General features: G+C 37.8%; 1 protein-coding gene across 4 annotated transcripts; it reads right to left on the bottom strand.

Moving 5' to 3' along the window:
- Positions 1–60,694: 60,694 nt before the first annotated feature.
- On the bottom strand, positions 60,695–201,679 carry LOC149246724 (TraB family protein). Of its 4 annotated transcripts, XR_016266550.1 has the most exons (10): positions 200,887–201,677; positions 171,592–171,639; positions 171,347–171,406; positions 104,069–104,155; positions 103,789–103,893; positions 103,364–103,477; positions 84,151–84,251; positions 63,469–63,580; positions 63,164–63,339; positions 60,695–61,021 (listed from the first exon to the last, which is right to left on the bottom strand). XR_016266550.1 is itself a non-coding variant. In XM_089458004.1 (9 exons), the coding sequence occupies exons 1-9, from the start codon at positions 201,433–201,435 to the stop codon at positions 63,217–63,219; spliced, it is 1,290 nt and encodes a 429-aa protein (XP_089314130.1). In that variant the 5' UTR covers positions 201,436–201,679; the 3' UTR covers positions 62,866–63,216. The 4 variants fall into 4 exon arrangements, 3 of the variants coding, with proteins under 3 accessions (XP_089314130.1, XP_089314129.1, XP_089314131.1); XM_089458004.1 differs by lacking the exon at positions 60,695–61,021 and having other exon boundaries at positions 62,866–63,339; positions 84,151–84,242; positions 200,887–201,679; XM_089458003.1 differs by lacking the exon at positions 60,695–61,021 and having other exon boundaries at positions 62,866–63,339; positions 200,887–201,676.
- Positions 201,680–268,763: the final 67,084 nt, after the last annotated feature.

The raw sequence follows: 268,763 nt of genomic DNA, 5'->3' as shown, positions 1-268,763 counted from the left end.
CACCTTTGATGAAAGTGTTGCATTCAAAATGTCTATTGAAGTCCCCATGGATACTGATGAAGAAGAAGAACCTAAGACCCCCTAGAAAGGAAATTTAGAACCTCATGTTGATCACTTGGAAGAACTTGAAGGACCTTCTGAACCCGTGGCTCTTGTCCCTATTACAAAAGTCAAGAAGAAACTAGCTTGGTTGAAAACAACATTGAATGAAGCATAAGGACATGCAACTCATCTTGGTACGTTCAGAGAAAGTAAAAGGCTTAAAATATATTTCAGGAATGCAACATTCATGACTAATCTTATAAAATCTGAACCTTCTACTTATGAAGAAGCATTTAGCCAACAATTTTGGAAGAATGCTATGACGGAGGAATATCAATCAATCATGAAAAATGGTGTATGGGAAATTGTTCCAAGACTAGAGAAGAAGTTTGTTGTAACTTCAAAATGGATATACAAGATCAAACATGCAACGGATGGAAGCATTGGAAAATATAAGGCCAGTTTTGTGGCTAGAGGGCTCTCCTAGAAAGAGGGAGAAGATTATGATGAGACATTTGCTCCAACTGCCAAGTATACAACAATCAAGGTTCTTTTTTCCCTTGCAACATCTATGAGATGGAATATTCATCAAATGGACATAAATAAATCTTTCCTCAATGGTTTAAATGAGGAAGAGGTATATATAAAAAAATATCAAGGGTTTGAGGTTCATGGAAAAGAATCTCATATATGCAAGTTGAAGAAAGCTTTGTATAGACTGAAGCAAGCCCTTAGAGTTTGGTACTCCCGCATTAATGCTTACTAGTTAAGGTTTAGTTTTATGAATAATGAAGCTGATCCAAATCTCTATATCAAAGTGGTAAAGAATGAACTTGTGATATTATTGCTTTATGTATATGACTTTCTTTTGACAGGTGTGGAGAACCTCACTCATTAGACTAAGAGGGAGTTGGATACAAAATTCGATATGAAAGGTCTCGGATCGATGCGCTATTATTTAGGCTTGGAAGTCTCATAGAAACTTGGTGAAATTATTCTTGGACAAGGGAAGTATGTAATCAAGATCCTACAAAATTTTGCAATGTTGGAATGCGAGTTCATGACAACAGCTCCCATGATAAAAAACATAGGGAAGATTAGGGGATCTAATTCTCAGTCTATTGATCCATCCATGTAAAGGCAACTGATTAGTATGTTCATGTACTTGTTCCATACTTGAACATACATTTTTTTTGCAGTAAACACACAATGTCAATTCTAGATGGAGCCCAAACATGATCATTAAATTGCAACAAGCATGTGCTTAGATATCTTTGTGATATTGTTGACTATTTCCTGAATTTTGTTGTAGGTAATGAGATCAGGTTGTAGGGATTATCTAACTCAAACTGACCCAAAAATACTAAATATGGAAACAATATAACCAGTGGATGTTTCTGTCTGGGCTCTACTATGTTTTCTTGGATGAGCAAAAAATAATCTTCTTTGTAACTAAGTTCTAATGAGGCAGAATACATGGAAGCATATGCAGTGATTCAAGAAGTAATTTGGTTTTGGAAATTGCTTTTTGGTTTGATTGATTAGGTGTTGGAAACTACAGTGATATTCTATGACAATCAAAGTTGTATAAATTTGTCAAATAATCTAGCACTATGTTGAATCCCATAATTGCTTCTTTTTGACAATCCTTTTTCACTCAAATCCTTCCTTTTTGATCTCCATAACTAAAATTTGGGTATCAATTTACAAGGTTGAAATCATAGAAGGTACATAATCATCTTTATTTCATAAATGTCATTTTCCTTTATTATTTAACTTAATATCTACTTGAGCTACCGAATTACAATGATTCCGCAACTAAGTCCAAGGTTCAATAGGTTGTGAAGCCTTAGCCGAGAAACATGGAACATGGGTAGTTAACAATTAGATAAGACAACGATTTGTTCCTATTTGCAGAAGTTAGATCGATGAAGAAGGAACTTTATCAGTTTGGTCAAAGGATAAGTCAACCATCGTTAAAGGTGAATCAAGTGAGCGAGATGTAGGTTTTCCGCCTCATGATTTGTTACGTTGATAGAAAATCATGAGCAAGATTATGATATCTTATATCTTAAGTTAATTATAGCAAATGTCATTTAACATAGGTGTAAAGCTCTGAAAACATTTATTATGTGAGGATTTTATAAATATGCCTCTCGACATAGCTAAAAGGGACTTGAATTTTATTTGTAAGCACTCTGTTTTGATATATAAACTCTGTTTCGATTCCATTATGTTGTGCAATCTCAATGCATGGATAATTAACTTGTGAAAGCTTGATATTTCTACCTGCTTCTCGTAGGAAGGCCCCCTCGAGATAGTAAGGTCTTCATTCACTAATAGTTAGTATTTCAGTTCATATTTCATGTAGATTTTTGTAAGTTCATTTGAGTAATTGAGTTTTGATTCTTAGATACAAGATTGAGATTGTTTTCGCTAATCATTTTATTGTTCAGGTGAAGAGATATTTCAGATGCACATGGATAGAGTATAATCTAACATAGCAGTAGGAGTAAAAGCTTTACATTGTAGTGATTTTCAGTTACAGAACTAATCTTTCTTTAAATTAAAACAATTTCAATTATAGGTATGATTTTATTGCAGAGAGTGATTTGATTCGAGTACAAGTGTGATTTCCATTTAAGAAAGTGTGGTTTTAAAGTGTGATTTACATTTAAGCAAGTGTGGTTTTAAAGAGTGAATTACATTTGAGCAAGTGTGGTTTTAAAGAATGATTTTTTCAATTAAGCAAGTGTGATTTTAAGAGCAAGAGTGATTTTATTTTAAAGCAAGTGTGAGTGTGATCATTATTCATGCAAGTAAAGTAGAAATGATTTCATTTTGTATAAGTTACATAGCTATAGAAAAACATGTTCATTTTGATAACTCAAATTATCTTAGGAATTGAATGAGTGACAAAGACTCCTAGCACATACATTTCATCCATTTACTAGCTCCGATTGATAATTCATGCAAGTAATTTAACATCAATTAAATTACAAAACATGTTCCATGGAAAATCAAAGCTTATTAGCATCAAATATCACTATATTCGTGACATGGTGCAGAAGGGAGTGGTGAAGCTCCAGTACATCTCCACTAATGAGCAAGCAACTGATATTACAACAAAGCCTCTCCTGAAAGGAAAGTTTGTAAATTTCATAGATAATATGGGACTTATGGAGAATGCCTCTCTAGCTAAGATGGAGTAGTGATCTACCTAGATCATGCTATTATTCCTTTGTCACTTTACCAATATAGGAACATTATCCCTGTGTCAATGTGACCAATATAGGAAGAATGATTTGACAACATCTTGGACAATCATTCTCCCTGTGCCTTGTACTTTGACTAGTATAGGGATGTTATCCATATGTCTTGTATATTGACCAATATAAGGAGAATGGTCCAGTGAGAATCTTCTTGTTTCTTGTACTTTGACCAATATAGGGATATCATCCTTGTGTCAAGCACATTAACTAGTTGAGGAAGATGGGAATTTTCCTATGTCTTGCATTGTGACTAGTATAAGGTTGTTGCCCTTGCATATAGTACAACAACCGATATAAAAAAATGGGTTTATAGGCTACTTGGTTGGATATGAGCCTCCTAACATCTAGCTCAAATCTCGGTTTAGAGAGATCTTATTGATGGAAATCATGCATGAATTTTATTAATGTCTCTTTAGTAGACTATGTATGGATATGATGGTACCATGGTTATGAGACATTGGTTGATTAATGTCTCTTGGGGATAGAATGCATGGAAAGTACCATGGTGATTTTGTACTGGTTGTTTGATGTTGGTAATGATAAAATATTGATGATGTTGATCTAATCTTGATCCTTCCTTAGAGAATCTTTTCAACATGCATGAGATCTTGATTGTGATTATGAATACTTCTCTAGCTAAGAGGGAGCGTTGAAATTGTAGCTATGGTTGCTCTTCATAAAAAATATTTATTATCATTGTAATTGGAAAATAAATTTATTTTTGTTCTAGCATGTTCATCATGCTTTGGTAATGGTCAAAATGTATTTTTTATTTATAATTGCAACTAGCTCCACATGTGCTAATATCTTGCCTCGAAACTCACTCATTCAGATCAAATCAACTTCTAGATGGTCAAGTCAATATGTCTAGAAAGGAATCCATTCAGATATCATGATGGCTATATAAAGATATCCATTCATCCTCCTTAAAATGTAATTTGATCACTCAAGCATCTATCATCTATTCATCTATGCAAAGATCTTATAAATAATATTCAAGGGAGAAGTATTTCTTTTCTTTCTTGCTAAATTCCATACTAATTTGTGGCTCCAATGGAAATTTCTCTAGAGATACTAAGGAAGATTTCCAAGGTTTTCTCTTTGTTCAAAGGCTAATGTGAAAGGTTCGAAGTATGCTTCTTGTCCGAGTTCTGTAGCTCTATGGAAGGTTTGAGATCTGTACCCTTGTTCAACTTTTGTTCCCACCCGAGATCTATTTCTAGGCCAAGCTTAAGGAGGTTATATTAAGGCTTATTTTTAAGATATACAACAAATACATTAATTCGAGATCTGATCTATTTATCTGAGTTTGATTTCATATCTATTTCTCTAAGATCTATGGAATTTACATTGATTCAATATTTGATCTATTTCTCTGGGTTTGAGTTATGATCTACTTCTCTAATTTTGATATATATATATATATATATATATATATATATATATATTATATATATATATATATCTTTTTTTTTCACTTACTAGTTCACGGATACCCGGGTCAGTGGGTAGCCACTACGTCCAGGGTTTTAAACACTGAGTGGACGCCACCCGAAGGGCATCAACACCCCTCGGCCTATTTACTGACCTAACCCCAAGAGCTTTCGGGATTCGACCCTGTGACCTCCCATTGGCGAGGCACTTGATTTGACCGATTGAGCTAACTCTTGGGGCTATATATATATATATATATATATATATATATATATATATATATATATATATATATATATATATATATATATATATATATATATATATATATATATATAGTATATCAAGTTATGAGATCAGTGTCATATACATTGATTTGAGATTTAATCCTTTTCTTCGAGTTCGAGTTCTAATCTATTTCAGGCATATGATTAGACCAAGATCTGAGGTCATTTTAGATCTATCTCTAGTCCAAGATATGAATCTCTTCAGGACTACGACATGTATCCTCTCTAAAGTTTGAGCCTCTAAAAGAAGAGATTTGAGCTCTGTTTCTGTGGTATATTTGTGATCTTGTTGCCATACATTGTGAAAAAAATATTAGCATTTGTGGAAGCCATATTGTGGTCAGTATTATATATGTCTTGATGTCTTGTTGAAGGATCTCTATAAGGAAAAGATTTTTTAGGTTTGCCCCCTTCATGGGGTTTTGCCCTGGTCTTTGATGTAAACCATGGTATCTCTTGTTATTGTGCTTTGTCATCTTTACTTTCTTGTCATTGTTATCTGTTGGATTTCCGATGTATAATTATTTTATGAAGAAAATGTATTAAAGAATCTCAAACAAATTCACTTGAATAATTATCAACAGTTCAAAAATATTGCCACTTATTTTTTCAACACATATGTGAAATGTAATAATTTTCTCCTATCAATGTATGCCTTATTTTACAATGCTTTTAATTGTTACTTATGGTAGATATTGTTAAAACTTGCTTTGTGGGGCCAAGAAGGGTGGGTTTTCCTACCCCATTGGAAGGGTTCCATGTGAGAAGTTTCGCCCTGTTGAACCCTTTATAGTCTCATAAATGGTGATATTTTTTTCTACCTAACATCTTCTTCAGTGGGTGCTAGACTAATACTTCATTGTGTAGGGCATACCTTAAAGGCATAGTTTGATATGGCACTTTCAAGGCACTCTTAGTATTCCTTACTTTCATATTCAAAAATGTGAAGTTCTTCTTGTGGCATACATATAATAGCCATTGTAGGCTCAACCCTTTATTGAGATTTCCATCTTGGATCAATGTCATGATTCCATTTGCCTTTGTTTGATTGGTACTAATATTTTAATTTCCCTATATTCTTTTATCTTTAAACTATAAAAACAATTTTTTTCCAAAAGTATATCTCTTTCCATCACCCTTGACCTTCATTGGTATAACTTTAGTAACCCCAAATGTTGGGATAACCCTCTTGAGTTGGAGAAGAGCCAACCTAAAGTGAGAAGATAGATTGCTTAAGTGAAAATGGTGATTACTGTAATGGTTCCCTCTCGCCTTGCACTGTGTGAATTATGGCTTTTATTTGTAAGTACGAGTTGGGGACGTAACACTTTACAACATGCTATGCCAACTTATTAACACAATAACAATCATATTTGGAAAAACAACTATTCACATCAACAAATTAAAAATATTTATCAATTTATTACTAAATAATGATTTTAAATTTCAATGTTTATAAATATTTATACATGAGGTATTTTCTATCTTAAAACAACATTATTAACAATATCAATACATAGAAAATCATACATTCACCTTGATTTTTAACAATAAAATTTACCAAAGAATGAAATTATAAGGAGAAATGCTTAAAATCCCCACTTATCACTGTGTTGATAGATGGACAAAACCATTAACAAATAGGCAAAAAAGAAATTAATGGAGGGAGCAATAAGTTCACATTCACAAGAAAAGGATGCAAAACTAATGATCAACCTAAGGTCATTAAAAGCTTATCCCTAACCTCTTGGGTTAACCTACAATAGGATGTTACATGGATGATATTTTTCTTCCCCATATTTAAAATATGTATGATCTTTAATACCATTATTACATTTAAGATGTAGAATGGTGAATATTTGATATTAAAGAATCTAGAGTTTTACTTTCTATTTGTATTTTTCTTATATTTTTTATTTCTTGTATGGGATCACTAGAATATATAAATTTTTGGTTGATGCATATTTGTTTTTATTAAGTAAATATTTTTATTTTTAAATTTTATTTTTCAAATATTTGAAATAAATTAATATAACTTTTTGCTAAAAAAAAAAATTAAAATAGAAAGCAATGATTATAACAGCCTCGAAATAACAACACATAATTAATTAGATTAATTAAACGATTTATAATCAACAAGTAATTTATCAACAATGTAGATCTTCTTCCGGATCCATTGCATTCAATTTCTTTTTTGATCAACGTTTCGAACCAGCAACGGTGGTTCATCTTCAGGATGTGAAAGAATTATTGAAAGACTGGTCTTATTGTTTCAAATATATAGAGATGTGTGAGATGCTTAGCTGACAGATATTTGGATTTATTAAATTATTTTTAATTGTTCTATTTATTTTATAAATTTAATTGTATTTTTGTGATATTTCAAATTTATTTATTTTTATTTTTTAAGTTATGGTTATAATAGTTTTATTTGTATTAATTATTTCATATTTTATTCTATTTATTTTAATTAATTTAATTATATTTATTTTAATTATTTATTTATTCTAATTATTTTAATTTTAATTAATTTATTAATTAAAATTAAAATACATATACATATTTTATTAATTGAAATTAAATATGTATATGTTTTAATTAATTAATTTATTAATTAAAATCAAAATACATATACTTATTTTAATTAATGGTTAATTTTAATAGTTTATTAATTTTAATTATTATGATATTTATTTAGTAATTATATTTATTTTAATTATTTATTATGGCTAATCTATTTTTCTTATACTATTTGTTTTTATTTTAATTTTTAATTTTTAATTTGTTTAGGATGAGTTGTCCTATTCTAATTGTGTTAATTATCCCTTATTTTATATGTGATTTAGTTATTTTGTTTGATGAATTATTATTATTATTTTGTTAGGGTCCTAGGTGAGTTAATAATATCTTCTTGTTTATGTTTTATTGTAAATGTTTTTACTTTGTATTTATCTTAATTTTATTAATTTTAATTATATGTCTTGATTATTTATTAAAGCTTACTACATTGTCCTAGGTTGTGGAGTTATTATAGTTAAGATATTTTCCATTGATGTTTATTTCCTATGATTTTTGTTAAATTATATTCTATTATGGTCAAAGTGTGTTAATTTAGTTAAAATGGATTAGATCTTTTATGTTTTTTTTAGGTTAATTAGAGGAGGATTATAGTTAGGTAGGGGTGGATTTGGATGATAGGATTGGAATCCAGTTTTATGGTCCATCCATCGTCTCTATTGAGGTTATTAGGGTGTTTGCTAATTTCTATGGCTTCTCTGAATTTCCTTATGAAGTAGTGACCACTTCTAGCTAAGATACAGGTATCTTCTATGCAGATTTGGTGCTTAGTTTTATCAGAATGTTCAGCTAGAGCTGAGGATTTGGATTGATTGTGTTTAATTTCAGCCGAGTGTTCTTGGATTCTTGTGCTAAAGGATCTCCCAGTCTCACCTACATAGGGTTTGCTGCATGAGAAAAGAGAGACAACTAGTTAACATTAAATTACTAAAATATGAGTAAAGAGAGACAACTTACTTGTGGAACGCTAGTGGAATTCTGCTACCTGCAACAAGGTTTTGGGGACAACTTTCCACCCAACCGTAGGCTCAGTTGCACAAAATCTTGCTACAACTGGCCACCCCCTAGCCCTCAATCAACGTACTACTTCCAGGGTATCCTTTGTCTCACAACAATATTCTCCCAAGAGAATGGATGGTGGAATCATGGAATGATGGAATGTCTCTCATCTTCTTTATCATCTATTAAATAGAGCAAACATTCGAAAGGGAACCACATGCACACATTCCCTGTGCCTACATGCAACTTTATTGCTTTCTTGTTTTATTTCTTTTGTTTTTACTTTTTGATAACTTTACTGATTTTTACTGCTTTCTTGTTTTATTTCTTTTTATATTTATTTAGAGCTTTAGTATTGTTATTTATTATTTTATTATTATTTATTTACTATTACTATTTTTATTTATTGTTTATTATTTATTTTCTTGTATTTTAATATTATATTATATTATATATTATTTTTAATATTATTTATTATTAAGGGACATTACAATGATATGTAAAATTAGAATAAATGAACGAACTTGTAATAACAGGTGTTATAGATTTTATGTACTGCTGTCAACAACCACATCAAAGTAAAAGTGATTGATATGGGCTTTGTGGCTAAGAGAAGGGGACAAAAACACAAGTTTTTTCCATAAATTTGCAAGCGCAAGAAGGGAAAAAAATACAATATGGAAAATAAGCGATGGAAGAGGGGGTTTTGTGTATCCCAAGTGGAAATCTCAAAGGAGGCAATGAGGTTTTTTGAAAACCAATATAAGAGAACGGAAAACAGGTCCTTTCAGGATATTCTGTGGGGTATCGATGTGTTTCCTCAGATGTTCAACGAGGACACTAATAATCAAATCTTTCAGCCTGTCACTGAGGAGGAACTGTTGAGAACTCTAAAAGCCTTTAAAAAGGACAAATGTCCTGGCCCGGACGGGTGGTCTATAGAGTTCTTTTGTCACTTTTTTGACATCATCAAATCTGATCTGTTAAAAATGGTGGAAGGGTCCAGGATGTCGAGCAGCATTAATCAAAAAACAACATCCACCTTTATAGATCTCATCCCAAAAAAAGAAAATGCCATCTCTTTCACGGATTTCCGTCCAATTTCTCTCTATAATATATCTTACAAAATAATATCAAAAATTATCACAGACAGGATCAAAGGAACCTTGTCTTAATTCTTAACAAAGAATCAACATGCCTTCTTACAGGGGAGGAACATCTTAGACGCGGTTGCTACAACTTAAGAAGGCATTTTTTCCATCCGGAAAAAAAAATGCGATGCTGTCATTCTAAAAATTGATCTCAGTAAAGCCTGTGATTGCATGGATTGGGCATTCATAAGATGTCTGCTAGCAAAGGTTGGATTAAGAGCAAACATGATCAACTGGATTATGGCTTGCATTGAACAGGTAAATTATGCTATCATTGTCAATGGGATGCCATCGGCTTTCTTCCTAGAATCTAGAGGCCTCCGACAGGGCTGCCCTCTGTCTCCTCTTTTATTCATATTGGCCATGAATTCTCCCAGTCTTCATATAAACAAGGCTGTTGATGATAACAGGGTTTCCCCGATGAAATTACGCAGGAACATTTCTATCTCTCACAATCTTTTCGTCGATGATGTTATTTTATTCGGCATTTTATGCAGACTAACTTGGATGTGTTATTATGAAATTCTTCAAAATTTTCAAAAGGCATCCGACTTGCAGATAAATAGTTCGAAGTCTGTTATTTATCATAGTGATATTAACCAGGAAGAGCTGGCCTGGTTATCTGAACTGTTTGTTTATGAAGTGCAATCCATCAGTATGGGAATCAAGTACCTGGGTTTTATGTTAAAAGCAAATTGTTACTCAAGATCAGACTGGCTGTGGATCCCTGAAAGATACTTGAAGAAGATATCAGCGTGGGAGTTCAGAAGCCTTTCTTTGGCAGGGAGAGTTGTATTGGCGCAATCGGTTCTAAATCAATTGGCAGTTTACTGGGCACATCTATTTTTTCTCCCTACGATCATCATCCAATCAATGAACAGAATCACCGCCAATTTTACCTGGGGTGGATAGGTAGGGAAAAGAAAGTATCACCTATCAAAGTTCTCATATATATTTGTTCCAAAAAGCATGGGTGGTTGGGGTCTGTTAGACCTGAGATCTTTTGGGAAGGCCCTTCTTTGCAAGACTTTATGGAGAGGGATTTATGAGAAAGGTATTTGGAGCAGTATTATTCAAGAAAAGTATCTGGGCAGAAATAACTTATCATATTGGCTCAGAAAAGGAAGCATAGGTCCCTCTCACAGATCTTCGATTTGGTTGAGCCTACGCAAAACAGAAAAAATGTTCCTGAAGAATTTAATATGGAAATTTGAATCGGGGAAAAGGATTCTGGTAGGTAAAGACATTTTTCTGTGTGGCAAAGAGGGGATCTGCATTCCTGAGCCCTTATTAAAGTTTCTACACAGGAGAGGTGTCTTCTTCTGGGACGACCTGATTGCTAGATGGCATGGCTCAATCCCAATCTGGCGTGAGGCTGAAAGTTTGCAAATGCCGGAAGATATTGCCATGTCGTGGGATCAAATCAGATCAAGACTCAGGAATGGTGGAATTTTTCACTCTTCAGAGCAGGACTGTCTCATATGGCGGAACTCAAATGGGATGGGATCCATCAGGGTAAAGGATATATATCGGAATTTGATTAGTGATAGACAACATCAAAGTGACTCGTCCTTCCCAAGCATCTTCTGGAAATCTGGGTGTCAACCAAAAATGGTCTTATTTTCATGGCTGTCATTCCATAATAAAAATCTTACGTGGGAGAATTTAAAAAAGCGTGGTTAGTTGGGACCAAGTATATGTCCCATTTGCAGATCTGCCGAGGAAGACAACTTTCATTTATTTCTTAATTGCAAGGGTGTTGGCATTATGTTTCTGGTATGGCTATATGTTACAAATGTTGTACTTGATGGCAACTCCCGTGGCAAGGCCCTCATTTTGTTGAAAATATAGAAGTACGCAGGAAATCAGATCATAAGGTGCGTACCCGCAGGTACACCATGCAGGGACCGCGTCCAGATACGCAGGCCAGCCGTTCAGGAGGTGCGTCCCCCCAGTGCACACATTTCAAGGTAGAGAAAAGCACACCTGGGGTTTCTTATGTTTTACTCTTGGTATTTAGCCGACGGTTTTGGGTTATTATGGTGTCGGCTCGTGGTATTCTTCCATGATTTTAGGAGGAGCTTGCCTATATAAAGCAAAGGAGATCATTTGGCTTGAGCATGTTTTGGGTTGAATATCTTATGAGGGCTAGATCTGGTCTAGATCTAAACAAGGCGAATCTACTGATGGACTGAGATCTCTTCGGCGCATGTTCAGATCTGTAGATCTGACTGTCTGGGTTATTTATAAAGTCTTGAAATCATCTATGCCCGAAGGTACGCAGGTACAGTGAAAGAAAAGTGCGTACATACGCAGGAGCGAAGCGTTTCAGGTGCGCCGGTACGCAGGCACAGAAGGGGTGCAGGTGCGGGGTACGCAGGCACAGAAGGGCTGCAGGTGCGTACATACGCAGGCAGTTCAATAGACTCAGAGCGAGGTACGCAGGCTAGCAGTTGAGCAGGGTGCGTCCGGGACGCAGGCTAGCAGTTGAGCAGGGTGAGTACAGTAAGCAGGCCAGCAGTTGAGCAGGGTGCTTACGTAAGCAGGCAAGCAGTTGAGCAGGGTGCTTACTTCTCTTAAAATCTTTGTTTATCATTGTTGTGTTCTGGGTTTGGTCCTATTATTGTTGATCTGGTTACTACAGTTGATTGGGTGATTCTCTTACACTTGATGATCAATTGATGCTTATGGATCCAGTTTGAAAATTTATGAAAAGTGGTCCTTGTATGAAAAGAAGTAGGGGGTTGTAGCTCCCTTCCAGGAGAGACTGGAAAACGAGAGAGAGTTGTAGCTCTCTGCAGGTTGCAGCCTGCGTACTGGTAAAGGACTGCACCAGTACAAAACCATTGTAAAAGGAGTTTCTAATTTGAAAGAAGATAGAGACATATTGCAGCAGGTGGTTTTCACCCACATTGGGTTTCCACCTTACATCTTGTGTTCTTTGGTGTCACTATCTGTTTTCTTTTGTTCATGCTCATTATTTTATGGTACTGACATGCAAAAATAATTCAAAGAACAAATAAAGAAGATTTATTAAAAGAATTATATAATACTGATTCACCCCCCCTCTCAGTATTATTTCCAAAAATTGGTATCAGAGCAGGTCCTTCAGAGAAGCTTGATCGCTTGAAGGTAGATCGTTCATCATGAGCAACTACGAGAGAGAAGCATCAATCAGGCCACCGGTTTTTGATGGGACAAACTTCAATTATTGGAAGGTAAGAGTTACTGCCTATCTTCAATCTCTTGGTACAGAAGTTTGGGACATCATAGAGACAGGCTACGCTTTTCCTTCAGCTACTCCTACAGATGCAGCCGAGAAAAAGAAGTATGAAACAAATGCGAAAGCAGTCAGTACTCTATTAGGATGTATATCTCAATCAGAATTCATGAAGGTAATGCACTATAAATCCGCAAAAGAGATATGGGACAAAATTGTCACAAGCTATGAAGGAGATGAACAGGTAAAGCGTGTTAAACTTCAAACTCTCAGAATTCAGTATGAGACTCTCAAAATGTATAATGATGAAAGTGTGGCTAACTATTTTCTTCGGGTAGATGAGGTTGTTAATTGTATGAAAAATTTGGGTGAAGAAATAAAAGAGGCTATTGTGGTTGAAAAGGTTCTAAGATCATTGTCCCCCAAGTTTGAATCTAAAGTATCTGCAATAGAAGAAAAGGAAAATATACGAATTCTTACTATGTCTCAGCTACATGGAATTCTAACTGCTTATGAAATGAGAAAGGGAGGTCCATCAGACAGAAGAGAAGCTGCTTTCAAGGCATCAGGCAAAGGAGATTATTATGAAGCAAGCCACGTCCCAGAAGAAGAGGAAGAAGAATCAAATTTTGTCAGAAATCTTCAAAGGGGTTCTGGAAGGTTCAGAGGTAAGTTACCTTTTAAATGCTTTGCTTGTGGAAGAGTAGGTCATTATGCTGCAAAATGTCCTTATAAGGATAAAGGAAATGAACCTGCTAGATGGAACAAGAAACAGAACGCAAATAAGAAAAGCTACTACACTCATGAAGATAGTGATGGTCTATCAAACAGTGATGAATATGAACAAGGTGATGAATATAAGTTGTTAATGGCATTTGAAGATGATGATTATATGGATGCTGTAGATGTGGATAACCTTTATGATGAAATTACTAGACTCAAGAGATGTATAGAAGAAAAGAACATGATCATTGATACTCTACAATTTCAAATTGATGAAAAGGAAAAACATCTTGAAAAATTAGAAGGTGAAATTGTTGGTCTTAGAAAAGAGATTGAGAAAACAAAAGCTATTAATCTCAAGTTTGTCAAAGGATCTGAAACTTTAGATGAGATTATCAATGTGCAGCGGTCTCCTCTAAACAAGACAGGTCTGGGCTATAATGGAGAAACTTCTCAAGCATCCACCTCAAAAAGTTATCTTGATGCAGCAAGAAGAAATGAGCAAAAGAACAATGAAGATCAACAGGTAAAGCAGGAACGAATTACAAACAGAAACTATCAAGGGCAATCCATCTTAAGGGTGAACAAAAGCTACAACCAGTCACAGGTAAAATCTTCTCAATTTGGTTCAAGAATAGATGAAAATAGAAACTACAATCAGTTGGCTGGTAGATTCAATAACCGCAGAAGTTTCTTCAATGGACAATGTTTTTCTTGCCATAACTTTGGTCACAAAGCAGCTCAATGTGTTGCATATAAAACAATCATGACTAGAGAAGCTCAAAAGCAAAGAAGTATGACAGGGATTACAAAGAGGACCTATAACAACTTTTCGGTTCTTGAAAATGAAGTTGAATGTTCTATTTGCAATAACTTTGGTCATGAAGACTCTGAATGCAGGAGCAGGTTTCAGCAGAAAAAGGAACAAGCCTCAAGCACCAAAACATGGAGAATAAAGGAACCTCAAACAGAAAGATGTGGGATAGCATTTTATGCAGAGGGACAGGAAAATCTATGGTACATTGACAGTGGATGTTCGAAGCATATGACAGGTGATAAAGAAAAACTCGAGTCTTATTCTGCTCTAGAAAAGGGAAAGAAAGTCTCTTTTGGAAATGATACTCCTGCAACTATAAAAGGAAAGGGCATTGCTCAGTTAAAAGAAAAGGTCAAGGCTGGAAATGTTTTGTATGTTGATGGATTGAAGCATAATCTTCTAAGTGTCAGCCAGATGTGTGATCAAAGAACCGAGGTTATATTCAGATCAAATGGATGTCTTGTTCGTGATCTTGATACAGGTAAAACAGTGATCAAAGGCAAAAGAACTCCAAATAATCTGTACATATTTGAAGAAGGACAACAACAATGCTATCTGAGCAAGGATGATGAGCACTGGTTATGGCATCGGAGGTTGGGGCATCTAAGCTTTTCACAAATAAGGAAAGCATGCAAATATCAGGCAGTTCGTGATCTTCCAGATATCAAAATTCCTGACAACACCATATGCAAATCATGTCAGTTTGGAAAACAAACCAGAACTAACTTTCCAGAGAAGGAAGGATCAGCTAGCATGCCTCTTGAGCTAGTTCATACAGATACATGCGGTCCATTCAGGAAAAGAACACCTAGAGGAGAAGAATACTTGATATTATTCATTGACGATTTCTCCAGGTTTGTCTGGCTAGGACTTATGAAGCACAAAGATGAAGCATTCAAAAAATTCAAATCCTTCAAAGCCTTGGTTGAAAATGAATCAGGTCACAAAATTAAGTGCCTCAGATCCGACAGAGGTGGGGAGTTTACCTCAAATGAATTTTTCGATTTCTGTGAAGAACATGGGATAAGAAGAGAATTCTCTACAGCTAGAACTCCTCAGCAAAATGGAGTTGTGGAAAGAATGAACAGAACAGTCCAACAAATGGCTCGTGCTATGCTTGATGAATCAGGAACTCCCGCAACTTTCTGGGGTGAAGCTGCACATGCTGCAGTTGTTATTCTCAACAAAACAAATGTCCGGGTGAACATCACTCAAACTCCTCATGAGCTCTGGAGTGGTAAGACTCCTTCGTTAAAGCACTTCAAAATCTTTGGGAGCAAATGCTATATCAAGAATACTGATGAGCAGCTTGGCAAACTTGAACCTAGAGCAGATGAAGGCATTCTTCTTGGTTACTCTCCACATAGCAAAGCATACAAATGCTACAATAAAAGACTTGGCAGAATTGTTGACAGCATTGATGTAGTGGTTGATGAGAAGGGATACATTCCTAGGCAAGTACATCATGAAGACATCGAAGAAGATGAAGGCTACCCTCAAAGACAGAATGATGAAGAAGAAGAATCTCAAGAAGAACCTCAAGAAGAACCAGAGGAGCAGACAAGAATAGAAGAAAAGACTCCATCCAGATATGTTCAGAAGAATCATCCAGAATCTCAGATTATGGGGCAGAAAGAAGCAGGTGTACAAACAAGAAGAACAGTTGCAGAAGCTTCAAGCTATTTAGCGTTACTCTCCTCTACTGAACCACAAAGTGTGAAAGAAGCATGCAAAGATGAATGTTGGGTGAAAGCAATGGATGAAGAACTTGAGCAAATCGAAAAGAACAACACTTGGGAGCTGGTTCCTAGACCAAAGGATAAGAATGTTATCGGAACAAAATGGGTCTTCAAAAACAAATTGAATGAAAATGGAGAAGTAATTAGAAACAAGGCCAGACTTGTTTGTAAAGGGTATGCGCAGCAAGAAGGAATAGACTTTGAAGAAACCTTTGCTCCTGTTGCAAGACATGAGGCCATCCGAATGTTCCTTGCTCTCTCAAGTTTTCAAAACTTCAAAGTATTTCAAATGGACGTGAAATCAACCTTTCTGAATGGAGAGTTGGAAGAAGAAGTGTACATTGAACAACCAGATGGGTTCATTCTTGGAAATGATCCAAATCTTGTATGCAGATTAAAAAAGGCTCTCTATGGTCTCAAACAAGCTCCAAGTGCTTGGTACTACCGTTTGGACAAATATCTTCATCAACAAGGTTTTTCAAAAGGATCAGCAGATAGCAATCTTTATATAAAAGTTGAAAATGACAAATTGCTAATACTTGTTGTGTATGTAGATGACATTATTTTTGGGAGCAATGAAGAAGCGATGAGTCAAAGCTTTGCCTCGGTCATGCAGAAAGAATTTGAAATGTCTTTGCTAGGAGAACTGACATATTTCCTTGGTTTGCAAATCCAACAAAAAGAAGGAGGAATCTTTTTATCTCAAACCAAGTATCTCAAACAGATTTTGAAGAAATATGGTATGGAAGATGCAAAACCAGTATGTACACCCATGGTCACAGGATGTAGCCTCAGTGCAAATGATGAATCTGCAGCAGTACATCAACCAACCTACAGATCTATGATTGGAAGTCTACTTTATTTGACAGGTACCCGACCGGACATCATGCATGCAGTTGGAATAGTTGGAAGATTTCAGGCAAATCCGAAGGAGACTCATCTTCAGGCAGTGAAGAGAATTTTCAAATATCTTCAAGGGACTCAAAATTATGGCTTCTGGTATCCTAGAGATACAGATCTTACACTTCATGCTTATACAGATGCAGATTGGGCCGGAAGCGTGGATGACAGGAAAAGCACAAGTGGTGGTGCGTTCTTTATGGGTTCCAGACTGGTATCTTGGTTCAGCAAGAAACAGAGTTCGATTGCCTTGTCTACAGCTGAAGCGGAATATGTTGCTGCTGCATCTTGTTGCACTCAACTCCTTTGGATGATGCAGACTTTGCAGGATTTTCAAATCACTTGTACACCACCTATCCCCATCTTATGTGATAACACAAGTGCAATCAGCATCTCAAAGAATCCGGTTATGCATTAAAAAACCAAGCACATACCAATCAAGTACCATTTTCTCCGGGAACAAGTACTTGAACAAAAGGTCAAGTTGGAGTATGTTCCTTCTAAGGAACAAGTTGCTGATATTCTCACCAAACCATTTCCCAGGGACACTTTTGAATACCTCAGGCAAAAGCTGGGGGTTGTTGATGCATCATCTTATTGTTGAACCTTTCTGATTGATGGTACAGGTTCAGGGGGAGCATATAATGCATTGTTGGCATTATGGAGGATGGTCAGAAGGAGATCTTGGAAATAGCTGCAATATGTCTCTATCTCTTTCATGGTGGATTATGGTTCTTTGCTGCAGATCTGGTTCATTTTCAGGGGGAGCATGATCGTAGGGGGAGCATACCCCTTTGCCCTTGATGTCAAAGGGGGAGAATGAAGCTGAGGTTTGTGAGGTTGCCATCAAGTCCAAAGGGGGAGATTGTTGGCATTATGTTTCTGGTATGGCTATATGTTACAAATGTTGTACTTGATGGCAACTCCCGTGGCAAGGCCCTCATTTTGTTGAAAATATAGAAGTACGCAGGAAATCAGATCATAAGGTGCGTACCCGCAGGTACACCATGCAGGGACCGCGTCCAGATACGCAGGCCAGCCGTTCAGGAGGTGCGTCCCCCCAGTGCACACATTTCAAGGCAGAGAAAAGCACACCTGGGGTTTCTTATGTTTTACTCTTGGTATTTAGCCGACGGTTTTGGGTTATTATGGTGTCGGCCCGTGGTATTGTTCCATGATTTTAGGAGGAGCTTGCCTATATAAAGCAAAGGAGATCATTTGGCTTGAGCATGTTTTGGGTTGAATATCTTATGAGGGCTAGATCTGGTCTAGATCTAAACAAGGCGAATCTACTGATGGACCGAGATCTCTTCGGCGCATGTTCAGATCTGTAGATCTGACTGTCTGGGTTATTTCTAAAGTCTTGAAATCATCTATGCCCGAAGGTACGCAGGTACAGTGAAAGAAAAGTGCGTACGTACGCAGGAGCGAAGCGTTTCAGGTGCGCCGGTATGCAGGCACAGAAGGGGTGCAGGTGCGGGGTACGCAGGCACAGAAGGGCTGCAGGTGCGTACATACGCAGGCAGTTCAATAGACTCAGAGCGAGGTACGCAGGCTAGCAGTTGAGCAGGGTGCATCCGGGACGCAGGCTAGCAGTTGAGCAGGGTGAGTACAGTAAGCAGGCCAACAGTTGAGCAGGGTGCTTACGTAAGCAGGCAAGCAGTTGAGCAGGGTGCTTACTTCTCTTAAAATCTTTGTTTATCATTGTTGTGTTCTGGGTTTGGTCCTATTATTGTTGATCTGGTTACTACAGTTGATTGGGTGATTCTCTTACACTTGATGATCAATTGATGCTTATGGATCCAGTTTGAAAATTTATGAAAAGTGGTCCTTGTATGAAAAGAAGTAGGGGGTTGTAGCTCCCTTCCAGGAGAGACTGGAAAACGAGAGAGAGTTGTAGCTCTCTGCAGGTTGCAGCCTGCGTACTGGTAAAGGACTGCACCAGTACAAAACCATTGTAAAAGGAGTTTCTAATTTGAAAGAAGATAGAGACATATTGCAGCAGGTGGTTTTCACCCACATTGGGTTTCCACCTTACATCTTGTGTTCTTTGGTGTGACTATCTGTTTTCTTTTGTTCATGCTCATTATTTTATGGTACTGACATGCAAAAATAATTCAAAGAACAAATAAAGAAGATTTATTAAAAGAATTATATAATACTGATTCACCCCCCCTCTCAGTATTATTTCCAACAAAGGGCTCTCGTCAAATATGGTTGCTCCTGGAGAATTTTTGTGGGATACAGCTCATGCCTCACTTGTCGATCATGGAAGTGTTTATATGGTGTAGTAAACAAAATGCCTCATGGAGATCACTTTTTATCATTACTTTCTAGTGTATTTGGAGGTGGCGGAATAATTTCATTTTCAATGACAAAAGAACTCCGATGATGGAAATTTTCTCCTCCATATGTGCTCTCTATGAGGATATTTCGCTTTCCTCTCCCATGCAGAAGACGCTTCATGATACAAATATCCCACTGGTGTCTACATCTCTGCCTAGATCGTTTTTTGATGGTGCTGAAAAGAATGGTGTTTGTGGCTATGGTTTTCTTATATTAGAAGACGAAGACAATGTTTTCTCTATTCATTGGAATGGGGGGAGGGGTACAAATATGATGGCTAAGGTGATGGCTCTCGCAAGCCTCATGAGTTTCTGTCTTTTTTTAAATCTTCAAGATGTTTCTATTTATGGGGACTCAAAAGTTTTGGTGGATTGTGTTGCTGGGAAAAATACCATCTCCAAGCCTCATCTTGTGGGGTGGCTTGAATGGATCGGGTTCTTGGGGATCAAAATCAAATGTTTGATTCCTTATCAAAAAAAGGTCTTCGATCTCCTCCGGGTTTGTGGCATCTTTAGGTTTCCTCTGGTGGAAAATGTTTTTCCATGCAGGACTTTTTCCCTCCCAATTTCTAGTTTTCCGTTTCATAGTTCTCTCTGTTTTTATTTCTGTGCTATATAAGATGCTTGTAGCTATGAATTATATGCTATGTGTTTTTGGTTGAACAGGCTTCATCTCAACCTCTCGGCTTACTTCGGATTGCATACAGTTTCTCTTTGTCCATACAGGCGGAGGTCCTTTATACCGATCCTGATTTTGTATATGGTCTCATTTCGACGTTTGTCGTTTTTTCTTTTTTTGCTCAATCGTCAAGGTTTCTTAGGCCTGATCTAGCTATATCAGGATATGGTTTCTCTGATGTTACAGCTTCATTATCTTTGGAACATAAGCTATCTCCTGGCTGAATGTACATTTTAGACTTCTTATATTTCTCATATAAATAATATTATGCTTTTTCTGCCGTGAAAAAAAATATAAATTGATGCTATTTAAAAGGTGAATTAAAACTATTGGTATTAATCAATGTACATTAACTATTTTTACTTTAATGTGGTTGTTGATATATAATGACCGATTTGCGTGGGGAGGATTAGTAAGCCATGGTTGATTACAATTGGCCTTCATTTTACTATAATTAATTATGATAAATTATGGTTGACCATGTGGAAAATGGTTGAATATTTTACTATGATAGATTATGGTTGTGTTGACGGCGTTGGATCCCAGCAACGTACAAGGGATCTCCTAATATGAAGTCCCAATTATACCTCACACTATTTGGTATAGGAGTCCAATCCGGAATTATAGCTCGACTGTCATTAACTTAAATATTTTCCTTGGCTTGAGCAATTAGCAGGAGAGAGTAGTGTGCAAGTACTTCTGCATCAGAAAGAGAGTATGCCTTGTGAAATGTTCAATTGTAAATGTATCAAGATTTTTTCGCTGCAAGGAACAAAAGTGAGTTTGATCTAGGTGGATATTGGTGGCCACTCGCCTATTCCACTTGGGCCCCCACCATTGTTTCTTTCAGTTTTTCAATTTCCTTCTTTGTAGCACAATTTACTATTTTTGGCAATTTTTCGGGTCCTAAACTTCCGGAGCCGTTTTGAGGCCCTAAACGATGTTTTTTGGGAAAACTAGGCCCAACATGGGTCATATATTGTTGTTGGTCATTCAAAATTTGTATTCCTCAAATGGATATTTCTAACGAGGTATTGTGCGTGTCAAACGGAGATCATATGCCAAAGTTACGATCCCGATAGCTTATCTCTGAGAAGAGATGTGGTGGCTACATGCCTCTGAGCTGTGCTACAATGAGCCTAAAAGGCCTATTTATTATTGAGAAATAATGGAAAAACCTAAACATCCAAAAACCTAACCCAAGGGGATGAAGCGCCAAAACTATGGGCCCCGTTTGGGTAAATTGGTACATCAACTTCTTGGGGTCGTAACTTTGGCATACGATCTTCGTTTGACACACACAATACCTCGTTAGAAAGATCCACCTGAGGAATACAATTTTGAATGACCAGCAATAACATATGACCCATGTTGGGCCTAGTTTTCCCAAAAAATGTCGTTTAGGGCCTCAAAACGGCTCTGGAAGTTTAGGACCCGAAAAACTGCCAAAAATAGTAAATTGTGCTACAAATAAAGAAACTGAAAAACTAAAAGAAACAATGGTGGGGGTCCTAGTGGAATAGGCAGGTGGCCACCAATATCCACCTAGATTAGTCTCTAAAAGAAAAGTGATAGTACTAATCTAGTAAAGACTCATGCACATAAACAAGGAAGATTCGTTAGTCATCAAGTGAAATAATTCACTTATATGCCACGATCATTATAACAATCACGTCACATTTTCAACAATTTAAGCACCAAAGCCACTGAAATAGTTCAATTTCTTTAGTATATATGTAAACCAACATAAACTGTAAACATTTGAAGAGTAGTCTAGAAACATCTATGATTTATGCATGAAAATGTGTTGGTCAAATGGCTTCAAGCTTTAAGAAAAAGCTCTAGAATACATGAGTACAATGAACACCACTAGCTCCAATAGTGGAGTGTTAAAGCCATTGCTTGCTCTACAAAGGAACTATCTCTATCTCTCTAATTCCTATGGGAGAATCCAAGGTGAAAATTCCTTTGCTTGAGTAATTAGGCTTTTTTTATATGTAGAGGCTTGGCCTTTCATATCCTCATGACTCTTGAATTTCTCATATGACTTTCCAAATTCTTATGACCTTTGGAATTCTATACAACTCTTGGACTTCTAAATCACTTTTGAAATTATTTATGAATTGTGGACTTCCATCCATACATGACTCTTGGACTTCCACATTTTTTCTTTACAATAATTACATAGTTACATCATCATTCACACTTCATCTTAAGATGACAACATGACAATTTGCTAACATTGATGACTTGGACTCATAGTGACTAATGACATGGAATTTCTTGAGAGGTGACAATGTTTCCAATTGTTTCTTCAATCTTACATGCATTATTGTTGTTTATTTTACCCTCTTAAGGGTGTCAGATCATATGGAGTCTTTATGAGCTGCTTTGATCATTAAGATTCCAACATTCTTCATCTTGTATCATTATGTTTTCTTCGATCTTGAATACTTCATCACGCTAATCCCTTTGAAATATATCCTCATGCATCTTTTCCATGCTATTTTGGAACACCTACAACTAAGATCACTCCTGAAAAGCAAACATTAACCCGAAAACCTCCTATTCTAACATGTTTCATCCAAATTCCTGATCATGATTCATTAGTGTGCTCGAGAATAGAGGAGAAAGATTTTTGGGTGCAAGGAGCATTGTCAAGGGACAAGGGCCAAGTGCTTGAGGCTTGAGGATGTGTTTTTCAATCAACTAAGAATAACATGTTTGAGGAGGGTGCAGGGCGCAAGTTGAATGATGAAGGGGCTCAATGATGCTTGTTGGTGCGCCATGTGCTCAACTGGGAAAATCTAAGTTGCAAGGAGGGCATAATGTGAAGGATGAAGGAGGATCTATATTCAATATTGATGCACCATGCGCTCAACTGAGGGCTTGGTGAGGGTGCAAGGTGCATCCCAAAGAGGGAATGAAGGCTTGACTATTGACTGATGATGCACCATGTGCTTGGGAAGAAAGAGAATTGGTTTAGGATGCAATTCAGAAAGGGAAGGAGAGGTTGTTGCCTCGAAGTGCACTAGGCACTATGAGAGAGCACAGGGCACAATACAAGCAAGGAAGGGGTCCTGAATTGGTGTTAAGGGTGTACTATACACCCTCTTAGCCTTGGTGGGCCAACTAGTGAAAAATCAAAATTTGTCTGTGTCTGAAGGATAAGACAAGTGGAAAACACAATGAGTTAGGCATAAAATAAAGTGTGACACATACCAACTCATAAATCAAACTTATGCAAGATTAAATAATGATAAATATACATCAAAACACCAATTTACAAACACTCTTCAAGTACAATAAACAAAGTGTGTGCGATTGTGACCAAAAGTGTTGTTTTATGATCAATCAGTTTGTGATAACCATGAAGTACACCATAGATTTTCTAAACAATGAGGTGAAACTTATAAATAAAAAATAAAAATTGAAGCATGTAAAATGACATGAAGCGACACTTGACAAACAAAGTGACACTTGATACAATAGTTAGGTAGGCTCCAAAATTCGAATGTAGTGAATTTTTGGTGGGTGTTGTGCCAGATAAACTACTACACTTTAACCAATTAATTCACGGAAAGTGATGTCCAATGCTCTTTAAAATATAACACTAGTATTAATAAGTCCAAATGGCATGCACTTAAAGTCAAAAGTCACCCACTTGGTCCTTAAATGTGTTTTAAGATGGTCTTGTTCTTCCACTAGCTCCTGGTAACGCATCTAGCAGTGAGAACATCTCAGACCCATATACTATTTGGAGAATCTATTCGATGGATGGAACTGACTAATTATATTTTTCTGATACCTGATTGAGATGGTAAAATTTGACACATAATGTTATCTCACCATACTTTTTCCTAAGAGGGACCAAATTTGAAACCCAAGTAGAACATTTTTTTTTTCTAAGAAACTAGATATGGATCATAGAAGCCTAAATTTGATCATCCAAGTAGAATGTTTGAACTTGGAAATGATCCGAGAAACCAAAAAATTCCTTAATTCTTTCTGAATTAGGGGCTCAAGCATTGGATGAACTTTCCTCAACTTTTGTTGAAATGGTTTCACCCCTTCCTTTGCTGAAATGGTTTCACCCTGAAATAGTACGAGTATCATATGTCTTTAAATCATTGTAAGTCGATGCTAACACATCACAATACTTTTTGAAAAGGTGGATGAATGCTTGTCATTCTTGTGGAGAACAAAATGTACTGAGGTTTACATATTTTAAATCGTTTTGAGTTCCCAAATTGACTTGTTCATATGATAACTTTGACCTCTGAGTATTAGTATTAACTAGTCCTCTGAATTGGTTTTACAGGTCGTAAAGTTTTTCGAGAGATGCCACACCTTTAGGCATAGTATTCCCTTTCACCGCATCAACTGCTTCTTGCAAAGCCTTATCATGCTCATCTTCTTCAATAGCCACATATTTAAACATGTCTGCATTGGCCATAAACTGCAGTATATGTTGGTCATCACTAAAAACTCGAAAGTTAGTTACGTTGTCAGGTATAGACAATTTATATATAATTTCTATAGAAAAACCATTTTTCAAAGGTGACATCCTAGTAGTTTCATTAAATAATGTATCTACTACGACATTTCTAATTCTAGGAAGATAAATGATATTAAAAGCTTTAAAATGAGAAATAAGTTGCCATACCTCCTGCTGGTAGTTTTTTGAATTTGGTTAAACACAATGGATTATATTCCATACCTAACGGGTAACAACCTCTGAGTCACTAATTACCTTGAGTATCTCTACCTTAAGTTCAATATCTTTATTTACTCCTAAAACGAGTCCTTCATATTGAGTAGTTTTATTTATGTACTCAAACTCCAAATGAGATGATAGAATGTGCTTCTTGTTGTTCAAGTTAGTGAGAACACAACTGGATCCCAAACCATCTTAAGTTTTTGAACCATAAAAATATAGATTCCAAATATCATTAGCTACTAAGCTAGTTATTATAATACTACTACTATATAAATCTATGTTACAAGATTCATTAGCACCAGTTGGAGTGTAAGGAAAGAGCTCCAACCATGTATTTGGTGGGATGAGTGATGGTTGTGCTTGATAAAACTTATGATCAATTTCCAAGAGACAATTCTTGAATATCATGTCTACAAAGCCAACATGCTTATTATGACCCTCAAGTGGTGTCGCAATATGTTTCATGTAGGGTTCAGGTTCTACTCAAATTTTGTTGTTTCTGCCCCTGTATGGAAGCCATAAATGCGCCCAGTAAATTGAAAAATATCCTTGAAGTTTGTTGAACCAATTTCTACTCAACAATAAACCATAGGCTTTAAGGATGTCCACAATACCAATATTAATACATTGGTGCACTCTATGGTTTGATGAGAGGTGAATAATAACATTGGCAAGTTCACGAATTTCCTAGACTAGTGACCTATGCAACTAGATGATCCGTGCATCAATTTTATCCCATTTAGCATTAATTTTCTTGGATATAGATAATGGCATTACATTTTTGGATGCACCCGAATCAACTAAAAAGTTATGGATATTATAATTAAATATTTCGAAATTTAACAAAAATGGAGGGAAGAGAGTGTTAGTATTTAAATTTACAATGTTAACTATAGATTCTTACTAGACAACGTTTGAGAGGTAGAAGCTTTGTTACCTGACGAAGGTTGTGAAAAGGATTAGAAAAGTATATCACACTAGTTTGCTATCTTTGTGAGCTCAAAGATGGAAATGTTAGCACGAGCTATTTTCATGTCCTCAATGATGTTATAGTTGATGCTTTCATTTCAAATGAGCATTGTTGTAGTGTCTGGAGGTGTAGATTTGTTGGAAACTTCCAAAGTGATAGACTTTCTTTTACTACTGGTGGAAGTGTTCATAGTAGTAGTATATCGAGACTTATTATGTGTGTTTTGAGAATGATTAGTTGGTGGTATAATCCTTCTTAACAATTGTTTATTCAAATCTTTCCTTTTCAATTCTTGTTTAGAAACGGGTCCTTTTCTCCTCAAATTGTAACAATTAGTTGATTGTTGGGGATGAGCTTCATCTTCGAGTGGTTCTTCAACACTTTTCTTGTCAACATTGAAAATGATATCAAAATAATTGACTAAATGTCCAATACCTGAAATTTCTTTAGCCGTGGAAGGTTCGTTTGTTTCTTCTTCCTACTTTGATTTCTCATTTGCTAATGAAGTGTCAATGATATGGGTTACCATAGCAGTCATGTTGTGATTCCATTGGGGGTATGTATTCTTTGAATGCCTCTCTTGATGAAAAGTGCAATAGTTTTGCATGCCTAAGTTTTCGACATTCAACACAACATTTGAGCTTTGAGAAAATTTTGCAAGTTGATTATTGCTATTTATTCATAGTAAAAATAGATTCAAAAGGACTTGCTGCTGGTAGATGCCTTTCTTGACTTTCAGTTTAATTCAAATACTTCATTAGTGAGTGACTTTATAGATTTGGTCAAGCTTTCAATATCAAAAGGATACTTTTATTTAGCTTTATTTGAAGAGGCTTGGTTTTTCTTACCAACATACTTGGTGTCTTTAGAGTCATCATCTTTAATTTCTCTATTGGAGCACAATTCCTTCTCAACTACAATGGTTTCTGCAAAATTTAAAGACAAAGCATCCTTTACAAGTCTCTTGAAAAAGGCAGAAATGTTCATGGGTAAGGAAACTATGTAATAATCCTTGGTTATGGAATCATGTAGTCGAACATCAACATGGAACTTGTTCAATATGCAAGTGAACCTTTGATTAAAATCTCTTACTTTCTCTTTGCTCTCCATCTTGATGTTCTTGAGTTCTTTCAATAGCATGGTGGGAGTTTGATCATCTGCAATCTTTTCTAGGAACACTTTATTAAAACCCCTCTAATTGTAGATTGAATTGGATAGAAGACTATGATACCATATAAAAGCTCTACCTCCTAAAGTGTATGGAAATTTTTACAAGAAACATCATCAAAGTGTACCTCAAGCAATATTAAATGGATGTTCATAAAGTCATCTATATGATGTTCAGTTTTAGTTTTCTTGTCAGGATCAAACTTATATAACAACTTATTTGGATGTTTTCAAATTTTATGAATATTTTGCAGAAGAATGAATGGCCCTTGGGTCATCCAATCCAAGTCTTGATCAACCATATATTCTCCTCCTTCTTCTTTCTCCCCTTTCTCATAATATGAAGAGTCATCTTCTTCACCATTCAAGTCTTCATTATGCTCAGGTCGCTCCTTGTCAGAAAATTGAAAATCTCCCTTGTCGCCCTCTTCCCCAATAGGTGAAAGGTCCCCTTGTTGAAATATTTCTTCTGAGGGTTTTACTAACTCTTAAAGGGTGGAAAAAACAAAATCTTCCACCAATGAAACCAATACACCAATGCGAGTTCTTTATTTTTGTTTCAGAGTATGAGGAAGATTATGAGAAATAGGAAGGGATTTGAGAGCTTCCACAAACTGATGAGTAATGCGCTTGATTGTTCAGAGTTGATCGTAAGTAACTTCAAAAGTCTGTACCATACCTAAGTGAGAAGATTATCCAATTCCAGGAATAGGATTTGGAGTAGAACTCAGACCGTTACTGCCTTATATAGATGCTTTGTTGTTAGGGTGATATGAATTATCGGCCATAAAATGGTGGCTACCCTCCTTCTAGTGCTAGAATGTTGGCAATGTTGGATCATGCCAACATAAAGGGTATCTCCATGATATGAAGTCCCAATTAGACCTCACATTGTTTGGTATAGGAGTCCCATCCAGAATTACATCCCAATCGCAATTAACTTAAATATTTGCCTTTGATTGAGTGATTAGCATGAGAGAGTAGTGTGCATGTACTTATGAAATAGCAAGAGAGTATGCCTTGTGAAATGTTCAATTGTAAATGTATCAAGGTTATTTTGTTGTAGGGAACAAACGTGAGCCTCTAAAAGAAAAGTAATAGTACTAATCTAGTAAATACGCACACACATAAACAAGGAAGAATCATTAGACATTAAGTGAAATAGTTCACATAGATGCCACAATCATTATAAAAATCACAACACATTTGCAACAAGTTAATCATCAAAGCCACCAAAATAGTTCAATTTCTTCAGTACATATGTAAATCAACATAAACCACAAAAAATTGAAGAGTAGTCTCGAAACATCTACGATATATGCATGAAAATGTGTTGGCCAAATGGCTTAAATCATTAAGAAAAAGTTCCAAGATACATGAGTACAATGAACACCACTAGCTCCAATAATGGAGTGTTAGAGCCACTGCTTTCTCTCAAAAAAAACCATCACTATCTCTCTAATGCCTTGTGGGAGAAGCCAAGGTGAAAAGTCGTTTTCTTGAGTAATGAGGCTTCTTTTATAACTAGGGGAATGGCCTTTCATATCCGCACGACTCCGGAGTTTCTCATACGACTTTCCAAATTCTTATGAATTTTGAAATTCTTTATGACTTTTGGAATTACATATGTCTTTTGGACTTCTTCATATGACTTTTTTGTCCATATATGAATCTTAGACTTCCACATTTTGTCTTTACAATAATTAAATAGCTACATCACGATTCCCACATCATCATAATATGAAAACATGACAAGTCACTAACACTAATGACTTGAAATCATAATGACTTATGACATGGAATTTCTTGAGAGGTGACAACACTACCATTTGTATCTTCAATATTTCATGTAGTGTTGTTGTTGCTTTTACCCTCCAAAGGGTGTGAGATCACATGGAGTCTTTATGAGCTACTTTGTTCATCAATATTCCAATGTTCTTCATCTTGTGTCATTATGTGTTCTTCAATCTTGAATACTTCCTCATGCTGCTCCCTTTGACATATCTCCTCATTAATACTTGCCATGCTATTTTGGAACACCTGCAACTAAGATCACTCATGGAAAACAAACATTAGCCCAAAAACCTCTTTTTCTAACATGTTTCATGCAAATTTCTAATCATGATTAATTAATGTTCTCAGGAAGAGAGGAGAAATCTTTCTGGGCGCAAGGAACACTATCAAGGGACAAGGGCCAAGTGCTTGAGGCTTGATGATGCAATGTGCGCTCAACTAAGAAGAACATGTTGGAGGGAGGGTGCAAGGTGCAAGTTGAAGGATGAAGGGGCTCAATGATGCTTATTGATGCAACATGCATTCAACTGGGAAGTTTAAATCACAATGAGGGTGTTGTGTGAAGGATGAAGGAGGATTCATATTCACTATTGATGCGGCATGTGCTCATCTGAGGGCTTGGTGAGGGTGTAGGGTGCATCCCGAAGAGGGAAGGAAGGCTTGAATATTGATTGATGATACGCCATGTTCTTGGGAAGATACAGGCTTGATTTAGGGCACAACTTGGAAAGGGAAGGACAAGTTGTTGCTTTCGAGTGTGCTATGTGCTTTGGGAGAGTGTAGGGCACAGTACGAACAAGGAAGCGGTCTCAAATTAGTCTTACGGGTGCACTATGCACCCTCTTAGCCTTGGTGGGCCAACTTGTGCAAAACCAAAATTTGTCAAAGTCTGAAGGATAAGACAAGAGGAAAACACATTGAGCTAGGCATAAAATCAAGTGTGACACATACAAAATCAGATGTAAAACTTAGACAGGATCAAATACTAATAAATATACATCAAAACGCCAGTTTACAAACACTCTCCAAGTACAATAAACAAAGTGTGTGTGCCTGCGACCAAAAGTGTTGTTTTATGATCAATCAATTTGTTATAACCATGACGTACACCATAGATGTTATAAACAATGCGACAACACTTAAAAATAAACAAGAACACTTGAAACATGTAAAATGACATGAAGTGACACTTAATATGACTGTTAGGTAGGCTCCAAAATTTGAATGCAGTGAAGTTTTGGAGGGTGTTGTGGCAACGACAACATGTTGACCATGATTAAACATGTGGGGAGGATGGTATACCATGGTTAACTATGGTTGACCTTATTTTATTATAGTTGACCATGTTGGCCATGGTTGAACACAAAAGACCATATTGTCTAAGGCCAAACCATTGGTACCCACTTTACCTTGGTTGGTGATGCAGGAGCATTCTTCAAAGCTTATAAGACCCATGAGTCTTATTTCACATTTACTAAAGGGAGTGGGTTCCCTTAATAATTTTATTTATTCTCCTAAGGTTACTTGAGTTGAGGGGACTTTTAATTGTAAATTTATTTATGGAGAATATATCGTGAATGTAGAGAACTTAGTGATAGTTTAGTAATCCTAGGAAGAGTGAGGATTTGAGAGATTTAAATGATAAATTTGGTTTCTGTTTGAGAAAAGAGTGGAGCTGAGGAGATACTTTGAGAGAGAGTGAGATATTGTTGGATCTGAACTAAATTGGTTCATGAATCCATTTTTGTATAAATTGTGATCTTTTTAATAATTCGAGAGGTTAGCCAAAGGTTAGCTATAGGTTAGCTCAAGGTTAGCTAGAGGCTAGCTAAGGGTTAGAGAGCTAGAGGGTAGTAAGATCAAGAGTGAGGAGTTAGAAAAAGCAGTCGCTGGATTTCATGGGAAAAAATTGAAACAGTTGAATGTGATTGTTTTCCTTGTAAATATTATATAAAAATACCGAAACAGTGTGGATTTGTATATATCCTGTGTGATAATTTGCGTCTGTATGTGTCGTAATATCCTTATGGTGCATTGACTATGAATCTGAGAAATACTATGGAATTTTTGTGTTGAATAGCATGAATGACTGATAGAATTTCCTTTACGGGATTAATACTTAATTGTCTAATGAAACCTGTGTATAGGCATGTAGGAAGCAGGATTCCCTTCTGAATGGATGGAGGGATCAACCAGAAGCAAGCACAATTGGGTTTTACAGTAGGCAGAGGAAGATTGAGAATATCTTCTATAGTGGAGGACGCAGGCTTTTCCCCAACTTCCTAAAATATTATAAAGAGATAGTGAAGAGCGAAAGAATGATGGAGATTAAGTCGCATCATTGAAAATGGAGGATGGATGACTTAGATTAAAGCGTTGATAGCATGTTAAATCGGTCAACACTTCACAAGTCAACAGTCACGAGAGTGTTGTGATCGTCGATGGGAGGAGATCCACGACCATCGCGTGACAACGAGTGTGGGTGTTAATCAGAAGAGAAGGTGGTATTTGTGGATGGTAAATGGTTTCTCGCGCAGCCTGAAAACTGTAAGCGGTGTTATTGTCAGTCTTTGCAGCCTTCCTCCAGTGATCAAATATGCTCTTACAAAGTGGTCTCAGAGTGTCAAGGTCAAATTTTGTCATTTCAGTAAGTCTTCAAGCAAAATTTGGTTACTAGGAATTAGATCTAGGGTTTGCTTTTATTCCTGTCAAAGTTGTCCAAATATCGGTCCATGTCACCATTCAGCTGAGTGTACCATCATTCAGAGGGTTTTCATTATCATGTCAAGTTCCACTGGGTCATTTTACACCTTGTTCATGCTTCAGTTGCGCCTAGGTAAGGTCATTTCCCTCTCCTAGGGTTTTGAAGGAATTTTCTCTTGGACGGTCAAATCATCAGCAAAACTTGTATCCTGATGTTCATACACCTTCCCCTATCCTTAAAGTACCTTATCAAACACTTCCCATCACTGAGATCCCCCAAATTCTTCATTTTCGCACAAACCCTAGTTTCTTGCTACAACTTGGCAATTTCCTAGGTTGGACCTGTGTTTTTCCTTTTTGGACCCCTTCCCCTCACTCAATATTTGAAATTCCACTTTCCTCTACTTCTTAACATCCCTCCCTACTTCCAAGAATTTTCCCAAGAATTTAGAAGCCGCTTATCCCATTCATTTCGCTTCATTTCGACAAATCTCTTGTTCCACACATCGGGATAGGTTTTACTCCAATGATGTTTCTGAGCAATAAAAGATGAATTTGGGAAAACTGAGAGAAATTTTTGTCCAAAATAAGCCAATGAATAAAAAGGTCCTTCACTTTTTACACAGGTGTCATGGTTTTAGAGAAATGTCAAAAATACAATTGCCTCGGGAGAATTGATGCACCTCTGAAGTGACCTTGGGAAAATCAAGTTTTCTCCTAGCTCGGTTGGCCAAATGACTTATTTGATGAGTCAAATGATAACTAGACAAAAATAGCTTTCCAATGCGCTATCATGAGCTCAATTTGGAGTTGAGAAAGGCATTCAAAATTTGACTGTAACAGCACTCTGCCTTGAGGCAGCCTCATTTGGCACATTTTGACCAGTCTTGGGAGATTTGATTTTTTATAGGGAAAATGAACTCCAAATTAAAAAATTATGGTTGGGTTGGAAAGTAGACTCAAAGAAATTTCCAATGATCTATCCTGCACCCAATTTGGACACCGGGAAGGCCTCCAAAAGTCACATGGAAAAAGGTGTGGCGCACAAGGGAGGCGCGGCGCACTGGGAAGGCGCGGCGCATAGAGCTACCAAGGCTGATTTTTTTTTTAAATTTTCTCCAAGATTGCCCCAAAATGCATGGATTGCCATTGGTACAAGTAGTTTGAACTTCTCTCATGGTTTTTCATCCAATATTGATGGTTGTTGATGGTGTTTGATGAATGGTGAAGTGTGTTAAAGAAAACAAACCCTATCTCTTCAAAATTTGCCAAGGAGATTGCTGCTAGGGTTTTGTGTTGCAACTAAGTATCCCCTCACCTCATCACTCCCTAATCCCATACTCTCCTTACTTCCATTATTCCCCAAGTTAACATACCCCCAAAATTCACTAAGCCCATGCTCCCAATTCCCAAATCACTTATTCCTAAGTTCTATTATCCCTATTCCTAAACCCTACCATTCCATATCACTCTCCTTCTCTCATTTCACTTGTAAAATCCTCAAATCCCAATTCCCAAACATAGTCAAGTGACTGTCCTCACCTTCACTTGATTGAACCACATTTTTCCCACACTCCACTATACCCACTGTTCCTAGTCATCACAGTCCCTTCCTACTTGGCACATATTTGGCATTGAAATAAAGGGTACAAAAGTCTCTTTTTCAACAAGTTTCTAAACATACACCGTGCATGTACATTATGGAGACAGACACTGAAACATCATATGAACAAGACAATCATTTCCACCACTGAACTGCATGCACCAAGAAGGCATCAAAAAGGCAAAAGAGGAAAAAAGAGCATGATCGACTCCAGATATAGGCCGAGGCAATCCTTGGCCCACATAACACTTAATGAAGAAGCTCCATCCCAAATTTCAAGAAATTTGGGGCAGTTTTGGTATTTTTGTAAATTTTTGTGCAAAAAACAGGGTTTTTCTCCCTGTGCGCCGCGCCACCTGGCGCGCGCTTACAATAGGGAGCTCCAAATGACAAAAGGTTTGCATTTTTGGATTTTCCATGGAAAATCATGACTGTTGGTGCATTTCCCAGAAGTTTGGGCCAGTTTTGAGTCCTCAGGAGGTCAAAAACACCCAAAAAATGACCTCTCTGCCCCTATTTTGACACACAGGAAGCAGTCTTGGGAGATTGCAGTTTTGGAGGGGAAAATGGGCACCAAATTCAGAAATTCCACTTGGGTTGGAGAGTAGACAGGCAGGGATTTCCAACAAGAACACTTGGGCTCAATTTGGACTTCGGCAAGGGCCTCAAAACCAGCTCCAAAGTAGCGCGACACATACAGTTTTTGGCGCGGCGCACAGACACCCAAAGGCCAAAATCGCGCCCGCTTCGTGAAATTTCGATTCGCAATTTTCTCCAAGTGGGCCCGCTCATTTGCAATAAGTTTTTCCCAGCATCAAAGGAAAAGTTTAAAAATCATTTTTGGCTTCTATCCAAGTGGCCAAATGAAGGCGAACAGCCACCCACAAAATCTATGCTCATATTTGCTTTTTTCTAATTGGTCTTCATAGAAAATTAAATGTAACTGCTGATGGTTGGCTCTTCATTGCCTGGGTTGATCAACCTTCCCATGGAAAAGCTTATTTATTGTATTGAGAGTCATTTTGTAAAGGGTTGGAATTTCTGGGAAACTGTGGGAGAGAAACCCAGTCACTCACTATACATTTTGACAGAGAATTAATGAAAGATTGCAGCTCTGGTTCATGAGATTCCTGTGGCATGAGTTTAGAAAATGTATCTTCTTTATGTTTCATATGTATTTTGTTATGTTTCATATTTTAATTCATATTCATTTCCAGTGAAAGCTTGCTAAGTAAAAAGGTAGAATTCAGTGTGCTGCTCTGCCTTGGGATAGTTTTCACGTTCTATGTTTTCTTCTGTTGAAAAGGATTCATGTATTTATGCCCTTTTGAAACTCTTAAACAATCTCTCCACTTCATGTTATTTCAAATCTAATTGCTAGACTTTCCGCCTGTCTTGCGTCACGAAATAATCTGCGTCTTTGAGTTAAATTCTCTGCTTACGCTGTTCCTTGGTCCCACACATCCCAAAAAACTCAATCATTTGTCAAAATACCTCTATCATATACATTTACCTAGCCTAAAATTAATATTCATTTTTCAGTCATCTCAAACCCTATTGTTTATTTTCCTGAGTGTGACCCGGAGAGAGCCCTCTCTTGTTCTGGTAGGGCTAGCTACCAGAATGAGCGTGGTTTGTGGTTACCCTGAATTTTTCCTTCCTTTATCCTAAGGCAGATTTAGGTGCTAACAACCGGGATTTGAAAAACGGACCCAAGAAAGTTATACACTATGATATAATCCAGTTGGAGTCCAGATAGATCACAACCGTTCGTTGAATGGATGATCAGACGGATATCGCATCGGAAAGTGAATGGAGTTTAATTCCAAAATTGAACGCAATGAGGGTTTATTCAGTAAGCTTAAAACCTCACTGAGGTCCGCCATCAAGACTGTCCATTGGTTGACGGATTGGACAGTAATCGCGCTCGAACATGCACGCGGTTTAACTTTTCAAGCAGACGCAATATGTTATTAATGTGGGTTAAATTTATTTGAGATCCGGTCTTAAGCGTCATAGTGGGGCCGACAGTGCTTGATAATGATATATTGTGGTTACAACTTATTTTCATTAATAAAATAAAATTGACCGAAAGTCTCTGCTTATAGAATTGGTTGATGAGAATCGGGAGTAAGGTTGGAGAGGGTTTATTTTAACCCAATGTAATATAGAAATGACTAATAACCTAAAAAGAGCATTATCTTGGGTTATACAGCGGGGTTTAGTATTAACCTTACAGGATAGTTGGGTTAAACTATTAGACCCCATCATTTAGTATCAGAGCAGAGACTAATACTCTGTAAAGATTGGTTGAAAGATTGAATTTTATGCTCAGAATGTGCAGAATTGCTTTGGTAATAGATTCATATATAGAGGGATATGATATGAGAGGAATTGGTGTTGGGAGATCGGAACACAAGATTTTATGCAGAGAATAATCCTGAATTGTTACAAGAAATGAAGACTTCAGTCGGTTCATTCAAGATAGACAGAGGAAAAAGGATTTGAGGAAGACAGGATCAGGAAGAATCTTGTAGGTTTTAAAACTTCAATGATGTATGTAGGTGGATGCAAGTAGCAGTTAATGAAGTTTCAACAAGTAGGTGTGATAAATAAGTAAATGAAGAATTGCAACAGAGATACTGTTGGGAATTACAGTGAATATGAATATACTCAGCAAGAAAAGAAATTCAGTTGAAAGAAGAACTGAAGTGCAGACAGTGAAAAGTAAAGCAGCATGTGTATTGCCAAGCCAGTGAAAGGTTAACAAGATAGATCACCAAGTATGAATTGTATTTTGATGTTGGTTCATTTGAATTGTTTTTATAGAGAAAGAGAATGATAGCAGCAACACACAGTAGAAGACTGTGTAAAGAAAGAGAGGAGTTGTGTTAGTGGTAGTGAACCTAAATATTCCAACTGAAAGTTGGATAGGTAGGACAGTTAAAGTGTTCTCAAGAGAAAGTGAGTTGAGGATATAAGCCTAAAGAGAGTAGAAGAAAGTGTTGAAGAGGTTCCAGAGATAGAGAACCGGTGTTTACCAAAAGACCAAGTCCAAAGAGGGGATTGGTGAGGTAAATGACAATAGGGAGGACTTGTTGTTACAGAGGCTTAGTGCAGCTCATAGTGAGTGAGGAACTCATAGGGATAACGAGGAAATGACTACTGATAGTCATAGCAGGGGTTTAGAGAGAAGCCACAACAGAAGAAAGAAAGATGCCAAGGAAAATGGAAAAAGAGAGGAGATGAGTCAAGAGGTATTTGACAAATACATTGCAGAATTAAAAGCAAGTGTGGATGCCATAATAATGTTGCTAGAAAAATGAGAAAAGGACCAAAGGTATGGTTGGACTATGAAAAGAAATAATATAAGGTGGAAGCTGTTGCAGAAACAGATAAAAGGAGAATGTATATCAAATTAAGAGAAGAGCTCAAAGCAACTGAGTTAGAGATGGAAGATAGCTATTGTAGACTTGAGCAAGAGGTTTGGCTTGCTGAGGAAGGAATTATTAATGATTTCCTGAACTATTTGACAAGTTCAAATCAACAGAGAGATGTGATGATTGAAACATCAAAGAAAGAGGAGCCTAGTATTTTTGAAACTGATGATTTGTGTATGTATGCAAGTGATGAACAACCTTTAGAAGATATGTTTATGCAGGTTGCTAAAGAAATGAAACTGTTAGAAGAGATGGATGTAATAGAACAGTTCTTGATTGAAAATGTATTCAAAGACACTGAACATGGACAAATGTTGAAGACTACTAAGGAGGTTGAGGATGATGAATCTAGTAAGACTTGGCAAAAAGATGGCAGACAGTCTGAAGACAAAAGGAAAGTGCAGATTACAAAAGGAGAAGTAGAAGAGAGGTATGAACATAACCTTATGACAGGAGCAAACAAGAGTGTATGTGCAGTACAAACACTTGAGGTAATGGAATTATCTCTTCAATTTTTATTCAAAAATTATGAACCTCTATTGATAGTTAATGGGCAAGAAATTATCTTGAAAGGACATAGTGGAACATTAATGGAGAGGACTATTACTAAAGAGTGTACTATGGAAAATGGTAGAACAAAGATTTATAAATAGAATTTGACCCAAGCAGGAACAATTAGTCCAGAAAAGGATATGAAGAAGAAAGGAAAGGAGGACAACCAAGAACTTAAAGAGTGGTTGGTAGAGGCTGATGCACATCAGAAAATTGAAGACAACATTCTTTGTACAAATTGCAAAAAGAGTAAAGGTGAATGTAATCAACAAACTAAAAAATAGACAGGCAATCTTAGAGGATGAAGGCAAGGATGCTTTTGTGAACTATGCATATGCAGTGAGCAGCAAAGGAGTTCAGTGGAATGTGGTATTCATGGTGTTGAAAATAATTTTTACTGTTGTAAAAGGGACTTTACAGTGGAATGAAAAATCTATTGTATGTGGTGATTTTTTTTCCTGTATAGAAACAAAGAGAACTTTAGGTTCTAAAACCAGAAATTGGCAGATTTTGATTGAAAAGAAGGAGGAATGGAAAAGGAAACTTAGTGGCTTACAGATTTGTAGGGAAGAAACAGGAATAATGAGAAGGAGTGTGAATGGAAGGAAGGCCAAAGAGAAGAGCATAGAACATAATTCGGGATTTAGACAACATTCAGAACAAAGTGAAGATAAAGAAGACTTTTTCAAGACAAGACAACATGACAAGTTTGGCATGTCATATGCATATCAAGAGGATGACAAATCAGAGAAATTATGGAGCAGAATTAATGGAAAATGTAATGTATTTTCTGATTTTGAATTATTAATTGTTGAATGTGGTTTTTAGGATGAAGGACAAATTTATCTTGGAGGTATGTTTGCACTAGTAAACATGAAGGAATATGTAATTTCTAGAAATGCAGAAAGTTAGTTTTCCTTGTGGAAACAAGAAGATGAGAGTAAGCAACTAGTTGACTCAGAAGTTCTGGATGAAGAAAGGAGAGTTGGCATAACTCTTAAACAAGTCATTGCAGAAGAAAAATAAAATTGTAGAGGATGTGAAAGTACAAACCACAAATAGGTTTTGTTCTTGATTCAAATAAGATTGGAATATTGAGAGTTTATTTTGAGTTTGCAATTGAAAATTGGGATGAACAGTTCAGTAAAATTTAATATGAATATGGAGATAATTGAAAAAGGTTCAATAACGCGTACCTTTATCGTTTCGTTAACTAGAGAGAGAAGAAGGCCAAGGTCCCATAGGGGCTTGCGCTTCCTAGTGCAAGGAGAAAACAAATAGTAAGTTACATAACTCCATAGAATAGAAACCCTCTCCTCTCAGCACCTTGATCTCCCCACCACTCCTCACCTAATGCCTTATCAACTGGGATGGGTCCATAAGGATGGCCCTTGCATCATGGTGTCCAGTCCCCAAGTAAGCGATTAATCAATATAGTTCGAACATGTCTATTTCTTTCTTCAGACTAAAATATTTGCAGTTGATGGATAGTATGTGGTTGAAAGGTTATATGTTCTTGTATCAAACAATAAACAATATTCTTTTGAGATTGGGAGGATTCTACTCAAGATATTGGATAGGTGGATGATAAAAGCTACAAAGGTGATGAGCATGAGGAATTGTCAAAGTCAGTGAGTCAAGGAAGGATGGAAGGATATACAGGACAACATAAAGGAAATGGTTTATAGACAGAAGAAGGTGCTGGTGATTGAGTCAGAGATCAGAATAAACAGTTAGGTACAAGACAAGGGAAAATACATAAAGTTGGAGCTCAATTTTATTGAGATGATGACAAGACAACAACAAACAGAGGAGCATAAATTTATATTGTTTGAGGAGTTGTTTATGTAGTATATAAACACCAAAACATTATGCAAAGGAGATGCTTATGAAATCAGAGCAAAAGGACATCCACAACATAGAGTTTGGCATCTAGGAGAAGGAGAGAAGGTAGTAAATGCACCTGCAATTGAAAAAGGTTAGAGAGCCAGTTTGAAGATGAAATCTGATGAAGTTCACAATAGAGGAAGTGGGAAGACTCATGAACAGGAGTCCGTGAATTATTTCAACCTGGGGAGTTTGATGCAGGAGCATTCTTCAAAGCTTATAAGACCCATGAGTCTTATATCACATTTACTAAAGGGAGTGGGTTCCATTAATCATTTTATTTATTTTCCTAAGTTTAGTTGAGTTGAGGGGATTTTAATTGTAAATTTATTTATGGAGAATATGTCGTGAATGTAGAGATCTTAGTGACAGTTAAGTAATCCTAGGAAGAGTGAGGATTTGAGGGATTTAAATGATTATTTTGGTTTCTGTTTGAGAAAAGAGTGGAGCTAAAGGAATACTTTAGGAGAGAGTGAGAGATTGTTGGATCTGAACTAAATTGGTTCATGAATCCCATTTTGTATAAATTGTGATCTTTTGAATAATTCGAGAGGTTAGGCAAAGGTTAGCTAGAGGTTAGTTAGAGGCCAGCTAAGGGTTAGAGAGCTAGAGGGTAGTAAGATCAAGAGTGAGGAGTTAGAAAGAGAAGTAGATGGATTTCATGGAAAAGAATTGAAATAGTCGAATGTGACTGTTTTCCTCGTAAATATTATATAAAAATACCAAAACAGTGTGGATTTGTATATATCTTGTGTGAGAATTTGCATCTATATGTGTCGTAATAGCCTTATGGTGCATTGACTGTGAATCTGAGAAACACTGTGGAATTTTTGTGTTGAATAGCATGAATGACTGATAGAATTTCCTTTACGGGATTAGTACTTAATTGTCTAAGGGAATCAGGATTCCATTTTGAATGGACGGAGGGATCAACCAGAAGCAAGCGCAATTGGGTTTTACAGTAGACAAAGGAAGATTGAGAATATCTTCTATAGTGGAGGACGCAGGCTTTTCCCCAACTTCTTAAAATATTATAAAGAGATAGTGAAGAGCGAAAGAACGATGGAAATTAAATTGCATCATTGGAAATGGAGGATGGATGGATCAGATTAAAGTATCGATAGCATGTTAAATCGGTCAACACTTCACAAGTCAACAGTCGTGAGAGTGTTTTGATCGTCGATGGGAGGAGATCCACGGCCATCACGTGACAACGAGTATGGGTGTTAATCAGAAGAGAAGGCGTTATTCGTGGATGGTAAATGGTTTCTTGGGCGGCCTCAAAACCGTAAGCGGGATTTGAAAAATGGACCCGAGAAAGTTATAGACTGTGATCTAATCCAGTTGGAGTCCGGATAGATCACAACCGTCCATTGAATGGATGATCATACGGATATTGCGTCAGAAAGTGAATAGAGTTTAATTCCAAAATCGAACGCGATGAGGGTTTATTCAACAAGCTTAAAACCTCACTGAGATATGCCATCAGGACCGTCCGTTGGTTGACGGATCAGACAGTAATCACGCTTGAACATGCGTGTGGTTTAACTTTTCAAGCGAACCCGATATGTTATTAATGCGTGTTAAATTTATTTGAGATCCGATCTTAAGTGTGAAAGTGGGGCCGGTGGTGCTTGATAATGATATATTGTGGTTGCGGCTTATTTTCGTTAATAAAATAAAATTGACCGAAAAGTCTCTGCTTATAGAATTGGTTGATGAGAATCGGGAGTAAGGTTGGAGAGGGTTTATTTTAACCCAATGTAATATAGAAATGATTAATCACCTAAAAAGAGCATTATCCTGGGTTATACAGTGGGGTTTAGTATTAACCTTATAAGATAGTTGGGTTAAACTATTAGACCCATCAGTTGGCTACAATAGACCATTTAACCATGGTTGATAGTTTTTTATTATTGAAATCATGGTCTAACATGGTTAACCACTTAACCATGGTCAAGCATGCTACAATGGTTGACTATGGTGGAACATGGTTGACCATGTTGTCTAAGGTTATGTAACATTGACTATAATTGACCATGTTTGAGTAAAGTTGCCATGGTTGTCCATAATGGAACATGGTTGACCATAGTTGGGCATGTTGACCATTTTGACCATAGTTCAACATGGTTGACCATGTTGTATATGTTTGAACATGTAGAAAATGTATGACCACATAAACCATGTTTGATTATGGTTTCCCATGAAAGGTTATAGTTGACCGTGCTTGACCAAGGATGCACATGTTGACCATGGTAGAGTTTGGTAGAAAAAGATTGACAATAGTTGCTCATGGATGACCATGGTTGAGTATGGTTGAGTGTAATTGACAACGGTTGGCCACATTTTCTCATGGTATCCCATGGTTCACCATGGTTCACCATGGTTGAGTAAGGTTGACCATGGTTATCTGTGATGGGTCATAGTTGACCATGTTAACTATGCAGAGCATGGTTGACCCTATTTGAGCATGGGTGACCATGATTGAACATGTTGTCTAAGGTTAAACCATGGTTGACCATGGATGAACATGGCCCACAACTTGACCATGGTTGAGGATTTGACCATGGTTGACAAGTTGACCATGGCAGACAACTTGAACATGTTTGACTAATTTTCCATGGTTAACCATGGTTATCCACTCAACAGTGGTTGAGAACTTGACCACTGTATACCATGTTGCCTGATGTTAAATATGGTTGTACATGATTGACCATGTTTAACTACAGTTTTCCATGATTGACAAAGGTTGACCATGGTGGTCCATAGTTGACCATGGTTTCCTATGGTTTCCCATGTAGATTATGTAGGTCCAATTTTGACCATGGTTGACTATGGATGCCTATGGTTTCCCATTAAAGGCTATAAACAACCATGGTTCATGATGTATCTCATGTTGACCATGGTTGATTAAGGTATAACAAAGTCGACTTTGGTTTCCCATGGTTGAGTATGGTTGAGGTTAGTTTACTAGGGAGACCATGACCAACTGTGGGAGATAATGTTTAATATGGGTGAATGTTATTTGCTGTATTTGACTATGTATGGCCATGGTTGATCTTGATTTTCCATGTTAGACTATGGATACCCATGGATGGCCATGATGACTATGTTTGAACATGGTTGACCATCGTTGACTATAGTTTACTACTATTGGGTTACATCACAATGTGATGTTGGTGAAATGCTATGTTTGAGTGGGAAGTCAAGATATGTTTGTCACATTGAAATGATGGGTAGTTTTAGTCACATTGATCGTGGTTGACTATGTATGATGATGGGTTTTTTATTAACCATCACAAAGTGACAATGAGTTTTTTCATCACATTGACCATGGTTGACTATGTATAATCATGTTTTACTATAGGTGTCTGTGTTAGATCGTGGATGGCCATGAATGATTATGTTTGAACATGGTTGACTACAGTTTACTATGGTTGAATTGCATCATAATGTGACATTGGTAAACCATTACGTTTAATTGTGATGCTAGGATATGTTTGTCACATTACAATAATGGGGTTTTTTCATCACATTGTAATGAAGGGTTTTGTTCAACATAGTATGACATCTAGTTATTTTTTTCTTAATGCGATGTTAGGTTTTGATCATAATATTGCAACAACATGGTTTGTTTGTCACAATACAATGTTAAGTTAAGGTGACACAATGCAACATTTGGTTTTATTCATCCCATTTGATGTTGGGATATGTTCATAACATTATGATATTGGGGTATCTTTATTACAATAGTGAAGCTGGGATATTTTTGTCATACTGCGATGTCACATTGCAATGTTGGGGTTTTCTACTTAACATTGCAACATAGGATTTTACATGACAAGCTATGATGTAAGGGTTTGTTTGCCACATTACAATGTTGGTAGATGTTTGACACATTATGATGTTGTTGCAATGTTGGATTGTATTGCAATGCAATGTCGATAAATGGTTATGGTCGAATGCAATGTAGGGATATGTGTAAATGTTAGTCACATTGGAATGGTGCAATGTTCGTCACATTGCAACACAAAGTTATGCTTATCACATTGCAAGACAAAGCTATGCTTATCACATTGCAAAGTTTCTTTATGTTTAATACATAGTAAAAAAAAGTTTAAACCAACGAAAAATCGTAATGAAGTTTTCCCTTTCAATAGAAACTTTAAATTAACGTAGCATATAAGAAGGATAAAATCTTTATTATAATACAATGTAAAATAAAGCTTTATTATTAAAAAATAAATTAACACTTTATCATAAAATTAGATAAAAATTAAATTAAATTTGTTTGATAATTTATTAAATTAAAAATAAAATACATCTTTACCCTAATTTAATTGAAATATAGATAAATTAAAATTGTATCAATCGACTTATAAGGATAGATGTCATAACCTTTATGCACTCTAATATGTCTATATATCACGATGGTAATATTTTTCCTAAGATTCCCAAGTATGTGGAAGAATGACAAGATTAAAAATACCAAAAGATATTATGGACATAGTGAAGTTTGTTTGGATCCATATTTGGTAATTTAATTGATGTTAAATTACTACATAAATTACGACCATGGCTAGTATACTAATGAAGTGTATGTGCACTATATGTACTAGAAGTTTTTATTATTCAAGTGATTCCTAGATTAAATTGAGATATAGAGATGCACATGTTTTCTCTAACAACTATCATTCTTACATGAAAGTAAATATGTCACTCTAAATTAACAAAAATAAAATCAAAATTATCACTTTCTTCAAAGAAATATCACACTTGCAAAAATAAATATCACACTTGCTTGAAAGAAATATCAAACTAGAATTATCAAACTTACTCAAAAGAAAGTTTACACTTGCAGAAATAAAATTACTCTGAAATCAAACCCAAATTGCTTCAACAAAAAATGAAATTAATCTAAAATATCACACTTAATATAAATCAAAATTTTCTTCACTCAAATGTAACTTAACTCAAATATAACTCATACTATATTACAAATCCTAAATAAGTCCACACTTTGTCATACTAATGTTCATGTGCATAAGATATCTCGACTTTACTCATTCATCCTATAGCAAAATGATTAAACAAATCCTGTTTTAAACTCAATCCTAAACATTCATTCAAAATTGAAACTATGCAGAATGAAATGTTAATTAAAAATGATAAAACCTTACAACTCCAAGGGGCCCTTCTGCGGGATGTAGGCAACAACATGACTACTCAGAAACTAAATACGCATCAAGAAAATTGCTCAGCAAAATGATCAAACTCGCCTTTACAAATGAAAACATAGTTTCAAAAAAAAAAAATATCCAGGTCTTCAAGTCTTTGTTTATCATGACGAGACATAGATTTATAACCTCTATCAATAACTGTTTTATAGATTTACGAGCCTATACTACTCGAAAAAGACTAAAAATAACATAAGAAAATAATCTCTCATGATTTTCTAGCGGAGAAGCAAATCATGAGGCTAAATATCTACTTCCATTAATTTTCTTACTCGCCTGGTTCGCCTTCGGCTCCTTCTTAATTGGTTGACTTCCGTGTTGACGGGGCCTATATGGTGTTCTTATCATCGATCCAGGCCATGAAGATAGGTAAATAACATTATGAAAGCTATTAGTCACCTAACCGTATGTCTTGTTCCTCGGTTGGAGTTTCAGAACCCATCAAACCTTTAACTATGCTACGAAATCATTCATTAGCTGCAAAATTGGTGCAATTCAGTAGCTTATGCAAATATTGAGCTAAATAATAAAGAACAATGAAACTTATGAAATAAAAGATGTTTAAGTACCTTTTATCGTTATAAACCTTGTAAACTAATTCTCAATTAGAGTTATTAGAGTAAAAAAGAAGGAGGATGGAGTGTAAGAAGGTTGTCAAAAAGCGACAATTTGGGCTTCAACAATCTCCCACACAGAAGACATTACATGTCCTCATGCATTAAATTTAAAATTTTTGTAATCCTTCTCTGTTACTGAGCTTCTTCAGAGGCCTGAGAAAGAACATCTAAGTTAGTTCTTCTTGCTTTCCTGATATTGACTGTTGCCATCCTTGATTTCTTCATCAAGATCCTATGTTGCAAACTTATGACCTTTTTCTTAAGAAATTTGGTTTTAGCGTTAATTTTTTTATTTTTCTCATACCATAAACTAAGATGTAACAAGATGTTTTCATTTTGAGTTCTATGGATTTCATTTTGTGCCTTTAGTGTTTCATATTCCTACTTCAAATGTCTATTTAATACCTCCAATTCATAGATTTCCTTCTTAAGAGTGTTTACAATTTGGGGTTCTTTTGGAGGATCAAAATCAATAGTTTCTTCTCAGCTGAGGATGATTCAACAATTTTTCTTGTAGCTCTTTGTTGCAGAGATTCTATGTAATTGTATATTTCTTGCCGGATATGGTCAGCTTTTGGAGTTCTCCTAGATGGACTTGCAACTGGCGACGAAACTCTCAGTTCTTCTTCTTCTTATAAATTGAAAAATTATGGAGATTGCTGAGACTATGCATGTATTTGTCTATTAAGCTTTGCACTTCATCTTATATTTTATGTTGATTTTTCAGTAGTACGGGGACGTTTTTGGACTCCTCCTTGTTTTGTTTCTCCTTTTGATGTAATTTACCTTTTATTGCTAACTATCTTTCTTCTAACATTTCTCTGCTTAAGATTTTCTAAGACAGTTATAAGTGGGGTTTCATCATCATAATATTGATCTTGTTGTGTTTCTTATCCAAGGGAGTTTTCCTTAGGGTTGGAGGGCAAATTTCTTCTACTCTTTCTTGTTTTATCAATAGGCCCTTCTTGTTCAGGTTCTTTGAAATGATTTCTAATAAAAAAATACTCCCCATTATCTCCTTTGCTTTTCAGATGGGCTTCAATTAAAATTTTCACTAACCCATGATGGTACAAGGAATTACCTATGGACTCCATTTTCCTCTGAATGTTTCCAACCATTTTTCTCATATTGTTAATCAGGAAGCACGGTAAAAGAACATGTTTCCAAACCTACCCTCACAAGTTATGAATTTTTGAATAATTAATAGCAAATTCCTCCATTTATTCTTTAAGTCTATGACTAGGATTCAATTCTTAAAACCAGAGATATCCATACTTGGATTTTTAAGGAAGACCTCCCATTATTTCTCCTTAATCTTCCGGTCCTTGAACCATATTTCCCTGATTCACAGTAATCTGGTAGCTTCCGCTACAAATGAATTTGTCAGAACAAATTTAATGTCTCCAATCTCTGCTTCAATACCATCATATGCCCTAGCAAATGATTTTGTAACTTCTTTCTCATGCCCATCAATTTTTTCAACAAATCTTAACCATTGCGCTTGCTGCAACTGCTGTTTCACTTGTGGGTATCCTTCAAGAAATTTAGCCCCGTTCGACTCTAACTGTACAATGACTCCCATTCTGAAGAAGTCTTAGTCCCTAATTTCTCTTTTTGACAGGGTTGTGGAAGGAGTTTGGTTATGGAGTAGGTCAAAAAAGAAAAAATTTGGGTAATAGGTGAGGCGTTTTTAGCAATGGAACATGCTTGAGTGGAATGGATATGATGCAAGGAACTGTGATGCTACGCGAAGGAAGTGGGATAATATACGAAAAGAAGGGAGTAAATTTGAATGATAACAAGGTTTCATATTAGATTTATATCCTTTTGATAAGATATTTTTGTTAGAACCGAAGTCTTATCATAATGAAAGTAATCATTATACAAAATGGAAGTAGCAACGGTCATACATCTATTTAATTTCATAATTCAATGTTTTCCCCTTTATTATCTAACTAATATTTACATACCTTCTATCTTGCCTTACTAATTTTGGATTTTTCCTTTTGTAGGTTGTACTCAGGTTGCTTTAGCTGTGATATTCATTCAATTTTCTTTTGCCATGATCTTCATTTTCCCTAGTTGCAATCTGTCAAGTCAACTACAGAATTCCATGAGAGTTGTAGATTATTGACAATTTTGTAGCTGTCTTATTTTTCAAAAGAGGAATAAAAAGAAATGGGACAAGAATAGGGAATTAAAAATAAAATATTTGCTCCCAAGAATTCTTGGTTTTCAACTTAAATTTTCTCTATAAACATGCCAACAATGTTGGTTTTCATGTCTATACAATTTTTTTATTTTCATCATGTGGTACGATATACCCATAAAGCTTCTAGAATATATTTTGCCCAATCCCTTCTATTCAGATGCATAGTCTTGGTAAGAATTGCTTCAATTAATTTATTGGTAGATTCAACTTGTCCATTGGCTTGTGGATAATATGGAGTAGACTTTCAATGTTTGATTTTGTATTTCTCCATTGTCTTATGTATCAACTTGGATGTAAATTAAGTACCTTGATCTGTCACAATTTCCCTTGGGACACCAAAACGAGTGAAAATATCCTCAAAAAGAAATGAAACTACAACATTTTCAGTAGCAAAAGAAAGTGCTTTAGCTTCTACCCATTTTGTGACATAATTTGTACAAACAAGAATGTACATTTTTTGTCTTAACGGTGGATTGATTGGACCAACAAAATCCAAAGCCCATTTCTCAAAAGGTTCAATAAGTACTTGAGGTTGTAGAGGCATTTCATCCAAAGGAACATGCTTCCCCATTCTTTGACAATTGTCACATCTCTTAACATATTCTTTGGCATCCTTAAAAAGAGAAGGCCAATAATATCCTAAGAGAAGGACTTATAGGCAGTTCTTTTATTAGCGAAATGTCCTCCACATGGTTCATCATGAAAATCTTTTAATATCTCTGGTACTTCATCCTCTCTAACACATCTTCGAATGATTAAGTCAGGTCCTATTTTGTACAATTCTTCATTTATCCATGAATAAGATGCACTAGTTTGAATAACTTTCCTTTTCTCTTGAGGATACAAATATCATGATAATTTCCTTGTAGCCAAATAATTAGCAATATCTGCAAACCAAGGAGATTTAATAGATACTGTAAAAATATATTCATCAAGAAAATCATCTTTTACAAGAACATCTTTATTATCATTTTGGATTCTAGATATAAAATCAACAAATGTCTTTTGCTTTCTAAGTATATCCAAAATAGTAATATTGAATTCTTGTAATAATAATAACCATCTTGTAATTATGTCATTAGTAATTGATTTATTCATTAAATATCTAATTGTAGAATGATCTGTGTGAATGAAAGTTTCATAACCAGTGATATAATGTCTGAATTTATTGATGGCATGTACAACAACTAAAAACTCCTTTTTTGTTACAGTGTAATTCAACTCTGCAGGGGTCAAATTTTTGCTTGTATAGTAAATGGCATAAGGAGTTAAATATTTATGTCCTAATACAACTCCTAAAGTTGTATCTGAGGCATTAGTTGAAATGTGAAAACGTAGTTTCCAGTTTGGTCCTCTTAAAATGGGTGCTTCAGAAATATTTTCTTTCAATATTTCAAAGGCTTTCTAGCAATCACAATTCTAGATGAATTCACAATCTTTTGTAAGCAATTTGAAAAGTGGAGAGGATATCTTCGTAAAGTTTCCTATAAATATTCTATCGTAGCCAGTAAAACCAAGAAAAATTCTAACATCTCTTTGATAAGTAGGAAATGATTTTTTAGAAATTACTTCTACCTTAGATGCATCCACTTTGATTCCATTTTCTAAAATATGGTGGCCTAAAACAATTCCCTCAGTGAACATCATAAAACATTTTTCATGGCTTAATGAGAGATTTGCTTCTTTACACCTAATGAGAACTTCTTCCAAATTTTTAAGAGCTTCTTCAAAAGAGTTTCCATAGACAATAAAATCAACCATGTAAACTTCCACACAATCAAGAATTAGATCAGAAAAAAATTCCTAAAACTAACCTTTGGAATGTTGCAGGTGCATTACATAATCCAAAAGGAAACATTCGATAAGCATAAGTTCCCCATGGTCAGGTAAAGGTTGTTTTATCTTGATCTTTTGGAGCTACTTAGATTTGGTTATATCCACTAAAACCATCCAAAAGTGAAAAATACTTTTTCCCTGCCAATGTATCAAGAACTTGATCTATAAAAGGAAATGGAAAATGATCTTTTAAAGTAGTTTTATTCAATTCCCTATAATCAATGCATACTCTCCATTTTCCATTCTTTTTTGGAACAATTACCAAAGGTGAGACCCATTGGTTGTGTGATATTGGATAAATGAAATTGACATTTAACAATTTTTGTAATTCTTCTTTAACAATTCCCCTCAGGTTTGGATTCATCCTCCTCCAAGGTTGTCAAATTGGTCTGGCATTTTAGTCAATATAAATATGATGCATACAAGTGTTATGATCAATTCTTTTCATATTAGTGTATTTCCATGCATAAGCAGAGGAATGTTCTTGTAACATATTTACTAATTCTTTCTTTTGAGATTCTTCTAGATTATCATTGATATTCAAAGTTTTCCTTGGAAAAAATTCTATTAAAGAATTTCCAAATTTCTCCATAGAATGTAAAGTCATTTGACGAGATGATATATATTCAATATTACATTATTATTGAAAACTTTGATTTTTTTCATAATATGAGGATGATTCATTATTTCCATTAAATTCAAAATCTTATCTTCTTCATCTATTTTTGAAATAGCAAAAATTAGTTGTATATAACAGTTTTTATTATTATCATCTATCCATGCTTCACTTTCTACTTCTATTGTTGTTTTTGCAGGAAGATATAACGTGAATTTCGTTGTCGAACTTTCATCAAAGATAAACATATCACCAGATCTACAACTTATAAAAGCATTAGCTATAGTTAACTATGGTCTACCTAGAATAAATGGGTGTCCTCCTAGATTATTCTTGAGTCTCAAGATCATGTAATCAACAGGATATTCCCAAGAATATAAGGATACAAATATATCTTCTAACACACCATCATGTTTGATAACATATCTATCTTCTAATTGTAATATTGTAGGCGTATATTGAATATTAGGAAGCTTCAATTGATTCATAGTTTGTTTAATCATGATATTTATGGCTGCTCACAAATCAATCAATGTATTTGGAATCTCAATTCCACTAATGCGTGTTTTCACAATGAGACTTCGTGGATCTATATATTTTTGAACTATTAGTTTTCCCATCATGATATCTGCAATTTTCCCAACTAACTAGATTGTTTTAATTTATTTATTTTTCTTCTTCTTCTTGGTTTTTTAATACTTAACTCCTTGATTGTCTTTGCAGATATTGGTATTTCTTTGATATCTTGTAACAAAGGAATTTTTATAAAAACATTCTTCAGTTCATCTATCATATCGTAATCTGGAAACATAATCTATTTTTTTACCCCTTTGTCAATTTTCAATCTTTCAGGAAAATGTGGATTTTGAATAGAAATTGAAGGTTGTTTTATAATAGGAGTTGAGTTTATTGGAGTATCATCAAAATGTATAGGGGTGGTTTGCTTTTGAGGATTTTCCTCTTAATGAAGAGATGTCTCTTTCTTAGAGGTCATCCTTTTCAGATTCTTGGATAACAACAGATGGTGACTTCTTTTCCAATACTCTACTAGATCTAAGTTGGACATTGTTTAGATCTAATGGGGTTATCATATAAGTTTGGAAATTCTGCCCTCTATGTTGTAAACAGGTTGTGAGTTTTTATTATTTGGATTTGCAAGTGGTTGAACAGACAATTGATTTGATTTTGTGGAAATGGTAATGAAAGTTGTGGGTTTGGATTTTGAGGTTGAGAGGGTTGAACAGGCTGAGGAAAATATTGTGGTGGAAAAACAGGGTAATGTTTTTGAAATTGAGGATATTTTTTTTTTCTCGGCAACACTAACTAATCTATATTATTATATACAAGTAAACATTACATCCAAAAAAGACTGGCTGCCCAGGACCAACTGCGGCTCCTTGGGCGGCTCTATCAGACTCATAATTCTGCCTCGCAGGGCGATATTTCCAGTTCAGAACGATACACATGACACTGTGATATTCCAATGTAGCACCAAAACGTCCCACGCAGGGGCTTCCCACAAAATACTAATGACCCAGAAAGACTATGATAGCCGCGAACATAACCCAGAGCAGAAAGACTAGTGTAGACGCTAGCATGACTCAGTACATAAAGGAAACAAACAAAGACATAAGACGTAAACCAGATATCAACCGAGACCCCGAACCCGACCTGAGAGAAGACAGCAGATGCGCGTGAGTGCCGCTGGGGGTTATTCCTCTGGTTTCTCTTCCAGTATTCTGCACCATCCTTGTCCCTTTGGGATACCCTCCCATAGTGCCATGGGGTCTTGCGCGGGGGCTGGCAGCGCTTGCTCTCGAGTTCGGGAGGGGGCTTGCTGAGGCTCCCTCTCTGAATTACCCTCTGCACTCGATGACTCCCCCAATGGGCGCTTCCCCCTATTGTCCTCTGGACGTTCCTCAGCCGGGACCATTGATGAACCTTCCTCATTCTCCTCAGGAATTTTGGTGAACAGCACTGAGATATGTGCATTAATTCCCGCATTGTCCCTGGAGCTGCCCAGTGTAAAAATGACAGAGCCAAACGCTGGGAGCTTGGGCGCTCCATCATTGGAGCTACCAGCCTCCAGAAGCTGACTCGCTTGAATTGGGGTAGCTCCTGCCCTTCTATAACAATAGCAGCAGCAGCAGTGATGATGAACATCCGCTGCAGGGGGCCGAGAGGATTCACCACGCCCTGAACCTCTTCTGCAAGGCATCCTTTCACGCGGCCGCGCCATGGTATCCGTAAATTCCTTATCCTGTTCCAGAGCAGAGGAGGTCCAACTGTTCCTTCGTTCCTTACCAACTGCTTGCTGTCTCCAAATTGGGTCGAGGCTGAGCACAACTGAACAAAGACAAAGACCAGAAAAAACAAGCATGGAGCGGACCTCGTCCGAGCTCTCAGCAATGAAATCGCAGCATCTTCGCACAGAGTTCTGAGGAGCCTTCTCGTCGCACTGAGCTTCGCACCCCAACAATCCATCATTCTTAACCTCGTTAACCTTCCCTCGGTACTTGCCCGCATTGAATACTCTCTGCAGGCTTGCCATCTCCTTCAGCTTGAATACTCTCCCGACTTGAAGTCTCGGCAGCGAGGGGCATTAAAGGCCCTTGAGCCTCACGTGGCAGCCCATGCGGGGCATGTGGCTCTCCCCGAGCAGACTTAATGACACCCGCATCCGGGGTGAAAATGAGGATATTGAGGATATTTTCCATAGTATTTTTCCATCATTATTCCCAAGGTTGAGGCCAAGGTTTCCAAGGCATGGGTAAAGTCCAATTACTTTTTGGTGGTTGTGCATATGCTTTAGTGTTGAAACCTTGAGTCATATTCGATTATGGATTTTGCCATGGTCTTTTAGCAATAAAACAAAGATGTTATACTTGATTTGGCATTACTTCCTCTTGATAGACAACTTTAAGACCCGTTATTGAAGGGCATTCATTTGTATCATGATTTTATGCATATATAACATAGGTTTCTACACTTTTAAAGTCAAGAGGGCATTCTCTCAAGGCATGCTTCTTTCTACATTTTGGACAAAAGATAGATAATGCAACATTTTCAACTCTTTTCTTGTTTTTTATTTTAAGGGTATCTATTTGTTCAAGACTCCCCAAAATATCTGTTTTGAAATTTCAAGCAAATTCCCTATTTCAGCCCTACTTATTGTCCCAGCTGCAGATTTTTTAATCCTAGACATAACAAGATCTCTCAAAATTTTCCCAGTTCTTGCCTTTCCTCTTGAAATGTGTATGCATAACTCACAAATGTCTCCAAATGATAACTAATAAATATTTCCCTTACCCATCAAATTGAGAAGATCTATCCACTCATCTCTGGCATATTTCAACAAGAGAGATTTCAAAGTTTCTTCATCTAGATTATGCATTTTAGCCCTTTTTTACATTATAAGCAAATATTTCAATGAAATCTTTAAGATTTTCCTCTTCTTTTTGCATCATTTTAAAGAGTTCATCTTTGAGGTTATGGGGCATGCAATAATCCTCATATTTTTCTAAGAACACATTTTTCATTTATTCCCATGTTCTTACAGAATGTGCTCCTAAGCCCATAAACCATTTTAATGCTGCACCTTTGAGAGTGGCTGGAAAAAATTTCAGCTTTTGAGTATCAAGCAAGTAGTCATAAGATCTACACAAGACTTCAAACTCAAAGAGAAATATTTCAAGATCCTTAGTTCTTAATCCATGGAAATTAAGGAGGATAGAGTGTGAGACATTTTTCATTGTGGTTTGGTATCTTCATCAAAGATGGGAAATCGAAAAGGTTCTGGATCTCCTCTACCATCTCCTCTTCCTCTTCCTCCACCTCCTCTATTTTCTCCTCTTCCACTTCCAATCCTAGGTTCACCATTCACATTATGTACTTCTCCTTCCCCTTCTGCCATTGTAGATTCCTCAGAGCTAATATAAGGTTCCAAAATTGGGTTTTCTAGTTCCTTCTTTGGTTCTTCTATCAATGGAATGTTAAAATCAATTTCTTCCACTAGGGATTTCCAGTTCTTGTCCTAGAAGTTGTTCTCCAGTTGAAGATAGAAATATTACTCCTTTTGGGAATGTAGGATTTGCTTCTTCTACTACAGCTTCAGTAGAGGAAGTTGGTGAATCTTTGGGTTTGATTTCAGATCTATGTACCTCAGGAAGTTTATGTCTACCTGCAAATGATGGAATATGAGTTTGGGTGGATGGTGTGGCACTACAAGGTCGTGGTGGGGTGAGTGGTGATGTTGGAATCAAACTCCTACCTCTACTTACAAATCTACCTCTAGAATCTCTTTCCCTATACATATATATATATATTTTTTTTATGAAAATAAAGACTCCTATATACACGTCCCTGACAACAGCGCCAAAATGTTTGGTAATTTAATTGATGTTAAATTACTACATAGATTATCGACTAGGGCTAGTACACTGATGAAGTGTATGTGCACTATATGTACTAGAAGTATTTATTATTCAAGCAGTTCCTAGATAAATTGAGATATTGAGATGCACATGTTTTCTCTAAAAACTATCACTCTTACATGAAAGTAAATATCTCACTCTTTAACAAAAAATGAAATCAAAATGATTGCACTTCCTTAAAAGAAATATCACACTTTCTTGAAATAAAAATCAAACTAGAATGATCACACTTATCAAAAGAAAGATCACACTTGAAGAAATAAAATTACTCTAAAATCAAACCCAAATTGCTTCAATAGAAAAGGAAATTAATCTAAAATATCACACTTAATATAAATCAAAATTTTCTTCACTCAAATGTAACTTAATTCAAATATAACTCAAACTATACTACAAATCCTAAATCAATCCACACTCTATCATACTACTGTTCATGTCCATAAGATATCTCAGCTTCACTCATTCATCCTATAACAAAATGATTAAACAAATCCTGTTTTAAACTCAATCCTAAACATTCATTCAAAAGCGAAACTAGACAGTTAGATATACTAATTAAACACTATATAAAATGCAGAATTGAAATGTTAATTAAAAATGATAAAACCTTACAACTCCAGGGGGCCCTCCTGCAAGATGTAGGTAACAACACGACTACTTAGAAACTAAATACGCATCAAGACAATTTCTCAACAGAATGATCAAACTTGCCTTTATAAATGCAAACAAAGTTTCAAAAATAATAATATTAAGGTCTTCAAGTTTGTGTTTATCATGCCGAGAGGTAGATCTATAACCTCTATCAATAACTGTTTTAGAGATTTACGAGCCTATCCTACTCGACAAAGACTAAAAATAAAATAAGAAGATAATATATCATGATTTCCTCATGATTTGCTATCAGAGAAGAAAATCATGAGGCTAAATATATGCTTCCATTAATTTTCTCGCTCACCTGGTTCGCCTTCGACTCCTTCTTCGTTGGTTGATTTCCACGTTGACTGCACATATATGGTGTTCTTATCATCGATCTAGATCGTGAATATAGGTAAATAATGTTATTCCAACTATTATCCACTTGCCCATATGTCTTGTTCCTGGGCTGGAGTTTCGGAACCCATCGAACCTTCAACTATGCTGCATAATCAATGATTAGCTGCAGAATTGGTGCAATTCAATAGCTTATGCAAATATTGAGGTAAATAATAAAGAAAAATGAAACTTATGAAATAAAAGATGTTTAGGTACCTGCTATTGCCATGAACCTTGTAAACTAATGCTCAATTAGAATTATTAGAGTAAAAAATAAGGAGAATGGAGTGTACGAAGGTTGTCAAAAAGAGACAATTTTGGGCTTCAACAATCCGTTATAGAACATTATCAATGAATGTTTGCATTTTAAGATGGACGTTTTTCGATTATGAACAACATTTGATTATCAAGCTTTCAAGGGAATACATCTTTATAATAAAAAGTAATTTTTCTGTTGTCTTCCTATCTCGCAGCCATAAGAACAACTATTTAGACTCAAGTTTGATATATATATATATGAAAATACATTTTAAAGAAAAGACGGTGTCATATTTTTTTTCTCTTTGCAAAATATTTCTACCATAAATGATCTAATTTGAACCTTTCAAATTATATCCAATGAATAAATAAATATTTCACTTTAACCATGGCATACATAAAAATTTTCAAAATCCTAATTATATATATATATATATATATATATATATATATATATATCAATATAATTGTTGTCTTGATTGGAAGTGAGAAAATCATCTTCAAATTCTTCCCTAACTAAAGAATTTAAGAGAACATTGAGTGATGATTTCGAAAGTGAATATGTTATGGGATTGTATTCTCTACAAATACGTGGAAAAGAGATATCATGAAATAAACTGATGACCTCTTTCAGTTTATTTTCTATGGCTTCAAGCCCGAGCTCAAAACTAATCTTGAACCTTGCATCCATTTCGTGACTAGAATTGAATCTCCAAATACTTGTAAATGTATATATTCTTTGAAATTACAGTTTTGAGTAAGGAAAACAAAACATTTAATTCACCCTTGTTATTAATGCAGACCCCAATATTTGCTTTCCCATGCATCAAGTAACTATAAGAGAGAAGTAATACAAATATGATGCCACAACAATGACTCTCCTCGTGGTTGTTTTCATAAAAAAAGCCCAAGGATGGGAGTAGTCAATGATTGGACCTCTCGACATAAAACTTACAGGGATAGTAGAACTTCCCTTCAAAGGTTTGATCCATAATAATTCAAGTATCGTCATCAAATATGGAGTTTTAAACTTACCCTCAAACAACAACAACAACAACACTATTTATACTTGCTAAATAAAACACAAAAAATAATATTCCTTATTATTATAATAAAAAATAAATAAGTAAATTAAAAATATATATTGAGTTACATATATATATATATATAGATAGATAAGTAAATTATATATATATATATATATATATATATATATATATATATATATAATACTAATTTAACTTAATATATAGTTTAGAGATGGGTGACTGTTATGTTCATGGAATATTTGTACTAGACAGATCCACTTTAATAGATCATTTTTTGTCAACTCAACCACACAGCATGACTTCAAGAATATCAAGTGAATTGAACCCATAACCTTTCAATAGAAAAATACTTTAACAATAAAGCCTCGAGCAATTAAACTAACACTTAAAACTATCTAAAAGATTTTATTTTACATTCTCTTTTATTCTATTCACTTCATTTATATTAAATTGAATATAAATTTTATTTTAAACAAAGAAAAATAAACCCGTTGACTTTGCGGAATATTTATATAAAAGACAGATATCCAATATTTCCGGAATGAGTAGTTTGATGGTTGCATGTTTCCAAAATAATTCATATGATCTTGTAATTGTTAAGTTGTTATTATTGATGATAGATGTAGGATGGTTTTCATGACTGAAAGAAAGTTATAAATTGAATGTGTAGCTTAGTGTTGAATTTTTTGTCATCTACTTAATCGACCGAATCAGAGTTAGTATAACCAAATGATATAAAATTGAATTTGTATATATTCCAAGCTAAACATGATGTTCCTCTTTGTGTATTGATGCCATATACATGGATTTCTCCCACTACAATTAACCTGAGGTCTAGTTATAGTGAAAGATATAACCTGGTGGTTGTGATTCTTTATTACTTTTAAATTTCACTTTAATTATTTTTAATATCAACCTATTCAAATTATAATATGTTTCAAAATGTTAAGAAAGTTTGAAATGTCAATTTATTGGGTTATTATTATTATTATTAAATTGAAAGAATAACTTTGGCGTAAATCAGATGTAGACAGACATCCTGTGGCCACTGTGGAAAAGGATGATTAGTTCTCCCATGGCAACTATGGAACAGGATGATTTGTTCCCCGTGGCGACTATGGAACAGGATGATTAGTTATCCGTGGCATCCCCTGACAGGATGATTCGTTCTCTTGTGAACAGGATGATTAGTTCTCTTGTCGAGGCATCCTATCAATGCAGTCTGGGACTCATGGGAAGTACCTCTCATCTAATCAATGAGCAGGGAAATGAGGATAGGGACCATAGTAATACTATCGATGGACACATCACTGTATCTACCGTACTCCCTATGCTAGGATGACCTCCATTGATCTAGGATCAATGAAACTGATCTGGGATCAGTATGAGTGGTTTGAGACACTCTCTTGTGATATTGATCTGGGATCAATAAACTAACTTCGGGTCAGTAAGAGTGATGTGACACACTCTCTTCAAATGAAACTGACTTCAAGTCAGTAGAGAATGGTATGAGACATTCTCGATCAATTACTCTTCTTCATGGTTCAGCAGAGCAGAGCTCAGCAGATCAAAGCAGAGAAGAGGAGTGTAGGGCACTGATGGCAGAGATAGTATAGTCAGACATATGGATCAACAGATAGAGTTCTCCCTAGTTGAGAGGGAGTGTTAAAATTGGAAACTAGGGCCAAACTCCATGTGGGTCATCTTATTTATGGCAGTTGATATTTTTCTTGGATCCCTCTCATCGAGAGGTGTAAGATTGATCTGAAGATCATCCGATTCCGATAAGTATTCATGGAGTTATGAATTTATTTGCGTTATAAGGCAATTCGTCAAGGTCGGCCAACAACCAAATAAACGCCACATGTGCTCAATGTTTTAGTATAAATAGAGGTGGCCTTCAAGTCATTTCAACACACTTGGGATCTCTTCCTCTCTCTACTTGTCTTTAGGTTTTAGGAGGAGAGATCCTAAGGAATAACATTACCATGATCCAGAGGGCAGAAAGTCGGAACTGCCGAAAACGCCGGAAAAGCCGGAACTGCCAGAAAAGACGGAAAAGCCAGAACTGCTGGAAAAGCTGGAACTGCCGAAAAAGCCGGAAAAGCCGGAACTGTTAGAAAAGTTGGAAAAGCTGGAACTACCGGAAATGTCAGAAAAGCCGGAACTGCTAGAAAAGCCAGAAAAACTGGAACTGCCGGAAAAGACGGAACTGCCAGAAAAGTCGGAAAAGTCGGAAATGTTGGAAAAGCTGGAACTACTAGAAAAGCCGGAAAAGCCAAAACTGCCGGAAAAGCCGAAATTGTTGGGATTCTAGCACTGTCGGGAACAACTGGAACTGCCGAGAACAGTCGAAACTGCCAGAACTGCCGGGAACTGTCGAAACAGCTGGAGCATCTGTCTCTGAAGGAGAGAAACATGCAAGGGACAACTAACTAACATTGGGACAATTGTATGGTACTTAGCAGCGAATACACCAAGCATGCAATGTTACAGCTAGCATGCAAGGGACAATTAGCATGCAACAACAAGCATGCTAAGGACAACAAGCATGCTAGGAACAACAAGCAAGCAAGGTGCAGCCAACACATAGGTCAGGATGGCAACTTGGTGCAGCAATGGCACATAATGCAGTACAGTGATGGGTACAGTCATGATTAATGAAGTATGATGAGATGCAGCATAGTGATGATGAGTGCAGCATGGTGCAGCGCGATTAGGTGCAGCGTGATGATGAAATGCAACACAACGATAGGTGAAAGAGTCACCTTGGAAAATTAGTTGAAGTAACATGTCTTCAACTGATCTCATGTATCATCTTCTTAGAGATGATCTATACTCTTATCTAGATAAGTCAAAGTGTTGACTTCTGTTGTAAACGTACTCTCTCTCTCTCTCTCTCTCTCTCTCTCTCTCTGTTGAACTATTGAAGAACATATAAGAAGAATTGATCAAGGGTTTCCCCACATTGGAGTTTGTTCCTGGCTAGAGCCACATCTTGTGTCCTCTTGTCTTGGCTTGTCTTCTGCAATTTATGTTTATGTTCTATTTGCAGTTTACTTTAACGCTGATGTGATTGCTAATCTAGAAAAGATATGGAGCTAACTGTGAAAATTGAAATAAATTGCTTTAAGCATAGAACATACCTAAAATTAACAGTATGCCTACATTTGGAGTCTTTGTGTTATTGTTTTGGCAATTGCTTGATGAAATAAAAGATAAAAAAAACATAAAGATAAAAGAATCACAAGTAATTATCTATATAAGAAAATCTTTCTGCCTTTCTAATTTTCTAACAAGAATAATGTGCTCATTTATATATCGTGTTTCAATAGGTCCTTTGGATCACAATGTGAAGCTACTATGAGGTAATGTATTTTTTTGGTTCAAATGATTCATCGAACAAAACTATGTTGTTTTCTTTTAATGAATCTAACAAAGAACTCATTAGTAACTCTTTCGAACAAAAGTCACTACACAATCAATTGCATTATCCTAGCTTTAAAATTATGTGCCATATTATCTAGAGATAAACTATCAAAAATTAAAGCCTTAAAATTCATTTAGCTACTCAAGGTTGGAATAATCATAACATCGAGTCACAATGCATCCTACACAATCTTTATATCTTTGTGGAAAGAGGGTTAACTATGTTATTTTGCAGCAATATTCATCACAACCACTAGAATGTTGGAATAATCATAACAATGAGTCACAATGCATCCTATGCACCATTTTATGTCATTTTGGGAAAAGGGCCAGCTATGTTTTTTTTGCAACAATATTCATCGCAACCACTAGAACCAAACCAATTAAACCCATTGGATTCTTTGTGGAATAAACAACACTGCCACGATTTATTCATAAGTTATTGTTGTTTATAAAAAATAAAAATAAAAAATAAAGGGAAAAATATCCCAATAAATCAATATTCAAAAGTTGAATTTGAGTATGATATCCATACGCAATGGTGGATAGGATAGAGATTGATTGTGCATAAAATTTATATTTATAAATCTACAGAAAACATTGAACCATGCTACAAATAGTAGTTTCATATCATGTTTTTTGTGCTCGGACATCATTAAAACATATAATAAAAAAACAAATATGTAGTTACAAAATAAGAAGCCATTTAAGTAGTGCTACATGGACCCAAGTCCTCAACAAAGGTGTGTGACCTATACTCTCCAAATCCATACTTGATTATTTCATTGAAAACGTTTCATGTCATCCCTTGGACAATGTTAGCATTTTGGGACTTTACAACACCCCCTTTCTCACCACCATTCCCCCTCCTTCACAAAAATGAGATATTCACAATACTTGGGTTCTCTAGGATACCTCCATGGGGCACATTTGAATAGTAACACACAATAAAAATAAAATAAAAAACAAAAATCCAACATTTCACATTTCCATTGTTTTACATATAACACTCTCCAAACTAAGTTGTTTCCAATGATCACACCTTATTTGGAATACACTTAGAAGGTTAAATGTCAAATTGTGAACAAGTTTTTAAGGAAGGAAAGTGTGTCTAATGATGATTTTATATCAAGGTGCATTTCATGTCCAACATACAATATTATGTGAAATCTTGAAGCAACAATCTTTAATCATTTATTTAGCTAACAAAGATAGGACAACAACAAATTTGAATGAAGAGTCCAGTGTCTTCAAATTCCCATAAATGATGTTGATACTTACCTGCAAGACATAAACATAGAGGACTAAGCAACCACTCGTTGAGCATGGCTAGTGGTTTGAGCTTTGTTCCAATTCCTTTTTTTGGAAGGAGCACTTTGCCAGCCAATTTGAATGAGATATGTAACATAATGTCTACACTGCTAATAAACTAGATAAAGTAAGAGTCAAAGTTGATTAGGTAAAAATGAAAAATGAAAAATAATATCTCAACATAAAAATAAAAATAAAAATTAAAAAGTAAACTTTAAATAAATTGATAGTAGCAAATGCTTTGTGAATCTACAAGAACTTGCTAACATTTTTCCTATATACCAAAAAAAAAATAATAAAGAAAAAAAATCAACTAGTAAAAATAGATCCAACTTCACCCTTATGTACAATCTTAGCTCTAGTATTTAAATGATGGAAATATTTATATGATCCAACTTCACCCTTATGTACAATCTTTGCTCTGGTATTTAAATGATGAAAATATTTATATGGTGTAATTGTATTTGAAAGTGATTTGCACATTGAAAATTTTTCAAATTGTGCAACTATTAGTTATATCACTAAAATAATTGCATTAAACATATACACATGTGATTAATTACCAATAAATAAAGAATTCAATGAACAAATTTAACTTTTTCAATAAATCCATAATTTAATGTGAGGTATATTTCTTCCATGTTACATTCATTTTTTTAAATTTCTAACTTAGACTAACAAAACCCCCCAAAAAGCAAAGTTCCGTGATTGAAGTTCTCTTCAATCAGATGAAACTATGAATTTTAACAAAATCTCTGTTAAATTTGAAAGTATCATTTCTTACCGTAAACAAAAAAATGAAATTTGTGTATTTATTAAGTTATAAATTAAAAAATATTATTTTTATTTTAAATTAATAAAAATAAAAAAAATTACTCATATTTTTATATTTAAAATTATTTATATAAAAAATAATTTTCACACATCAGAAAGATGCAGCCCCATTTAGTTGTGTCCTTCGTCGAAATTTGTTAAAACATTGCATTTAATCCTTCAAATCAATATTTTTGTGACTTGAGAACTTCAATACCTTTGTGTACAATCCCATAGTAGTTTCCCTACCCTAAGAAAAAAAAAGATATTAGCCCCAACGTCTTATTTGTTCTTTAGTTCTTTTTCGTTGTTGACGTTATAATTGCTCTATCATATTGCGAGGGTCGTGAACCGTGCTTGATACCTCTGTTCGGCTGATCACCTTGTAGGATCGAATTTCGAATTGCATTTCATCAGGGTTGAATTGCAAAAGTCGAAAAGCAAGGAACTGGTAGTCTTACAGATTATTATTATTTTTATTTTTAGTATCTTATAAAACAACAACCTCCCCCTTACCCTTTTTTACTACCCTCAACCTAGGACATGGAATGATGCCCAACCCATTACCCTTCCATAAGGAACCGATCAACCAACCTTGATTTAGAGAGTACTGCCTGCCGTTTATGAAGCCAGGAATTGAAGTAGGGTACAACATCTATGAACCTTTGACTTACGAGCATCCACCAGATACTTGACTTACCACTCCCTTCAACAAACCGGTTATTAAGCGCTGCCTGCCCTTGTCTGGTTACAGACAAGCGATATACATTCCTTACCCAACCACACTTTGACCTTATGCCAGCCAGTCAGGAGGGGCATTAAGGGGAAAAGAAACCCAGATCCATGCCAGGTTTCATCGCCTTAAGGTCCTTGTTGATAGCCAATAGCCGCTAGTCTTTGCCACGATTTATTGCTAGTCATTAACAGAAGGTCAGTCATATACATACAGAGACATACCCGAGAAAGAAAGAAGGAGGCCCCCATACCCCGGGAAGGTACTATGACATTAAAATATCTTTTCATTTCATGTGTAAACTTATGCAATTGATCAGAATCGCATCATGGTTTGTTTCTCATAAAAACTCTTTTGTTTTTGTGCTATTTCCTTATTTTATCTGCACAACCATAGTCCATTTTCTATGCACAATATTAACCAATTTAAAAAGAAAATGAAAGGAATGTCATTGCAACCCATGCCACTGACTAAAAGATAACGGAATTCTTCCAAAACATTGTTTAAAAGCAGCACATGAAGCGAGAGATGCTGTTAAGGTCAGCTGAAACCAGGCCTAGACCCACCTGTCATGCTGTGATCTTTTACAATCTTACAAGAAAAATTGAACACGTTCATCCTATTTCTTCCTCGTCCAATAAAAACCGCTAAAGATGGCAACACCACCAACAGCCAAAGCAACTGCTGTCCGAAGTTTCATAGAGGCGGACTTTGCCACTGGAACTTCCAGTAAAGAGTTAACCTGTTCCACATAAAGGAGATTTATAGATTTAATACGTCTGTCATACCATAAATCAAGAATAGACAAGGGCACTTATATCCTTCTAAAATAATTGAGCTTTATATGGATACAGAGGGAGCGAAACCCAACCGAAACTGGTTTCATCCAATTTTTCTCAATGCCAGACAAATGCCCTCGTCCAACAACGGCTACCACTGAGGCATGTTCTTTTGCAACTTTCAATAGTGTCGATGACATATAACTGCATGGGTAAATTAGAGACTAAGTTAGAACATTGTACTCATGAAGAGCTTTCAATTCTGTTCAATGAAATTGGGGAAGAACTAAATAGTATTGCAAAGTTTGAAACAGCTTGACATGTTAAAACAACATTAAAATTTGAATGCCTGCAAACAATCCATACAATATTCAAGTTTAAACGGGCAATTATATGATCATCTGCAGATAGTTATTCCAGGTTTTTAGTGTGCATTATGATCAAGCCCTCTATATCTAAGTACAGTTTCTTGGTATGCATTAATCCCTTCGATTTCAAGCACAGTATCGTCAAACTTTATGTGAGATTAGATATTCTAGATTTTTCTTCTATAGAATCCGCAAAAGGAAAACAAAGGTTGAACAGCCATGCTGGGCTCACAGCCCCAATTTGCAAAATTTGAAAATGCTGAAGAAGTTGCTTGAAATTTCCCTCAAATCAGTGTTACTTGGGAGCCAAAGCGACATTTTCAAAAGCTCCTGGTTTGGGAGCGAATCCCAGAGCGATATATATATATATATATATATATATATATATATATATATATATATTTTTTTTATATTTTGATACATATATGTCAACAAAAACATGTAAAATGATGAATTAGATATAAAAAACATAAAAACACATGGATTGATCATTGAACCATATAACATCAATCATCTAGAAGTTATAATCTTCATCAACCATGTCCACAAGTTAGTAACAAACAACATATTGAGTCTCGTGAATCATGATTCATCAATCTTGAAGTTTCAACTTCAAGCTTTCAAAATTGAAAATTCAATATATAACATTTATCATCATTGATCACCAAAGTTGTACTTGTAAGCTAAGTTTAACCATTACAAGAAATAATATCTAACATAAAATGAAATGTTATAAAATGAATTATAAAATGAAATGAAACAATTTTCATGAAGCATCATATTCATAACTCAAAATCATTACCAATGAGTTATAATTGCCAACTTCAAACTTCAAACTTAAATTGTCATACACTGTTTACAAAAAATATCATAATAAATATGAAAGAGTCTAAGACTCAACAGTTATGAAAACTAATAGAAACTAAAAAAGGCAAGTAAACTGTAAATCTATTATCTACTACTTCATGTGGCCCTTGCCACGAGAAGTGTCGTATGAGCGGGTTGTGGTGGTCTTCTAGGAGTCTCCTCCCGCATAGACCGACGACAAAAACCAGAAGGCACATGCCCTCCACGTGAGGGTGTAGATGGAGGCGGTGACAACAAGGGAACAAGACTCGGAACTCGAGCACTGCTACTGGATGATGGAAGTGGCATGGTTATTGCTTCATCTTCCTCTTTCATAAGTTCCGCTTCCAGTTCTTCAAGATGTATAGTGCCATCCTCCAAATTATCATCCTCTGGGTGGTTGTCCCAAATTTTATATGTTGGATCCTCATAAGCCCGATCATAGTAATGACTCAACAACCTCAAGTTGTAGTGCACATAAACCAAGCTTTCTGCCTGGTTTTCATTGAGTCTGTTTCTTTTCACATTATGTATGAAGTTGTAGGTGCTCCAACACCTCTTTGCAGAAGAAGTATTTACAACCTGTGAGAGAAAACATTTTTTGCCAATTTTGGCAAAAGTCCCTGACCACCATATGATTCCCACCATGTGAGAGCATCAAATCTGTCTCTATCTTCCATTGCATGAAAGGTACAAAACAAATCAGTGCAACCATAGTATCTGCCTAATTCAAGACGCACACTAGCACATTCCTCCCTGTCAAGTATCAACTTTTCTAATGCTTGCAAATATCCTGTAAATACCTCTTCATCTATATGGGGTTTGACCCTAACCCTACCCCCTGGTGCAGGTTGGCCCAACCAAGATGCAGAGTAGTATTTTGGCGTAAGGATATACACCAAGCAATGTAGTGGAACATTAAGTTTATCCCATCGTTAAGAATATACACTAAGCAATGTAGTGGAACATTAAGTTTATCCCACCATATACACACACAATCGTGAATCAGTTTATACAAGTTGGGATCATTTTTATGAACAATATCTTTTATTTGCCCCAACATGGTATCCATCTGCTCATACACCTCGCTAATCACTGGTTTATCTGTATCTACAAACCGAATCATGTGATAAACGACATTAGTGAAATCCAATACTTGCCTCACACGGGCCCAAAACATACCATCAAGAGTGGCCTCTTCCACCTGTTCAAAACCTTGCCTGCCAACTGCATTTGTAGCCCTTTCCTTTAATACCTGCTAGTGTGGATTTGATACCATGCTAGCCAATGACTCTCTTACCTTCAAAAGGCGTCGGAAGGTGAGGGCTACCAAATCTAGTCCTTACAATCTTCAACAACTCCAATCTTGAGTAACTGCGGAAAAGGCCATGGGTATTGCTATGGTTTGTAATAAATTTTATCATTTCTTTGCCTCTCTTGTACAAATCACCAATCCATTTGTATTGTTCATTTTTATTCTTAACAATATCATGCATCAAAAGGTTCATTGTGTGAACCAAACACCCAGACCAAAATATGTTGGGGTATCTATCCTCAATAATTGCTCTCGTTGCCTTACAATTAGGAGCATTATCAATGATGACTTGGATGACATTGTATGGCCCAATATGCTCAATTGTTTCAAGTAATGGTTTTGCAATGTTGATGCCGGACTTGAACTTGTCTGAGTAATCATATGCTGAAAGAAAGATGGCACCACTAACAGACACAACAAGAACATTTATCAATGGCTTTCCTTTTACATTTTTCCATCCATCAGATACAATGGACACCCCATGGTAAGTCCAAGAACTTGTCATTCTATTCAAAGAATGTGATATTTTTGTTTTTTCATGATCAAGTCCAACAGTTCTTCCCTTGTCATACCCAGGGCTCTTGTATCCTTTAGGGGCATCATTTATGGCAGAAACCATTTCGTGCCAATAAGGTGAGCGAAAAACATTGAATGGTATCCCACATGCATAGAGAAACCTGTAAACTTTTGAATCCACATCATTCCTACACCCTTCATCAAGGAAATCTGATATGCTTCTACGCCTTAAACCTGGTGACCCCGTGCCTCCATATCCACTGCCTTGGGAGGATGTTGAAGGAGTTCTTTGTGCATGTGATTGTGAGCTTGGTTCAAAGAAACCATTTGATTTTTTTAAATTTGTATTGGGCTTCCTCCTCTTCCCTTGTGTATTTGGCTCTATCAGCTGCTGACATACCTGAACAAGTTTTGGTTCCTATTTGTTTATCTCCATCCCATGGCCTTTTCCCGCAAGTGCTTTCTAGCACGGGAGTATGAACTTGTGTAATTATTGTTGCAATGGAGGCAATAAAATTTAGTGGTTCCACCCCCTTTCCCTGCTTCAGGCCTATTAACATATTTCCACAATGGAGTTTGGTCTTGTTTAGTTTTTTGCGCTGGCTCATGTTCACTCTCCTTCAACTCCTCCTCACCGGGGTTTTCATCAAATTCACTATGATCCCCTTCTTCATCCCCTTCTTCATTTTCAACCCTCATTTTTCTACTCTCCAACACCATAATAACCAAAAACAGAACCAAGAAGAAGAAAATGCCAAAAAATATAACCATGATGTTTGAATCTGCAAAAAAATGGAACGGGAGAAAAATTTTTATTTATTTATTTAGTAATAATTCATGAACATTAAAAAAAATTGCTAAAATAGAGCCTACCTCTTTGGCCTCCAATCTCCCCTCCTTGCTTTCTCTTGCTCCTTGCTCCTTGGCACTTGCTCTCTCCTTGCACCTTGCTCTCACTCTCACTTGCTCTCTCTTGCCCCTCATTCTCTCTTGCTCACCCTCTCTTACTCTCATCTTGCTCTCACTCTCACTCTCTTCTAAAATGATGAAATTGATTGGAGGGAGGGTTTATTTATATTTCCCCCTCCCTCCCTTTCCTCCCTTTTTTCCCCCAAAACCGGTGACGCTTTATATTTTTCCGACGGCTTTTTCTTTTCCTCGCATGATTTTTTTTTCATCACTCACCGGCATGGAGCGTTTTTTATAGCCCGGGAGTGGTCGGGAGCAATCGCTCCCTACTTTGATCCAGCAATAGGCAGGGAGTGGATTTTTTTTCCAAGAGCGCTCTCCCAAGTCGCTCTCGCTCGGAGCGCAGATTGGGAGCGGGATCAGGGGGGGGGGCACACTCCCCCACAACACTCCTTCAAATCATTTACATTGTTTTAAGTTGACAAAACGCAAGATTTTTACAAAGTGATAGGCTAACCACATGATCGCAGGAAAATCCACTTTTTTATGCAAGTCCTAACTTCTTTCTTCTCAGATGTCAATTCACTGCTAATGCAAGGTTCTCATACACCACCTTCTGTAACTCCCTCATTCTGCAAGGTTGTTCACACAAATACCCCTCAATCCACACACAGGGAATTCTTTATCATCAACAAGTTTTCTACTTGTTCTGTTGGAATTACTCACACCAAAATCCCTAATCCTTCACCGGATTCTTGAAGTCATGGAGACCTACAGAATTTGGAACCTATATAGGTTCTACCCAAATTCTATCTCGATTTAGTTGGAATTCCAGATGGTAATTCTTCCCAGCTCTGTTGCTCAATTGTATTTAAAAAACACGCCCATTTAGAGATTGAATTCCATATTATTCTAGAATTCATACCCAGACCAAAATTCTTCAAACAATCATGCATGTAGATAATTCATACACAGAAAGTATGAAACTCTGTTCCATTAATTTTCCTTACACAGCCAATCACAGAGATAGATTGTCTTCTAATCTAAAATTCATGTACATATTTAGTTAATCTCACATTAACACATATTCACCATATCTTGAATGCATTCATACATAATACATGGAAAGAGACACACAGCGATATGGTGAATTTTCTTTTCATCCATATCACAAGAATTGTACATACTACATACAAGCATCAAAACATTCATTTCTCTCCATTCACTCTCAATGGCTTGATTCTACATTCATTTGGTCATTAGCCTTGCCCATAGCTTACAATGATTAAATACAAAATTAGAAGAAAAGTAGATTTTCCTACATCCATAAATCATTCCCTGATTTATTCGCAAAAGCTCTCATCAATTATACCTAAAAACTCTCATGTTCTTTTAAGGTAAATTAGTTTTTATTTTATGGAAAAAATATCACCTATCGATAGCTTTTCTAAAACTATGACTCATCTAGTTCTAAACTCATAAAAATATCTAAACTTGGAAAAACACAATTTATTTACATAGAAGAATATAAATTCCTCTAAAAAATCAAGACCCCTTCTTGAAACTTTGTTACATCAATGACTTAGTGGCTTGGAAGCTCTAATGCTCCTGCATCACGACAGTTTAACATGGTCAAATAGTTTCATGCCCAGTGGCTACACTGACCACAGTTTGGTAAATACAGTTTCTTTGTAAAGCATACATTGTTTGGCAAATGCCCCAATGCCCTTCCATTTGTTCTCTCATGTTTGTTTTTTTTTTGGGATATTTTTTCTTCGCCTCTTTGTTCTTTATCAATTGCGCAAGACAATGGATCTATTGGTGAATTTGAGCAACTTGGGAAGATGGCATCGTGAAAACCAATGCATTGTAAGAATATTTGTGAAGTAGCATGACACTACACAGAGGTCATGAGGATGAGACGTCATGGACAGTATTAGAGAAAACAATAAAAAAATAATGAGGAAGCAAACTGAGTAGTTACGGCCCAGAGGGAAGTGATGTCAGATAAAATCTAGTTGCAACAACTGAGGCATGTGAGCATCCTATATGAGTTTAAGAAGCACCAATGAACCATGTAAACTATAACAGAGTGATGGGCAAGCACAAAGAAAACATGTGCACTATCATGAGATAGCTATGCTGGAATTTTATAAGCATATTCGTCAATAGCTTCCAGAGGACTTGAAGTGTAGTCAACTCCCAAGTCTAAGTTATAACGGAGAGGATTAACGTTGAGAAAACACTGGAGGAATGCACCAGTTGCATCAAAAGTTTCTAAACATAATAAGAGTACAGGTCGTTGGAGATCACCATGTGTGGTGCGCAAGTTGAGGAACAAAGCATAAAAGTAGAGGAATCCATCATTGAAGGCACCAGGCAGAGTTCTCAAAGTTGCATGGTCGAAAAAATAAAAAATAAATCTTTTTATTTATTCTGTCTCCATGTTTCTGGTTGATTGACTACAACTCAGTCTACATGGATTGTTTGTGTGCAAGATGAAAGGCCAATGGGGCATCATGCTATCACACAGGAGTGCAAACCTGTTTGGATACGATCCACAGCGACACCGTTATTAAACTGTGGACAGGATGAGTTGCCTCTTGGACTATTAGCACTTAATGAGCTTTTGTCCAAAGTGGGGCTACGAATTGATGTTGGGCTTGAATTGTTGGGAAACTAGGGAATGGTCATCACCAAGTATCTAGTTGACCCATTTTCCTCCTTCAGATGAAAATATAAAAAATTACCCCACATTTAAAAGGCATGAACTCCTAATTTGCAGCAACTCAATTCACAAATGAATCTTCTAAACACCTCCAAGTTAAACTATATTCAACTATAAAAAGAAATGAGCTCTGCAACCCTAATGGTCAGGTGGCCATGAGTTAGGCGGCGCGTGGAAAACCAAAAACTGCAACAAGCGACAGACACAGAAACCAAGAACCAGAAGAAATGTCAGAGGAGGAGAGGAGAGGAGAGATCCCCTCCAATCGAGATGCCGCAGCAGGAGAAGGCCAGAAAACTAGCAACCACGCGGAAGAAACAAGAAAACCGGGACCTGTCCTTGGAGCACGATGGCAGGCAGGCAGCAAAGGCAAGTGTTTACCATGTGCGACGAAGAAACCAAGATTTATAATCCCGATGGGAAAACTGGAGCGATACAGAAGCTACATGAAAGACCATGCGCTAATTTGCAAGTGCATCAGAGTATCGCTGACGGAAAAGGACCTCACCATATGGATCCAACAAAAATGGCAACCCCAAGGCCATATTAAGCTAAAGCTGGGAGCAAGAGGCTTCTTCACGGTAATCTTCTCGAACCTGCAAGATAAAGAAAAAGTGTTTGAAAATGGTCCTTACTTTCATTATAATGTTGGACTGTTTATGAGAGACTGGGAAGAATTTTATAACCCCGATAAGGAAAAATCCCTGGCAACCCCTGTATGGGTAAGGTTATTCTGGCTACCAATGGACTTCTGGGATCCGAAGATCCTAAAGGGTATAGGAAACACAATAGGAAGCTTTGTTAAAATAGCTGAAACTACAAAAAAGGGAAAATACACCTCATATGCTAGAATTTGTGTCTACATGAATATAGCTTACCCTATTCCAAATACAGCAGAGCTAGAGTATCATGAGGAAGTATGGCAGCGAACCCTCGACTACGAGCACATTCCATTTAGATGCTGCAGATGTCATGAGTATGGACATTTGTTCAAGGAATGCCCACTCAATACAGAAGAAGAGGAGCGAAGGAACAAACAACAGAGGAAAAATCAAAAAGACAAGGAAGGGTTTCAGGAAGTAAAAGGCAAAAGAAGGCACAGAAGAGAGAACCCTAGTGAAGGAAGGAAAGAACAACAAACCCAACCAAGTAATACAAACAGCTTTGAAATCCTACAAGAAGAAGAAGAAGATAACAACGAGACCCAAACAATGGACTATCAAGGAGAAAAAGGAAAGGAAAGCAACACAAGTCAAGGCAAATCACATACCAAGAGAAAGGCACAAAGTGAACCAACAGAGAAGGAGGAAAAGGAAGCGAGGGAGAAGATGGACAATGCAGTAATGGAAATTGACACAAGCAAAGGAGAAGAACTAAGTTCAAAAGAAGAAGTAGTGAGGAAACTTCTAGATGAATGGAGACACCTGGATGAAAGATTCATTCCATAAGAGCAAGAAAGAATATACAGAGAAACTTTTCAACAGTACCAAGCGAAACAGGGACAGGGAAAGATGGAAATGGTAGAACAACTAGGCCTCCAACAAGATAATACTCAAGACCATCAAAGCAAAGCAAAAGGCAGGAAAAAAAGAGGTCGGAGAAATCTAAAGGAATCGATATAGATCATGGGAGAAATGTTAGTGAACACCGGGAGAGTAGTTTCGCTTTCGGAGGTATTCCACCAGACAAGCCAAATACCCCAATGATAATTACATCTTGGAATATAAGAGGCCTTAATAGTAAAGGCAAACAGAGACACTTAGCGGAAAGGCTAAGAAAAGAAAAACCCCAACTAATGTTGTTACAGGAAACAAAAATCTCAGGAAGGAAAATGGAGGAAATCCTAAACAAAGTAAAACCGAAACATGAATGTATGACCATAGATGCGAAAGGCAGCACAGGAGGCATAGCATTACTATGGAACCCTGTAGAAATCACAGCAAATTACTGGATATGCATGAAAAGAATACTCACAGGGAATTTTTGGTTAATCGGAAATAAAGAATGGTTTCTAGTTTCGGCAGTATACGACCCTCATACACCAGCAAAAAGAGGAAGCTTTCTCCTCCAACTTCAGCAGCTAGGAAACCTTCATGAAGAAAAACTGTGGTTGATAGCAGAAGAATTTAACATGACAGCATCAAAGGATGAGAAAAAAGGTGGACTGCAAAGAGAAGAGCCAGAGATGGAGAGATTCAGGGACCTTCACGCAGAACTGAAAATGGTAGATATTCCAACCATAAATGGAAAATAAACGTGGAACAATCGACGAGGAGGGAGCAGACAAATAGCATCCAGGCTAGACAAATTCCTAGCAATAGAACACTTCACTGGAAAAGATATCTTCTATGAAGAAACAATCCTCCCGTGTCTAGGGTCGAATCACTGGCCCATTAAACTAGAAATAGCTATGAATCAACAAAACCAAAATAGACCCTTTAGGTTTGAGGCATTCTGGTTGAGAGATCCCACCTTCATAGATAAAATGAAGAATTGGTGGATGGAGACTAAGACTGAGATGGAAGGAAGAAATAAAATGCACAACCTCCAACTCAGATTAAAGCACTTAAAAGGAAGGATAAAGAAGTGGAACAGAGAAGAATTTGGAAATATTCAAAAGGAACAAGAAACGCTCAAGATAAGGATGAAACAAATACAACAGAAAAGCATAGAAGAAGGAAGAAATGAAGAACTGACAGAAGAAGAAGGATTAATGCTAAATAAACTGGAGGAAAGAAGAAAACAAGAGGAAATCTTATGGAAACAAAATTCGAGAATTCAATGGCTAAAAGGAGAAAGAAACATGAAATTCTTCCTTAAGGCAATGTTACAACATCAACAGCAAAACAAAACATTCTCCCTAAAAGATACCAAGGCAACAAGATAACACAGAAGGCTAAAATGGAGAATCTGATGGTACAACATTTTTTTAAAGAGATCCTGACAGAACCCAATATCAGAAGGGAGGACGACATTGATAAAGTTAGTCAACATATCCCCAAAATAGTGACTAGAGATCAGAACTTGGCACTCCTAAGGGTCATAACAAAAGCGGAGGTGGGGGGTAATAAAAAAGATGGCAAAGAATGGGTAGCTTGAATGGGTCATCTCTTTTTCTCCATCTACTGATATAAGACGTAGGATTTATCTCGATGTCCAAAAAGGAATCTTTATGAGCTTTCAAGAAGGTCGTCATCTGTTGTACTGGTAGCTCTATCCCATCCAATAATTCCCATTTGAAGATCTGGAACATGCTAGTTGCTGTTTCTATGGTGTGTTGTACCCAGATTTTGCAGTGATCACTAACGCCTTCTTTTTCTTGCCATCCAAACTCAAAATTGAATGTTGTGCATACCCTGGTTGATAATAACAAGCTGATCAAACATATAGTGTCTGCTGTCCAATTTCCTGAACTTACTCCAACTGTGATTAATGCCTTTTGGTTCACAAAAAACTTTAAAACAAGATGCTTCCCTTGTAATTCTGTCAGTTTTTTAATGATGTGGATTTTTTCAACTAACTTTTGCATGGGAAATTCTTTTAACCATCCCAAGACTCTATTCACTTCATCTTTGTTTTCTGCAAAGGCAGAACTTTCTGAAAACTAATTTGCAAAAACCTGTGAAAAAGGATTTGGATCAATAGCATTTCTGATTTCTGGGCTTTGAAAATCCCATGGTGTTGAAAAGATTTTGATATACTGCAGAGTTCTTTCTACACATTGGGATGTTCTTTCAACCTGTTTCTTCTTGCAATATCCGTCCTTGATTTCCCAATCTGCAAATGGCTCGAAGATTTCATACTGAGGAAAAGTATCTGAGTGCATATAATCTACATCTCTTCTTTGTAAATATGATGCTTCCATTTCTTCGAATAGATCTGGGATTCTTAAGGACTGTAAAAACTTTCCAACTTCTATCTTGATATTAATATCATCAAGGTCCATCATCTTAGCACTTGTAAAGATTTCAAGTGTGAAATCAATACAACCAATCATCTGATAATAATTTAAAATCTGTAAAACCCAAATCATAGATTGTGTATACTGTATGGACCATAGATCATCAAGAGTTTTGAAATATAACTTGACTTTCATATTTGGTAAAGAGTATACTTTTACCAATTCAAGATCCAATCCAAGAAGTGTGCCAATATTCTTTGATTGCCAAGCTTGACATTTCTAAATCCATTGATTCCTTTGAAGCCTGAGTCCAACTACTTTCTTTATCTCAAGACAAAGATCTTCAACATGCTTTTCAAGAATTTTAAATCTTTTTGCCAAAGTGGAAAAATTATCTCGTTGATCTGGAATATCAAAAATGCTTCCTTTGACTTCTTTTCTGTTGCGGCCAACTCGATGAGTTTTATTCATTTCCCTGGTAAGAGCATCGGCAATATAGTTAGAATTTCCAGGAATCCATTCTACATCAAAATCATATTGTTGGAACCAGATTTGCCATGCTAATAGTCTTCCTCTTGCCATTTGTCTTGATAATTTTGCTGACAAGAAATATTTGAAATTCATTGAGTCAGTCCTAATCAAGAACTTTCTTGGTGCAAGGTACAATTCAAATTTCTGAATGCCATTAAATATTGCAAGAGTTCCTTTTTCAATAGCAAAATAATTTTTCTAATTGGGGAGAAATTCTCCTGATGCATAGGCGCATAGTTCTTCTTTATTTTCCTCCTTTTCAAAAAGAACAGCTGCCCAAAATTCATCAGAGGCATATGTTTGTAGGATTAGCAATCCGTCTCCTGGGGATTGCAACTTTAGAAGGGATTTACATTCTTCTTTGAGCTTTTTGACTGCTACAGTGGCTTGACTAGACCATCCTGATTTCAAATGCTTTTTGATAGGAGCAGTTTTTTCGGATAGCCTGGGAATGTATTTATGGATGTAATTTAAATCACCCAAAAATCTTTGAATCATTTTGGTGTTTTTAAGTTCATCGGGAAACTCAGCAAGCTACGTAAGAACATGAGGCTGCATTTGTATATGTCCATCTATTACATGAATCCCAAGGAAATCAATATCATTTTGAAATAACACCATTTTCTATTCTGAGAGAACAATACCATGAGCTTGGACTTCTTGAAAAAATATTTCTAAATGGGCCAAATGAGTTTGTAAATCCGGACTGTGAACTAGAATATCATCGATGTAAGTTATGATAAAATCATACTTACCAAAGATAAAGTCCATTCTTTTCTGGAAGAAAGTAGGAGCATTCTTTAATCCGAATGGAACAACTTTCCATTGATAAAATCCTACAGGGCATGTGAATGTTGTCTTGTGCATGTCTGCTTCTTCAATCTGAATCTAGTAATAACCAGATTTCATATCAAATTTACTGAAGATTTTACTTTTCTGAATCTTCTGCATTATTACTTCTTGACGAGGTAATGGATAATGAAAACTTTGAGTGATTGCATTCAATGGTTTATAATTGATCACCATTCTTGCTTTACCTTGAACTATTTTGGAATGATTCCGAACTAAGAATGCAGAACATGAATAGTGAGAAACACTTGGTTCAATCAATCTCATCTTTAACAATTCTTCAATCTGTTTTTTGATCTCTTGTTCATCAGAGGGAGTGCAAGGAATTAACTTACCTTTTACTCCATTGTCATGCATCGTCACAATTTCTTGCTTGGGGCTCTCTTTTTCCCAAAACTTCTAGGGGTCTTCTGAGTAGCTTTTGACTAATCGTTGATACATAGAAATTTGATCTTGAAACCTCTGGGGGGTCTATGGCTGCTTTATGTTTTGTTTTGAGAGCTTCTTTATCCTCATAAATTTGCAATACTTCCTACCAATCTTTTGAATCAATTTTTGGCTTTCTTGTACTAGTATTTCTCTGGCTTTCTCTTCGAACTTCTGAGTCTGCAAATTTTAATCTTGGAACAGAGATAGCTTACTTCTTGAAATTGAAGATAACTTTATCTTCACTGATTGTTAGTGGTAATACTGAATTTATAAATGGCATGCCTAAAAATAAACCGGTTGATGGATCATAATGCTGGATAGCGGATATCTTTACGATCTTCCCACCTACTTTTAAAGACACATTATCTACATAGTGGGTGAGATTAACTGTGCCTCCGACCATTTCTGAGATTAGGATATTTTGGAGAGGTTTCCATAATCCTTTGAATAACGATGGTCTGGCAAGATTTTTTGAGCCGCCAGTATCAATAAATGCATCAAGATCTATCCAACTATTTTTGACCTGCACAGACACTGGTATATACAAAAGATTATGTGTTTTTACCATTTTCTTTAAGAAACTTTGTTCTGCTATTGGGTCGAATTCGGGAACTGCAATTGAAGATGTCTGTCCAACCTTTTTCTTATACGGACAGAAAGAATTTAACTGAGGGAGAAGAGGGATTACTTTCTTTCCTTTGTCTTTCTCTAACTCCAAAGACCAACATAAAGATTCGGTTTCACTTGTTTTAGAAATGTCAGTTTCAGTCTCAAATTCTTCACTGTAGTGAAGTTCTTCTTCGTTTTCAACTGAAGATTCTTCAGTGGAACAGTCATAGCAAATATTCATCTTTTGAACAGAACTGATTAACTCTTCTTCTTCTGAAACAAAAGCATCAGTCAACATATATACATTTGATGGTTCTTCTTCTGACTGTACAACAGACCAATCATCACAAAATTCTTCAATATCTACACATGCTTTCAATTTATCGGATGTGCTCTTTGGACAGGCATGAGCATAATGTCCTTTTTGTTTACATATGAAACAACAATTATTTTTGGTTCTCAGTTGTTTCCTCTTCTTCAAAAATCTAAAACTTTTAAAAGGTCATTTTAGATTTGCAATTTTCTTGGTCTTGAATTTTCCATACCTTTTATGCTTTCTCTTTTTCTTAAATGGTGTCTAGGGCAAAGCAGCACAACAAACATTAGCACTGGGAGTTATATCATGTGCTTGTTTTTGCCAACAGAGATATTTAACTTTTTCTTGACACCAGAATAAAAGATCTACCCAGTAAATCTGATCAATAGATTTGCTTTGAAGCTCAATATCTTTAGAAATCAGATCTCCTAGATTTCCTGGTAATTTTGATAAAAAAGAAATTTTCTGAACTAAATCATTTGAAAGATTTGCTTTATAAACTTTGGCCATAAAATCTTGACCAAAAGATTCAAGATATTTTAAATCTTTCAACTCCATTCTAGCAAGATCTGTAATGATTTGCTTTTTCTCATCAATTGGCTCGGGGACAAACTGTGTTTTCAGTAGTAGCTCTAGAGTAGATAGTCCTGCTGCCACGACTGCTTGTCGTTCTAATGCAGGTGGTCCAATCCACCAGTGATAAACTATTCCGGCCATTCTCTTTTCTGCTAGAACAAATATGGATACGTTATCGAGCTTTGTGGTTACTTGCATCTAGTATAAAGCTCCAATCCATATTCTAATTAATTTAGCTGGATTTGTTGATTTGTCCAAATCTAGAATATAACCACTAGAATTAGAAGCAAACAGATCTTCTTTTATCCTAGGATATTTTTGGACTTCTTTGACAAAATTTGCTTTTTGGATTGATGCATAATAAAAGATGGGAACTTAGAAGCTACATTTTCAAGAGTCACTATTTCTTCTTTTGTTTTTCTTGGCTTTTCTGAAACAGACTCTATTTTCATTGGCCTGAAAGGTGTTTCAGAGGTGCTAGCTTCTGTTTCTTCCAGATCCCAAAAATTTGGGGTCGACATATCTATAGAAAATTTTGAGCTCTGGGCTTCTTTTGATTTTCTTCTTCATTCTTTCTTTTGCATCCTGGCTTCTTTCTCAGCTCTTTCTTCTTGTTGTTCATCATGTAAGAGCTTAAGATTAGCTAGAATGAATTCATTTTGTGGACCCAGATCATCTATGGCATTTTCAGCGTAAGAACACCGTGTAGTGATATAATTACCAATTTGATACAATTGATCCAGATCATTTGTATTTGAGGAATTGTGTTCAACTAAGGGCGCACAATTAGCTCTAGTAGGAGGTTGCTTTGAGGAAGAAGTAGTGCAAAATTTAGTCTTTGGGGGCCATTTTACCCTGTTAGGTATTGTTCTAACAACAGTACCCCACCAGCTCCACTATGCAACTTACCCACAGCCTCCTGAATCCCAGTGAACTGAAGGTTAGAGCTCCTAGGCTCGGTGCAATCCCGGTACCGGCAAATCAGCCTCCTCAACCAACTATGTCAGCCCTCCTGGCCTCTGTGTGGCTCTGCGTGAGTCTGCCTTTGCCTCCCTTAGCCTCTGCGCTGCCTCTTCCTGGCTCAATCTTGATGATGCAGGCACTGCATCACCCCTTCCTTACTGTTATTCTGCTAAAACCAACTTCTGTCACTCGGGATAGTTGTTTTCTACTGCCGCTGCTCTGCTCGGCCAATGTCCTCAATTCTCCTGTGATCGGCAACCACGCTTTGATACCATGTTGGAATTTCTAAGTCTATTACATTAGAAACCCTTCATGCACTTTACTGATTTATTCCTACCTACTTGTGCTATTAATTTACAAGTTATTTACCATGTAAATACTGGAAATAAATACAAGTACATGCTCAACACATTACAGATCATCAACTGAAGTAAACAGAAACAAACACACAAGTGACACTGTTGTTTTTGGACTAATGTCCCCAGAAAAACCCAATGCGGGAAAACCGATGCAGCTATCTAAGGGTTTGATTTATTAAGCAATTTCAAAATACAATTTGGGTGCCAAATCTGGTTCACCCAACAAAGAAAAATCTCGGAAGTAGTACCTCTCTACTCGGAAGCAAATATTTCAGCTGAAACCCCGAATAAACACTTTGGCAACTCCACAACTCCAATCTGCCCCACAAAAACCCAGTATCAGCCTCTAGGGACTACATCAACCTTTCTCTGGCCCAGCATTAGCCCAGCGTCACTCTAGCTTAGCCTGCGTCAGCCTATGAAGGCATTGCGTCAATCATTTGGCCCTCTGAGGCACTACGCAGCTCCTGGCTACCTTTGCGAGCCCTGGCTGGCTCTGCGTGAACCCTTGGTTGCTTTTGCGTCCCTCTCTCCGACTACTGCGCTAATCCTCCCGGTGTTATCTCTACCTCTCTGCTTTTGTATTCACTGCCCCTCCGCTGCAACTCTGATCACTCTCTCAACTTTCTCAGCAAACCCAGCCCCAAAAAGTCGAAATCTTGATCTCTTGGTGTGTTCTCCAAGTGACTCTCAAGCCTCCTCTTATACTTTTCTTGTTGACAAATCAACGGCCGAGATTAAGTCCCTAATCAACCACTAAGATTAGATCTGGCTTGATCCATGCCTTTTGGACCATTCTAACACAGTTTTATATTAATTCACATTAATATTTTATTTTCCCTAAGTTTAGACTTAGGGAGTCCATTAAAATTATTGATTATTTTAATATCTCCCAAATTGTTTAGAATCTGCCCAACCCCTTTCTGGGTATTGGAGATCTCATGTGCCTTAGCCTCTCCACCAATTCTCATGGCTAGAGCACATCCAATGCTACCCCAAATCAACAGCCTTCGATTTCCTCAGCAAGCCCTGCCCTTGAAAATCGAGTTCCTGATCAACTCAATGTATTCTCCAAGTGACCCTGAAGCCTCCTCTTATACTTTTCTTGTCGACAATTCAACGACCGAGATTAAGTCCCTAATCAACGGCTAAGATTAGATCTAGCTTGATCATGTTGAAGTTTCTACGTCTAACAATTGGAAACCCTCCATGTACTTTCTAATTTATTCCTTCCTACTTGTTCTGATTAATTAACAAGTTATTTACCATGTAAATACTGAAAATAAACACAAGTACATGCTCAACACATTACAGATCATCAACTGAATGAAACAGAAACAAGCACACAAATGACACCGTAATTTTTGGACTAATGTCCACGAAAAAACCCAATGTAGGAAAATCGGTGCAGCTATCTGAGGGTTTGATTTATTAAGCAGTTTCAAAATACAATTTGGGTGCCAAATCTGACTCACCCAACAGAGAAAAATCTCGGCAGTAGTACCTCTCCTTCGGAGACAATGCTCTGGCTGAAACCCCAGATAAACACTCTGGCAGCTCCTCAGCTCCAATCTACCCCATGAAAAACCCCAGTGTCACCCTCCAGGCACTGTGTCAGCCTCTTCTACCCTATGCGTCAGCTTTCCCGACAGTTTCGGCAATTCCCGACAATTCTGGCAGTTCCAGCTTCGGCCCTCTGCATTAGCTTTCCCGGCAGTTCCAGTTATTCCCGGCAATTCTGGCTTTTGCCCTCTGCGTTAACTTTCCCGGCAATTCCAGCTATTCCCGGTAGTTCCAGCTTCTGCCCTCTGCGTCAGCTTTCCTGCTGTTGCGCTGATCCTCCTGGCACTATCTCTGCCTCTCTACTTCTGTATTCACTGCCCCTCAGCTGCAACTCCATATCACTCTTTCAACTTTCTCAGCAAACCCAGCCCTAGAGAGTTGAAATCTTGATTTCTTGGTGTATTCTCCAAGTGACCCTCAAGCCTCTTCTTATACTTTTCTCGTTGACAAATCAACAGCCGAGATTAAGTCCCTAATCAACGGCTAAGATTAGAATTGGCTTGATCCATGACTTTTGGACCATTCTAATACATTTTTATATTAATTCACACTAACATTTTATTTTCCCTAAGTTTAGACTCAGGGACTCCATTAAAATATTAATTATTTTAATATCTCCCAAACTATTTAGAATTTGCGCATACCCTTTTTAGGTATTGGAGATCTCATGTGCCTTAGCCTCTCCACAAAGTTTTGTGGCTAGAGCACATCCAATGCTACCCCAAATCAACAGATCCATGACGTTTGGACCATTCTAACTCAGTTTTATATTAATTCACATTAATATTTTATTTTTCCTAAGTTTAGACTTAGGGACTTCATTAAAAATATTAATTATTTTAATATCTCCCAAACTAGTTAGATTCTGCCCAAACCATTTCTAGGTATTGGAGATTTCATGTGCTTTAGCCTCTCCACCAATTTTCGTGGCTAGAGCACATCCAATGCTACCCCAAATCAAAACAAAACCCCCTCGAGGGGAAAAATGAGTCACAAATTCTTCCTTCAGTAGATTCAAAAGATGAGACGACCATGACCCTTACAATCTAGACTCGAGACTACCTCCATCAAGTCCTCCTCCTTTCACTTTGTTTGCATTCCAAAATCCATGTCACTATGATAGCAATGAATCCTTGTCATTGTGATGCATTGAGACCTCATAATAGTATCGAGATCTCATCATTGTAATAACATTGATATCCAATCACTGTGACCTCAATATTGTAGTTATACCATGACCCTTTCTCTGTGGAGGTATAGAGACCTTCTCACTGTGATAACATGAAATTGTAGTAACAAAACTATGAGACCTCCAATCCCTCCTCATTGTGGTAGCTTTGTGGTAACATCAAGTCTAAAGTAGCACCAAACTAAGAGAGCAACGAGTCTGTAATAAAATTGAACTGTGATCACCGAAAACTTCTCTGTAATGCGAGCTTTGTTATAGTACCGAAATTTCTTGTCTAAAATCCGAACTTTCTGAGTTAATGTAATGCGAAGAACTCAACTTGGTATATATAGTGGTTTTCCATCTTGAAATGAGCCGACATAAGAATATGAAGAGGTGTGTCATTGTAATTAGGCCGACATGATATTCACTTGATAATTATTCCTTTGAGGCAGACTTGAAGAGGATGACTTGGAGACTTTGATGAAGAGGCCGAGTTGATGACTTTGCTGAAGAGGATGACTTGATGGAGGAGTCCCTAACCAAACAATAAATGGCTTTGACAACAACCTAAAGCCTACAATGGAGGCTTGACCTATAATTGACTCAAGAATGAAACCCATGCTTTAATAAGTCAATTTAAATTAATAAAATTCTTTTCACTTTCTTTTGACAAATATATTACATTTTGACTTCAAGTACAATAATGAAGACTGAACCTAGTTACATTTTGCCAACAAATAGGAGGAATGAGCCAAATGCAAAAACTTCCAAATGCTTTGAAAGGGAAAGACTATGGTCAAAGCTACAAATGAAAATGTACACACAAAAGTGTAACGTCATCTTTGCAAGGGATGTTTGATGCAAAAGCATCTTTGGACATGACAATATGAGAATGCGCATAAGGCAATTGAGGAATTGAGTGTCTAGAGAATGAGGCATCGGCACAAGCACAAAGAAGAAGATGGCATGCCTAAACTAAACACGGAAAAGTTGTGGATGAAGGAAGTCAAAGAGTTTTTGAGATGAGAATTATGCCATGCTAAAGAAGTGGAAAAGTTGGACCGTGTAAGGTGGCAATTAAGTTTGTTGGAAAAGTGGAAGAACATTGGCTGAATGAAAATGGCTTTTGTGGAGAGGAAGGATAAAAGAACGAAACACAAAAAAAGTAGGGTTGGTTTCTGAGAAGCAAATATTGGCTTCTCGAGACTCTACCAAGGATTGGAAAAGACGGCGAGCTGCGAGAGTTGTGTGCTCAGTCATGAAGATTGGCTTGAAGGAAGGAGAACTCAAGAGGAGGTTGTGAACTAGGCAAAGATCAAAAGAAGAGGCCAATCGAGCTGCGAGAGTTGTGTGCTCAGTCATGAAGATTGGCTTGAAGGAAGGAGAACTCAAGAGGAGGTTGTGAACTAGGCAAAGATCAAAAGAAGAGGAGACAATCCCCAGACCAACAAATAATTGATGAGAATTGTATGTTGTAATAATCTGAAGATAATTAGAATGAGTACAGCCTCATGAAGATCTCAATTGTAATTTGAAGTTTGAACTCGATATTCAAAATATTGCTTATCGTTTCTACTCCTCGATCCATTACGCAAAGCCTCTTTGGAATAACCTTAAAACTAAGTCCTAGGGTCCCATTGCATGGCCTGCTGCTTTATGTTTCCAAAGTACCACTTTCCTTTAGGCAGATACAATCTCATTTTATGCAATTCTCCAAAATTTGTTTTAAGAAGTCCAATGGTTCTTACCATGACTTATTTTATATTAAAGTTGTTCCAATGATTATGCCTACCATATTTTTCTTCCATTAGAGTCGACTAGATTTTAAATACTGGAATTGGACAAAAGTTCAAGATTATGGCATATTTTAGAACCTTAAGATGAGATAGAATAAGAAAATTTTATTAATGTCCAATAAATTACCACAAAATAGGTCAATTGACCTATCTCTAACCCAGAAGCTACTCCCACCTATGGTATAGGAACGTGGTAGTAGGTAGACATCACAAACTAGGCAAGTTGTGCTTCATCACTTCTAAAAGTAAGTTGAATTTAACACCTTCATACATTGGACACATCCAAAATATCTAAAGTAATTTGAGAATGACTAACTGCACCAAAAACCATATCATGCCAACGTTGCTGAGCTCAACTGATTTTGAGTTGTCAGCATCCTTGTCAGTCCTATCTCAGTTATCACATAGATATGCCTTTACAGCAATAATAAAGAAACTTCAATTTTCTCCACACACACAAAAAATACAAATCCAACTGATATGATGCAAGCGAAGCTGCATAAGATATGTTAATTGAATAAATTTAGGGTAGTTTCTTAACAAATATACAAAGCACACACTAAATACAAAGCTTCATTCAAACAGTTCTTATTGATAGCAATCCACTTCTAACTGCAATCACAAAATGTTAATCACATTGTTACAGTACGGAGAAATATAAATCCAACCATATTAATTGATACAACAGATGCATCGCATAGTCACAAAATGCCTGAAGGCATATTCAAAGAGCTGAAATAAATTTATAAACTAAACTTAGTTTCTTGTCAAATATGAAAGCATATTGACAAAATTTAATATTTTCTACATGAGTCTCCATGGGATAAAAAAAAATAATTGAAAGCATTCAGCGCCACATATCAATTTCCTCATAGACTATAAACAAAATGAAATGTGATTAAGTATTGCATCCATTGAAGTTAACAGGTATTGAGGAAGATTAACACGTATCAAGGTATTGAAGTTTACAGGTATCAAGGTACATGCATAGCCAATTTTAAGTAAAAGGGTAGAGGCAAATGTACTTACAGGTCCCGCTCATTGACCAGTGTCTCTATCAGGCTCGGGAATGTCTTACTCATTTCTTGGATCACGAGAGTTAGTACATCAACATCACCCATCTGCCGCATCTTGCAAAACCAGCATAGTGATCAGTCAGTAGAGCAACGGAAGACAATCTGATTTAATCTGTTACATTTAGAAATAAGTGCAACTTTTAGGCCATCCACTAATACAAGAAAAAAGGGATTGTTCAAGACAACTTGAATTAAATATTGAATAAACTTTTCAGTAGCTTTGAGAAACTCTTTAACCTCTAAAGGGAAGGAAGGAATCAAAGCCACTACTAGTATTGTCTATCCATGGATTTATTATTTTCCTCTAAAGGGAAGGAAGGAATCGAATCCACTACTAGTATTGTCTATCCATGTCACTGGGAATATATTTGATCTGTCATCTGACAATCTAAGTTAATCAATTGCTTCATTATAATGCAAAAATGCTCTATCATCTTAGTGTAAGAGAAAATGTGATAGCATGCAATTTATCAAAACTAATCACTACACTCAAAGCACACGTTTCAAGTTCAAGAAAGAACATTTTGATTGAAAAATCCCACAAATGCAATATGTGATAACCTAGTACAACCAATAATCTTCTCTCCTTTCTTCAGGATTCGCAACATCTTCTAATGATAATCTATATGCAGCATTCCATCTTTAATTATATATGCTTCTTTAAATGCTGCAAAAACACTTTTGCTCTGGATTAAACAACAAATAAAATTGACGGTTGTGGACTTGCACATAAGCAAACCGTATACCATATGGGTAAACTCATATTAAGCTTTCCTAGTAAGGTTCTTTTCAACCGATTTTTGCAGCACTATACAATACTTAAAAGCTATGTTCCATGAGCTTCTAGAATGTGGGAACGTTGGGAACTTGGGTATGGGTTTCCAGAACGGCTAGAGGTTTCCCCAAAATTTACAGGAAACAGCTAATCAGGAGCGGTAATATTATATAATAATAAATTAATAAATTAAAAATATTTTTAATTATATAATTTATATAATAATCAAAATTAATAGAGCCAAAATACTCAAATATTAAAATCAATTTAAATATATAAATATATAATATATAATCTCTCTTATATATAAATATATTCTTTGGGTGTCTCTCTCCCTGAGTCTCTCCCTTTTATATATATAAAATGTCAAGTTCATTATCAGTTCTCTGACATGTTTCTCTAGTTATTCTTACGAGAAAAAACAACTCTAATGTTTAAGCATTGACTGCCACATACAATATGCACACACTCATTATCAGTTCTCTGACATGTTTCTCTAGTTATTCTTACAAGAAAAAACAACTCTAATGTTTAAGCATTGACTGCCACATACAATATGCACACACAATCTTCTGCAATATATATACATAAACAACAAAATAAATACTCATCAGTTTTGACATCCTAGATATCGCCCTTACGTCAAGGTGCCACACGCTTCCTTAACCCATCAAGAGATTTCTCCAGGTTCTCAATTAATGATATCAGTGTTAAAGATGTCTTTGGCCTCTCTTCCTGCAAAGGGTTCAACATATGCTCATATTTTGTGGGCAGTTCAGCATATTTCTCTATAGGCTTTCTATTCCCCAACCCTAGGAAACGTCGGAACTCCAAAAAAACAGTTTTCAAAGCTCCCGGAACTTTCCCAAGCTCCCATTGAAGCTCCCGCTGAAAAGGTAATGTTCCCATACAATTCCAAAGCTCCTAGGAGCATGGGAACCATTGGAACGGGTTTCCCACCTCTCGGGAGCGGTTCCGTGTAACAGAGCTTAAAAGGAACACTGAAAATGAACCATGAGCAGGCTGATTCCAAAAAGAATCTGTGTAGTAAAGTTCATTAGTTCCACTTTCAGTATTGTGATCGTATTCCATAGTGCAGCTTCTTTCCCTTCCACTCAACATGCAATCCGCATATTTCACCACTATCACTTCCATATATAGCCAATTAATCTCTGTTGTTAAAACCACAATATAATCATTCAGTGTATATAAATTGACAAGGATTTAACTAAAGATTGATCTTGTCATAGTACATCAGGATAAAATTTGAAAAATTGAGTCATGCATCAACAAAATTATTCTCTCTAATACGCAAGCCACTTAAATAAAGAAGGAAACAAAATCTATTGATGTCCTTGAAACTGTTAGAACAACCAATGGCACTAGCAGGTATGGAACATAATCATAAAGAAAGGAAGAGTGGCAGGCATCCCCATACTATGTTTACACCTATAAGTCTACTTATTAAACTAGTAATAACACAAGTAAAGTGTATAAAACTCAAAACATGTCTGAAGCAAAATAGGTATTGACAAATGAGAGGTCATCATTTTTGGCCTCTACACTCTCCTAGAATCTTTCAAGGTTGTCTGAAGCAATGTTTTAAAACTCTGACTCCGACACCGACTTGGCCGAGGGTCGACTCCGACTCTGACTCCGACTCAAAAGACAACATATGATCAAAGTAGGCTCATGAATATATCCATTATATCAAAATGGCACCTAGTGCACTGTCCAATACATACATGATCAAAGATTCAAAACAAAAACACATAACCAAGGAAGCTAGAAATGGCCTCTACAACAAAATTAAACTGTGACTAGTACTACTAGCTAGTAGCTACTGCCAGATGAGCCAAAATCGTGTGGATCAATCTCTGGATCATCATCAGAGTCAGACAGGGGGCCCCATGGCTCCTCCTCATCATCATCTCCAACTGCAACTGTAGAAGTGGTAGCACTAGCACGCTGTGCAGCAGATGCAAGCTGAGATAGACGAGATATGCAGCTGCGCTTCTGTCGTGGCTAAGCAGAGGAAGTGCCTGCAATTGGAGGACTTGCTCACTGTGAGGCTGAGGCTGGTACAAGTGGATCAGGATCTGCATTCAACTGAACATCATGTTCGAGTGATGCCTCCCCATGTAAATCTAAATCAAGATCCTCATCAGAATCAAACTCTACTGGATGACTCTCCACTACCCAATCTGATGTTGGATCAATGTCTTCCAACACAATGGGATCTGAATCAGGTCTTTTGTTCAGCAATTGGTTGCGTCTGAGCCAGAGGTTGTATTGGACATAGACTAGATCATTTAACTGTTTTTTATCCAAACGGTTTCTCTTCTTTGTGTGAATCCTCTCAAAGACAGACCAATTGCGCTCACACCCAGTAGCACTGCAAGTTTGACTCAAAATACGAATTGCAAACTTCTGCAATTCAGGACAATGGCTACCAAAAGCCTCCCACCATTGTGCTACAAAAAACATAGGAGTGTAATGAGTTAGCTCAACAAAATTACAAATTATATCCAACTTTCAAATTATAAACGATTTAACAAAATTTAAAAAAAACTATTAAGAATTTGAAAATTGAAATTTTTGTTTACCTGGCTCATCTGCTTCTCTTGCAATATTTGCTAGGTTCTTCCCAAAGGTACCCGAGGCATTGGTGAAGGTCATGACCTGTTGGTGTATCTCCAGCTGATCAGACTCCAATGGGATCATGCGATCAATGCAGTCAATCAGTCCATCTCTAACCTCTCCCCTCAAAGCTCATGTCTCCTTGGCTTTATAATGATACTGTGGGTTCAAAAAATACCCAGCTGCATGTATAGAGCGATGGAGTTGATTGTTCCATCTTTCATCAATGATTGCCCAAATGGGCCCATACTTAGCCACTTTATCCTTGTATGTCCTCTTTATTTGCTCCTTTGCTTGATCCATAGCCTCATAAATGAAACCCATAGCCAATCTTTCCCCATCCACCAACCGCAACACCTTAACCAGTGGCTCAACAAGCTTCACAATCTCTGCTGCCTTTCTCCAAAATATTTCTTCATTAACTTTCTTTTTCAATTCTTTGCCTTCCAGTTTGAGACCACTGGCTTTGATTCCATTCATCACTGGAAAACAACTTTTGCAAGTTTCTATGTTGGGAAAGCATATAGATTGCAATGTCAAAAAATGAGTAGCAAATCTAGTGATGGTAGGCCTAATGATATCCCTCCCCCCAATGTGTTTCCTCATGAGGCTCAAAACCCATGAATGATTGTAGATCAATTTTGTTATGCTTTTGGCATGATCTACAGTGTTTTTGACCCAATCTAATTTTCCAATATCCTCAAGCATGAGGTCTATGCAATGTGCAGCACATGGGGTCCAAAAGATGGTCTTGTGTTTTTCCTCTAATAGTGTACCATCAAGAACATAGTTAGAGGCATTATCTGTGATGACTTGAACAACATTAGCCACCCCCGCCTCCTTAACAACCTCATCCAATAGCTGAAACAACAAATGCCAATCTTTTACCTTATCAGATGCATCAACTGATTTTAAAAACATTGTTCCCCATGGGCAGAAGATAAGAAAGTTTATGATGGCACGGTTTCTTTGATCAGTCCATCTATCTGACATGATGGTACATCCTGTTCTTTCCCATGAGTCCTTGAAATCTTTCAAATACTCATTAATGGATGAAATTTATTTTTGCAAACGATACCCCCTTAGCTCATCCATAGTAGGACCTTTGAAGCCTTTTCCAGCAACATGTATGTCATCAAACATAGGCTCATAATATGGTGAATGCGAAGCATTGAAGGGGATTTAGCATCATACCACCATCTAGCTATGTAATCACAAGCAGTCTCCCTCAATTCTTTCTTCCAATGGTCATCTAAAGTGGGTTGCATTTGACTTTTATTAGCTTGAGGACCATGTGCATCTAATGGAGAGGAGGGAGTCAAATAGCTTTTGATATTCATATCACCCTTTTTCATTCTACCCTTTCCCTTTTCTTGAATAGACTCAAAAGAGGGAGGAACATATTGGAAGGGATTGGACGCATCAGTACAAGGGATAGAGGAAGAACCCTCAAAATCAAAATGGGGGTTGGTAGCCATCATTTTTTGTATATCCCTCTTCCTCCCAATTTCAGCCTCTAACTCTTTTTGCCTAGCCTTATCTTCTTTAAACTTCTCAAAGCTGGCTAACAATTCCTTCCTAATCTCCCAAATTTCTGGTGAGGTACATGGAGTAATTTGGCCTCTAATCCCCGCCAAGTGTTGTTTCAGCCTATTAATGCCCCCAAGACCTTCCTTAATTTTCCTATGGCAAAATTTGCAATGCATTTGACTTTCAACCATTTCAACATATGCCCAAGCAGCATCTTTCACTCTAGGAGCCATTTTTTGACTTGGAAATGAAAGCAAACAATATGAAAATGAAAAAAAAATAAAAATTGATTCAATGTTCATTTTTTTCACAAAAAACACTCTTTAGGATTCCTACATTGAACGTAAAATTTAATAAGCAAAAACAGATTTGTACAAGTGAAAAAAAATACCTCCAGGCACAAACTGCCTCCTCAAGCTTGCTCCAAGAAACCAATTCCTCAATGCTGCTCCAAATGGCTGCCCAAAAAGCTCCTCACTCTAGCTACAATGCTTGCCCAAGACTCCTCACTGCTGCTCCAAAAACAACCTCAACAACTCCTCACAAACTCTCACTGAAATTCTCACTCAAATGCATGAGATGGTTGTGAGAGAATGAGAGGGGTTGAGTGGGTTAAATAGGGTTTGGGAGAGGGGAATGAACACCAAAGACCAACAAACTAATTACTAAACCCATTTGGAGTCCCCCACACTCAGAAAATATTAAAAAAAAATAAAAATTAAAAAGTGTTTTTTTACTTGACCGGGCCACTGTACGTAACCCAGTCGAGTTGATAAGGACTCGGTCAGCTTGGTATTAACCCGACCGGCCGAACCGGTTCATTGGCCGAGTTGTAATTCTCAAGCCTGGCTCGGACCAACTCGGCCGAGTCAGTTTCGAGCCGGTCGTTTTTTAAAACATTGATCTGAAGTCATGGGCTCTAGCATTCCTAGATAGGGTATGTAGATGATAATCATAAATAATACTTATAAAAGTTACTAAGGCATAAAGGATAGTTATAAATAAAAAGTAGCATTATTATGATTGATAGAAAGAAATGACTATCTAAAGAAAAATTTTATGATATTATGGATATACCTCAAGCAACCAAAACCCTAGAACACATGTGATGATATTTATCATCATCAAATAAGCACATGTGTCAAGATCAATGATCTTCCAATGAGATGACAAGTCTATATCATAAATGACATTTTCATAGATCGGCTACACATCAGATTTGACTTTTTCAACCCAAGATCTTATCTTTCATCATTGGAATGCTTCCAGATATGCAAATGACTCATTTTTCTTAAGAGGACTTCAGCCTTCAATCTTGAAGAGGAATTCGGCCTCATAGTCTTGTCATGTCCAACAAACTCTTTTCATCAAGGCATGCCTTCTTCAAGCATATGATAGTGACAGTGATTTTTACTCATTTAAATTTAGACTCCAGGACTAGGAATACATATTACAATATGATTCATACCTTGTGCAACAACTAGGTCTATGGCAACAAATGTGGTTAATGCTTTGCAATCCTTGAGGGTTCAACATCCTGGTTTTTGCAACATCTTCAAATGTTCAGTATTTTTTGTTTTGCTTTGAGCAATAATCTGGCTTGAGACACTGTCACTGCTTCACATTTTTCAAAAGATCAATATAAGATATTTGCTCTTTCAGCACTTAATACACAGGGCATGAATTCAACTTGACTTCAGAAAGCCAAATATTTTCGGTAAAAGGCATTTGGTTCATTCTTTTAATCTAGCCTTTAGATTCATCAATTTTTGAACCATAGCATCACATCTTGACTTGTTCTTTAGAGTAAGATCATAGACAGATCAAACTTAGTCCTATTAGCTTGATACAAGACTTCTTCCACTAGCATATACAACGCTATCATTCCTTCGTAGCTAAAGTAAAAACTTTGATCAATGAAACATACCTTACATTCTAGGCAATAAGTAGACTTCTTATAGCTTCGCTCGTCTCATACTCATCTTTGAACATCTTCATCATTGTTAGCAAATTGATTGATTGATACATACCTTTTATTTTGTAGACTTCATAGCTTCAATGGTCTCTTTGAGGATCAGGGTTCATACTTGTCATAGAAGATCCTTTCATTAAATTTTCCGGAGTCATGCTTGCAAGGTGACCAAAACATCTCTTCAATACTTCATCCTTGTCATCTTTTGATGGTATATCTCCAAACAAAGATATTCCAAGGCTTCCTTTTTGGCTGCTTGCTCCAAAGTTACACTAGCTTGGCTTCACATTTTTCAAGCTTCATTGTAATAGTTATTCTTCTTCAAAACTTGCATAAGTTTTTCAACATGTTCTTCTAAGCTCCTCGACTTTTACATCTAAGATTCTTCGACTCCCTACAATAGACCCTGAGGCTTTTCGGCCACATCGCTTCTGAAATTATTTGCTTTCTCTGAAATTTGGCCTTGGGACTTTAGGGCCTGAGGCATTCCTCAATCTATTGAAATCACCTTCAACATAATTTGAAGAATGAATCTCGATCCTTTTTAATAATGACATTAACCTTAAACTAGGGTTCCTTTTTCTCCTTATAGAGATAGACAACTTGTCAAAATTGCTTTGTCTACTTCAGATAATTTCGGCTTCTTCAAGATCTGAGATGTTATGATCAGTGTTTTAGTGACATCTAGTAGACTGCCTATACTTGACTTATGCTCCATGACTTGGCTTATGCTCCAAGACTTTTGTTCGATGAACAGGATATGCATCAATGAATCAAGATTGTAACTAAAGCAAATCAAAGACTAGTTGAGGAACCTCTTGGTTATTGTCTGTAGTTTCTCGGATCTTTTGAGACTCCTATAACAAGTTCTGAGATTATTTGGCCCTATTACCTTCGGTCTCTTAAAGCCCTGAGGCATTCAGTGATTTTAACACATGGAATGAGGTTTAAAGACTTAGGGCTTCGACCCAACTTTATTTAGTAGATTAGAACTTCAACCTCTCTTTGACTTGGTCACAAACACTTCTTTTGTTAATGTGGTTAGACTTCAGGGCTGCTCTTAAATCTTAGCTCTAATACCATATTGATTTTTCGAGGTCTCAAAACTGATAATTACTTCTTATGGTTTCTTCTCAGTTAATTCTTTAATGCATTCTTATCCATCATAAAGCAATTATACAAAGGATATTAACAGTATAACAAAGATGCTAGTAAGATCATAAAGAGACAACCACATAAGAACACAAATATTTACTCTAGGAAAACCCACATGGGGCAAAAGCCCACCAACCTTTTCCTTAGATAAATTCTTCAATTCAACAAGAGACATACCTAGATCATCTGGTCATTAAGAATGCTTGTCAAACCTGGTCCATTGCCTCCTAGTCAAGTCATAAGCTGTCCATTGAATTCAGTCTGGACAATTATGTTAGGATAGAATTTTGACCTCATACCATGCCTAAGAAAACTCAATGTTGTTGCCCTTTTCCGGGGTTTTGATCCTATAATCATCATAAAGATTCAGTCATGCAACCATCACAGAGATTCGATACTGTAGCCCTCACAAAGATTCAGTTCTGTAGTCATTTCAGAAATTTTAGTTATGCTGCCTATGAAAATTCCTTGAATGCAATAACTGGTGTTTAATCTTCTAATTGTTAGCAATTTATTTTTCATCTAAAATATTATTTGGCAAATAACGATTAAATCACTGATGAATTCTTCACAATAAAAACATTGCAGAAATATAAAAATACTGAACTGAGAAATAGATGCACACACACAAAATTGAAATCGATGTTCTTGGACAATTGTCCCTAGTAAAACCCTGAAGGGAAAACCATTGCAACAGATGAGGGCTTTATTATTATGTAGCAATTTGAGAGAAATATTACAACTGGTTTCCTGGCTAGAAAACCTCCAACAATCTACTAGCAAAATATCTACAAGACACACTTATGCTCGCACCTCCTCCCTGCCACTCACAATGTAGCCCAGAAATGTGCACTGCCTAGTTGAATAAATTTGTACAGCCCTGGAACTGCCTCCAGGTGAGACGTCTAGCCTCCATCTGCCTTTGTAACCAACTCGCTCTGCCTCTGGGACTTTGATTCGGCAACTGATAACTGAAACAAGTCTCTTTTGACAACTCGTACTAGTGTTTCTAGCTATTTGCACTGCCCTATATGGCCTCCTCTGCAAATTATTTGGCCTCCCTCTTTCTTGTCTCCCAAACAATGGAAATACTAAAATAATCTTCCTCCAAAAAATCTGCTCCCAAATCTGTGTTGCTCCTCTCTAATGCTCTCCCTAGCTTCAACTATGCCCTTGCTAAATACTGCAAACTAGGTAAGTCAAACTGCACAAACTCACTCGATGCCTCTTCTCTAAGCCCTCAACTTGCTTTAATAATCCTCTGTTAGGAAACTAATGACCAAGATCTAATCTCGATCAATGACTTAGATCACTAACTCCATCAATAGAAGTCTCTAGAGCAAAATCAAATTACCTTAATTAATTAACTTTAATTAACCAATTTCCCTAAATTAGACTTAGGAAATAATTAAATTATTGGCTAATTAATCTAATTAAGGCGTTTATTAGTCTTATCTCGCGAATCCTTTTCTAGGTTTTGGAGATCTCGGGTTCCTTAGCCTCTTAGGCATCATAGAGACTGGAACACATGTCTGTTGCTACCATAAACTAACACTCCCTCTTAGAGAGGAAGGTGTTCTCCACTACCCATCTGCTATTTAAAGTAGACGAACTTTGCTCTCCCTAGAGCCTTCTTGAGTACATCGACTACCTGTTGGTTTGTGGGAACATGTTGCAGCCGAACTGATCCACATTGTTGATGTTTGACATCTATGATACCTCCTTCCTTCACATCTTCAACCTAATCTGGCTCCATGTCACTGGAAATCACTATGAACAAAATAGTCACTATCTACCATGCTACTGCGCATACTTTGATCTCACACTGTTGATGCCTCTGCACTGCCTCTGTGTTGTTTCTATCACTGCAACTGTGTGTAGTGATCTCTCAAAAGCTGAAGATCAAGCTTCCATAGGGTTGCTCCCTCTGAAGCTAGACTCCCTCTAAGTCTCAATCTCCCATTATAAATAACTGGGATATCTCGTTGATTGAAATTGCACCTTGCTTTCTGCAACTGGCCAATTTCCACTGCTTGTGTCACTACAACTAGCTCTGCAATTTCTCTCAAGTATCTGATTGTGCCTCATTTTGGCTCTGCAACGATCCCTCGAGTATCCGACCATGCCTAGTTCTGGCTCTGCAACTATCTCTCGAGTATCTTACTATGCCCTGTTGACACTGAACTTATGTACCTCTCGTACCACAATTATTCCTCTTGCTACTTTACTATTATGGGCTCCCGAAGCAAAGGTAGTGATAGTGATCCATGTGAGGAATACACAACATCTGGATCTGACCTACTAATCAATCCCTCCACGTTTATATCTAGACCTCCTACTGCTGCTTCCTCGGATCTTGCCTGATCTAGCATACTGGAGTATCATACTCCTCCATTTGAGGATAAAGCAGCAAACATAGTGAACTCATCCTCCAACCTAGCAGACTAGTCATCAATCCCTGTCGAAGTTATTGTTTGCTTCCCCTACTTGTCCTTCTTCCTCTTCAGGCATTGGCTGACATAGTGACCAAGCTCACCACATCTGAAGCACTTGACCTTCGACAAGTCTTTCTTCTTCTTTTCTCCCTTTGAGTCTTGTCCCTGACTAGGACCCTTCTTCGCCTTTCCCTTACCTGCAAGGGTTGCGTTCTCCTCCTCCTTCTCTACCTTCAATCCCTTGCTGTTACTGTTGATAGTACCATCTGCAAGGCTGAGCCTTAGCACCTCCTGAGTTAAATCACTCCATAGGTGCTCCCAGCTATGAAGTGTGTCTCGTCCAGAAATCACTTGGAAAAATGTATGCCACTCCTTGGAGAACTCGTTGAGTGTTGTGCGCACCAGCTTACTATCTATTGGTTTCTCTCCTATAGCTACAAGTTCATCTTTGACCCCCTGAATCCTGGTGAGGTAGGATGTAACATCTTCACCCTTCTGCATTTTGATCGACCTTAGCTTCCCCTTGAGAATCATTTTCAATTCTCAAATGGATCTTCGTACATCCACAATGGCATCCCACATGTCGTTTGTTGTATTCTTATCTGCAATATGCGCGACTATATGATCCCGAACTCCGTCTAGGACCATCCTCTTGGTCTTGGCCATCTCCGTCTTGAAGGTTTCCAGTTGTTTTGGATCTATCGACTCAGCGATTACAGCTATCACAAATTCCTTCAAGTCTTGCTCATCCAATAGGAATTACATCCTAGCCTTCAAAACGCCAAAATTAGAGGCTCAGTCGATTTTGTCCTGATCTTTGAGTCCTACTATGGCCATCTCTGTGAAACTAAAATAAACTGGAGAAATATATTGAGAGATCACCTTCTCCCTTTGGCAACTAACTCGGCCTTCCTTTTGCACTTGCACTTCCAGCTGGAAATGCATAGATCTGGTTTTGCAATTGCCTCCGATATCCTTCCTGAAACTCGAACTGCCTGCTACTACTCCTCTAGGTAACTCACTCTACCTCTGGGATGTCCTTCTCCAATACTGGCACACACACTGCTGACCTTAAAATTCGCACTGGCTGGAATAACAAGTCTACTATGGCCTTTTGCTGCTAGAAATTATGGCCTCCTTTCCTCCTCTAGAAAATTGGAAACCCTCTGAGAATTTTACTACAAATTACCTCTCTATGTGCTTTCATCTTCCTTCCTTGTGTTGATCTACTGCTACAAAATCAATGCGCTAGATCTGCTTTCTGAATCCACTGATCTGCTCAACAGAAACCCTCTCTGTCAATCCTACTGCCTGCTACTACAAATCTGAGGCAAAATCGAACTTTTCCTTCACGCTGAACTGGAAATCAATTTTCTATCTCTCTGCAACTCACAACCCTAGCTTGGCCTATGCACATCTAGAAATTGGTGCTTCATATCTCCCTCTCAAATTGCACAAAACATCTTTCCTTCGCCTAGAGCCTCTGATATGAACAACTTCGCTCTCATACCATGTGAAAATTTCTTGAATGCAACAATTGGAGTTTAGTCTTCTAATTGTTAGCAATTTATTTGCCTTCTGAATTATTATTCGGCAAATAACGATGAAATCACTGATGCATTCTTCACAATAAAAACGCTACAGAAATATAAAAATATGAAACTGAAAAATAGATGCACACATAAAATTGACACAGATGTTTTTGGACAATTGTCCCTGGAAAAACCCTAAAGGGAAAACTAGTGCAACAGATGAGGGTTTTATTATTATGCAGCAATTTGAGAGAAATATTATAACTGGCTGCCTAACTAGCAAACCTTCGGCAATCTACTAGCAAAATATCTGGAACACACCCTTGTCTCCCTTTGCAATCAACTCGGCCTCTCCTAGCCTGCTTGCACCTCCTCCTAATCGCCTGCATTGTAGCCAAGAAATGTGCATCCCCTAGCTGAATAAAATTGTACAGCCCTAGAACTTCCTCCATGTGAGACATCTAGCCTCCCTCTGCCTCTGGAACCAACTCGCTCCACCTCCAGTACTCTGATCTGACAACTGGTAACTGAAACAAGTCTCTTTTGGCAAGTCGCCTTAGGGTTTCTGGCTATTCGAATTTCACACTACCCTGTACGACCTCATTTGCAGATAACTTGGCCTCCCTCTTTCCTGTCTCCCGGACACCATAGCATTCAAAACCAGCCTTGCTAACCGGTTACCGGTCTAACCGGCCAGTTAGCAGGCCCACCAGTCGAAACCAACCAAAAAATCCCGTTAGCAGGTCCATTTCTCCATTTTTTGGCAAAAACCGGTCCTAACCAGCCGGTTTAGGATGGAACTGGCCGGTTTATAGCAAACCGGTCGATTTTGTCCTAAACCGACCGGTTAGGAGGCACGCCCACCATGAGCTGGAAAAGTGACTTGCTGAGTGTGTTTTAGGGGTTTTGGGGGGGGAACTAAGGGTGCTTTCCCTCCAAAAACACCCTCTCTAAGCCTTTAAGAGGCCCCTCTCACTCTCATTTGTCTCACACATTTGATTTGGAGTGTTTATGAGTGTTTGTGAGTTTGTTTGTGAGCTCGGAGAGTGTTGATTTTTTGCTGAAGTAGTCACCTTGGAGTTGGAGTTGGAGCTATTTTGGAGATAGTGTGTAGCTGTCAGTGGAGGAGACTACTTCAAGAGGAGGCTAAGGAAGCTCATTTGCATTTCCAGGTAAGGATTTTCACTTGAAAATTCCTCATTTGACTGCTGTCCCTGAATTAAATTGTTTTATGTGTTATAAATTTATAAACTTCTCACTTTTATCATCTATGCTATGAACTCTCTAGCTCTATGCTATCAAATTTTTTAGCTTGCATGCGCATTTGTTTTCCTACATTTATATTTGGTTTTCCATGTTGCTTAGCTGAAATTTTTTTTTTAATTGGCAGATTTCTTTGCAAATTGTTATTATTTCAAGCAAACATGGCTCCAAAAGGAAAGCACAGTGCATGGGCTCATTGTGATGTAATTGATGGAAAAAGGATATGCAAATTATGCCATAAATCTATTGGAGGTGGGAGTATTCTTAGGTTGAAACAACACTTGGCTGGGATAAGAGGCCAAGTAAAGCCAAGTGATGCACCAAATGCACTTTTAGGTCCTATTAGGGCAGAATACGTTTCCAAGCTTGAAAAGTTTTATGAGGATAAGGCTAGGGAGAAGGCCATCCAAGATGACATTGCAAAGAAGAGGGAATTATTAGAAGCCATGAAAGAGTGGGTATGATGATTATGAGATTCAAGACTCCTCTTTTATCCCTTCCACCAATGACCCCCTTCACTATGTTCATCCTTCTTTTAGCCAACCATCAAAAGGAACAAAGATAACAAACATCCAAAGTTATTTCTAATCTTCTGCCAACATTGCCTCTTCTAATCCCACTTCCTCCCAGCCAAGTTATCAACTCACTTTGGATCAACAATGGAAAAGACAATGCAAAGAAACTTCTCATCAACACATTGCTATATGGTGGTATGATTCAGATATCCCATTTAATGTTGCTCGCTAACCTTATTACCAAGCTATGTGGGACTCTGTGATAGCTACAGGAAAAGGCTTCAAAGGCCCTAGTCTGCATGACTTGAGGGGAGCTCTTTTGCAAAAAGAGATATCTTCCATTGATGAGTATTTGGTTGAGTTTAAAGATTCATGGCTCAAAACAGGTTGTTCCAACATGTCAGATGGATGGACCGATGGAAAGAACCACACTATCATTAATTTCCTTGTTTCTTGCCCTCGAGGAACCATGTTTTTGAAATCAGTTGATGCATCTGATAAGGTAAAGGATGCAACCCTTCTATTTGAGCTTTTGGATAACATTATTCAGGAAGTTGGGGAGCAACATGTTGTGCAGTTCATCACTGATAATGCCTCAAACTATGTTCTTGCTGGAAAGATGCTTGAGACAAAATATAAGACCATATTTTGGACTCCATGTGCTACACATTGCATAGACCTCATGCTTGAGGATATAGGCAAAGTGGAGTGGGTAAAAAACACTGTAGAGCATGCCAAGTGCATTACAAAATACATTTACAACCACTCATGGGTATTGAGCCTAATGAGGAAACATACTGGGGGCAAAGAGCTTGTTAGGCCTGCAATTACGAGATTTGCAACTCACTTCCTCACGTTGCAATGTCTCAATGGTCAACATAAAAACTTGCAGAAAATGTTTTCCTCTGAAGAATGGTCTGAATCTCGGTGGGCTCGTAGACCAGATGGAAAAGACACCAAAAAGAAAGTGTTAGAAACTTATTTGAAAAGGTCTCTAGAGCTTGTGAAAATTATCGAGCCCCTTGTTAAGGTGCTAAGGATGGTGGATGGGGAAAGATTGGCCATGGGCTACATTTAGGAGGCTATGGATCAGGCAAAGGCGCAGATACGGGCAGCTTACAAGGACAGGTTAGCTAAATATGGCTGTATATGGGAGATCATTGATAACATATGGAACAATCAACTCCATCGTCCTATTCATGCAGCTGGGTATTTTTTGAACCCAAAGTATCATTATAAAAATCGGCTAAGAGATCTGCATGATGGGGAGGCAGAGCTGGATTGATTGATTGCTTGGAGCGCATGGTCCCTAGCCATGCAGACTAGTTGGAAATACATAGACAGCTTACTGTTTTCAATATGGCAAGTGGTACTTTTGGCAAAAACTTGGCAAAGATGGCAAGAGATGTGGACCAACCAGGTAAACAATTCCAACTTCCAATTTGTTTTTCTTTTCAAGTTAAAGTTGTTTACATTCTTTACAATTCAAATTATAAACTAAGTTACTAATTAATGTCTTTTTCTTTGCAACACATTGGTGGGAGACATTTGGTGGCCAGTTTCCTCAATTGCAAAGGTTTGCAATTAGAGTCCTCAGTCAAACTTGCAGTGCTTCAGGTTGTGAGCGGAATTGGTCTGTTTTTGAGTGCATACACACGAAGAAGAGAAACCGTTTGGAACAAAAATGGTTAAATGATCTTGTTTTCGTGCAATACAACCTTCCACTGAGGAGGAACCAAATGATGAGCAAAATACCTGATCTAGATCCCATTGTGTTGGACGATATTGATCCAACATCAAAATGGGTGGAGGAGGCTGAAGATCCTGTGTTTGAGGTTGATTTTGATATCGACAGGGCTTTAGCGGGGCATGAAGCAGATTATGTGGCAGCATTAGAACCAGGATCAGTAGCGGCATCAAGGAAAGGCAAAGAACCAATGGAAGGCACTAGTCGTCCAGGTCGACAAACTCGTGCTTCCATTAGGTCCACTTCTATTGTTATTGGTGGCATTGATACTGAGGTTGCAAATCAAGCTGAGGCATCCTCAGACTCTGAACCAGATGATGTCTATGTATCTCCTGATGATGATCCTATGGCTAGTAGTGGTGATGAATTTGATGATTGATCATGTGAAAACTGTAGACTTGTAGTAGGCCAATGGCCTCATAGCTTGCAGCATTGTTTCTAGACTTTACAGGGCATTTAGAGCCTCATTGCTTATGTATTTTTCTATTTTGTTGATGATATGTATTGCACTGGGTGCCATTTTGATATATTCACCTTTACATGGTATATAAATGAGCAAACTTTGCATATTTTGTGTCTATTGGCTTGGAATCATGGTTTTACATCTTAAAAATAGTTTTATTTCATTAAAAATTAATTATTTAATGTATTTTTTTAAAACTAGTTCGTTTAGACCAAACCAGTCCCGGTTAGACCGGTTCCAGTCGATAAACCAGTTCATTAGGTGGACTGGTCCAGTCACTGGTTCCGGTTTTAAAAACACTGCCGGACACTGGAAATACTGAGATAACCTTCCTCTAGAATCTCTGCCCTCAAATCTCTACTGCTCCCTCTCTCTGATGCTTTACCTACCTTCAATTGTGCCCTTGTTGAAAACTGCAAACTGGGTAAGTTGAAATACTCAAACTCACTCGGTGCCTCTTCTCCAAGCCCTTGACCTACTCTTATAATCTTCTGTTGATCAACCAACTGCCAAGATCTAATCCTGATCAACGGCTTAGATCACTTTGACTCCATCAACAAAAGTCTCTAGAGAAAAATCAAATTACCTTAATTAATTAACTTTATTAACCAACTTCCCTAAGTTAGACTTAGGAAATCATTAAATTATTGGCTAATTATTTTAATCAAGGCATTATCGAGTCTTAGGAAATAATTGAATTATTTGCTAGTTAATTAAATTAGCCAATAATTTAATTAGCTAGCCAATAAGGCGTTTTCAAGTCTTATCTCACAAAACCTTTTCTGGATTTTGGAGATCTTGTGTTCCTTAGCCTCTTAGACATCATAGAGACTAGAACACCTATTTGATGCTACCATAAACTAACGCTGCCATTTCACGGAAAAAGACTTGGACCATCATGCGACAAACTCGTTTTACTTAAGCCTCAAATCTGAACCTTTCTATCTGCCTCAGACTCATCTTTCTTTCTTCCTCAGGTCGTTCGAACTCACTTGAACAGAAGATCCGAATCGATGTCCAAACAATGGAGGACAAGTGCCCTTATATAATTTTTGGCTATTCGAATTGGTGTCTCCATGACAGCGCTGACTTGACTAGGAGGGCTGACTTGTGACTAGGAGGAGGGTCGACCTGACTTCTTGGAGCCAAAAATTCAATTTTTTTTCTTTTAATGCCATCATGAAGAACATGTCAAAAAATTCTCTTTTGACAATAGCATGAAGAACATGCTTTACAAATACATCAATGACAAAAATAATAATTATGAAGATAGACCATAGCTACAAAAATTCAACACATCTCAATGTCCTGGAACTCCTCATAAACTTTCTTGATTAAGTCAATCTTGCGCATCCTGGAAAAAATAAGGTTCAAGTAATGTATAACACATGGAGTTCGAAAGATGTCATCATATTAGCCCTCCATTATTGAGCCTAGAGTTTGATAAACCTTCCAGTTTTGTGTGATCAAATTTAGGCAACAATGTATCGTCACACTACATTTATTGATGCAATAATAATGTTAGAAGTGAAAGTTGCATCTTTGTCCACCACTCCACATTCAACAAGCCTCAAAAACATTGTACCTAAAAGGTACATTACAATGACATTAATCAATTGGTGGATTGTTACGTCTTTCCATCCATAAAAAGTACTGCACATCAATGTACCCTCCTATGAATCCCAAATTGATTGTAATTGTTGCTCCACATGTGTTTTACATCTTTGTTTTTCCAATAATGTGGTGCACATCTTTACATCACTATAGGCCTTGTACTCCTTTGGTGCTCCTATGACCACCTAGGTCATTTCCTTCATGTTACCCCTTATGATGCATGAGTGTTGTCTTCTGCATTCCATAACATGTGATAAATATTTGAAAATTATTTCCATGCATGATTGGTCAGACATAGGGGCACTTTACCGATGCACACACTTTTCTTGGTATTACTCTTATGGCTCATTCCAGCTAACTACACTAACAATTAGGTGTCGTTATGTCTAGAGAAAAATGTGTAGTGTAGAGTTATTGGTTTACGCCCCTAGATCTTAGTATGATTTCCAATGATGATGTATTCATCCTTATGGTAATAATTTTAGTTGACATCTTGCTCGTATTGTAGACATAATTTTGCATGGTTCTTTCTTTGATTGCGCTACTCATCATATGAGTAGGTGGGTGGTACTCTCAGATATAGTTGGTAGTTCATGAAGCCCAAACGGAGCTCCACAATATTTGAGTATATTGTTCCCATGGTTACACTTTGGCATTATTTTCATTCATTACATCACAATGGATAAATTGTTTTGCATGCTCCCTTTTAAAATATTCGAAGCATTATTATGGTTATTTCCCTATGGTGTCATGTGGTTTGGAGTATCAAGTGGGAGCACTCTGGCTGATTTTGATGTCTATGACTCCTAGATCACTTTATTATAAGTTATAACATGTGTAAGATCCTTTTATAGGGTGCCCCTCTTGGGCACACGTGGAGGATGAGTGCATCCCTGTTGGACTATAGGAGTCCCTTGTGCATGAGTACCCTATCTCTTTTGGCTTAGTTTCACACTTTGATGGGTTTATTTTGAGGATAATTTGGCATCCTAATGTAGCGCTAACCTATTGTGGTAGAAGTGGGAGATACTTCTTCATTATTATATTGCTAAAGAGGGGTCATCCCCTATTCCAAGCTGTTGATTGGCTCTTTACATAAAGATGAAGGGTGGTTTGACCCCTCACACAAGGGATCTAAGAGTTTGCACATGATTTAATGTTTGTTACACCTTGGAGATAACACTTGCAACCATAATATGCTATTTTTAGAGGGAAATGTGACGTATTGGGTCCACATCTGCCAAAGGATTTGGACCTTGCACAAGTTTTGAGGAGGTAGATGTGGAGCAACTTCTTAAGGAGTTAGAGGAATGTGTGGACCACTTTGAGTGTGTGTGTGTCTCCTTGCAGGAGGGGGGCGGGGGTCTACACATGCCATGTCAGTTACCCATGTCCCACTGTCACCTACGGAGCTCATAATTAAATTTCAATTGAATTAGAGTCAAACAAGAAATATCCATAAATTGCTGACATTCTTCATTCACTTTTTTCATTGCAAGGAAAATTATCTTGGGGATGGTGTTACCATTTTGTTTAGTTCTTCAGGACTTGGTAGCCAGATAGCTTGAAAAAACATGCAAAACAGAAACTTAGTCTTGTGCCACAAGCTCATCCTTGCCCATGTCCTTCGCAATGTTATCTGAGAATATAAAATCAAAGCAAATAAATTTGTCTTAGTTATTGAAAAAGTAAGCAAGTGCATAACATTTCAACTGTGACATACAGAACAAATCCAACTACACAGCATATTGCAGGTACCATCTGGGTGCAACATCCAGAGAAATGATCAAATTTTAATGAAAAAATCAATTGCAAATATAGAAATCAAAAAAAGAACCTTCTTTGTTACAAGTAACACATGGTAATCTGCAATTGAAAGCTCAAACAAAGACAAAGTCCAAAAATCAAAAGAAGCTGAAAGGCAGTGAGCACATTTCTAGAATACCTTACCTGAACAGGGCGGTCACCCAATATAACCTTTGCACCATAAGACATTGCTTCTTCATATGCAATTCGGAACTCAGAACCTGGGAAAACCTCAAGTTTCGCAGCAACCTGAAATTGCATTGTCTATTAAATGGGAATATGATGAAGGAATTCATGATTCAAAGAAAATGAAAAAGCAAATTTTACGAAATACACAATTGAAGCATTGGAGATGGAGAAATAACCTCTGAGACACTTATAATTCAGTATCCCAAATGTGCGACAGAAGAATACAATAAGGTACCTTTGCAAGAAACCAGCTGTAAATAACACCAAAAGCATTTACGTGTCTGTTTCTCCACATATCAATCATTTCACGAATGGTGGGTACCTTTAAATAAGAAAAAAATATAATTAGTGTACTAAATTGTATCTGTATAATGATGAAAATATAATAGATTAATTTAATATAAAATCCAACTATTAGTTTGAACATGCTTTTAATATTATAATTTAACTATGTAATCAATGATCTTTTATAAAAGGCACTAATGAATACCTAGAATGATAAGCAAGAAGTGAATAAATATTAAAAAGCATGATAGCTACAACTCCAAGAATATCAAACAATTAGGAAAAACAGATTCCTCTATGATGTAAATGAAGTCAATGTTAACATTTTGCATTTTAGGGCTGTTACATGCTATTTAAATTTAAGAAATAACTAGTTGCTTAAAGCCTAGTTCAACTCAGATTTTTTGCCCTAGTTTTATTTGATTATTTAAGGACTGATTCTCTTGCTGCTGTTAAAACTCACTATATTCCTGAAATTTTCTATCTTTCGAAAAAGTTTTACAACAGCCATAGCTTTTTCTTCTTTTGCAGTCTTTGGGGTACCTTCCATACCTACCTCAATTTGCTAAATATCATAAATTGTCTTGGAACTTCACACATTCAAATCTAGAAATTGCTTTGAACCACCCTGTTTTCACCTTGTACATCTTATCTTAGCAGTGGTAATGTGAGTAGCTAATACAGAAACCTTATACTTGATTACCTCTTTCCTAAGGATTCCTTGAAGTTACTAAGGAAGCCTTCCTTGTACTGGATTAGTAAAGGAGAGGGAAGTGATTACCTAGGTGACAATGCTAACACCTCCACCCATGTGAAAGGCTTTGCAGTATGGTGCTAGATTTTGTGATAACAGGCATCGCTAGTGCTTATTTTGGGAAGCGTTGGTAAGGATGTATTTCCCATAATGGTTGGGCATGCAATGCCTCTACATGATAGATGGAAAAGGGCCAGTGCAAGCATAAGGAAGTTTATTTTGGAGTTCTTTGCTAGTTTTGGGAAGACGCACTAGTGGTTATGTGGGGCATTCATTTGAGTTGCAGCCTGTTCCTATCCCTTCTAGTTCCCACCATCAGTTATTTGCACAGGAAGGAGGCACGATACTTGAAATGAAGACATGATTTCTACTCTGGAAATTACCTTTATCTATCAGCTTTCAGAAATAAGTTTGCCTTGCACAAGTCACTTTTTTGAATGATATGCAGAAAACGGTCTGCATACTAGCTGGGTCAGGACGAGAAGAACACCCTACAGGGAGGATATCTTATTTCCTTTTTTTGGATTACAGAATAGTCGAAGGGTGCACCCTTCACTCATTTTCAGCCTTGCGCAAACAGTAGGTGAACAGAAGTGAGTAAAGGTGTTGTAGTGACAGAGGTTGAATGTGGCTTTATGCAAACATTCACACTGAAATCACTGAGTTACACCTGTTTGTGGGGTAGCATGCACATTCATACAGTCAACTTCAACACAGCCTTACTCATACATCCAGTTCTCAATGGTCGGCTTGCCTATCATTAGCAAAGTATGAGGATGTAGTGACACATCTATTTCAGACAGCATGCATAACTCTTGCAATCCTAAAGCTATCAGCATGAGGGTACTGTTGATTTAGGGTAGCATCGGATGTGCTCTAGCTCTGAAATTTTGTGGAGGGGCTAGAACACATGAGATCTCCAAGACCCAAAAATCGTTTGGGGAAATTCCACCCAGATGAGGAGTTATTAAAATGATTAATATTTTTAATGGGTTCCTAAGTCTAAACTTAGGAAAATAAAAATATTAATGGGTATTAATAAAGATATGAGTGAGAAGCTTCTAAGAGACGGGGATCAAGTCTGTTTTAATCTTAGCCATTGATTAGAGACTTAATCTCGACCGTTGATTCATCAACAAGAAAAGTATAAGAGAAGACTTGAGAGTCATTTGGAGACACACCGGGCAAATACTCAGTAACCTAAGGGAAATTGATCCTCAAGTAGGAGTTTGATTTCAGAGGGAGAGTTGCAGGGTGAAGGAAGAGAAGGGTTTCAGTATCAATCAGAGACTGAGGAGGAGGTGATGCAGTGCCTCAGAGAGACAGCGTAGCCAGGGATGAGATCTCACGCAGTCCTCACGTAGATGACGCAGGGATGACGCAGTCCTCGCACAAATGATGCAGGGGTGATGCAGTGAAGGACAAATGGTCTCTGTGGTGTCAGAATTTCTCCTAGCTGAGGAGAAAAATTATCTCAGGTGTTTTCTTGAAGGTTTCTCTATGTACTGCAAAACTATTCCTTGTAAAGAGATTGTTGCTGAAGAATAATAAATAAACCCTCATTTGCACCGGTTTTCCTGCATTGGCTTTTTCCAGGGACAATTGTCCAAAAATAATTGTGTTGATGTAATTGATTCTTGTGCTTGTATATCATTGTTATTTTTTCTTTATGCTATTATGTGATAACTGCAATAGAGGCCTCCTTAATCTCTGTTGAAGGGTTTTGTAAACAACTTATTGTGAGAAATAAGTAGGAGAAATAAATCAGTTACTGCAGTAGAATTTCGTGTCAGAAATTTTCACATGGTATCAGAGGAGATCAGGCAACAGGAGTAAAGAATCTGCTATGAGTCAGGAGCATGATGTCGAGGCATCAACTCAGAAGGACCCACGCAGATCGCCAGAGGGAGAAGAAAGCACGAGGAACATGGATCATGATTATTCTATGTTAGCTTCCAGACTAGAAGAAGAAGTCGCTTGCTTAGCAAGTTCTGTCTCCTCTAAGGTTTGGTATATAGATAGTGGAGCTTCCTAGCACATGATAGGAATACAAGAATGTTTTCCGAATTATCAGGAAAAAATGATGAACTACCAGATCACCATGGGAAATAAGTCAAATGTACCCCCGTAGGAAGAGGTATTGTAGGGGGGGGGGGGGGGCCGTTTCCGGCTGGAAACTAGGACGAAACGCAGAAACGCGTTTGGTACGGCCAGGAAACACGTTTCCGGCCGTACTGCCACGTTTCCCGAAACGGAAACGTGGCAGTACGGCCGGAAACGCGTTTCCCGGTCGTACAACCCGCGTTTCCCAATTGAATTGTGTTTTTTTTAATTTTTTTTTTTTTCAAATTTGTTTTTTAATTTTCTAGATGGGTGTCTAAAGTTATAAAAGTGAATTTTTGCCCTAGTGTTGATATGCAATTCATGGTAATGCTAAATTCTTAAAGTAAAAGTGATATTCTCCTTTATTTTTCATTTTCATCCTTTTACTTAAATTTTAACATTACCATGAAATGACTCAGGATGTTTGAGAGTGGTTTCGCCCTCATTGGATTTCATATGGAGAAAGTAGAATTTTAGATCTCACTCAAAATCCAGCAGACTTATTTGTTTTTCAGGATTTCAGGATTGGGGGGATTGCAATGTTTCCATTGGATTTTATCATGTACTAGGGTATGGAACTTGTATTTAATCAAGAAAACCAAGCCCTCTATGCAGGGGAAACTCCCAATAATCAAGATCATGTAGGGTACTAGGGTATGAAACGTGTATTTAATCAAGAGCACTAAGGTCGTTCGACTATGTAGGAGGAGACTCCCAATACAACAGTGGTCCTTCTAAAGAATGGGATGTGGATGTAGAAAATCCTGATTTGGATCTCTCTCTTGCAGCCTTATAGTCTTTATTGTACTTGCAGCCTCATATATTAATATAAATAAAGGCTGATTTTGAGATTTGGATATCTAATAAAGGTTGCTTTTGGATATTCGATATTTTTATTTTCATTATGTGATCATTCATGAGTAAATGTGATGTAAATTAAATCTTAATGTTTAAGTGTAATAAATTATAATGTATCATTTATGCTTTATGATTGCACACACACACACACACATATATATATATATATATTTAAATATTCTCTCTCTCTCTCTCTCTCTCTCTCTCTCTCTCTCTCTCTATATATATATATATATATATCTATATATTCGCGTTTCCCCGTTTCCAAAATTTGGGGAGGTCGCGTTTCATATCGCTTCCCGTTTCGGAAACTCGTACCCATTTCCCCGTTTCGTGCAACTTAGAGAAGCGGGGATTGGTTTCGAGCAACCAATGTGTTGCATGTGTCGGGATTAGGGATGAACTTACTCTCTGTATCTTAGCTTCAAAACAAGGGCTATGATGTTTCCTTCATTAAGGAGAAAGTATATGTCAAACACCCAAGTTGGAAAAAGAAGGCCTAGATTGGAGTCAGAAGTAACAGGATGTATACATTACAGCTAGAATCTCCAATGGCACCGATAGGCAGCAGTGGGGAAAAATATTTGAATGAACTATGGCACAGGAGGATGGGACACTTACACCATGGGGCTCTAAGAATTCTCGGGAGAACAGTATCAAGAGTTCCAGAGTTGAGTACCAAACGAGATGATGTATGCAGAGGATGTGCACTAGGAAAGTACACCAAAGCTGCATTTTCCAAAAGCAATAATAGGGCTAAGAATGTTCTGGGATTGATACACTCAGATATCTGCAAACCCATGTCCACAAGGGCTCTCTGTGGTGCTAAGTACTTCATCACCTTCATTGATGACCATTCTAGAAAGACTTGGATCTACTTTCTAAAAACCAAGTATGAGGTTTTTGGTCAATTCAAAGAGTTCAAGGCTCTAGTTGAGAATCTGACAGGAAAGAAGATAAAGATATTGCGCTCAGACAATGGTGGAGAATACATCGACAAGGACTTCACTGATTTTTGCGCAAGGGAAGGCATCAGAAGAGAGTGGACAGCCCCCTATAATCTGAAGCAGAATGGAGTAGCAGAAAGGAAGAACAGGACTATTGTTGAAGCAGCCAGGGCAATGTTGTATGATCAGGATATGCCCAAGTTTCTAGGGACAGAAGCATGCAACACGGCAGTGTATGTCTAGAAGAGGACTCCTCATAGAGCATTAGGTAAGATTACTCCAGAGAGTGTCTTCACCGGTAAGAAGCCTGAGGTGAGTCATTTCAGAATATTTGGGAGCTTGGCATACTTTCATGTACCCAAAGAAAAGAGGAAAAAATTGGATCAGACGTGGACAAAGGATATCTTGTGGGATATAGCGAGAATGCTAAGGCATATAGAGTTGCGAGGAATAGGAAGATCGTTATTCGACGGGATGTAAAGTTCATGGAGGACAAAGCTTTCAGGAAATCCCGAGAAATGTCTTCTAAAGAGCAGTGAAAGGATGATCCGTTGGTCCAGCCACTTCATCCAACAGAAACTAGCAACAGTGTTTCTCCTAAAGGCAAAACTCTAGAGGTATCACAACAGGTGGAGTCTCAAGAAGAGGAGGAGCAGATAGATATACCCACTACTAGTGGTAGAACGACCCAGGAACTTCGACAGATACTATGAGATGCAGAGAATTTCATCGGTGCGCCCAGGAACGAGAAAAGGGAGTGTAGATAGCTAGACAAATACCAAGCCTTGGTGGCTCAAGTTGGAGAACCCTTTAGTTTTTAGGAGGCCGTTCACCATCAAGTATGGGTAAATGCTATGGTGGAGGAATACAATTCCATAATGATCAATGATGTCTGGGAAGGGGTACCTAGGCCTCAGGACAGGTCAGTTGTAGGTTCGAGATGGCTCTACAAAGTCAAATACGCTGCAGATGACAGTGTTGAGAAATACAAAGCCAGGTTTGTGGCTAAGGGGTATGCTTATAAGGAAGGTATAGACTACGAAGAAACCTTCGCCCCAATAGCCAGGTATACTTCTATTAGATCCGTGATATCCCTTGCAGCATAGATGGAGTGGGAGATTCACCAGATGGATGTCAAGACCGTGTTCTTGAACGGGATGATAGAAGAAGAAGTATACATTGAACAACCAGAGGGTTTTGAGGCACATGAGAAGAAATCTCATGTATGCAGGTTGAAGAAAGCCTTGTATGGACTTAAACAAGCACCTACAACATGGTACGGTCGAATTGATTGCCACTTGCAGAAGATGGGATCATCAAGAGTGACGCAGATCCTAATCTCTACTATCTTGTTGTAGAAAATGAGCCTCTAATCCTAGTGTTATATGTGGATGATCTTTTCCTAACAGACTCATCCAGGCTCATCAAAGATTACAAGGAGAACCTAGCCACAAAATTCAACATGAAGGATTTGGGACGAATGCATTATTTCCTGGGGTTGGAAGTTTGGCAACAGAAGGGTGAAATTTTCCTTGGACAAGGGAGATATGCTACAGAGATTTTGAAAAGGTTCAGAATGTAGGACTGTAGACCTATGGCTACTCCAATGATCACCAACTGGAAGAAGATTGATGCATCAAAAGATAAAGAAGTTGATCCCACCTTGTACCGGTAGCTCATAGGGTCCCTGATATATCTGGTCAATACCAGGCCAGACGTTTGTTAGCCTGTCAACACCCTCAGTCAGTTCATGGTGGAACCAAAGAGGGTGCACTAGGCAGCAGCCAAGCATGTCCTCAGATATATATGAGGAACAGTCGAGCATGAACTAATGTACACCCAAGGCAATGACATCAGGCTGAGTGGGTTCACTGACGCAGATTGGGCTGGAAGTTCAGTAGATCGGAAAAAGAGGGTGCACTAGGCAGCAGCCAAGCATGTTCTCAGATATATATGAGGAACAGTCGAGCATGGACTAATGTACACCCAAGGCAATAACATCAGGCTGAGTGGGTTCACTGACACGGATTGGGCTGGAAGTTCAGTAGATCGGAAAAGTACCACTTGGTATTGTTTCAACATTAGATCAGGAATGACCTCCTGGTGTAGTAGGAAACAAAAATCTGTGGCTTTGAACTTAGCTGAAGCTGAATATATGGCAACTAGCATAGCTTCATGCAAAGCCATATGGCTTAGAAAATTGGTTGTGAATCTATTCAAGAGAAAAATGGAAGCGACCAGTATTTTGTGTGATAATCAAAGTTGCATCAAGCTCTCTGGGAATCCAATCTTTCAGGGTCGGTCGAAGCACATTGATATCAAGTGTCACTTCGTCAGACACTGTGTCCAACGAGGGGCAGTACAGTTAAGTTACACCCTAACAGCAGAACAGGTGGCAGACATCCTCACCAAGGCTTTAGGAAGAACAAAGTTTGTTTATTTCAAGGAGAAGATGGGGATGGTGACGAATCCGTTTCAGTAGCAGAAGCGTATAGTATAAGGAGTTGCAGTGCAGTAGTTAGCAGTGGCAGTGTTATGGGCAGCATGATGCAACACATTCAGAGGAAGCTGCAGTACAAATGTAGCAGTGACAGTTGCAATGTCATGGGAAGCAGTAGGCCAAGCATCAACAGCGCAGAGGACCGATGCCGTGGATCAGTGTGATGCTTCTATTGGGAAGTATTGCTAGAACACATTCCTCGCTAAGAGGGAGTGTTGATTTTAGGTAGCATCGGATGTGCTCTAGCTCCGAAATTTTGTGGAGGGGCTAGAACAGGTGAGATCTCCAAGACTCAAAAATCGTTTAGAGAAATTCCACCCAGACGAGGAGTTATTAAAATAATTAACAATTTTAATGGGTTCCTAAGCCTAAACTTAGGAAAATAAAAATATTAATGGGTATTAATAAAAATATGGGTGAGAAGCTTCTAAGAGACGAGGATCAAGTCTGTTTTAATCTTAGTCATTGATTAGAGACTTAATTTTCGTCATTGATTCATCAACAGGAAAAGTATAAGAGAAGACTTGAGAGTCATTTTGAGACACACTGGGCAAATACTCAGTAACCCAAGGGAAATAGATTCTCAAGGAGAAGGAGTTCGATTTTAGAGAGAGAGTTGTAGGGTGAAGGAAGAGGAGGTTTTAGCATCAGTCAGAGACTGAGGAGGAGGTGATGCAATGCCTCAGAGAGACAGCGCAGAGGGAGAACTCTAAGAGACAGCACAAGTAGGGACGAGTCCTCATGCAGATGACGCAAGGATGACGTAGTCCTCACACAGATGATGCAGGGGTGACGCAGTGAAGGATAAAGGGTCTCTGTGGTGTCAAAATTTCTCCTAGTTGAGGAGGAAAATAATTTCAAGTGTTTTCTTGAAGGTTTCTCTATGTACTGCAAAATTATTCCTTGTAAAGAGATTGTTGCTGAAGAATAATAAATAAACCCTCATCTGCTGCACCGGTTTTCCCGCGTTGGCTTTTTCCGGGGACAATTGTCGAAAAATAACTGTTGATGTGATTGATTCTTGTGCTTATTTATCATTGTTATTTTTTCTCTATGCTATTATGTGATAATTGCAGTAGAAATTATTTTAATGTTTGCTGAAGGGTTTTGTAAACAGCTTATTGTGAGAAATAAGTAGGAGAAATAAATCAGTTACTGCAGAAGAATTTCGTGTTAAAAATTTTCACAGGTACTTGTTATAAAGAGTCTCAGTTTATAATTGATGCATAATTATTCTGCAGATATAAAATATAATGGTTGATAAAAATGACGATATTACAATGAGCCTTGTGATGGTCTACTTATAGCATTGGCTAGTCATGAGGTGAAAAGTTATGTGCCCCTTGACTTTTCATAAACTAATCAACTTATTATTATTTATTATATTATTTTTTTTTCCCCTAGGAAAAAGTCGTAATTTTATTCATAATTGATAAAATTACATTTTGTAGATGCCATAGGCATATGCAGATGGCTGAACCTGTATTAACAAGCAGCAAACAAAGAAAAAACACTAAATAGCAAATGAACAATTCCTGTAAGGACAGGATCCAACAGAGTAACAGAAAAAGTAATTATGTTCCAGCAAGCCTATTCTTTTCTTCCCTTCTTCTTCTCCACCCGGCGCCATCCTCCCGAATCAGCTGTGGGTGTAATTGTAGCTAGCTGGTTTTCCATTGTGATCATTTGTTGTTCTTTGTTTGATTCTGAGCCCTCCGATCCATGGGTTCTCTTTATGCCGCTTATTTCCATTTTCAATTCTTGATGCAGATCTGTAATGATCAGCCCCGTATGAGTAGAAAGGGTATTCGCTTCCTGATTTTGTTTCTGTCCCATTTGAGATTCTGGTTCCATCTGGTTCTCTATGGGTTCCTCCTTTATGCCCTCTTCTTCCGGTGGTTCTGTGTGTTGCCAGCCTTTGGGCTTTTTTTGTTGTTGTTTCCTAGGGTCCTTTCGAGCTGTTGGGCAATCATATTGAAGATGCCCTGTCTGCATACAGTTCCTGCAACGGAATGCTGTGTTTTCGTAGTCAAGCTGCTGTATCCATTGAGTATTATTAAAGTTTAGTGCGATGTGGTTAGGTAGCCCCTGACTCAAATCCACTTCTACACATATTCTGGCAAATGTGAAGATTCCCCTCATTGCCCTGTCTTCATCCGTTTTTAGGAATTTCCCTAGAGAATTCCCAATGGCGATTAACACTTTTTGATGCCAGAAGTGCAATGGGAGCCCATGTAGCCTCACCCATACTGGCATGGTTGAGACTACCATTGTAGTAGCATCAAAGTCCGAGAACCAGGGTGTGGTGAAGAGGCCAGCACTGCCCCAGAACCAAGGCCCCTGTTTGATAATGTTGTCCCTTTCCTGTTCTGTATCAAATCTAACTATGAAAAACCCTTTAGGGCAGAGATAAATTTCACAGTTAGGTGTCCAGGTTGAGTAGATCCATTGATGCAGGGCATCTGATTTTGGCCAGAAGCCATTGAATCTACATATAACTGCAGTATTAGATAAATCAGTGTATAGTTCATTTACCTCCGGTATAGAGACTTGCAGAGTTGGTGATTCTGGCTTTTGTTCGACGATGTAGGGTCCTGGCAATTCTGATGTTGGTGCTGCTTTATTTTTCATTTTTTCTCCCTTTCCTTTTACTGCATCCCGAAAGGAACCTGTATTTTTAGAGCTGGTTCCAGAGCTTCCGCCACGCAGTCGAAGAGTTAGATTAATAGTTGAATCGTTGGCTATGCCATAATGCTGCAGGGTTTGGTTGTCTTGCAGACTGAACCCTGAGTAAATGAGGTTTTGTAGTCGTTCTGGGATTCCATGGCGACCCTGTATTTCCTTTTTTAATTCATGGATGCTTGTTGTCGTTCTAAGCCGCACGCAGTAGTGTTTTCCTTCAATCAATTTGATGAAAATCTGAATCAGATCTGCATCTGTATGAATTAGATCGGTGCTGTGGAGTCTTTTTTGAGCCAGATCTGTACCCCTGCATATTGGATTGCTCTTATACAACCCTAGATCTGATAGATCCATCCCGGATCTGCAAGATCTGACCTGGTCTGTAATGAAAGGAGTCGGATCTGCTACATGCATGACCCCTTCTTTGTCTTCAGTTAGCAGATCTGTGTATCGATCACATTCTTCCTCTGGTCTCGCGATTATTTCCGACGGGATTCCATGATTTATCACTTGAAAGCAACCAAATTCAACCGCAGACTGCACCAATCTGCCGACCGCCGCGCCATTCTTGGGATCGTCGGAATGCAGAGAAAGGAGGTCGAATGCCGGCAGATCCTGATGTGGAATATCTGTGCGCAGCAAGGGCTCTGGCAAAAAAAGCTCTGGAATGCGAAGAGACTGTTCAAGAAACTCCGCCAGAATCTCATTGTTTAGGCCCGCGGCTTTGATCCCCCGACCTGTTGCTATCGGAGAAGGCGGAGACGCACGGAATGCATTGTTTTTCTGCTGTTTAGAAGACATGGCGAGTCACCCGGGATCGATTCTCTGCAGCTCCTTAAACCCTCGAGCGGTTCTCTTTCCACGATATCGTTCTCCTGACTTAGTTTTTTTATATTATTATTATTATGTTTATAACATTTTCATCCTCTTAAGGAATGTTTTGTCCTCAAAGCATAGTAAGTATTGTTTTCTCTAGTTGAGCACATATTTGTGGTGGAATGAAATTTATTTGTTTTTATGGAATTTGACTTCATTCACACTGCAAGTGTTGGTGAAGTTCCAGTGTATTGTTTGCATCTTCTTGAGAGTGGAAGCTTCAACACCATATAATTTATAGTGTTGACCTTGCCAATTAAACTCCATGAACAATTTTTCAAGGCTTGTGGCAGTGTTGATAACATAGCCGATTTTTTGAGTTGAAAAAAATAAAAGATTGTCATATTTGTGAAAAAATCATGATTTTTGGACTAAACATGCATGACATAAAAAATTGTGGAGCAAATAGAACCCATAAGGCTTTAAGCGATTTTAGGTTTTATTTTTTACAATTATGTTTTTTGGTTGTTGGAGAAGGAAGGAGGAGGGCTTGTGGTCTTTATCACTCATTGTGGAAATAGCTAAATAACCATCATCATCATCAACGTCAAGGATTTTATAGTGGAGCAAGTGTTTTTCATTTGCCAATTATTGTTGAATCTTCCATTCATAGGTATGTATTTAAATCCCACTGTAGCATGCTTTCTTGCCTCTTTGCTTGCCTACAATTTGCTTCCTTTTTTGTCATTTTTCCATGAATTTCATGCCCATAAAACAATGTAAGGGTTTTTTTAATGGGACAACAAGCTTGATTTTATTTTTTTATCCACCCCCTTATTGTCATTTTTCATTGCTAATAATCTAATCTAGAGGTCTGTTTTTTTAAACCAATCGGATGTTTTGTTTAGAGGAGGACCAACGGCAAGAGGAGCAAGAGGAGGAGGAGCATGAGGAGGATATGGTAGAATCAGCACCACTTTCTACACAAATTGATGAACATAGTTCTACACCCATCAATTACCGTTAGAGATTTCATGCAGGGCCAAGGCCTTCTACTATTAGGGGCAAACCTAGCAAACAACCCATGACGTTTTCCTATAAAAGGGGGAGAGTTCATTGAGATCAGATAGCTAGCTGCTAGTTTTGTTTCTTTTGTCATTGTACATCTAACTCATGATGTTTAGATAGATTTATGTATGTGATATCATTTTATATTGGTTCTCCACTTCTTGAGTACTTAATTTGACAACTATCAGGGTTCAAGATTTCTTTTGTCATTGTACATCTAACTCATGATGTTTAGATAGATTTATGTATGTGATATCATTTTATATTGGTTCTCCACTTTTTGAGTACTTAATTTGACAACTATCAGGGTTCAAGATTCAGGATCAACTTTGATGTATCATTTTTTGTTTGGTATCCATTACATCATACATATCAATGCTTTCTCCATACTTACGTGTCAATGTGTTTATCTGATGTTATTGTTGTTCTATATGTTTAAAATTTTGAAAAAAAAAATGAATATTTTTGTATTTTTTAATGTTTGTCAATTTTTGCCAATGCCAATGTTATCAACGCTTGTTTCTAGTATAACTTCCCAACTACATCAACCATTTTACGCCTAGCACTATATCCTTTTAACAATAGAGCATAGAGTTTTATTTGTAGTTCCAATTCTCGTATTTGAATTGAAATATTAAGGCATTTTGCTATTTCTTTCACTTTTTCTCCATTAGAGATCGCCACAATGAGGTCTAGGTGTTGAAATGTGGTTGTAATTGATGTCAACCCAAGCAGCACTAGAGATGGCCTACCTTTTGTCCACCAAAATGACATGGAAAATCATGATTTTTGAGTCTGGATCATCCTTCTTGGATTCTCCTTGTCGAGTCGATTATGATGGTATGTGGCACACCCCTAAAGCCCTCACAGTTTGTGAGTTATGCCTATTTGAAGACAAAGGACCCAATTTATGGGTAAAAACCTCAAAAGGATAATGATGTGCTAGCTCTGCTTAGTCTAGTCAAATGGTCAAATGATCTAGCCCTTTTACAATCATTTAAATAATGGGAAAATGTTGATTGTAAATGTTTTCTTTTGGGATCAAGGGCATGTGAGGGTTTTTGGATGACAAGTAAAACAATTTCATATTCCTAAAAACCCTCAAAGGGTTTTTCACTCCACTACGTCTAAATATTATCTCCCTCCAAAAGGGAATTCGTATGACTCCAAGAAACCCCTTCAAAATCTAGAAAAGGACTTGAGTCCTTCCTAATATATGCACTTTCATGAATATCACTTTGTGATTATCCTCTGTAATTCACTTCGGCCTTGTGGAGTATTGAGACAGCAGACGAGAGGCTTATTTGACGAAGTGTTCCATTATGGTTGGGTTATGATATACTGAGGCTTTCGTTGGGTTTTTCATCTTAGTTATACATCTGCGATGGAAGGAGGGTTCAATATCCTAAGGATTGGTTGTGTTTTGACTTTGGTTGTGGAATTCATTTGGCAAATTTTCTTGCGGCATGAAAACCGAAGGTTTTGAGCTCATCTCCAAGTTTCAGCCTTCTTAAGGCATTAATCCTGAGCACAAGAAGGGCGATCTTTGTGATTTAATTGAAGGAACCAATGAAGTTTATTTCATAAATTCGAGTCTCCCTTTGAAGGCCTAGTATGGGCTTTGTCTAATTGTATTTGTGACTATTCAAAGGAGCGAAGGAGCAAGAATGTCATGTGTATTTCACACTGTGTCTTGATCAAGGGTTTGTATGCTCTGCAGTCAAATATCTTTGCATCCCAAGTGAAGGATTAAGGATGGCCCTATCTACAGACATTGTGGCACCTACTTGCAAGCCACAACTTCTTTGTTGATCCGAGTTTCAAAGGGAATAAGAGGTCTGAACATTAAACAAACATTATGCTCAGCATGAATTATCAAGTCCTTATTTGATTCGAAGTTTTGAAGGTCTCCAAAATAAATTACAGTGGTGTGGCCTTATACTCTGTGCAGTTATGGTTAAAGCACCAAGTCTACAACAAAACATTGATACTACTTCAAGGTTCGGTCTATGGTTCTAAAACTCTCATTAACAATACAACAAGGAACTTTGTGTTGCTTCAGAATTGCTGACCCCAGTCACATCATCATTTCATCCTGAAGGTTAAACTTTGATTGTCTTTGAAGTACGGTTGCCTATATACTCCAATGCAATACCTTTTGTCACTCGTTATAACTTATGCATCATAAGAAAGGATATATACATAGATTTGTAAGTGCCAACTTAAGTCGATCTATGTTGACTGTACTACAAGTTTGGTTTGAAGCAGTTGTTGAATAGTGTGCATAATGTTGATCCTGTTAAGGATACAGATTCTGAAGAGTTCAGACAAGTATCAAATTCAAGAAGTCAGACTTGATCTTCAGAGGTCCTATACCAGCAATGATAACAATCAGTGCTTGAAGAAGTCTCGAAATTCAGATAGTATGAGAGCCCTATTGTTGCCCAAACTATACAGGAAAAATGCGACAACACTCAAGGCAGGGGTTGTCACTCTGATCCCTGTCCTCTCCGTTCTAGTTGTCTCCCTACAGCAAGCTATGGGGGGTAGTCCCTATGAAATGTGAAGATGGAATATTTGTTGGAAACCAACAAATCTGGAAGACACAACTGAATGGCCTAGCAACTTGGTTGAATTAGCAAGTGATCCAAAAATGGATCCTGGATAAACCGCTAAGTCTAAAAGACTTCATGCAAGAGATGAAAGGTGTCAAATGGCACAAATCCTTTGTAAATCAGAGGAAAATGAAAATCGCAAGCTTCCCTCAGAAATAATCTCATTGCAAAGATCTTTTCATTTTGAATCCAATGCAACTTGAATGGGCGAAAACAAACTTCAAATGAAGAAGTTATCATGAAAAGAAGCTCCCCTTGTTCCTTTAAAAATGAGGCAAATTCTTTGAAAAATGGGCTTAAGGCCTTAATGAAGGAAGTCGCATCGGAGAAGCCAAGCAGAAGTGTTATTGGACCTAGGCCTTTAAAGGGAAGTGTGACTGCACATGGGCCGTTACATCAACGGTGGAGATGGCTTCATCGCATTACAATAGAACAGCAGCAGTGGGCAAACCTTAAGCCTCAAGCGATTGCGATATGCGATCGCCGCAATATCGCCTCGCAATGTTCCATCGAATGTTGAAAGGACCCTGGGCCATTTACATATGCGATAGCGATACGCCGACATGATTGGCGATCGGATCGCATGATAAAAAGGGTCGTTGACAAAGCGATAACGCTGACGTGTGATATGCGATGGTGCGATCTCCGAAATCGGTGGATCGCAATCGGCACATTACAGTGGAGCGGGGCCAATATGCATATATATATATATATATATGCCCGATGCAACTGGCCGGACCCGACGGCAATATAAACCATATTGTATGGATTTTGAAGTTCGTCAAACACTATTTTTCAATGTATTTTCGCAGTTTCACTTATCAAACAAAATGCAAAGAGTGACGGCCAATTGCGATATGCGATGGCGATCCCCAAGCGGACCCGATGGCGCTATAAAGCGGGATTATGAATGTTTCACGTCCGCTATATTGTGTTTTATGCGGATTTCCCGTGTTTTCACAACGTTCTCTGTGTAAACTGAGAACGACTGTTACTAATGATTTCAAGCAGAAATAGGTGGCCGCATGCCCAAAGGGCGTTATGCAATGATTAATGAATGCTCAAAAGAGGGATTTGAGCAGGCATGGACGGAAGTTGCAGAGCCCGAGAGGAACAACGAACAGACAGCGTTGTTTTGGCTTAAAAGCCATGAATGTCAAAGACAGAGGGTTGCTGAGTTGTTGAACGGTGGCCAAGTTGCTGCTGAGTTGTTGAACGATGACCAAGTTGTTGTTGGGTTGTTGAACGGTGGCCAAGTGATTGCTTGTTGCTGAATGCTGAAAGCAATAGCAGCAAAGAAGCAAAAAGCAGCTGAGGGAGCCTTTGGGGTCACTTGAAGTTCAAGTGAAAATCCAGAGAGAGTTGAAGGTTGCAGGAGGCAGAAAGAAGCCAGAGTGGAGAGCCAAAGAGCCAAGAGCCCGAGCCAAAGAGCCAAGAGTCAAAGCCAAGAGCCAGAACTAGAGCCAAAGAGCCAGAGTCAGAGCCAAGAGCTAGAACCAAGATCCAAAGAGCCAGAGCCAAGAGCTAAGGGCCAAAAGCCAGAGCTTCAAGAGCCGAAGCAATAAAATGGTATTTGAACCCACTGTTTATGTGTAGAACAGCAGGAGTTGAGTCAAAGACTTACACCATAATCCCAGAGAACCTAGTTGAATTAACTAGGGCTCACAGAGACGTAGCCCAAGAGTTGTGGGTGAACTCCAAATTAATTTGCTCTCTTATGTGTTTGTTTTTACTGCTGCTTTATTTACTGTTATATGCATTTATATATCAGTTTCAGCACATTAATTTACAACACTTAACAGTCAAAAACAAATGCAAGCATACACCCACATTTTCAAGCATTTCTTAATTCCGCATTGGTTAATCATAAAAGACTTGGGAAAATTCAAGCTTTGGAATTATGAGAGGTTCTTGTAAGCTAGACAAGAAGCCTAAGAGCCCCATTTTCAAATCAGGTGGCATCAGAGCTTAAGTTTGATTAACCCCACCTTCAAAGAAGGATTATGTCAGAATGCTTGATTGACAGAGCAAACACTGCTTGTCTGAAAGGTGTTTGAACAGCAAGAGGTTGATTGTATGCTTGTTTGCACACTGACTATTTGTTGAGATTGCAAAAGGAAAAAGAGTTGAAGGCATTCTTCTATCCTAAGGACTTCAAGGCAATCCAAAGCACAAGAGGTTTGTTGCAAGAGGTTGCTTAAATAAGCTCTTTATTTATCTTGTTTTAGTTTTTTGTTCATTGGCATAATGACAAATTCTACAAGTGGGTCCTCAAATTCTGCTCTCTTCAAAATATTCCTTGATGTAGACATGAAGCAAGAATTGTCCACCATGATGGATATGGTGAGAGAAATGTATGAGGATGGAAGGAAGAGCAGCATACTTAGAAAGCAGCTGAATTCCATGAAGGAAGAGAAGCAGTTGCTTGCTGACAAATTGCAAGAAATGGAGAGGCAACTTCATATTGCAAATATGGCATGAAAAGGATGCATGAGTTGGAAACACAGCTCTTTGTTGCCCAAGAAGCCTTAGTCAAGTACCAGCTTGAAGAAGAGGTAAGCCATTCCAGTTTGTCTTCAAATTCCTCTAAGAATGCTTGTATTGGTTCTTTTGAGAAACATACTAAAGGCATAGGTTCCAAGCTAATGTCCAAGATGGGCTATGAAGGAAAGGGCTTGGGAAAGCATGCACAAGGTATTGTTGAACCAATAATGGTTGAGGAAAGGCCTAAATATTTGGGTCTTGGCTATGGACAGTCTTATGGAGAGAATTCCAAAGCTGCCATGAAAGCCATTGAAACAGTCCCAAGAAGGAGTTTCAGTTCATGTCCTCTACCTCAAAAGTGTGAAGGTTGCATTCAAGAGGAATGCAATAGCTTGAAACATCAATTGCAGGATGCAGGTGTTCAGAAGCACACACTTGAACCAGAGAGTTGGGGAGACTCTAACAGCCTTGAAGAGTTTGATGGTGTTCCAAAGGGAGCCACTTCTTCATTTGCTTCACCTCCTCATGAAGGCAATAAAGGTGAAAGAGACAAGTATAAATGTGGTTCTAAATATATTCCTTTTGATTTTGCAAAGCATGATGAATTTCCACATATGTATGGGAAAAGAGTTGCATGTTCCTTTTGTGGTTTGGATAACCATGATGTTTCTAGATGTTGGAAGAAAATGGCCTCATACAGGAAGCAAAAGAAGGAAAAGAAGCATGAAGCCAAAGGACCATTGGACAAGGCAAATCATGCTATCAAGAGGATGCACATGCAGTGCACTTACTGCCATAAGCAAGGACATCTTGTTGCAAAGTGTTGGACACTGAATCCAACAATGCTTCCACAAAAGCTGAAGAAAGTGGAAAGAGAAAATGGCAGAAATGGAAGTGAAGATTCCATGAATGATGTGTCTCAAAATGATTCACATGATGATGCTGATGTGCAGGCAAAGGTAGTACCTTTGAAAGGGATTAGTAAGGAACAGTGAGAATTCTTATCTGATTAAGATTGCATGTCTATTGATGCATCTACATTATATTTCATTTCAACTTCGAAAGTACAGTGTGCTTAAGTGAAAGTTGAGGGATGAAATGCATGCATTGCATTTGATGCCATGTTGACTTGAAAGAAGTTAGCTTGGTCTCCAAATGGAGATAATGATGAAATTTCATCTTTTGGAAAATGAGTCCTAATGGTCTTTTTCTACATGCTTGACTTGAAGAGTCATTTGCTTTAGAGGCATGTTTTGTGGGTTTGTTGACTAATCCATCATTTATATGTAGATATAAGACATGGAGGTGTTCACAAGCTGTGAAAATCTGTTTCTTTTATTGAAGCGGGAGTTTAGTCCATCCAGTTGTTGTCTGTATCCCTGTTGTTGTTAACAGTTGTTGTTGGCAGCTTGTCAAACAGGTACAAATGAAAGTTTTGTGGAGCACATGTACTTCACATTTGTTGAGCCACCTTGGATCAATGATCAAGGCAAAGAAGCTCAAATTACCTTCTATGACCATTTCAATAGAAGTTCTGCAGAAAGGCAAGGAGGAAGACAGTTCTTCTCAGGAAGACCAGCCCATCCAAAGAAGGGAAGTGGTCAGAAACTTTGGTTTAGAGGCACTATGCAAAGGCAAGTGTAGAGAGGCTAAAAGAAGAGAGTGAGTCACTCTCATTTACTGTTCAGATCAGTATATCAGTGTTTTGGAGACCAAAAGTTCTTTTAATGGGAAGGCGTGATCCAAAAATGGATCCTAGATAAACTTCTAAGTCTAAAAGACTTCATGCAAGAGGTGAAAGGTGCCAAATGGCACAAATCCTTTGTAAATCAGAGGAAAATGAAAATCGCAAGTTGCCCTCAAAAATAATCTCATTGCAAAGATCTTCTCATTTTGAATCCAACGCAACTTGAATGGGCAAAAACAGACTTCAGATGAAAAAGTTATCATGAAAAGAAGCTCCCCTTGTTCCTTTGAAAATGAGGCAAATTGTTTGAAAAATGGGCTTAAGGCCTTAAGAAGGAAATCACATCGGATAAGCCAAGTGGAAGTGTTATTGGACCTAGGCCTTTAAAGGGAAGTGCGACTGCACATGGGCCGTTAGATCAATGGTGGAGATGGCTTCATCACATCGCAATAGAACAACGGCGTTGGGCCAAACCTTAAGCCTCAAGCGATTGCGATATGCGATCGCCACAATATCGCATCGCAATGTTCCATTGAACGTTGAAAGGACCCCGTGCCGTTTACATATGTGATAGCGATACGTCGATGCAATCGACGATCGGACCGCACGATAAAAAGGGTCGTTGACAATGCGATAACGCCGACGTGTGATATGTGATGGTGCGATCGCCAAAATCAGTGGATCACAATCGGCACATTATAGTGGAGCGGGGCCAATATGCATATATATATGCCTAATACGACTGGCCGGACCCAACGGCAATATAAGCCATATTGTATGGATTTTGATGTCCGTCAAACACCATTTTTCAATGTATTTTCGCAATTTCGCTTATCAAACGAAATGCGAAGAGTGAAGGCCAATTGCAATATGCAATGGCAATCCCCAGGCGGACCCGATGGCGCTATAAAGCGGGATTATGAATGTTTCAAGTCCAATATATTGTGCTTTATGCGGATTTCCCGTGTTTTCACAACATTCTTTGTGTAAACAAAGAACAGCTATTACTAATGATTTCAAGCGTCGATTGCCCTCATTTGTGGCAGAAATAGGTGGCCACCTGCCCAAAGGGCATTATGCAATGATTAATGAATGCTCAGAAGAAGGATTCGAGCAGGCATGGCCGGAAGTTGCAGAGCCCGAGAGGAACAATTAACAGGCAGTGCCGTTTTGGCTTGAAAGCCATGAATGTCAAAGACAAAGGGCTGCTGAGTTGTTGAATGGTGGCCAAGTTGCTGCTGAGTCGTTGAACGGTGGCCAAGTTGCTGCTGGGTTGTTGAACAATGGCCAAGTGATTGTTTGTTGCTAAATGTTGAAGGCAATAGCAGCAGAGAAGCGAAGAGCAGCTGAGGGAGCCTTTGGGGTCACTTGAACTTCAAGTGAAAAGCCAGAGAGAGTTGAAGGTTGCAGAAGGCAAAAAGAAGCCAGAGTGGAAAGCTAAAGAGCCAAGAGCCCGAGCCAAAGAGCCAAAGCCAAGAGCCAGAACCAAAGCCAAAGAGCCAGAGTCAGAGCCAAGAACCAGAACCAAGAGCCAAAGAGCTAGAGCCAAGAGCCAGAAGCCAGAGCTTCAAGAGCCAAAAGGATAAAATGGTCTTTGAACCCACTGTTTATGTGTAGATACTAGAACAGCAGGAGTTGATTCAAAGACTTGTAAAAGACTTACACGATAATCCCAGAGAGCCTAGTTGAATTAACTAGAGCTCACAGAGACATAGCCAAAGAGTTGTGGGTGAACTCCAAATTAATTTGTTGTCTTATGTGTCTGTTTTGCTTTATTTACTGTTATATGCATTTATATATCAGTTTCAGCACATTAATTTACAACACTTAACAGTCAAAAACAAATACAAGCATACACCCACATTTTCAAGCATTTCTTAATTCCGCATTTGTTAATCATAAAAGACATGGGAAAATTCAAGCTTTGAAAGTGGAAGAGGTTCTTGTAAACTAGACAAGAAGCCTAAGAGCCCCATTTTCAGATCAGCAAGTTAGATGATTTGATTAGATTATTAATTAAGACCAATGCCTTAAATGGAGTCAACTGCTTGCTTTAAGACAATTATTACCAAGTCACCGAATGAACAATTGTTGCTTGAGGATGCTTTACTATCCTAAATGAGATGCAAATCCTATGATCTAGGAGAGATGCAAAATCTTGGTTTATTTTAGTTAGATGTCTATTCTAAGTGTGTCATTTCTCTTAACTGTTTTGAAGCTAGTCTCTAGAGTAGGTTGTAAAAGAGAAGGCAAGGCGAAGCAAGCAAAGGCTTGGTTAACGATACCTCCTCTTAGGTTCTAACCACCTGATGACTTCAGCGCTACAAAGACTGTGGCTCTAATGACTGCAAGGTCACCGTGTTAACCACTAAAGAGTTTCTAAACTCCTCAAGCTAGATGAGAAAGGTGAACCTATATTTCTATCAACCAAGCTTATGCTTGGAAGTTAATTAATTAATGCAATAGGTTAACAATAGAATGCAAGTGCAAGAGATGAGTGCTCTCAAGGTGAGATTATTTAAGTACTTGAGTATTCAATTACAATGATCTTCAATTATGAACAATGAAATACTTGAACAATAGACAACCTCAACTAGAAGAGAAAGAGTGCTTAAACTCAACGGTGCCAAGAAATGTGACAAGTAATATCAATAGACAATTGCTTAAAAGACAAGAAAAATGATACTTTGATAAAATTAGCAACTTCAAGATTATAGTCAATGAATAACCAATATGCCAATATACACAATTAAATTCTCTTATCGCACATGATTAAACTTGATTATGAAGCCCACAAAAGATATCTAATTGAACAATGAATCCACTTATCCAAATGACAATAATGGCAATGAGAAGTTAAGAACATTAATCCACGATGTCACTTAGAGCAATTAGCCAATTAAACACTTATTAACTTGATTAGAGCACTTATGTGTGAATGCAAGAGTGTTAAAAATAGTGTTGCGAACATCTCGATAACATCCCAATTTTATCTTGAAATCACGATTTTTTGGCCTAGCCGATGTTTGCCGATTTTTACAAATATTTTTATGGTATCTTAATTTTGTCGATGTTTGCAGACTTTTACCGATATTTTTCCTGATTTTTATGATTTTTTTTGTTTTTCGGACCCTTGCTGATTTTATCCCGATGCCGATATTCGCAACATTGGTTAAAAAGATGCCAATGACTAAAATTAAGCCCAAATCACTTCAGCCATTAATGATTATGAATTACAAGAGCCTAGTAGAAAATTTTAGAGACTTATATGTGTTTTGTTATTGCTGCAACCTTGTTTTCAGAGGTCTGTAATTTTATATCAACAATCAAGAAATAATGCAAGATACCCAAGATAAGCTAGAAAATCAATGCATTCAACTTCTAATGATATTTACTTGATTATAGGACTGCTTGGACACTATAGATCGGATTTATTATTCTTAGATCAGACCTCAAAATTATGTATTTCAGACTTGAAACAACTCAGAAAATTAGTGATTGAATCCTTAATAAACCCACAATGTGCCAAATTATTAATGCCACAATAGCTCTAATGATTATCTAATCAATTTGAGTGATCATTAGGTGATCCTTAGTCAATTTTGATGATTATATTTGAGTTTATAGGACTGCATAAATGGTTGTAGCAAAACAGAGAAGATGATGAAAGGAAGAGAGGCAAACCAAGAGGCCTAGAGGCCTAGTTGATGACTAGTTTGACCTCCAATGGAATTGGCCACTTGCAAACACCAAATTAGCCCAAATAAATGTTGCAAAACCATAATGTTAGCCCACTCAACTAATATAAAAATTTGAAATGATTGAAAACAAGGCTAGGCAAGGGTAAAAGAGGTGAAAACCCCAAGATTAGGGCTAGGAAGGGCCAATGAAAGGCTGGAAATGGCAAACAAGGGCAGAGGTGGAAGGGAAATAGTCAAAAGAGGCAACAGCAAGGGCAAATAAGCCCTCTAGGGCTGACGCAAGGCAAGAGGAAGCCCTAAATGGGCTGACAGAAAAGGAAAAATCCCTTTTAGGGTTGCAGCTAAGGGAGAAAGAGAGGCCAAGAGAGAGGAAGGCCTTCAAGAATCCACGACAAGGGCTGAAGAGGAGGGTCGAGGCCCTCTGAGGTTTGGACAGCTCCTCTACAGGGGAGTTGAATCCTTAGAAAGGCTTCTAAGGGTTGCAGCTAGCCCTAAAAGGGCTAGCGGCTAGGCTAAAGGCTAGGTCGAGGACCTAAAAAGCCCTCTGGGGCTCACAGCTAGGGCTAGAAGGGTTGGACGGCTAGGCCTTCGAGCCTAAAAATTTTCAAACCCTTCAAACAAAATTTTATCCACAAATATGCTACAAAAATGTTGAACATTGGGCCTAGAGGATGAATGGAGGCTAGATTTGCCTCAAAACCCCAGCAAAAATCTTCTTGAGCAACTTGAAGTTCACCTGCACAAATGAATCAACAAATGCCAAAACCCCAAATATATATACAAAAAATAAAACCCCAAAAATAATAAAACCCCAATTGCTGGAAAACAAAGAGGTTAGAAATTATTTACAAATAATTTACCAATATTTACAAAATTTAAAATTTGTGGATAAATAACAATGGATGAGTACATTTTCGAAAAAAATAAATATTGGTTGAAACCCACCTGCAAAATCAAATACCATAAAGAAATCTCAAAGTTGATACATAGTCAGTCTTTCCCCACAATCTGTGAACTTGGATCCCAACGGCTAGCGTACCTATAAATCTCTATTATATTCTCAAGAAAATTGTCAGATCATATAGTGAATCAAATCACCTAAGATAGATATATCAATAGAATGTTTTTATCACCGAAAAATGAAAAGACAATTATTAATCAATATTTAGCTCAAAATAAGATTGCACATAGCTAACACATACCACATTAAGCGAAAGACAAACACCATGAACTGGACCCCAAAGTCTTTCTATTATGATACTCAATGTTCAAGTAGAGCAGCAGCTCAATCCCAGTGTTACAAAATTTTACAACATCGAAAGATATTCAATAGAAGCAAAATGATTTCTATTTATAGAGAAATCCCTCCAAGTGGTAAATAACAGCTAGGTGGCTTGATCCTCGTCAAAATAATCTCAACCGTTGAAAATAATTTGATCATCTTTTAATCTCCACTGTCTAATTTTTAATTTTGAGGAAAAAAATTCGAATTTGTCTTAAAACCGACTTTTAATTAATTCAAAAATTAATATTTTGGATTAATTTCCTCAAAATATTGACTTTGACTTGGCCACCAAGGTCCAGGGGCTCACATTTTCTTAAAATATCCATTTTTCCCTTGGTGGGGGACCTCCAAAATTTAACTTTCCATTGACCCACGATTTTTTTTTATTTTCCACTTGGAGATAACTTAATTCCTCTATAATTATTTTTGGCTCAAAATTAATTAATTTTCTGGCTTTAAATTTTTATTTAATTTAGCCAAAAAAGTTAATTAATTGACACTAAAGGGGATCAATAATTTTTCCACCCTCAAATATTTTAGCCATAGTCTCTAAGTATGAAAGACCATGCACTAGAATATTTTTTTACATCGTATATTACAATTAATTCAACCCTCAAAGGGGGAATACACATTTAGACTTAGACCCTCATGACATTACCCAATTTTGCGACACAATATGATCTAGTAGAGACCAAGTGTGTTTGTAAAAAAATAATTTAGCCAGATGTGCTTAAATTATTCCCAACACGCACTTTTACAAAAAACTCGATATAACACTAGGACTCACCTAAGACCTTGTCAAGAGTTCCACCCTAGCTTTGGGGTTTAAGTTGGAAAAAAAACTCAGCCGATTATCCATGTTTAGAAACACACATAATTTGAGGAGGTTAAAAAACTTCATAAAATGAAAACCATTTCCAAAATCAGAGGCTTACCTAAGTGTTGTTACATAAAAAAAGGTCATGCTAGCATCATTTACAATACAACTTGCAGAAATTGAGTTTACAATGATAAAATTGTGTTGGCTTATGACTTTGAATTCTGAAAAAACATCTTCATGTCTTTGCATTTTGCTTCCTTGGACTATTGGCAAAGTGTAGTCAACAAGCCCATAGCGGTTTATTTTACTATTATTTTCAGGGTGGTTGAGTGGTGCTAGGTAGGTCATTGAAGTCACCTTGGGGTTGTAGCCTGAAAATACTTCAGGGTTGTAGGGTGGTGCTAGGGCAAGTTGGTGCTTACAGAGCACTGGAGCATCTTTCCAGTGGGTTCAAGTAAAACAAGGTGTAGGAGCATCCTTTTAGGAGTTGGAGCTACCTCATAAAACTAGAACATTTTCTCTAGACTACTAGGGAGTTGGGGCTTCCCTTTTAGTTGACGCTGAAGCATTGATGTACTCATAAAATTATTAGACAAGTGTTCGGTCATTTTTTCTCTCGTAAGGGTTTCCACTTAAAAATTTTAGTGTCTACTATTTTTTATTATGTGCATTATTTACTTGTGGTTTTAATCTGATAATGAAAATAATTAAAGCTCTAAAAATCACAGTGATAGTGATAACAACAGTGCTTTAGAACAGGTATTGTTTATAGCTTTTGAAAATGAAGATGTCACTAAGGATGAAGAAAATGTGGAAGGAGAAGTTGATCTGAAAGGCGAATTGATAAGTGATCTTGATGATTCAAAGGAAGAAAGGAAACATGTCAAGAAATTGAAAAAGGAGCTAATTAAATTTAAAGAACAATTTGAGGAATCTGAAAAGATCATCATCAATCTGAAAAAACAATTAGAAGAAGCGAAGAAGATTGAAGAATCATTCAATGAAGAATTGGAAGAAAACTCCAAGATGAGAGAAAGACTGGAAGCAGAACTAGTCTCCCTCTGAAAGGAAGCATAAAAGAAAAAATGTTCAACAGAACTTCATGAACAGCGCAAAAACACTGGAAGCGATCATAGGTAGTCAAAGGTCATGTGGTGACAAAACCGGGTTAGGATATAATACAAACTTTGTTAAGGGATCAAGTTCCATGACAGGGAAGGAAGATGAACAGAAAAGTTATGTCGAAGTTGTCAAAGAATCCAACAAGAAGCAACAGTCATCTTCAACTCAGGATCAACCAACTAGAAGAATGCCCAATCATTAACTAGCTAACAACCCACAGGAAGGTTCATGGAGAAGTGTACCACCAAGAAGATTCTCTTCCTCCAGGTATCAAACTATTTTCCTTGGTGTTTGTTATTCTTGCAACAATTTTGGGCACAAAGCTATGAATTGCAATGCTAGAAATAGAAGAACCTATGATAACTATGTCAGGAGACCTCATGAAGATCATAATCAAAGCTACAATAGCTTTTCATTATTGAACAATGAAATTGAATGCCATAAGTGTAATAATTTTGGGCATACAGCACAAGGTTGTCAAATGAGCGCTCCTTTGAATGAGGCAAAACCAGAATTCAATGCTCCTTCGAAAGTATGGAAAAGAAAGGATGAGATATGTAGCCTTGTGTTGACTGCAAAATGTAAGAAACACGAATGGTTAGTTAACAGCGGTTGTTCAAAACATATGACAAGAGACAAGGACAGGTTCATAGACTTGCCAAAAGAAAAAGATGGAACAATATCATTTGGAAACGATGGATAGTTTGAAGTTTTGGGAAAAGGCACAGTTAAGCTTGGAGGTAAAGGTGCCAAGGCAGAAAATGCCTTACTCATTGAGAACTTGAATCACAGTTTGTTGAGTATAAGTCAGATGTGTGACCAGGGACACAGTTCTTTTTTACCCCAAGAGGTGTGAAATAAGAAAGAAAAAGACAGGTAAAGTAGTGGCTATAGCATCTCGGGGGCATGATAACTCGTATTATCTAGATGAAATTGGAAAGGAAACATGTTGCATCAGAAAGAAAGATGAAAGTTGGCTATGGCACAGAAGACTTGGTCACATTAATTTTAACAACCTTGTCAAGGTCAGCAAGAAGGAAGGAGTCAAACAAATGCCTGAAATCAGAAAGCTAGCAAATGCCATATGCAAACATTGTCGGCATGTAAAACAGACAAGGGTTGAATTTAAGACTAAGAAACATTCTACCTCAAAGCCATTGCAGCTAGTGCACACCGATTTATATGGGCCAGTGAGAACCAAAGGGCTGCAAGGTGAGTTATACTTCATATTGTTCATTGATGATTACACTAGAATGACAGCTATCAGTTGCATTTAGAAGAAATCGGAGACTTTTAAGCATTTCAAGATATACAAAGAAATGGTTGAAAATAAAATTGATCTAAAGATAAAGTATTTAAGATCAGACAGCAGAGGTGAGTTTACATCTAAATAATTTCAGTGTTATTGTGAAGAACATGGCATAAAAAGGCAGTGCTCAGCAGCCAAGACACCTCAGCAAAATGGTGTCGCGGAAAGAAAGAACATAACTGTAGTTGAAATGGCCAAGGCCATGATGAGTGACTGAAAATTAAGCAATACATTTTGGGTCCAAGCAGTTGAAGTTGCAGTTCATATTTTAAACAGAGGAATGCTTAGGAGTAATAGTGACAAAACTCCTTATGAATTATGAAAAGGAAGACTAGCCAATGTCAAGCACTTCAAGGTCTTTGGAAGTAAATGCTACATAAAGAGGGATGACCCAAATTTTGGCAAGTTCGATTACCAAGTGGATGAAGGAATATTTGTAGGGTACTCCACCAAACGCAAGGCATACAAATGTTACAATCTAAGACTCAACAAAATAATGGAAAGCATCAATGTGACATTTGATGAAGTCTGTAAGACACAGACCAGACAGGATTTAGCAGAACTAGAGATAGAAGAGCCAAGGAAGGAAGAGAAGGTGAAGGAAGAGCCAGAGGAATCAGCAGATAGGCAGGCAGATACCGATCAACAAACATCTCAAGCATCCTCTAAAGCACCTAAGAAATGGTACCAGAAAAATCATCCATTAGAGGCTAGAGCAGATAATTGGAGACATAGATGTGGGAATTGGAACCAGAAGAAGGCAGAAAGCACATGTGGCAAAAGAAAAACATTATCCCTTGCTATCAACTTTTGAACCCAACAGTTTTGATGAGGCTAGCCATGATGAACATTGGGTCAAGGCCATGAATGAAGAACTTGATTAGATTGAAAAGAATGACCGATGGGAATTGTTAGTTTTGTCGCATCGGATAGGTGTTCGAGTCTCGACTTTGGTCAGAGAGGCTAAGAAACACAAGATCTCCATAACCCAGAAAAAGTTTCAAGAGAAAACACCTACAAAGGACTCAATTAAGTTAATAGATCAATAATTAAATATTTCCCAAGACTAACCTAGGAAAAGTAATTAATTAACAATAATTAATTGAGAAAGATGACATTTCTCTAGAAGCTCACATGGATCGAGTTGGAGATGATCTAATTCATTGATGGGGATCTAATCATGGTTGTTGGTTCACTAGCAAGAGATTATTAGAGCAACTCGATGGGTAGATGGAGAACACGACTGAGAGATCGAGTTCCTGAGCAGATCGAGCTATCCAACAGTAACTGAGCAGGGAAGAAGAGTTTGAGCCACAAGGGATGCAGGAGAGAGAGGGAGCAAAGACAGTGATTCCGTAGGAGTTTCCAGTTCTAGTCTCTAGAGAGGCATCAGTAGTAAGGTCGAGTTATTCCACTAGAGGTATTAGCCTTCCTAAATGGAGAATTGGAAAAAGTTTATATAGAGCAATCCAAAGGATTTATACTTACTGATAAGAAAGACTATATATGCGAGTTAAAGAAAGCTTTGTACAATCTCAAGCAAGTCCCGAGAGCATGGTCTGCCTGCTTGGACAAATATTTGCAGAAGAAAGGTTTCAGAAAAGGAAGTGTCGACGACTTATATTTTACGATTGAACAAGACAACCTAATGCTCATAGAAGTACATGTGGATGATATCATCTTTCGTAGTGATGATGACAGGTTGAGTAAGAAATTTGTTGGTGACATGCAAAAGGAGTTCGAGATGTCCTTACTTGGAGAATTAAATTTCTTCTTAGGCCTTCAAATTACTCAAGAAAAAAATGGAATAATCATCTATCAATCCATATACATCAGGGACATGTCGAAAAAAATTTGCATGGAGGATTGCAAGCTAGTTAGCACTCCTATGGTGATAGAATACAAGCTAATCAAGGACGATGAATCTAAGGAGGTTGACCAAAAATTATACAAATCCATGATTGCTAGCCTATTGTATGTAACAGCCTCCAGACCAGATGTGACACGGGCAATTGGACAGGTTGCACGATACCAAGCAGCATCAAGGACAACTGGTCTATGGTATCCTAAAGGAAATGAATTGGTTATTACATCCTATACTGATGCAAATTGGGCATGTTGCATTGATGATCGCAAATGCGCCAATGGAGCAGCCTTTTTCTTGGTTGGATGTCTTGTATCATGGTTGAGTAAAAAGCAGTCTTCAATTTCCCTATCTACAGCAGAAGCCGAATATATAGCATGAGCAGCATGTTGCACTCAGATCCTCTGGATGAAACAAATGTTGCAAGATCTACAAGTAAAGGTTGATGAGCCCATCAAAATGTTCTATGATAACACTAATGCTATCAACATCTCCAAGAATCCTTTCATGCATTCCAAAAAAAAAATATTCCTATCAAGTATCACTTTGTTAGAGAACAAGTTGCAGAAAGGAACATAAAGGTGGAATATGTTGGGACAAAGGAGCAAATAGTTGACATCTTCACCAAACCATTACCACATGAGACATTTGAGTATCTTCGACAAAAATTTTAGATTCCTCAAGTTCACATTAAAATGATTTTTATCCAGCCAAACAAATAGGGGGAGCAGACGCAGGTTGTCAAGGGGAGTCACCCTTTGCCATTGATGTCAAAGGGGAAGAGAAAGCAGGTCAAAAAAGTCATAGCCATGAAGTCAGGGGGAGCAGTGATTACAAGGGGAGTACATGTGTTGCCATCAATGACAAAGGGGGGAATTGTTGAAATGTGGTTGTCATTGATGTCAACCCAAGCAGCAGCAAAGATGCCCTGCCTTTTGTGAACCAAAATGGCATGGCAAATCATGATTTTTGAGTCTGGGTCATCCTTGTTGGATTCTCCTTATCGAGTTGATTTCGATGGTATGTGGCACGCCCCAAGAGCCCTCACAATTTGTGAGTTATGCCTATTTGAAGACAAAGGGCCCAATTTGTGGGTGAAAACCCCAAAAGGATAATGACATGGCAGCTCTCTTTGGTCAAGTCAAATGGTCAAACAATCTGGCCCTTCTTCAATCATTAAAATTAAGGGCAAAAGATTGATTGTAAATATTTTTTTTTTGGGATCAAGGGCATTTGAGAGTTTTTGGACCACAAGTGAAACAATTTCAAATTTAAAAAAACCCTCAAAGGGATTTTCCCTCCAGTACTTTTCAATATTATCTCCCTCCAAAAGGGAATTTGGATGCCTCCCAGAAACCCCTTCAAAATCTATAAAAAGGCTTTAGTCCTTCCTCCTAAGATATGCAATTTCATGAATATCATTTTGTGATTATCCTTTGTGATTCACTTCGGCCCTGTGGAGTATTCGGACATCAGAAGAGAAGCTTATTTGAAGAAGTGTTTTGTTATGGTTGGGTTATGATCTACTGAGGTTTTCCTTAGGTTTTTCATCTCTGTTATAGATCTGTGAAGGAAGGAGGGTTCAATTTCTTAAGGCTTGGTTGTGTTTTCACTTTGGTTGGGGGACTTGTTTGGGAAATTTTCTTGTAGCAGGAAGACCGTGTTGATGAAAGCGTAACTAGGTTCGGTCTTCATAAATATAATTTTGATCTTTGTACTTGTACAAGAAATGAATTATTATTTTTGTAATTTGAAAATGAGTTTCTTGCTCATTGCATAGGTCTAGCACATGTTAAAGTCTTATAGGAAAGTCAACGAGTCAATGTAAGTATTATAGACCCCTTGATGGCAAGTTACACTATGCAAATATGTCTATGTAAAATGTCAAGTGAAAGTGTCATGAAATTGAATCAAGACAAAATCGTCCAAGCAAGTCAAGCCTCCTCTTGTAAAGAATTAAATTCGATCAGGCAAGTCGGCTCCATGTTAAGCTCAAGTCGCCCTCTAAGAAGGTCATGTCGGCTCAAAAGGAAGGGACAAAATCACTATAAGAAGGGCAGCTCGGCCTCACTAGAAGGACACACATCCGCTCTGAAATAAGAAGAAGAAGAGGTGCGAAAAAGTGAGGAGAAGAAGTCTCCTATACAGCGAAAGGAAGGTCGAGTAGGATATCTCTGTTTTGGGTAAGAAGGACTGTCTCACGTGCCAGATTAGGGCGCACTTCCGCAGCAGCAACTCCAAGTGATCTCTAAAATCAGCGAGGAACAAGGCTAGAGAAGAGTGTGAAAAAGGCAAGAGAAGGTGTCTCTACCTCAACGAAGAAGGGAGGGTAGAAGGTCGATTTCAAGCCTAATTACAGTCACACGTACGAAGAGAAGAGGCTCATTCTGCTGCCATATCATACCTACTATTACAGTCATACGAAGAGGCTTGAGTGGGCTAGTAAAAGAGTACAAATTAGGCCTCTTACTCAAGCGAAGGAAAGAGAGCAAACCAAACTGCAATTCTTGAAAGTATCCTCCACATGTGTGAAGTAAAAGGGTCACTATGTTGCTCTCTCAGATCTGCACTTATAATGAAGAAGAAGAGCTCGGTTGGGTTAGGAATAAGGTCTTCATCCTAACTAAGGAAGGCTCCATCTTCAGCAAAGGAAGAAAGAAGAATGTTTCTTCTATGGTATGCATGACTAGGATTTCTGCAGTAAATCCATCAACTGAAGAAGGACGAAGAAGGAGGTCAAGGTACTGCAATAGGAATTTATCCTGAATCAAAGGGAAAGGCTTGACTTGTGCTTGGAGGATCTTCTTGTCAAGGGTCTAGGGTTTGTGTTAAAATTGGCAACTAGGGCCAAACTCCACATGGGTCATCTTATTTATCACAGTTGATATTTGTCTTGGATTCCTCTCTCTGAGAGGTGTAGGATTGATCTAGAAATCATTTGATTCCGACATGTACAAATGAAGTTATGAATTTATTTTGATTATGGGCAAATTGTCAAGGTCGACCAGCAAACTTATGTAGGCTCAGAAGCCCAACAATCACGTTTATTCATCCTCAACATTGCACATAAATAGAAGGTGGCTTAGCCTCATTTGGACACACTCATCTTCACACTTCTCTTTCTCTCATTGATTGGGTATGGATTTCTAGGCCTCTTTCTCTCCACGCATCTGAAATTTCAGGAGAGCGAAATTTCAGAATGCCGAAATTTCAAGAGAGCGAAATTTTAGGACGTCAAAATTTCAGGAGGCCGAAATTTCAGGAAGCCGAAATTTCAAGAGACCGAATTTTTGGCAGTTTGACCAAGCGTTGACCAGTATGTGTTGACCTATTTGACTGCATTTTTGGGTGGGGTATTTATGTTTGGGCAGACTGCATTTCTAGGCACACAAATTGAGGCCAAACGTTGACTGTTGGCCAGCGTTGACTACAGCGAGGGCTGACCGCAGGTGGGTTGTTTGACCAGAGCTTGACTAGCCTGAATTTGACTGTTTTGAGGGTTGTTTTATCTTGTTGTTTGGAGCCTGAAGTTGACTGAAGTTGACCGATTCACTGATGGTCAAATCTGTCCTGTTGACCAACGTTGACTTTTCTGGTTAGGGCTCTTTTGTTGTTGTTATTAACTATCAAATTTGTAAATTGTACTATCTCTCTCTGCTGAAATATTGAAGACTAAAAGAAGATTTGATCAAGGGTTTCCCCACATTGGGGTTTGTCCCTGACTGGTGCCACATCTTGTGTCCTCTCGTCTTGGCTTGTCTTCTACTGTTTATGTTTATATTCTATCTGCATTTTACTATCATGTTGATGTCATTGCTAATCTGAATATTGATACTAGGCTAATAAAGAAATTGAAGTAAAATTGCTTTAAAGCATAGAACATACCATTGTTGCCTAAAATTATCATGTTATCAGAGCTGAGGTGAAGACAAAGCCCAAGCAAGAGTGAAAGAGAAATCACCAAAGACAGTTGGACAAGGACAAAAGGTTCAATGGGTTCCTCATCCTACCCCGGTTGAAGACAAGCTCCATGATAAATTTGACTATTATGGATGGAAGATGTCTCTTGATTTGACCTTGGAAGAAAAAGAAGTGATGGACTATGTCCAGGGTAAAATCCTTGAATCTCCTTCAAATGCACCGACTGTTGTGAAGACCAAGTACAATATGGCTGAAGTCAAAGCAAAGAAGATTATCAGCTATGTTGCCAGGAAACGTGGGTGCAGGGACGGGGACGGGGACGGCATTTTTGGAAACAGGGAGCGTGGGTTCGTCGGGTAATATAATAATATTAAATTTTAATAATTATATTTTATAAATTATAAATTTATAAGTAATAATATATATGAAATTTGAATTTGTATATTTTTTCAACTTTAAACAAGAAAACTTTAATGATAAGCATTTAAACATGCACATCATTGTACATTCAACATTGACATTGAAATTTCAAAATTTATCACCAAAAAACTGTTCTTTTGAATCTTTTCCGTGTAACCATGACACTGTGACAGCTATGTGAGAGAGCTCAAGGTTACTACTAAAACTGAAAATTCAAAATACATACTAGGATAAATGCTAGACTCAGCGATTTTGGTGAAACTTGGGACAAATTTTGTCACACACAGGCTTTAAAATAACTATGCAGCTTAGGTTCATTTGCAAGGATGCCTATCAATGAATCAGGCTGTGGTCATACAGACCCTTCCTCCTACACAGCCAAGGAGTGTTAGCATTTCTGCCTCCTGCTCTAATTTCAAGACAGCTTCTCTCCTTATTGAAATTGCTCATTCTGGCTGGAGCTTGAGCTTGTAACTTTGCTTTGAATGTTTAGTCACTCCCATATAAAAACACAATTTTTTCATAGGAGATTCTTCTCAACCTGATAGTGGTCTAGAATTTTCTTGATGTCTAATCATCCACCTGCCCCATGCATGGTGTGCTCTATGGTAAAGCAATCCCAAAAACAGTAGCAGCCTTACCCTTCCACAAAACATGCTTATCAGTCTTTGTTTCCCAATAAAATGCACAGCAGCCATCTGATGGGTTGAGGGATAGTTTGTCTTTGAGTGCGAAGCTCTGCCTGAATATTAATAATAATTATCTAAACATAAAACATCTTCGCAGTTTTTAGAGATTACTTGGTGTACAAGTCTGTAGAGACCATATATGATTTAGGAATATTTTCCTAGTTTTAATCTTAACATGATGTTATCAGAATGTTGTGAGAAATTGGCAGATTTTGATACTTAATTTAGCCATTGTCCAAAATAGCCCTTCGCCATTTAACAGCGTCAGCTGATTACAGCTTATGGTTGGTCTCAATCCTACTTTAAAAAACAAGACTTGTAAAAAAACTTAAAAAACCGGGTGCGGGTACCCGTGCAACACAGGTTTTGATGGTAAGGACCGTGGAAGAATGTTTCATTCCAAATTAATTTACAAGAATTGATTTAGGGTTTTTTCGGTTTTGTTATAAGTTTTACCTTTGTTATAAGTTATTTTTTAAATTTCAATAAAAAAAATTATTTGAAAATTAAATTTTTAATATAGTTTTTTTTATGAAGAACCCAAAGAACCCAACCCGAAGAACCCAAGAACCCAAGCACCCGAAGAACCCAAGAACCCATTTTTTTTTTAAAGAACCCGGTTCTTCTGGGTTCGTCTGGGAAGAACCCGTACCCAAATCCGGTACTTGGGTGTGGGAACCCGGGACGGGTTCGAGAACCCCACCCCCAGGTGCAAGTACCCGTGCAACACAGATTATCAGAGATTCCATTAACAAGCATCTAGTGGCCTACATCTCTTAATTGAAGACCTCTAAGGAGATCTACGACAGGTTGGTCGGCATGTTCAAGGTTAGTAATGCTAATCAAATTCTATTTCTCAAGAATAAGTTGAAGGATATTAAGAAGGGCAAGGACGAGGATATTCAATCCTATTTCTTGAGGATTACTGAGATCAAGAATGATCTACTCTCGATTGGAGAAGTCATTCCTGACAGGGAGCTTACTCTCACCACCCTTGGAGGACTCCCACCTGAGTGGTACGTATTTAGAACCACCGTCCTCAACAATGATTAGATTCCAGGGTTTGAAGAATTGATTGTCGAGATGCATTCAAGAAGAAACAAGAATGGTTGGGCAAGAAATACCTTCTAATAGAAGCAACCATATTGCATTCTCTGTTCATGCCAAAAGGAGAAATAATTCAGGGTCTAAAGCTCATTTCCATGGAAAGCCTGGATCTAAGGGAGGAAAGAAGGGTAGGTGCTTCGTTTGCAATAAGTTTGGCCACTATGCAAGGGAGTGTCCAAATAGAAGGCACACATTGCATGATGATGATCACAATCATTCCAGGGGCAACTTCAACAACAACAATCAAAGGAATGACAGGTCCAATGGCAAAGGAAAAAGGAATGTGGGACATCAAGGAAATGGTCGACCCTCCATGAAATCAAGGAACTCTAGGTATGAAAAATAAAATGTTGTTAACAACAAGCAAAAAGAGTACTATCTTATATTGGCCCTCTCCAGTGCCTCTCCTCCGGACACTTTGGGAAATTGGTCGATTGATAGTGGTGCCTCAAGGCACTTCACCGGATACAAGGAAGCCCTCTCTAATCTAATAGAAAAGGACTTGGAGATCATCCTTGGAGACGATGCCACCTATCCCGTGAAGGGAGTAGGGAATGTTACCCTTCAATTGAATCAAGGTAACACAATTCATTTGCAAGAAGTATTATAGGTACATGATCTCAAGAAGAACCTAGTATCCATTTCAGCCATGGAGAACAAAGGATTCAAGTTGGCATTCATCGATGGAAAGGCACGTGTTTGGAAAAGAAATTTTAAAGATGCTTTTACTCTTGGGTTCAGGGTTGACACTTTGTATCAAGTTGGAGGAAGTCCATTGGGAGCCATGTCTTGCGACACATCTCTACAATCTAAACTATGGCAGCGGAGGTTTGCCCATCTTCATTATAAGGCCCTACCCGATGTGAGAGAGATGGTGACAAGTATGCCCGAGTTCAAAGTAGAGCATGAAGGTGTATGTCTAGGCTATGCCGAAGAAAAACTTACAAGGGGACCATTCCCCTCAAGAAATAGCAAGACCACAGATATATTGCAATTGATCCACTCTGACATATCTGGTATGATGCCCGTAAACTCTTTGGGCAGATACTTATATTATCTCACCTTTACGAATGATTTTTCTCGCAAGACCTGAATCTATTTCTTGAAGAAGAAGGATGAAGTGTTCACCTGGTTCTGACACTTCAAAGCCTTGATCGAAAACCAATCCGAGAAGAAAAACAAGATATTGAGCACTAATAATGGGACCGAGTACGAATCCAATGAATTCCAAGATTATTGCAAAGAAGTTTGCATTAGGAGGGATCGTACAACGCCATACACTCCTGAGCAGAATGGTGTGGCTAAAAGGAAAAATTGCTCTATTATAGAAGCAGGTTGTGCCATGCTTCATGATCAATGCCTTCCGAAGTCCCTATAGGCTGAAGCTGCAAATACTGTCATGTATGTTCAAAATTGATGCCCTCATCAAGCTTTGGACTCCAAGACTCTTGAAGAAATGTTCACTAGTAAGAAACCTGATGTCTCTCATTTTAGAATCTTTGGAAGTCTCATATATTTTCATGTGCCAAAAGAGAAAAGAAGCAAATTGGGTGCATTTGGGAAGAAAGGAATCTTTGTGGGCGATAGTGAAAATCCTATGGGATATAGAATTAATGTTGCTGGTCAAAAAGAAGTTGAGATAAGTCATGATATCACCTTCGATGAAGATATGGCCCTCAGGAAGATCAACAACCTTCCTATCCTAAGGAAGGACAAAGAAGCTGACACCGGAAATCAGGGTGCAAAAGAAGACGAAACGATCGTTGATGTTGAAGAACATATGGATCCTATTGATCTTCCTCCTCATGAGCCCTCCTCCTCCAAAAGGAGACCTTCATGTCTTAGGGAGACTCTCGAAGATGCCGAAAGACACATTGCACCAAGGGAGACTTTTCGTGAAAGCAAGAAGCCGAATAGGTATCAAGGATAGTTGACCGCCATGAGCACTATCATTCAAAATGAGCCTTCATCATTCGAAGAAGCCATGAAGCATCAAGTATGGAAGGATGCTATGAATGAAGAATACGAGTCAATTATGAAGAACGATCTTTGGGATGTGGTCCACAGACCCTAAGACAAATCAGTTGTCAGCTCTAAGTGGCTCTACAAAATCAAGCATGGAGTTGATGGAAGTGCATTCCCTCTCATTAACAAATGTAAGAGGGAGTTGGCTTCTGAATTTGAGATGAAGGACCTAGGACCGGTGCACTATTTCCTAGGGTTGGAGGTCTGGCAAAAGCCAGGTGAAATTTTCCTCTATCAAGGAAAATATGTTGTAAGATATTGGAAAGATTTGGGATGGTGGACTGCAAGCCTGTGACTACTCCGATGGAACTTAACTTTAAGAAGTTATGTGGTAGTGTTGTTGGACCTGAATTGGGAAATGCTTCTAAGTTCTGAGTATCATCAACTCACAGGAGCACTAATGTTCTTGGTGAACTCCCGTCCGGACATATGTTTTGCAGTTAACACATTGAACCAATATATGGTTGAGCCTCATCATATACATTGAATTGGTGCCAAGAATCTTCTGAGATATCTTCGGGGCACAATCACTCATGGATTGAGATATACTACCGAAGATGTGAGGTTGCATGGTTATTATGATGTTGATTAGGCTGGCAGTGTGGTGGATCGCAAGAGCACTTCTGGATGTTGTTTTTCTTTGGGTTCTGCTTCAATATCCTAGATGAGCAGGAAGCAGAAATCGGCTGCCTTGAGCACCGTCGAGGCCGAATACATAGCTTCTAGTATGGCCTCCTGTGAAGTTGTCTGGTTGAGGAAGCTCTTCAGTGAGTTGTTTGGACATGTGCTGGATACCATCGTGATCCTCTGCGACAACCAGAGTGGGATCTGATTATCAAAGAATCTCGTGTTTCATGATCGCTCCAAGCATATAGATATCAAGTACCACTTTATCCGGGATATGGTACAACAAGGAGCAATAAGGCTCCATCACATTGGGATTGATGAGCAGGTCGCCGATATTTTGACAAAGCCCCTAGGGAAGGTCAAGTTCTTGGCCTTCCGAGAACAACTTGGAGTCGTGGAGAGACCCTCTTATGAGGGTCCTGTATGAGATGGACATTGAACTCTGGGAGCTCCGGGGGGCTTGGGGTACTTCTTGGAGCGATGAGCAACCATAGGGTGAGTGGTTCAGCCTTCCCACAGTGGTTTGTTGTGTACAGGGTGAGTGGTTCAGCCTTCCCCCAGTGGTTTGTTGTGTACAGGGTGAGTGGTTCAGCCTTCCCCTATAATAACCCTTGGAAACATGTAGGCAGGATGAATGGTTCATCCTTCTCCTGCTAAGACATCCTACCCATGTAGTCTGGGACTCATGGGAAGTACCTCTCATCCGGCCAATCAGTAGGGAAATGAGGATAGGGACCATAGTACTACCGATGGACGCATCATGTACTACCGTAATCCCTACGCTAGGATGACCAATATTGATCTGGGATCAATTGGAACTGACTTTGGGTCAGTAAGAGTGGTATGAAACACTCACTTTTGATTGGAACTGACTTTCGGTCAGTAAGAGTGGTATGACACACTCTCCTTTGATTGGGACTGACTTCGGGTCAGTAGAGAATGGTATGATATATTCTCGATCACATCTTCTTCTTCATAGTTCAACAGAGCAGAGCAGTGCATTGATGGCAGAGATAGTACAGATTGGCAGATGGATTAGCAGATGGAGTTCTCCCTAGTTGAGAGGGAGTGTTTAAATTGGCAACTAGGGCCAAACTCCACATAGGTCATCTTATTTATGACAAATGATATTTTTCTTGTATTTCTCTCTCTGAGAAGTGTAGGATTGATCCAAATATCCTCTGATTCTGACATGTACAAATGAAGTTATGAATTTATTTTGATAATGGACATATTGTCAAGGTCGGCCAGCTTATGTAGGCTCAGAAGCCAAATAGTCACATCTATTCAGAAACTCAACAGTCACATCTATTCATCCTAGCCTCATTTGGATACACTCATCTTCACACTTCTCTCTCTCTCTCTCATTGATTGGGTACGGATTTCTAGGCCTCTCTCTCTCCACATGTCCAAAATTTCAGGAGAGCAAAATTTCAAGATGCCGAAATTTCAAGAGACCAAATTTCTAGACAGTTTGACCAAGCGTTCACCAGTATGCGTTGACCTCCTTTGACTGCATTTTTGTGAGGGCTATCACTGTTTGGGCAGGCCGCACTTTTGGGCACAAAAATCGAGGCTAAACATTGTCTCTTGACCAGCGTTGACTACAACTAGGGCTGACCGTAGGTGAATTGCTTGACCAGACTTTGACTGGGCTGAATTTGACTATTTTGAGGGTTGTTTTATCTTATTGTTTGGAGGCCGAAGTTGACTAAAGTTGACTGATTTGCTGAGGGTCAAATCTGCCCTGCTGACTTTTTTGGTTAGGGCTCTTTTGTTGTTATAAATTATCAGATTTGTAAATTGTACTACCTCTCTCTACTTAACTATTGAAGACTAAAAGAAGATTTGATCAAGGGTTTCCCCACATTGGGGTTTGTCCCTGGCTGGTGCCACATCTTGTGTCCTCTTGTCTTGGCTTGTCTTCTATTATGTTTATGTTCTATCTGCGTTTTACTATCATGTTGATGTGATAGCTAATCTGAATATTGATACTGGGCTAATAAAGAAATTAAGTAAAATTGCTCTACAGCATAGAACATACCATTGTTGCCTAAAATTAACATTATAAGAATATCATCATCAACAATCTGCCTTTATTATCTTAATTATCTTACAGTTGTCTCATCATACTCAAAGTTGCTCCAAATATAGGTACACTTGTTCATTGGTATTATTTTGCTACAGCAGTCTAGCAAGAAGGGTAACTCGGTTCATGTCTTGTAGTAAGGGTTTTGCAGTAGGGTTTCTGGAATATAAGTCTTGAAGGTTGATTATAAGGGTTGTTATTGTTACTCAATGTAAGTGGGCCATTTTCCCTGGTACAAGAGCCCAATTGAGTTGCAACAATCTATTTATTGTAAAGTGGGTCATTCTCCTAGTACAAGAGACCACATCGGTTTATTTTACTATTATTTTCAGGGTGGTTGGGTGTGCTAGACAAGTCACTAAAGTCACCTTCAAGTTGTAACCTGAATATACTTTAGGGTGGTAGGGTGGTTCTAGGGCAAGTTGGTGCTTACAGGGCGTTGGAGCATCCTTCATGTGGGTGTTGGTAAAACAGGGGGTAGGAGCATCCTTTCAAGAGTTGGAACTACCTGATAAAACTAGAACTCTTTCTCTAGAGTACTAGGAAGTTGGGGCTTCCCTTTCAGTTGGAGTTGAAGCATTGATGTACTCATAAAACTATCAAGGAAACATTTGATGCTTTTCTCCCAAAAGGGTTTCCACCTAAAAATTTTGGTGTCTACAGTCTTTGATTATGTGCATTATTAATTTATGGTTTTAATCTGATTGTCAGGCCAGAAGGTAACTTCTCAAAGCAAATTGTGATTTTGCATTAAGACTGATCATAGATATATACATGGATGGAGAGACTCTTGGGCTTCATCTCCCAATACCTCTTCATATTCCAATTCTCCTTATTTTCTACTTACATTATTTTACATGGATTACCTAGTCATTAGGTGTCAACATTCCCCCCCTATTCTGAAGAGATGTTGGTGAGTCCAAGCATCGTTCTGAATCTTTCGAAATTTTCTATTCCAAGCGCTTTGGTGAAGATGTCTACAATCTGCGCATTTGTGCAACGATGGCGTAGGTGAATTGTCTTGGCCTCAACATGATGTCGAATCAGATGGTATTTTGTATTGATATGCTTTGTTCGATCATGGAACTTTGGGTTCTTGGCCAACTTTATTGCATAAGTGTTGTCAATCATGAGAGGAGTTGAATGCACTTGCTTCTCCTGCAAATCTGCCAGAATTTTATTAAGCCACACAATTTCCTTTATTGCTTTAGTAGCTACTGCCACATATTCTGCCTCAGTTCTGGAATCTGTTGGAACGGATTGTTTGTGTGACCTCCAGGAGACATCTCCTGATCTAAGACTCATAGCATAACCTAAAGAAGATACCTCGGTTTCTTTATCTCCATCGAAGTCTGAATCAGAGTATCCAATCAAGCTGAAGTCGCCCACCTGTGTATACTTAAGTCCAAAGTCTTGAGTTCCCTTCAAGTACTTTAGAACTCGTTTCACAGCAGACCATTGTTCCTCACAAGGCTTTTGCATACACGTGGAGAGGATTCCAACAGCAAATGAAATGTTTGGTCTGGTAGTACTCAGGTAGTTGAGACTTCCTACAAGTTGTCTATACTTTGTTGCATCCTCAAATTCTTTTCCTTCAGTGGATGTGAGCTTTAAGTTTTGTTCCATTGGAATAGTCAAAGGATTGCACTCAGCCATGCCAAACTTGTTCAACAAATCTCCAATGTACTTCTTCTGAGAGAGGAATATAAACTTCAGATGTTGAGTTACTTCAATACCAATATAGTAGTGAACATACCCCAAGTCTGTCATTTCAAAACCTTTCCTCAATTCCTTCTTTATGGATGCAATATAGCTCTCATTGTTCCCTGTCATCAAAAGATCATCTACATACACCACAAGATATACAATTGTTTTGCCAACTTTCTTGACAAACAAAGTTGCATCATCAAGATCATAATGTTTGAAGTTGAGTTTCAGAAGATGCTCAGTTAACTTCTTGTACCAGGCTCGCGGTGCTTGCTTGAGGCCATACAAGGATTTTACAAGCTTGCATATTTTATGTTCTTGACCCTTCACAACAAATCCTTCTGGTTGGGACATAAAAACATTCTCTTTCAGATCTCCATTCAAGAAAGCAGTTTTTACATCCATTTGATGGACTTTCCAACCATTCTGAGCTGCTAAGGCAAAGAGTGTCTGGATGGTAGCCCATTTTGCTGTGGGTGCAAAAGTCTCCTCATAGTCGACCCCTTCCTTCTGTGCAAAACCTTTTGCCACAAGCCTGGCTTTGTGCTTGTCAAGTGAGCCATCAGCTTTATACTTGTTCTTGTAGACCCACTTACAACCTATTGGTTTGGTTCCCAATGGAGGATCAACCAACTTCCAAGTGCCATTCTTTATCAAGGCATCATACTCTTTGCATTACTTCTTTCCATTCATCATAAGAAGCAGCTTCTTTGAGGGAAGTTGGTTCAAAATCTGTAGACAAATTCAATTCAATCATAAGAAACATCAATATCAACAGGTGAATCGGAATCATCTACATCACCTCCATTCTGTCTAGTTGAACTTCTTGTTCCTGTTTTTCCAACCTCATCAGGATGAACACTTTCAAGTGTCTTTATCAGCCATTTTGGAAGAGCTTTCTGAGATGGCCTAGGCTGCTCAGTTGACTTAGTCGAGGTTGAGTCAAGATTTAGTCTCCCAATTTTGTCAATCACATCACTAAAAGTGTCAGATGGATCAGTGGTGGGAGCTTCATGCGAGGGAGAAAGTGCTTCAAAAGAAGATTCCATAGATTGATCCAGTATAGGAATCCCCCCTTCAAGATGTGGAATCTCATTATTAAATTCTTGAAAAGACTTTGCATGTCTGAATCTATCCAAGCGATCAAGTTGCCGCTCAACAACATTGTCAATCTTGGAAGATTCAAGAAAGATCACATCTCTAGACACTACAAACTTCTTATTAACTTCATCACAGAGATGGTATGTTTTGGAGGTATTTGAATACCCAAAGAAGATACACTTACGACTCCTTGCACCAAGTTTGTTTCTTTGTTCCTTAGGTATCAAGGCATAACAGGTGGAACCAAAGACCCTGAGATGCTTTACCAAAGGAATGTGGCCATACCACATTTCAAAAGGAGTCTTGTTTCTAATAGCATTAGATGGACACCTATTCTTTATATATATAGCACATGGAATTGCATCAACCCAAAACATCAGTTTAACATTCTTGAAAAATATCATGGAATGTACCATATTTAAGATGGTCCTGTTCATTCTTTCAGCTACTCCGTTCTGTTGGGGATTATAAGGCACAGTTGTTTGATGTTTTATCTCATGTTGGCAAAGATAGCTTTCAAATTCATTTGAAGTGTATTATTTTCCATTATCAGTTCGAATAGAGCCAATCTGAGATTGTGCATCATTTTCAATCCATGCATGAAAGTTCTTGAATGTTTGAAAAGCTTCAGATATGTTTCAATAAATAAATCTAACACATTCTGGTGTAGTCATCAATAAATGTCATCATATATTTATTATCATTTGCAAAAGTAATGGGCATTCGGCCACATAAGTCTGAATGAATAAGTTCAAGTTTTCTATGTACTCTAGAATGTGAATCATGAAAACACTGTTTGTTGTGCTTTCCTAAGATACAAGCATCACATTGCTTAAGTTTCCTAGGAATTGTAGGCAAACCAGAAACACCACTTTTCTTCAACATACGAAGGCTTTCATAATTCAAGTGTCCAAATCTAGCATGCCATAAAAGACTTTATGGAATGTACCTTCATCATAATGAGAACTGTATGGAAAGTTTTGTGCACGAGCAGAGCTACCTTGCAGCTTCAAAAGTCTTTCTTCTTCTATCCCCATCATGGAATGTGAGAGATCTTATGCTTTTATGCCCTCGACCTTGCCATCAAATATATGAATGGAGTGTCCTTGCTAGCGGATACGGACGAAAGACAGCAAGTTTCTCCTCAGCTCTAGGAGATATAAAACATCATGGAGAAGAAAGTCTGGAAGACCAGGCAATTTGAGCCTGATGGTGCCAAGCCCTGATGGCTTGAGTTTTGACTTGTCTACAAAGTATACTGTTCCATCAACATTGTCAGTAAATTCTTCAAAAAAATATCTCCTAAAAGTCATGTGGCAAGTTGCTCCTGAATCAAGCAACCAATCATCTTTCCAAGAAGCAAGTGAAGCATTAAACAAGTCTTCAGTTACTCCATTATTACAATGTGCCACAACATAGTGAGTGGATTCGGGTGCTTTACCTTTCCCTTTGTCATTGGTTTTACCTTTGCCTTCATTTCTTTCCTGCTCAATTATGTCCTAAGGCAACTTACATGTGGATGCATCATGTCCATCTCTATTGCATCGTATGCAATGAAGATCAGACTTTTCTCCTTGGAAATGTCTGCCCCTCCTGCCTTCAAAATTCATTCTTCCTCTTCCTCTTCCTCTTCAGCCACCTCTTCTTGTAGAAGAAGCGTGTGCATGATTCTTCTCTATGTGCAAGACACACAGCTTCTTCAAAAGACTAAGGAGTTGTCTTCTTCCCAAAATCCTTCTCTCTCTTAGCAAACTTCTTCTCAAGGGAGTCAAAGGTAATCTCCTTGAGGTTTCCACTTGCTTGCAATGACTCAAGATAATGTGAATAAGTGGGATATAGTGCCTTGACATAAGCTATGAGAGGAATGTCTATTTCAACACCAGTGGTTTTTATATCATGCATAATGGATCTTACTTCTAATGCTAAAGCAAGAGGGTCATCATTTTTTAATTCAACACTGAACAATTTAATCATCAATTAGACAACTTCAAGTTCAGAGTGTGAGTCATACAATTCCTTCAACTTCTTTAAGGCTTTAAAAGCATTTGAAAATGGTGAAATATGGCGACTCACCTCTTCATTTACAGATGTTGCAATCAAGGCATAGGCCTTGTTGTTCTTATTTTCCCAAATGACAATCACCTCATATAACGCCCGGTCAAATAATACCTCCCACAATTCATAACCCGGTGCATTAACACCTCCCTCCCCCATATGTGGTATGGGAGGAGTTATTAACCATTGGTATGGCAGAGGAGTATGGGGCATCGAAGGAGTATAGCATCGAAGGGGCAGTAAGCGGAGTTATAACCATGTAGAGTATAACCAGTATGGCGTTATATAATGCGGAGTATCGAGGAGTATATACGAGTGGAGGAGTAACTGGTGTGGTGGTATGGTCCAGGCGGTGGAGCGGTGGAATGGAGTAGGTGATGCCGCAAGACGGGGAGGGGTTTTGTTTTCTAGATTGAATACAGGGCTCTGATACACAATGTCAGGGAACTCAATGCTTGTAGGGTCTTATTTTCCATACTTCTTCCACAGCAAACCAGGGAAACAAATGATGACAGAGACGCGGTAATACATATGGCAGTGCACATATTAAAGCTCACACCTTTAATCAAACTTCAATGTACTTTACTCAATGCATTCTCCAGCAACCATTCAAGTTCAATCATTCACCATGTACTCATCATGCAGGCCAACCATACATCGACCATTGCAAAAAAACTTCAACGTAGAGTGCGTGAATGCACACTAGATTTAATCAATGCATATAAAATAATTTGTACAGGCATATGACTCAAGTTCAACGCCCCAGTAAACGCAAATTCTCCAAAGATTGACATAATGTAGGTTCGTTCAGTCTTCTACCAAAACGCAAAGTGTACTCCATCTAGCACCACACTCTAATAGACAACGTTTATGTGCATCCAATGGTAATCAGCGTCGTATTGCATATATACCACATTTCTACTACAAATTCTACGTGGGAACAACACTCCAAGGAACAATAGACTGCAAATTCTATGCAAGGATTTGACAGATTGCAAAAAAAAGATAGAAGGGAGTAACAAGGGCAGAAAGGGGAGCCAAAAATGGAGTTGGATCTGATACCATGTCAGGCCAGGATGCAACTCCTCAAAGCAAATTGTGATTTTGCATTAATATTGATCATAGATATGTACATGGAGGGAGAGACTCTTGGGTTTCATCTCCCAGTGTCTTTTCATATTCCAATTCTCCTTATTTTATATTTACATTATTTTACATGGATTACTTAATCCCAAAGATTAGGTGTCAACACTGATGATGAAAATAATTAATGCTCTAAAAAGAAAAAATTATCTAATTGCAAGTGAAATATTGATTCACCCCCCTCTTAGTATTTCCAACACTAGGGTGCACAAAAAGGTTTAATTGCTTAGCAACAACAATGTCTATACAATTATGAGAACTGCTAAAATCTACAAGTATTGTGACATTATTATCTTTTATGACTCCTTTAAACTTTACGGTCTTAGTTTGTAATTTCCTTATCATGGTTGTCGATGGAGCTATAGGTTTGCCTTCTTCTTTTTCTTGGAGATCCTTTCTAAGCTGTGGTGGAACATAAATTTGCATTCAATGGTTGTATTTGGTTTTTCAGGGTAATTATCTTTCTTTCAAGTTTGTTTTCTACATTCCTATTTTGTTTGCCACATGAGATTGAAGCTAGTGACAATTTTTGCAGTGTTTCATCATGGTCTGAATTTGCGTTGTATGTTAAAGTGATTTTATCCTCTGGCTTATGTACTTCTACTTTCTTTTCATCCACAATTTTACAGTAGCACAATGACATGTCTTCACATTTATGTCCCAATGTTCAACTTTTCCACACTTACAACAATTGTTTTCCATCTTTTTCTTTCTTTCTATTCCACTACTAGATGTGTCTAGAATCTGAGTCCTTCTCTGCTTCACAAGTATATAATTTCTTATTGTCGCAACCGTGCCCTGGTGACCATTTGTCTCCAGAATATCTAAATTTGATTGCCCCTTTCTTATCTATGTTTAGGTGCCAATTTTATTTTTCACTAGTGAATGATGGCCTATTTAATTCGTTCTGTTGTTCAATTAATTTGTCACATGTCTACTATACTCAACGGTTTTAGGGTTTCATTGTTTTATTTCACTATGGATATAATCCCTCAACCCATAGATATACATTTTTAGTAATTGTTCATCTATGAACCGTTTTGTCTTGTCTCCAAAACTTCCCATTCGTGTGTATAGTCATTTAAGCTTCCATATTGTTAGATGTATGAATTTGTTATACATGTCATCGTCTCCTTCATCGTGGAACCTTTTTAATAAGATAGTCATGAAACTCTACCAATGAAAGGAGCGATCATCACATTTTCTAGTGCACTATAGAAACCGATCACAAGCTTCCCCTTTTAACTTATTAGAGGTTGTCATTATTATTCTCTTTCACCTAATGGGAGGTTTGATTCAAAAACTACCTCCATTTTGGATTTAAGACATCTGTGGTTTAAATCTTCTAACTTAGTTACCGGAGAATCCACAGTAAAAACCATTATTCGTCAACGTTTCAAACTTTCAAATCCCAACTGGGATCCATTATCAGGACTTCATGAATGCTTGATAGAAGAAGAGCTCAATTGAGGGAATGAAGTCTATGATTAATCTGTGCAAATGGGGGAATGAGATTATTGTCACGACAGTTCTTAAGAAATTGCAGGTCTGCAGCTCTTCTTGCTATCTTCATTCTAAATTTTTCCAGTAAAATGATTTCACTCCATGTATCCCCTCCGTATTGGGAAATGATTTTGGATTTAAGACATCTGTGGTTTAAATCTTCTAACTTAGTTACCGGAGAATCCACAGTAAAAACCATTTTTCGTCAACGTTTCAAATCCCAACTGGGATCCATCATCAGGACTTCATGAATGCTTGATAGAAGAAGAGCTCAATTGAGGGAATGAAGTCTATGATTAATCTGTGCAAATGGGGGAATGAGATTATTGTCATGACAGTTCTTAAGAAATTGCAGGTCTGCAGCTCTTCTTGCTATCTTCATTCTAAATTTTTCCAGTGAATTGAGATGGTAAAAGATTGTATGATTGGGTGGACGAGTATGGACAACAATTTAATGTAGTATGACACCAGTGCGTATAGAAGGTCAAAGCTAGTGGCGAGATGACAGTAGTGGCCATAAATCTCGAGCTTGTACAAAGAATTGTATGGATAAATTGAGAGCCTATACAGAGGATCGTACGAACAAATGAGGATATAAGTTGCCAATCCCAATGACAGATGACAACCAATCCACAAAATGGATATGGGTAATAAGGGAAATATGGAAGGTATCAAGTATGGATTACCTTGGGCATGCTACTTCAATCAATGCCTCTTATTAGTGTCCCTCCTGAAGGAAGGACCTTAGAGGAGGTCACACAAAACTAGGAGCAACGGATAATCTCCCAAGTGAACCATGGGAACAGGGGTACAATCAAGTGCATTCAATCATCCAGCTTGGTTTGTCATTCATATTAGTGTGCCCCAAAATATTAAATGAAACCACATGATTATAGAAATGGTTAATGTACCTTCCAATAGATTGTCAACCTTCCCTCAAGAAGTATTCCAAATGGGAAAGACACTAGCAGAAACATAGGTGGGGAGCTCCAATGTAGAGCTATATGTGGGCCATCATAGCGCCATTGGCCGGTTTGCTGAGAAATGGGGAGAAAAAAATTCTCCTATGGGTTACCCACTTTTCATGAGTAACAGACTACAGCACACTCATGAAAAACTAGATTCATTGCTAAGTTTAGAACCTAATCATTACCAAAAAAGATATCCGCTTGGGTTTTTCAAGCATCAAATATCCAAGTATTCCTCTAAGCTAAACCAATGTTACCAAACTCGGAATCGACAACAAATCGGCAAGGCAAAAGAGTGAAGAATTTTAATTGGATCGGAAAAAATTCGGGAAAAAATCAGTGAATCCAATAAAAACAATATATACACATATATTGAATTACAAAAAAAACATTTTCCTTTGATATTCAATAAAGCCATGTCCAAACAATGCATAATATCAATAGATGTCCAAAATATCATGAATGAATAAGTATCTCATATATGTTATGAGTCCAAATATGATCCAAAGAACTGATTCTTGACTCCTAACCAGTGACTACATAGAACCAAAAGCATCTGCTTCTAAAATTTTATAAAATACTGCATACTAATCAGTAAAAAAAAGTAACTGATATCTCTTGATTGCTGTTGAAATGTTACGATAATGGTTTGCTATTGAAATCTCTGACAAAGCACACATTGAAGCTAACACTAGAGCACACTACACACTATGCCTCTATTACACGAAGTAAATTGAAACTAAAACCATTCTCAGGGTATGAGTTGTCGGGCCTAAGCAATGAGAAGCGAGTTACGGACCGACATTTAATTTTTAACCTAACTAAACCACGCGGCGAACAATGCGGCAACCCTAAAAGTTAAAACCCATGCTCGCTGAGTCAAGTGCTGAAAATTGCCTCAATCCCCTAAATCACAATTAATTGGTTAATCGTGAATCAAACTCGCATTAACCACGAGTCAAACTTGGTCAGCGCGAGTTTGACTCGCCCAGAGTTGAATCGAACCATTTGAGGGAAGAGCAGAGTTTGTCTCGCGATTAATCACAAGCGATTGGAGATTCATGTTTCACTAAGCTAAACTACCTAACATGCTCCTTTTGTTATTGCCATGTCTTCTACATCAATAGAAGAACGAGAAACAACATGTTTCATTTTAACCCATGAAACTACACTTGCTGCAACACTAAATAGAAAATCAATTGTTGATTGCCAATCACCCATTAATCCCACCCAATCATTATCCTTATAGAAAATTAATTAAAGTGAAACATTGTAATGTCCTCTCCCAATTAATTGGCCAAGGGAGGACAAAGTAGCCTATCCAACCCCGTAGGCTATAATCTTGTTAAAAGAGAGAAAACCCAATTTTCCAAATGTTTGGGGCAACGTTGAGAGAATTTTGGGTCGATTGGGGCAAAAAAGCCCAAATTGGGGGTTGCATTGCAACCCCTCACATTTGAGAAACCCTTTGAGGGAATCTATAAATAGAGAAGAGTTGGAATCAATTTGCAATCACGAATTTGGATCAAAGTATATTTGTTTCTTGAGCTATAGCTCTGAGGGTTTTAAGACTTGTTGTTGTTTGCCGCCTACACATAACCGTTAGTGAGAAAATCCTTTAACCCCACAAGGTGTGGTTTGTGGCACAACTAAGAGAAGGGGTTGTCACCTATTCCCAACACTCTCCGTTTAAGATATATCCTAGGTTAACTAAGGGGGGTGGTCCCTAAATGGAAAACTAAGTTAAAAGATAAGATGTTTCTAGGAGATGTTACAGTGAAATGGATTATTTTCTTGTGATTACAGGAAAGTATAATATGAGCTAAAATCAATTTCAATAACCATCAACACATGAGATAATAATAAACATATGTAAAACCAGTGCCTTCAAAATATTGCTCAAAAATTAAAGATACTTGCTCAAAATAAAATAAGGTGCTTCAAACTGAAACCCAAGTAATCCTGAAAATGAAACAAAAGATGTTAGCAAAATAAAATACCAATGCAAGATATTAATATGCTTTCAAAATATATGATCACATATTAATCCAAAGCATACAAGGAAAGAATATCTTGTAAAGGAAACCAATTAGAATTCTACTTGCACAATGAGATGATATTTGCCCAAAGTATCCAATTCAACATATATTCATAAATGACAAGTGTAATGATTATTTGCAAGTAAAACAATAAGATGTGTTAATATGAAATGCACCTAAACTAAAATTGGATGCAATTATCTTGGTTACTTTTAATCTAAATGCCTAATCTAGGTGAAAGATCTTCCTCTTGAGCTCTTGCCAAAGGGTAAAAACTGGGGTGAAAGTAAAAAAGAGGGGTTGAGGACACTATAGTGTCGTTAACGATACTCTTCCCCTGAGTCTTACTAGTCAGTGTGAGTCTACGTTCCTACAAGGGAACAAGCCACCTTCATAATTGCAAGGTTACACGCCTTTACCTTATTTCGTACCAATTGGAAGACTTTCCAAGAAAGTCTTTTTCCTAAGATTTTTATCATCCAAGCTTATGCTTGGAGGTTAATTTGTTTAAAATGCAACTAAATTAGAATGCCTAATATGATACGCAAGTGGGTTTGCAAGTGCTATGTAAAAGATAGAATTGCTTCAAATAAATATGCTCCACAAGATCTCTTGTATAGTTGTTCAAGTGAACACAAGATGCATAAGCTTCATGAACAATTAAAATTGTGAGTTGCTAAAAATAAATGATGAACCAATAAAAAACTAAAGCAAATGAAGCTTGAAATGTATGTGCTCGCAAAATGAGCCAATAAAACGCATGTAAAATTTCTCAATGTAAATTGCAATGCTTTGAAAATGAATTGAGATAAGACTGATGCCCACGATAGCTTTGCAAAAAAGAGCTTTAAACTTGAGAAAAGAATATTAACTTGACATGAAAGTAAAAAGTTGTTTTGGAAAATAAACTTGTCCAATACACAATGCTTCAACATGCTCAAAATGGAAATGTGGTATAACAATAAGGCATGAATTATTTAGACAAGTGCCAAGCTAAATGTATTAAAATTTGCTAAAAATAATATAGATGTTTGTATTAAGTAAGAGTAAATTTCTTTGCAAATGAAAATGTAAACTTGTAGCAACAATGATAAGTGGTGCCAGTTTAAAGCATGTAGCAAACTTGAAGAAAAGGAAATGTGATTTGTGTTACTTCCCAATTAAAGCATCAATGTGATGTGAATGAAAATGGACATGTCAAAGCCAACAAGTCAATCCAACCACAAATTCTCTCCCTAAAATGGAGAGATATGGATGCCAATGGGTAGGATTCACACTCCCACAAAAGAGAAATTTTATTATTATGGTTTACAATGATGGTTAGAGCCTCTTAGAGGGTTGCCCAAGGAATTGATGGGAAAATACAATGTGAGATCTTGAAACAAGAAGGAAATCCCTTCAAGTATGGGAGCCTCGAAAGAGAGGAAGAGGTTCTACAATTAGAGAATACAAGCTCCCAAATGATACATGGCCTAGACTCTTTCACAAACTCTCTTAATGCCAACAGCCTCCTTGGAATGAGACTTGAAGCTTGAGAGGACCTACAAAAAAGAATGTTAGAGCTGCAAAACTAAAACAAAAGTTAGTGTGAAAAAGAGAGCATGTAAGTGGGTGATAATGCTACAAAATAATATACAAAAACTAAATCAAGTGATGGGAAAAGACCCCATCACTTGTCTAGCTTATAAGAAGCTCTTGATTAGCTAGGTAAAGAGATGAAAGCACAAGATCAAAAGATATAAAGGATTTTTTGATATTTTGACTTATACATAAACTATGTAAAAAGAGAACCCTGGAAAAACAAGTACTTCTAAAGATTAGACTTGTGAAATTCAAATAATGATGAGAGCTCATCGAAAACAATGCCAAGAGTGGATTGGTCTCTTGAAGACTTCCCCTCATGCTTGCTAGTTGATTCAACAATGATCCTCTACAAAACTTCCAAAACACATTAGCTCATATGGATTAAATTAATATACAACAGTGAGATAACTCTAGAAATTTATTGGAAAACAACTAGAGCTAGTCTACATCTAGAGCATATTCATAACCCAATTGTAAATGTAAGATGGTTATACATCTACAATTCTATAAAATCATATGAGCAAATGGAATACAATTCAAAAGCACAAGTAGAGAGGATTATACCATCAATGAACCAAGCACAAGCTCCAATGGAATAAAAATCATGAATGAACCCCAAAGTCTTTTTATTCAAATGAAGAACAAGAGTACATAGAAGCAGAGCTTCACCAAGCACAATAGCTCACTGCAAAGATAAAATATGAGCCAAAGGCTCAATTATATAAGAGAATGGGTGGAGATCCCAATGAAGAATCAAATGCCAAGTGTGATGATGACAATCCCAAAGCTACCTCATGCAATTCGAATTCCTTAGAGAGGCCCACGCAATCCTTGAGAGGAGCTAACTCGTTATTGAAGAGGGACAAGTGTATATGGGAGTGGAGTGGTAGGAGACCACTCTCCACTCATCTTCAGTGAAACTCCAAGTCAAAGCCCACCAAAAAGATGACTCACCAAGGCAATTCGAATTTCTTTCCTCGATAAAAGTGTTTTCCCTTTGAGAAACTCGTGGTCCCTTCCAAAAATTCGATTTTCTTGGAGCACATGTCTTTTCCTTGATTTTAGGAGTCCACATCACCTTGGGACTTCACTTTAACTCCTCCATGATTTTCCACATCATTTAGCATGTGTGGATATTTATTTTTCTCCATTTATTTAATTGTTGGCTTAATCTATTGCCACCTTTTCCACTAAATTTATGAAAAGTGGGTTATGAGGGTCTACAACACATTTTTAACCCCTCAAAGTGTGTCATAGGAGAAAGTTGAGGGTGAGAGGTGCAATTTTTATTACTAATACCCCATACAACTTCTTTAGACATCACTTATTACATTTCATATACAAATTTTATTCCAATTTCCACCCCACGAGAATTTTTAAAAATTAAAAAATGACCCCCTAGACCTAACCAAATTCCATGAAAATTTTTGTGATCTAGTATGGTAATATACAATGACCCTAGACACTAGGACTCACCCAAGGCCTCACCATCAAGCCGTACTCCGACTTTGGGGTTATGTTTGAAGGAAAAAACTTAATTAATTATTAAGTTCTCGTAAGGAGATCATAATTAACCAAGTGATAAAAAAACTTCCCAGAGTAGTACTCACTTGATGATAAGATCCCAGGCTACCCAGGCATGTTACATGACTCGACTCCTCATACTAGCATCATTTTTACATTGTCCTCGCAGGGAATGTGGAATTTGAGTCATACAGAAAATGATAAGAAGAAGTAGAGTTGAAAAACTCTGGAAGTATGATGATCTCTGATGGTACAAGCAGCCTTTGGTACGTCCTTGGGCATGGAGTCTTCAGATCATCTTCAGGTTCCACTCCAATGGTCAACAAGACCCTTTTTCCTCTACTAATTTTAGTGGTGAAAGATTCCACCCTAGTTAGTAATCTTCCTTCATTTATCCTTTGTTACCCTTTGTCTGGAAAATCATGGGAGCTAGCATTTGTTTGGTCAAACAACAATTCACTAGAAATTCTGAGCCAAATCAATGACACTCCTAAGGCAATTTCATGGCAATCCTAAGGCAAATCGCTAACATTTTTGAAGCAATTCAGGGACATTCTGAGGCAATCCAGTGGCACTCTAAGGTAATTCGGTGGCAAATCTAGTGGTTTACTGTGATAGTTGTTGAAGTTCGCATTGTTAAGGAGATTCAGCCCTCCTAGGGATGTGGTCTATCACAGGAAGGCGGTCAAGCTTGTAACACATACACATACACTTTTATGCATCCCTATAGTGGCTTACAAATCTGAAGAGCGAGTTACTGTATTTATCTTCTCAAACCAGCAATTTTATATAAACAGGCCACGTTCGGTGCATAAGAATAGTATAAAATAGATGGTTGCAGAACTCAAGCTAAATTGTGGATCTAGTTACTTACACTTGCAACAGCACAGTACTAGTGGAATATCGAATATGAACATTCATTCTATTGACTTCTGGTAAAATATCATATTGTTATTGATTTAATTATTCATGAATTTTCATTGTTGTTGTTAAATGATTGTGCACTACATGAAAGAATATTTGTTGTGGTGTAAACAAATTGTTAATTTTAGATAACAATGGTATGTTCTATCTTGAAGAGCAATTTACTTCAAATTTTCTTATTAGCCCAATATCAATTACCACATTAACATCAACAGTAAATGCAAATAGAACATAAACAATAACCAGAAGACAATCCAAGACAAGAGGACGTAATATTTGGCGAATGTCAGGGAAAAACCCCAATGTGGGGAAAACACTTTGATCAAATCTTCTTATTATTCTTCAAAAGTTCAACAGAGAGTACAATATTCAAAATTTACTTGCCCAAACACAGTCAAATTGCAGTCAACAGTATGTTGTAACCAGAAAGTCAACGCTAGTCAAATCAGCAGAATTACTCCAAATCAGCTCAGTCAAACCCAGTGAATTCGGCATCCAAAAACAGTGCAAATCAACCCAAAACAGTCCTAAAGAAATCGGTCAAAGTTGGTCAACGCAAAGTCAACCCTGCATTCAACGCTAGTCAACCTGCCCAAAAATTCTCGAAATTTGTGTCAAAGAATGTGGCCTGCCCAAACAAAAATTCTCCCAAGAAAAATGCAGTCAAACAAGGTCAAATTTTGTCTGGCCAACGCTGGCCAAACTTGCTGCAACATGGTCAACACGGGAAAACAGAAAACGCAGTCAACCCTTCGCACGTGTGGAGGAGAAGAAGGTTGCCCTGAAATTTGTATGACCCAATCAAATGAGGCGAGAGAGAGAGAGAGATATGTCAGATCATGAATGTCCAAATGAGGTAGATGCTCCTTCTATTTATATGCAACGTTGAGGGTGAAGAGATGTGACTTTTGGGCTTCTTCAGCCTACATTGGATTGTTGGTTGACCTTGACAATTTGTCCATACAAGAAATAAATTCATAATTCCATTTATACATGTCAGAATGAGATGATCTTTAGATCAATCCCACACCTCTCGAAAAGAAGAATCCAACAAAAATATCATCTCCAACATATGAGTTGTCCAAGGTGGAGTTTGGCCCTAGTTGCCAAATTTAACACTCCCTCTCAATTAGGGAGAACTCCACCTGCCAAACCATTTGCCAATCTTTACCATCCTTGACATCCCTACTCTGCTCTACTCTGTTGAACCATGAAGAAATGATCGAGAGTGTATCATACCACTCTCCACTGACCCGAAGTCAGTCTCCATTGATCCCAGATCAATATCAAACATCCTAGCATAGGGAGTACAGTAGTACACGATGCATCCATCAGTAGTACTATGGTCCCTATCCTCATTTCCCTACTCATTGGCCAGATGAGAGGTACTTCCCATGAGTCTCGAACTGCATGGGTAGGATGTATCAACAAGAGAAGGTGAACCACTCATCCTGCTCATATTTCATAGGAGAAGGTGAACCACTCATCCTGTGCATATATCAACCATCATGGGGTATCACAGGGGAAGGTGAACCACTCACCCTGTACACAATGCACCACTAGGGGAAGGTGAACCACTCACCCTGTACACAATACACCACTAGGGGAAGGTGAACCACTCACCCTATGGTCACTCATCGCTCCAAGAAGTACCCCAAGCCCCCCGGAGCTCCCAGAGCTCAATATCCAACTCAAACGTGACCCTCATAAGAGGGTCTCTCCATGACTCCAAGTCGTTCATGGAAGGTTAAGAATTTGAGCTTCCCCAGGGGCTCCGTAAGAATATTTGCGACCTGATCATCAATCCCAGTGTGATGGAGCCTTATTGCTCCCCGTTGTACCATATCTCGAATAAAGTGGTACCTGATATCAATATGCTTGGAGCGGTCATGAAACACAAGATTCTCAGAAAGACGAATCCCACTTTCGTTGTCGCAAAATATCACGGTGGTATCCAACACATGTCCAAACAGCTCACTAAAGAGCTTCCTCAACCAAACAACTTCACAGGAGGCCATACTAGCAGCTATATATTTGGCCTTGGCGGTGCTCAAAGCAACCGATCTCTGCTTCCTGCTCATCCAAGATATCGAAGCAAAACCTAGTGAGAAGCAACATCCCGATGTGCTCCTACGATCCACCACACTAACAGCCCAGTCAGCATCAGAATAACCATGGAGCCTCACATTCTCAACAGTGTATCTTAGTCCATAGGTCATTGTGCCCCGAAGATATCTTAGAAGATTCTTGGCAACAATCCAATGTATGTGATGAGGCTTGACCATAAATTGACTCAACGTATTCACTACAAAGCATATGTCCGGACAAGAGTTCACCGAGAACATCAAGGCCCCCACGAGTTGATGATACTCAAAAGGATTTCCCAAATCGGGCCCAGCAGCACATCCACATAACTTCCTGAAGTTGAGTTCCATGGGAGTAGTTACGGAGTTACAATCCACCATCCCAAATCTTTCATGTAGCTTCAAAATGTATTTTCCTTGAGAAAGGAAAATCTCACCTGGCTTTTGCCAAACCTCCAACCCTAGGAAATAATGCATCAGTCCTAGGTCCCTCATCTCGAATTCAGAAGCCAACTCCCTCTTGCATTAATGAATAAGAGAATATGCCCTTGTCAGAAAGAGATCGTCCACATAAAGTACCAGGAAGGTTAATCATTTTCAACCTTAAAGTAAAGGTTCGGATCAACCTCACTTCTTGTAAATCCCAACTTCATTAGATAGTTGTCGATACTCTCATACCAAGCCCCAGGAGCTTGCTTCAACCCATAGAGGGCTTTCTTCAACTTGCATGCATGTGTCTTACGGTCTTGAACTTTGAACCCCTCGAGTTGTTCAACATAGACTTCCTCCTTAAGTGAACCATGCAAGAAGGCGGTTTTGACATCCATCTGGTGTAGGTTCCATCCTTGCGAGACAACAAGGGCTATAATCAAATGGATGGTGGTTTATCAGGCCACTGGTGCAAATATCTCATCATAGTCCACACCTCCCTTTTGAGAGAAGCCTCAAGCAACAAACCTGGCCTTGAACTTTTCAGCACTTCCATCAGTGCCATGCTTGATCTTATAGAGTCATTTAGAGGTGACAACAGATTTGTCCTTGGGTCTAGGGACCACATCCCAAACAACATTCTTCATAATCGACTCATACTCTTCGTTAATAGCATCCTTCCATACTTGGTGCTTCACAGCTTCTTCAAATGTGCACGGCTCAGTTTGAATCGTGGTGCTCATGGAAGCTAAGTACCCTTGGTCCCTATTCGGCTTGTTACTTTCACGAAATGTCCCCATTGGTGCAATATGTCTCTCGACATCTTCAAGAGTTTCCCTAACCCATGAGGGTCTCCTTTTTGAGGAGGGCTCATGAGGATGTGGATCAATGGGATCCATTGGTCCTTCAACATCGGGCATCAGCTCATCCTGTGGTTCTCCCTAGTTTCCTATATATGCTTCTTTGTCCTTCCTTGGAATAGGAAGGTTCCTAATCCTCCTAAGGGCAGCGTCTTCATCGAAGGTGACATCATGACTTATCTCCACTTCTCTTTGACTAGGCACATAGATTCTATAGGCCTTAGAAGTTTCATTGTATCCCACAAATGTTCCTTTCTTCCCAAATGCATCCAATTTGCTTCTTTTTTCTTTCGGCACATGAAAATACACGAGGCTACCAAAAATTCTGAAATGAGAAACATCAAGTTTCTTACTGGTGAAAACTTCTTCGTGAGTTTTGGAGTCCAATGCTTGATGAGGGCATCTATTTTGAACATATACGACATTGTTGGCAGCTTCTCCCCATAGGAATTTCGAAAGGATTTGATCATGTAGCATGACACGAGTGGCTTCTATAATGGAACGATTCTTCCTTTCAGCAACACCATTTTGCTCAGAAGTATATGCGATAGTAGTCTCCCTCTTAATGCCAGCTTCTCTACAATAGTCATTGAATTCATTTGATTCATACTCGGTTCCATTATCAGTCCTCAATATTTTGGTCTTCTTTCCTGTTTGATTTTCAACCAAGGCTTTGCAAGAACGAAACCATGTGAATACTTCGTCCTTCTTCTTGAACAAATAGGTCCAAGTTTTGCAAGAGAAGTCATCCACAAAGATAGCATAATATAAGTATCCTCCCAAAGATGTCACAAGCAACATACAAGATAGATCATAATGAACTAATTGCAAAATCTCAGTAGTCTTGCTATCACTTGAGGGGAATGGTCCCCTTGTATGTTTTCCTTCAACACATCCCTGACAGATACCTTCATGTTCTACTTTATATTTGGGCATACCTGTTACCATCTTCCTCGCATCAAGTAGAGCCTTATAATGTAGATGAGCAAACCTTCGATGCCATAATTCGGATTGAAGAGATGTGTCACAAGACATAGCTCCTAATGGACTCCCTCCAACTTAATATAGGCTATCAACCTTGAATCCAAAAGTAAATGCTTCTTTGAAATTTCTTTTCCAAACACATGCCTTTCCATCAATGAATGCTACCTTGAATCCTTTGTTTTCCATCACCGAGATAGATACCAAGTTCTTCTTTAGATCAGGTACATATAGTACTTCTTGCAGATGAATGGTGTTACCTTGATTCAATTGAAGAGTAACATTCCCAACTCCCTTCACGAGATAGGTGGCATTGTCTCCAAGAATGATCTCCAAATTTGTATCCTTTTCTATCATATTTAAAAGAGCTTCCTTATACCAAGTTAAGTGTTTTGAGGCACCACTATCAATCAACCAATTTCCCAAGGTATCCAGAGGGAAGGCAGTATAGAGGGCAGATATAAGATAAAATTAATTTTGCTTGTTATCTACAACATTAGATTCATTATACCTGGTGTTTCTTAATCTTTTGGGAGGTCCCACTATTTCCATGTTCAATAGCGAGAGCATTCCTTTTTCCTTTTTGTTGTTGAACCTGTCATTCCTTTGATTGTTGTTGCCCCGAAAATTGTTGTGGTAGTTGTTGTCATCATCCCGGGGTGTATCCCTTCTATTAGGACATTCCCTAGCATAGTGGCCAAACCTGTTACAAATGAAGCATCTTCCCTTCCTTCCATCTTTGAATCTCGGTCTTCGTTGACATTGCTTCTTTGAACCTGCATTGTTCTTTCTTTTAGCATGAGCGGAGAATGCAGTATGAGCATTCCTATTTGAAGGGATGTCTCTCTCCATCATCCTTGTCTCTTCTTGAGCACATCTAGTCAGCAATTCATCAAAACTTGGAATCCTGTCATTGTTGAGGTTAGTAGTGTTGAACACATGCCATTCACGAGGGAGACTTCCAAGGGCAATAAGAGTGAGCTCCATGTCAGCAATAATTGAAATAAGATCATTTTTTATCTCAGTGATCCGCATAAAGTGGGATTGGATATCTTCACCTCTTCCCTTTCTTATGTCCTTCAACTTGTTTTTGAGAAAGAGGACTTGGTTTGCATTGCTAACTTTGAACATGCCAACCAACCTGTCATACATCTCCTTAGATGTGTTCAAATCGGAGATGGATGCAACCAAATGCTTATTAATAGAATCCCTGACGATCTTCTTAGCTTTGACTTCACCTTTCTTGTACTTTGTCTTAGCGGCAGCGAGTGCATTTGAAGGAGGTCCAGTGATCTTTCCCTGCAAATAGTCCATAGCATCTTGTTCTTCCAAAGTCAAGTCAGGAGACATCTTCCATGTATGATAATCAGATTTATCATTGAGCTTGTCATCAGATTTAAAGTAAGATGTGGAGGCCATTGAATCTTGTCCTTGTCCAACAAATCTCAGTGATTGTTCTTCTCACTATTGCTTGGGCTTTGTCTTCACCTCAACTCTGATAACAATGGTATGTTTTATGCTGAAGAGCAATTTACTTCAATTTTTCTTATTAGCCCAATATCAATTTCCAATTTAGCAATCACATTAACATCGATAGTAAACGTAGATAGAACATAAACAATAACTAGAAGACAAGCCATTACAAGAGGACACAATATTTGGCGGATGCCAGGGAAAAACCCCAATGTGGGGAAAACCCTTTAATCAAATTTTCTTATTATTCTTCAAAAGTTCAAAATAGAGAGTACAATATACAAAATTTACTTGCCCAAACATAGTCAAATTGCAGTCAACAGGATGCCCTAACCAGAAAGTCAACATTGGTCAAATCAGCAGAATTACTCCTCCAAATCAGCTCGGTCAAACCTAGTGAATTCGGCCTCCAAAAACATTCCAAATCAGCCCAAAACAATGTTGAAGAAATCGGTCAAACTTGGTCAATGCACAGTCAACCCTATGGTCATCACTGGTCAACCTGCCCAGAAATTCTCGAAATTTGTGCCAAAGAATGCGGCCTACCCAAACAAAATTCTCCTAAGAAAAATGCAGTCAAACAAGGTCAAATGTTGCCTAGTCAACGCTGGTCAAACTTGTTGCAACTTGGTCAATGCAAGAAAACAGAAAACGTAGTCAATCCTTCGCACATGTGGAGGACAAGAAGGTTGCCTTGAAATTCATACAACCCAATCAGATGAGGGGAGAGAGAGACAGAGAGATATGTGAGATGATGAATGTCCAAATGAGGTAGATGCTCCTATTTATATGCAACGTTGAGGGTGAAGAGACATGACTTTTGGACTTGTTGAGCCTACATTAGATTGTTGGCCGCCAACCTTGACAATTTGTACATAGAAGAAATAAATTCATAATTCCATTTATACATGTCAGAATGAGATGATCTTTAGATCAATCCTACACCTCTCGGAAAGAGGAATCCAACAAAAAAATCATCTCCATCATATGAGTTGTACAAGGTGGAGTTTGGCCCTAGTTTCCAAATTTAACACAAATGAATTATTGTTCTTTTGGGAAACCCTAGTTTTAATAAGAGACCTAGGACAAACAAATTACCTTAGGATACTACGAACACTTTGACCATATAATATTCAAACTTTATTGTACCTTTAAAATATCTCAAAATCCATTTTGTTTTTGTAGAATGTTCTAATTTATGATGTGTCGTGAACCTAGGTATGGAGCTAAATATAAAACTAAGATCAAACCTAGCAGTTTAAAATACCTCAAATTCCTTTTTTTTTGTCCACTATTCTGATTTATGATGTTTCATGAGCCTAGATATGTCGCTCACTACAAAACTAAGATCGGGCATAGTGGTTGTAAGATAGATTAGACCTCCCACTACTTGCCTAAAAATTAACTCATTTGTTGATTTTGAATAGACTTTGGTTAAAAGATTCAACCCTTTCTCCATCAGTGTAGATGAATTTTTACAATCACACATCATTTATTCATCTAACAAACATTTGGCATACTTATTTGTGAAGCAAAAATGTGTTAGCCTGCCAAACTTCCACACCTAACCAATAATGTAGGAGTCCTAAATCTAGCATAGCAAAAGCAAAATGTATTTCAGATTTTACCTTGGTAATTGCTTTGACATCTATACCTATGATGATGATGTCATCTACATATATCACCAACATTACCACATCACTGTCCTTGCTTTTCACATAGAGATTAGAATCAAAAGGACTTCTTCTGAATCCACTATATTGCAAATGTTTGTCAATTTTGATTTACCAAGCATGAAAAATGTGACAACAAGGGCTGTGTGTTGATTTCAATGGTTGAATTTGCAACCATAAAATGATCTCCTGCAGCGATTTTCTTGACAACAAACTGTGATCCATCTACTTCATCCTTTAGTGCTACCTTCTACTCTAAAACCAGACAGGCTATTTGAAAACTTATATCACGAACTTCTTTACAAATTTTGCAGCAGAGTAACTTTTATTTCACATAATTTTTGAACTTTTACTGGTTAAAAGCCCAATTATGGTCAAACACCTGAAGAAATCAGAGAAACTCTGAGAAAGTTGTGGTTGTGGCCAAGGGCGATGAAATGTTCACCAAGGGTCTGGTGCCCAAATGCCAGGATCAGACTTTTCTCTGATACCAAATGTGACAAACCAATCCATTTCAGATCACAAATATCTAAAATGTTTGAAATAATGTAAAGAAATCCATTAAAATAATATATTAAATGAGCAAGAAATGATATGATTCCAACTGTACAATGAATAAGAAATGATATGATTCCAACTGTACAATGAGGGCCCTGTATAAATACCTAAGCAGGAGGGCCCTTTCATTTAAAGTCGTGTCCTTTGGTTGAGACATGTCCTTTCATAAGGATGACTCTCTTCATCAATTATTAATTATTATGACTATTATTATTTGTTGATATTTATATTTATTACAACTTTGAACAATTAATTTGGGTATTTCTTGATTAAAATTATGCCATTTGATATTTATACACATTCTTCTTGTTGACAAATTTAGAAGAAAGAATAATGATTGGTGGACTGTCATGGGACCATAATTGGAAATAAACAAATAATGTACATAATTGTTTAAGTAGCCACTGAATGGAGAATTGTGGTTTGATGAGACATGGATAGTGTTACCCACGAGTGTGTAACCCATAGAAGAAAAATTTTCTCCTCATTTGACAGCCAGCCAACCAGCAGCACTATGATAGTCTTTACAAAGCATTATGCCAGAGCTCACCTATTGCTCCGGTACTGCTCTCACCCCTCTGACATTCTTCTTGAAGGAAGGTGGGTTATCTATCAATAGGTACTCTAACCATTCTAGCAATCATATACTTTCATTTAACGTTATGGGCATATTAATACGAATCACAGGGCAAACTATATGATTGACCATTTTCAATTATATCTTTGTTCCCACACTTTACCTGAAAGGTTAGCCTTTGACTCTACTCAAGTGGGACCTCCTCTAAGTCCTTATGGTTTACAAGGGGCACTACTGGAGAGGCACTAGTTGATATAGCATGTCCAAGGTAATCCATGCTCACCACTTTCCCTCTCTCCCGATTATCCATCTACATTCCTTGGGTTGATAGTCATTGGTCATTGGGATTGGCACTCTATATCCACATCCTTGAGTCAAGGCCCGGAAACTTGCTCTGAAGGTTGATGTAGCTGAAATCAATAAAAGCATATAGAGCCACAACAGAAAGAAAATGTAAAATAAAAAATATGGTTGGGACTTATTTAGTTTGTGGGCAGAAACCTAGCATGAGCTCTTCCACCATCATTAGCCATCACCCAGTGCTGAATGTCCTAGCCTTGACGAGCAAGAAACTACTACATCTTAAAGGAGTATTGGAAAAACACAAAGCAAGATTCGGCTCTTGAGCTATGCACTAAATAAATATAAATCATTAAAGTAAAAGTTGCACCACAAGGGTGTAAGAAGCAAGCCGAGGTAACTCATGCCACCATGGTTGCTCCCTCGTTACATCATTACACTCAAGATGTTGGACCCCCATTAACTAGTAGTCTCTCCCACTCCATCGCCATTGTATCACACACACTTATAGATTGATGGGTCAATGTGGGACACGTCACTCCCCTTGGAGGCTTGAAACACCTAACAGGGTTGTTGACCTAATCATCCCTAACATAAGTGAGGTAACTTGTTTATAAGTCTTGAGCTAATTAGACATTTAAAGGTGAGTTTTGTGTTAAGTATTTTTGTGCCTCTAGGATTAGAAATGGTCTGTTATCATGCTTTAATGGTTCTATGTCCTTAATGATATTGATCTCCCTTGATCTTGTGAGGTTTTGTTCAAGTGGTATCACACATGCAGCAGAGATCCCTTGAGAGATAGCTTGACGCCTCTCCAACAGCTTCAAAGGGTACTTTGCCCCATTTTGAGAACAGGCATGACCTTGTGGCCATAATGCTACTCCTCTAGAGATAAGTGTTTGGCCTTGAGCAACTTCTACATGATTCTACACCTCTTGATGTGCCTCCAAAGTCGAAACATTGAGCTTGAAAGCTTGGGAATTAGACTATTTGATGATGTGCCCAGATGGACCCAATGTGAAAATTTCAAATCGAAATTCTACTGTAGTAATTGATTTAATTCATCTACTTATTTCTCACAATAAGTTATTTACCAAATCCCTTCAACAAAAATTAAAATAAATTCTACTGCATTATCACATAATTACATAGAGAAATAACAGTGATATACAAACACAAGAATCAATCACATCAACACAGTTGTTTTTGGACAATCGTCCCTAGAAAAACCCAATGAGGGTAAACCGGTGCAGCAGATGAGGGTTTTATTAATCTTCAGCAACAATTGCTTTACAAGGAATAATTTTATAGAGAAACTGAGACACTTCTGAGAGAAAACACTTGAGACAAAGTTCCCTGGAGAATGTCTAACACCCTGGAGACCCTTCCACCACCTTTGCGTCACTTCTGCATCACTTTGTGTCAACCTGCGTGAGGACTGCGTCTCTAGTGGTGTTGTCTACCTGCTCTTCCCTCTGCGCTATCTCTCAATAGCCCTGTGTCACCTCCTCCTCGGTCACTGACTGTTGTTGATGCCCTCCTCTTCCTCCACCCTGCAACTCTCCCTCTGAAATCGATCTCTTTCTCTTTGAGAATCGATTTCCCTCGGGATACTGAGTATCTGCCTGGCGTCTCTCCAATGACTCTCAAGTCTTCTCCTATACTTTTCTTGTTGATGAATCAGCGACCGAGATTAAGTCTCTAATCAACGACTAAGATTAAAACAAACTTGATCCTCGTCTCTTAGAAGCTTCTCATCCATATCTTTATTAATACCCATTAATATTTTTATTTTCCTAAGTTTAGACTTAGGAACCCATTAAAAATATTAATTATTTTAATAACTCCTCATCCGGGTGGAACTTCTCCAAACGATTTATGGGTCTTGAAGATCTCATATGTTCTAACCCCTCCACAAAATTTTGGAGCTAGAGCACATCTGATGCTACCCAAAATCAACACCCAAGACACCCCCAGGCTAGCCTTGACCCTTTTTTATGGATGATGCCTTGTTTTGGCGCCCAGATGAGGATGGTTGTCATTGAGATGACTTGGAAGGGCTAGCACATCCTTCCTTGATGCCAACACTTGCCCTAGATGGTGCTATCTCACTCCTACATGCTTTGGAAGGGTGACATAGGCCTCCTTTTGGATGATGTCATGGTGGAGGAGGTGCCTTTTGGAGATGTACACATGCACTTTGGGGTTTTCTTGGAGTGAGGAGCACCACTCTTAGACCATTGCCTCTCTTGATACATTTTTTACCATTTTGGAGGATGACATCAAGGTAGAGATCATTTTTCCCCACATGTGTGGGTTATTTTTGGCATATTATTATGTTTTAGAGCTATCTCAAGGTTGGCTTGTGACCTTTGACCTAGTTGAATGCTCAAGTAAATGTGTTTTAGGGATTTCTGCCTACAAAATAAGTGGAGTGGGACTTGGTTTCCCTCATATACATAGAGGGGAGTCTCACTCATTCATTGTCATCATTCGTCACACTTCTATATCTTTGAAAGTGCGCACTAGCTATTGTTGTCTTTTCTACGCACTAGCTATTGTTGTCTTTTCTACTTGGCCACAATGTAATTTTATGGAGCAAATTGTTTTTTGAGAAGGAATTTTGCATGAGACTTCTTTGGGATTGATTTAAAATATTCTTGTGGAATTTTGTAAGTTTAAATGTTGATATTCTTCTATTTTTGCATGCTATCATGTGAATTAGGGTTTTTATGTGTGCCATATCAAAATCACAATATATTTCTTGAAATCTTGATTCTTCATGGAATGTGAAATTGTTTTCCTTGAATCCTTCAAGAGAACTTTGATATATGCACCTCTTGAACTTAAAATCTCCCATTTAGGAAAGTCGATAGGGTTTCTACGTAAAAAAAAAAAAATCTCTCACCCTCTTCATGAAGGTTGTCTTCATAGAATTTGCCCAATTAGATCAAGGCACTAATCTAGTAGGCGTTGATCAACCTCTTCTCTATACATATTTTCTCTCTCTTCTCTCTAATTTCTAGGTATCTAGGGTTAGGGTTAGGATTAGAGTTAGGATTTTTCTTGAAATTGTGTTTAACAGCAATTTTATTTGATGTGTTATTGCCCTCTTAATAGGGATTGCATTTAATAACTTGAAAAAGACAAAATCTAGCATTAATTACATGATAAAACCCTATAATTAGGGCTGATGTCATCTCTCTTATTGCTGTTTTATGCATGTTTTAGCCATAAAAACTCACTTGCATACCCTAAAATTTGCTTACCTGATTGATAGCCTTGTCGCTTTATTGAGCTATACTTGGAAGGCCATTTCTTCTAGCTGTTATATGACATTGCATGCCATATCATTGACTATCTCTCAAACCCTGGAGCAAAAACTTATAGCAGCTCATTAATCTATCTAAGAGGTCTTGGGAAAGCATACTTGAATCCTGGTAAAGATTATCTTAGCCTTCTAGGCTCCACCAGTACCTTTATCCCAATCATTAGACTTTGCATCACCTTAAAACCTTCTTGTTGAATATCCTTAGGTAATCTTTACAGGGAAGCCTCCCTTGTGGGATTTAATTCATCACTAAACAGGTAGAGAAAGGCTGACAAGGTGACAGTAAAGGTTGATCTCTTGTTGTCGTAAGGTCTAAATTTGCCTAGTGGGGGTTTGCACTAGGCCTGCTAGATTTTGCAGTAACAGGTAGCTAGGTAGAATCGTAATTACCAAGTATAAGATATCCGCATGAAAGAAAACAAACATCAAAGTTCATATTTAGAAACGGATGTAACTTTAGAAAATACAGCCAAGTCATCTGCATCAAAGGAAATTGAATAATGGCAAAATGAATAATATCATCCTCAAATCTGATCACAAGGGGATTTTCAGGGGCAGCTGCAATTTGCTTTGGCATTCAGTTCATTAGGACGCAATTATATTTCTGTGGAAACACCATTGTTAGTTACATTCAATGAGATTCTTCACCCCCTTACTCAGGGGGATTTGCGTAGCTTCAAGAATGAGTTGGCTCTGCTCCTGAGAGTTCCCCTCAGTGCATTTTGCCAAGATGTTTAGTCCCTCCCTGTGGGGGCCCAGGCTCATACGCTAGCTGTTTTTGCTTCTGTAGACTGGGACTTTCCTGGCACCCCTGTTGTCCGCATGTTGTAACCACCTTGAATCTTGATATACTTATTTGTTCTCTAAACTGAGATATATGAAGCATGTTCAAAAAAAAGAGTAAAGAAATAACTAGCACACCTCTAGATTTTGAGGCACCAACATAGCCACCCGACTTGGACACAACTCTAAGAAAACAACCTGCAATCCCCGAAATTATTGTCAATGCCATTGCAGACAATGCTGAAATAAAATTTTAATAGCTTGAAAGTCATGTTTAAATTAAAAAGAGACACAATTGTACCTAGCTAACCTGCTGAATGATAACAGCAAAAATTCACCAACCTAAAGGATAAACTAACATTTGATGGGTTTGAAGAGAGAACCTGAGGTTTCAAGAAATGAATGACAGCTTGAACTTCCCTGCAAGATTCCTGAAATAACGAAGAGTGTCAGTGCTGTCAGACAAGCATACTAACAGACCACAGTCGATGACTAATTTAATCATAAATATGTAAATAACTGATTACAAATGTGTGTGCATATTGACCCTGTGGAATCCAACGCAACTGATGAAGATTGACAAAATGAAATCAAAATCTCCGAGAACACTAAAACAACAATTATTTATCTTCATAGTGTCTTCAAGACTAGACATACTTAACTCCACGAACGCCAAGCTAGGTGTCACTATAGAGGGTTTTTGGATCATGGATTGTTGTACTTTATCTGAACCTTCTTCCTCATTGATGAAGCCCTCCTTCTGGGTCTTCAAAGCCTCATTCTCATGGAATTCATGTTCACCATGATCTGTAACCACTAAAAGTTCACCCTCAAAGGAAAATGCTTGATGCACAGTGCTATTATGTTTTCCCTGTGACTACTCCTCATTTCCATCTGGCCAAATTAGTTCTTCAAAATCATGAATCATAAGTTCTTCATACAAATCCTCATACTCTTCCTCTTTATTCCAACCAAGCAAAACTCCAACCAGGTACTCTCAAAGGTTGTAAAGAATGGAAAGCATTTGCAAATGCAGTGAGTACTTGAAAATTGTTGGCATCAAGAGCAAGATCAAGGGAGTTAGAATCCATGAGCCAGTTCACAAATAGTTGGAAATAAGGTCTAGGATGGAATGCACTTCTGTCTTTCGCATTCCTTTGAATGACACGCACAGTTACTACAAGCACCTTGTTTAGAATATTGACTTTACTCATTCCTGGGTCCACTGCACAATACTTAACCAACAAAACCACAAGTTTTGAACACATCAATTAATGTAAAGGAAAGACCTTGTGTCATTTGTTGGGATGGGAGTGGAAGAGAAACTGGCACTGAGATTTCAAAGGCTAAATAGTGTTGGACAAATAGTTTCGTCAAGACACGAAAAAAACCAGTGAAAAATATCATCTATCTTTAACATCCCAGGCTGTTATAACTCTGATATGTAAACGTATGCTTTATCATTCACTCCAAGAGGATCATAAATATGATCCCAACCTTCAAAAATATTTCCAACCTGTTCATGGATACCAGCAAGATCAGTTGATCCACCATCTCGGCTGGTTAGTTTGCTATATCCCTATTTGCCCCAAGTCAACCAAGAATAGCCTTCTTATCTCTAGATTGTCTAGCCTTCTCCTCTTTCCCAACTGAAGATGCATTTTGACCAGCTACATTTGATGAAACATTTATTACATCTTCAATTAATTGTTGCAAGGACTCAAGAGAGCCTGGCCTTTATGCCACCTTTCCCAAAGCTTCAATAAGATTGTAGGGCTCAGATGCACTAACCCCAGGTTCTTGAATAACACAGGTTTGAACAAGAAAGATAGCAAATTTGATTGCCACAGCATTATGTCCTCCATCCACAAGTTTAGCAAGATGCATGGTATATTCTGTAAGGTTAATTAGTTCAAAACAAATAAGTGCAACAATTATATCCTTGTTGAATTTGCATCCTCATCTAAATAAACAACCCAGCTTGTTAATTCCTTCAAAACCCATTTGCAAACATCACAAATGGTCACCAATACAACAATATGGGTTGAAACATGTAAGTTTCTTGATGGATTCTCATACAATCTCTTAAAAACCTTTTGTGCTATTGCCAGAGTTGCCTCATCTCTACTAATACATTGCAAAATAATCTTTGGAATCTCTAAGACAAGTCCCTAAATTTCATGATTGCTAGCACCCTTTGAGATTGCAGCCTCCAACTTTTGAGACACAACCTGATACTTGTCCAATGCTTCCCCTGTGTTTAGAGAGGGCTCCAATCCACAAGTCTCCTTTGACACTCCTCTTCTTCTCTAGCTAGATGTTGCCTATCTTCCTCTCCCTTTGGAGGAACCTCCTAGGCTCTCCCCTGCTCTTTAATCGTCCTTTACACATTGCAAGTTTCCACTACTTTGGTCCATTCAAGAGGTGGACCCTAATGCTTTCAGGGAAGTAGAAGCTAGCTCCTGTGCATTGCATTGATCCAGTGCATCAGTTGTAAGTTTCCATCCACAAAGACCTATGTCTTGAACACAAATATCCATCTTGGGCTCTTCTTGTTTTCTTCTCCACACCTTGGTGTATTTTTCTTTATGCCTAGTATAGATATCTTCTTCCTTGATTTGTTTAGGATACCATCTCATGTTGCTTCTGAAATCACATGTTATAGGCCCATAATCGTGGTATTTGTACCATTCTATATTGTACTTCAATACAGGGGCAAACGAATTATGATTTCAATTGTTGTAGCCATTTGACCCTCGGATTTGATTGCCTGCAATTTTGCTTCTAGAGGTCTGATAAGGGCCTCTATAATCATCCCTATCATAGGCTCTACAATTCCTTGCTTTATGTCCAAAGTTTGTGCATGAAAAACAATGACCAAGAAATATAGTTTGATACCTGGCTAAGAAGGATTGTCTTGATGAAACAGCTCCTTTGATATTATTTCGCTTTGGAGAAGATCTAATTCTTTGCTGACCCTTGTCTCTTATTTCACTGCTACTTGTATAGCTTCTAGGTGTAGTAGCTCTTCCAAACTCATCATGATTTCTTCCCTTGCTTCCACTATGGTTGGGGCTTTGAAGAATATTAGCATGACTTTCAATATTTTCCTCAATCTTTATTTTTCGGTGACCTAAGGCTTGCATCTTCTTTGTATAAAATCTCACCCACATAACTAAGACATGTTTTGTCATATGGTAATATTTGATTGTTGAAAATATCATCCAACATTTGAGAACTTTTCAAGTTCTTATTGAGCTTTTCTACTTCATTCCTTAATGACACAATTTATCCTTCAAGCTTCTCACACTTTTCTTCTAGCTAGCTTTTCATCACTTCTCCTATTCTCTTATAGCTTCTTCTAGCTAAATTTTCAAGGAGATGACTTCTACAAATTTTTGATCTTGCTCCTTTAGTTTTTTTATCAACTTCTATTTCTAGCTTCTCATAATCATCAATCTTTTCCTTCAGCTGGCTTGAAAACCTTTCTTCTCTCTTTTCTGCTTCCTTTGCTTGACATCATAGGAGGACGTCTTTTGTTTCATCAATGTTATGACTCTTTTCTTCAAGGATTTGCAAACACTCTTTAAACCTTGTATCTTCTTTTCTGAGCCCAACTATTTTTTCTTGAGCAACCACAAATTTTGCTTCAAAATCAACAATGCATGTGAAAATTCTATTGCAATTACTGGTTGCTCTTCTTCTATCTTCAGAGATTATTTGTCTTACGTAAATTAGCTTATGGCAAATACTAAATAAAAACAAAACCATAATTTCCCCAAAAATTAATCACATGAACTAAGAAAATAACACACACATAAAAATTGGACATTAATCTTTTTGGAAAAAATAATCCCTAGAAAAACCCCAAATGGAAAACCAGTTTTCAGATGAGGGCTTTATTATTAATATCGTCAGCAATAAACTGCAAAGCAAAAATACAATCTACTTGCCTCTCACTGGCAAAAGCTCCAACAAAATTATTTATTCACTTTTGCAAGTCAAATAGACCCACTGAAAGCAACTCGGCCCACTTCCGGCAATTCGCACTACCTCAAACAAGCTACTCGCACTACCTTCTGGAAATGTGCATTGCCTCCGGGAAATTATTCCGACAAGATAAATTGCGTCTAGCAACTTGCTAAAGCGACTTGCACCACATCAATCAATTTGCACTGCCTTCTGGTAATTCGCACTTCTTGGAAATTATTCTAGCAAGATAAATAACCTCCAACAACTCGCTAAAGCCACTTGCACCACCTCAATTAATTTGCATTGCCTTCTGGTAATTCGATTTGTCACACTGGCAACTCACATTAGATAAATTGGCTACTCACTCTGGAAAATCAGCCTCCCTCTGCAGAAATAACTCAACCTCCTTTTATTTCTCAAAAACTAGAAGTAACTGTGAAGAATTCTCTCCGACAAAATCTTGCTCAATCACTATTGTTGAAAACCTCGTTAGTGTCTCCCACCTTATCATTGCGCACTTGCTATCACTGCAAATCGAATAATCTCCAAAACCCCCATCGATCTCCTCTTATAACCTCTTGTTGACGAATCAACGACCACGATCTAATCACAAACGATGGCTAAGATCATATTGACTTCCTCAAATCACTTTTCTAGAAGTAACTAGACCAAAATTGATTTGTCTCAATTAATCCCAATTAATTAACCCATTTCCCTAAGTTAGACTTAGGAAAATAATTAAACCTAATTAAGACATTTCACTTAGAAACTTTTTCTGGGCATTGGAGATAACTAATCCATTTGTGTTCTTAGCCTCGTTGACACCATTTTAGACTAGAACCCTTGTCCGAGCTACAAAAAACTAACACTCCCTCTTAGCAAGAAAGTTGTTCTCCACGACTCCCAACTTATCCCTAAAGAAAACAAACTTTGCTTTACCCAAGGCCTTTGTCATAATATCTGCAACCTCTTGATCTATGGAAACATATTGTAGTTGATCTGATCCACCTATCATGAAACATATTGTGTTTCGACCTATCATGAAACACTGGATTCTCAAAGAGCTGGATGCAGATCTGATTATCACAGCAGATACTAGTCGACTCCAACATCTAACCAAATTGTGCCACTAGTAGCATCTGAAGCCATATAACCTCACATGTAGCCATGTTTGTTGCCATGTCTTATAATAAATCTGACCTACAAATATATAATAAAGCAAATATACCCAGAAATAACAAGATCGAAATAGATAAACTTCTCTTTATTGATCAAAACCCTTGAGGTAGGGTAACATCATAAAACTACTCCTTAGGGAAGGAGAACACTCCACAAGCCATGTGCATGTCCATACAATATTCCTCTACATCTCTCCATGGGGAGTCTCTAGCCTCTATATAGGCCTCATACATACAATAACATGGGTTATTACCATGGTTCCCTCAATACCATCTATCTAATACAATGGACTTATTATATTATTGCTAACTACTTGTGGTCCCTTACATGATACAGGTTAACCACTTTATCTATTACTATGGCCCATCCCATTATTACATTATTCCCTTGGGTACTGTTGTACCTTAAGAAACCAATTTCTTGGCTGTAGAGAAATTGTGCTTAAGACATTAATAAATATTATTTACTATCACTTATTGTTTGTTGTGTTCTCAAATGAAGGACCTGGAAAACTTGTTCTTTAACCCTTAATACATGTATGACCAGAAAATCTCAAAATGCCATTTGTTGCTAGATACAAATGAGGAATGAAGAAAGCTTGAAGGGGAAGTTAAAGATAATATGTTGGTCTTTCACAGAAACTACTATCTATAACTTAGAAGAATTATGAAAATGAGAACTGAATCATAGACAATATGCTGCTTAACACAGAAACTATTATCTGTGACTCTTGAAGAAGTTAGAGATAATATGCTGGTCTTTCACAAAAACTATTATCTATAACTTAAAAAGGTGGAAACTTCAAGTATAGGAGTGCTCTTTTAAGGAATTTTAACTTTATCTACATAGGCAAATAAAGACCTACAACTTCATTACTATGCTTGAAAAAAGAAAACATAACATGACACATGACAGAAAAGGTTACAAAATTATACCCAACAACTCATGGAAACTTCTGATTCTTTCATTAATCAACGATGATATCAGGAATACAGTGGCCTAGTCTCCGGGTTCTCCAAAATTCCAACCCTTTCTTTGTAAATTTTCCTCTTTTTATACATTGTGGAATAGTTGTTGATTTCTGAAACTGCCCAAATTATTTAACTGCTTCTCTAACTATATGAAGTAAAAACTATTACAGAATTTTACAGAGGGTAAAAGACACCTCAAAGAACATGAAATAACAAGAACATAACTGAATTCAGAAGGGGACGATAACTGTTGGCTTGCCCTGTTAATCTGTTGCCGAATTCCTTTGTAAATGCCCTAATAATGCTTAATTCGTTTTAGCCGTAATGAAATGTGTTTAGCTTGTGTAATCCTGGGCTTACATGGGCATTTTGATTGGCCAAAATGCAAATAAAACATACTCGATTGTCTTCCTCTTCAGATTCAGCTCTAAACCTGATTTTCCACTTTACACAGCGAAATTAACGCGAACCCAAGATACTTTGTTGGTGTAGAGTCGCTATGCCCAAGATACTTTGGAAAAATGTCTCCCAGTCCTCGGTGACTGCATTCAGGGCAGTCCTGACCATGAACTCAGGATCTGGTGTAGACCCCACAGAAGTCAACTAGTCGCAAATCCCTTGCAACCTGAGGAGGAAGGGATCAATCTCTTCTCCCTTCGGCATCTGGTACTGCCTCAACGGATTTTCTAATAACATCTTCCGTTGGACGAAAATGCCCTGGTACAAGGTGGTCAGCGCCTCCCACATCTCCCTTGTTGTTTGGGAAGTTTGGTCCTCAGAAAAAGACAATCGATATGTCAAAGATCCAATGCTATGGATGTCAAGAATATGGGAACTTCAAGAGAGATTGTCTGAAACTCAAGAAGGACAACAAGAAAAGGAAATAAAGGAATGAAGCCCATATCACCGAAGAAGTAGAAGAACCTGAGAATAAGAAATCAAAGAAGGAAGAAGTGAAATATCTCTACTATGACTGAGATAATCTTCTTCACTTAGTTCTTTTCTTTGTGAAAGATAACTATCATGGTAGGAAACATTGTAAGTATGATAGGTTACATCATATTAAGCTAAGTTACTGGGATTCGGATATGGATACAGATAAGGATAGGGATCCGGATAAGCTAATTTTTTGAAAATCCAGGATCCGGATACTACAAGGATACGTCAAGTACAAAAAAATATAATAATATTTTTTAATTTACAAAAAAAAAAAAACACTTTGAGTTCAAAAATCAAATCCATTTATAAATCACAACATTTAAAACTGAAACCATTAGATATATTATAAATATGAAGACTGAAACACTAAAATGATGCATCCTCCCTCATACAAAATGGATAATATCATCAAAGATAATAGTAAGTACAAAAATGAGCGTCTCATCCATGATCACTATATTAATATCATAATCTGCAGTAGGTTTAACTACAAATCCTCAAATGGATCTACATTATCTTCTGTATATTACAACTTTACATCATGAATAGATGATGGAGGTCTTGGAATGTAGGAAGTTGCATCAGTAGGTTGGACTGGTGGTGGAACAATATCCTCAAGTAGGTTGAGGTGAATCATGGCTTTCAATGTCAAGTTCAAGTCAGAGATCTCAGCCTCCACATCCCACATCCTGCTCGAATCTTTTTTATGCTCTGGCTCAACATGTGATAGAAGACGGAGATTGGAATGAACATACACAAGATCATCAGCCTTTGCCGCTCCTAGCCTGTTTCGCTTCACTGAATGGATGAAGCCGTATGTACTCCAACTCCTCTTAGTTGATGAGGAACTAGCAACTTGTGATAACAACCTGGTGGCTAGAGTCGAGAGATGAATGTCATCCACACCAAGGAAGCCCCACCAAGTAATAGGATCAAGATGCCTTCAATCATCCATTACTGTTAGATCTGAAAAACTACCACTTGATTATACAAATCCTCCAAATTCTTGGCATACTTCCATTGCAACTCCCACGTCTCTATAAGTTTTCCTCAAAGTTGTCTTATATCCTTGTACCACTTCAGAATCATTGTTTGGCGTTGTTCTACCAGATAAAGATGTTAAAATTGGCAACTAGGGCCAAACTCCATGTGGGTCATCTTATTAATGGAAGCTAATATTTTTCTTGGATCCCTCTCATCGAGAGGTGTAGGATTGATCTAAATATCATCTGATTCTAATATGTATTCATGGAGATATGAATTTGTTTGTGTTATGAGACAATTCGTCAAGGTCAGCCAACAACCAAATAAACCCCACTTGTGCTCAACGTTTTAGTATAAATAGAGGTGGCCTTCAAGGCTTCAAGTCATTTCAACACACTTGGGATCTCTTCCTCTCTACTTGTCTTTGGATTTTAGTAGGAGGAGAGATCCTAAGGGATAACGCTACCCTAATCAGAGGGCAAACGCTGAAACTGCCGAGAAAAGCCAGAACTACCGGGAAAAGCTGGAACTACTAGAACTATCGGGAAAAGCTAGAACTGTCGGAATTGTCGGGAACTGCCGGAACTACCGGAACTGTCGGACCTACCGGAACTGCCGGAATTGCCAAAACTGCCGGAATTGCCAGAACTGCCAGGAATAGCCGAATAGTCGAAACTGCCGAGAATAGCCGGAATTGCCGGAACTGTCGGAATTGTCGGGAATAGCCGAAATTGCCAGGAAAGCTAATGCAAAGGGCAGAAGCCGAAACTATTTGAACTGCCGAGAAAAGCCGGAACTCCCGGGAATAGACGGAATTGTCGGAATTGCCGGAACTGCCAGGAACAGCCAAAATTGCCGAAACAGCCAGAGCATTTGTCTCTGAAGGAGAGTAGCATGCAAGGGACAACTAACTAACATTGGGACAGTTGTATGGTACTTAGCAGCAAATACACCAAGCATGCAATGTTACAGCAAGCATGGAAGGGACAGCGAACATGCAACAGCAAGCATGCAAAGGACAACAAGCAAGCAAGATGCAGCCAGCACATAGGTCAGTATGGCAACATGGTGCAGCAATGGCACATAATGCAGTACAATGATGGGTACAATCATGATTAGTGAAGCATGATGAGATGCAGCATAGTGATGATGGGTGCAACATGGCGCAGCACGGTGAGGTGCAGCATGATGATGAAATGCAGCACAATGATAGATAAAGGAGTCACCTTGGAGAATCAGTTGAAGCAGCGTGTCTTCAACTAATCTCATGTATCATCTTCTTAGAGATGATCTATGCTCTTATCTAGATAAGTCAAAGTGTTGACTTCCGTTGTAAACGTACTATCTCTCTCTCTCTCTCTCTGCTGAACTATTGAAGAACATATAAGAAGAATTGATCAAGGGTTTCCCCACATTGGGGTTTGTCCCTGGCTAGCGCCACATCTTGTGTCCTCTTGTCTTGGCTTATCTTCTGTGATTTATGTTTATGTTCTATCTGCAGTTTACTTTAATGCTGATGTGATTGCCAATCTGGAAAAGATATTGAGCTAACTGTGAAAATTGAAATAAATTGCTCTAAGCACAGAACATACCTAAAATTGAACAAAAGACAATTTTGGAATGATAATATTTGGTGTGCAATGCATAGGCTAAAAGGTGTAATGGTACGGTCATTTTGTTCCACCTTTCTGTAACTATGTCCTTCACTTCATAATAAAATGTTTCAAAACGGTCATTTTCACTTGCCTGATAATTTCCCTTATCCTCTCCAGCATACTATCAATGTTTTCATAAACTTCCCCCAAGCAAGGTGTATCTGTTTCAAATGTCCTAATCAAGGTCAAGATTGGTTCAGTAAACCGCAGACGGTATTGGACATTGTCCCACCATGCATCATCAAGAATGATGGACTTGATGTTTTGCCCTCTATCAAAAGCGGAAGGCCTCCATGATTCCCAAAGAGGACCAATGACCATTGCTTGTAATGCTTGTATCACCTCCACAAGGCTCTTTATGACAAGAGTGTGGGAGGCAAAACGAATTTCAACAACCTACAAATTTCAAAAAGTCAAATCTCAAATGAAAAATCATATATAAATTTGCAATTAAAATAAAGAATTTCCAATACAAATAATATTGATTAAAAAAACAGTACCTTCAGTAGCTCCAACTTTGCAAAACCTCGATATATGGCCTGGGACATTAAATGATTGGTTATGAACATTTGGATTTCTTTTGTTGTTCCATATATTTCATTTATCCATTCAATCTCACCAATCTTGGCAAGCATAAGATTCAATGAATGTACTAAACATGGAGTCCAAAAGATGTGATCATATTGACCCTCCACAATCAAAGCTGCAGCTTTAGAAACAGGAGTGTTGTCCATAATGACTTGGACAACATTATGTGGCCCCACACTTTCTATTGCATCAATAAGAATTGTGGATATGAAAGATGCACCTTTCTCTATTCCATTGCAATCAACAGCCTTCAAAAACATTGCCCCTTGGGTGCATATTGCAACAACATTAATTAAAGGGAAGTTTCTTTGGTCTCTCCATTCAAAAATGAAGGACACTCCTGTTTCTACCCATGTATCTAGGATTGTCTCTAGTTGTCTATCCACGGATTGTCTCTCTGATGCCAACAAAGTAGTGCAGACCTTTTCATATCTAGGGCTTTTGTACCATTTTGGCGTTTCATTAACTGCCTTAATCATTTGTTGCCAATAAGGGGAACGCAACAAATTGAATGCTGGCCCATTTGCATAGATGCAACGAGCTACATGTTCATCGGCTATGTCTCTACCTTGATTATTGAAAGCTGCTTCAAGAGGGTTTAGAGTGGGCCTTTTATTAATTGTGGCAGTAGGCCTAGTTGTAGAGCTTTGCACAAGGTGTTTGCAGCTTCTTGCAAAGATGCATAGAATTTCATTTTTCTAGGACTCAAACCTTGGCCAAATTTGTCATTTGCATCTTTTGGCCCGGTGCATACTTGCACCCCTGTGTTAGTTTGACCAGCATAGAATTTCATTTTTCCAGGACTCAAACCTTGGCCAGATTTGCCATTTGCATACTTTGGCCCGGTGCATACTTGCACCCCTGTGTTAGTTTGACCAGTGAGATGGGCCTTCACTCTAGTATATGAGCCATTTGTAACGACCAAAAGTCGTATATGCAGGGGAAATATTTGAAATACTTCAAAGATGTAAATGTCCATTGTAAGACATGTAGCTTTATATTGAATATTGTATATTGAATTGATATGAGATTAAAACTAAGGGTCCTGTATATATACCCAGGCAGGTACCATTTCACGAATGGTTATGTCTTTAGAGACATGCCTCTTCATTACCAACTAACTAACTATTAGTTAATTAATTAGTATTTATTATTATTATATTTATATTTGCATTTATTATATTCATAGCATTGCCTTCCTCTTCAAAAAGCTTTGTCCTTAAAGCTTACTGATGAAAGGACATGATCTCTTTTCCTGTTTCGAATATATTCATAACACCATTTTTGATAACTTGGCATTCATTGCACTTCCATTTATATAAACCACCTCCGAGATTTTTTCCAATAATCTCCACATACTGCCATAGATGAGATTTTGGGTCCGTTTTGATGATTTCCCCTTCACTTTGCTCATGCTATGATGGTTCCATATTGATAATGGTCTATAGGTTACTGCATATAAAATTCAAATTATAATACATTATCAATAAACAATTAAAAATCAAAATACACAATTAAATACATTAAAGCAGAGAAAAGGATTGAAAGGTCTCGGGGGAAAATTATGGCTCTCGCTCTCGTTAGGTTTTCGTGTCTCTACTCTTTGCAGTTCGGCCCCAACGTCTGGGCTCAATCCTGTTAATTTTAGGTATGTTCTATGCTAGAGCAATTTATTTAATTTCTTTTCCATATTAGCAATCACATCAGCATAAAGTAAACTGCAGATAGAACATAAATATAAATCGCAGAAGACAAGCCAAGACAAGAGGACACAACATGTGGCGCAAGCCAAGGGCAAACCCCACAATGTGTGAAGAAACCCTTGATCAATTCTTCTTTTATGTTCTTCAAAGTTCAACAAAGAAAGAGAAAGATAGTACATTTACAACAGAAGTCAACACCTTGACTTATCTGGATATGAGCATAGATCATTTCCTATAATGATGAGATCAGTTGAAGACATTCTGCTTCAACTGAATCTCCTAGGTGACAACTTCACCTATCCATTTTGTTCATCTGTTGCACCTTACCGTGTAGCATCGTCGTGCTGCATCATGCATCCTCATGCTACTCATGATCACTGTGCTGCCCATACATCAAGTTGTCCATGACTTCATACTTCATGCTGCTCATGCATCATCATGCTTCATGCTACTGCAACAATTTGCCTTTGTTGATATCAGCCTTAGCTACTTGCTATGGCTTGCAGCCAAGCAAAGCAGCTAGGCTGTGGTTCCATGCAATCCCATTATACACAGCCTATTGGTATTCCTCCAATACCATGACTGTGTTTACCTCTTCATCACTGCGGCTTGATGATAGTGGCACCCTTGTATTGCTGACCAACCTATGACTACCCAGCGTATATATAACCATGACTCCAGCGTATATATAAGACTATCCAGTGATTACATTACTGCAGCGTATGACTGTCCAGCGTTTACATATAACCGTTACTGCAACGCATGACTGTGCGTACGTATGACTGTGCGTGCAGAGTATAGGGTTTCCAGCATATAAGGTCTCAGCGTATAAGTGTTGTGCGTATGTGTAATATTATGACTGCGTTCACCTGAGACTTCATGTCCTTAAACCACGCTGCCAGATCCTGCATATATATATATATATATATATATATATATATATATATATATATATATGCCTCCACTACGCTGCCAGAATGCCTGCGTATATATATGTATCTCTTAAACTATGCTGCCAGATCCTGCGTTCCATATTTATGTGACTGCCCACTTATCTGTGACTGCATTCCTATATGACTACATTTACATAACGAATATGACTTCTGCGTTCCAATATCTGTGTTCCATACAGCTGCTGCCGTTCCATAATATATGACTATGTTTACATAACAAATATGACTTCTGCGTTCCAATATCTATGTTCCATGCAGCTGTTGGCATTCCATAATATATGACTGCGTTTACATGCATATGCGCATTCCCATATGCGTATTATAACTGCGTGGGGGTATTATCCATAACCAGTGTAATCTGAATAGCGTAATATGTCCATTGTATCTATTATGAACTGCATATATGAACCATAGCATGAACTGCATATGTATATGTCCACGTCTCTCTTAAACTATGCTGCCAGACCTGCGTGTTAGGTCTTTTGTTGATGTGTATTTTACATAGATGAACATGGCTTCATGGTCCTTCATGACTAGCGTTATGACTGCGACTCTTCCAGGAGCAAATTCTCACGTTGATTGCAGCTTAGGGCAACGTACAGCGGCTAGGGCATCACTTTGATGACCAACGTGTCACTCATGGTGTCTCTCTCCTTCACCAAAAACCCAGACGTGGAGAGGAGGAGATTACTCAAGAATGTGTGTTCAAAAGACATAAAATCCTCATCTATTTATACCAAAAACGTATAGGTTGAATAGACATGACGTTTGGGCTTCTAGAGCCTACACAAGTGCTGGTTGGCTTGATAATAATTATATAATCAAAATAAATTCATATCTCCATAAATACTTATCAGAATCGGATGATCTTAGGATCAATCCTACACCTCTCGACGAGAGGGATCCAATAAAAATATCAGCTGCCATAAATAAACTAACCCACGTGGAGTTTGGCCCTAGTTGCCAATTTAACACTCCCTCTCAAATAGGGAGAACTCCATCTGTTGATCCATAAGTCCGATTGTACTATCTTTGCCATCAGTGCCCTGCACTGCTATGCCCAGCTCTGCTCAGCTCTATTGTCTCAGCTGGCTCTGCTATGCTTTGCTCAGCTCTGCTGGCTTTGCTGGCTCTGCTGAACTATGAAGAAGAAGAATTGATCGAGAATGTCTCATACCATTCTCCATTGACCCAAAGTCAGTCTCACAGTGCGTACCACTGGTCCCAGACCAATCTCAACCAACCCAAAGTCAGCGTCATAGTGGGTACCACTCCTACCACTGGTCCCAGACCAATATCGCAGTCTCAGAGAATGTACCACTGGTCCCAAACCAGTCTCAGCCGACCCGAAGTCAGCGTCATAGTATGTACCACTCTCACTGGTACTAGACCAGTACTGCACTGACACGAAGTCAGTCTCAGAGTATGTACCACTGGTCCCAGACCAGTCTCAACCGACCCGAAGTCAGCGTCATAGTATGGTACAACTCCTACCACTGGTCCCAGACCAATACTGCAGTGTCAGAGAGTGTACCACTGGTCCCAGACCAGTCTTAGTCGACCCGAAGTCAGCGTCATAGTATGTACCACTCTCACTGGTCCCAGACCAGTCCTGTACTGACACGAAGTCAGTCTCGGAGTATGTACCACTGGTCCCAGACCAGTATCATTGATCCCAGATCAATGGGGGTCATCCTAGCGTAGGGAGTACGGTAGATACAACAATGCGTCCATCGGTACTACTATGGTCCCTAACTTCATTTCCTTGCTCATTGATCAGATGAGAGGTACTTCCCATGAGTCCCAGACTGCATGGGTAGGATGCCTCGATAGGAGAACTAATCAATCCTATCCTCACAGGAGAACACATCAATCCTTCTACAATCGCCATGGAGAACACATCAATCCAAGCCTCACAGGAGAACTAATTATCCTGCTACACAGGAGAGTGAATCATCCTGTTCCACAAGAAAGCGAATCATCTTGTCCCACAAGGGAGCGAATATCTTGTTCCAGTGCGCACCACCAGGAGAGGGTGAGTCACCCTGTCGTCGTATGTTGCTCCAGTAAGAACCGCAAGCCCCCCAGAGCTCCCAGAGCTCAATGTATGCAACATGCAGGACCCTTTTACAAAGGTCTCTCGACGACTCCAAGTCGTTTGAGAAAATCACAAATTTGATCTTTCCCTCGGGGCTTTAGCGACCTATACATCATCTCAGTGTGATGGAACCTCCTTGCTCATCAACCCATATCCCAGATAAGGCAGTGTCTGATGTCTGTTTGCTGGAGCAATTATCGAATACGAGATTCCTCAATAATCGAATTCTACCACTAGTTGTCACAAAGAAAAACAGCTCACTTAAGAGCTTCCGCAACCATGCAACTTCATATGAGATCATCCATGTATTTGGTCTTGGCGGTGCTTATAGCGACCAACTTCTGCTTCCTGCATCGAAGCGGAATCCAAAGAGAACCAGCACTGAAAAGTGCTCTAGTGATCCTCCACACTGCCTGCCCATTCAACATTCGAATAATAATGCAATTTCACCTTCCCGACAGTGTATCTCAATCCATGAGAGATTATGCCCTGAAGATATCTCAGAAGATTCTTGGCACCAATCCAGTGAGGCTCAACCAAATATGAGCTCACCATGCTAACTGCAAAACATATGTCCGAACGAAGGTTCACCAAGAACATCAATGCGAATGAGTTTATGAAACTCAGAGGCATTCCCAAATCAAGTCCGTCATATAACCTCTGAAAGTTAAGATCTTCGAGGTAGTCACAGGCTAGCAGTTTATCTTTCCACATTCGGAATCCAACTCCCTCTGTCTTCTACAAATGAGAGGGTCTGCACCTATCAGACATAGGTGTCGGTATGAGAGGTCCGTCATCCACAACCTTCGGATGGTTTGAATATATTTCACTCCTAGTGAATCTCAACCTCATTAGACCGTTGTTGATCCTTTCATACTATGCTCGGGGTGTCTTGCTTCAAGCCATAGAGGGCTTTCTTCCACCTTTATACATGAGATTCCTATTTATGAATCTCAAACTCCACAGGTTTTTCCAAACTTGTGGACCTGCTACATGAGGGGGAATGGTCCCCTTGTAAGATTTTCCTTCGATACATCTCAAACATGTACCTTCATGCTCTTTTTGAATTCAAACATCTCTGTCACCATCTGACTCACAGACCTTCGGTGATGTGTCAATGGACATGGTCCCCAGTGGACTTCCTGCAACTTGATACAACCCTGAACTCAAAAACATCTTTGAAAATTTAATTTTCAAACACGTACCTTTCCATTGATGAATGCCACCATAAAACATTTGACTTCCATTCCTTTTCCAGGATAGGTGGCATTGGCTTCAAGTGTAATCCCACGATTGTTTCCATGCACCCTTCTATCCGATGAAGTGCCTTGAAGCACTGGGTTCTTTGCTTCCTTGAAGAGTCGGCCATGTCTTTGATGACCTTCATCTCTGTCATTCGGACACTCCTTCGCATAAAGGCCAAACTCATAACCAAGACATATACCTTTCCTTCCACCCTTAGATCCGAACTTCCCAATGAAGTGATCTTTAGGTATGCCATCAGAAGTTCTGCTACGTCATTCTGATAATATGCTCTGCTTCGACTTCACCCTAAGTGAATTGTGAAGAACCCTAATCCTTTTGTCTTGTCCCAACTGTCTTTGGTGATTGTTGTTTCACTCTTGCTTGGGCATTGTTTTCACCCCAGCTCTGATACCATGTTACTTTTAGGTGTGTTCTATGCTAGAGCAATTTATTTAATTTCTTTTCCATATTAGCAATCACATCAGCATAAAGTAAACTGCAGATAGAACATAAATATAAATCGCAGAATACAAGCCAAGACAAGAGGACACAACATGTGGCGCAAGCCAGGGACAAACCCCATAATGTGTGGGGAAACCCTTGATCAATTCTTCTTTTATGTTCTTCAAAGTTCAACAGAGAAAGAGAGAGATGGTACATTTACAACAGAAGTCAACACTTTGACTTATCTGGATATGAGCATAGATCATTTCCTATAATGATGAGATCAGTTGAAGACATTCTGCTTCAACTGAATCTCCTAGGTGACGACTTCACCTATCCATTTCGTTCATCTACTACACCTTACCGTGTAGCATCATCAAGCTGCATCATGCATCCTCATGCTACTCATGATCACTGTGCTACCCATACATCAAGTTGTCCATGACTTCATACTTCATGTTGCTCATGCATCATCATGCTTCATGCTGTTGCAACAATTTGCCTTTGTTGATATCAGCCTTAGCTACTTGCTATGGCTTGCAGCCAAGCAAAGCAGCTAGGCTGTGGTTCCATGCAATCCCATTATACACAGCGTATTGGTATTCCTCCAATACCATGACTGCGTTTACCTCTTCATCACTGCGGCTTGATGATAGTGGCACCCTTGTCTTGCTGACCAGCCTATGACTACCCAGCGTATATATAACCATGACTCCAGCATATATATAAGACTATCCAGTGATTACATTACTGCAGCGTATGACTGCCAGCGTTTACATATAACCGTTACTGCAACGCATGAATGTGCGTGTGTATGGCTGTGTGTGTAGAGTATGGGGTTTCCAGCATATAAGGTCTCAGCGTATAAGTGTTGTGCGTATGTGTAATAGTCACTAATATTATGACTGTGTTCACCTGAGACTTCATGTCCTTAAACCACGCTACCAGATCCTGCATATATATATATATATATATAGAGAGAGAGAGAGAGAGAGATGCCTCCACTACGCTGCCAAAATGCCTGCGTATATATGTATCTCTTAAACTATGCTGCCAGATCCTGCGTTCCATATTTATGTAACTGCCCACTTATCTGTGACTGCGTTCTTATATGACTGCATTTACATAACGAATATGACTTTTGCGTTCCATACAGCTGCAGCCGTTCCATAATATATGACTGCATTTACATAACGAATATGACTTCTGCGTTCCAGTATCTGTGTTCCATACAGCTGCTGCCATTCCATAATATATGACTGCGTTTACATACATATGTTCATTCCCATATGCGTATTATAACTGCGTGGAGGTATTATCCATAACCAGTGTAATCTGAATAGCGTAATATGTCCACTGTATCTATTATGAACTGCATATATGAACCATAGCATGAACTACATATATATATGTCCACGTCTCTCTTAAACTATGCTGCCAGACCTACATGTTAGGTCTTTTGTTGATGCGTATTTTACATAGATGAACGTGGCTTCATGGTCCTTCATGACTAGCGTTATGACTGTGGCTCTTCCAGGAGCAGATTCTCACATTGACTGCAGCTTAGGGCAACATACAGCAGCTAGGGCATCACTTTGATGACCAGTGTGTCACTCATGGTGTCTCTCTCCTTCACCGAAAACCTAGACGTGGAGAGGAGGATATTACTCAAGAATGTGTGTTCAAAAGACATCAAATCCTCATCTATTTATACCAAAAACGTATAGGTTGAATAGACATGACGCTTGGGCTTCTAGAGCCTACACAAGTGTTGGTCGGTTTGATAATAATTATATAATCAAAATAAATTCATATCTCCATAAATACTTATCGGAATCGGATGATCTTAGGATCAATCCTACACCTCTCGACGAGAGGGATCCAATAAAAATATCAGCTGCCATCAATAAGCTAACCCACATGGAGTTTGGCCCTAGTTGCCAATTTAACAAATCCACTGCTGGAGACTATGGTGGCCAGGGGCTTTTGGGCTCTAATATATTCAACAAAAAAAACCGTAGTAGCGGTCATAGAACGAATTCTCTGGCAGAGACTCTTTTGGAAATATGGCATATTGTTCCGAGGGTTTCACATGAAACAGGGGAGCGTGATTATACGGATGCATCTTGCTTGGTGGACAGACAAAAGACCGTTAATGGCATACATTTTGATGCTCAAAGATCCGAGCCCATAGATGCGGATGTTTTTTATCTGTTGTTGCGGGCGAAGCGAGATGGAGAAGCCATTGTTGCGTGGGTAATCCTCTCTCCATGTTTTTTCCTTTGCTATAGTTTATTTTTAAGGGTTCCCCGGGTGGGATTCCTCTTAGCCGTGGAGAAATACGAATGTATTTTCCTTCTGGTGCATCATTGTGATGGGGTTTATATTCATTTGGACGTTGTTTCGAGAACCTTTTTGGGGAGGGAAGACCAAACCGTTGTTCTCAAGCAAATTTTTAAAGGAAAGGTCGACAAACAAGAAAGGGGCGGGAGCATAGGGTCGTGGTACAAGCGCTTCGATGCACCCCCGTACACCTCCAAACAGACGTGGGAGCATGATTTCAAGGCAGAGAAGAAATACAAGACTCGGGCCCTCCCCATCAAAAATGCCATTCGTCGAGTGGTCAGGGTTTCCCTGATACACACAGGACCTGTGGGTATTTTATATGAGCAGGGGAAAAATGACCTCGGTGAGCCTGCACCCCTTATTGCATCGGTGACCCAAATAGCAGAAGATTCCAGGGAAAAAACAAAACTAGCCATCAAGGACCCCGGCCAGGAACGGACACAAATTTTCATCAGAACCCTGTCAAGGAATACGATTTGCAAGCAAATCTGGACAGGGATGCTGATAAAAAATATAAAGGATGAAATACAAGAAGATTTAGGCATCTCAGCAAACCTGCTAAGCTTGGTATATGCAGGACAAATTCTACAGGATAAATATACAGTGCAGCACTATAGCATTGTGCGAGACTCAACCATCATACTAAGCACGAGGCTGAGAGGTGGAAGCTTTGGATCTTGCTCAAAGGGCACAGGTTCTTTCAAGGATGCCGTCAAAGGGAAGGGGGAAGCCACCAACAAGCCAGCACCAATACAAGATCTACCTGGACCCTATATTGTGGAGCAAAGATCGCAGACTCCAGTACTGACAATCGATTTGCCTGAGGTAAACAATTTTTACACTGATTTCTCTTCCATGGCTGTCATATGCAGATTCAATGGCTTTTGGCCCAAAACAGATGCATTAAGACAATGGATCTTCTCCACATGGAAAACCAACTGTGACATCTATTTGTGCTCCAAGGGTTTCTTTATTGTCAAATTCGACAAGGTCAAGGAAAAAGAATATGTCCTCCATGAGGGGCCATGGTTCTGGGACAATGTAGGACTCTTCATGACCCCCTAGTTCTCGGGATTTGACCCCTCCTCTATGGTGGTTTCCAAAATGCCGGTATGGGTCAGGCTACACAACCTCCCATTACACTTCTGGCTTCCCAAAGTTTTTGAAGCAATGGGGAATGCGATAGGTAAATACATCAAGCAAGACGTGGAAAGAATTGCTAGATGCATACATACTTTTGCCAGAATCTGTGTGGAGGTTGATCTTAGTCAAGGGCTACCTGACAGCATAATTCTGATCCATAACAACACACAGTGGAAACAGCCACTAGATTATGAAAACACGGCCTTCAGGTGTCGAGGTTGTCAACAAACAGGTCACCTCCGTAATAACTGTCCACAAGTCAAAAGAGAAAACAAAAGAAACAAGAAACAAGCACAAAAACCAAGAGGCTGGCAATGCACAGTGAATCCAGAAGAAGAAACAGAGGACGAGGAGGCAGTTAACCCTCCACCTAAACATGATGATGATCCTATTGGGGAAGAAGCCACGGCATCCATCCCCATAGCTAACAATCAGATACACAAGTCCCTAGAATCTGAGAAAATTGCAGCACAGGAATTGATGGACTCTTTGCCGGAGAAGATACCAGATATAGAGGACACTAGCGGAGCTAAAAGATAGCATTCTCCAAATCACTCTGATACAGACAAGGATAATCCTTGCATTGTGGAGGACTCTTCTCTCGTACTTTTTTCATCCTCACAGACTCTGGGGGAGTGGCGAAAGGTTGAGAAGAAAAAGGGGAGGAAAACATAATTTCCTCCCCATTTGTACTATATTTTCCGGTTTTTTCTATTTTTGACTACAGTCTTTTGTGTTGCTTGTTGCATATGCACTTCTGCATCTACAAAATGTAATTTTGTTATTTTTAATAAAATTACAATTTTTCCCAAGGGAAAAAAATTAAATACATCAAAATTTTATAAATAATCTTTCAAGTCATTATCATTTCAAAAATAAAATTTCATAAATAATTTTTTTACAAAGTCTTTTATTAACGCTTCGGAAAGATAACAATGAATGATATTTTAATGTCCACGAGACTAAAAATAGTCTATGGGACTAGCGTACTTCTCATTAAGGACCACTCTTTTCAGTTTGACAGTTCTTATCTCATAATTTAACCTTTTAAGAGTTAGGGTAGCAGATTCCCAACTGTCAAGGACCCCACTCAAAAGCTGAACATCAAACACTGCTTGCCCTGCAGAAAAATAACTCTCAATTTGTTCTTGCATAGCGGGATCACAAGTAATTTGGTTTGTCTCGTTCACAAAACCCCTGACCAACGGGAGATAATAATAAGGAGAGAAGTTGAAAACATGACAATTAATTTTAAAACTTAACCATTCGAGCTAACAAATGCACTAACCTCAAGCTAACAATATTATTTGGAGCTACTGTCTGTGTGTCCACCCTACCTGGGTTTTTGCCAAGAATCGACTAAGGTCTAAGTCCACAAAAAACGCTCATGGTGCTAGCAAACTCAGTGGCAACTTTACTCACGTTTGTTAATTTTAGAATACACAATATGACATGTGATATGTATATTTTAATTTTTTTAGACACAGAATACATAAAAATTAAAAATTAATTTTACTTGTTGCTGTGAGTCATCGTGCTCCTGTGTGCGTAGTGTGTGTTGCTTTCAACTAACCTATGTTGCTCATGTCTGCGTGTTCCTCCTGTGTGCTCCTGTCTGCGTGTTCCTCCTGTGTCCTCCTGTCTGCATGTTTCCCACCCGACCAGCGACAACCTTGTTTCAAGTTTCTTCGTGTTGCTTTCAAGTTTTAACCTTTGTGCCCACCCAGCCGGCGACGAGTTCCTCGCAACTTGCTCTATCGTTGTGTGAAGCAGGGGGGCCAAGGGTGAATATTCAAGAATCCAAGCACAGTTCTTTGCTCACTTGGGCGTTAATCAAGATTACCGACAAAGTGAATAGTCCAAGAAGGGGATGACCTAAGTTGCAGGAAACGTGCGCAGAGGGTCTGTTTCTGTACGGAAAGGGGGAAACCTGTACAGTACGGCCCGGAAACTCATTTCTGGTCGTACTGGCCCGTTTCTCAAGTTTCCCCATGCAAATTGACTTTTTCTTATTTATTTTTTTATTATTTTGTTTTCTATTTGTTAATTGGGTGACTAAAGTGGCTTCTAGTTGCTTCTAGATGCCTCTCTCAAGTTATAAAAGTGACCTTCACCTCATTCGCTCATCACACAATTGAGCAAGTCGTTTCTCTTGGAGACTGACAATTTTAGCAAAGGAGAAGAGAGGAAGAGAGCAGTGGTTTCAGCCTGGAAATGGAATTGGCCCATCATCTTCTTCAGCGCCACCATCCACTATTGAGCATTGTTCTACTTCTATTTTTTATGAGGATTATGATGATGAGGATTAGTCTTTTGTCTCTATAGTTCTTACAGCCTTATAGTCTTTATTGTACTTGCAGCCTCATATATTAATATATAATAAAAGTTGATTTTGAGATTTGGATATATAATAAAGGTTGCTTTTGGATATTCCGATATTTTTATTTTCATTATGTGATCATTCATGAGTAAATATGATGTAAATTTAATCATAATGTTTAAATGTAATAAATTATAATGGATCATGTATGCTTTATGATTGCACATATATATATATATATATAGATTCGTGTTTCCCCGTTTCCAAAATTTGGGGTGGTCGCGTTTCGTACCCGTGCCCGTTTCAAAAACTCGTACCCGTATCCCCGTTTCGTGCAACTTAGGGGACCACAATTTAAGGAAGCCGAAAACCTAAAGGAAAATTTCGATTTGTAATTTTATTTCACTTGAAATCCAAACATCCGACTACCTAACTCGGGATACGTTTCCTCGGCTCAGAATATGTTTCATAAAATTCGAGATCCGCAAGCTAACCGTATTTTATGCGTATCTAGGCAGATCCAGATCCGGATCAAATCCGCGGATCCGAGGATCCTGGCCTTCCATGTGCAGGATCCGGCAACTTAGATATTAGGAGATGGCATCATATTAAAAGCATACAATTGAAGCAAGAGCTCATGACATCATTATGGAAGCTTGAAAGGATGGTTGAAGTAGAAGTCTACATGGATGTAGAAGTCATCTTAGAAAGGAAATAGCTCTTGGTAACTTCATTGAAAGCATAAGTATTATATATGGTTGAAAGAAAGTCATCTAGCATGATAGAAGATAAAAAGGATTCATAATACATCATCATCATTAAGAAAGTAGCATTTGTAGGATGAGGATAATCAAGATCCTTTGTTGGAATCTTCATTAGAAGATCCACCTATACTTGTAACAAGCAAGTGTCTCGCTGATCATTCCACCTTGTGTGGGATCCATTGTTTAGAAGGATGATGGTATGGTGACAAAGGAGTGCAACATGTCAAAATGGTTGAAGAACTTTCAAACAAGGAAAGGAAGTTGTCGAAGGAAGTCTAGATGACCAAAAGAAGAAACAAGGTATGTATTTATTTGATAGATTAAGTCATGTCATCATATAGTTGCAGATAGCATGGATGAATGCTCTATCTTATGAGCATGATCAAAGAAGAAGGATCTCTTCATTTGGAAAGATGCAGGAAGGCATATACCTTAAACTAGTTCACATATTGACAAGATGAAATCAATATAATAAGTCCTCATATGGAATATGAGGTAGTTGACAAAGTTAAGGAACTATGTATAGAAGTTCCTAGGGAGAAATATGTGAAGAAAGGAACAGAAGTTCGTGAGAAATGAAACTATGGTCACATAAGATAAGTGATCAACATCCGATGACTAAAAGAATTGGCTAAGACATCTCCATGGAGAAGGCATGAAGACTCTGATAAAGTTTGTAAAGGAAGGAGACCCTTGACATTGAATGTCTTGGAGATGTGTTTATGAATGTGCAGGATGTTGATGTCGCAAGCAAGCAGATGTCATGATGAAAGGCCATCATAAAAGGTAACTTTGATTTGACGTTCGTTTTTTATTTTTGAACATTTGGTTGGGTTAATAAAAGGCTACCGAAAGAGAGTTGTAGATGTCACCTACAATTAGTACTCATGGGAATGGACGAAAGATCCTAAAAGTAACATGACTTGGAAGAAGTAGCGAATGAAAAAAAGCCAGATGTTGACTAGATCGCTTTCTAATGAAGATAAGGATGACATGACTGATATGGTTCGTGAAGGAAAGTGATGGATGGATTATGCCCTACGAAAAAAACCTAGAAGATGAAAGGCTCCATAATGATGAAGATGAAATTCACGACATCGAAAGGAGGAGCTCTACAAGCAGCTAAAAGTACAAGCGCAGAGAGTTGTTGTTGGAAACAAGTCCCTAGTTAAGAGGGAGCTTAAACAAGTCCCTCATAAGAGAGAGCTAGGGTATATTCCTTTTACGGGAATGTGTATATCTTCCCTAGTTGAGAGGGAGAGATAGACACATCATCCTTGTCTTCATATTGTGAAGAAAGAATGGAGGATTGGGTAAGCATCTGAGATTGATTCCGATACTCTTTGAGGATGTGGTAGGGAATCCAAAATGTAAGAGTAGTCGAAGAGGAAATTCCTCGAGGATGTGCTATTACAAGATAGAAATTGTCCTAAAAGGACATACCCTGTGAACACCCAAGTGGGGTATGTGCTTTGAGAGACAATGATGATGGTGTATGTCAGCCATTGGTCTCACTAGCATTGTGCTCTGTTCTTGTGAAGAGATAGAGTTGTTAATCAAGGCCTTGCTATGTGACAATGTTGGTTAGTATGATGAGATGTTTTGACATAAGGTAAGTACGTAGCTTATGAGATGGCTTACCAATTCAACTCTTCTTATGAGAATTCTTCAATTTGAGAATGTCCAAGAACCTTGTTTGGATTATGAATACCTCCCTAGTTAAGAGGGAGTGTTGAAATATGTAACTGGGGTCAGTCTTCAAAACGACACATGTAATCATGATTTTATGTATTTGATGAAAAGAAAAAAATAAATTTATTATTGCCATTCTTGAGGCATAGTTTTCATGCTCAAGGGAAATTTATTTTTATAGGCCAAGCACCCATTGAGTGCTTCTAGGGCTTGTCATTGAATCTACATGTCAATTGAGTCATCGTCATGTATGGAAGACCCTCTTGGGCATGTTACATATTGTAAAGAAAAAATTATTTGAGTAAAAGACCCTCCAAGACCTAGTTAATGTGCAAGCAACAAGTCAGCCTTCACAAGAGAAAATTCGGCCCAAGGATAGTGACAAGTCGACCTACAAGATGCAACAAGAAACCTATATATAGAGGACTTGACATCATTTGCAAAGTACATCAATCAAGTTTGTAGAAGGACAAGAAGAGTGAAGGATACTTAGCGAAGGGAAGGAGAATCTAAGGAAGAGGAAAACAAAGTTTTTAAGGATTTTTTTTGGGCTATACACCTCACACATGCAAAATATTTAGGTTTACTTTCTACTGCAGAAGTACCGAATTGCAGTCATACAAGGAAGTCAAGATTTTCCTCTAAAGAAGTCTCCATTGCAAGTCTAGTTTCCTAGGAGAAGAAGCCATCCCAAGCGAAGGAGAAAAAGAGGGTAAAAATACCTTATTGAAAATTGCAGTACCAATTGTAGGTCCGAAGTTGAGGTTGAAGCAAAGAATGACAGCAATTGTGAAGCTAGATTGACTTGGGTTGACTTTGCTAGAAGAAAGTTTTTCAAAGGAGAAGTTCAACTTGGTCTTGGAGGGTTTTGGTCAAAGGTCATAAGTCTTGGAATTCATCACTTGAAGTTCTATAAGAAGAGAAGAATTCTAGTGGGTTTTCCTCTCGAGAGGAGAGGTTTCAGCCCTGGCTGATCGCCTATATCTTGTGTCCTCTTGTCTCATTGTTCTTATGATTTGGTAGTTATTTGATGGTAAGAGCACTAATTATAATCAAGCGAAACAAGAAGCTAATTAAGTAAAAACACATCACAAGCAATTATCAAAGAAGAGAAATCATCAAAATCTATTGCCCCTAGATTTCGCAACAGGCTATCAGCTGAGGACCATCATCTAGGAGAAAACTTTCTCCTACAAGTCCCATACCCTAGTACATGACAAAATCCAATGGAAACATTGGAATCCTGGAATCCTAAAAAATTGATAAGTCTATTGGATTTTGAGTGAGATCTAAAATTCTACTTTCTCCATATGAAATCCAATGAGGTCAAAACACTCTCAAACATCCTAAGTCATTTCATGGTAGCGTTAGAAATTTAAGTAAAAGGATGAAAATGAAAGTTAAAACAAAATGTCACTTTTACTTTAATAATTTAACATTACCATGATTGCATATCAATACTAGGGCCATAGGCTTGAAAAAAGGCTGCCCCTCTCAAAAAATCTTGTTTCTTTGAAAAAAATTGTGTTTAGAACATCTTTGCGAAAATATATTTGCGGAGAAAGTTAGTGAGCAAATTTTTTTTTGTGCGCTCCTGGGTCGCTCCCATCCGGAGCGCGCTTCAGGAGCGGAATCAAGGGGGGGTGCTCCCCTACAGCCCTATGTTGGACCATGCTAATTTGGCCAGGGGTTAATGCCCAAGGATACTCACATTGCTTACTCCAAGATGGAGTGATCTATAGAGATGCATGTGAGGGAGACACTAAATCAACATAACAAGCTCATGAACTTTTCTTGTGGAGGAGAAATTTCGACCAAGGAGAAATATGTGTGTAACCAAGGAGAATACCTCCCTCACTAAGATAGAGTGCTGATTTTTGTAGCATCAGAAGGTATTCTCGTATGACCTAGAAAAAATAAATAAATTTATTTTTTAAGGTCTCCAAGTCAGCCCAGAAACTCATGTCGGCTTATGGGGTGAAAGGGTGCATCCCTTAGGTTATTTTACCCCCATTCGACGAGTATATATAAATGATGTAACATCTCATTTTCTCAACCAAGCAAGCGCAAGTATTCTCTCTCTTCATCTTTTCTTTCTATCCTTCTTGGAGGCTACATGTGTGAGAAGAGGACAAGTTTGACCAACTTCTTGAGGCAGCATGTGTGAGATGTTGACTAACTTTGACCACAACAAGTTGATCGAGTTTATCAGCTAGTTGATCGAGCTACTTGACTAGGCATTGACTGCAGAACAAGCCAAGTTTGATCGCAGAACAAGGCAAAGTTAATCACACCTTTGACCCCAGGTCATTGACCACAGGGTCGAATTGACCGTAGGGCCAAGTTTGACCAGGCCGAAGTTTCACTGTAGATTTGACTTTTGGTTGGTTTGACCAATGTTGACTTGTTGGAGTTTTGACCAAGTTCGACTAGTATTTGGGTTGGATTATTGGCACAAATTTCTAGACAATTTGTTGATTTGTAAACCTTGCTAAAGAATAATTTCTCCTAAAGAAAAGTTTTTGAGTTTTCTCCCAAGCTTGGGTTTCTCAGGGTAAAAATATTGTCTCTATTGTGCATGGTTGTCTTTCTATGATCATTACTATTTCCACTGCATTCACTGTTGATATTTTCTAAAGTGTAATTGCTCAATGATAATAGTGGCATAAGAATAATGAGTGAAAATCATTAGGAAGTAAATATTTGGTTTAAAATTGTATTCTACTGTGCATCTTGTAGAAAAATTCAACAACAGTCACAACCTCATATCAATGTTTGACGGAGCATTCTATTCAACTAGTTCATTACTTCTTCTTGGCCCATTTTAATCTTCATGTTTGCCTAGTTCAATAGTTTTTTCCTAAACCATTTGATGTCACCTCTAACTGCATTTACTTGGTTCAAAAACTATGTCCTATATTACTCTTGTTATTGTTGTCACCTTTAATGTTTTTAGTTATTCTGCCTCCTTTGTGGCTTTTGGCACTTGCCATAATATGTTACTTATCCTAGGATCAAAATATCTACTTTGATACCACTTGTAGCATACCTGTAAAAACTAACATGACACTATTGCAAATATGGATATGAATCAAAATAAAATACAAATGTGATAATTACAAGCTCAGAATAACATGAATTTAGAATCAGTGCCAAAACACGAGTAATGGGGCAGGGGCACATACATGCCGAAGTGGATTACAACTACAAATTTGAACATTATGGATGAAAAAATATCCACAAAGGAAAACTTTGTTGAATAGATAGTTGAAATTACTAAGTTACAAAGAAATAAAGGAAACCCTTTTTATCCAAAGAGAAACCATTACTTGAGGTCCAATTTACTAATAAGAGTAATTAGACCCTTATTTCATGGGAAACATGGCATTTATTATCATTGAAATATAACACTTAAGGACTAACACACTATTGCAAAAAATTATGAGCTTACACACAAAATAGCTCGTATGCAAAGAATTTTCTTGCATTATAAGAAAAATGTTCCTGCTCATAACATCTTCCAATATGTTTTTACACATGAATAAATTTTGGAGATAGCAACATAAGAAGTGTTAGTTTGTTGCTCTGAATATGTTCTCCGAATCATTTCATTCATTTGGCAGCATTCCATAATTGTTAAGGATTTCCAAAATTTTAGGAGTTCTATTTGTAGACAGTGTGTGAGTGGATTAATGATCTGTTACTCGTTTGGTTTTGCGTTTATAAGAGTAACGGCCCTACTTATAGAGAGAATCTCTCAAGATCTCTTGAGATTCTAGTGTATGAGTAACGTGCCCCCTGTAGAGATTTTCTGAGAGCTACTCTAAATTGCTTCATGAATATCAATTATTTTTTATTATATTTATAATAATTTCGGCAACCTCACTATGAGAGTTAGTTATTGTAAAACAAACGTTATGAGCACGTCACAGCTCTTTCTTCATTGCTGATTTGTCTCTATCCTCCACTTAGATTTCACTTGGCTGCTTATGAAAAGTGTTGGGATAGTTAGAGTCAGACTCAAGTGGTGTGAAGCCACCCAAGGAGGTTGCCCAATTTAGCCAAGCCCTCACCCTTTGTTCTTCATTGATTTTATTTAGTTTTCTGGTCTAAAATTTGATACTCTAGTTTTGTGATTTCAGCGGAGAGAAGACTCGGATCTACCACTAAATACTTGGTGGATCAGTCCCAAACTCAGATAGGTTGTGCCTCTTTCCAATACAAATTTGAGATCAATTTAGTGTTTGTATTGTTCACCATATAAGGCCTGCGATTCGAATGAAAACAGAAAACTCTGACTAGTTTACGAAATTAAAAAATCAAGGCATGTCGTATTTCTTTTTCTTACGCTAACATCTCATGTTAATGTTGTTACTTTCATGTTTCAATGAAGCATGGTCCCTGTTTAATTTTAACTTTTCTAATTATACATTTATTTATAAAATTTCCAAGAACGTGCATGTTTTCCTTATTAGTGAGATTGTCCGCACATCATTTTTTCCTATTGCATTTTTCCTGCACCAATTTTGGTTTGCATCACACCGATATCCGAAATTCATCATTCAATTACAGTTGAGATATCAATATTTATAATCAAACTATCAAAAGTTAGTGTGAAATGGTGGTGGAATTCTTGAAAAATACCCCAAATACATTTAAAAAGAACGAACCAAAAAACATACCAGAGATACGTGAGCTGTGCCGACCAAATAAACGTCGCATATTCCACCTGGCGTCGTGGATTCGCACTGCAAAACAACCAGTCCCTTACGGTACTCTTCCGGAAGCGTCCTCTCCTCAGAATCCCGCCCGGTTTCATGAAAATCATCCTCGGGCTTGTCACGGGCACCGCTCTCTGCCGCAAAGCCACCCTCGCATTCATCAGGGGCGCCGTTCTTGGCGGGAACTTCAGCACTATCGGGGGTTTCAGAGCTTCCAACTGCTGCAGTACCCTTTTCAAATGTGACCTCACGGTTCGGCTCTGTGCTGGATCCATCGGTAATAAGATCGTTATGATCCACAGGCGTTTCAGCTGGGGGCGAATGTAATGTGACCGAGGGCTGATCTTCGAGACCAATGTCAGTTACAGCTTCGCTTCTATCTATGTCCACGTAGTCCTCAAACCCTGAATCTCCTTCTCCTCCTGTTACTGCGGGCTGTTCTACTTCTTCTTCTGGTAGTGACTTGTGGTTATCAGAATAGTCATCGTTTTTAGCATTAATGTCATCCATTTTCAGAGGGTAATTAACTGGTCCGGGTCTGTTAATCACCCCAGAATTTTCAGGAAAATAGTACAGATGGAGAAAGCAAGCGTTCACAGCTATTAAATTGAAAGACGTCAGGCTTTAGGACCCAACGAGGATCGATATCTTAACCTTCTTCTGTGCAAGATCTGAAGCCTATTTTTCCTTTTTTTTATTATTTTAATTAAAATATATATATCACTTACTTCGATATACTCCTGGATTCCAGATTCCTGGATAAGTATCAATCTGAACACTTCACTCCACGTCAAATAAAAAATATTCTTACCTTCCTTCCACTTGGTATTTTGCCTTAATAATCCATTCTTAACTTGATTAGAGTTGGAATTATTGCTTAATATTTCTGGTTGCTTTCGTAATACTTTCTATCTTTATGTGAAACAGGGTTTTATTTTAAATTAGTAATAACGTTTATAATTTTCAAGGGAAGTTAGAAAAGGTGGAGATTGGAATTAAGAAGTTGAAAATTAGAAAAATAAAAGATTTGGCTAAGTTTTCAGAGGAATAAAAATCATATATAGCATATTAGTCTTTGCTTTTTATTATAGCTGACATTATTTTTTTATTTAAAGAATAGTTTATTTTTAGTTCACAAAGTACGGAAGAACGGACAAAGTTTTACATCGTCATCACAATGGGTTGTAGAATGGGCATCTCGGCTCAATCATTAAGTAGACAGAAGTAAAAGAAAAAAGGGCAAAAGGGCAAGGAGGTTTTAGACCGAAACTTTCTACAGTGGATCATGAGGTATTTTGCTACTCTTTTTGACCTCAAAAAAGCATTTGACAGGGTGGCGTAGAATGGAAGAACTTGAAATTCATTTGAATTATAGAGCCATTGTCCATAGGCTTTATGAAAATGTGAAAGTCAAAATTAGAACTTGAGAGGGCATTTCGGAAAGCTTTAGAAGTGATATCGGAGTAAGCAAGGTTGCCCTCTATCCCCTACTCTTTTTGGTTTATATATTGATAAATTGGAAGAGTGGCTAAATCTACAACGTGGGGATGGTGTTCAGTTGGGGGAGTACGTGATAAAGCCCCTTTTATATGTTGATGACCTTGTAATGATTGCTAAATCGGTGCAAATGCACCTATATGCCCTTAAACATTTTTGTAGAGCGGTGAGGATGCAAGTCAATACAAGAAAGACCAAAATAATGTTTTTTTGTCTAATAAAAGGAAACAGCGACATTCATGAAGAAGTAAATGAATACAAATATCTAGGGATTGATTTCAACAAGAGCTTAATTGGGAGGACTGCAAAAATAAGATAATTTTAGGAGGGTGGAAAACATTATATGCTCTTCAAAACAGATATGTAGAGGGGAAGAGTTATGGGATTGGAAAATGATTAAAGTGCTTTTTGGACTCCTAGTTTATCCAGTGGTGCTATATGGGTGTGAATTGTGGGCTAGCAGTATCCGTGTCTCAAAATGGAAACAAATTGAGAAAATACAAAAACACTTGATAATGAGCAAGTTCAAAATAAAAAGTCCAGTTCCTTATGAGATAATGTTGAGTGAAACAGGAGCAGCCCCCATTGAAGCAATTACTATGGTGTGTCTTATAAGATACCTAAAAAGAATTGAGCAAATGGGAGAGAGTGAAATAGGAGCAGCCCCCATTGAAGCAATTACTATGGTGTGTCTTATAAGGTACCTAAAAAGAATTGAGCAAATGGAAGTAGGTAGATGGCCTAAAGTTATCTTAAACGAAGACATGAGCGAAAGAAATAAAACTTGGATGAGGCAAAACAACAAACGGATGTAAAATTGGAATATTTACCTCAATGTCTGTCCCACAAATAGCAAGGAGTTGAATAATTTTGTTATGGAGAAGTTTGGTAAGCTTATGTGGGGAAAAGAGTTAGGTAGAAAGAAGAAGTATTATGTTAAGGAATTCAACCTCACTTGTGATCTCCAACAAAAAGAATACATTGGACCTAGCATTCCGTTGAGAGCAAAGATTCTTATTACTCAATTAAGAACTAACTCGCACCAACTTCGATGTGAAACGGGATGGTGGAAAAGATCTAAAAAAACTTGGGAACAACGGGTGTGTATATTTTGCACTTCTAAGGCAGTGATGGAATCAGAAAAAACATTTCATTTTGGAATGTGATGCTTTCAGAGACGTTGGAATTTTGGAATGTGATGCTTTCAGAGACGTTGGAGGCACTTATAGCAGTATGTAGGCACTTATAGCAGTATGTTAGCATCAGTCCCTTAGCATTGTCTTGAGGCAGTTATAGCAATATGTTAGCATCGGTCCCTTAGCATTGTCTTTTCAATGAGGGAACTGTTAGAAGGTTGGTTCAGCGCATCATCAATTTGAAAAAAGAAAAAGATTAAATTGCAAAAGGTGAAAAGCAAGGAGGTTGATGGTCGCATAGACTATTTTTAGTCTCATGGGCATTAGAATATCATCCATTAATTCATTCAAACTTTTACTTATTATTATTCTACTCCCGATAAACATTTTAATTTTTACAAACTTTTACTTAGTATTATTCACTTGCGATAAAAATTGGATTTAGTAATCTTAAGGGATTTGAACAAGTTTAAAGGGGTAAATAAAAATTATTTTCAAAAAAAAAAAAACTAAATAATAAATATCGTAAAATGTTAAAAAGAAGAGTTATACTCCTAATAATTTATCAATATTCTTATTTCCAAGGTTTGGTTGGTTGGTGAACATTATGTATTACAAAATATTTGCCTTTGGCATTTAAGGTTAAAATCATCTTTATTCTAATTGCTATGTGATTTGGTGTACCATTCCACATCATTAAATCCATCACATAGCTCACACTTAGAGAAACATCTTACCATCATATTGATGTAGAGTTATTTTATATGTCGTGAGGAGACATGGGTTCGAGGAGGCACAACCCCTATACTCCTAAGCCTAACGCAACCGTCGACAGCCAACAAGGCATGCTAAGCAAGTTAACTAAGTTTCAAACTTGGGCGAGGCCCTAATATTGATTAGCAAATGATTTCTGGTACGGAACATCCACTATTTGTGTCACTTGATGAAAGCTTCTAAAAGAAGCTTAGACACCCTGTCTTTGTGACTCTCCACTTGAATTCATGTGAGGATTGTTTATATGAGAACTGACCTTGCATTTAGTCACACATTATTTTTTGAGTCCCACTCTCTTTAGGATGCATTTTGCTTTGTTATCTTTGCCTCCAACACACCCATAATGTCATTTTGCTTTGTTATCTTTGTCTTCACTCTTGGCTTTGGCTTTGTCAAAAAACAAAACAATTAGTCATAGGTTATGGATGTAAATTGTAATGACATCATTAGCTTATTAGTAAGATTAATTAAAAATGAGTAGTCCAATGTCAATTTTCAAGAGCAACCTAAGGAAATCAAGTCATCTCTCTTTTTTCATGTTCACACATTCCATCTCATTGATAACGTAGAACATGTGGATTCATAGTTATGTTACCCATTCATAATGTTATGTGTTTACATGTTAAAATTCATGACATGGTTATACCTTTGGTATATAACCAGCCTAGATCCATCTTAACTCCATATCTATCAAGTCATATCTATCAAGCTTCGAGAGGATCAAATCCTCAAGTCTCTTTTTTTTGGGTGCAAAACTTGAAGAAATGTTGCACCTCGAGAGATTTGATTCATCTCCAAGCTTGATAGATATGGAGTTAAGATGGATCTAGGCTAGTTTAATTATTAATTTTATTTTTTTCGTTTAATTTTTATTTATATTAGTTTCACTAAGTCAAAATGTTTTAATTAATAATTCTATTTTTATGTAATTTGACTTGATGAAAATGTTTAGATAACATAACATAACAAACAAACATTACAACTTCTCTCCATACTATGATGGAGAGTATCTCAAGACCCAAAAATGTAATAAAATTAAATTTTAAAAATATATTATAAAATATTTTGATTGTGAAATGAGAGGTGTTTTTTCGCATGTGGTATTGATAAGCCATTGTTTTGGCTCATGCTATGGTATGGTTAATAATATCCATAGTAAAGTGGGGTGAGTATCCATGGTTTAAAATCTTGTTAAATTGTAAGTATTATTTTGATTGTGAAAAAAGAGATGACTTTTGGGCATGTGGTATTGATGAGCCATCACGTTGGCCCATGGTATGGTATGGTATGGTTAATAATATCCATGGTTAAAAATATTGGTATATTGTAAGTATTAAGTTTTTATGTGCTTATTAATGAAAATTATAAATGTCTACAAAAATATTATTTTAATTTATATGGTAAAATGGATCTTAATTTATATCTATTATTTATATCTCATATATTTTAATGTGATAGAGGTGTAGATATCTCAAAAGTAATTATCATCCTTTTTCTTTTAGATTTAATAATAATAAAAATGTTATAAAATTAAAGTCAAATAAAATATTTTGATTGTGAAATGAGAAATGGTTTTTGGGCATGATGTATTGATGAGTCATGGTATTGTAACAAAGTCTATTTACAAGTTAATAATTTCTATGGCAAAGTGAATGTGAGTATTCATGGTTAAACATATTGCTATATTGTAAGTTTATTGTAAGTATTAAAGTTTTTATGTCCTTATCAATTAAATTTAAATATGGTGACATAATCATTATTTTATTTTCTAACGTAAAATAGATCTAAACTTATTGTTGCAACTTAAGTATATATTTTAATGTAATTTTATTAATAAAAACAAAATTACAATGCAACAAATTGTATTTTATTATTTTTAACTTTTTACATTTTACACATATTACAATATCTCACTGGGCTCTTTATTACTTTTAACGTATATTTAGATGTTTACCATTTCTTTAGGTATATTAAAGAGTGTCAGACCATGTATAAATGGAGGAAAGAAATTTAAACATTATAACATTAAAGAAATAAAAAGGAAATGTAATTGTTGATGAAAATTCATTTAATAATATTTTTACAAATAAATAAATAATTAATTAAAGAACTAATTAAAATAAGGAAGAGTGAAATTGTGAAACTAAATTAATAATGGTGAAATTAAGTGGGATAGAATTCGATATTATTATTAAATATTAAATATTAAATTCTAATAAAATATTAAAATAGAACTAAAAATAATTAAATTAGCATTCTAAAAGAATTAGAATTAAAAAGGATTAAAATATTACAATTAAAGTAAGAAAGGAAATTTAATAATAGACATTTAATCAAACTGAATTAGGGATAGAATTATATATTATTAAATTAAATATTAAATAAGAATAAGTTATTAAAATTTTAGAACTAAACTTAAAATAGAATTATTAATTAGATTATTGGGAAGAGTACTAGACAAAGCTCATATAAAGATAGATTATGACCATTAAAGAGGAAAAGGAGAAAAGATCAATGATGATTAATATTATTAATTAAATAAATTATTGATAATAATACTATTTGGAGAAAAAGTAAGTTATAATTAAAATAAGGAATCATGAAAATAAGAATGGGTTAGAGTTAAAATTGAATAAATAAAAAGTTAAGTAAAATAAGAGTAATTAAAAATAATGATTAAAAGAATTTTGGAAATTATTATTTCAACATATTGCTCAACCAATTATTATGTAATCTATGTATTCCCACCAATACAATAAGGTTTGCATGGCAACTTAGTCCTTGTCAAATAAATTTGAATATAAAAACGTCGTCTTACCATTAAAATATGTTTATGGAGGAAAGAAGCAATAGATTAAAAAAAGACAAGATTTTGCCATGAATAATACATGTTTTTAGACATGGCTTAAATAGATACCAATGAAATGTATGAGATACATATGTTTCTAGAGAGAAAAAATAATGGATTCTGCCATGAATAATACATGATTTTAGTCATGGCTTCTCATCTATTCAAAATTAACACTGTGTTATTAAGAATCCATACATTCCTTAAAAAAAAACAATCCATACAATATCTAGATACCAATGAGATGTATGAGATACATATGTTTCCATAGGACTAAAGAGATGTATGAGATACATTAAATCAATTCTTGGAGAGTTTTAATTACTTTAAACTTCTCCAATAATTATTTTTATTGTCGAAATTTTTATAAGTCTACATGGTGCATAATAAAAAGATTCAAAATATTTAATACTCAAAACGCTATTTTGCTCACCTTCCAGGACCAATTCCAAAGACCATATGAAGGATGTGGAGTTTTAATTGGCTTAAGATTCTCCAGTAATCTTCTTTGGTGTCGACATTTTTATAAATCTACATGGTGGATAACATAAGTGGTTAACTACTAGCCAGAGATGTGGGTTGATACATGTTTGTAGCTTGATTGCAACTAGTTCCAAGTTGCATGTTCATTAATCATGGACTCTAAATATTGGTGAAGTATACATGGTGGACAATGTTAGCCATGATTATAGAAATTTTCATATTATGTATGAGAGGAGGTAATAAAGGCATGAAAGCATAAGAGAATGCCAACTATTTGGGTGTAACAAATCATAGAAACTCAGTTTTCTCCTCTTCCCTTATCATGTGAATATGTTGTTATGGTTATTTCACGACGATCTCAAAAGTAAATTATGGATTTCCTTCGCTCAATTCCTGCTTTAGATCACCACATGCTAGGGTGAATGATGAATAACAATCTCGCCCTTGGTCAATCCACCTGTTGTAATTTCTTGTAACATAACCTTTGTTAACGAGTCAATTCAATTTAATATCAATGGTTTTTACATATGTAGCTCGTGCATTCATGGTTTTCACATATGTATATATTCATGGTTTTATTTGCAATATAGATAGAGTGGTAGGATGAGCATTTTCCTTTTTTTTCCATACTTCAATGTTTTGATCCAACATAAACAATTGATGGAGCTCTTCCAGAGAGATTAAGTCACAACTTAAGCTTGAATTTCTGCTTGCAATGCCTCGTTATTCAAAGCTCTAATCCTACCAAAAAGGGCCAAATGTTGAAACTACAGTTTGACACCAATATATTATACACTTTTTCTCGTTTTTCTTGTCCACCATAAAGTAAATTATGTGACGATCGTAATTCTATTAAAAATGTCTATGAATAGATTCCTCATTTTTACAGGAATATTTTGAATCTGTAATAAAAAACTATAGGTGTAAAATTGAACAACCACCATCATTTCCATTGTAGATACAAACATGGTATAGATTATGAATAATAGAATAATAAATAACACCGAAACAATGGCATATGTTAATAAACAAGGCATTGTCATCGTATTCACTATGTGACACGTGTGTTTATTCATTATTTAGCAAATAACATCCATATATTGCATTTGAGTGTTACAAAACAGATAGAAAGAACATTTATCACATGAAAATGAATTTTGATGAGAAATAAAATATCATATTAGAGTGACCTCCATCAGATCTTAGATCTCGAGAAACAACTCATGGTCTTCAATGGAGAAGTAATTGTGTGAAAGAACCTTGAATGCCCCAAAAGTGAAAAGTGAGAGTAGAATGTGTTTATCCATTCGACCAAACCAAAGAAGTGTCAGGTTTAGCCTGTCAATATGATCCATCATGAACACGAACATTCTCTAGCTTCCCCAACATGACCACAACTCGTCCTTGAAATTTAGAACCCCTGAGAGGGTCACTTTGTTGTCTTGATTCACTTTTCTCTCATTCGGTTGTCAACCTTGGACGGTTTCTCGTTCTCCTCGCCATCTTTTTGTGGCTTCTTCTTCTTGCAATTAGATAAATCAAGAGAACATTTTATATATTTTATCACAATTATCAATTTGTTGGTGGTGATGATGAGAAGCGTCCTCAGTAGAATTTTATCATGTGGGTTTGAATATAATTTACAACTGCCACTAGCAACTACCATCAGTTAGCGCATAAGATGCCAATATTAAGGCTGACGGGAGTAGTCATGGGCACTAATATAGATTTTATCGGTGAGATTGGGCACTAATAGAGAGTTTATCGGTGAGACTAGAATATATGGCAGTAAGGTTGAAATATGACATCCAAGTTTTTGTCCAATGAAGTGTTTAGAAATTATTATTTTTAATTATAATAAAAAAAAATTTATTTATTTCTAAAGTTTAACATTAGGTTTTGGATAAGTAAAAATTAAACTGCAAATCGATTTCTAGAGTCCCGCCTTAGTAGGAAATAATAAATAACAAGAACAAAACAATAACTAAGAATTGAATGTAGATCTCTTAACAATCAACAAATCTTACACAACTTTGGTTGAGATCATCATAAAGATAATACATTTTTTTCTTTGTTTTACATAAAACCATTTAATGATTATGTTTGGGATTGAAAACCCTATTGAGCTTACTGAAATTTTTTAACTTGTGCATTCTTGATTAAGTTTATATATGAAGTTACACAAAATGAATCTTGTCAACATCATAAAGCCAAAAATTGGGATTACAACAATGAAAAATATAATTATGTTCATTTAATTTATATAATCGTCAAATTATGACTCCTTTGTTCCCCAAAATGATTATTCCCCTCTTCCTGATTCCATGCATATTTATTTATCATATGATTTCATTTACTTCTTCATGCTTCTAACAACATTGACATCAATGTGATAATACTCTGCAAATATTTTGAGAATGCCCCATAACTCTCTTTTCCCTTAAAAACATTTTTTAAGTTGGGTGGGCTTCTTACAAAAGTTGGGGAGAAGCTAACATGATTTTTATTATCATCAAACTTATATATTAGAGATTATGCTCTAACATCCACCTCTTTCATGTATTTTGGAATGCTTTCATAAATAAAGTTAACAATTGATATCCTCAATAAAAGTAGTATAGTCATCTCAATGAATTGCTTTCTTTAGTTTCATGTTTCTATGCATCTTGGGAAGCTCCAAATCATAAGCATCTTAACCTACATAACTAGTAATAGGTGTAGTCATGCAAGATTTTATGTTTCCATATGCCTATAACCCAAGGTAGGGTCTCTTCATTGCTTTTATGGTATTTTCATAAAATCTCCACCCTTCAACAAAAGCCTCGAGATATATTACTATTTCTTTTTCGATGAGATACACAATGAACATGACTTTAAGGATAAGCAAAATTAATGTCTACTAAAAATATGAATATAAGATGCAATGTGTTGTTGTACGATATTTGATAGACCCAGTATTTGCGACACAATGCCCAATAAAGGCATGTTTAGCATTGGCCCTTTTGGTAACACCCACAAAGTGAGTGAAGTCTCACTCGAGACACTAATGGGTGATTGTCAGAACCGGGTTTCCGCAATTTGACATGATTGTCATATGATACACGACACAAAACCTCTATTTGACACATACTTCACTACCTTCCTACTACTTACGCACCGTGCAGGAAGTTAATTCCATCGACCCATCAGAAAACGCAAGAGCCTGAACCAAGCGTGCATAACCGACATCAACAGGTGACATATTTAGTCATTGAGGTTAACTCGACGCCACACCCAAATTTATTTGCTTACAACCAGACATCATCAGTAATTAAAGACAAAATCAATGCCTGGCCCCACTAACCTACTACCAAAAAGCAACGTTAGCTCCTACTTCAATTCCCCGATGGTCATTCAACCCATCACACTCATTCGTAAAGACTTAAAACACCAGTAGTATTTCCATGCCATAACATAATCATAAACCTCCATATTAACAACCATTGTGTCATAAACATTTAGACTATCATAAATTATACCAGAAATGGATACATCAAACAACATATACCCATCATACAATTGCACAACAAAGATTAAAGAACACACCCAACTATTGGTTCGATTACTAAAAGAGGCATTGAGCCTATAGTACATTCATCAAACAAACAGGCTCGTCGGCCGTCCAGTTTAACCCTATGCATCGACAAAGACCAGGCCATTAGCCCAATCAATAAGGACAAAAATCATATTAAACCCATACACAAATAAACATCATCATTACAATAAAGTTGCCCTGCAGCAATGGACTCATACATATACTCCAAACTCAAAGAAAATAGATACATACATCAAGCACTCAGGTGATGACTCTATAGCTTGACCTTTTTTGTGTCAACCAACATTCGACATTCGCAACTAGAAACCAACATTTGATGACCAACAACCAACACTCGCTCTGTCCTCAGAGGCCCTTCTTATTCTCATTTGGAAACCTCTCGAACCCTCTCAACCTCTCACTTGTTCACTCCAACTGTCCTAAAAGTCGTTAGGATATTTTCTCATTCCTCCTAAGTTTTCCCATGTGTGTCCTTGTTCCTTCAAAATATCCTTCCCGCCAATCGGCTCCACTCTGCCCCTTTTCCTCCTTCTGCAAAATATCTCCATCTTCCTACTTGCCACGATCTCCTCAAGTAGATCCACCCTCTGCAAAGTCCTAACCGCCAATATTCTTCTACATGTGCCTTCCACCCCCCGACACCACTATCATTCTCCTATGTGATAACCATATGCATCACACTCTACCTATTGCACCATCCCTATGCTACGCTCCACCTCATCCTTTCGTGCTCCTTATCCCTATTATGCGGTCCTACACTTACAAAAAAATTGTAATTTTTTTCGGGCTCCATCGCAGTTCCCATGCATGATATGGATAAATTAATTACATCTTCTCTTATACAAGTATTCACAAATATGCCATGGATAATGGATTCATTATTTGGTTGTGGTTACGAATAAATGGATATAACCATTTGTTGGAGTGGACAAAGGACCATGAGTTGCAATTTATTAAAGTGACGCTAATGTCAGAGGTTTATGCGCAATCAATGAGTATATTTCTTCTCATGGTAACTGTATATTTTCTAAAAGTATATTGAATATGAAATCATTGACCCATGTATGGTGAGAGGAGATTTGGAGATTATCCATCTAATCAAGGTTATTATGCCACCCAAATTCTTCAATTTTCATGGAGAGCAATGATGTTGCGGATAACATTGTTTCAAGCAAAACAAGAAAACAACATCAATAATGACCTGGTGCATGATATGGATTTCTACACATAGGCATGATAGGGGATGTAGAAAACCTATAATAAATTGCAAGCTCTGTGGTTCCCTTTCTTGAGTCCTTATGTTACTACCCATAAATGGTAAAGAGTTAATCCTACATGCTCAAGGTGAAGGATAAGCTCCTACTTTAGAGAAGAAATTTGGGCATAGATGGAGTGGTTGGGATATAGATTAAAGTGAACGAGTATGGTTCATTAAGGTGCCAACTAAGGTGCATTATGGGTTCAACCTTTAGGGAATTCTTGAAGCAAGATGCAGGTCGCTACAAGAGGAGTCAATGGGTGGGATGCACGTCCAAAGTCTCAACTTCTAGGCAATGGTAGCATCTAAGACATGGAAGGAGCTCTACACCAACTAGATTTGTTATAGCTGCCCTCATTGGCATTGTGAAGGACTTCAATTTTATCTCAAAGAAAAAGAGGATTTTAGGGGTAATTTTCAGAGGTCAAGGATAAGGATAACATTAAGCAAGATTCCTTAGTTGATTTGAAAATATGTTGTTTAAGTGCATTGATTGCGAGATTGAGTGACCAATGCTTACAAATTAGGGGGTTTGATTCTAGATGCATAGATAGGTTACTATGTCATGTTTAAGACTATGGATTTAAATTTTCAAACATGAACATTTGTATTGCGACTAGATTGTTTCTATCGTTGTGTGAGCGATGAGGTCCGTAGTGTAGAAATTCCTTGTAGATTCAAACTGTATATTGTAATATGCTTAAACAATTGGCTTCAATCTACTCTACTCATCAGCGAAAACAATAAACGAGCGATGAAAGCACAAAGCATATAAGAGAAAGAATTCAATCACACATAACACAATGATTTAATGGGGAAACCCACAACTAAAAACCCCTGCTATATGTAAAGGATCGACCCCCAACACTACCAGGTTGCGATTTGCGATATCGTAATCCCAGATCGGAGGTGGGTCAACCTTAAAGAATTGGCCCCAGAGTAAGCCAGAGTGCAATGCGATAAATCACAATCGCGAATCGCAAGGAGCAATGTTTAAGGAATCGACCCTCGACAAAGTTAGGTTTGTGATTTGTGATATCGCAATTGCAGATCGCAAAGGGAAGTGGTCGTATGGAGAATCACCCCCGGTTCCGCCAATTTACGATTTGTGATGGTTCTATCGAATCCGATATGTATTATGTATTTCAGTTTATAGTTCCATCGAGTTCGCCTTTTATTGCACATCACTATGTGCAGAGTCCCGTGCACATAGTATTACCCCTAGCTCTACCGATTGTGATATGTCAATGGATCCCGAATGTGATGAAGTTATAGGGTGCGGGTTTTAAAACTCGTTGGGTCTGCCAATTCGCAGATCACATTTGCATTATGCAGCGACCCGTTATGGAGAATCACCCTCGGCCCTAGCCGATCGCGATTTGCGATAGATTATGTGTTGCCGCCTGTTAGATCCGCATTTATCGCATACATGTATTACTAAGGATTCAGGTTTGTCCACTAGGTTAAAGCTTTGATTCTCTGTGTTAAAACCGTCAGGTTCAGGAGTAAATGCGTTGATTATTCTGTTGGTTTGAGGTTTGATGTGAAACGGCCTTTATGAGCTGTTCGATGGAGGTTTTTCTATACTTAAACAGGTTGTTACCTACAGAGTATTTAAGGGTCCGAGAATCTTTTTTTGAAACAACTCGCCTGCCTAAACTTGTCATTTTGTTTAAACTGCCCAAATTGTTAAGGATCCTTCCATCAGTATATAAATTGGGTTATCCACATAGCGAGAGGGGGGAGAGCAGCATAGACTTACAAACTAGAGCAGCGACACCTGCTCCTAGTAGGTGGCGGGACCTTACCTCAGAAATCAAAAGGTTTCGAGAAAGTGCATAAAGCCCTTTTATTAGAAATGGGCATTTAGATAGGCGATTCTGCATGATTTTTCGCTAGGAAGTCAGTGGTGCTATCTGTTTCTAGAGCTGGGCTCTCCATTTGTCATCAATCTTCCAAATTGGAGGTATAAGGGTGTTTATGTAAAATCTGCTTGTACTTCTTCTCTTTTCATGCCATTTAATGAATGAAGGCCTCCCCACTATTGAGCAGGGCCCAGAGATGTAGTCCAAATTGGATGAACTTCGTAATCAAATCTCTGTGTCTTGATCTCATGCATGATTATGTCTTTTTATCTTTATTTTATATGCTTATGTTCCATGGTTTTTAAGTGCTTTGTTATATGTAATTTAATAACGCATCCATAGCAAAAAAAACTTGGATCACGTTGTTCCCTTAGGAATTAGCCCATATTTAATTGGGAAATCCAACAATTATGAATTGTGGAATCCTCATAGACCTTCCTTTGATTGCATGCACCACTTGTACAATTCATATGATTATACAACTGACAATACATTGTCCCTGAACTCCAATCTCAACTGGGCCTTTCTCTGATCTGATATGCACGAGTTAATTATGAGTGAATCTTCAGTTTATTGATCACTGCAAGTTACACCCCACTACACTAAGTTACAATCCACCATAGTTAGTTATACCCCACTACAGTAATTTACACCTCACTACTGGATCTCCCACTAATTCCTCCATCAGTTGGAACTAGTTTAAGTGACTTTAACTCAGTTATACTGAATTAAATAATTACAACTCAAAATAAACTCAACTAGTGCTCCTAATGGTAGGATACACTCTACATGACTCTAATTAGACCCTCAACTCAAATTAACAAGCTAACTAAGTCAAATTAACTTAGTTAACTATTACAAATTGTCATGAGATGTGGAATTACAATTTAATTCAAGGACAAATTAAATTAGGATTTTCTTGTTGCATTTTCAACACTCCCTCTCAACAAGAAAGGGATTGTTGAATTGAGGCTTCTGTGATCCATCTCAAATATAAGAGAGTTTCTTCTGCGTAAATCACAATAAATTTCATTTTTCGACACGTTTCGAACCAACAAGTGTGGTTCATCGTCAAGACAAGTTGAATGATCAGATCATGCTTAGAATGATTAAATAGATAGAGCAGAAACTCCAACGGCTATATTCCAAGACCAGGTAACGACTATATTGACAACGGCTAGATTTCACTGGATTACGGGAATAACCAGTGTTTAGTTACAAAATTGATTTAGGTTCGTTAAAATCTTAAAAGAGAACGGACCCTATTTAACCACTTATATCTATTAAAATAAATTATAACCTAAATTAATTTACATTAATAATTAGTTATCAAAGAATTTGCATCTAAAAAGTTAGAGTAATTAATAGTTAAATATAAACATTATTAAATATATAAAAATACATAAATATTAGGATATATATAAGTCAAAGGGGCTAATTCTATATACCAATAAATAATAAGTTAATTATAAATTAAATTGATCTATAATGATAGTTATAAATAGAAATTAATCGAGTAATAGAGTAAATTTAAAAAAAAATAATAAAAATAAATAGAAAGTCAACCAAGTTATTAAATTTAAATAATGGAGTAGTTAGTTATAAAAGCTATAAAAACAAGGAGCCACTATTGTGGCGCTAGTCCCTGCCGGTTAACAGAACAATTTGGTGAGTTTTTATTATGAGATTTAATTTGCGTTATCATGAGAGTTGGTTTCCATTAATAGCTTACTTGTATAAAGATTTAATGAATTGGATGGGCAATTGTTGAATGAACTTTTTGACTTTATGCGAAGAGTGAAATATAATGAACTTTGGCTTTGTTAAGTAAGAATTGTCAGAAATGTCATTGAATTGATAAATGCTTGTTACAATTTTATTATATGTCAAATTTTTTGTTTCATATTACAAATCTATCCATCTATTTAAAATAATAATTTAATTTGTATGTTAATCACTTGTTTTATTATTTTCAATTATAAAGTAATTTTTAAAAGACATTGTCCTATATTTTCTTATTATGATTAAAATTAATTTTCAAAAGACACTTGCCATATATCTTGTTATAATGTTGAGTTTGTATTTCTTAAAATAAGATTAGTTTTAGATATAATTTTCCAATGTCTCATGATTTAAAAAATGCTTAGATTAATAATTAAAATATAATAAAATTAAATAATAATAAAAATTTTATAACCATGATTTTAAAATATAATAATAAAATAAATAAAATAATAGGTGTTAAAGCAAGTTATGTATTTTAATAACCATGGTGCAGAAAAGATAGAATTTTCTTATTTTTTTACATTTGAATATTATGGAAATATTGATAAAATGATAATGACCAAATAAACATTATTATGAATATAAATTTGTTAATTAAATTCGTGGTGGAGAGTGTTGAATATTTACATATATTATTCTCGAAGGTCAAAGAAGAACTTAAGCATTCAAAAATTATAGTTATGGAGTCTTGAAGCCATGGTTGAAAGATTACATATCTAGTAACATATTTGGACATAAATGATACGATTGAGGTTAATCTCAATGATTGAGGAATTATTCCATGGTCAAAAGAACAAAAGATTTATTTATTTAAAAATATTGTTTATCATAACATTAGTGTGAACTTTAAATTTGTCCAATTACCAATTAGCAAAGAAAAGGACGTAATTTGTTGCAGTTAATTAATAATTTGTTGTGATGCAAAAGGACATGACTTTTGGCCTTTTTTATAGTTTTGTGTTAGTAAATATAGGATCTAAGTACAATAATAAAATAATTTTGATAAGTTTATTTTATAAATTAAAAATTAAAGTAAACAAATTAAAATTAAACAAACATTTAAACTTTATGAGTTGAAATGCATCTAATTTGTAATTAGTAATTTGTTGCATTTAATTAATAATTTGTTGTGATGCAAAAGGACATGACTTTTGGCCTTTTTTATAGTTTTGGGTTAGTAAATATAGCATCTAAGTACAATAATAAAATAATTTTAATAAGTTTATTTTATAAATTAAAAATTAAAATAAACAAATTAAAATTAAAAAAACATTTAAACTTTACAACTTGAAATGCATCTAATTTGTAATTAGTAATTTGTTGCATTTAATTAATGATTTGTTGTGATGCAAAAGGACATGACTTTTGGCCTCTTTTATAGTTTTGGGTTAGTCAATATAGCATGTAAGTACAATAATAAAATAATTTTGATAAGTTTATTTTATAAATTAAAAATTAAAATAAACAAATTAAAATTAAAAAAACATTTAAACTTTACAAGTTGAAATGTAAATTGATCTAATTTGTAATTAGTAATTTGTTGCATTTAATTAATGATTTGTTGTGATGCAAAAGGACATGACTTTTGGCCTCTTTTATAGTTTTGGGTTGGTAAATATAGCATGTAAGTACAATAATAAAATAATTTTGATAAGTTTATTTTATAAAATAAAAATTAAAATAAACAAATTAAAATTAAAAAAACATTTAAAGTTTACGAGTTGAAATGTAAATTGATCATGATCTCCAAGAAGAAATCCATTATCTTTTGGTGTTCTATACTCTTGCTTTCTGCAATATCATAGTAATCGAATTAAAAAATATAATTTAAAATTTAAAATGATAAGCTAATACATTGTGTAATGATATATTGAATATATATAAAAATATATATTTTTTACATAGAGAACATTGGTTTTGGAGCGTAAGCAGTGGCAGTAGAATCCAAATTCAAAATATAATGCAATTCATGTTTATCAAAATACATTTATGTCAATACTTCATTCCAAGTCTCCATGTTTCAAAAGTTTCAGTTGAAGGGGATCCCATGGAATTTGCAGAAATTTATGCTTCTTTATACGAGCTTAGCTGCTGAATTTTAACAACAGCATTTCGAGACTTTCCTAGAATGGCTGCGACTGTGCGTTCAGATATTACAACTTGAACTGTAGTTTTTGTGATAAGCTGACGAGCTGCTGTGACACTGCCAAAGGTGATATACAATGCCAGGGAAATTAGAAAAGAAATGGTGATCAGCAAAACCCCCCATGATAGCAGCAATTGACAAAGTTTTGCAAATCTTGTGTACCTTCCAAATCTGGCAGAACTCCCTTGACGAAGAATTGGCTCCTCAAACTCAGAGAAATTGCCAATACTGTTTATATTGCGATTTGACTGAATTTTGAAACAAAGCATATAGTTAGTACTACAGGGGTTTTATTCTAAGAAATCAAAATGAAAAAGTAGTAACAGAGGAACAGTAGAGGAATTGTTGGCAAATGTTGGAAAATGTTGCAGAGAAATCAAGAACTGCATACAAAATGGATGCACTTGAAATAAATAAAAATGTTTAAACAAAGCTGACCTTTGATGACCATGGGGCTGGTGAAGACTGCATAGTCGGATAGCTTGATGATGAATGGGATTGATCAATAAAGGATCTTCATAGCAAGGTATGAACAATTGAGCTTCAATCACTAGCCATTTAACAGATTGTTATAAGCAAGTGATTATAAGCTAAGTCGAACCAAAGTTTTGGGGTGGAAAGGTTTTGGGGTCTTATTGCGGGTTTCGCATTGCTTTGCAATGTTGACGAGATCTCTTTTGATTTGCAAAAACAAATTATTAGGAAGTGAGTATTGTATATACCTGAATCAACTGATCAGATTCGAAAGCAGACCGAGGAAGGTGTTCTCTTTGTAATATTGTAATATTGGCAGCTGTTGTGTGGCTGATATCAGAAGTCAGTGCAGCAGCCCTGCCAATTAGACAACAGAATTTCAAAATAAGATCAAGCTGCTGAAAGGTAGTTTATCATATGCAATTCTATTACTGGTTACAAAACTGTACCTACGGTCAATCTTCAGAGTCATGCTAACTAGCTGAACATGACAACGCAGAAGGAGACATCAAAACTGTGAGGTTACAAAGTCATAATACTTGTATTGCAGTAAGAGCATAATATGAAGAAACATATTCATATTACTTTTGCATTTGTTGTAGACGTGAAGGCCAGCATGTTCCTGCATTTTGTAATTTGCATAACAAACAGTTAGTTAGAATAAAATGATAACATTGTAAATTGAAGAGAGGACATATTTGAGACAAAACATCTTAAGGAGTTATGTGAACTAAAGCTTCTTGTGCAATCCTTATATCATGTACAATGTGTCAAAAGCTTGTTTAACATTAAAAACAATATTTGATTGACTAAAGCTGTATAAGAGTAAAACAGATCTGTAACATGACTTGTTGCAGTTTTCCAATCTTGACGAGATCTCTTTTAATTTGTAAAAACAATTTATTAGAAACTGAGTATTGTATATACCTGAACCAATTGATCAGTTTCGAAAGCAGACCGAGAAAGGTCTTCTCCTGGTAATATTGTAATATTGGAAGCTGTTGTGTGCATGATTTCAGAAGTCACTGCAGCAGCGCTGCTAATTAGATAACAAAATTTCAAAATAAGATCAAGTTGTTCAAAGGTACTTTATCACATGCAATCCTATTACTGGTTGCAGATCTGTATGTGTCATCAAACTTCAGATTCAGGCTAACTAGGTAATGCTTTTTAACGAGATCTAATAGGAACATTGGCTCAAAATATTCCAGAGTGTTGAGGACGGCATGTACTGTGCTGGTCTTATTGGCGGACAACTGTCCCTCCTCGAAATGTTGGAAAGTTACTCGGCTTGGGTTTTACCCTGTTTGCGCCCTTTGGGTTATTATTGTTACTTGGTTGTTTAGCTCTGCAGTCTCTGCGATTTTTCCTTTGTATTTGTTGTATTGTCTGCGGTGAAAACAGAATGCAGTTAACTGTATAGCAAACGTTTGGTTGCGGTTCTGTTGTTGCTGGGTTAACTGTATAGCAAACGTTTGGTTGCGGTTCTGTTGTTGCTGGGTTAACTGTATAGCAAACGTTTGGTTGCGGTTCTGTTGTTCTAGGTCCAGCTTGTATGCCTCGACTGTCTGGTGTCGCTTTGTTAAGTTCGGCTACTGTATTGTTTAGATGTTTGTTCCTCTGTCGATTGGCGTTTTCGAGTGGCGTTGATGTTTGTCACAGTATTGTCTGTTCGTTTCTCTCAAGAGTCCATGGTTATTTGAGCATTATAAGTTAATGGCATTCTGGTTAAATACTGAGGGTTTCTCTTACCTGCATGGGTTTTATGGAAATTTCCGTAAATGTCGGTTTCGAGCACCATGTCATTGCCATTGTCTTAGTATAGAACAAATGGGCAAAATGGTGCAAGAAAATGCAAACAGCCAAGTAGAAATTGTAGGCACAGGTTTCATAAAAACCTTTAAGTCCCCTTGCCGAAGAACTCCAAAGGTAGTTTCTTGATAGGACCCTAAATGCGGAAGACAAGGTCTGTTTAATGAATTTGGTGGAAAAGACAAAAAAAACTTGCTGGTGTGGAAAGAAATACCAACCAACAGTTAGGGAATGTCGAAAGAGAGATCGATCAGGCGATCTGTAACAGACAATGCAGCTTCCATGAGTGGGGATATGGAACCGCTTCATTAGGATGTGCCAAGGACAGCATAGAGGAAAGGGTTCTGTAGTGCCCGTTTTTATTGCATAGGACTTGGATATCCTGGTGAGCAAGTATGCATTCCAATAGATTTCCATGCGTCCCAGTTGATAATTTATGTTGTTTAGGCCAAAAATACAAATAAGACTGGAACTGATATCTAATGGTTGAGTAATGCAAACATTGCAAGTTCACCTGAAATAGAGAGCAGTGCCCGTTTTTATTGCATAGGACTTGGATATCCTGGTGAGCAAGTATGCATTCCAATAGATTTCCATGCGTCCCAGTTGAGAATTTATGTTGTTTAGGCCAAAAATACAAATAAGACTGGAAATGATATCTAATGGTTGAGTAATGCAAACATTGCACGTTCACCTGAAATGGAGAGCTACGTACTATGAATCTTAGTAGTTTTATGTATAATGTTATCTACAAATTTTTAGTGGGAGACAGCGACAACTGCAGAGCCAAACACTGACCTTCGGGTTAAATCTATCTCCCTAATTCATTGATTTTTTTTTATAAAAAGAAGAGTATTATTCAACATTGCTGTGAAAATTTATATTATTCATTACTTCTGTGTGAAAGATAAAAATAATTGATCCAAAGAACAATACCTGCTCTGGAGCATGTTTACTAACTCGATGCATTTTCCCCTCATTGTCAATATAAGTGAGAGCTGTCCTCTTGTCAGTTTGATTGAAAGGAAGAAAATGGAGGTCTGGAATGGTTGCCTGTGTCTTTTAGATGCATGGATGTTAAAAGGCACAACAAAAGATACAAATGAGTAAAATAAGCATAGCCCTGCTTATTGACTAAAATTTAATATGATGACATAAAAAAAATACTTGCCTCCTTAGGATCTGTAAGCATCCCAACAATTGCTGGATCAATGGCATCTTGATTCTCTGTTCTGGATGCTCTTGCAACGAGCAAGACAACAGCATCCTTGTCATATCGTTTTGTGAAAACCTATTCATGAGAACAATTAGTAATTGATAATTGTTGGAAGGAAGCTAACAGTACTGGATCATTGAATATTACCACGAACCCTAACTAGCCAATTTGGTACAACTGCAGTATCGACAAAAATTATGTATTTATGAAATAAGAGAAAGGACAAAAAGAAGAATCAGAAGTCCAGAATAAATACCAACCTTTTGGAAGTGGGCAACTTGGTTTGTACTGTTGACAATATGTGCTGGTTTACCAAAAAAGGTATGGATCCCAGTAGCAATGACAACATGTTCATGTTCACGCTGTTTGCAAGCAGAGCCACAATAAATCCTTCATCAACCTGCGGAAGCATCAACAGATATAAATAAAGACACGAAAAATGCAAGAAAATAGTAAGAAATCAGATAATACGGTGATGACTTACAACATTCTTCTGCAAATTATTATTGTTCGAAGATGATATTAAATAAAGACAAGAAAATAGGAAGAAAGCAGATACCAGATGTCCAGAAATCTGCCCCATTGTTGTTGGCTACATGGAGAGTACACGACACAGGAACTAGGCATAATCCTCTGCTCCTAGGGTCGTATTTCGCCTGATCTCCTCGCCCGTCCTGAACAAATTATAACATCCTTTAAGTAAAGTAAATGGAAAATTTCATGGAGAAAATGACTTTAATATTCTATTCTTCAGACTCCTTTTTAAAATGATTCCAACAGAAGATTGTAAGTCCCTTCAAATTTTGTTACAGAAGAGCCAAAAACACTACAGCGATTACAGACACTACTTAACAGGGGATGCATACTGAAATAAAGTTCAACCTCTCGTGTGTGTTATTTTTCATTATATCGAGAGGTTCATTTTCTCAAAATTTGCAGAGAGCATTTCATTGTTGATTAGCGGAATTTATTAAACATGAAAAACGTTGTAACCTCATTAAGAAAAAGATTTGAATTACCTTCTGGCTTGAGGGAGGGAATGCCTTTGAGATAAGGTGAGCTCAATACCTGCAAAACACCGCAGAGGTTCAAAAGGATTATAGCAAACCTTTGTAAATTTTATCGCTACAGAAGAAGAAACCCTAAATCATCAAATCTCTAAAGAAATGTAATCAGAAATAAGAAGTAAAGAAAAGGATTGGATTAAGACCTGATCAATCTTTAAAGAATCTGCTTCAAGAAAACGTGCATCCGCACGAACAATATCTCTAAGTTTGATGTTGATTATGTCACCAAGAACAAGCATTGCTGCATGTTCTTCATTCCATTGTCCATCTCTGAGAACTTGTTACGTTCAAAGTCTTAAGTCATTGACCAAAGAATTTAAAACTGCAGCATCCATGATCTTAAGAGGATTCTGAACATCCAATTCCATGCCTCCCCTCAAAAACCAGGATAGAAAACTGAAAATATTGGGGCTGCCACTGATACAAAAGATAGTGAACAGACCTTGCTCTTTGGAGCGAGCCAAGTCATCAGTGCTGCAGCAACATTGCCAGCATTGTTTTCTTCTATGAAACTTATGTTTAGATGAGATTTTCATTCGTTGTACAGGTAAGAGAAACATAGGTAAAATAAAAAAAAACTTTCGAGCCCAGAAGTTTCATTTGACTTAGTTTATAATGCTATTATAATGAAAAATCATGTCGGTCAACCAACGGTCAGCAATTGATCAATTGCATATAGTCCCAGGGAAGGACTAATAATACCAAATGCATTATGCCATAATTCCATTTTCAAACAACATATATTCATTTTAAAGTCCATATAGTTTGGTGCTATTTATAAAGTCTAGCTTCAAGCATGTTGCAGAATGCATTCGAAGAGACATGTATAAGGACTTTCTAGCCTTGTTTCCTGAGTCGTTACCTACAGTATGCAAGAAACAAAAACTAACATAGCATTCAGCTATAACATAGGAAGGAACAGAAATGACTAGCTGATTCAATATACAATTTGTCATTTAACTTGAGTAGATAATAAGTGCCAGATACAAAATTATTGCTGATCTGATACTGCATTTGTTGTATTCAATGATATAAGGCATGATGCAGAATGCGTTCCATTCGAGATAGAGAACAGAAACAGAAACAGTACAAACACAGATGCATAAAGACTTTCTAGCCTTTTTTCATCAACCGTTGCGTTACATATTCTTTGTAAATGAGTCAAAATTGCAAGTCAAATACTTGTATTATAGTAACAGCATAATATGAAGAAACATATTCATATTACTTTTGCATTTGTTGTGGATGTGAAGGCTGCCATGTTCCTGCATTTTGTAATCTGTATAACAAATGGTTAGTTAGAACAAAATGATAACATTGTAAATTGAAGAGAGGACATATTTGAGAGAAAACATGTTAAGGCATATGTTGATGTACCTTCCATTTGTTAGTTGACATGTAATAGCTCACTATCTTCATTGAGTGTGAACTTGCTCTGAATTTTGAAGTCACGTAAGATGTAAACAGTGGTAGCTTTCTGTTGCAAATATGTTTCATATGACATTGATTTTAAATCAGGAAGCAAGTCATGTAATAACGGCTCCCTGATAATGCACTGGACAAAGTTATTTGTAATGGATTCTATTACAACATTTATACAATGCTTGTAGAGGAAAGGGCAATTATCATTGCATTGTGAACAAAAAATTGTTGCATTGGCTATTGCTATGGATGAATTCACTGGGGAGTTACAAATTGCACAAACAGGTTTGAAAGGAGTTGAATATGGATTTTTTGCGATCAGAATACCTTCGACCTGTTTATAAAACATTCAAGTGTTAATTTACATTATTACATGGCAAATGCAAAGGTAGCAAAAACATTATTATTGCTATACTTATAGCATAGGTAGATGTAGTTAGTTTTCTGAGATTATTGAGTGCATCTGTGTTAAGTTCAGTCATGAACGTTGACTTCGATGCTCTGAATATTGTTTCTTTTGTGTTTACCTTTTTCGTTAAATTTTTGAAAAGGATGAGCGGAAACTGTCCTTTTTGCAATTGTTTTTCCATTGAAAGGAAAAATTGTTCATATGTGTCAAAGAGTTGCAACTACAAAACAGAAATTGTTATGTATTGAAAAATACAAAAAGTAATATGCAAATACATTGTTCGTATGCATTGAAAAATTGCAATTGCACTAGACAAATTACAAAAACTATAGACAAATTACAACAACTATGTATTGAAGTGATGCATGTTATCTACTGAAAATTAGGAATAAGTAACATCTGAATACATACAGTTGCATTGTCGTTTTCAGAATCTCCATCTTTGATATGAAGTATGTAATGCAATCCAACTCGTTTGGCAAGTGTAACGGCGGCAGCGATTGTGCCAATTGGGTACATTTCTTTTTTGTTTGCAAATTGCCTAATGGTTGTATTGGGAATGAAGCAATATTCTTTGCAAACTTCAGGTACAGTTTCTATGATACTTGATTCATTAAGCAATATTATTTTGTCACAGTCACCGCGATCATATACAGTTTTAGGCAATATTCTGAAATTTGTAATTGAGATGCTGTTGCCTTGCAAAATTTTGTGTTCATGTCGCTCCACCAAATGTGCAGGTACACTCAACGTTATAGTCATCATTCCTTGAGCATCTGTCAAATCAGCTCGCAATACTTGACGTGATTTGTTTGCTTTATCAAGGAATGCAGTATAGACAACCATTATGTCTCCAACAAATAGCTGCCCAATTTTACGACTATTCAGATCTTCAATTGATACTTTAATTGGCAGTATCTGTTTTTGCCTATTAAAATTGCTTAGTTAGAAATTGCTATAAACATTTGTAGAATAGTATGTTTCTCCTAGAGACTGAATAAGTAGAAATAGATTAGAGTTTTGTGTTTCATATGCATACCTTTTTGATGTATCATTTTGTACATTTGTTGAATGAAGTTTGGCTGAAATTGTTTCAGTTGGACTAACACAGGCAAACGCATGGTTCAATATGATGTGGATATTATCACGTGTATTTTGTGATAAGCAATCAATAAAGAAATTGTGATATGTAACATGTACATGTCTTCTTGCTGCATTGTTTGAGGGGACTTACTACTACTGCTTTCTTCACTCGTCCAAGATTTTCTAATTTATATACATTTAAATATAGATATGTAAAAAGAGAAGATATATATAGTAAAGATTAATCTGTTATATATACATTTAAATATAGATACGTAAAAAGAGAAGATATATATAGTAAACATTAATATTTTAAATAGAAAATTGCATATTTGTATAGTTGTCATACATACCTTTTCAAAGCAAGTGGTTGGTTTGCCTTTCCTAATTGAGTTATGTGCTCTATTTCTTCAGTTGTTTGTTTTCCTTTTTCAGGATTTATGCTATGTTATAGAGTAGCAACATATATTTAGTTCAATTTGAAAGAGCATATAGAAGTAAACAGTTAACAAGGAACATTAAAACCATAGAACCATACATATGTAAAGATAGAATGCATATATAGTAAACATTAATATTCTAAATACAAATTGGCATATTTGTATAGTTGTCATGGACATACCCTAGTGAACATTATTATTCTAAATACAAATTAGCATATTTGTATAGTTGTCATAGACATACCTGTGCAAAACAAGTGGTTGGCTTGCCGTTTCTAATTGGCTTATGCATTCTATTTCTTCAATTGTTTCTTTTTGTCTTTGAAGATTTAGGCTATGTTATAGAATAGTAACATATATTTAGTGCAAATTAGAAGTAAAAAGTGAACAAGAACATTAAAACCATAGAACCATAGATATGTAAAAAATAAAAATAGAATGCATATATAGTAAACATTAATATTCTAAATACAAATTAGCATATTTCTGTAGTTCTCATAGACATACCTTTGAAAAACAAGTGGTTGGGTTGCGCTTTCTAATTGGCTTATGCATTCTATTTCTTCAATTGTTTCATTTCCTTTTTCAAGATTTATGCTATGTTATAGAATAGTAAGACATATTTAGTGCAAGTCAAAAGAACATATAAAAGTAAAACTTGAACAAGAACAAAAGATCCATAGGAGAGGAAAGGCAAAAAGAATATACTCTGTTTGTTTATGTTGCATGTTGTTGTTCTTTTTTCTTGGTCGTTCTGTTCAATTGAAAAGGATTTTACTAGCAGAATCTGCATCCATAAATAGATGAGGTCATATCTGCAAATTTATGATAGGATACTTGTGTTGGTTAATTGACAAGGCTGTCTTTGGCATAACTTGCATTGATTGACACGGAACGCCATATATGTAAATGTACAATAGAATGCATAGTATGTAACAGAGGGACAGTAGAGGAATTCTTGGCAAATGTTGGAAAATGTCGCAGGGAATAATTAATAATATTAATATTAATATTAATGTAAACACACAATAAACAATGACGATTCCACATTTGAATTGCAATATAATTGAATGAGAGAAAAAATATAAATGAGCCAATACAGCTTAAATATCTATATTTTTTAAAACAATCACGGAGTAACTCTAGTATAGACCTAGAGTAACTGGACCATAAACGTAGACAATGCAAAAATTAAAAGCCTAACAAATTGACAAAAAGCAATGAATAGAAAAATTGACAAAAAGCAATTAGTAGAATAACGTCGTACCTGCAATGAAGCCAAGGGTTCAAATTCCTTCTCGTGTAGACCATATTCATGCACAACACAGCCTGTACGAGTACCATGAGAAAATGTGCAAATGACGAAATTGGTTATCATAGCTGAAGGACAAGAGATATTGTATCATGGTCAGACCAATATGTATCCAATACGAAAATTGTATATTTTATATTAGCTAGATTTGCCCAAACATGGTAAATCAATGATTTGTGCATGCTATTAGTTTTGTCAACTAGGAAATGCAGATTGTAGTTTTGCATGTAGGTTTCTAGCTGCTTTGTTTTTTGATTGCAATGTACCATATCAATATTGAAGTCCCCTAATATAACTATGATATTGTTTAGATCTAAGTGGTACAAAGCTTTTGCAATGACATTGAGGATATTGTTCAGGTTTGCACGTGGCGATGCATATATATTGAGTATTGCAATTTGTAATGTGTGAACTTTTATTTTTGCGAGCAATGCTTCTACAAAGCAGTCTTCAAAATGGGTATGTTCAAGGATAGTGATATTTTTCTTTATCAATATCATTACTCCATGCTTAATGCAACTTGAGATGCAATTGAAATTTTTGAAGCATTCATTTTCCATACACAACAACATATGTGTTTCTTGTAAGCACAAGATATCAGATTGCATTGTGTCATAGTCATTGCATATATCAGCAAGATGCGCATGAAGATTGCGAGTGTTCAATGAAAGAATAAAGATGGATTGCAATGATTGTATTGATGAAGAGTCATATTCTAATTGCCATTTTGCAGTGGTTTCCAAACGTTGCATCTCACAATTTACTTTTTGCTTGACCTTGAAATTATTATGTTTAAGAGGATTAAGCAAATATAATGACTCTATGTTTTTGACACGTGATAGTGCTGTGTATACTAGGCCATGCACTTGTACTCCAGTAGGGTCGAATGCAACCCTATCCAAGGTTAAGCCTTGTGATCTATGTATTGTGCGTGCACATGCAAGTTGAATTGGAAATTGTTTTCGTATTTTCAATGGCGCCATCTTTGATGGCATAGGCATTGCTTTTGATATTCGCAATATTGGTGTCCAATCATGTGCTATCTCTGAAGTATATAAATGAGCTAGTTTTCTAGATTGTCGATGACCAATATTAGGGTCATGGAACTTAATCCATAGAACATCGACGTTGTCTGTATGGGTATATGCTTTAACTATTCCATCTGCACCATTCACTAGCCCATCTGGTGCATCATAATTGCAAGCATACATTTCAACTAACATGTTCAACTTTATCAAAAGCTGCGGTGGCAAAACAGCCGTATGTTGATGACTTGGGAAATTGTCGTTATTATTCTCATTTTCGTCAAATGCATTAATTAAAATTTCTTTGCCAGGCATCAGCATCAACATTTTCTTGTTATGCATTGCAACATCTTTGTTTTTGTAAAATAAATAGGGAAATGTTGGATCATTTGGTGCAGGGCGCATGCAACTTGTATTCATGTATGTTATATCGTCAGATGTTTGACAATTTGTTCGCATTCTATTTAACACTGATATGAATCTCTTATTTGTTTGTCGCATCGTCATATGCAATTGGAAGCACTTGACATTATCCTTCCAAAAATCATGTGTTATTGTTTGATTGTTGATTGTTGGTTGTTCGAAAATAAGAGTGTCTTGAATAGGTTGTGCTTGATAGAAATCACCACAAAATATCATGTCAATGTTCCCAAAGTATTTTGTCTAGACATGTTTTATGTTTCTGAGTCTATTGTCAATAGAATATAAGAACCGACTTCCAATCATCGAGACCTCATCTATGAAAGCTACTTGCAATTCTTGATATAGCTTTGACAAGTTGTCCAATACTTCTTTGCTTAGTGAAAACAGTTGAGACTTGTTAAAAGGCATTAGCAATGCAGAATGGATTGTTGTTCCACCTGCATTATATGCAGCTTTTCTTGTGTATGCTAATATTAGACCTTTTGGTTTCATAGGATCAGTTGTCTTTTGTGAATCATAAATTCGTATAAGCATTTGGAAAATCGCTTTTGCTGTGAGCGTTTTACCTACACCTGCTCCACCTGTAATAAAAAGGTAAATTGGTTCCTTCGGGTTTTTTTTATTGCAATGTCTTTTACAATTGCTTGTTGCTCTTTGTTCAAGATTCTTCTAAGTTTGTAATATTCATTGTTCTCCATTAAAAATGGATGGGCAGTAATTTGAAATCCAATATTGATTTTTTTCTTCATTTCAGATTGTTTTGGAAATTGCAAGTCCGATTGCAAATCATATTCCTCATAATGGGAATTGTTCTCTTGGTTTTGCATATTCATTTGATTACTATTCAAAGAACTAATTTGCTCATTTGTTGCAGTTTCTAAATCACCCCATGTTGGATTGATGTTATATGTAAATTTGGCTTCATTGACTTGAATTGTTTTTTCATGTAATGTATATGCAGAGAGCCATGTAGGCAATTCTTGTTTCAATGTATCTTCACAATTTTCAAATGGCATATATAACAATAATTTCTCTCGACAAAAGTTTTCAATATCATTGTGTTTGTTATATTTGACAAATCGTATAACATTTGGTTTTTTCCTTTTAGATATGGGTCTGCCATCTTTCTTGTAATTTGATACAAATTCTGCAAGGCAGATTTTGCTAATGGAACTTGGTCGTCCAATGTAGTAGTCAACAATGGAATGGCACATAACATCTTCTGAATCATCAGGTTCTTGTTTCAAAAGAATAGGCGGTTTAAGCATAAATGTGCGTTCATCGACTAGAGACGTGTTTACAAATATACATTCCCTTGAACTAGAATTCAATGGCAATGAAAGTGCTATATGCACTACTTGTTGAGCTGACATTTGCTGTAGATTGAGTAATGTATTTCCAAGTTTACGAATCATTTGCATAGCGTCAATTTCATGTTTCTGATGCTCTTTGCGTATTCTTCTAAATGCATTTGTCATAGACTTGTCAATTTTGGTCATATATGAACTACAATATGACGCTGCAGCATATGCATTTAGCACAAATTGTGCATCTGTATTTGCATTCCATAAACTAGGCATAGCCTTTGCAAAACTGTTATTCCAAATGTGAGAAGGTTTTCGTCTTAGGAAAATTGTTGGTTGCTTTATTGTATGTTGTAATAGTTCTATGTACTCATTTTCTAGTAGCCCTATTTCTAGGAGGAAACTGTCATGTGTTATTGAATCATTGTAGTTTGTTTCCTCCAAGAATGCAAAGAACGATATTGATTTCTCTATGATTTTTTTATTTTCTGCATTGGTTGGTTCAATGACCATTGTTGATTTCATTGGTGGCATGGGGAAGTTGTATCTGCAATTTGAATTTTTTCGCTTCTTACAACTTCTTGTATGGTGATGTTTATGCAATTTAGCAACATCTGGCTCCAAATGATCTGTATTACAAGTGATGTAATTGTCAAGAAACTTCTCAATTTCTGAATTGCTTTCTTTTCCATATATTGGAGCATTCTCTATCCATAACAGTCCATGTTCATGTTCAGTTCCTCTATTTTGGAATTCTGTTACGAAATAGTAATCAGATACTTTGCCAAAGAATGTAGTATCTTGAGATATCAGTTGCTTTATAGCATTAATTCTATGTCTATAGTATTGGCTACATGTGACTGGATACTTTCTTATAAGGTAGTCAATGTCATCATCCTCTAATATGTCAATAGCATTTTTATTTGCTTTATTTCTAAACAATGTGACGAGTGTACCTACTAATGGTTTCCATCGATGTTCTGCACTTGTGAATGTCACAAAGAAAGTTGGAGGCCCTAGTTGTCGTATCATTGCAAATATGTTTTTCCTAATTTGTTCCAAATGGTCAGAAGATATGCGAATGTTTTTGAAATCTATGTATCCAATGTCAGACTTCAATAACTTTTCCAAATTTGCTCGATACTTGACATCTTTTGCCAATATTTTCCTGCCTTTTAGTTGTCCTTTTCTTATTCGCACCCATATGCAAGAAAGCACTTTATCAATTATTATTCGCATTGTCTTGAAAAACAAATTTGTTGTATGATATTGGAAGTCACCACTTGCTTGTAACAATTCCCATTGGACAATTTTTTGGTAACTAAACCTATTTGTGATGTCATGATCACGTGCATTGCCATAAAATAATGTTGGAAAGTTCATTTCTTCTGCATATTTGTCCTTGAAAATGCCTAATGGTCGTTGTCCTTCAGCAGGTGCCAATTCAATAATCTTGTCTTGCAAATCGTAGATGCGTTGTGATTCTATTAATCCATGCACCAATGTTTCAGTAGGTGTCTCATTATTTGCATCACTATCTGTATCACTTTCATTGTCACTGTTTGAATTTTCTACAATGTATTCATTATTCTCTTGTAAAACATGGGCCCAATTCTCATTTATACAAATGTTGCTATCTTTATAAAGACTTCTAGAACATAGTTCGTTCAATGCTTTCATGACAATAATTGGACGTACTTTACCTGTTTGGTATGCATTTTTGTATTGCAATCGTCTTTTCAATGCAACTACAATTGTCATTGTATCATTTAGATATTGTGGCAATGCTTTTTGCACAATGTCCATATGAACTGGTACATTGATAATTGATCCTGTTAAGCCAATTTGTGATCGTCTATGTCCCCATTGTCTGATTTGTGCAAATGCAATTCTCAATGACACAAGTCTTTCTTCTAGGTCTGAAAGTATATTTACAGTTGGCAATGAAATGTTACGTCTTATTTGTTCAGGTGTTGCAAATTGTGGTAGCTTTCCATTCTCGAGCGCTTTCTTGCAAGAAACACATATGTTTTCATTGCTAAAGGTCCTATTGTTCAATGTCAAATTCATATGCTTTTCTTGCAAATCTGTACTGAAGAATCTAGTATTTTTTGCAAAATGCAATTTGTTGCAAACTGCACATGTATTCCTAGGCGTGTCTTCGACTTTTTCCATATAAATTTGTATTGCATTTTTCTTGCTTGTAATTCTTGACTTCTTATTAGAAAATCGTTTTTTGCATTTGTCATTGCATTTGCGTTTTGTACGTATGAATTGCTTTAGCTTGTGATAATTCAGCCTACAATCCTTAGTTGGTTGCATTTGATCTAAATGGCATGCTATCTCAAATGCAATATTATTGCTAAAATGTACTTGAGATATGCATTGCTCTTTTTCTACTATATGCTTATGACGCAATTGATTAGAAACGTCATTTGCTTCGATGTCCAGTTCTTGAGAATTGTGAACATATTCTTGTATCATGCGTTTTGTACGTATGAATTGCTTTAGCTTGTGATAATTGAGCCTACAATCCTTAGTTCGTTGCATTTGATCTAAATGGCATGCTATCTCAAATGCAATATTATTGCTAAAATGTACTTGAGATATGCATTGCTCTTTTTCTACTATATGCTTATGATGCAATTGACCAGAAACGTCATTTGCTTCGATGTCCAGTTCTTGAGAATTGTGAACATATTGTTGTATCATTGCGTGGTAGTGAATATGTGATGTATTTGTCATGAATGACAAGATGTTAACAATATCATTGCATCTCGAATAAGCGGAACTGTAATTGACAAAGTTATTAGCAACAGAGGACCATACTTGGATATTGACTTTGAATATGACAGATATCCATTGTAGACAAAATGGTCCGCCTTCCACTTGTCCTTTTTCATATGGCATTGCCATATTTATCAAATACTGTTGCCAGTTGCTATTCATTGTATAGTGTAGCGTGTCAACTACTAGGTATTGCTCTAAACAATGCAATGCCTCTTGATTCTTATGCATAAGTGCATTGCAAAAAGATTGCACAATGTAAAGTCGCAAAGACTCTGCATTGAATTCTGTTGCTACTAAATAGCAAATTGCATTAAAGAGACTGTCACCACAATTAGATGTCACTTGCTTTGCAATTGTTAGTCCATTTAGAAGCATATTATTTGCAATTTGCATCCAATGGCTTTCAATATCTTTGCAAATAGGTGACAGGTAGATATTAGACTGGTTGGAAATGCAAATTGGAAACTTTTGGTAAACCAATGGTTCATAATGACCACTGACAGGATTTGCATCATGAAAGAGAATGCAATATGGAATTGCATTTTCATGTTGATTAAAGAGCAAATATCTCGTTTTTCTTGTCAATGACCAAACTGCAATTGATATATCTAGCCATTTAGCTAACCAACGTATACAAAAGGTATCACCCCATAAACCTCTGTCAGACTCCTTTATATTTGTAGATGCAGAATAACGCATTTTATGAAGATATGTACCAATATCATTAACACCATGTAACTCGTATAGGAAATCAGGTGCTAGTTCATACTGATATGACTGTATTGCTTCAACGTCATTGTTCTTTAAGCAAAAAAGAAAGTGGTCTATTAACCCATTTCGCAATTCATTTGAAGTATAACGAAAATGTAGAAGCATTTCGAATGAGTCAAATAGACAATCTCCTACAGTATATGAAAATGCATTTAGTCTAAAAAGACCATTTCTTTTTAATACAATATCAATGTTCTCAGGCAAAATGCATTGCAATTTGAATTTGTAATTGTCAACATCTATTATTTCTTCCATCATTTGCAATTGCTTACCAGAGTTGCCTTTTGCAATTGTCTTGTACAGCTTTGCAAAAAATATTGATGAAGTTAGCAAAAACTGAACATGATTGTTTTGAACAAAATGTATGTATATTAAAAAAATAGGCTATTGCATTATCTCGCTAAACAAATATCAAATTTCTACCAAGAAGCCATATTTATAAATAACAAAGAAGTTGGAAATGGAAACAATGCAAAGACATAATGAAAAACAGGAGCATAATTTTAAGAATATTTGTGCAAGTTAACAAAAGCAAGGAATGGAAAGACAAAATGAAGTTAACAAAAGGAAGCAATGGAAAGACAAAATGAAAAAATGCAGCATAAGTTTAAGAATATTTCTGAAAGTTAACATCATTGTCAATTGCATTTGTGAAATAAAATAACTGTGAGGCTATTTTAAGGTAAAAAGTTTCCTGCTATTCGATATCAGAGTATGGTTATATTATATGGATCTAAACAGAATTCAAGGGTCAAGGAACCCAAACAAGCCATTGAGAACCAGATACGAGTAGTGCATAAGCGTAGTTCCATAAGGCTTGTCAAGAAGATCCATTATTATGTGATGCTGGAGGTATGATTCATATAAATGATGAACATGTAATATGTTCAAAGGACAGCTTTGGCAAACACAGCAACAACCTGCTTGAGCAAATTGTCCAAAGACTGTTGCCAATTCTGGCACGTGAAAAAAGATGCCCAAAAATTACAGATCTTTGATGATTCACAAATTGTGGTGAATTGGATGAATGGAACAAATTCATTGGATAATTATAAATTTCACCGTATATTTGAGCAGATTCAAGTTGCTTGAACAGAGTATTTAACACATTATCTTTTAACATGTCTACAAAGACAGGAACATGGAAACTGATGGACTGTTAAAAGCTAGATTACACTTGGTAGCACGACCTTGGATCATTCAAGAGAAAGTGGAAGGGCAGCTCATGGAATGTCTTGACAGACTTTTGATATAATCATGGGACTGTTTAAATGTGAATATCTATATCTATATTTTTTTATGGCACTGTTTATGAACATATCTAGGACCTAATTTTTTATGACACAAAACTGGTTTCAAACCTGCAATATATGTCAGAATGACCATGATAGGGCTGTCATATTCACATTTTTGAAAACTGTTTATGAAGCAAGCTATCTTCTCAACCATACTTTTATCAGTTCCTATGCTTAAGGATATCTCTATATCTATATTTTTTTATGGGACTATTTATGGACATATCTAGGAGCTAATTTCTTATGAGACAAAACTGGCTTCAAAGCTCTGATATATGTTAGAATGACTATGATAGGGCTGTCATATTGACATTTTTGAAAACTGTTTATGAAGCAAGATATGTTGCCAGCAATACTTTTATCACTTCCTATGCTTAAGGATATCTGTGAAATGCAAAAACATATATAGTAAGTGTAATTTTGTTTTCATAATAAAATTATTTTTTCTCTCTGAGGAGAATAAGGTAGTTGAACATGATATCAGAATCAATTTGGTTATAACTAGCTAACATGAGATTTTAATCTAAGGTTTAAATAGACAAAATGTCTTGATACATCACTATACGGAGCTAGTTGGATGCTAAGAAATTGACAAAAAGCAATTAATAGAAAAATTGACAAAAAGCAATTAGCAGAATAACGTCGTACCTGCAACGAAGCCAAGGGTTCAAATTGCTTCTCGTCTAGACCATATTCATGCACAACACAACCTGTACGAGTACATGAGAAAATATGCAAATGACGAAATTGGTTAACGAAGTCTCCAAAAGTGCCTGGAAAAATACTTGCAGGTCTTTATTCCTCTCTCGAAACCATAATACATTCCATTAATAAAAACACAATATGCAGCACATACATAAATACTTGCAGGTCTTTATTTCTTTCTCGAAACCACAATATATTCCATTAAAAACCCAATATGCGCCACAAACAGTACAAACAGTTCAAAAACCGCAGTTTATTTAGATCTTCATGTGCAAAAATAGTTCAAACTACAAAAGACTGATGCTCAATCTGTACCAAGAATCACAGCTTCACCCAGGTCATCTCAGCCCAAATGACAACGAAGTCACATGGTGGTCGAAACTGACATTTACAGAAGTTTCCATAAAACCCATGTAGCTAAGAGAAACCCTCAGTATCACGGAAAACCTTATAATTTTCGCAAAGGAAACATTTCATCCAATATATAAACAACAGCAAATGAAGAACATCTTGCACCAGTATAGCAAACCTTCAATTCAGCAGTTCTTAACAAAGCAAATGAACTTAACAGTAACTAAATGAACTTAACAGAGTTCTTAACAAAGCAACCTTCCGCTCTAGGAGTAATGTCAAAGTCGAATATTCATACATCCATAACAGAATTACAAACTTAAAAAAACATTATGCACCCAAGTAAGCATACACATAAATTATACAAGCGAAAAACCTTGAATACACGCCTAAGGAACAGCAGTCTGCTCAAGCCTCACAACTCGTGAAACCAGACCCTCGAATTTAACACAGTAACACATTCCACTAATAACAATACATTCCATCAATAAAAAAAAGGCAATATAAGGCACATAAATACATAAATACTTGCAGGTCTTTATTTCTTTCTCCAAACCACAATACATTCCATTAAAAACCCAATATGCGGCACAAACAGTTCAAAAACCCCAATTTATTTAGATCTTCATGTGCAAAAACAGTTCAAAGTACAAAAGACTGCTGCTCAATCTGTACCAAGAATCACATCTTCACCCAGGTCGTCTCGGCCCAAATGATAAGAAAGTCAGATCGTGGTCCAAACCGACATTTACGCAAATTTCCATAAAACCCATGCAGGTAACAAAAACCCTCAGTATCAGGGAAAAGCTTATAATTTTCGCAAAGGAAACATTTGATCCAATACATAAACAACAACAAACTAAGCTAATTCAATTGGTAAGCTCTCGTTTTCTGTCCTTCTCAGAAACCATGCCAACCTTCTTCCTATCTCCGCGCTGTTAACCGTAATGCCATTAACTTATAATGCTCAAATAACCATGGACTCTTGAGGGAAACGAAGAGACAATACTCTGACAAACATCAACACCACTGGAAAACGCCAAAGGACAGAGGAACAAACATCTAAACAATACAGTAGCCGAAGTTACCAAACCGACAGCAGACAGTCGACGCATACAAGCCGGACCTGGAACAACAGAACCGGAACCAAACGTTTGCTGTACAGTTAACCGAGTAGGCAGGAACCACATTGTGTTTTCACCGCAGACAATACAACAAGCACAAAGGAAAAATCGCAGACACTGCAGAGCTAAACAACCAAGTAACAATAATAACCCAAAGCGCGCGAACAGGGTAAAACCCAAGCCGAGTAACTTTCCAGGATCTCGAGGAGGGACAATTGTCCGCCCATAAGACCACCACAGTACATGCCAACCTTCTTCCTATCTCCGCCCTGTTAACCAAAATGCCATTAACTTATGATGCTCAAATAACCCTGGACTCTTGAGGGAAACGAACAGACAATACTGTGACAAACATCAACGCCACTGGAAAACGCCAAAGGACAGAGGAACAAACATATAATCAATACAGTAGCCGAACTTACCAAAGCGACAGCAGACAGTCGAGGCATACAAGCCGGACCTGGAACAACAAAACCGCAACCAAACATTTGCTATACAATTAACCGAGCAGGCAGGAACCGGATTGTGTTTTCACCGCAGACAATACAACAAATACGATGCGAAGCCCGCAATAAGACCCCAAAACCTTAGTTCGACTTAGGTTACATTGTCAATATATCGAAAAATTATCGATCGCATATAGTCCCCGGCAGCGACCACGCAGTAACTGGACTATAAACCTAAAGTAACTGGACCATAAACCTACACAATGCAAAAATTAAAAGCCTAACAAATTGACAAAAAGCAATTAATAGAAAATTTGACAAAAACCAATTAGCAGAACAACGCCGTACCTGCAACGAAGCCGAGAGTTCGAATTCCTTCTCGTCTAGATCATATTCATGCAGAACCCAGCACCAGAACCTTGAATTTAACAGAGGAGTACCTAATTCTTTCTCCAAACCACAATACATTCCATTAAAAACCCAATATGCCGCACAAACAGTTCAAACAGTTCAAAAACCCCAATTTGTTTACATCTTCATGTGCAAAAACCCTTCAAACTACAAAAGACTGTCGCCCAATCTGTACCAAGAACCACAGCCTCACCCAGCTCGTCTCGGCCCAAATGACAGGGAAGTCACATGGTGGTCGAAACCGACATTTACAGAAATCTCCATAAAACCCATGCAGGTAAGAGAAATGCCATTAACTTATAATGCTCAAATAACCATGGACTCTTGACGAAAACGAACAGACAATACTGTGACAAACATCAACGCCACTGGAAAACGCCAAACGACAGAGGAACAAACATCTAAACAATACAGTAGCCGAACTTACCAAAGCGACACCAGACAGTCGAGGCATACAACCCGGACCTGGAACAACAGAACCGCAACCAAACGTTTGCTATACAGTTAACCGAGCAACCAGCAACCGCATTGTGTTTTCACCGCAGACAATACAACAAATACAAAGGAAAAATCGTAGAGACTGCAGAGCTAAACAACCAAGTAACAATAATAACCCAAAAGGCGCGAACAGGGTAAAACCCAAGCTGACTAGCTTTCCAGGATCTCGAGCAGGCAGACCACCACAGTACATGCCGTCCGCTTGGGAGTCGCGGGACCACGTGCCGCTCAATCTGCACCAAGAATCATAGCTTCACCCATGTCGTCTCGGCCCAAATGACAACGAAGTCACATGGTGGTCGAAATCGACATTCACGGAAATTTCCATAAAACCCATGCAGCTAACAGAAACCCTCAATACTGTGACAAACATCAACGCTACTGGAAAACGCCAAACGACAAAGGAACAAACATCTAAACAATACAGTAGCCGAACTTACCAAAGCGACACCAGACATTCGAGGCACACAAGCCGGACCTGGAACAACAAAACCGCAACCAAACGTTTGCTATACAGTTAACCGCATTATGTTTTCATCGCAGACAGTACAACAAACACAAAGCAAAAATCGCACAGACTGCAGAGCTAAACAACCAAGTAACAATAACAACCCAAACGCTGCGAACAGGGTAAAACCCAAGCCGAGTAACTTTGCAGGACATTTACGGAAATTTCCATAAAACCCATGCAGCTAACAGAAACCCTCAATACTGTGGCAAACATCAATGCCACTGGAAAACGCCAAACGACAGAGGAACAAACATCTAAACAATACAGTAGCCGAACTTACCAAAGCGACACCACACACTCGAGCGATACAAGCCGGACCTGGAACAACAGAACCGCAACCAAACGTTTGCTACACAGTTAACCGCATTCTGTTTTCACCGCAGACAATACAACAGACACAAAGGAAAAATCACAGAGACTGCAGAGCTAAACAATAAACAACCAAGTAACAACAATAACAACCCAAACGCCGCGAACAGGGTAAAACCCAAGGCGACAGTACATGCTGTCCGCGTACCTGCGACAGGTGTCCGCCCATAAGACCACCATAGTGCATGCCGTCTGCGTGGGAGCCGCGGGACCACGTGGCCTCCACCTCGAACCACGCGAAGCCAGCAATAAGACCCCAAAACCTTTCCTTGCCCAAAACCTTAGTTCGACTTAGGAAATTGCCTTAATATTTTGGAAAATCGGCTAGGTCAACGCGCGGTCAGCGATCTATCGATCGCATATAGTCCCCGGCAGGGACTAATAAGGGTAATAACATGTTGTAATATTATTTACATTTATAATATTACTAATAAAATAATTAAAATCAAATTAATTTTAATTCAAAGGTTAGTTCAATTAAAAAAAAGAAAAAAGAACCTAGAGTAATTTAAGGGTTTTTTTTTTTTTTTTTTTTATATTTTTTTTTTTTGCGATCAGCTCTAAGCGTTGCTCCCGCCTCAGCTCGGCCCCTTCGGCCTTTCCAGATCCCAGCGCATGAGCAGATCAAGTCGCGGATCTGTTGAGATCAGATCAGATCGCTGCTCCTCGTCCCAGACTTCAGACCCTGCGCGTTCCTGACTGCGGGTGAGACTGATTAGTCGAGGATCTGCCCAAGCGAGGCCCACTGGTCATGGAGGCTTGATCTTCGCCTGTCAAGTCAGATCTAGCGCCCATGGAGGTGCTGGGCATCTCCCAGGCCCCTCCCTCTCCTCCTCCGTCGACGAATTCCTCAGCTGAGGCGTTCAGTCGGCTTTTGGAAGGGCTACCCAAGAAGAAAAATGTAGAAGCAGCGAAATTCGTCAAGAAGCTCGACGATATCCCTGAGATCTCTCTACCCCCGGAAACCCCGATCCAGGTTGCTCTGTCCCTGTCCGAGCGGGCTCTCATAGGCCAGTTTACTGGTCTATGGCCATCTCCCAAGTCGACAGAGAGTTGGGTCAAAAGAAACTGGTCGCCGCTGATCAAAGAAAGTGTGACCTCATATTTTCTGGGACGAGGATTCTTCCTCTTTGAATTCACCTCCAAAGACGATAAAGAGTTGATCTTTCGAAATGGTCCTTACTTTATGGGCCCCCAGGGTCTGTATCTGAACAAATGGACTCCTGACTTCGATCCAGCAGTAGACGTACCCAAAGCTGTCCCGGTATGGGTTAGGCTTCCCAACCTCCCGGTTCATTGCTGGAACTGGGATTCTTTGATGCATATTGGAAATGCCCTGGGGAAATTCATAGACCGAGCGAACAGTAAGGATCAATACGACTGTGCAAGGATATGCGTTGAGGTGGATCTGGAGGAGGGGCTTCCGGAGGCCATCAAACTCAAAGTAGGAAGCTGGACGCATGTGCAGAAGCTAGACTATGAACAGTTGCCCTTCAAATGCCGGAAATGCCAGGTCTATGGGCACTTCGCCAGAAACTGCCCAACGGTCAATGAAGCAGCTCAAGGGAAGGAGGCCGGCTGGAATCAAGTAAAACGATCCAAAATGTCTTCCAAGATCCAGAAGCCGGGAGGAACTACCGGCAAAGGCCCCCAGCAGGATCCAGCTCAGCAGATCCAGCAGTCCCAGCCCAAGTTCACCCTAGAGAACAGGTTCGACCCTCTCAGCTCCCAACCAGAGGACACTCATGAAGTGGTAGTTCAAAAGCCAGCATCCCCAGACAAAAATTCCCAATATCCCAGCGTTAAAGACACGGGAGCCGCAGAAAGCTCAAAAGGAACACCCGATGTAGTCGAGGAGGAGGATCAAGAATAAGAAGAATCGGAGGAGGAAGGAGAAATAGGAGAATCCCAATCCTCGGTAAGGAGATCTACAAGAGGACGCAGAACAGATCGGGAGAAAAGAGAGCATTATACGTACAAAGATAAACTCCAGGGTAGTCAACCAACATTGGAGAAGTTGTTAGCAAAAAAGCCGAAGATGGTAAGAAATCAGCATCAAGGCTTCAAGGGAGCCCAGCCAAGCAAAGGTAAATAATGAAGATAATCTCTTGGAACTGTAGGGGTATGGGCAGCAAAATAAAAGAAGAGGCTATACGAAATCTAATAAGAATAGAGGCCCCCGACATACTCCTTCTCCAGGAGACTAAGATGGAGGAACCAGATTTTCTTCAAGTAAGCAAAAAACTTTGGAAAAAGAGTAATGCAACAGCTGTCTCAGCCCGAGGAGCCTCTGGAGGGTTGGGTACTCTTTGGAACGAAAGCAGGTTTTCGCTGGTGGCAGAGGCATCAAATACCCACTGGGCGATGTTAAAGATGCAACATCTAATTACAAAAGAAATCTTTGTCTTTTCAATGTTTATGTTCCGGTCAACGCTGGAGAAAAAAAGATTTGCTGGGACTCCTTAAGGCAGCAAGCAGATCTGGGCAATCTGGAAAATGTCATCATAGCAGGCGACCTGAACATCACTCTGCATTCTTCTGAAAAGCGAGGAGGCTGCATTGTGCGAGACCCGGCAAGGGAATGGGTTGAGGATCTCCTCCAAGACTGGGATCTGCTAGATATCAAGCCTGTCTCAGGTATGTTCACTTGGTCCAATAAAAGAATAGGTCCTGGCCATATTGCAGCAAGGCTGGATAGATTCTTGGTGCATAGCTCCTTTCTTCTGCTTGGCCTAGACGCTAGCATGCATATTCTTCCTTGTAGCACCTCTGATCATAAGCCAATCAAGCTTACCCTTTGAGCTCACGTTGACCTTGGTCCCATTCCCTTCAAGTTTAGCCCTTTGTGGATCAAGGAACCAAACTTCTTGCAAATTGTTAAAGAAAGCTGGTCCCAGCCTGTCACTGGATCTCCATTTTATATTTGGGAAGAAAAACTCAGGAGATTGAAATCAGCCCTAAAGTGTTGGGCCAAATCTCTTGTCAATCCAGCAGCTGAAAGGAAAAATATCCAAAGCCAGCTTGAAGCACATCAATTGAACACAGAAGAGGCTTACATATCTAGAGAAATTTTAGACAAAGAGGTTCACCTCCAACAGTGCTATCATAAAGCTTGCTTGGCCGAAGAGGAAACGTGGAGGATCAAATCGCGATGTCTCTGGCTAAAGGCAGGCGACAGAAATACATCATTCTTTCACAAACAAGCTGAAGCCAGAAAAGGTTTCAACTCCATCACTGAAATTAAGGAAGCTGCTATCATTCACAAAGACTTTGCAAGTATTAAACATGCAGCTCATCAACATTTCAAAGGCCTGTATAGCGAAGAGAAGAATATGAATCAGAACTTTTGTTTGCTGGACGGGATTCCCACCTCAATATCTACTGATATGAACCACCATCTAGAAAGCAAAGTCACAATGGAAGAAGTCAAAAGGGCCCTCTATGCCATGAACCCTGATAAATCCCCAGGCCCTGATGGTTTTTCCGCCTCTTTTCTCCAAACCTGCTGGTACATAGTGGGGAAAGATTTATAAAAAATGGTTCAAAAATCGCAGGCTTGCCAGAAATTAGGAGGAAGTACTAACTCCTCTTTCCTTGCTCTCATTCCCAAGGAAAAGGGAGCCAACTCCTTCAATAGGTTTCACCCCATATCCCTGTGTAACATTGGCTACAAGCTGATCACAAAAGTTATTGCTAACAGGTTGAAGCATATACTTCCTAAAGTCATCCCAGAGAACCAAGGAGGCTTCATACACGGAAGGCATTTGGTGGACAACTTCACACTTGTCCAAGAGGCAATTCTATCAAGTCAGCAGTGCAAGGAACAAGGTATGGCTATCAAACTGGATATAGAAAATGCCTTTGACCGAGTTAATCATAGTTTTCTTTTGAATGTGTTGAAAAAATTTGGTTTTGGGGTGAGATTCATCAATTGGATCTGGGCCTGCATCTCGGAACCATGGATCGCTCCTTTAGTCAATGGTAGATCTGCAGGTTTCTTCAAAGCTACAAGAGGGCTAAGACAGGGTTGTCCCATGTCTCCTCTGCTGTTTGTTATTCAAGCTTCAGTTCTCAGTTTCCACCTAAACAAACAAATGCAAGAGCAGGAGATCTCAGGGATATCCATAGCGAGGGGGGTCCAAAACATAAATCACGCCTTATTTGCAGATGATACTCTGCTTCTTGGGACAGCTTCGATCCATTCAGCCAGAAGATTTAAAGAGACGCTCGATGAGTATTGTATGGAGTCTGGTAGCAGCCTTAACAAGGGTAAGTGTCATACTTACTGCTGGAACACCCCGCCCTCTTTGCTCAACATCATCACCAGATGCCTAGGATTTGCAGCTTCCTCAGAATGGACATCATTCAAGTATCTGGGGCTACCTATTTTCCTCAAGCGCGCCTACAGCAGGGACTGGATGCCGCAGGTAGAAAAATTTTAAAGTAAACTCCAGGCATGGGGAGTAAATTGGCTAAATATGGCAGGCAAGACAGTTCTCATTAAAGCCGTCCTTAGCAACCTCCCGTTATACCAATTTTCTGTGCTTCTAGCGCCCATTGGTATACTCCAGAAAATGGATCAATATATCAGAAACTTCTTTTGGAAAGGGGGTAAACACAATGAGAGAAGATTCCCGCTTGTTAAATGGGAGACTGTCCTCAAACCTAAGATGGAGGGTGGGCTCAATTTCAAGAAACTCCCTCAGCAGAACATAGCAATGGGAGCTAAGCTCCTATGGGGACTAATTGCGCCTAAACCAGGCTGGGCACAGACAGTTCTCTAGAGAAAATACCTCAAAGGCACAAGACTGAGATGTTTAGATGGACCTTTGCCTCAAGGAGCCTCGCCGTTCGTCAACCTCTGCTCCAAAGCTGCCCCGTTGATTCAATCCAAAGCCTACTGGATTCCCGGAAATGGGAAAAAAATAAGTATATGGAATGATCGTATCATGGATCACGAGCCTATAGGAGATTGCCCAAAGGTGAAATCGCTGAAGGAATGGTTGACGGCAGCTGGGAAAACTAAGTTGTGGGACATATCCACATGGAATGGTACGCAGTGGGCGGGCTGGAGTCTGTCGGATCCGCCCTCAGACCTCCACCAAGAGGTCATCCACCTCTGCGAATTACTGAACGGAATCGCACCCACGCGCATCAACAGGAAAGATAGGCGAGGCTGGGGCGATCAGTCGACAGGTTATACAGTTGCCCAGGGATATGCGTGCCTAGCTGCAATCCCAAATGCGCCCCCAGATCCGGCCCCGTGGAAGACAGTCTGGGGCATCTCTACGCTGCCAAAAATAGATTTTTTTTGCTGGCTTTTATGCCACAGGAAAATATTAACCGAAGACAAACTCCAGAGGCGCGGCTTCTACGGACCGTCCAGGTGCTCTTTGTGCCAAGACTCTGAGGAAAGCGCCACGCATCTGGTTCTCAATTGCAAGTTCTCCACTCAGGTCTGGAGAGAACTGATGGACTATTGGAACCCTAGATTCGAGCTTCCTGCCACCATAATAGATCTGTTTGCCACCTGGAAAACCTGCTATCCCGGACCCCCTCCCAAAAATAAAGTGATCAAAGCGGCCTGGGCATCACTGCTTAAAATTTGCTGCTGGCAGCTATGGCTAGAGCGCAACAACAGAATCTTCAGGAACCTCCAACACAATGCCAAGACGGTGGCGGCCAAGGTAAAGATTCAATTAAAAGAATGTTTGGGAGGTCATAAAGATGACTCCAACCTCACCCAGCTAGACAGAGATTGGGGGTCCTCCTTGAGCCTGCATTTTCAACAAAATATCAGAAGCATGGCTCCTCCTGAGGAATGGCAAATAAGGGGAAAAGGTAGCGAGGATTTTCAAAATTGGATCCTCAAGAAAAAGGTGCACTCCCTCTTCTTCGACGAGGCAGTAAAAGGTAATCCGGGCAACGTTGGAGTAGGGGGAGTAATTAAAAACATAGATGGTGCAGAGATCCTCCATTTTGCCTGGGGTTTAGGAATCAATTCCAGCATCCAAGCTGAGGCATTTGCCCTCTACCAAGGACTCAAGCAGCTCTTGAAGCTGGAAATCAAGAAGGCTAATATCCTGGGGGATTCCGAAGTGATCATCAAACTTATGGTGACTAACTCTACTCCATGGGATTTAAGATTAGCAACGCTGATCCAGAGAATCAAGAGAATGGCAAAGATGTTTCAAAATCTGAAATACTTTCACGTGCTGAGAGACAACAACAAAGAGGTAGATCTTGAAGCCAATAAAGCTGCACAGCTATCGGCCGGGGCATTGAAAAGAGACGGGGAAGAAGCATGGGTCCCAATTCCTTAAATCATTTCAGCGGATATGTTTTTTGCTTAATTCTAAATTTGTTTGTCTGTATATTTAAACTGGGGCAAATTGTAGAAATAAGCACAATTGCTGATCCCAAATGGAAGTGGACAGCAAGTCTAATAGCGTCTCAGAAGGACGAATCCAATTGGATCGTGCCCACTCCTACTGTAATCAGAAGATTGGTATTTAGACCGACCCACTAATACAATCCATAACCGTTCTTGTTAAAAAAAATAAAAATTTAAGGGGTAAAAATAATAATAATAAAAAAATATAAAAAAAAAAATAAATTAATATATAAAATTAAAGGTCAAAAAATCAAATTAATTTAAAAAAGAAGAAGAAGGGCAACTACAAAGGTTTGTAGTAGCATTTTTTTTTTTTTTACTTAGATAAAATAAGCTTGAAATTAATTTGATTTTTTTGACCTTTAATTTTATATATTAAACATTTATTTATTTATTTATTTTTACTTTTATTTATTTATTTTTTTAACCCTTAAATTACTCTAGTTGTTGTTGTTGTTTTTTTTTTGAACTAATCTTTGAATTAAAATTAATTTATTTTTAATTATTTTATTAGTGATATTATAAATGGAAATAATATTACAACTTGCTATGGCCCCTATTTTTATAACTTTTATAACTAACTACTCCATTATTTAGATTTAATAACTTGGCTGACTTTCTATTTATTTATTATTATTATTTTTTTTAATTTTTTTAAATTTACTCTATTACTTGATTAATTTCTATTTATAACTATTATTATAGATCAATTTAATTTATAATTAATTTATTATTTATTGGTATATAGAATTAGCCCCTTTGACTTATATATATCCTAATATTTATGTATTTTTATATATTTAATAATGTTTATATTTAACTATTAATTACTCTAACTTTTTAGATGCAAATTCTTTGATAACTAATTTAGGTTATAATTTATTTTAATAGATATAAGTGGTTAAATAGGGTCCGTTCTCTTTTAAGATTTTAACGAACCTAAATCAATTTTGTAATTAAATACTGGTTATTCCCCTAATCCAATCAAATCTAGCCGTTGTCAATATAGCCATTACCTGGTCTTGGAATACAACCGTTGGAGTCTCTACTCTATCTATTTAATCATACTAAGCATGATCTAATCATTCAACTTGTCCTGACGATGAACCACACTTGTTGGTTCGAAACGCGTCGACAAATGAAATTTCTTGTGATTTACGCCGAAGAAAGGGATTATCTGCTACCCCAATCCTGCCTCTGTGAAACTCGAATTTGCATCTTGACAATGCTTTTGTCAAATAATTGCACCCTTCTCCTCTGTAGGAATGTACTCTAGCAACATGATTCTCCTCTGCAGGAATGTACTCTAGCAACATGATTCTCCTTTGCACACAATCTCTTAGATGGTGATACCAGATGTTGATATGCTTGTACCAATCATGGAAAATTGAATTCTGAGAGAGTTTTATACAACTCTAATTGTCACAGTAAATCACTGTTGGATCCACCAGCTGGCCAAATAACCCAACAAGGATCTTTCTCATCTAGATTGCCTCACATGCTACTTGACTAGCAGCCATGTACTCTGCTTCTGCTAAACTAAGTGCAACTAATCTCTGCTTCTAGTTGTACCAAGAAACTGTTGCTAACCCAATACTGAAGATTCCCCTTGATGTGCTCTTCCTATCGAATGGACTCCCTGCCCAATCTGCATCTGTGGAGCCTTGAAGCTTCACTCCCTCTATTTGTTTGTACCACAGATCAGACTGAGTGGTGCCTCTCAGGTATCTCAACACATGTTTAGCTACCTTCCAATAGATTTTGGTTGGATTAACCATGACTTGACTAAGTTGGTTGACTGTGTTGACGGTGTTGGACCCGCCAACATTCAAGGGATCTCCCCGGTATGAAGTCCCAACTAGACCTCACACCATTTGTTGTAGGAGTCCCATCCGGTACGATGGATTGGTTGCCATTATCTTAGAGATTTGACTTATCTCTTGTTTTTCATCACATGAGAGTGTTATGCTTGTATCTTCAAAAAGCGAGGTGAGTATGTCTAGTGAGTGCGTAATGTAACTTGTGTTTGAGTTCTCTTGCTATAAAGGGGGAGAGTAAAGTGAGCCTCTAAATGAGAGGTAATAGTACCACCCAGGGAGAGACACATGTGAACCAACAAGGGTTTGTCCAGCATCCAGCAAAGTAGTCCACAATGGATGCGACAGTTGTTAAAACCAGAGTGCAAGGGAAAACACATACACCATCCAGCAGAGTAGTCCACATAGAGGTGACGGTCGTTATAACCAATAAACAAGAATGGTTTGTCTAATGTCCTGCGGAGTATTCCACATGGACGAGACAACAATGATAAACAATAAAACACATGTTCAACAATGTAAGTACTAAAATAACCAAAGTAGTTAAACTATCTTAGTATATATTAAACAAACATGCATTACAAATTTTTAAAGAGTAGTCTTACAAACATCTACAAAACATGTGTGAAAACATGTTGGCCTTAATAGGCTTCTGAATTAAGAAAAAGTCTGAAGACACATATGTACACCATACATCACTAGTCCCAGTAGTGGGACATTGGAGCCACTCCTCGCTCCTCAAAGAACAGACTACAAACTCTCAAGGCTAAATGGGAGGAGCCAAGGTGAAATGTCCTTGCTCATGCAATGGGAGGGGTATATATAGCCAAGGGTGATGCTTGGCCCTTGTGACTCTTGGACTACCCTCGTGACTGTTCAACTTCCCATGAATTTTCAACTGACATGACTCTTCGACTTCTTTTGTGCATCCATTGGACTTCACTTTACATTACATTCAGTTACAATGGATATGGCCCATAATGGTGATGTGGCCAAGACAACTCATGACACTGCTAACATGTACTGGCTGACTATGGTGTCCATGTCAAGCTGCTATGTTGTTGAGTGATGGATTTACTCTTGGTGTGTTTTGTTTTCTCCTCCGCATGGCATAGTGTTGCGGGGTCTTCGATGGTCTTGGTATTGCATGATGGTTCAATGCATGTGTTCCTTTTGCTTGTTGCTTGATATGCTTGGTACGTTCGTCGAGCTGCAAGAAATTCTTTTAGCATGTGCGCTCCTTCTTCATCTTGTTCGTCATCTCACCATGATCTACCAGTGTACCTATTCTTGTAATTCACTCATGACGGGACGACATCAAATCCAAAACCTCCTAGTCTACCATGATGCATTGTTCTCGTGTTCAGGTGTTAGGGAGGGGGGACAACTCACTGAGACAGTGGAGAGCGTAGCTCAAACTCCTAGAGGACAACCTGTGCTATCAAGAAAAAACTTCATAGTGATCACTAGGGGGCAGAATTATGCAGTGAAGGACACCAGTGGCAGCTGCAAGGTGGGACCCTGAGGTGGGCACTTATGCACAGTTCTTGGAGGGAAGACAAGACAAGGCTGCAAGGGACCTGCTGGGTAGTTCTACGCAATTTCTGAATGCAGTGCAGGACAGCTAGTAGAGGCTCAGCTGGGAATGTCTACACAGTTTTGGAGAACAGTGCAGAGCAAGGCAACAAAGGATCTGTTAGACATGACTGCGCAATTTTCAAGAGCAAGGCATGATAGGGTTGCAAGGAATAGTGTAGGATAGGCAACAGAGGGCTTGCTAGACATGTTTGTATAGTTTCGGAGGACAGTGCAGACCCAGGTCTCAGAGCGGTGCAGGCTTCTGATAGATAAGAAGGAGGCTTGATGACTGTGCTTGAGAAATGCACAGTTCATTTTGGACATGGAGGCAGTCTTTGTGCAATTTTGGTAGGTAGACAGGTTGCTCACCTCTAGGATTGCACAGTGCAGCTGACCTGGGAGGACAACCTTAAGTACTGCACAGTTATGGGAAGCAGAGCAGGGTTACTAAGGGTTGAGACCACGTAGTGCAGCTTAGTCGGGATCTGGTGGAAGAGGGATGCCCAATCGGACAAATTTTTAGGAAAACGACTAAGTGTTGAAAGCAAGTGAACTTGTGTAAACTTGACATCACACACTTAGCATACTTTGAAGACGAGACAACATAGACCACCAGTACAACAAGACAAAACATGCTCTCGGTGAAACTGTCTTAGAGCTGAGAGCGACAAGTGTGACACTTGAGATAGACCTTCAGACGACCGTGATGACACTTGTGTGACAATGCTTACAACTTTGTGTGTGAGTACAACAAATGTTTTCATAGCAAATACAACCCAAGAACACAAAGACAAACCTTCAAAATCACCAGAACAAGATTGCAAGCATGGCAAAGTAATCAATATGCCAAAAGACAATCATTGATTAAACAAGCAAAAGGGTGAAGAGACTTCACAAGAGCTCATGAGGTGAGCTCGATTGTTTGCAACCATAAAAGGAAAAACCAAGGAAGGCTCTGAAATTTGGATGCAAGCAAAAATTTTGGAGGGTGTTGTAGCGGCTACAACACTTGGCGACACACTGCTTGAATACCAGCTTCTCTGTTCTGGTTCATTTCAGTGCAGGGCCTTGGACTTTCAAGGAGTATTGATTCATTGTGCAGGTTACTTTAGCTTCCCCACTTACCCCATGGACAAACATGGTTCACCTTGTACCGAATTAGTTGAATACAACACAAAATTCAGCCAGATCACAGTGTTTCAAACCGGGAAGGGCAATTTGGCTTGCGAGCTTAAGATTTTTAGAGTATAGTTTTTCATCTCTAGTGTTGCTCCACTACCAGCAGTCCTGGATAATACCCTGGCGGAGTCACGTAGGAACACAAATATTGCGCCACTGCCAGCGAGCTTGGACAGTACCCCAGTGGAGTTTCTTGCTTCGTCTCTCTACGTATGAATCCTTTCTCTTCTTTCACCTTCATTATTTTTTTAAAAGAGGATTGTGCATAAGAACTTATTTATTTTTGGGGCGGAAGAGGGGTCCCAACTTAGTGAGAGGAGAATAGGTTGTTCCTTCATAGAAGCATGTAAATACCTCTGATTCAGGTTTGCTTGTTTAGGTTTTCCCTTCTCTGTTTCTACTAGTTGGATAAGCTTGAACACACAAAGAAGAAATCTGAGTATAGGCATGAGGTTTCCCAGACTGGACACAGGTTCATGGTTTGACCAAAACTTTCCTTACAAACAAATCATATTTTCCGTCAAAACTTCATCGACCAAAATTTACAACCAAGCATAAAGAATACAGACACATGATTGGCCAAGCATTGTGGTGTCACAAGACTCTTTGAACTTCAACCACATATACATTCAGAAGCCAAAACACAGTGTGAAACAACACTTATTTACTAAACAAAGCAACATAACAACAAATCAAAGAAAAATAGCGAAGCAACAGAATAATAAAGCAAATCAAACTAGCAAAGCAAAGAACATAACAATAATGAAAGGACTATTTACACAGTGCGGGGCGTGGCCCCTGACCATTGAAAATATTATTTTAAGTCTTGGCCATTGAGAGGGAGAGTGTAAATCTTCCCGTTAAGTGATTATAGTCGATACGTGTGTTGACCAACCTTATCATGAATTGTGAAAGGGCCAACCCACAGGGACTAAAACTTCGTGTGTTTTCCTTTGTCTTCGTGGGGTTTATCCCACTTCAAGACTAAGTCACCCAAAATGAAGCTGATACTCCCTGCAAACTTTCTGTCGAACCATCTCTTGATACGGTTTTGGTGAAGTGTAAACTTTTCTTTTGCTTTCACCCATTCTTCTTGTAGCTTGTGTAATGTGTCCATCCTTCGATGAACTAACAAATACAGCTTGCCTTGGGATTTTTAGGACAACTGGTGAGGAGGCAAGTAGATGTTTGGTGGGAGGATGACTTCTTTTCTGTATACCAGGAAGTAGGGGGAGGTATTAAGAGAGGCCTTAGGTGTGAATCAGTCAGCCCATAAAGCATTCACGAGAGCGGAGTGCCAATTTTGTTGTTCAGAGTAAATGGTCTTTTTTATGATGTGGATAAGATTTTTGTTTGTGGACTCGATAAGACCGTTTTCTTACAGGTAGTAGTTAGCAGAATGATTTAACACAATACAATTTTGGAATACAGGGTCATAAAGATTTAACGAAGAAAAGTACGTTTCATTGTCAAAAACAAGTGATATAGGAATGCAAAACCTGGAAATGATGTTCTGCCTTAGGAAATTGATGACTTCCTGGTCATTCACTTGGTTCAGCGAAACTGCTTCTATCCACTGTGTGAAGTACTATGTAGCAGTTAATATGTAGTGGTGTTGGTTTGACAAATGTGGGAAAATCTCCCCAATGATTTCCAAGCCTCTCTGTTGGAATGGTTCATCCAATGTAACAGGCTGTAGCAGGGCTACTGACCTTCGTTTTCTGTCGGCACATCTCTGACAGACTGGACACTTGTGGGCATAGGCATGTGCATCTTTGAATAATGTAGGCCAGTAGAAACTGACCCGCATGACCTCGTGCGTTGTTGTGTTGCCTACAAAGTGACCCCCGGTTGGTCTATCATGGAGATTTGGTGACACCCTTTTCGAATCCTGTGCCTCCAGGCACCTAAGCAAAATGTCATTATGGTGATTTTTGTAAAGCACTCCATGCACCAACTTGTAAGATATAGATTTTAGTCGGAGTTCCATCTTCTGCCACATAGAGAAGTGAGAGGGCATGGTGCCATTCTCAAGATACTAGTGCATGTCTACGTACCAAGAGATTTCGTACAAAGTGGGGGGGTGGGGGGGTTTGCTCAACATTATACATTTCAATTTCTTGCTCCCAGCCGACAAGCTCTTCTTCTTCCTCTTGAGCATGTACTGCTTCCGCTGCTAGTATGCAAAGACCGTGACCCTTGATGGTGTGAACTGGCTTGATGTCAATATCATATTCTTGTAGTCCCGTCATACAGTTCGCCCTTCTTTCACCCAGCTCTTGCTGAATAAGCAATGATCTGACTACTGGTGTGGCACACAGACAATGAAATGATTTTTCAAGAGGTAGGGTCTAAAGTGTTTAACCGCCTTGTAGACTGTGTATGCTTGTTTGTCCATGGCAAGATAGTTTAGTTTAGGACCTTGCAAGCTCGCACTCATGAAAGAGATAGGTTTCTCATTATTCAAATCGTCTTTTTAAGTGAGCACAACAACATGTGAAGTGTCGGAAGAAAACATGTAGAGCAAGAAATCCTTGTTGAAGTTCGAGTTGTACAGTGTAGGCGCCTCTGCTATAGCTTGTTTAATCCGGGTGAACGATTCTTTTTCCTTTTGCCCCCAACTGTACATTGCATCCTTCTTAGTCATCTCTTGAATGGGTTTGACAATCTGCACATAATCAGAGATGAACTTTCTGAGGAAGTTGATCTTTCCCACGAAGGACTGTATAGCTTTCTTGTTCACAGGGTAAGGAATCTGCATGATGGTACAAACTTTGTCTGAATCTACCTTGATCCCACTCTCGGCAATGATGTGCCCAAGGAGGTTACTGTCAGATACTGCGAAGACACTCTTCTTGGGATTCAAGGATATCTCGTACTTCTGAAATAGCTCAAAGATTTTCTTAAGATGGCACAGGTGGTCTAACCATTTTCTAGAGAAGACGATCACGTCATCGAGGTAGACCATTATGCTCTGTTTGATGATCTCACAAAAAGCAATGTCCATTGCGCGCTGAAATGTAGCTCCTGCATTTACCAACCCAAACGACATTCTACGATAAGCAAACATACTCCACTTGGTATGGAATGTTGTCTTAAGTCTGTCAAGCTCTGCTACTAGAGCCTGATTGTATCCTGAGAAACCATCTAGAAAAGAAAACATCTATGCTCGAGATACTATCTACAATATGTGTTCCATAGACGACACTAGGTAGTTATCTTTGTTGAAGGCACAATTAAGATTTCGGAAATCAACGCATAAGCGGATCTCCCCGGACTTATTTCTAATAGGGACTAGATTTGAAACCCACGTGGAATGATGAACACTATAGATGATTCGAGCATCCAACAGCTTAGTCAATTCTTTTTGAATGAGTGGCTCAAGGGATGGATGCACTTTCCTTAGCTTTTGCTGAAATGACTTGGACCCTTACTTGATTGGAATGGCATGCTATATTATTCACGTGTCATATGTTTTCAAGTCGTCGTACATACACGTGAACAGATCACGGTACTGTCTGAACAGGCACACAAAATCTTGCCGCTCCTATGGTGTGCAACATGTACCGAGATTCACAAACTTCAGATCTTTGTTTGTTCCTAGATTGATCTATTCGTACAACATTGTGGAACTGTGGGTTTTGGCATTCAGGGGCCCTTGAAAGCAGTTCTGCAGGTCATACAGGTTTTCGAGTGATACCACACCCTTGGGGATGAGGTTGCCTTTACTGTCATCAGTTGCGTCCTGCAAAGGCTACTTTTGCTCGTCTTCATCTGTCGTTGTGCCTTTAAAGACGTCAATGTTAACCATGAAATGAAGTATCTATTGGTCATCATCAAAAACACATAAATTAGTGATGTTATCAGGGACATGTGGCTTATACAAAATTTCAACTGAAATATATCCCTTAACAGTGTCATCCTAACAGCTGCATTCGCTAGAGCATCTGCAGTTGCAATACACATTCTTGGTACAAAAATAATATTGAAAGCTTGGAAGTTAGAGATAAGTCACCATACCTCTTGTTGATAACTCTTAAGATTAAGTGACACACAATGTATAGTGTTACGTACTTGATGCACCATAATCTCTGAGTCACCTACCACTTTTAGCATAACAACGTTGAGGTTGATGGCTTTCTGTAAGCCCAAGATGAGTGCTTCATACTCGACAGTGTTGTTCATGCACTCGAACTCCAAGTGGCTAGAGACTAAATGTTTCCTTTGCAACGGGTTTATCAAGAAACAACCGGCTACAGAACCCTCCTGTGCCTTGGATCTGTCAAAGTATAAGGTCCGCATATTATTAGTACAAGGACCGCTTGCCGCACTAGTACTACTATCTCTACTACTATTACTGTTACAACCTACTGTACATGTTTCATTTTCACCAGTTGGGCAAGGAAGGAGACCCAACTATGTGTCTGGTGGGGTGGGGGTTGGCTGTGAAAGATAACACCCCAGCTGTGTTTCCAGAAAGCAATTGTCGAACATGAGTTCTACAAAAGCCAATGGTTCATTTTCACCATTCAAGGGAGTAACATTATGTTTCATGTATCTTTCCAACAACACTCAGATTTGGTTTTTTCTGCCCTTGTGCAGAAGCCATAAGTGTGACCAGTCCATAGAAAAGTATCCTTGCATTTTGCTAGACTAGTCTCTGCTGAGAAGTAAGCCATAGGCTTCTGGGATGTCCACAGTCACAATGTTAATGCATTGATGAACTTGAATGATAACCGGATGATCACATCTCGGAGTTCACCAATGGCTGGCACACATGTTCTATCAAGTTGGATGATCCGTGCAATTGTGCTACTCCATTGAGCATTGATCTTCTTAGAAATGGAGAGTTAACCAAATAGTTGTGAACATTGAAGTTGAATATTTCAAATGACAACAAAAATGGTGGGCAAAGTGAGTTTGCTTCCTCCATACAGAGTGCGTTGAGCTTGGATGCCAGTGAATCGGGAGACTTACTTGGTTCCTTGCTGGAAGAGGCAACACTATCTTTGGAGGTCTTCCCCAGTGCGCGCAAAAGAATATCCCATTGACTCGTGATCTTGGTTGAATCATACAAAGATATGTTCACACGAGTATTTTTCATGTCTTCAACAATGTTGCAGTCCAGAGTGAGAAGACTCACCAAGATGTCCAGGGATAAACTTGTGTTCGCGTTGTCCAGTGGGATGATTTTGTCTTTGTTGCTCACATACGTACTTTTTGTTGTAGGTGTGTTCCTGGACTTGCTCTGAGTTTATTGTTTTGAGTTGACTGATGGATCAATTACTCTAAGCATATGTTGTCTTACTTTTTCTTTCGGTATCTCAAACACAGTGGGTCTCCCTTAACTTCTGAAGTTGTATCGATTGTTTTGATTTGGGGCCGGACGGTTGCTTAAAGGCTCCTTCTAAGTGTTTATCTTTTGGATAGTGCAAGTTCATTGATACATGTTGATTATGTTATCACTCCTCTAGATCTCCAAGGCTGAGAAAGAGTCCAGCTGAGGTAACCACATACCAACCTTTTGACTTGGTAGCTAGCCCTACCAAGCCGGAGAGGGCTCTCTCTTGAGGATCACAACCAGGAGGGTTGGATGGATTAGGGTTTTAGGCTAGGTATGATGTGCAGAGGTTGTTTGATTTGATTTGGTGGGGTTGTTAGAAGAAGATTAGGTCAAAGAGACTAGGTCAAGGCAAGTGAGGGTATGATTGCAGACATCTGATGGAGCAAGGTAGGTAAGCACTCAAACACTTTAAGGTTCTGAAGTGAGATGGATCAGACTGGTGAGGTGCTAGAAAGAGCAAGACAAGCATGTATACTTTCTCAACTGAATAAACTGGACAAATTATGAAGATTTCCCCAAAACAAAGCATCTAAGATGTATTCTGCTCATCAACTTGAAAATCAACATATCATAGAAGTGAATTGAAACACGGGAGTACAAAACATTCAAACATATGAAACATAAAAAGAAACTATGTGAAAATTCCATACCACAGGTATTCCACCAAAATAAATGCAACTCATTCATTAAATTCTGCCAAATACTGATTACACTAGTGTCTCTGATCAATAGCCAAACATCCAACTGATTCCAACCCTTCTCTATGGTGAAGAAAGGGACTAAATAGACATGAAAACCACTTCCCCTCATCCTCAGGGGTCGAATCCATGAGGTGAGGAAGATATTACACAAAAATATGAACTGATAGCTAACTTGTAGGATGGTCCAAGTGACTCATTCCTATCTTAAATGCACTAATTCATTACACCTCATCTGCTTGATTTACCTAATGCATTTACCCTAGGTAATAGTAAAAACATGATAATTACATCATCCTTATCAATTACATGAGTAAAACATCAATTTACCATAGGTGAAAATCAATTTGGAGAGAAACAATGAAAATCTGGGTTGACTGTCAAACGCGCCCTCTCTTTGTCAAATGTGCCCTTTCTTTGTCAAATGCGCCCTCCAAGTTCAGGGCTGCTTTTGGGTGCCTTCCCAGTTTCCAAATTTGCTCCAAGATGGCTTGTTGGAATGACCTTCAAGCCTACTTTCTAGGAATGTCTTAAGTTTTCAATTTGGAGCTCATTTCCCTTGTCAAAAACTCAATCTACGAAGACTGGTAAACACGCAGCGCCCAAGCCAGAAATGAGGCAGAAAGGTGGTTTTTTGGTGGTTTTTGACCTTTTTGACTGACCCATTTGTCTCTAAATGATTAGAAAATGCATAGGGTGCATGTCCTCATCACTCTGAATCCAATGATGTTGACATTTTTCTCATTAGATTCCCCACAAAAGAGTGCAACACCCTAGGTGTTGCGCATTTGACCCTTTTCACTATGCTAAAAATGCCTCAAAAAACACAGTAATTCACAACTTGCAAAAATTTGCTCAAAACTGTCAAAAATGGTGGAATGATGGCTAATCATGTGTTTGAGGCATGGAGTGATTCCTCGATAAGAATGTCTAGCCTCCTTTTCTCCTCTCGCTTGGTCAAGGCTTCAATATTCTCTTTTGCAACTTTGAGTTTTGCCCTGGTTAAAGCATGTCACAGTGATGGGAGATGCGATGAGTTCTCTGGTATTGGTTGGCTCGTGTCTAATGATTCTCCCTCCTCTCTTAGATAGCCTCCTCTCCTATCTTTCTTCCTCACTATGGCTTCCGTTCTCTTCTTCTGCCATGAGTTATTGGAGTCAAACCCTAGGGAGAAGATGAAATGGAATGTAGGTGTAGAGAGTATGGAATGGTGAGGAAATTGAGGAGATGAAAAATGGGGATATGTGATATGAGGGAGGTAATAGTGGGTAGTTTTTGAAATGTAGGAAGGGTAGTGGGATGCTAGAAAATGAAATTTAGGAATGGGATTATGTTACTAAAGTTTTGAATTTAGTAGGACACCAAAACATAATGAACCACCATATAATTCAACTGTGGAAGAGAGGAGTGATATGATTTCAACCTACTTGTTTGCTGGAGCATGATGGTGGCACATTTTGAAGCTTGGAGAAGATGTAGTGCTCTTTGGGTGATCTCTCGATGTTTTTGGGCAAACACGCAGCAATCTGGTCAAACATGCCCTCTCTTAACAGGTGTGTAACACCCTTAGAAAACACACAATGTTTTAAGGCAAAGACGCCATCTCTTTGTCAAACATGCCCTCTCTGTGTCAAATGTGCCCTCCAACTTTCAGGTTTATTTTGACTACCTTCCTTGTGTTAAAATTGAGCCTAGAATAGCTCATTGGAACTATTTTCCTATCTAGTTTCCAAATCTACCTTTAATTTCCAAGATGGACTTGATTAGACCCTCCGAAAGTTGATTCTCCCAAGACTGGTCAGAAAGTGCAGAATGAGGGTGCAAAAATGAAGCGTGATCTTGCAAGAAACTTTTGGAGGTCTTCCTCAACTCCAAATGGAGCTCATTATTTCTCATTGGAAATATATTTCTTCCTTGTTATCATTTGACTCATAAAGTAAGTCATTTGGACACTCCATATAGGAGAACAATTGATTTTCCCAAGGTTGCTCCAGAAGGGCAACAACCTTCTTGTAGAAACTTTATTTTTGACATTTCTCCAAAACCATAAGACCTGTGCAAAAATTGAAGGAGGTTTTTCATCCTTGGACTATTGTGGACAAAAACCTCTCTCACATTTGTAAAATTCATCTCTGTTTGGTTGGTAACATACTTGGAAGCAAAACTAGCCCTATGCGTGGCAAATGATTTGTCCCTTGGAATGACTTCTTGAAAAAATATGGAGGCATGCTGTTTATGAGTTGGAATGGTCTCATAATTGCTGAAATGACCTCCCTTAGGCCTCCTCTGCTCAGATGTCTCTGATTCCATAGCCAACCCTTGCTTAGTGGGAGAGGAAATTAGGGATTAGTGCTTGTCGAAAATGATGATTTGGACACCCTTGGGAAAATATAACTCCCTTTGGCATTCACTTAACTTTTTGAAACATTACCCTTTCTCTTGATTATTTCCTTTGATAAAATTGATCTTTTGATGGTCTTTGAGAACTCTTTGAATTTGACTTTTCTTTAATGAAGTTGGCATATAGAGATTGAGTTGGCAGCTTAGGAACAATACTTATTACATATAGTGAACATAAAATTACATGATGAAATAAGCATTTCTCTTTACAAATCATCTTCACATGGTGAAGAGATGTTATTTGATCACCCTTTACTTACCGGTCTTACACAATGAAATGGATTTTTATTGGAACCTTGGAAACCCTAATGACCTAATGAAACCTTGAAAAACACTAAAAGACCTAATGAGACCTTGAAGGACTGAATTTCAAGATGACATGACTGATGTGATGGCATGATGTCATTAACTTTATGGACAATGGATACTCAGCAAGGTTGAAATGAGCCAACAAGGGGTAAATTTCTAAAAGGAGTAAAGGAAACCCTAATTCAACCTTTAGTGACCAAATTTTTGCATGACAACCTAGTGGAATGACAAAATTTCAGAATGGGACCCTAATATGATATGAAAAGCGGATTTTTGATCATTGATGGCAGTATGCAAATATTGACACTAACAGATTACATGCCCAACACTTGGATCATCATCAGATGCAATAAATTCTTCTTCGTCTTCATCCTCAGGCTGAGCCTCCTCACTGGCTACGAATTGGTTGGTCAACTGTGTAGCCATAGTGCTCATTCCTTGGTTCCATAATGAGCAAGTCTTCTCTGAATGCCTTTCGTCATGGAACTTGCAGTAACAATCTGTCATGATCACATCCACGTTGAGCACAAGGTTAGAGCTCTACGCAGATTTGGTCAGGTGGCTACTGCTCTTACATGAAGTCATATTCTTCCTCTCCTTGAACTTGGGAGCCCTAATTCTCATGGTTGTCTCGCTTGTCCGTTGTTTGAGTTTTGAAACTTCGGTTGTCAAGGATTTGATGAGACGAGTAAGGTTCTCAATTTCACTTGCTTCCTTTTCCTTTGCCTTACTCATAGTATTCTGAATCCTCTTGCATGTGTCTTTGGAGTCATTAGTTGATTCGTCATCTACAATGACTCTGATAGTGCGTAAGTCTTTCTCCATAGCAATTGCCTCTTGGCAATTTTCGAAAAGCATTGATTTTGCAGCTTACTTGACGAACTGTGCAATGTTGGTTGGTAGGGAAGACATGCAATAGTCAAGAGTGATGGAGTCATGAGGTTTGGCGTCCATTGTGAACTTTTTCAAGATACGGTTAAACCTCTGGTTGAAATCTTTGACTTTTTCTTTCTGCACCATCTTGAAACTTGTGGTGCAGGTAAATTCTCAGTGTAGACACAAACAATTCCTCTAGCCCAAGAGAGCGGATCTAGCCACAAAAAAAAATCTATGGAAAATCTCCTTAAGCTAGAATTAGATAAGAGGGCCTACCTCTTAGAACGCTATTATGCTTAGTGATGATCTTGCTTCCTTACTCTAGCTACTTTCTGTTTCCTTCCTTTGAATACCTGAAACAAGCAAACGAACAACAACAACAAACGTGATAACATACAAATTGCATTCAACCTACTTAATAGGTCAAGGAACATTAAGCCATCAAATGTAAGATAACACTTCAATGTAGGAAAACAATCAATAATTGTATTCATATAAGTTTAGAAAGAGATTACAACCAATGCCTTGATGTTGTTGGTCTCCTCTGACGTATCCGTGTTACCACACTTCTATTAGCATCTCATGGATAGCCCCAAAAATGGAAGTTTTAAGGCCTCTTACCTTTAGTCTCAAACCAAACCAAACACACTATTCTCCCTCAAACATAAAATAGAAAGCTATAAGCTATAGATGTCTTGTTGATTATTCAAGCTCCAAAAATACCAAAATTGAAACTAGTGAAGCTTGTAAAAGGAGGGGTTTATATAGCTTGGATAGAGGGGATATGGTTCCTCTCATCATGGGAGAAGGCTTTATCTCTTGGGTTGGTTCCATCCTAATAGGGGAAAGGAGCCCAAACTAACTTCCTTGACTCCATCTAGCCCAACCATTTACCAGACTTCCGTTACGAAGCTTCTAGACCTGGAAGCTTCGACTCCATATTTAAAAAACTTTCCAAAAGAGGAGCGATGCGACTGAGAAAAGGGTTAGTAGCGCCGTATGATGCTAATCATGGTTTTAATCTCTGCAAATTAGCGCGAGGAGGAAACTGGTCATTAGCGCCAGTCTTATAAACTGGGGTAAAAGGAAGATTCTTTGGAAATGATGCAAAAGGGAATCATTATGCTCATGAAGAGGGACATAATGGGAGTTTCTTCATGATGGGAAAGCATATAGGGTTCAATGTAGAGGTCCTCCAAGATCGTGGAATGGGGAGTACAGGGACAGTGACAAAATGTTGTATAACAGAAGCCCCCTAAAGCGTGAAGGCTGAAATAGAGTGAGGGGTGAAATGCTTTACAAGTAGATGCGGGGAACCGGAGTCCATCGGTGGAAAACCTGCAAGAAAGCATAGACACATATACATCTCTGAAAACTATGACAAATGATACATGAATCATGGTATGGACGCAACCATCCAGAGAATGATCACGTAAATGGATCCAAGGCATGGGCACAACCATCCAATAAAGAGGATCATATCGAAACCAAGGTATGGTCGCAACCATCCAATAATGAGAAGGATCACATATAACAACTCATGTTATGGTCGAAGCCATCCATTTGAAAGAGACATGTATATCAACATGATGATGTCACATTGCCTCACAACCTAGACTTGTGTAATCTAAGCCCAGGGTCTTGTGCTCCAAATGACTCGATCAAAGTACAAATTCTAACATGTGAATGAATGCATTGAAGTCGAACATGCTAGAAAGTCGCTTGATTACCGGTTAATGATGTGAACCATTAACAAGTGCGAGAGAAACCACCAATAATGACAATGGCTCTCAAGGTACTAGCAGCATAGTTCACGGAATGTGAATAAAGGAATTGAAGTTGAGCACCCATGAAATCACCCGATCAAAAGCCAATGACGTGAACTTGTCATTGAGTGCAAAGAACTTGCCATTAGGGAATGCAAGCTCCAAGGTACTGGAAGTGAGTCTCTCGGCTAGCTTCCTGGATAATGAGCTGAAGTCAACAAGAAGCAACCATGTCGAAGGAGGGCCATGATGTATTCCACATCATCGACACGAGACAAAGGGATGTAATGATTTTGGATGATATAGAGAATTAGGAGTAAGTGTAACTACAAAAAGACTAACTCTTAAACATATCGGCGACACGACTCTGGAATTTGGTAGCTTTTGGATCCATAGGATCGGTGGTCATGATGATGTGGCAGAGATCAAATCGAAGGCAAAAATGAACGGCCCAACCCAGGAAGGTCAATGATGAAAAGGAGGATATCCCAACCCGACACAAAGCATAAATTGTCATGTTCAAGAGTGAGTTGTCGACACAACTGATAAAAAATTCCAATTTCCCCCACCATTTCTAGTAGGTACCCCAATTATTTTTTATTGCAAGCTTGAAGGGGATAGCATGTGCTTACATGTAAGTTCATCCTTCAGACAAATTCGACCTAGTAAGCTTAATGAGCCCTAGGAAGGAGAAGCTCACGTCCATCACGGTGACGAATCCAATGTCATTTAATGTTTTAACGAGTCCAACAAAGGTGTAACTCGGTATCTTTTTCATGTTTAGGGAGTTTGAAAAAGACGCGGAAAAGAAAACTCCACATGGTCCCTTTTTGTATATTTGTGTCTCTTGAGCCTAAAAAATTAGAAAACAATAGTTGAGAGAACCACTTGACAATTTCAGTCAAGGAGTACCTTTTTCGTAAATAGTTTATCCCAGCCTGAAAAAGGGGTAAATGTATATTGTGTAAACGACGTTTCGTAGTCTTTAACGAGTTAAAAACAACAGAGCTCGGCAATCATTTCGTGTTTAAAGAGTCGGAAAAGAGCTTAAAAGCAAACCCCCCATTTTTATTCTCTTTTACGAGTCAAAAAGGGAAAAATACTCGACGACCTTTTCATTTGAGTTTTACGAGTCGAGAAAAGAGCTTAAACATGACTCTAGTATCATCATCAGTAATCCGTCACCTGTTGCTGCACAAAAGGTAAATGCATTATCCAATTCCTAAGGAAAAATAGGTCAAAAAATACATTTAAAACCCTAATATTTCATGAAAAATGAATAAAAGGAGGAAAAAGTAATTAATTTTTACCATTTTACCATTTTACCTTATGTGGAGAACTTTTCACCCATTTGTGCCCTAGTTGTTCAGGAGCAGATTGCGGGAGATCCGGGAGACCATTCGATGATCCGTCAGTTGCAGGCAAGAGCCAAGACCTTTAGCTTCATTATCATGCTTGTTTTTAACCATTTTTTGGATTTCTTGAGGAGGGTTTAGCAAAAAAAATTCGCCCTCGGTCGGTGCAATTTCCAAGCTCGAAATCGCGCCGATCAGGGGTTATTAACACTGTCAAGTGCTCTGTCGGCAACGAAAATACAAAATTTTCAAGTTTTGCCCAAATTTCTTTGATTTGATCCAAATTTGTCTAGCCAAGGATGATTATTGACTTGATTTTATGGCTTTTGCAGGGAAAACATCGCAAAAAATGGTTGATTAGAAGGAACGCGAGCATGAGGACATTAATACACAAGCAATGGCAGACCCAAATTGTTTGAGTGCCCCGAGGAACTGTGGGCTCCTCAAATTCTTCCTCACACTAGGTTTGCGGGTTCAACCCGAATTGCTACGGTACCTGATCAGTCTCTGGGATGTCAATTGGGAAGTTTTTATGATCCGGGACCAAGAACTGGAGTTGGAAACTTCCGACATTTATTTCATCACAGGATTGTCCCGAAGAGGGGAACTAGTCAATCTGTATGGGTCTAGGCCTATTGGGGCAAGTTTGAACATGTTTCTCACAGAAAACTGCTCAGAAGCACTAAAATCAAAGAGCGACATGATAGAGATGATGAATGTTCAGGATCTTGTGCTGAAAGTGCTGTTGTTGACCATCAACAAAGTGGCTGGATCTCAAGAACAACATGAGTCCAGCAAGTTGAAGTTTCAGTATGCTATCGATTGTATGACGCCAACTATCTTCAACTGGGCAGAAGCCATGAAGGTAAACATGAAGCTCTAGCTATCAAAAGCCAAGGCAAGAAACTTGAAGCAATTATGCTATGGTTCCATTCTAGAGACCTTCTTTCTGGAGCGGGTCCCGCTATTTCACTACCAGCTTGCTGAGGTGGAACCGTCATTTCGATGAGACTCACAGATGGTCTGTTGGAGTGCATTGATGCCTAGGATTATCGGGGCCAACAGATGTCATATATGCCCGCCTTCTTCTTGTGGCTACGACGACAGATAATCGTAGTAGAGGATTGGCCCTAAGCAATACCAACTTCCGCGGTGATCCATATATGCCGCTCCCAGAGGGAGAAGATTATGACGATGGAGGTAAAAACAAACAATTTTAATTTTTGATTTTTTATTGGTTTTGAAATACATGCATTCATGACATTTCGAATTTGTAAACGTAGAAGTGGGACCAGAGCGTCCTGATGGGATGTCCCTAATTTCCAGGTGTGTTGCTTGGCAGTTTGATATCGCTCCTTATCAGGAAGAAAGTGATAATGAGGAGGAGATCGCACGGAACCTTGAGGGATTGACCCATGGTATCCCAAAGTATGCCTGGCTGGGTGACATCCCACGCCAGTATCAGAGGCACACAGTGGGGTTATCAGACTGGATCCACCGACTACTGACTCATGTAGTACGACCAGTTACGTGCTACCATGAGCACCATGCCGAGTAATTCATAGGTCTAGCATTCAACATTTTTGAGGCCTGCAAGCCACGAATGTATAATGCCTGCGAGCCACAGATGTATTTGAACACACATATTATTTTTTGGTGTTTTGATGTATGACAAACATTATCAACACACACACACACACACACACACACACATATATATATATATATATATATATATCCTTGCTTACTATGGTACAAATGTTTTGTTTTTGTTTTTCACATGTTTCACAAATGTCTATCCAACACATAATTAGCTAATGCATCTGTTAATGTATTCATATGCCTAGGAATATGATGATATATAATGTAATCAAAATTTCTCTCCAATAGACAAATACATAGATACATTCTCAATATCTGAGGGTTTCTGATGAAATATTTCCCGTTGAGTTGAAGAACAACAAGTTGTGAATTAAGGTTAACAACCAATTTCCGGATGTCAAGAGCGATAGCTTCTGACAACAATTCGATAACTGCGCTGTACTCAGCAATGTTATTAGTTGTTTGACCTAAACAAATAGCTTGAAGATTAATCAACTCACCATGGGGGTCATAAATGGCCCATGCCGCAGATGATAGATTCTGGGTACTATGGCAAGCACCATCAGCGAAACCGATGTGAGGAGACACAGACATCTGCAAAGTAGGTAGAAACATAATAAGCAGGAAAGGTGCTTACAAAACAACACACAAAACCACACTACACAAAAATGAATAACACATTATTGTACAAAAGTAGCCATGCAAGATGACCTAGGCATAATACTTTTTGAGGTAAAGCCCATTATGAGGCTTGTTTAAGGGATTTCCCTCATAGTCAATTAGCTCATAAGCCCCTTTCTCTAACACACATTTAACAATGTGGGGTCCATGTCACATGGGTTCGAACTTACCTGCCCCCATCTTATCATTAGCCTGATCATACAAAATAACCAAATTGCCCTCAGAAAAAGCTCGAGGAGAGATAGACTGTTCAAAATGGGACTTGACCTACTTTTTCTGTGCTTCGATGACCAAAGCAGCAAGACGACGAGTCTCATCCAGTCGTTCTAAATACAAGGGGCACTCTTCCTGAGGTGATGTCTCGGGGAAAAGTTCAATAGCCAGCTTAAGTGAGGGAATTTCGCACTTAATTAGTAAAGTTGCTTCCATACGGTAAACTAGCTGGAACGGTGTGAAACCAGTTGCATCCTTGGTCGAGGTTCAGTTAGCCCACAGATCTAAAAAGAGCATGAGATTCCAATTTGACTTGTGCATCCCAATGGTGCGCTGAAGCATCATAACCAAGACTTTGTTCATGGCTTCAACTTGGCCATTGGCCTGAGGCTAATACAGGGTTGAGCCATCGTGGCGGAATCCCAACGTAGAAGTCAACTCAGCCATCATGTAATCTCGAAAATGGGAGCCATGGTCAATGACAATGGCCTGAGGCACTCCAAACCTGGAAATAACGTGATTGAATAGAAATTGAGTCGTCGTTTTACCGTCTGCAGAGTATGTAGGCATTGCTTCGGCCCATTTGGTGAAATAATCCACAACAACGATAATATAACCATGCCCCCTGACCGAACGAGGGTTACATGTCATATAGTCGATGCCCCATTTGGAAAAAGGACCAACGGTAATAACAAGGTGTAGGTGAGCGGGTGGGGCATGCATTTTACGCTGATAAATTTGGCACTCATGACATTTGCGAACAACAAGGATGCAATCCTTGAAGATGGAGGGCCAAAAATAACTAGCGCGAAGGATTTTTTGAGCAGTAGCATATCCAGACATATGACCGCCACATGCGCCAAAATGGCAGTCATTCAAGACTCTCTCAACCTCCTCGAGAGTGAGACAACGATGAAGAATTGAATCGACAACGACACAGTATAAAGTATCTCCAATGATACGGTAAGGTTGGGATTGATGCAAAATGCATCGAAGATCATCCTTGGTCAACGTAGACCAGAGGGTGGAAGTCTGGAGATACACAATGATATCACCATACCAAGGGTCGAGAGTGCTAATCAAGAAAAGAGTCTCGTCCGGAAGCTACTCATTAGCACCAATAGGAAGAGAAGCAGAGGGAAGAGAGCAAATCAACTCAGCGAAGACCAATGATTTATTAGATTTGGTAGTAGTGAACACTAAACCAAATTCTTGGAGGATGACAATCCACTTCGAATATTTTCCCCCCAGCAACTGACGAGTCAGGATGTAGGTCATGGGGTTGCATTCAGAAATCACAGTGGTAGTGCGAAGGAGAATGTAATGTCGAAAGCGCTGAACAACCTGTACGACAGCCAAAGCCAACTTCTTGACATGAGCATAACGCGTCTCGGAGTCAAAGAGGTTGTGACTAAGGTAGTAAATAACATGTTCATTTCCTTCGTCATCATCCTATACTAGCACCATAGTGATGGTACTAGAGGCTGCAGCTAGATAAAGGAAGTAATCACGATGATAGTTTAGAGGGTGCAACAAAGGAGCATTAATGAGGAAAAATTTTAGGTCATTGAAAGACTTTTGGGCAGCCTCATCCCAAACAAATGGGGTTCCTTGCTTGAGCAACCGAGTGAACCCCAAAGCTAGCTCAACATAGTTCGATACAAAACAACGGAGGAAATTTGCTTTTCCCTGCAGACTCTGCAGTTGATGCAACGAATATGGAGGGGGTAAATTAACAATGGTCTTGACTTTAAGAGGATCAAGGCGAATGCCTTCTTTTGAAATGATAAAGCCGAGGAGTCATCCAGATTTGACGAAGAAAAGACATTCATGCCGATTCAGCCGAATGTTGTAGTGTCTACAGAGAAGAAATTTTTTCCAGAGATGATCAGGATGGTCATGGCATTTACGAGAATGAGCGGGGAGATCATCCAAGTAAGGCTAAACAATGTTTCGAATGTCGTGGAACGCATAAGACATCAGTCTCTAAAATGTAGCCCCAACATTCTTAAAGCCAAAAGGCAACTTTTTATACATGAAGGTCCCCCACGGACAAATAAAGGTTGTCTTATCTTGATCAGCCGACGCAATGTTTATCTGGTTGTAACCAGAAAAACAATCCATAAAGGAAAAGAATTCACTCCCAACACATTCATCAATGATCTGGTCAATGAAGGGAGTGGGGTAATTATCTTTTGGATAGGCACGATTGAGATCACGGTAATCGATGCAAACGCGAATATTGCCTTGTTTCTTTGTCACCGATACAATATTCGGCACCCAATCTATAAGAGCAATTGGATAAAAAAATCGAGCTTTCAGAAGTTTTTCAACTTCACCCTTGATGGCAACCACTTTTCTAGGGTGCACTGGGAGAAGCCGTTGACGAACTGGCTTCACATGAGGGTAAGTTGGAATCTTGTGCATGACTATACTTGGGTCAATGTCGGGAATTTTTCATATGACCACACAAAAACATCCCAGAACTCTTTGAACAGATGAGTGTAGAGCTTGATCTCATTTGGAGAACGAGTTACCCCGATATGGACATTTTCAACGACTCCAAACTTGACAGAAATATCAATTGGCATCATTTGGGTAATGCTAACCATTTTCCCTTCTGACCAAACTTCATGAGTCACGATCATCGTCTAAAGTGGTAGGGTCAGGAATTGAGAAGAGAAATTCTCAAGACAAGTAGACATGACAGTTGGGCCAGGCAAGAACGAGGAAGAATGATGAGTATCGTTCTAAGGCACTTCCTCTAGAGACATAACTTCCATGATACTCTCGTTAAAAAGAAAATTCTCAGCTAAGGGATTGGGAGATTCTGAAAAACCAAGCCACGAGGATTGAGAATACGCATCGAGAGATGTTCTCGAAACAAAGAAATCAAAGGATACCGAAGGCGAAGCCGAAACAATTTCCACATAATTAATTTCGGCAGGGCTTAATGGCATAACCTCGCCCCATGTATCAAC

Source organism: Pinus tabuliformis, chromosome 7 (genome assembly GCF_031772625.1).
Source record: "Pinus tabuliformis cultivar Carrire ecotype Pingquan chromosome 7, CPIR1, whole genome shotgun sequence".
Classification (NCBI taxonomy): domain Eukaryota; kingdom Viridiplantae; phylum Streptophyta; class Pinopsida; order Pinales; family Pinaceae; genus Pinus; species Pinus tabuliformis.
This window is presented reverse-complemented; position numbering and strand designations above follow the sequence as displayed.

Excerpts from the sequence above, each read along its gene's own strand:
- LOC149246724 (XM_089458003.1), bottom strand. The coding sequence starts at position 201,435 with ATGGATGACATTAATGCTAAAAACGATGACTATTCTGATAACCACAAG. Across the intron at positions 171,640-200,886 it reads GCACAGCTCACGTATCTCTG|GAATCTTGCAGGGAAGTTCA; the intron begins GTATGTTTTTTG and ends TCGTTATTTCAG. Across the intron at positions 103,478-103,788 it reads TGGGTGACCGCCCTGTTCAG|ATAACATTGCGAAGGACATG; the intron begins GTAAGGTATTCT and ends TTATATTCTCAG.